Source organism: Prionailurus bengalensis, chromosome C1 (assembly GCF_016509475.1).
Source record: "Prionailurus bengalensis isolate Pbe53 chromosome C1, Fcat_Pben_1.1_paternal_pri, whole genome shotgun sequence".
In the NCBI taxonomy this organism is placed as follows: Eukaryota; Metazoa; Chordata; class Mammalia; order Carnivora; family Felidae; genus Prionailurus; species Prionailurus bengalensis.
This window is the reverse complement of record NC_057345.1, coordinates 163856776-164145065: the sequence shown is the minus strand read 5'-3', so window position 1 is coordinate 164145065 and position 288290 is coordinate 163856776. Positions and strand designations below refer to the sequence as shown.

Below are 288290 nucleotides of genomic sequence, written 5' to 3'. Positions count from 1 at the left end.
GACAATGGGTCTGAATGTGGCCTGCCCACCAACACAACTTACTCCAGACAGCACAGGGGAAGTGCCCTGTAGTTTGGAGCCACCCCAGGGACTACCCAAAATGATGAAACGGAAGAACTCTCCTCAAAAGAGACTCCAGGAAGTAGCGACAGCTAACGAATTGATCAAAAACGATTTAAGCAATATAACGGAACAAGAATTTAGAATAATAGTCATAAAATTAATCGCTGGGCTTGAAAAAAAGCATAGAGGACAGCAGAGAATCTATTGCTACAGAGATCAAGGGACAAAGAAATTGTCATGAAGAGCTAAAAATGCTATAAATGAGGTGCAAAATAAAATGGAGGTGGCCATAGTGCAGATTGAAGAGGCAGAGGAGAGAATAGGTGAATTAGAAGATAAAATTATAGAAAAAGAGGAAACTGTGAAAAAGAGAGATAAAAAAATCCAGGAGTGTGAGGGGAGAATTAGAGAACTAAGTGATGCAATCAAATGGAACAATATCCGTATAATAGGAATTCCAGAAGAGGAAGAGAGAGAGAAAGGGGCTGAAGGTGTACTTGAACAAATCATAGCTGAGAACTTCCCTGATCTGGGGAAGGAAAAAGGCATGGAAATCCAAGAGGCACAGAGAACTCCCTTCAGATGTAACTTGAATCGATCTTCTGCACGACATATCATAGTGAAACTGGCAAAATACTAGGATAAAGAGAAAATTCTGAAAGCAACAGGGATAAACAGACTCTAACTTATAAAGGAAGACCCATAAGGCTAGTGGCAGACCTATCTACTGAAACTTAGCAGGCCAGAAAGGAATGGCAGGAAATCTTCAATGTGATGAACAGAAAAAATATGCAGCCGAGAATTCTTTATCCAGCAAGTCTGCATTCAGAGTAGAAGGAGAGATAAAGGTCTTCCCAAACAAACAAAAACTGAAGGAATTCATCACCACTAAACCAGCCCTACAAGAGATCCTAAGGGGGATTCTGTGAGTGAAATGTTGCAAGGACCACAAAGTACCAGAGACATCACTACAAGCATGAAACCTACAGACATCACAATGACTCTAAACCCATATCTTTCTATAATAACACTGAATGTAAATGGACTAAATGCTCCAACCAAAAGACATAGGGTATCAAAATGGATAAAAAAAAACCAAGACCGGTCTATTTGCTGTCTATAAGAGACTCATTTTAGACCTGAGGACACCATCAGATTGAAAGTGAGGGGATGGAGATCTATCATTCTACTGGAAGTTAGAAGAAAGCTGGAGTAGCCATACTTATATCAGACAAACTAGACTTTAAATTAAAGGCTATAACAAGAGATGAAGAAGGGCATTATATAATAATTACAGGTTATATGCATCAGGAAGAGCTAACAATTATAAATGTCTATGCGCCGATTACGGGAGCCCCCAAATATATAAAACAATTAATCACAAACATAAGCAACCTTATTGATAAGAATGTGGTAATTGCAGGAGACTTTAATACTCCACTTACAACAATGGATAGATCATCTAGACACAGGATCAATAAAGAAACAAGGGCCCTGAATGATACATTGGATCAGATGGACTTGACAGATATATTTAGAACTCTGCATCCCAAAGCAACAGAATATACTTTCTTCTCGAGTGCACATGGAACATTCTCCAAAATAGATCACATACTGGGTCACAAAACAGCCCTTCATAGGTATAAAAGAATTGAGATCATACCATGCACACTTTCAGACCACAATGCTAAGAAACTTGAAATCAGCCACAGGAAAAAAATCCTGAAAAACTCCAAAAGCATGGAGGTTAAAGAACACTCTACTAAAGAATGAATGGATCAACCATGCAATTAGAGAAGAAATTAAAAAATATATGGAAACAGATGAAAATTAAAATACAACAATCCAAATGCTTTGGGGTGCAGCGAAAGCAGTCCTGAGAGGAAAATACATTGCAATCCAGGCCTATCTCAAGAAACAAGAAAAATCCCAAATACAAAATCTAACAGCACACCTAAAGGAAATAGAAGAACAGCAAAGACACCCCAGCAGAAGAAGAGAAATAATAAATATCAGAGCAGAAATAAACAATATAGAATCTAAAAAAAACTGTAGAGCAGATCAGTGAAACCAAGAGTTGGTTTTTTGAAAAAATAAACAAAATTGATAAACCAGGCTTCTAGCCAGGCTTCTCAAAAAGAAACGGGAGATGACCCAAATAGATAAAATCATGAATGAAAGTGGAATTATTACAACCAATCCCTCAGAGATACAAGCAATTATCAGGGAATACTATGAAAAATTATATGCCAACAAACTGGACAACCTGGAAGAAATGGACAAATTCCTAAACACCCACACACTTCCAAAATTCAAACAGGAAGAAATAGAAAACTTGAACAGACCCATAACCAGCGAAGAAATTGAATCAGTTATCAAAAATCTCCCAACAAATAAGAGTCCAGGACCAGATGGCTTCCCTAGGGAATTCTACCAGACATTTAAAGCAGAGATAATACTTATCCTTCTCAAGCTTTTCCAAAAAGTTGAAAGGGAAGGGAAACTTCCATACTCATTCTATGAGGCCAGCATTACTTTGATTCCTAAACCAGACAGAGACCCAGCAAAAAAGAGAACTACAGGCCGATGTCCATGATGAATATGGATGCAAAAATTCTCATTAAGATACTAGCAAATCGAATTCAACAGCATATAAAAAGAATTATTCACCATGATCAAGTGAGATTCATTCCTGGGCTGCAGGGCTGGTTCAACATTCACAAATCAATCAACGTGATCCATCATATTAATAAAAGAAAAGAAAAGAACCATATGATCCTGTCAATCGATGCAAAAAAAGCATTTGACAAAATTCAGCATCCTTTCTTAATAAAAACCCTCAAGAAAGTTGGGATAGAAGGAACATACTTAAACATCATAAAAGCCATTTATGAAAAGCCCACAGCTAATATCATCCTCAATGGGGAAAAACTGAGCTTTCCCCCTGAGATCAGGAACACGACAGGGATGTCCACTCTCACCGCTGTTGTTTAACATAGTGTTGGAAGTGCTAGCATCAGCAAAAAGACAACAAAAGGAAATCAAAGGCATCAAAATTGGCAAAGATGAAGTCAAGCTTTCACTTTTTGCAGATGACATGATACTATACATGGAAAACCCGATAGACTCCACCAAAAGTCTGCTAGAACTGATATATGAATTCAGCAAAGTCGCAGGATACAAAATCAATGTACAGAAATCAGTTGCATTCTTATACACTAATGATGAAGCAACAGAAAGACAAATAAAGAAACTGATCCCATTCACAATTGCACCAAGAATCATAAAATACCTAGGAATAAAACTAACCAAAGATGTAAAAGATATGTATGCTGAAAACTATAGAAAACTTATGAAGGAAATTGAAGAAGATATAAAGAAATGGAAAAACATTCTGTGCTCATGGATTGGAAAAAGAAATATTGTTAAAATGTCAATATTACCCAAAGCTATCTACACATTCAATGCAATCCCAATCACAATTGCACCAGAATTCTTCTCGAAGCTAGAACAAGCAATCCTAAAATTTGTATGGAACAACAAAAGGCCCTGAATAGCCAAAGTAATTTTGAAGAAGAAGACCAAAGCAGGAGGCATCACAATCCCAGACTTTAGCCTCTACTACAAAGCTGTAACCATCAGGACAGCATGGTATTTGCACAAAAACAGACACATAGACCAATGGAATAGAATAGAAACCCCAGAACTAGACCCACAAACGTATGGCCAACTAATCTTTGACAAAGCAGGAAAGAATATCCAATGGAAAAAAGACAGTCTCTTTAACAAATGGTGCTGGGAGAACTGGACAGCAACATGCAGAAGGATGAAACTAGACCACTTTCTTACACCATTTACAAAAACAAACTCAAAATGGATGAAGGACCTGAATGTGAGACAGGAAACCATTAAAACCCTAGAGGAGAAAGCAGGAAAAAACCTCTCTGACCTCAGTTGCAACAATTTCTTACTTGACACATCCCCAAAGGCAAGGAAATTAAAAGCAAAAATGGCCTATTGGGACCTCATGAAGATAAAAAGCTTCTGCACTGCAAAGGAATCAATCAACAAAACTAAAAGGCAACCGATGGAATGGGAAAAGATATTTGCAAATGACATATTAGACAAAGGGCTAGTATCCAAAATCTATAAAGAACTCACCAAACTCCACACCTGAAAAAACAAATAATCCTGTGAAGAAATGGGCAGAGGACATGAATAGACACTTCTCCAAAGAAGACATCCAGATGGCCAACAGGCACATGAAAAGATGCTCAACGTCACTCCTCATCAGGGAAATACAAATCAAAACCACACTCAGATACCACCTCACGCTGGTCAGAGTGGCTAAAATGAACAAATCAGGAGACTATAGATGCTAGAGAGGATGTGGAGAAATGGGAACCTTCTTGCACTATTGGCGGGAATGCAAACTGGTGCAGCCGCTCTGGAAAACAGTGTGGAGGTTCCTCAAAAAATTAAAAATAGGTCTACCTTACGACCCAGCAAGAGCACTGCTAGGAATTTACCCAAGGGATACAGGAGTGCTGATGCATAGGGGCACTTGTACCCCAATGTTTATAGCAGCACTTTCAACAATAGCCAAATTATAGAAAGAGCCTAAATGTCCATCAACTGATGAATGGATAAAGAAATTGTGGTTTATATACACAATGGAATACTACTTGGCAATGAGAAGGAATGAAATATGGCCTTTTGTAGCAACGTGGATGGAACTGGAGAGTGTTATGCTAAGTGAAATAAGTCATATAGAGAAAGAAAGATACCATATGTTTTCACTGCTATGTGCATCCTGAGAAATTTAACAGAAGACCATGGGGGAGGGGAAGGAAAAAAAAAAAAAGGTTAGAGAGAGAGGGAGCCAAAGCATAAGAGACTCTTAAAAACTGAGAATAGGGGCGCCTGGGTGGCGCAGTCGGTTAAGCGTCCGACTTCAGCCAGGTCACGATCTCGCGGTCCGTGAGTTTGAGCCCCGCGTCGGGCTCTGGGCTGATGGCTCGGAGCCTGGAGCCTGTTTCCGATTCTGTGTCTCCCTCTCTCTCTGCCCCTCCCCCGTTCATGCTCTGTCTCTCTCTGTCCCAAAAATAAACGCTGAAAAAAAAAAATTAAAAAAAAAAACAACTGAGAACAAACTGAGGGTTGATGGGGGTGGGAGGGAGAGGGGGGTGGGTAATGGATACTGAGGAGGGCACCTGTTGGGATGAGCACTGTGTAATGTATGGAAACCAATTTGACAATAAATTTAAAAATAAATAAATAAATAAATAAATAAATAAATAAATAAATAAGACAAAAGACTGTAATGAGAGTACCTGGGTGGCTCAGTCGATACAGCATCCAACTCTTAATTTTGGCACAGGTCCTGATCTCACAGTTCATGAGTTCGAGTCCCTCAACAGGCTCCATGCTGACATTGCAGAGCCTGCTTGGGGTTCTCTCTCTCTCCCTCCCTCTCTATATGTCCCTCCCCTGCTCATGCTCATGTGCATGTGCTGTCTCTCAGAAATAAAATAAACTTGAAAAAATAAATAAAACAAAGACTGTAACAAGACAAGAAGGGCATCACATAATGGTAAAAGGATCAATCCAACAAGAGGATATAACAATTGTAAACATCTATGCACCCAACATTGAAGCATTATTATACAGTAATACCAGGGGACTTTAATGCCCCACTTATACCAATGAATAGATCATTCAGGAAAAAATTAATAAGGAAACAGTATCTTTGCACAACACAAAAGATCAGATGGACTTACCAGATATATACAGAACATTACATCCCAAAACAATAGACCACACATTTTTTTTAAGATCATATTTTTTAAGTCACTTCTATACTCAACATGGAGCTTGAACTCACAACCGTAAGATCAAGAGTCACATGTTCTCCCAACTGAGCCAGCCAGGCATCCCTAGGATACACATTCTTTAAGTGCATACATGGAACACTCTCCAGGATAGATCATGTTACACCACAAAACAAATTTCAATAAATGTAAGAAGATTTAAATTATATATGCATCTTTTCCAACCATGATGGTATGAAAGTAGAAATCAATCAAGAAGAAAATTGGAAAACACACAAATACATGGAGGCTATACAACATGCTACTATGGGTAAATGGGTCAATAAAGAAATAAAAAAATACATAGAGACAAATTAAAGTGAAAGCACAATGGTCCAAAATCTGTGGAACAAAGTAAAAGCAGTTCTACTAAGGAAATTTATAGCAATACAAGTCTACCTCAAGAAGAAAAATAAAAAATAACCTAAGCTTACATCTAAAGTAACTAAAAAAGGAAGAATAAACAAAGCCCCAGGTTAGGAGAAGGAAGGAAATAATAAATATCAGAGCAGATATAAATGGAGACTAAAAAAACAGTAAAGCTGAAACCAAAAGTTAGTTCTTTGAAATGATAAACAAAATGATAAGCCTTTAGCCAGACTCATCAAGAATAAAAGTGAGAAACCCAAATAAAATCAGAAATGAAGAGCGGTGCCTGGGTGGCTCAGTTGGTTGAAAATCTGACTTTGGCTCAGGTCATGATCTCATGGTTTGTGAGTTTGAGCCCCATGATGGGCTCACTGCTGTTAGCTCAGAGCCTGCTTCAGATCCTCTGTCCCTCTCTCTCTCTCCTCCCTTTCCTCTGCACCTCCCCCGCTCATGCCTCTGTCTCAAAAATAAACATTACAAAAACTTTTTTAAAGAAATGAAGAAGAAACAACCAACACCATAGAAATACAAAGGATTATAAAAGAATTGCAAAAAAAATTTTATGTCAAAAATTGGACAACTTACAAGAAATAAATTCCTACAAACATATAATCTTCCCAAACTGAATCAAGAAGAAATAGAAAAATCTGAACAGACCAACTACTAGTAACAAAACTGAATCAGTAATCAAAAAACTCCCCACAAACTAATGTCCAGGATCAGACGGATTCACAGGTAAGTTCTACCAAACATTTAAAGAAAATTTGATACCTCTTCTTCTGAAACTATACCAAAAAATAGATGAAAAAAGCTTCCAAATACACTCTGCAAAGCCAGTATTACCATCACACCAAAACCAAAGATATTACAAAAATAAAAAAATAAATAAAACTACAGGCCCATATCCCTGATGATCATAGACAAAAGAATCCTCAACAAAATAGAAGCCAACTGCATTCAACAATACATTAAAAGGTCATTCACCACAACCAAGTGGGATTTATTCTGAGGATGCAAGGACGGTTCAGTATTTACAAATCAACCAATGTGATCCACCACATCAACAAAATGAAGGATAAAAATCATATGATCATCTGAATAGTTGCAGTAAAAGCACATGATAAATTTCAACATCCGTTTACAATAAAAACTCTTAAGGTGGACACAGAGGGAACATACCTGACCATAATAAAGGCTATATATGAAAAATCCATAGTTAACATCTCTCTCAATGGTGAAAAACTGACAGATTTTCCTCTAAGATCATGAACAAGCCACAGCCATCCACCCTCACCACTTTTATTCAGCATGGTACTGGAAGTCCTATCCACAGCAATCAGATAAGAAAAATAAATAAAAGGCATCCAAATTGGTAAGGAAGAAGTTCAACTGTCACTATTTGCAGAGGACATGATACTATACATAGAAAACCTTAAATACTAACAACAATGACAACAACAACAACAACAACAACAAAACATTAGAAGTAGTAAATGAATTCAGTAAAGTTGCAGGAACAAAATTAATTTACAGAAATTGGTTGTGTTTCTATACACTTACAATAAAGTAGTAGAAAGAGAAAGTAAGGAAACAATTCCATTTATAATTGCACCAAAAATAAAATACCTAGAAATAAACCAAGGAGGTGAAAGACCTATACTTTGAAAACTATGAAACATCAATAAAAGCAACTGAAAGTGACACAAACAAATGGAAAGATAGTCCTTGCTCATGCATTGGAAGAACAAATATTGTTAAAATGGACATACTACCCAAAGCAATCTACAGATTTAATGCAATTCCTATCAAAATACCAACAGTATTGTTCACAGAACTAGAAAACATACTACTAAAATTTGTATGGAACCACAAATGATCTGCAATATCCAAAGCAATCTTGAGGGGAAAAAACAAAGCTGGAGGTATCACAATCTCAGATTTCAAGATATACTACAAAGCCAGACAGCAGTCAGTAGAGCATGTGACTCTTGATCTTGGGGTTGTAAGTTTGAGCCCCACCTTGGGTGTAGAAATCACTTAAAATCTTAGGGCGACTGGGTGGCTCAGTTGGTTAAGCATCCAACTCTTAATTTTGGTTCAGGTCATGAGTCAGGTCATGGTTCACGAGTTCGAGCCTCCCTTTGGCCTCTGTGCTGACAGTGTGGAACCTGCTTGGGATTCTCTCCCTCCCTCTCTCTCTGCCCCTCCCCTGTTTGCTCACTCACACTCCGTCTCTCTCTCTCTCTCTCTCTCAACATAAACAAGTAAAAATAAACATTTTTGAAAAAGAAAATAAGATAAAATCTTTTTAAAAAGCTATACTACAAAGCTACAGTACCATACTGTTTTTGTTACTGGCACAAACATAGACACATAGATCAATGAAAAAGACTAGAGAGCCCAGAAATAAACCCACAACTACATGGTCAGTTAATCTACAACAAAGGAGGTAAGAATATACAGTGGAGAAAAGACAGTTCCTTCAATAAATGGTGTCGGGAAAACCAGATAGCTCCATGCAAAAGAATGAAACTGGACCACTTTCCTACACCATACTCATAAATAAACTCAAAATGTATTAAAGAACTAAATATGAGACCTGAAACCATAAACTCCTAGAAGAAGACACAGGCAGTAATTTCTCTGACACCAGCCTTAACATTTTTCTAGATATGTCTCTGTAGGCAAGGGAAACAAAAGCGAAAATTAACTATTGTGATGACACCAAAATAAAAAGCTTTTGCACAGCAAAGGAAACCAGAAACAAAACAAAAAGTCCTCCTGAATGGGAGAAGGTATTTTCATTTTGTTTTTGTTTTTGTTTTTCAATATCTGAAGTTTATTGTCAAATTGGTTTCCATACAACACCCAGTGCTCATCCCAAAAGGTGCCCTCCTCAATACCCATCACCCACCCTCCCCTCCCTCCCACCCCCATCAACCCTCAGTTTGTTCTCAGTTTTTAAGAGTCTCTTATGCTTTGGCTCGGGAGAAGGTATTGTCAAATGATATATGTGGTAAGGGAATAATATTCAAAATACGTCAAGAACTTATGCAACTCGCACACGCAAAACAAATAATCCAATTAAAAATATGGGCAGAAGACCTGATAGACATCTCTTTAAAAAGGACAGAAAAGATGTTCAGAATCACTAATCGGAAAAGTGCAAATCAAAACCACAATGAGATATTACCTTCACCTTTCAGGTTGGTGCTAGCAAAAAGACAAGAAACAAGTGTTGGCAAGGATGTAGAGGAAAAAAGAATACCCACGCTCCGTTGGTGAAGATGTCAATCGGTGCAGCCACTGTGGAAAACAGTATGCCTTTCCTCAAAGAATTAAAAATATAATTGCTACATGATCCAGTAATTCCACTGGTGGTATTTGCCCAAAGAAAATAAAAACACTAATTTGAACAGATACATGCACCCTTATGTTTACTTCAGCATTATTTACAATCGCCAAGATATGGAAGCAGCCCAAGTGTCCATTCAATAACAGGTGAATGGATAAAGGAGTGGCATAAATATTTACTCAGCCATAAAAAAGAATGAGATCTTGCCATTTTGGAACAACCCAGATAAACCTAGAGGTATTGTGCCAAATTAAATAAGTCAGAGAAAGAAAAAAAAAAACCATATGATTTCACTTAAATGTGGAATCTAAAAAACAAATGAACAAACAAGCAAAAAAAAACAAAAAACAAAAAAAACAGACTCCTGGATACATAGAACATTCTGGTAGTTGCCAGGTGGGTGAAATAGAAAAAGAAAGAAAAGAAAAGAAAATGTTCAGCAACACTAGATAAAATCGTGTTTTTACTAAAACTACAATGAATTTTTTTTAGTAGCTCATCGCCAGTTTTTCTCATAATAACCTAATTTTTGAAACACCATGACCAAATTCCTGTCTCTTTATGTTACTTCTCATGAGGCTATTTGCAATCTTAAATATTTGCAGATCTTTACAGCAAGAGTGGATTTAGTTGACTAGTTTTTGAAATAAGTGGCCAGCGATTTGGTCCTGCAAAATACCATTATGGACCAGTTTTTCTCATATTCAGCATGTGCTTCTAAGGTCCATTCTTTCATTTGAGTGAAATATAAATGCTCCTTTGGACAGAGGAAAGATATTGATCTGGGACCACATACTCCTTCAAGACAAACCAAAATAGACCCAATTTAAGCAACTCATCTCAAAATATAGAACTTCTTCCTAAAACTTGGAAGAATAAATGTTGTATCTACCCAAATGGAAAGTCTATTAGAAAAATTATATTTAGAAGGAATGCCATAGTTAGGAATTTTAAAAAATAATTTTAAGTTCTTAAGATCTATCTAACTATAAATTAGATTATATTTATGTTCTACTTGTTGAGTAACAAGCAGAAGCCACTAAGAAATTCACTACAAAGCATTGCATGGGAACCCAATGAATATTTTTAATTTTTTTTAATGTTTTTTTTACTTATTTTTGAGACAGAAAGAGACAGAGCATGAGCAGGGGAGGGGCAGAGAGAGAGGGAGACACAGAATCCGAAGCAGGCTCCAGGCTCTGAGCTGTCAGCACAGAGCCCAACGCGGGGCACGAACTCATGAACCGTGAGATCATGACCTGAGCCGAAGTCAGACACTCAACCGACTGAGCCACCCAGGCACCCCAAGGGAACCCAATGAATATTAAGTAAGCATTAAAATCATGATTTAAGCTCTAATTATAATCATGTAAAAAGATGCATAGGATAAGATGCAATAAGTATATTTTAATAAAACAAAAGCTTCCGTTTTCGCAATAATTTAACTTTTGTAAGTAGTTTTTTGGAATTTTGGAATTCTCATTTTGGATGTTTGTTCTTGTTGGGGAGAACTTCAGGATGGCAGATAGGGCTAATGTGGAATGCTACCTTATCTCTTCCCCATACATAAAAATAGATTATATAATATTTGAAATATTTCAACACATAGCTGAGCTATAAAGCTAGAAGAGTGCAGTAAATAAAAACAATTCTCACAGCAGACAGCTGGATTCAGTTAGATGTCCTTTGGAGCTCACCTGAGCTCACTTATACAGCACAATTTTAATATACCTTACAGTCAGATGGGCAGAGGAGTCATGGCTGCAAGCGAAAGGCTGTTACTGGGCTCACACCATTTTTAAAAAAAAATTTTTTTTTTTTACATTTATTTATTTTTGAGAGACAGAGAGAGAGCATAAGTAGGGAAGGGGCAGAGAGGGAGAGAGAGACACAGAATCTGAAACAAGCTCCAGGCTCCGAGCTGTCAGCACAGAGCCTGATGCGGGGCTCGAACTCACAAACCGCAAGATCATGACCTGAGCCGAAGTCGGATTCTTAACCAACTGAGCCACCCAGGAGCCTACTGGGTTCCCATTATAAAGCCAGAGCCAGGAAAGTGTGATCCCAGTAAAATTCCACTCACTGGCAGGGGAACTGACTGTGCATCTTTCCAGCAGTATCTCTACACTATAGAGATAGAGCACAATTTTCAGTGGAAGGTGGCCATCTCTGCAACAGTCCACCCCTTTGGCCACCAACCATTGGACACACTCCTCTTCCCACACTGAACATCTCACTTCCTAAAAGAAGAAAACCCAAAGTCCCATCCAGTTATTGCATCCAGTACAAAGTCCATGGCTGATGGGGGAAATCCAAGCACAGACCTCCCTATCAGATAAGAATGTAGCTTTTTGTGACCTAGCAATACATGAACTAATGGACATGTTCTTTTCTTTCAAACCCCCAACACTTGCACTATTCCACTGCAAATCAAGGACGAAATAATTACAATAGAAACTTCTCACCAGAAAAAGGACTGGTGAAGGGCACACAGCAATCATTAGCCTATAGCAATTTTCAAATCTGATGGGAGAGGCATCCTGAGGGCCCCCTTTTCTGCCATTTGGGGAACTTCCTTTTTAGACCTGATCCCGCCCATTCGTGGAATTCTTCTATCCTTTGTGGCTCCTAGGTCACCTTTCTGGAGGTATCTTCCACCTTCATTATCCTCTTTGGCCACATCTTTGGTGGGTGTAGGAGATTATGTTCTCCTTGGGAGACTCAAGATTTCACAGCCTACCTCCCGCCTATATAAGTTTGGCAGCCAGGGACTGTTTCACCTCTTAAAGCCTTTTTAGTCTAGGCTCATGGATTCTTCTGCAATGTAACTTTCTCAAAATCTCAACGGACTTATGATCTATTTGCTTCAAGTCAGTCTCATGAGCCAGCGGACACACCCAACATTTGTTCCTAGACATCTTTCCAAACATCTCAATGTCTCTCTCCTGGGCCCCTTTGTCTCTCTAATCACTGGCAAGTTGAAATCATCAGACTTAAGTGAGAAGACACATTTCTTTGTTGCTGGGTTCAGTCTTGACTGGCTTTTCACATTCCAACTTTTTTTTCCTTTGGCGTTTAAGAGCAGGTGGCTTCTTCAACTGTGCCACTCCAGTCCCCTCAGACCTGGACGAAAGGGGGTCCAGGCAGCAGCCCACACTTTTGAGATCCAATACTCAGTCCTGGCACAGCATGACCCATAACCTTAAAACCGCTGCTCTCATAACTTATACCATTCAGCCTCCAGAAACACTTCTCTGCATCTCTTTCATATGTCATTAAAACAAAAGTAACTGTCACGAAGTTTTGTGGACTGTGTCACTGCTGGTGTCAGGGATGAACACTAGTTTGTAATTCAAGGGAGATTTGAGTATTAAAAGCATTTAGCTACGAAAAAGACATTAATTTGTCAAATCCTTTCTCTCCACGTGAATGCAATAGATTCGTGTGCAAAAGGTATTATTTCCCAGTGATGTCAAATGCCCATTTTCTTGTTCCAATCTGTAGTATTGTCAGAAGATGTACATGGTGTCTGAGAAACATTTTGCAATGTTAATAATGTACGTTACTTTTAAATTTACAAATATCAGGTCCAGCTGCATGCATGAGGTGATACCATTTCCCTTTATATTGGCAACCAGTGAACATTCAACACCGGAATTGCAATAAAAAATATAAAATACCCATAAAATTTAGCTAAAATTTCAATTTTGATTAATTTTGCTTACCTAATTTTGCTTAATTTTGATTTATGTTTGATATTTACTAATTATAACTTTATTTGACCTTTTCAAAGATAATTTTACTCTTTGGGGACAAAATAGTGTTTTTTGAAAACAATTTTTAAATTTTATTTATTGAAAATAATTAAATAATATCAAATGCATTTACATATTTTCCATTTTGATAAAATTATATTTAAATTGGGTACACTTCGAATTACCTTCTTTAAAAAAGATTTTTTTAATGTTTGTTTATTTTTGAGACACAGAGCATGAGCAGGGGAGGGGCAGGGAGAGGGAGACACAGAATCTGAAGCAGGCTCCAGGCTCTGAGCTGTCAGCACAGAGCCCCATGTGGGGTTCAAACCCACGATCCATGAGATCATGACCTGAGCCGAAGTCGGACGCTTAACCCACTGAGGCCACCCAGGCACCGTTGAATTACTTTTCTTTTAACCCTACTGTCAAAAAGAATAGAAATTATATGAAAATCTTATAGCAACCTATTAGTGATTTTATTGGGGCGCCTGGGTGGCGCAGTCGGTTGGGCGTCCGACTTCGGCCAGGTCACGATCTCACAGTCCAGGAGTTCGAGCCCCGCGTCAGGCTCTGGGCTGATGGCTCAGAGCCTGGAGCCTGTTTCTGATTCTGTGTCTCCCTCTCTCTCTGCCCCTCCCCCGTTCATGCTCTGTCTCTCTCTGTCCCAAAAATAAATAAACGTTGAAAAAAAAATTAGTGATTTTATTAAAATTAAGGCAAGAATAAATACAATAAATGTTATAGGGGCGCCTGAGTGGTTCAGTCGGTTAAGCATCCCATTCAGCTTGGGTCATGATCTCCCGGCTGGTGAGTTCAAGCCCTGCAACCGGCTCTGTGCTGACAGCTCGGAGCCTGGAGCCTGCTTCAGATCTTGTCTCCCTCTCTCTCTGCCCCTCCCCCACTCACACTGTTTCTCTCAAAAATAAAATAAAAACGTTTAAAAAAATAAATAAATGTCATAAATTTTGTGTCTTAATTTTCTTACTCATGTAATTATAATTGGCCCAAAGAACACGCCAGATATGTGCAATCATTATTATATTCAGAGATCTTTCATATTTTGCTGACTCTCAGTCATAAAAAGTAGCATTAGCTGCTTTTTTTCATTATGGAAATAGATTTATCAAGGTGGATGGACCAAGGAAGGTAGAAGAGCGTATTTTATGATACATAATAGTTTGTGATCTTGGCTTGTAACCTGCAACTATCTAAACAATGGGTCTATATACTTCCTTTTGTACTTGGGTCTTAGACCTGGCCAATTCTTAGCATCTTGAATATCGCCTGTTGCCGTGCCAAAGTGGGAGGAAATAGGGAGAGAAATCTTGAGGGTCTCAAACCAGCAGTACTAACCAATCACAAACATCGTTTCTATTCACAACCAACAACTAGTCTCATAGCTTGACCTAAATACAAGGGAACCAGTAGAGAACTGAAAAGATACGGCAGCCCAGTTGCTATATTACTTTCCTAGTTTACAGAGAAGCCAATAGAAGCTTAAGGAACCAAGTTCACACGGTTACACAAGCAACAGAGTCGGAATTAGAACACGAGCAGTTTGGCTCTTGAGCCCGCGCCCTTAACCACTGTGCTACACAAATCCCCTGGGAATTTGAAGAGCTCTTGAAGCGCTCTGGACATATACAGGATGGGACACCAAAGTTCAAGTTGATCTCGTACGGTTCTCAAAGACACAAGAAATTCCGGCTAACATCTAAGAGTAATCTTTACAGTGTTCTGACCCTAGAACCCCACGTCCAATTATCTTTTATATGGTCGCACAAACATTACCGAGGAGATAAACATCCTTCTCCTACCTTCTACTTTCCTCCTACTGTCTCTTCTTGGCAGAACTTATCACGAAGTCAGCTGAGAAACGTAGTTTGCAGAGTTTGAATCCCAGCATCAAAAACCAGAGTTTGAAAGGGTAGAGGATGGGTCTGAGAGACAAGTGAGTCACTACCACAACTGCTCTTCCCAGGCTCCCTTGCTACCGGTGATAAAGTTCCGGCCCGTTGAATGAATGGAAATCACGTGTGCAATTTCCGGAGTCACGCCCTTCCTCTTTTCCCTGTCCTCAGCTGCAGTGTCCACGTGGAGATGAACTGTGGCCACCAGGTAGGTGAGCTTAACATCTTACAGATGGTGAAGCAATGGGATTATCAGAAGGGCCTGGGCCCGTGAAATCACAGAGTCATTACACATTGATGAAGAAACAGAGACTTAAATCAGCTTGTTGGAACGCTTTGGCAATTTCGATGGTGTGGGAAAAGGAAAAAACATGTATACAGGGGAAATCATGACATTGGGTGAAAGGGGAGGAAAATAACAATAGAACATAATAAATACGTAGTCGGGTGAAAAACCAAACTTCCAATTCTATTATCTGCACAAGAGATAAATACAAACAAAAAGAAAGGTTAAAAATAAAAAGATACAGGGGCGCCTGGGTGGCGCAGTCGGTTAAGCGTCCGACTTCAGCCAGGTCACGATCTCGCGGTCCGGGAGTTCGAGCCCCGCGTCAGGCTCTGGGCTGATGGCTCGGAGCCTGGAGCCTGTTTCCAATTCTGTGCCTCCCTCTCTCTCTGCTCCTCCCCCGTTCATGCTCTGTCTCTCTCTGTCCCAAAAATAAATAAACGTTGAAAAAAAAAATTTTTTTTTAAATAAAAAGATACAAAGGGATATGGCAGGGAAATGCAAACTAATAAAATGGGAGGTTGAGTGGCGCCTGGGTGGCTCGGTTGGTTGAGTGTCCGACTTTGGCTCAGGTCGTGATCTACCGGTTCATGAGTTCGAGCCCCGCATCAGGCTCTCTGCTGTCAGCGAGGAACCCACTTCAGATCCTCTGTCCCCCTCTCTCTCTGCACCTCCTCCACTCACGCTCTCTCTCTCTCTCAAAAACAAATTTCAAAACATGAAAAAAATCAAATTGGAGGTTGAGAAATGTTAACATCAGGAAAACTAGCATTCGAAGTCTAAGGTACTACTTGTAATGAAAATATTCCATTAAAAATGGTAAAGGGCTATCCAAAATGTTAACAAGCCCTCTCATTCTGAAGAACACGTCACCAAAATATGTAGTAACAAAGCGAAGCCTGGATAAGCTAGATCACAAGAATGTTTCGTTTTTGAAGAGAAACTGAAAATAAATTGGACTTAGCTTTACACAACTCAGTTTCAGTTTGGTATTCTAAGCATGCTCGTATACAGGAGACTAGCCCAGAATTTGAGAAATGCATTTGTGATCATTGGGTGATTATCCATTCCCATTTGAGTCTCTGAAGCGTTTGTGAGGAGACTGGGTTTTCCCTGAAAGGATGAATATCCCCGCCCCCCGTCCATCATCCCGGGAACAGCTCAGCCCAGGACAGAGACAAGGCTTTGGGCTAGAGGGTGAAGTGTCCCAGGAAACCAGAGGCTGGGATCCAGGCGTGTAGTTGCCTGGGTGGGCTATTCCTGGCTCAGTGAGCTGAGAGTGGGGAAGGGGACTCAGATCTGGGGCCCTGGGTAGGTCTGGGCCTGCGTAGATGGAAGGTTTTTGCTGTTGCTGTGGGGTCGCTTTGTGCGTTTTGGGTTTTTCCGAATAGTGCTTTTTCTATTATCGCCGGACCTTCAAGAAAGTCTCCTTAAGTCTTTTAAAGTGTTCCTGCCTGGTCTCAGCCTTCACTATGGGTGACTGGGGCAAAGCTGGTATAGGGGGAGGGCAGCAGCCGGACAGCACATCCCGGCATTAGCAGGCTGAGGTGGCCGGTGACCATCAGAGAGTCCTTGTGGCTTCTTAGCTTTCCTGTCCTCTTGAGTGCTCTTTGGACTCTGTTACCAGATTCCATTGCCATAGGCGGTTGGCTGGGCCTGGTGCTCTGGGTCTGTGGTCACCTGCCATCACCCTGGGCCAAAGAGGCTCCGGGCCCAGGACCTCGTCACCATCCCGTGTCCTGCTCCAAGACGAAAAGGCCCCCGGGCAGAGTGCCCACAGCTCTGGGCCGGGGCTTCTCCTATAGCCAGATTTTGTTCTTTGCTCACTTGGGGAGGAGGCTGAAGAGGTATTTAATCATGGATTTAGAAGAGCTCTTTATTTTTTTTTTTCAACGTTTATTTATTTTTGGGACAGAGAGAGACAGAGCATGAACGGGGGAGGGGCAGAGAGAGAGGGAGACACAGAATCGGAAACAGGCTCCAGGCTCTGAGCCATCAGCCCAGAGCCCGACGCGGGGCTCGACCTCACGGACCGCGAGATTGTGACCTGGCTGAAGTCGGACGCTTAACCGACTGCGCCACCCAAGCGCCCCTAGAAGAGCTCTTTAAACTGTGTAAAAGTGGCGTTTGGGTACATAGGTGGGAAAGCCCCGAGTCCACCACGCTGGCATTTGGGGTAAAGTCCTGGGGTAAACGTATGGGTCTCAAAGCTCTTTGGTTTCTTGCCAACTGCTCCCAAACTGTGCACCCTTCGGCGCCTGCTGTGGAATAGGATGGGCATCACTGTCAACGAGATTAGGTAAGAAGTTAGCATAAATGTGGAGTACGTTGTATGATTTCAGGACTTTGCTAAGCCTGTTTTCCCCAAGGGTAAAGAGATCAGATGATTTTGTTTCCTGGAATTCCAGACGGGACTGAGGAAAGCAGACTGAGCGGTCATGGGTATTCCAATCTGAGAAAGAGTGGGAGCTGGGGAGCGAGTGAGTTGGATGACATGAGATGATAGAAAACAGGGGCTCCCTGGGGGAGGGAAACAGGCTTTGGGAGGCAGTAAAGATGGCTGGAGTTGGTGGGAAGCTATGGCGTCCCCGCCCATGTCACCCCCACTCCTCAGCAAAGTCACAGAGCATCACAGGGTGTGGAAGGTGTTGGCAGTTCTCAGGACGATGGAGAAGGGAGGGAGCCTCTCCTGTGGGTCTGATCCACACCTGAACCAAACGGAAGGGGGAACGCAAACAAGGTATCCTACAAAGCTCCTGTATGTAATGTAATTTTCAAGCAGAACTCAATTAATCTAAAATTGATACTTAATATCTGCTATTTACCAAGCATTCTGCTACATACCAAAAGCTTCACAATATTAAAAAAAAAAATCTGCCCACCATACTAATCCTGGGAGACAGATATTGGTATTACAGGCTGGAGAGCCTCGGTTTAGACAGGAAGAGGCTTGTCCAAGGTCATGGAGCAGGTAAGTAGAAGAATTAGGGTTCCATCCCAGGTTGGACACAGAGGGAAAGGAAGTCTTTGGGTTGATACATAAAATCCTATTTTACCACTTCTGATGAGAGAAAAAGGCATGTATTTTACTTATAGTTATTCTAGCTGGGAGCACTTTCATAAGAGAGCCATAATTTCAGTTTCTAACAAAGTTGTTTTTTTTTATTTTTAAAAACTTTTTTTTCAACGTTTTTATTTTATTTTTTGGGGGACAGAGAGAGACAGAGCATGAACGGGGAAGGGGCAGAGAGAGAGGGAGACACAGAATCGGAAACAGGCTCCAGGCTCCGAGCCATCAGCCCAGAGCCCGAGGCGGGGCTCGAACTCACGGACCGCGAGATCATGACCTGGCTGAAGTCGGATGCTTAACCGACTGCGCCACCCAGGCGCCCCTAACAAAGTTGTTTTTAATGAAGTAATGAATTTGCAGAAGACTTAGCTGAGTATGTCTAGCACTAGGGGTGGTAGGCACTATTAAATAAAGGGATGAAAAAGCTAGTCAATATTTTTCATTTAAAAGGGACTTTGAGTTTTTAATACACAAGTTTTATTTTATTTTATTTTTAAGTTTATTTGAGAGAGAGAAAGTACCCGTGCGTGTGTATGCGCGAGCCGGGGAGAGGCAGAGAGAGAATCCCAAGTGGGCTCTGTACTGACCGATGAGGTGCTCGATCTCGCCAACCGTGAGATCGTGACCTGAGCCGAAACCCAGAGTGCCCAGGCGCCCTACAAAACTTTTATTTTAAAAGAAAGCACAAGAACTATAAACACAAAGTGATCCCTCAGGCGCTATTCACATCGGGCTTCTCTTCCACACAGGGCTTGCCTCCTGCATCATCTCATTCCGGGGTCCTTTCAAGGGAATGGGATGAAATTTCCATTTCATCAAGAGACAAATACAACAGTGTGTGACACTTGAGGAAAGCACAGTTTGCATTCATACCACAGCTAGTCTGGAAAACTGGAGCTAGTTGGAAAGTAAATATTAGGACTGGAATCCAGCTGGTAGCATGTTTGCTTTTCGGTACACTTTCCTTCTGAAATAGGAATCCAATGAAGACTTTACTTTTCAACGAATTGAACAAAGCGCCACCTAGTGGTAAACGAACAGATTTTGTAAGTGAAGAGAGCAGAAGTTTCTTGTAGAAAATTTGGAATCCATTCACTATCAGTTTATTTTACCAGGTAACCTTCGTTTAATATTAGAATATTAACGAGCTTATGGGGCGCCTGGGTGGCTGAGTCAGTTCAGTGTCTGACTTCAGCTCAGGTCATGATCTCACGGTTTGTGTTCGAGTCCTACGTTGGGCTCCGAGCTGACAGTGTGGAGCCTGCTTGGGATTCTCTGTTCCCCCACCCCCCCCCCCAACCTCGCTGCACCTCCCCCACTCGCACTCTGTCTCCCACTCAAAGATGCATAAACGTTTAAAGAACTAAAATATTCATTTGCAGCAACGTGGATGGAACCGGAGGGCATTATGCTAAGTGAAACAAGTCAGTCAGAGCAAGACAGATACCATGTTTTCACTCATATGTGGAACTTGAGAAACTTAACAGGAGACCATGGGGGAAGGGAAGGGGGAAAAAGAGCTACAAAGAGAGAGGGAGGGAGGCAAACCGCAAGAGACTCTTAAATACAGAGAACAAACTGAGGGTTGATGAGGGGGGCAGGGGAGAGGGGAAAACGGGTGACGGGCATTGAGGAAGGCACTTGTTGGGAGGAGCACTGGGTGTTGTATGTAAGCGATGAATCACAGGAATCTACACCCCAAACCAAGAGCACCCTGTATGCACTGTATGTTAGCCAACTTGAGAATAAATTATATATTTTTTAAACACCCTAAAATATTAAAGAGCTTACGTAGTTGGGGTTTGGGGAGGGGTCACAACCATAAAAAAACTGGGCAGATAAAATCCTGTCTTACTAAATATCATTCCTTTATGCACGTGTTCCAAAACAGTGTTTAGAGCCGATGGCATAAATACACCCTCTACGGTGAAGCCCTCCAAAAATATCCTTCCCACATTTCAAATTTTTCATTTTCAAAGCTCCGTGTGATGATACTTTGTGTTCCTGGATAGATCAGTGAGCCCTGCGGTGTACCTTCTCTGTATGGTCCCCCAATGTCCCCTCCACCCTTCTCCAGCCCTTTATTCATCGCGTCCTCTCTCTGAATGAGATGGCTCTGCCTATGACTTCACAGAGAAAAGAGACGCCAACAGCTAGGAACGTACCCAACTTCCTGCCACTGACTCTGCACGCTTACAACTGGACCCCAGCTAGTCTCCTTCCCTCTCCAGTTAGAGCTTGAACCTTCTTCTCCCATCAGAATCTGGGTATCTCTCCTCGGGCTGCCTCAGTATGGTCCTCTCTCTGCCCCCTCTAGCTCAGAATGGTCCTCTCTCTGCCCTCTCCAGATCCCTCCCCACTGGCTCATCCAGGGCACCGTTAGGATGGGATGTCTCTCCCATCCTAAAAGCAGACAAATCTCAGACTGACTCAGTGACCACCTCTCTTTAGCCCTATTTTCCTTCTTTATAGGTTGTCAGCACTTGCTGTCCCCAATTCTTCATCTGCCTTCCTTCCTTAGCCAGGTGGAATAGGAGCTCCTAAGGCCCCTCTCCAGCATTTACTCACTTGGCCACTCCTTCCTTACTGGAAGGATTTCGTGCCTTGACTTTTTTATTTTAAGTTTATTTATTTTGAGAGAGTATGTGTGTGTGCAAGCAGGGAAGGAGCAGAGAGAGAGGGAGAGGGAGAATCCCAAGCAAGCTCTGCGCTGTCCGGGCAGAGCCCAATGCGGGGTTCAATCCCACGACCCTGGGATCATGACCTGAGCCAAAATCAAGAGTCGGATGCTTAACCCATTGAGCCATCCAGGCTCCCCTTGTGCCTTGCCTTCTATGATGTCACCCTCCCCTGCTTTCCCCCACCCCTCTCATCTGGAAGTTTACTGTTTGTCTGCTCGCCCTTTGAACACTGCTGTGCCTTGGATAAGGGCTTCAACTCTTCCATACGTTTCCCTGGGTGTTTAATCCACTCGCGTGGCCTAATTTACCGGAGGGCTGAAGGAGTCTGCAACCTGTCAGTACCTGTCACATATATAACCACCTCATCGTTATTCCAAATATCTAGTACATGCTTTTAATTGTTCATTTATATGCTGTGAAATATTGTCGCAAAATAGAATTTAGGGGTAACTGTGCGTGCAAAAAGCAAGCACTCTGTACTCCATAGTACGCTGGGCACTTTATTTTTTCTTCACTACACTGAGCACTTGAAATGAATTATTTAATTCTTGCAACAAACTCATGGATAAAGTTCTATTTATTTTCTCTATTTTACAAATCATCACTGAGGCTTTAGGCAGATAAATAGTTTTCCCAAGGTCACACAGTTAGAAAGTAAGAGAGCTAGGTTCTGTAATGGGGTAATATTTAATGTTAAATTATATGCTTTTCATTTATTTACCCTGACCCCCTTCCCCCAATCATCAAGCAAAATAGTTTTTGGGGTTTGTTTTTTTTTTTAATTTGAGGGGGAGGAGGGGCAGAGAGAGAGAGAGAGAGAATCCTAAGCAGGCTCTGCACTGTCAGAGCTCGATCCCACGACCCTGGGATCATGACCTGAGCTGAAATCAAGAGTCGGATGCTCAATCAACTAAACCACCCAGGCGGCCCTTTTTTCTTTCTTCTTTTTTCTTCAGAATGGTTTTCTTTTCTTTTCTTTTTAATGTTTATTTATTTTTGAGAGAGACAGAGACAGAATGCGAGTGGGTTAGGGGCAGAGAGAGAGGGAGACACAGAATCTGAAGCAGGCTCCAGGCTCCGAGCCATCAGCACAGAGCCTGACGCGGGGCTCGAACTCATGACCTGAGCCGAAGTCGGTCGCTTAACCGACTGAGCCACCCGCGCACCCCTCAGAATAGTTTTCTGAGTGCATGACCTGCAGAGGAATGATGGAACCAGTTTAGAACAAAGAAATTACACTTCAATTTTGACTTTCAAAACAGATATTTTAAAGCCTAATGCAGAAAAAATAGTGATGAGAGGCCTGACTTTCTACTGGAAGAATGAAGCACCTGAATGAGACAGGATTCTCTCGATGCCTCCAAATGCCGAGAATTAAACTTAGAAGATTAACCATAGAGCTTATGAAGAGCCGTTGAGGACAGCAACTGCAGAATGGGACATACAGGTCATGTTTCTGGGTTGGGAAGGTGCTTGGAGAGATTTGAGGGAGGTGAGTACTCAACACATGTGAGGGTCTGTTCCTTGGTCCCCACTTTGGGGCCAACATTCTGATGTAAGGGAGTGACGATGACCGGCAAAGAGGTGCAGAGAAACTCAAAGCAGATGGGTTCGTTTCCTGCTTTCCAGGACATGGCAAAGTTGTAAGCCTCCTAGAGATGCCCGTGATTGGGATGGTGCCGGAACAACTCGATCGTAGGAAGTGGATTAGCAGTGGGTGAGAGGACTGTTTGCATGGATGTGCCGATGCCCCTCTACTTCCCCTGCCCCAGGGAAGCTTCACAGAGGCCCAGACCCTCCAGAACAGGACAAGGAATGCAGCTAGGGGGTCTGGGACTACAAAGGAGGGACACAGAAGTGCTGAGAGGCTTGAAAGCCTAGAAAAGTGGTAGGGTCGGGACAATGGGAGGCAAGACTCACTAATGTCAGCAGCAGAAGTCCGTGTACAGTGGCCAAAGGCCAGGTGACCCCCGCCCAAAAGAGAGACAAGACAGGATGACAGGATGACAGGATGACAGCTTAGGGACTGGGCCATCCTTCATCATCACCATTATAAAATTTAAGGTTCCTCCTGAGCCAAAAAGTCACTTGGGAATAGCAAGACGGAAGAGGGAAAATCCCCTGCAAGTTGGAACACTCCAGCTTTTGGAACATGCCAAGGAAAGCTAGAAACTTAGCAGAGACTGGTGCTCAGGAGGGAGGAATTTAGGCAAGAGTGAGATAAAAATTCTAGGCATGGACCTGTGGGATCAAGAAAAAGTCCCCCATATCACCTGTCCTCTGGAGCTGTCTTTGTTTTCCTGCTTTGTCCCTTGCAGTGACCATCACAGGAAGGCTCGTGGACACCTGACCTGGACATAGGCGGAGTGAGACTTTCACCACTGCGGTTCATATTAAATTTGGTTTTTGCTCATTTTATGCTTTGTTTGGAAGATTGGGTGTCAAAACGCTTTTTGGGTATTACGAAACAAAGTTTAAAAGCTATTTTGAAACGTGGGTTGTGAAAGTTTGTTGACTATTTCTGGATGTAATCAAACAGCTCAGGTTAAAGCACGAGGAACTGGCTTCACCTCTCAGTGTCCATGGAGTTCTTCCCTAACACCCTGAGTCTCTCTTCTAGCTTATGTTCAGAAGTATCCTTACTCAAGGTTTCATCGGCGTAAAGAAGCTGTGTGTATTTATTCCTCGAGACCCAAAGGTACATGGATGCTTAACACAATGCCAAAACCAGCATGCTGAGCAAGTCATAAGGCGTAGACCCTCAGGTAACGCAGCGGACACCATGGCTGTCTACCCACTAGCCTTCCCACCCCTCTTCTTTGTCCATTGAGTCCTGACTTTGTTCAGGAATCAGGCATATGTGTGCTTCAGGGAACTCTGCCCCCTAGCCAGAGCAATCACTGTAATCCCAGGCCCTTGGGCAGTGGTTACTTCAGTGACGGCCTAACTTCTGTTCGATAATACATAACGCAATGGCCGTTGGGGAGGTCCTGAGAGAGTTTTGGGGGTGGCATCGGTATTCGCTTGGTAGGGCTGCTGTAGCAAATGACCACAAACTGGATGACTTAACCAACAGAATTTGTCGTCCCATCGTTCTGGAGGCTAACGGTCCAAAATCAAGATGTTGGGCAGGCCTAGTGCCTTCTGAAGGATATGAGGAAGGATCTGTTCCAGGCTTCTCTCCTTGGCCCATAGATGGCCATCTTCATGTTCATATGGCATTCTCCCCATGTCTTCACATTATCTTCCCTCTGTGTCTTTCTCCCTGTCCAATTTTCCCCCTTTCTATAAGGACACGAGTCATATTGAATTAGGTCCCATCCTCATGACCTCATTGTAACCCAGTTACTTCTGTTGAGACGAAACTTGCAAATAAGGTCATTTTCTGAGGTACTGGGAGTGACTTCAACATGTGAACTTGGGAGGGACACAATTCAACCCATAACGATATCTCTTCCAGTCTTTGGATATTATCAAGTCTCTATACACCAAGCTGCCTTATCGTATTACTATGTTTCTTGGCAGGACATGAAGATTCTGTCTTTCTAATCCAAAAGTGTAGGCTGGTAACTGGGGGACTTACCTTCATCCTGAGATCTCAGCTTACCCTTCCATGGCCCCATTGTGGGCCATCCTCCACCCACATTGCCCCACTTTGGAACTCTTCTGCTCAAACACCCTTCTCTCTGGCCTTAACTTCCTATTCCCTCCGCACTTCACTTTAATTGCTCCAACCACACTTGGTCCCCTTACGTACTTCTGATCAGCCCCTCCTCCTGTTCCTACACCGTCTCTTCTAAGATGCCGTGCCTGTCATTTCAACCACACTCTTTCCAAGATTCTAAACTCATGTTCTTAAATTCCATTGCCCGGCCTGGCAGAACTCCAAGCCTGCATTCCAAAGGCCGCCCATCTCCACATGCTGACATCCGGCCTAGGGAGCACGACCAGAAGCTCCACACACAGAGAAGGCTGGTTCCTGTGACTTCATGAACACAGCGTTAGCTGACCACCATTATTATTTAAATAATTCCACTTCCCTCTTTTTGTGAACAAAAGCCTTCTCTTAATGTTCTGATCTATCACCCTGTTACTTCTCCCCTTCTTAATCAGACAATTTTAACTTTTACTATCTTCCATTGTCCTTCCTTTATATCCATGAGCCCGCTCCAGTCTGGCCTTTACTGATGCCCTTCCACTGATCCTATTATTGCCAAGATTTCCAACTGCTTTCCTGTTGCCAAATCTAATGAATAGTTCCCACTCTTAATACACTGGCATATTGGAAGTGTGCCATATCACTGGCCATCCCTTCTTTTTAAGATCATTTCTTCTGCCTTCTAGATCACTGTATTCTCCTTGTTTTTCCTCTACCTCTCTCAGTATCCTTGAAAGACTTGTCTTCTTATATTCCCAAAGTCTCTTTGTTTTTCTTCTGCTCTCAACTTTTCTCCTACTCTCCCTGGAGGATCATTTCCACTTCTAACGGTTCCAATTACTTCTATACACTGATGATTCCTCTGTCTGTATCTGTATCTCGATCTCTCTCCTAAGCTCTCGACCCAGATTTGCAACCCCACTTGGGCATGACCCAGGCACCCTTAAACTTACACGCTTATCAACTGAACCCACTGTCATCCTTCCTAAAATCAGTTCTTCGCATTTCCCCTATCTCAATAAATGGCACCCATTTGTCACCATGGCTCTGAAAGCAGATTCATCAGGTTTGTAGCACCTCTCCACTACCTTCTGGCTGATAACCTTGGGCAAGTTACTTAACTTCTTTGTGTCTTGGTTCTCTAATCTCTAAAATGTGAATGGTTATACTTCCTATATGTGAAGATTGTGGTGAGTTTAAATGGTAGAATACACATAAAACACCAGGAATAGTTCCTGGCATGTATTGCTTTCTCGGGAAGTTTTAGCTATTGATATAATTGCCTGAGTAAGAGTCCTGGGACTCAATCTTGATTTGCACATCTAATGAATCATAAAATTACTTTGATTTTATCTCCTCAATACCTCTTGAATGTATTCATGAGAAGTGACAGGAAAGGAGTGAGTTATCAGTAAAAGTAAAAATGAATGCATTTCCACCTCCCCTGCCTTCACTCAAGCAGGAATCACCAGGCAATCTAGCCCCTACACAACCGGGCTCGGCAACCCACCAGGGTTGCACTACTGGGTTACAGAGCCTGCGATGGCAACGCTATTTGGTGTCCATGGGATCTGGGGATTCCGAGCCCAAGTCTCACAGAAGCAGGGAGTGAACGGCAAACACTAAAGTGGCCCAAAGAGACCAAGGACAGAAACTAGCCTTGACTAGTTACCTGACAAGGTCACACGTCAGCACAATGCTCTGTTGTCCCAGTGAATAATTTCTCAGTGGTCCCTTCCTCTTCGCATTATTGCTCAAGAGTTAAAGTCGCCGGTGGCAGCATCTGATTGGCTGAGCTCAGGTCCCCAGCTGCCCAGGCTAAATCCCAGGGGATGGAGACAGGGGTGACCTGTCCACCTCAGGTTCTGTAGTGGGAGGGAAGCCTTCCCCCCTCCTCCCAACACTTAAGACAATGAAAGAGTCACCCAACACAGAAGTAAAGTTTGGAAGCTGGGTGGCCAAAGGAACAAACGAGCATTCGCCATTTGCTTATTTGAAAGTAGTGCAATCGAAGTATCAGAGACAAAACCGAAAAGGAGCTGGAAAGTGACCTGCCTAGGCTACCTGCTTCCCAGCCTGAAATGGTCTGGGAAATGGGAACTTCGCTGATTTAGATAGGAATGGCTTTAAATTTGTTTCTATTTCAACTGGGTAAGGCTGGAATATATATATGAGATATATATATCTCATAGTATTTGAATGAAAAAAAATTGTTTCTATTTCAACTGGGTAAGGCTGGAATATATATATGATATATATATATCTCATAGTATTTGAATGAAAAAAAATTGTTTCTATTTCAACTGGGTAAGGCTGGAATATATATATGATATATATATATCTCATAGTATTTGAATGAAAAAAAATTGTTTCTATTTCAACTGGGTAAGGCTGGAATATATATATGATATATATATATCTCATAGTATTTGAATGAAAAAAAATTGTTTCTATTTCAACTGGGTAAGGCTGGAATATATATATGATATATATATATATATATATATATATATATATATATATCATAGTATTTGAATGAAAAAAATTGTTTCTATTTCAACTGGGTAAGGCTGGAATATATATATGATATATATATATATATATATCATATATATATATCATAGTATTTGAATGAAAAACGTCACATTTGACACAATTCAAGAGGCTCAGAGACAGATCAGGGCTGTAGAAGCAACTGGGGGGAACCCGGGCTAGCTGGGAGAGCCGCAGGTGCCCGCGCATGAGCACAACATAGTTTGGCCTCTGGGTCCACCTGCTGGCGCAGTTTTCCTTCTGCTTTTCTTTTTAGTGAGCATTCGCTGCCGCCAGGCTCACTCGCATTTCCCAGCAGTGTGGGGATCAGCAGGAGTGGGTCTAGATGCAAAGTGTAGCAAGGATTCCCCAAGTAAGAATGGAGGAGGAGTGGTTAATCAAGAAGGCAGTTCCTGATGGGTCAGGGAGACTGGAAGCTGTTTTTGTTTTTGTTTTTGTTTTTGTTTCCATTTCAGGACACAAAAGGAACCCAGGGCTGGGGCAGAGGATTTCTGTGGTTCTGAGACTCGGTGCACAATTGACATCATGGCTCTCCAGGGTCCGTGCCTCACTTTTACAAGCAGAAAAGAGGACAGTCGCCTGCTAGAAGCTGTGGCCTTGCAGGACACTTCTTGGCCAGTGCTTCCCTCCGCCCCCTATCTCAGCTTCTTGAGGACTCTGCCAGCAGGAGAGGACTGAGGTCTGTTCTTCTTGCGTATGTGACTCATGGCCATGGCTTCTCTGTTGCCCAAGACTTGTATGTACAGCCTCGATCAGCTGGGTTTTATCACTGCTTCCTGGATTCCTCTTATTTTTCTTGTGCTGCTTGAAGGACCAGTGCTTCCGCCTATCTGCTGTCAGGATCACAGTAGGGCTTCCTGTGTCTGCGGCTCACGTCTTGGCTCGGGGACATACCTGCGATGATACGGAACAAGTTGAGGCCATCGCCTGGGGACTAACTCACTGCTAAATGACGTCAATAAACCCCTTTGAGGTTGCTGCAGACAGGCCTCCTTGGCTGTCAGCACCAGGGAATGGCTCACCATGGCAAGTTAGAGAACAGTGCTACTCTAGCCAAGGTCCCTGGGTCTGATGACCTTCATTTACAGGGACAAGCCCAGCCCCAACCAGCTTTCTAGAAGTACAGTTTGACTGTGATTTTTTTTTTTTAAATCGAGGTTTGATTAAATCAAGGAAAATTTATAGATCTTTTTTTTTTTAATTTTTTTTTCAATGTTTATTTATTTTTGGGACAGAGACAGAGCATGAACGGGGGAGGGGCAGAGAGAGAGGGAGACACAGAATCGGAAGCAGGCTCCAGGCTCTGAGCCATCAGCCCAGAGCCCGATGCGGGGCTTGAACTCCCGGACCGCGAGATCGTGACCTGGCTGAAGTCGGACGCTTAACCGACTGCGCCACCCAGGCGCCCCTGAAAATTTATAGATCTTAAGTGTAGAGCTTGGGGAGTTTTTATGGAGTTATGTGCCTCCTGTGTAACCACCACCCGGATCCAGATACACATGTGACTGGAGTTGAGTGTGTGAGTCAATTAGAGCAAATTCCTCATGATTTGGGGGGGGAGGGAGGTACCTAAGGCAGTGGTACTCAAACGTTATCTGTACATCACAATCACCCGGAAGGTTTGTTAAAACACAGATCGCTGGGCTTCACCCCAGAGTTTCTGACTCGGTAGGTCTGGGGTGGGTTGAGAATTTGCACTTCTTTTTTTTTTTTTTTTAATTTTTTATTTATTTTTGAGAGAGAGAGAGAGAGCGCGCAAGCATGAGTGGAGAAGGGGCAGAGAGAGAGAGGGGGAGACAGAATATGAAACAGGCTCCAGGCTCTGAGCTATCAGCACAGAGCCCAACGCGGGGCTTGAACTCAGGAACAACGAGACCATGACCTAGGTTGAAGTCAGAAACTCAACCAACTGAGCCACCCAGGTGCCACGAGAATTTGCATTGCTTTTTTTTTTTAATAATTTTTTTAATGTTTATTTATTTTTGAGAGAGACAGAGACAGAATGCAAGTAGGTTGGGGCGGAGAGAGGGAGGCACACAATCCGAAGCAGGCTCCAGGCTCCGAGCTGTCAGCACAGAGCCTGATGCGGGGCTCGAACTCACGAGCTGTGAGATCATGACCTGAGCTGAGAGCCACCCAGGTGTGCGGAGAATTTGCATTTCTAACAAGTTCTCAGGTAATGCTGATTCTGCCCTTCAGGGCCACACTTAGTGAACCCCTGGAGTCAGGAATTGCCAGTAAATGTTAGTTAAGTTGCCTGGTATTTATCACCATACAAAGGAGGAAAGCCCATTAACAGAACAATTTTTTAATTAAAATGTGTCAACCAGGTATTTGGCTGATGGTCTTTAGATTCCGGCCTTGGTTGTCTGACCCAGAACTCTTTGAAGATCCAGTCTGTTTCTAACCAGATTAGATCTAGCATAGATTAGATCAGTACAAACCCAAAGAGCTCAAAAGAATCAGTATGCTTTTAAAAACTAGAAGACCCGTTTTACCTTTTTATAGTCAGAGAAGTGATATTTGTACATTGTTTTGAAATCCTCAGAAGACGAACCAGTCAGCACCTATTGTTGGGGCATTTTAAACATTTCTATTTCTTTAAAGAAAGGTTTTTTTAAACATTTTATTTTTGAGAGAGACAGAGAGACCGAGAGCAAGCAGGGGAGGGGCAAAGAGAGAGGGAGGCACAGAATCTGAAACAGGCTCCAGGCTTTGAGCTGTCAGCACAGAACCTGAGCTGGGACTCCAACTAAGAGACCGTGAGATTCCTCAGGGTCCTGAGCCGAAGTTGGATGCTGGATGCTTAACCGACTGAGCCTCCCAGGTACCCCTAAACATTTTTAAAAGAAGCACTGTGACTTAATTAAAAACATATATTTGGTTTCGTCTCCAGTTCCTGACACACAGCTCCTAAAACCATTGGAATCTCTGGAGTGTGCTAAGTGTCTTTTGTACCTAGGGAGGGGGGCACCTCGATAGCTTCAGGATGGGTGCTGGGTTGGCCAAGACATAATTAGAGGGTTGGAATTTTTACCTCCACCATCCCCACCCCCCACCTCTGACCTCTGAGAAGGGGGGAGTGGCTGGAGGTTGAGGTCAATCACCAATGGCCAATGATTTCAACAATCATGCCTACATAATTAAACCTCCATAAAAACCCTTAAACCATGGGGTTCAGAGAGCCTCCAGGTTGGTGGACACATCAAGACACTGAGAGGGTGGCCTTCCCAGGGAGGGCATGGAAACCCCTTCCCACATATCTTTCCCTATGCATCTCTTCTATTTAGCTACTCTTGAGTTGTATCCTTTATAATAAACCATGAACAGTAAGTGAAGTGCTTTTCTGAGTTCTGTGAGCCACTCTATCAAATTATCGAACCTGAGGAAGGAATCATGGGACCCCCCAGTTTGTAGCTGATTGTTTGGTCAGAAGTACTGGTGACTATCTCAGACTTTTGACTGGGCAGTCCTATAAGTTCTGTGCTGACTCCTGGTAGTTAGCGTCAGAATTGAATTGTGGAACAAGCAAATGATGTCTAGAGAGTTGGAGGATCAATTGATGTGGAAAAAACCCCAACACATTTGGTGTCAGAAGTGTTGTGAGTAAAAACAGCTCAAGCACATCCAATAAATGTAAAACTAACAGCCTCAAGTGTGCATTTTTAACTTTTATATGTAATTTCTGAACCCAGAAAGGTTTTCATAACTTTTTTCCAAATTTTCCAAAATGGTTTACAATCACTATATGCTACTTTAATCAGAAAAATCAGAAAAAAAGCGAGCGCCAAAACAAAAACAAAATTTCCAGGAAAAGCAACAATAGAGGTCCAAGAAATTTAAATTGTTGCCTCGCTTTGGATACACAGCCGTACTTAATTAAGAATTTCTGTACTGTGGGGCCTCTGGGCAACTCTTGATCTCAGGGTTGTGAGTTCAAGCCCCACATTGGGCATGGAGCCTCCTTAAGAAAAAAAATTGTACAAAGTAAGAAATCTGAAAACGTTTGAGGTGCCTGAGTGGCTCAGTCGGTTGAGCGTCCGACTCTTGATTTCAGCTCAGGTCATGATCCCAGGGTTATGAGATCAAGGCCTGTGTCGGGCTCTGCACGGAGCGTGGAGTCTGCTTAAGATTCTCTCTGTCTCTCCCCACCCCCCCCACTGCCCTCTCCTCCGCTCAAGTACACACACTCTCTCTCTTCTCAAATAAATAAATAACAAAAACCTCAAAAAATAGACTCATGTCTATTTTTAGAGTGTGAAATGAAACAGAGCAGTCCTGTATGATCCATCCCTCCCACAATGCTTTGCAAATGTGTCCCTAAACTCACGTTCACCCAGCTTGCATGCAACTTTGCAAGGCAGCCCTCTCCATCAGCAGACAGGCACTCCCCGGGAAAAGAGCACGTCCTCCCGCTGAGCCAGAGTCTGCCCCCCGAGGCATTCCACCCTGGGCTTCTGGAGCATGTCAGATGAAGTCCTGCACAGGACACTTCAAGCACCCGAAGACTGTTATGTCCTCTTCTCGGAGTCTCCTGGTATTCAGAGCAAGCCGTTTGAGGGCTCTCAACTGTTCTTCAAATTGCACGTTTGCCACCTCGCTCCTTTTCCTCTCCCTCTCTATCAGAGGCTCTCCAGCCTGACCAAGAGCTAAGTACGCACTCTTCATTGGATGAGAGCTGAGCGAAGGACCCAAGGGTTATAATCTTCTTTGATGGACACTGCTGCTAGTAACTCAGTCTAATCTCGGGGAGTTCGTTTTATGATAGCCTTGCCATTCTCCCAGCTCCAAATGAACCTGTAGTCAGCTAACCCGTGCCACTCCCCAAATTCGAGGTCTTTACTACATGAACTGCTGCTAAACCACCTTACGGTCAGTTATTTGAGTCAGATTGTGGGTCTTTATATGTGCCTGGTTAAACAGTAAAAACGTGACTCTTAGGGAAAGTAGGCATTTCACCTAAGATCCCATCACTGGTAACTAATAGCACATCAAAGTCTTTTTCAATATTGACTTCTTCATCCAAAAGAGTATCAGCATCACCAAAAAAAAAAAAAAAAAAAGCAGACTTTAAAAAAAACCTTGTATATATCAAGCATTATTTAAATGCTTTTTGTAAATCAACGAATTGAATCTTCATGACTTTATGAGGTAGGTCCTATTATCATCCACATCTCAGCGTTCAAGAAGCCGAGGCACAGAGAAATAATCAATTCCCAAGGTCACAGAGTTGCTAAATGGCAGAGCTAGGATTCACTCCCAGGTAGTCTGGCTGCATCGGTCTACTTAACCATTCAGCCTCTCAAAGCAACCTTTCCCGTTTCTTATTACAGCTTTATAAAAACGTCTCTGATTTAAAAAAAATTTTTTTTAACGTTTTATTTATTTTTGAGACAGAGAGAAACAGAGCATGAATGGGGGAGGGGCAGAGAGAGAGGGAGGCACAGAATCGGAAGCAGGCTCCAGGCTCTGAGCCATCAGCCCAGAGCCTGACGCGGGGCTCGAACTCGCGGACCGGGAGATCGTGACCTGGCTGAAGTCGGACGCTTAACCGACTGAGCCACCCAGGCGCCCCAAAACGTCTCTGATTTTTAAGAATGCGGTAGTTTACCGATTCGCTCAGCACTTGTTGACTTCCAGGCCTTATGCTTAGCTCCGCGTATACACGTACAGGACAGACAAGACGAAGGCTGGGCACGGGGTGATTTCCGTCAATTGTCAGTGACAGAAACCTGACTCAAACTAGATGAGGCTGAAAAAGGGAGATTTGTTGGCTCATAAATCCAGAAGTGTAAGAGGAATAGATCTTGGGTTAGAGGCAATAGGATCTAGAGGTGAAGATGCCAGGCGTGTCTGGGTGGCTCAGTCAGTTGGGCATCTGACTTCGGCTCAGGTCATGATCTCACGGTTTGTGAGTTCAAGCCATGCGTCGGGCTCTGTGCTGACAGCTCAGAGCCTGGAGCCTGTTTCGGATTCTCTGTCTCCCTCTCTCTCTCTGCCCCTCCCCCACTCATGCATGCACATGTGCTGTCTCTCTCTCTCTCCCTCTCTCAAAAATAAATAAACATTGGAGGTGAAGATGCTGTCGTTGTTAGGGCATGGGTGGGGCTTGTTGCCAGAAAGTGGTGAGGGAAAGCCTGCCAGGGGGAGGTAAACCAAAGCCACCGATGGCAGAGGGAGGTCTTTGGTTCCAAGCAACAGAGGCCTATTCTCGGACCTTGAAGATAAAAGAAATGTATTAGAAGGTATAGGGTGGCTTTTGGAATCATCAAATCAGCTGGAGAAGCAGGATCAGCAGGACCAATAACTGGGGCAGCTTGAGGGAATTCGAGGAGCATGGCCTTAACCGACACGCATCTTTCCTGAAATGCGTCAGCACCAGTCTTTTTTCCTCCCCCTCGTGTCTCTTCACTCAAGATTAGTAAGATACCTCTGCACACGTATGAGAATGGCTAAAATGAAAAAGACCGATCATGCCAAGCGTTGACGAGCATGTGGAGAAATTTGAGCCCTCGTACACGCTGGGTGGGAACTTGTGCAAAACCACACGAATCCTGGCCAACACAGTCTGGTTATTTCTCAAAAAGTTAAACATGCATTTATCATCTGACCCACGCGTTCTACTTGTAGGTATTTACCAAAGAGAAATGGAAGCATGAGTGTGTACTAAGACGGGTACATGAATGTTCATGGCCCTTTGTTCACGATAGCCCCCAAGGGGAAACAACCCAAATATCCACCAAAAGGTGAGTGGCTAAGCAAACTGGTATCTGTCTGCCCAGCAATAAAAAGGAAGGAATTATTACTGCCCACAGCGACATGGATGAATCTAAAATAATTATGCTGAATGACAGAAGCCAGTCAAAAAGGTTGCATAGGATATGATTCAATGTATATACAATTCTTAAAAGATGAAACTGATTGCTGGATAGTGACAGAAAAGAGATCAGTAGTTTTCTGGGGAGAGCAGTTAGAAGAAGAAATTAGTAAGGAGAACAAGAAAACTTTTTGCGTTGATGGACATGTTTATTATCTTGACTGTGGTGATGGTTTCATGGGTATATACATAGGTTTAATTGTATCAGGGCATATAAATATGTACAGTTTGTCATATGTCAATTATACTTCAAAAAAGCTGTTCAAAATGTTCTCGACAAAGTCTCCACTACAGATTTAAAGAAAGAGATGATAATTTTCCTTTCGCGATCATCACTATTGGAAAAAATTATTAAAAGCATACGAATTTCTTTTTTAAAAAACAGTGAATCTGATATTCAGTATCATCATTTTTGTTTATTTATTTTTGAGGTAGAGCATGACTGGGGGAGGGGCAGAAAAAGAGGGAGAGAGAGAATCCCAAGCAGGCTCCATGCTGTCAGCACAGAGCCCGATGCGGGGCTTGAACTCACGAACCGTGAGATCATGACCTGAGCTGAAATCAAGAGTCAGATGTTTAACCAACTGAGTACCCAGACACCCAAATGTATGCTGATTTTTTAATATGTCTTTGGTAAGTTGGTCTTTGGAGTGTTGGCATAGTGAGTGTGAAATGCCTTGGGGGAAGACATCATTTAGTTCATGGTTTCCTACGGCCCACACATTTCTACATAAAAAACTAGTAAATCAGTCAATTAGAATGTTTACGTTTGTAGAAACATTAGAAATCATCTAGTTCAACTGTGACATTTTGTAAGTGAAAAAAACTGAGAATCAGAGCAATAATTCACCTACAGTTATTTGGCTAGTGAAAAAATCATGGTATAATTACTTAATTAAAAAATTACTTTACTGGGCAAATGGCAAGCCCCTTCGAAATAATTGCTAACAGCAACCTTGACAGATTTCTATCTTGACAGATTTTTGGTGTTGTTGTTTACCTGATTCCTGCCTCTTCAACGATCTCTGGTATATATCCCGTGTAGAGACACTCCTTTCCCACAGGAGGAATGGCTGGGAAGGACACCACCGTCACTCGACTGACACTGCCTTTCTGAATTCAGCTGTTTTTCCACAAAGGTGTGGTCAAGGATTCCTCAAACATGGTGGCCTAATGATAGCTCCCATCTTCCTTGTGCCAATGAACCATTCGGTAGAGTAGTCATGTTTGTCTAATTCTATCCTTTGGCCTTAAAAAAAATTTTTTTTTAATAAGATTATAGTTGGTACACAATGTTACATTAGTTTCAGGTGTGCAACACAGCGATTCAACTTCTCTGTATGTTATGCTATGCTCTCTAAAAGTGTAGCTACTCTCTGTCACCGTACAACGCTATTACACTATCACTATTACACTATTACACTCTTACACTATCACTATACTATTACAATATCATCTATTACACTATTACAATATTACACTATTACAATATCATCGGCTATAATCCCTATGCTCTCCCTTTTATTCCCGTGATGTATTTATTCCCGAACTAGAAGCCTGTATCTCCCACTGCCCTTCACTCATTTTGCCCATCCCCCGCCCCTTTCCCTTTGGCAATCATGAATTTGTTCTCTGTATTTCCAGGTCTGATTCTGCTTTTTGTTTGCTTATTCGTCTGTCCTTTAGATTCCACATTTATTTATTTATTTATTTATTTATTTTTTCAACGTTTATTTATTTTTGGGACAGAGAGAGACAGAGCACGAATGGGGCAGGGGCAGAGAGAGAGGGAGACACAGAATCAGAAACAGGCTCCAGGCTCTGAGCCATCAGCCCAGAGCCCGATGCGGGGCTCGAACCCACGGACCGCGAGATCGTGACCTGGCTGAAGTCGGACGCTTAACCGACTGCGCCACCCAGGCGCCCCTAGATTCCACATTTAAGTGGAATCACATGGTGTTTGCCTTTCTCAGTCCGGCTTACGTCACTGAGCACAATACCCTCTAGGTCCATCCAGATTGTCACAAATGGCAAGATCCCACCCTTTTTACGGCTGAGTAATATTCCATTGTGTGTATGAATATATACATATATATCTCACATCTTCTTTACCTGTTCATCTGTTGATGGACGCTAGTTTGCTTCCACGTCTGGACCTTTGTAAATAATGCTGCAATAAACACAAGGATGCCTGTATCTTTTCAAAATAGTGTTTCCATTTTCTTTGATGCCTAGGAGCTTACATTTTCTTTGATAACCTAGGGGTTTGATAACTCCTAGGAGTAAACACCTACAAGTAAAATTACTGGGTCATATGATAACTCTATTTTTAATTTTCTTAAGAACCTCCATGCCATTTTCCATAGTAGCGGCACCAGTTTGCATTCCCACCAATAGTGCACGAGAGTTCCTTTTTCTCCACCTCCTTGCCAACACCTAGTTCTTATCTTTTTTTAATGTTAGCCATTCTGATGGGTGGAAGGTAATATCTCAAGGTGCTTTTGATTTGCATTTCCCCAACGATCGGTGATAGTGAACATCGTTTCCTATGTCTGTTTGCCATCTGCGTGTCTTCTTTAGAAAAATGTCTATTCAGGTCCTCTACCCATTTTAAAAAAATTTTTTAATGTTTATTTATATTAGAGAGAGAGAGAGAGAGAGAGAGAGAGAGAGAGGATGTGCACATGAGCAGGGGAGGGGCAGAGAGACAGAGAGGGAGACACAGAATCTGAAGCAGACTCCAGGCTCTGAGCTGTCAGCACAGAACCCGGCTTGGGGCTCAAACCCACCAAGCATGAGATCATGACCTGAGTGTGAGCTTATGACCTCAGCAGAAGTCAGAGGCTTAACCGACTGAGCGACCCAGGCACCCCCCTCTGCCCATTTTTAAATCAGGTTGTGTGTTTTTTTCATATGCTTTTAGCATGCTTTTTAATTGGTAAAGAACAACAATAACAATAAAACATATAACCAAGAGTTTGCAACGATTAGATAAACACTATTTAAACAGCAATAGTCATCAAAATACTTTAAGCATTATAAGACATCTGGTTCATTTCAATAGTAAATTTTTTTCTATTCAACTTTTTTTCTATTAAATTTTGGGGATACACTCATCCCCAAAATTTAATAGAGAAAAAATAACCCTTTGCAAAATAAAATAAAAAGGATTCTTCTTTTAAAAAAATTTTTTTTAATGTTTATTTATTTTTGAGACAGAGAGAGACAGAGCATGAATGGGGGGAGGATCAGAGAGAGAGGGAGACACAGAATCTGGAGCAGGCTCCAGGCTCCAAGCTGTCAGCACAGAGCCCGACATGGGGCTCGAACTCACGGACCTTGAGATCATGACCTGAGCCGAAGTCGGATGCTCAACCGACTGAGCCACCCAGGCGCCCCAATAAAAGGATTCTTCTAAAGCATATCTTATACAAAAATTGATTTCAGAAGCATGGAAAATTTAAAGCCATAAAAAAAGTAGAATAAAATATAGATGAATATTGGTTACACTTCTTTTATGGTATATGCACAACGCACGTTCCCTATTCCCTTTGAGAACGGCCCTTTCTCCACATGATGCCCCTCAAGACGAGCTCTTTATAGTTTGTGACTCCCACACTCGCTGGACATAGCTTGTATTTTTGGATTGGAAAGAGGGAAGCAAAATAGGTCAATCTACTGGGTAGACTGTATGAATTAGCTTCTCTTTCCCATGAGTTAAAATTGAGGCACAGAGATGCTAGTGCATTTTTCCGTGGTGCCAAAACCAGGGTGGCCACAGCATGGATGAACAGCATATCAGAGAAGAGGGAAGAAGAAAGCAGCTGCTCACAGAGAAGCAGAGAAGTGAAGTGAGTGGAACAGGTAGCTCAGAGAAATGCGAAAGATGTTTTGGCTCCAGGTAAGGTGTTAATTCCTAGCTCCTGACTCTCATGTGGCCTGCTTAAATCTCCTACCCCCAGGTTCCATTTTAGATCCCAAGTATTAAAATGAATTTCCCTTTAATTAAACCAGCTTCTATTGCTTGCAAATAAAAACAGCCTCAACTAAAGCAATAGTCTTGTCAACATTCCTTCTAAGTAAGACACCATAATCAGAATCCCTAACAGAAACCTCCTCTTAAAAAATTTTCCCTTGTGGGGCGCCTGGGTGGCTCAGTCGGTGGAGCGTCCGACTTCGGCTCAGGTCAAGATCTCACGGCTGGTGGGTTCGAGCCCCATGTCGGGCTCTGTGCTGACAGCTCGGAGCCTAGAGCCTGCTTCGAATTCTGTGTCTCCCTCTCTCTCTCTGCCCCTCCCCTGCTTGCACTCTGCCTCTCTCTCTCTCTCTCACTCTCTTGCTCTCTCAAAAACAAATAAGCATAAAAAATGTTTTCTAATTTGCCCTCATGAAAATGAAAAATTTTTTGTATCAAAAAAAAAAATCAGAAACATGATTAAATTAGGAGAAAGCTGGGGTCAGAGAACTACATATATGACAGACTAAGAGTTACATTTCTTAACATCGTTAGAAATCCATAACAGAAGGCTAATATGTTAATAGCAACATCAGCAAAGATTTAAAAATAGGTCCCTATTTCCTATAGAAGAAATACAAACTATCGACTTATATATAAAATGTTCAAGTGCAAAAATCTACAGCAACAATGACACTATTTTTTCGTTCAGCCTCCCGCTTCCAATTTCGTCAGTGTAGTTTTTCTAAACACGGCAGCCAGAGGGCGCCTCTTGAATCATGAGTCAGAACAAGTCACATTTCTATTCCAATCCCACGTCTGGTTCCTGTCTTTGTAAAAGTATTATTCTAAAGTTTATTTCTTTCTTTTGAGAGGGGAGGGCAGACAGAGAGGGAGAACGAGAGTCCCAAGCAAGCTCCGCGCTGACGCGGGGCTCCGTCCCACCAACCGTGGGATCGTGACCTTGAGCCCAGTCACAGGCTCAACCAACTGAGCCACCCAGGCTCCCCTCGTTCCCCTTTTGTCTAGAGAAATCCATACCCCCCACGACCATGTAGCATCCCCCATTACCTCACTAACACATCTCCCACTCTCGCCCTCGCTCCCTCCACGTCAGCCTCCCGCCAGGTTGTTGTTTGAACACACGAGGTGTGATTCAGCCTCTAGACCCTGCTGTCCCCTCTGCCCAGAATGCTCTTCCCCCAGACATCCTCATGCCACGAAAAGTCTCTGGCTCCGTGAGGGCTCCCCTGACCCCCATACTTACAGTGGACCCCCTTCACCCCTTGTAGCCCCTGCCTCCCTCCCGTGTTTCACATGTCTCTGTAACACCACCTTCTGGTAGACAAGATTTTCATTAATTTCATTAATGAAATTAATTTCATTAATTTCTTTTTTTTTATTAAATTTTTTTTTCAACGTTTATTTATTTTTGGGACAGAGAGAGACAGAGCATGAACGGGGGTGGGGCAGAGAGAGAGGAAGACACAGAATCGGAAACAGGCTCCAGGCTCCGAGCCATCAGCCCAGAGCCCGACGCGGGGCTCGAACTCACGGACCGCGAGATCGTGACCTGGCTGAAGTCGGACGCTTAACCGACTGCGCCACCCAGGCGCCCCAATTTCATTAATTTCAATTAATCTCATTAATTGCCTTTCTCTTCACACCTAGACTACAAGCTCCAGGAGGGCAGGGATATACCCCTAGCTGTTAGCACACAGCCATGCACGTAGCAAGCACTCAATCCATATTTGCTGAATGAATCAACCAATTAAAAAGAGGATAACATCAGTGTTGTGCCAAGTCTGGGAAGTGGTTCCTTTCACACCCTATCGATGAGAATGTAAATTGGTGCGATGTTTCGAAGGATGGTGTGGCAACAGGGGTCAAAAGCCTTACAGATGTGTATCTCTTGTATAACATTAATTTTACTTCTAGAAATTTATCATAAGGAAATAATGTATTAGTTAGAACCTTTTTGGCGACAAAACACGAGAAGCCCTCAGGCTAGCTTGAGTAATAACGGTAGAGTGATTTATTACAGAAGTACATTATACGCCATGTTGCAAAGGAAGAAAGGGAGAATGCATGATGTGGGGCATTTAGACATCTCTGTCACACCCACTGTCTTAAGTCAAGGCTCTCCAGGAAACCGTTGGAGACAGAGCTTTTCACGCAGAAAGTTAATGGGCAGTGCTCTTTGTATCAATACCTGTGAGAGCTTGAGGAAACGAGGACTGGGCAGAGGGCAAAGTTGAACTGTGATACAGTTGCGATCAATGCCACAGTCAATGGCATGGGGAGCTCTGGAGTTGTCCCAGATTGAGGCAAGGGACCCAGGCTTTTACACCCACAAACAATCATTGGATGGAAGCTGCCCCTATGGGGGAGGGGGGTGTGACCTTCATCCAAGCAACCGCTTCAGTCCAAGGGCAAGGCCTGAGAAGTGACTCAGCTGTGAGCCATCAGCAACAGACATTCCTGGCATCTGGGAGAACCCATACCTCAGTCCTGGTGGGAGGATCTGGACAGTACACCACAGCATGGACTCTACCTATAGAACTTCAAGTTTACATTTCTTCTTCCAAGCCTTAGAATAACTGGAACCAGACCCTGGGGTACCGTCCGGGCTCTCTCTCTCTCATCTTTACTGTTTTCAGTGCAGCTCTTCCACTCTGGGCTGTTTTCTGTTTCTTCCTCTACGTGGTCAAAGATGGTTTCCAGCAGCCCCTAATTTAAACTTCACAGCTTCATCCTCAGAAAGAGGGTAACTCAGAATGGCGCAGGTTGGGTCAGTGTCCATCCGCCGACCTGCCAAACGACGATGGTAGAGGGGAAAAGCACGTGGCATAAAAATGTCCTAACCGTACGGGTTCGAGGAGGCAGGAAAAGGGACCAATCCATGCCGGCATGTGTCACATCCATAAAGCCAGACAAAAATGTCAAAGAATAGAAACTAAGATGTTAACGGGGGCTTCTTACTCCTCTAATGTGCGACCACACCATAAGCACAAACTGTAAACAAAACTTTCTATTTGCTTTTGGAAAAATATAGGCTGGAGCAGGGCAACGCGAACGTTTGATGGGAATATTATCAATATCCTGCATGCTGCCCCCTAGGAGGTCCAGCACCCAGAAAGCCTATTGGGAATCCCTATATCAGCTTTTATATTTAGTTAATGTATTCACCATCAGGTGAGTTTGCTGACCATCCATGTGCTGCAAAAGATAAAGAAAAACACAACAGAACCTTACTCTTAATGAGCTAAGGCCCCGGTAGGTAGAAAGGTAGAATGCATGCACGTGTATGTATCATTCATAAATATATATTGACAAATATATGTTATATATTTGGGTGTATATATGTATTCGAATAATTAGTACAAAAATGTAAAATGTATTTAGACCCATACCTGGGCTTGAAACGCAGTTCTCTGGGAATTAGAAGGATTGGTTACTTCTGGGTGGGTGGCTTCACGGAGAATTTCAATTTAAATGATTGTTTTGGGATCTCAGCTGAACAATATCGTTATATATTTGTTTGTTTGGATGGTTTTGTTTGTTTTAACCAAGCATCCGTATTAGCATATCACTATACCGCCACGGTCTCTGCACAGGCTTGGAAACTAAAAGGAGAGCCCTAAAGAAGAAGTGACATTAAATATTTTCAGGTGAATAAAACTCTAACGCCAGCTTTGGGGGAGGAAAAAGTAGGGTGGAGTTTTAAGGCCCCGTGGGTCTGGGAGAGTGGACAGGACTGTAGAATGTGGACGCTCTCCAGCTTGACTTTCTGACTCTGAGAGATGCCTCGATCTATCTGACCCTGATTACTGTAAGACAAGCAAACACCAGTTCTTCCCTGAAGGAGATCTTACTGGTAAAAAAAAAAAAAGAAAGAAAGAAAAAGCTGGAGAAATGAATTAGCTGTTTCATTCCATTAAGTAATGGGATAAAAATGCATGTTGAATGGTAGAAAGCTTAATGTTTCCCATCATAGTTGGGGAAGGGGGGCAGGGGGAGGCTTTTAGGATTAAAGGGAGACTTTGCTTCAATTTGCAGGGACAAACTAAACGTGCTAATGCCTGAGGATGAAAGGGGTGAGAGCACAGAGCTGATGAAGAGCAGAGAGGAGAGCTGTTTTGCATTCTGGATGTTTTCTTCTTTTGGTTGGGACCAGTGCTTTATTTCACCCTGTCTCTAGAGGTTATCTTTCTCCAGTGTGCATTGTTCTTCACAAGAAACACAGGAAACACAGGAAGACATACCCTAAGACGGCTGGTTTCCCTTCCCAGCTCCAGAGGTAATAGGCACTTACATTTTTAAAGCCTGGGAATCAGACTAACCCAGAAAACGAGGAGCAATTAATGAAGCCACTCATGAATGCAATAAACGCTCGACAGGAGATTGTTCGTTCCACCTCAGATTAAAATTGTAAAATCTTACTTGTGAGCGAAATCAATTTCATCCTGACCCTCATCTGCTAAAGAATCTTAACTTTCCTTTTAAAAACTGTTACGTTTAAAAAAAAAATTAAAAAAAAAAAATAAAAATTAAAAAAAGGGGCGCCTGGGTGGCGCAGTCGGTTAAGCGTCCGACTTCAGCCAGGTCACGATCTCGCGGTCCGTGGGTTCGAGCCCCGCCCGCGTCAGGCTCTGGGCTGATGGCTCAGAGCCTGGAGCCTGTTTCCGATTCTGTGTCTCCCTCTCTCTCTGCCCCTCCCCCGTTCATGCTCCGTCTCTCTGTCCCAAAAATAAATAAACGTTGAAAAAAAAATTTTTTTTTAAATAAAAAAAAAACTGTTAACGTTTTTAAGTTTTTAAAAGTGACCCCTTGTAACCGGGCGAGCAATGTCCCGGTGTTCTGGTGGCATTGATAGTCCAACGCCAGGCAGGTTTTTTTTCAATGTTTATTTATTTATTTTGAGAGAGAGAGAGAGATTTGGGGAGGGACAGAGAGAGAGAGAGAGGGAGAGGGAGAGAATCCCAAGCAGGCTCTGTGCTGTGAGCACAGAGTGAGATTCGGGGCTCAAACTCACGACCCAGGAGAGACCTGAGCCGGAAGCCAGAATGGGGTTTTTACAAGAGTCGGTTGCTTAACCGACTGAGCCACCCAGGCGCCCCACCAGGCAGGTTGTAAGGACCCCTTTTCCTTTTACCTCTTCTTTCTACTGCTTAGCCAGCTGCCCCCCTACCAGTCACCATCCCCCAGAAAGATTTCAGGGCAGGCTAACCCTCTCCCGGCATTTAAAAAATGTAGCTCCCCATCAATTATATAATGTTTCTTTCATTTGATCTGCCCCAAACATATAAAACTTCCTGTCAGAGCATCTTGCAAAATATGGAGTTCATAATAGGTGTTTGGGATATACACGTTGCTTGCTTTATTAATTTGACTCTGTCTCCTTGTGTATCTGAGCTCCTGGTACATTATCATCATGACTAAATGTTTTGCCAAATGAAAACATTTAAATTCTAAACTGGATTAAAATTGGAGCACCAATTCTAAACTCAATTTTTTAAAGAGCAAAATATTTGTTTAGGGTATCAGGCTAGCTTTTAAATTTTTTTTTTCAACATTTATTTATTTATTTTGGGACAGAGAGAGACAGAGCATGAAGGGGGGAGGGGCAGAGAGAGAGGGAGACACAGAATCGGAAACAGGCTCCAGGCTCTGAGCCATCAGCCCAGAGCCTGACGCGGGGCTCGAACTCCCGGACCGCGAGATCGTGACCTGGCTGAAGTCGGACGCTTAACCGACTGCGCCACCCAGGCGCCCCAGGCTAGCTTTTATCATAAAGGGTCTTCAACATGCAAACTAAGCAAGTGTATGTGAGTGTGCGAATGATAAAAATCTGTAGCTAGACCTTTCTATAGAGAATGGTGGTGTGCTTTAGTTAACCAAGCGTTGGAGCCCCGAGGAGGAATCCCGGACTCAAAGTTCCACCTTACCCCACAAGGTTGCTGGGAGTTTCGAATGAGAAAATGTTGACGAAGCAGTTCACAGAGTTGCCTGCCAGTTGCCTGCCATTGTAAGCCAGGGCAAAATTTATCAGAATTTTGTCTTGGCCAGTCTCACTTTCTAATGAGAAGTCTGGATTTCTCAGCCTTTTTGTGTGTGGTTTAGAATCAAGGTTAGTGGCTAGAGAAAGACTAGCATTGAGAGGCAGGAGGACAGGGAGGGAGATTCTTGCTTGCTGGGCCAGTTCCTGGGTCTTCTGAATAGTGAGGAATTTAGATACCAGCTGAAGGTTAAGGAGAGTAAACAGAAACAGAGAGACCAGTCTGCGAAGTGGGAAATAGCGACGGAGGAAAGTGCAGGAAGCCCATATAGTAAGGGGTGGGAGGGAATTTCGGAGGTTCAAGAGTGCTCTGCTCCAAAACGGTTGTGGGAGATGACAAAAAAAAAAGGGGGGGAAAAGGGATTTCAAGAAGTGTTCCTGGGAGGGATGTGGTGGCTACCCTATAAGATTTTTCATGAAATGCAAGTAAAGACTATCGTTCCTTTTTAATCACTTTGGCCAGACGGACTCTTGCTCAGAATGCCAGTCTATGCAGAGACTAGGTCATTGGGATCCTGGAAGAGATGCATCCTATGATTAGCCCTGCCATTTTAAGCCATTTATTAACATAAATGAACACTTACCCACCCCTGAATAGTGTTTATATAAATGTAAAGCCTACTGGTTCACCGCATAGGACCAGACTTGGAATCCCATTTGAGGCTCAGCTGGAGATCCTAAAACATCCAGAAAAGACTTTCCCTAATGTTGAATCAATTGTGTATTTTGCAAGAGATTTAAATTATTTTGAAACTGGAAACTATGATGACAAAACAAGGGTCCGATTTAATGAGAAAAAAAATCCGATAGTTTTGTTGGCATTGCATAATAGACAAGCACATTTTGCACAATAATCAACTACAATTTTAGCTCCCTGCAGGTCGTGTCAGTGATGTAAATCATCTGGGAAGCAAATATATAGGAGGTTAAAGCGTTGGACATTGTTTTTTTTTTTTTAATTTTTTTTTCAACGTTTTTTATTTATTTTGGGACAGAGAGAGACAGAGCATGAACGGGGGAGGGGCAGAGAGAGAGGGAGACACAGAATCGGAAACAGGCTCCAGGCTCTGAGCCATCAGCCCAGAGCCTGACGCGGGGCTCGAACTCACGGACCGCGAGATCGTGACCTGGCTGAAGTCGGACGCTTAACCGACTGCGCCACCCAGGCGCCCCTGGACATTGTTTTTATATGTGGGAAGAGATGGCTTAGTGAGGAGAGGACTTGTTAGCACAAGACTTGGGTGCTTACTTTCAGAGAAAATTGGACTTTTACTGAATATTGAGTAATTCAATATCGGAGGATGAGGATCCTCCTCAATATGGAGGACTGAGGAAGATAATTCTCAGAGAGAGCAAGAAAAGCCATTATTTGTTACATGTCCAACCTGTGCTTTATTTAATCCCCAGAGTGACCCTAAAAGGCAGACATGTGTGCGTTGCTTGCCCAGCCCCTTCTCTGTCCTCCAAGCTCTGTAGTGGGTTTTCTTTAAGGAATTCATCTCAGCCATGAAATTTGCAAGGGTTAATCCATTCGAGTAAGGGGTAACTTGTGATTGGCCTATACTCACCCCCTTCTCCCTGGCCACAGCAATGATTCATGGATGGGCATATATCCCAACTCACGCCAACGAGAGTGAGATGTTCCAGGACTCTCTCTCCCCTTAGATGGAGAGGTGGGACTATGTGATGTCTAGAACCTCGGAAGCTATTTTGCTACCACAAGGGGAGAGTCAGGGAGATGCTGTGAAAGGGGAAGGATTCTGTGTTAGATAAAGACAGCGACTGGAGAAATAGAGAAATGAGGTCCTTGGGGACATTTTTTGCACTGCTCGGTCAGCCTTCCCAGAAACTCACCCTGACTCTGGGTTTGTCCATGAGTAAATCTCTTCTGGTCAAGCCAGGGTGAATTCCATTTTCTGTCAATTGCAACCAAAAGGTTGCAAACCAAGTGACACAGAGAGTACCTCAATTTTGCAGAAGAGGAAACTGAAATCCTACAAGATTTAAATCTGCCTCAAGTCACATAGGTAGTGAGAGGTGAAGCCAACATTTGAAGCCAGATCTTTCTCACCAGTGTTTTTCAGGACGTAGTGTGGCGCTGGTGAAGTACTATGGGGCGGATAACAACTCCCCACTCTCAACCGCAGAGTCGTCGACATTCAGTTTTAGAAGCCGTTTTATAGGCTATGCTTCCACTCAGTATTAAGAGGAAACAGAACATTCAGAGAACTTCTTTCATCATGCTTGGTTTCTAAGTTGTAGAATGGTCCACTCTGGTACTAGCCCTTTCTTCTCTCTATGGCGAGTAGTTTTTATTCCTCACTCTCTAAACGTCAGCCTCATTTTCCAAGGATAGCAGCGGTGCTGGGTGATGTCCCCTGGAGCTCCTTAAAGGCTAGGCTCTCTCAAAGTTCACACCAGAATTCTTAGAACTCGAGAACAATTGCAGTAATAGGTAGGCAGGGCTTGAAGCAGAAGCCCCGTAATTCAGTTCCTCTCCCTTCAACCTATTCTACACATAGATAACAGGTTCATCTTGCTGAGAGTCAGCCTTGACCACATCACTTCACAAATATTTGCCCTGGTTTCCTAATGTCCATACCAGCAACCTCCAAAGTGGAGTGTGCATACCCCAAGATTTCCATTGTCTTATGGAAAGAAAAAGAAGAACTTCCATGTATAGTTATTAGCTATTGTCATAAGGGAGGAGAAAATTCAGCTTTATTAGTATTTTATATACAGGTCAACACAGACTCCCTTACTCAATTTGTATGTTGGAAAGTCCCACATCATGTGCAAGTTACCCTGGGGGCCGAAAGGGTGGCGCGGACAGCACAGGTGACCCATCTTTTCCCATTTGGCTCATTGCCAACTCACTGTCATTTACACGGCCAAGTTAATTGTTGGGGTTTTCTTTATTTACTTATTTTTGAGAAAGAGAGAGACAGAGACAGAGCGTGAGTGAGGGAGGGGGAGAGAGAGAGGGAGCCACGGAGTCCAAAGCAGGCTCCAGGCTCCGGGCTGTCAGCACAGAGCCTGACGTGGGGCTCGAATTCACGAACTGTGAGATCATGACCTGAGCCGAAGTCGGATGCTTAACCGACTGAGCCACCCAGGCGCCCCTCAAATTAATTGGTTTTATGGGTTATATTATAGGTTTCTGAACAAAACTAAAACCTACCAAATGAACAGATGTCTCTAAAAGTTCCTTTCAAAGAAATCAGGCATTGACAGGCATACTAATAATATAAACACAAGTAAATGTAAGAGAAATGACAGAACTGACATGCCTCCTACCCTTGCCTACTTGGTGCAGGCTCCTCATTAGCCAGGTTGTGAAGCAAAATAATGATCATATAATAAGAACAGGCTAGGAGTTGACTAAAAATTTAGAAATTATCAGGGAGACTAAAACGTGGGTTTATATCATTAATGACAGATGTCACCTTAAGGGTATATTGTGCCTTGAGTTGTTAGCTTATAACAATAGCACATTTGTGTGTGTGTGCGAACGGATCATTCATGTATTGGTGGTCAGTCAAAAACTTGTTACTGGAAAATAGGGCATAAAAAACTTTGAGACCAGACTTTCGCATAATGAATACAAATTCCCAGTTGCCTCAAGAATGTGTAGAAAGCCCACAGGGTTCAGATAATGTAGTGAGTATCAAGGCACCAGGTTAGCCTTCTATATACGTCCCTGACCTACAGTCTAGCCTCTCCTCCCACAAGTCCTTGTTACAGCCAAGTTGTCCTGCCTGCAATTCTCCTCTCATGATTTCCCACCTCTTTCCCCAAGATGTTCGTCATGTTCTTTTCTCTTACCTAAACCCTGCTTTTCCCTTTTCTCTGTTCCCTTTGCCCAATTTCTGTCCATACCTCGAAGCACAGCTTCATTCTTCATGAAGCCTTCATTCATTTTATCAGCTGGAAGTAATTTTTCTCTGCTCTGAACGTCCACAATACTTAATCGGTACCCCTCTTATGGCTCTTGTCATTGTCCCTTTATAAGGATTATCCCAAAGGACTGCACATTTGTAAAGATCTGAATACACGTTTGGTTCATCTTTGACTCCTTTGCTAGGATCTAGCACAATGCCTGATATAGCACAGGTCCTCAGTAAATATTTGCAGACTGAATGAAGGATGATTGGATGAATTCCAATTGGTGCATTGTCCTAAATGTCTGATATACGTTCTATTTTACAACAGTACACAAAGGAGCTTTATGAAAAATCCCTCACAGGAGTAGACACGATTTGAGCTCAAATTGTGATTTTAATCATGGAAATACACTTCTCTCTTTTTCGGCTCTGTTATTTAATTAGAGATTGTGTAATTCTCACCCAGAGTTCATAGCTATTTAGCTGATTTATAACTCACAATGTAATCAACTTGAATAAGTCATCTTATTTCGGACACCCACATTAACCAGAAGAACCATGGCCATATTAGGGAGATTTGATTTGCAGCCAAATCTCCTTCTTCCCTCTTGAAAACAAAATCTGGCAGAACGCCAACTGCTCAAGTCAAATAGACATTTAGCTTACACTGTGCATTAGATATGCCCGGTGACCTCAGAAAAATACACACAAATGGAAATGCTGGCTTAAAGTACTATAATATGATTATAGTTCAGACAAAAACTTTTACTTGAGGGCAGCCATAATTGCTGTACTTCTAGCTAATGTGCGCTTGAAAATGTATTTGCTTTTAAGCCTATAAAAAATTCCAAAAGATCTGCTACAGTATTTACCAGGAAATAAGTATTCTCTTAAACAGGTATTAAAAACAGACCTCTTTTTACCCTTTCGTTTTCCTTGGCCACTCCAAACCAGTGGTCATTTTGACATTTCAAAATAAATTCTATAACAAAGTTAAAAAAAAAAAAAAACGGACCTGTGGCATTTAGAAGATTCTATCCCTGTAATACCTGTAGTCCTATCACCTACTACACTAAAATTTCTTTGAAAAAATTATTTTTAAATGTTTGTATTTATTTTTGAGACAGAGAGAGACAGAGCATAAGCAGGGGAGGGGCGACACAGAATTTGAAGCAGGCTCCAGGCTCTGAGCTGTCAGCACAGAGCCCGTCGCGGGGCTTGAACTCACGGACCGCGAAATCATGACCTGAGCCGAAGTCGGACGTCCAACCGACTGAGCCACCCAGGTGCCCCTAAACTAAAATTTCTTCTTCAGACTCAGCAATTAACAAGAAATCCATTATCTTGGGTCAGGGATAGAAGAACTTTTGAATTCCAATTTCCCTTCCCTTCTTACGTGTGTGTGCGCGCGCGCGCGCGCGCACGCACACACACACACACACACACACACACACCTTCTACAAACACTTTCATCTCACTTTGGAAGTGATAAAATAGGATTGAACAAACACTGCTCAATAATATGCAATTTCAAATCTGTGCCTAACCTGTCACAAGGCACCTCCCCTTTTAGCATAATTTTGGTGGGATTATTTTCTGCTACTTCATAAGAAACGCTATGTAGGGGAGCTGAGAAAGTTTTCAATGCTTCAGGATTCTTATGTATTTTTCAAATTTTACTTCATTTCTAAGATCCAAGATTGCTCCTATGGATATAATTCAGGCACCCTCTGGTGGTCAGTAAAACACAACTAACTCTCCAAAACATTAATTTGAATTATTTAAGCTTAACGGCCAAATTTACAGTTTATGCAAATAAGCCTGCATACCTTTTTTTCATCAACAGTCTAAATCTGTCTAAATTTTTGCACTCAAAGCAAATACTGCTTCCATTACTTGTATGAATATGCCTTTGCCGTATGAAAGTGTCATTTATAAGTCATGAAATTCCATGCAAATAGCAGGTATGATATTAATTCAGAAAGATAAAGATTAATTTATCTTCAGAAATATAAAAGCAGGGGACCCATCTGGATTAGGGGAAACATTACTAAAACATTAAAAACCTTAAGGAAAACATTACTAGGAAAACATTAAAAGCAGACCAAACCCACTCTAAACAAACTCACTGTGGAAACAAATACTCTAACTGGTAACATAAATACTGGATGGAGAGAATGTCACACATGGCGATTATTTTAAATAAATAATTTAAACCCTAATTAGTATAACTGGGGCATAAAAAAATGTTTCTATCACATTAGCAGAAATATGCTATGTAAGTTTTTCTTCAACAGCAAACTTCTGCACTATTTTGGGAACAGTGCTAACAGCACTGGTATTCCTAGTGTTTAAAGCTGTGTTGACATGATAAAGTGCTATAATTTCAACTTGTTATCGCGAGGCAGAAACCGCCTCATTAATTTCTGCTTCATTCAAAACTAAGGAACAAATCAATGTTTTCCAGCGGGAACAAAGCTAAATGAGCAACAAAAAGAAAACCCCAAACACTTGCAATATGTCATTAGTTTAAAATGTAGAAAAAAATTGAAGACCGTTTCCTAAACTCTGTTTAATCCACAAAATCTACATAAAAATGAGAAACTCTTTGGGGTGCCCGGGTGGCTCAGTCAGTTGAGCATCCAGCTTTGGCTCAGGTCATGAACTGATGGTTTGTGAGTTTGAGCCCAGCATGGGCTCACTGCAGTCAGTGCGGAGCCCGCTTGAGATCTCCTGCCCCACCCGCCCTGCCCTTCCCCTGCTTGCACTCTCTCTCTCAAAAACAAATATTTAAAAAAATGAGAAACTGTTTTAGTAAATTTGGCCTGGATTGTTCAGTGCGTACTTTTAATTTTAATCCTATTAAACCTGAAAAGGGGGTTGCTCTGTGTACAATAAATACAATATTGGAGTAACATACTGAGGATGACATCACAGTATTGATATTTTAATAAAATATGACTTCTTTACTGTACTAGGTCTTTATGAAAATGTAACATATGACTCAGACTTACCAGATATATCAGGACTTTAAATGTATTGAATGCACAGATAAATAAGTGACATACTGAATATTCAAATAAAAATACCTTCTGTTTTATCCATAATCCAGTTAATTTAAATATTTTAAAATATCACAGGATGACAGCTAACTAAAAAGGACATTAGAGATAATTTAGCCCCAGCCCTTCATTTTACAAATGAGGAAGAACCAGAAAGAATAAAATATTTGTTTGAAAATCTAACAACTAAGTAACAGCAAACAAATCTGGCCATTCTAGGTGCTTATGTGTTCAGCACAAAATTAAATCTTTCAATGAAAACATAAATGTTTTAAAAGTCATCTCATTCTTCACCCTTTTAAATAAACAATCCAAGGTACCGCCCATAATAATCACCCCCAAGGGGTTAACGCCCTTCCTTACATTGAATCTGTGGCCAAAAGGCTATTGCTTTATTTCTCACCAAAAGGTGAGAAAAGCAACACTCCATTCCTCATTGGATAATACAATATTATAAAAATGAATATTATTTTTCAAGACCTAGCACTTTGATCAAATATAGGAAACATTTTGTTATTAGGAAGTCAATCAAAAGGAATCACTTGTGGAAAACTAGAAACATTAGTAACATTTAGCTGTATTCTTTCAAATAGTATCCTAAAAACCTCTCTTGGGAGGGTGTGTGTGTGTGTGTGTGTGTGTGTGTGTGTTGGATATGGGCCCAGACTTGTACAGATAGAGGAAGGGGAGGGTACAATGTCCCCACCTGAGCCTGAGCTCAGTCTATCACTAAGATTCAGCTGTGTTCAGCCACAACTTGTGGGTGCAAAGCTGATCCAGCAGCTCAAGCTTGCTGTATATTGGGAGTGTGAGTCTGAACACAGGATTGCTAATTTCCCTGGGATGCATTCCGCCCCCCCCCCCCCCAGGAGAAGCCCCCAGGGGACAGAGGGACTTACCAGGGAACACTGATGCTCTGGTACCTCCCTCAGAGAGTTTAACAAATAGAAGAGAAAAGCACTTTTCCTCTCAACCTGATTGGACACATAGTTCTGAGTTGAAAAGCATGTGAATAAAGGCCCTTTGAGACAAAATTCAACTTCCCAAACTATAAGAGACCCAACAATCAAAATGAGGACAAAATACCCCCCTTGCCACTCTGCTTCTAATACTAAACAGATTTTTCTTTTTAAATTCAAACCATGTACCGTCTAAATTGGTGGGGGATGGAGAGTGGGGGAGGTGGTCAGGGAGAACACCAGATGCCTCATATTTTCCTATTAGTTCTGCCCCTAAAAGGTATATACACACTTGGGAAAATCTTTTGACCACTGGGCCCTCTAGTTGTCCTCTCTCTAAATCAGGGGAGTTGGGTATCTTTCTGTTTAAAATTCCATGCTTCTATGTGAGAAGTAAAACATTTTAGTTACAAAGTATAACTTTCTGAGATTACAAAGGGTATCTGGGGGTTAACCTAGAGTCCCGGAATAGGCCACAATCCCCCTGAAATTGTGTGAAACAATTTTGGCGAGTCTGTGTGTATACATAAGCATTTTCCAGGAAGAGGGATGTATTTTCATCAGAGCCTTAAAGGGAAATTAAGTCCCCCAGAAGGTTGAAGATCACTGGTTGAGGCAGCAAATGGTGTCTTTAGTTTCTGATTTATCTGATTGCAGAGCAGATCAGCAATCTTTACATGGTTATAAACTCTGTCCCACAAAGCCTTCTTGAGTAGCTCATTTATCTTCATGAGCTGTGTTTGTAATTTTTCATGAGCAGGAAGGCTGCTCAAAATCAAGTCCTTTTCATTAAAGATTTAAAATTGTGGGGATTTCAAGATTTATTTTGATATTCGTGGCTAGAGGAGAACGATTTTACTCCCTCAGAAAATTGCAAGCATACAGCATCTTACACATTTGCCTCTTCATGTTGAATTATTTTACTATTTCTTTTTTCTTGAGTTAACTGACATGAAACAAAGGCTTGGCTCCTCCTTCAACCGGCTTTTCTTTTTCTCCTGATGCTAGAATCTGCTGTGAAATGATGATGAATTAACTGTGGTTCTATGTGTAGTAGCAATTTTCATTTTTTTTGTAACGATTTGATCCTCAAGATACATTAAATAGAAGGTATTTATATAATGTTCTTAAAAGAATTAGTTGAGATTTGAGAGAAGCAGAAAATGACATTAGGGAATCTGAGGACCTGAAAGAGGAAAGATGCACGTAGGAAGAAATGAGAGCCACAGAGAAAATCTACATGATTAGATACTGAAACAGTATCAGATCTGTAAGAGAAACAAGGAAAGGAGGGGCATTTTTCTACACAGGGAACAAACATAGCAACTAGAGAACGCTGAATTTTTGAATACATTAAATGAGAACGGCACCAAAACACCACTACCGAGCTTTTCAAGAACATCTTCTGGCTGATAATCTCAAGGCGTTACACGGCTTTTTGTTAATTAAGGCAAAGACAGAGGCGAGCAGAGAACATCACAGAAAGATGTTGCCAGTGATTATCAGATAAATGCAACAAGCTCAGGGGAACACTCTTTTGTGGTAAAGAAGAGGTGCCAATCGGTGACAAATGTTGATTTTTCCCGAGGCAATATCAAAGAGGTGTAAAGTAAAAGGAAGAAAATTAGGTTTAAGCACTGGCTTTGTAACAGATTATTTTAGGCAATTCCAGATGCTTTTTAAACGACCCCTGTTTCCTCAGTTACGACGACCTGAGCAGTACCCCCAGTGGCTCCAAATCCAAGGGGAAAGGAAGGCAACAGCCAGGGTCTCCACGGGACTCCAGGCTCCCTTCCCGAATCCTATAGCTTCAGGTCTCGGGCTCCAGAGTCTCTGTTAACCCCGCGGGCGCCGGGCGGGAGATTTATCCTCAAACGAACCCGATCCCCGGATGACCCTGGCTGGGGACGTGTATTCAGGGAGCATCCTCCTGCCACTCTTCCTCTTTCGAGTAACAGCTCAGGGTTTCTCCCCTCCGCGCCTCCGCAAATCCCATTCAAGAAAAATGCCTGGGATTTCGCCTAAAACGCCCCCGCCCCCGCCGGGCTCCGGGAGGCCGCCTCCCGCGCGACCCGGGGCGGCTCCTCCGGGCCCGGGCCAGGAGGGGCGCGCGCCCCCGGCCCCCGCGCGCGCCCGTTGCCATGGGAACGCAGCGGGTTCGGCCGCCCGAGGGGCAGACACGAGGAGGCGCAGGGGCAGATCCGGTGGGAGACGCTATCGCAAGATGGCGTCTGCGAGGCCGCGGGATGCGGAGTGAGCGCGCCCCGCCGGGGGCCCCGCGAGGCTGCTCGTCTCCCCGCCGCCGCCGCCGCCACTGCGGCGCCGCCTCTCCGCCTGCCATTGCGCCGCGGCCGAGCCTCCCGCCTCGCAGGTATCGCCGTCCGCGCGCGCGCTCCGCGCAGTGCACAGATGGCAGCGACAAGTGCCGGCTCGCCTGGGGCTAGCGGGTCTGCCCCTGTGCGGGTGCGCCTGACAATAACGCGTAAATAACTTTTTCTTGCAGCGGCCCCCAGCGCCCCGGCCTGCAGCCTCCCCGCGCGCCCGCGCCCCACCACGCCCCTCCGACTCCCCGCTCCCTCCGAGGTGTGAGCGCTTCGGGCCGATGCGGTGATCTCCGGCTGGCCTGGGCGGAGCGCGTGGACTGGCGGGCGGCGGCGAGCACTTGGCGAGCGCCTTTACAATGGCCCTGACCCTGTTTGGTAAGTGCAGCCCTCGGACCGCGCCCGTGCAGGTGGGCCGCGCCCGGGGTGGGGGGGGGGCGGGGGCCCGGGGCGCCCGGGGAGGGGATGCCGCGCGCGGAGTCGGGCGCGGGCCGGGGCGGCGGAGTTGGGGCGCCTGGGGCGCCGGGCTTGCTCCCTCGCGCCTCTCCCATTGTTTCCTCTCCAGGCAGGGCCGATGGGCGTGTGCTCCCCTGGCCAATTCTGGGCTGGGAGTCTCTGAGGTCCTGGGTGTTTTGTCAACGGAGGATTCTTTAAGATGCCAACTTGGGAGAGAAGTTAGCTGGTTGTTTCCAAACCTACGTTTATCGAGTCAGTAAATAAAGATCCTGCAAAGTTTATTTATTTTGAACAAGATGTCTGTGCATCCCAACCTCCCCGGAATTGCCAAATGCACGTATTGAGTCTTACTGGATTTGGGGGGTGATTTTTGGAGTCGGCATATTTCGTTGGAAAGAAGAATAAGTGATGAACTGAGTAGTTATTAAAATGGAAAATGTTTGTTCTAACAAATACGGAAGCAGACAGAAGAAAGTTGGTTTCTGGAAGATAAGTGATCTCGGGAGAATAACTTCGAGTATTTTAGGAAAGATGTTATTTCTATGATGTAATTACTGCAACACTATTGTTTCAGTGGTTAAGATTTCAAGTTTTTTTGTTGTTTTTTGTTTGTTTGTTTTTTTTGTTTTTCACCCTGGAGTATGTAATGACAATGGGCTGGGAAGAAGGGCTGAAAAGATACATTGTTTCCTATTACAGAAACAGTCTGGTACACATGTACCTCCCTTTAAGAAAACTCAATATGTGAAAATTTAGATGTTCAAAGTAGTATGATATGTACTGATATATAGTACTATGAAGCTGATAGCTACAAGGATGGTCTTGGTAAGTTACTCATAATATCAAGTTGCCAGTTACGTTTTAATTGCGTCATTTGATCAAGCACATTGTAGGCATAATATACCACAAATGCTTTTTCCTGTAGATAGACTGAACTAATCTGCTGGAATCAAAGCGTTACATTTATTTAATCATCTTATTTTATAAATTAAATTAGATGCAGGGAGATTATTTTCTAAGGTCACATGGCCCTTTTTTGGGGCAAAACTGAGCCCAGAACACAGTTTGCCAGTCTACACTATGTTTACTTTGCCAAAATACCCACAGTACTAGAAATGACTTTTCTTATTTGGTGTTAGTTCTCTTTAGACGCTTTAAAAAATGTTTCTTTTCTGAAAGAAAAATCTCACTATTGTTTTCCAATACCTTGTGTCTAATCTGCATCGTTTAGAAGAAGCATTTTTTCTTAAGTGTGGACTTTTTGTACAAAATTTAAAAATGGTGGAAGGCTTAAGTCATAATTGATATTTTCTGTCGAAGAAGCATTTCTCTTACACTGTTGTAGCTAATACATAGCAGTAATATTTCCAGAAGTAAATATCCCCTTAAACTGTGTTTTTTTTTTTTTTACTAAATTCATTTTCCTTCCTAAAGAGTCTGCATTTTCGTGGTTTTCAAAGGTGAGGTTTACAAATCAACCACTTTTTGAATGCTTGACGTTCTCAGTGAATAAAACAGATAAATTGGGGATAAGCACAGTGAGTGATAAGGTTCTTTTAAAAGGCTTCCTAAGTTATTAAATCTTTACTGAAGTAGAGATGAGGAAAAGAAGGGCATGGATTTGAGTTCTAGAAGCAGATAAACCACTCTCACCCCTCAGAATCAATAAAGTGTCTTTAAAATTTTAAAGTCAACTTGTGCAAAAATAGAACTCAATTTACAAAATCTAATTTGGTGACAATTTTTAAGAATATTTTCCTGTTACAAAGCAAAGTACACCTGTGTGCGGAGGCTGTTTTCCTATAATGATAGAGCGGTAGATGTTCTCAAAGGTTCATTGCACACCACTCCTCAGTCATCTCCTCTCTGTTAAAAATGTAGATTCCTTTGGCCACAGAGCCACAGAATCTGCATTTCTAGAAGGGGATTTTAAAAGGATTCCCCTGCGGGGCATCTGGGTGGCTCAGGTCATGATCTCACAGTCCGTGAGTTTGAGCCCCGCATCGGGCTCTGTGCTGACATCTCAGAGCCTGGAGCCTGCTTTGGATTCGGTGTCTCCCTCTCTCTCTGCCCCTCCCCCGCTCATGCTCTGTCTCTCTCTGTCAAAAATAAATGTTAAAAAAAAAGGGATTCCCTTTTCTGCTGCTCTCAAGTTTGAGAGCCATTGTATTAAAGATAAATATGAGATTTTCTCAGATTTGCCCAATTCAAAATAGCCTTGGTATGTATTAAGAGCAGTCCCCAACAGTTAGAAGAAATGGATTTTTATTAAAAAAATTAAAAAAAAAATTTTAATGTTCATTTATTTTTGAGTGAGAGAGAGAGCGAGAGAGAGCATGAGAGGCGGAGGGGCAGAGAGAGAAGGAGACACAGAATCCAAAGCAGGCTCCAGGCTCCGAGCTGTCAGCACAGAGCCTGACGCAGGGCTTGAACCCACAGAGTGCAAAATCGTGACCTGAGCCGACGTCAGAGGCCCAACTGACTGAACCACCCAGGCGCCCCTCAAAAAATTTTTTTAATGTTTATTTATTTTTGAGAAAGAGAGAGAGAGAGTGCAAGCCAGGGAGGGGCAGAGAGAGAGGGAGACACAGAATCTGAAACTGGCTCCAGGCTTTGAGCTGCCAGCATGGAGCTGACACGGGTCTCAAACCCACAAACCTCGAGATCATGACCTGAGCCAAAGTTGGACACTTAACCAATTGAGCCACCCAGGTGCCCCAAAATGGATTTTATTTCGGAAGTTACAGTTGACCCTTGAACAACATGACCCTTGAACAACAACATCAGGGGTGCTGATTCCCCACATAGTCCAAGATCCACGTGTTAACCTTTCATTCCCCCAAAATGCAACTACTAATAGTCTGTTGTTGAACAGAAGCCTGACTGATAACAGAAGCAGTTGATTAACATGTATTTTCTATGTTATGTGTATTATATACACTATACTCTTACAATAAAGTAAGCAAACGTTATTAAGAAAGTCATCAGGAAGAGAAAATACATTTATAAGTACGGTACTAGTTTTATTGAGAAAAATCCTTATATAAGTGAACCCATACAGTTCATATCTATTGTTCAAGAGTCACCTGTACTACTTTTTAACTAGTTTAGTCAGAAGTACCTCCTGTCCCTTTGTATTTACTCTTAATAACCAACTTACAGCAGACGAGCAATGAGGTATTAAAGTTCTGTGAAACGATAGTGAGGAGAAGATAGGAACAAGAAACTGGACGAACGTAACTAAGCAGTCATCAAAGTCAGAGCTCAGTAGGTTTCTACGAAAGCCCTAACCACTGCCAGGATCCCATCTTGTGCATCTTGGGTGTGTTAGTTGGTAAGGTGAGTGTCTTATGTCAGCTTGGGCTCCTGGAGAGAAATACCATAAACTGTGTGGCTTACACCCCAGACATTTATTTCCTGAAGTTTTGGAGGCTGGGAATTCTAAGACCAGCATGTCTGTAGGAAAGGTCTCTGGTCTTTTCTGCGGGCACTCAACTCCTCTGGAGAACTGCATCCTCATGGCATCATCTAACGTGATAACTCCCCAGAGGCCTTGTTTCCACAAATACTGTCACCTCGGGGGTTAGGGTTTCAACGCAGGAATTTATTGGAAGACACAGTTCAGTGCTTAGCAGCCAGCAATAGAGTCTCGTTTTTTTTTTTCTGTTTTGCTTTATGTTTTACATTTCCACTTGGGTTTTTTTTTTAATCATTGTAAAGAATATTCTTTTTATGGGACATTAGTTAGCTTCATTTTAAAAAATGAGAGCCACTAAAATGACCCAATACAGTTTTCCATTTATATACGTTTAGCATATAGTATTTTGTAGCAACTCAGAATACCTGTCAAATTAAGCTGAAGTGTAAAAACTGTCGTATCTCTTATAGTCACTATTAGTCACCTTTGCTGTTTGAAAGGATATTTTTGTGCAAATTTCTGTTTTATCTGTGACAAAAGAACCAGACCCCAATCCTTCCTGATTTTGTGGCTCATTTGGGAGTTGAAAATGTGCACTTTTGGGAGTTCAGGAATTTGTTAGCATTTTTCTCCCCTTGTAGATGACTAGATCTCTCAATCATCAGCACCAAGACAAATAAGTTTTAAATCCTCAAATCCTAAAAAGAATCCAAATATAATTCATGCTTTGCTCACTCACCTTGCTCATTTGTCCAACATACCTCTATAGCACGTTCAAGAGACATGGCCCTGTCTCATTAGAGCTTACGTTCCAGAACTGTAGTGTGAGCTCCGGACTACTTATCTCCAGTAGGATTCGTTAGAACGTCCCTGACTGGGAAGCACATGTTCTCCAATTATTGCTGGGCCAAGAGGAAATTCTCAGATCATCTAATTTAGGACTTTCTAGCTGGTCTACCTCACAGAACTCCCTGACTGGCCACACCAGTAAAACCCTATTTGACAGAGCTGGGGGAAAAAGCATCCTGCCAGGTTATCCTTTGGCGGGAATGTCTGTCATTTATAGCTAAACGGGGCTGTGGTTTACAGCTCAAATGCTAGGAACTCAGTGACAGTCCAGCTGGGCTGGCCAAACCCTGAATAACTCTCTTCCCTGTCTGTGTAGAATTAGCTTTGGCATTGCTCCCCTCCCCTTTCTTTTTTCTTTCTTCTTTCATTACCTGTCACTGTCATCACTGCCGTAGATCACTCCTAATACTTAGGATTTCACTGTAATTTCTGACCTTTCCACAGACTTTTATACCGTCATAGAAACCTTTTTATTATGCTGCCGGGCACACCTGCCTTTGGGCCTCTTTGTAAGAGATCCTTTGAGCAGTTAAATGGTAATGGTGTATTCTTTGTGATGCAGTTAGGAAAATTTTGATTTTCTGTGACTGCCCTGACATTAAAATTGGTTTTTAAAACGACAAATCCACTATGCATCTTCAGGATGATTTATTTGACCCAAAGCCAATTTTGTAGGCATCTCCACTTGAATACACTCTCTGCTAAACATTTTTATTTTTCGGACATTGCTCATCAAAGAATATGAGAGGGAGTTACCTAAGCAGCAGTGGTGAGATCAGGTCATGATCTCACGGTCATGAGATCGAGACCCCTCTCGGGCTCCGTGCTGACCGTGGAGACTGCTTAAGATTCTCTTTCTCTCACTCTCTCACTCCCATTCTCATTCTCCTTCCTCTTCCCCCTCTCCCTCTGCCACTCTCCCTGCTCATGCTCACTCTCTCTCTCTAAAGAAAAATCACCATCCTTATTGAAATGCTTGTGCATATTCTCTTCCTGGTATCAAAAACTTAATATTTCACCTTTAAAATTTTTCTCTTGATCTGTGGTGACTTGGTATAATGCAAGAGAGATAAAAGAATTATAGTTGCCATAACTCTGATAGTTACCATCTGTGTACAAGGTAAAAAGATTGTTGGTGATGCTGTCTTTTGAGTGACATTTGTCCCTGCAAGTAACAGTCCTATAAGCAGCCTGATCTTTGAAGATAGAGTGATATGTATAATTATAAAACTTTGACGTATTTGTCAAGAACAGTTGCAATTTCTTTTAGATAAGTATTTGTCCCCTTTTTAAAAAAACATCACCCTTCATAAGTTTTAGGCATTTTTTTCTTGTTTTCTTCGTGAAACTTTAAAAGCAGAGGTACAGTTTCTTTACCCAGTGTATGTATATCTGCCTTACGCACAAAAAGAGTGAGGTTTTTGATCCCCAAAAGCTAATTTTTTCTCCCTTGAAAACAAAGGTTACCTTCAATGAGAGTACATGTTTTAGACTAATCTAAAGCAATCATAAGAGAAATAGGCAGAAAAATACTGTTTGGTCATGCTTTGTGTGGCATATAATAATAGTTCTGAAGGAATGATGTTAGTAAAAGAAGTTATACATTTTTCGTTGGATTGGGTTCACCCTAAGAATTAAGTAAACTTAATTTACTATCATCTTGAGAGCAGCCATAAAAAAGGTTCAGGGAAATCTTTATTAGGGAAACCCCAGGCTGGGTTTTGTGTAGCTTTTGTCCAAGTCCCTCTAGTAATAATATCCTTTGATAGAGATATTTGATGTTTTCTCAGTCTTATATAAAATATCAGTAACAGCACCTTTAAAAAACTTTACTTTTTGTCCACCATATATAAATGAAGCCACTGAACTTTCTTTGCAAACCCAACTCAAGACAGGTCCCTGAGCCTGGCCTTATGACCGAATTACCAGCCATAAGTCATTCTTACATAGAAAATGATTCTTACAAGCTTTGATTTTTATTTATTAATATAGTCTTACTATCCTTAAAAAAACAAAATAGGGAGAAATTAAGAAACAATGGTGTGACTGTGTTTTACACTGAAAAGTCATATAGAATTAAAAAAAAAACCTGTCTAATAAAATAGAGTTATAAATATACTTTCTTAATTTGGCTCCTTATTTCTAAAAACCATAATGAATGCTTTGTGAATATACCTAAAAACCACTGCCTTGTGTATGTTAAAGGGTGAATTTTATGGTATGTGAATTCTATCTCAGTGAAGCTGTTATTAATTTAAAAATTACCTGGAGTAAGGAGGCCAGATTGAATAGAAGAAAGGTTTACTTAAACTAAAAAACAGAAATTACTATTTTTAAAATCATGGTTTTATATCCAGGAATGTTTTAGAAGTGTTCATGTTTTTAGACAGTTTTTTTTTCTTTTATTCTCCAAGAATCAAAAAACAAAATCAAAAATTGATAGCTTAAAAATGCCCGTGCCTGTTTCGAATAGTTGTTTTAAATTTAGAAAAGTAAGCACTTCTTGGAAAGGATGCCAGCAGTTGGGGGATCTGTGGGAGAAGGGAAGGTCAGTCGGGCCCCTGTGTGGCCGGCTGCCCTGGCAGGGGGCCACCTCTTTGTGTTTCCTCTGGCCACACTAAAGGTTGTCCTCTCCACTCTGATTTTTACCTTTGAATTTCTTTGGACCGTGTATATTTCATGGTGTAAAACAAGTAGAAGAGAAGATGTAGTCCAAGAAACATCTCCCTGCACGAATAGATTTTCGTGACCACAAACGTTTCAAAAACTGAGCAACCGTTTCTCTCCTTTAAACTGCTAATCACATCTAATTTCCCATTTGTGCCATCAGCACTTGTCTTCAGCCCTTACGGTATATTCTTTCTTTTGAATAGATCTATGTATGTATATATGTATTTACGTATGTACGTATGTGAGCGTGTATGTAGGCAGATTCCATGCCCGATGTGAGGCTTGAACTCACGACCCTGAGATTAAGAGTTGTATGTTCTACCGACTGAGCCAGCCAGGTGCCCCTGTATCTTAACCTTTTGTATAGAACTTTGTTATCATTTTTTAGCTCCTTAATGCCGTGAAATGACTTCGTGAGAAGTGATTTCAGGATTTGAAGTAGCTTGTGCTAGGTAGGACAGACAGTGGTAAGTGGTGTAGGCGTTCATTTAAGGGATATGTAAATATCTGCCTGACTGAAATGTTTCCCCTGCAATCCCTTCCTTGGTGAATGAATTTTACACCATTAGACTTCAATTAAAGCATGGATTCTTAGCCTGTTACTTATGAGGAAGAACATGCTAGATATAGATACGTGTCTTCATATAGCATGAAAGAATGATTTTAATTTATGAACTAAAGATCTTAAAGTACTCAGGGCAAGCATTTTGACTGAGGGAGCTGTGCTGTCAGAGAAAAGAAAGTGGTGGCCTTTATGTAGAGGGTGAGGCATGACTAAGAAGGGGGAAGTGTAATAAACAGAACAGTGTAAAAGCCTAGGGCATTTGGGATTAGGGGCAAGAAAGGATAGGACCGTAGAGTGAGAGAAGGGAGTAGGAACAAGAGCTGTACTATTTCAGAATTTTTCTGAGGGTAGCTCTGAGGCTTGGGATGTGTTTTCTTATTTTGTGATTTGTTTACTCATCTGTTCAGTGAATTGAGGGCCTAAAATGTGCCAGGTATGTATGTAGTTCCTAGTCTCAGGAAGCTTCGGCTCGCAGTGGAGGCGGACGGACGATAAAAAAATGGATGGTGTGCCCGGTGCCTAGTGCTGTGGAGAAGTACAGAGCAGGGTGAGGAGATGGGGCTGGCTGTCCAGCAACATGTCCGGGAAAGCCTCACGACCAAGGTGGATTTTGAGCAGAGACTCGAGGACCGCAAGGGGATGAGTCGTGTGAAGTGGGGGCGTCACCTCGTGAAACAGGCTTTGAGGCAGGGGTGTGCTCGCTTGACGATTTTGAGGAACAGAACGAAGGGCAACGTGGCTGGAGCGGAGTAAGCTAAGGGAAAGCAGTGGGAGATGAGACACAGCTGTCCTTGGGGGTGGAGGAGCGTTGGGCTCTCAGATTATGCAGGGCCTTACAAGCTGTGATAAAGATCAGGTTTTACTCTGTGAGATGGGTACTTCCGTAGTGCGCGGAGTAGAGGAAAGTGCTCAGATTTGGGTGGAAAAGAGTTGTGGTTAATACAGTGTCAGCTGTACGTTCTGGTCTCGTTTTCCTTATATATAAACAGGCGAGTAATTCCCTCCTTCCGTTTGTGCGGAAATAAATGAGATCGTGTGTGTGAGGTTCTTCACACGGTGGTGAAGATAGACAGTAGCTGATGTCAGTATCACTGTTATTGTTGATGTTAACAAAGATCCACTTGAGAAAGTGGCTCTACAATATTTCCGTTTATGGGTGTTGCTAAATGTGCCATTTTGTACTTTGAGGATGCTCCGGTGGAGACCCAGTTCGGGGATATACGTTGAACAACCAGATGGACTTCTAATAGTGCCGGATGCTTGATACTTCCTCTTGTACTCTGAAACTGTGAAAAGTACACTCACCAGTGCTGCTGCTTCGGGGAGTAATCCAGACTATAGTCAGATCTAGCCCCTGCCCTTTTAGCACTTAAAATATATCAGGGATTGTAAACTCAATGTCTGCTATGTCATAGGTACTCAGCCCAGGTTTACTGAGTGAATAAATGAACGAATGAAGAATTCCTAGCGGGCTGTCACTCTCTATACTTATCCTGTGAGCAACCTTGAATCAGTTTAAACATTTGCTTTCATTTATCTTTTTTTCTAACTTTATTATTTTGGGTTATTCTTATGTTAGAGTCCAGAATTGGAAATTTAAACCTGTCTCTTAGAATTTGGTTAGTCTAGGGGCGTCTGGGTGGCTTTCGCTGGTTAAGTGTCTGACTTCGGCTCAGGTCATGATCTCACCGTTCATGAGTTCGAGCCCCATATTGGGCTCTGCGCTGTCAGCTTGGATGCCTCTGTCTCCCCCTCTCTTTGCCCCTCCCTTGCTCATGTGCATGCGTGCTCTCACTCTCTCAAAAATAAGTAAACATTAAACAAATTAAAAGGATTTGGTTAGTCTAACAATTTACTTCCCTACTTCTCCAGTGGGTCCCCATCACCAGTAAGATTAAGTCCAAATTCCCTAGTTTGCATATTAGGCTGTTAGGATAGGACCCTTGCTTACCTGTCTGGTCTCATCTCTTACTGTCTCCTCTGTAAGAGGATGTGCTTCAGCCATCTTGAACTTCTTGGAAGTTTCCAGAAAGGACTATACTCGGTGTGCCTTTGGCACAGTCATTTCCGAGGCCCTTCTTTGCACTCACATATCTCTACACATCTTGCAAAACTCAGTTTGAATAGGCTTCTCTTCTAAGTAGTCTGCTGCTGTGAGTTAGTTACACCTTTTCTGCATCCATTGTACCCTGTGCACATCTCTGTCCTACCACTTATTATGTGGTGACATAGTGGTTGGTAGACATATTCTCTTGTCTTTCCTTTTAGATGAAGTTCCATAATGGGAAAGTTGTAGCTTTCTTCTTTGTATCCTCAACAGCCGCCACAGTGTCTGATGCATCCCAGCTACTCAATAAATACTCGAATGAATGTTGGATATTACAGTAGGCTACTGTGTTTCTTAAATTTGGGAATTAAGTTCAGGGCCCAAATCAGTATGATGCACACCCTCTCTTTATTTTTTTGTTCATTTGTTAATTTTTTTAATACAGTAAAGGTGCTATTATGTCATCTCTTGGTTCCATAGTCTAATATGGATTTCCCAACTGGAAGCTTACAAGGGCTTGAATAAAATGGAAATCTCCCTGGGAGCAGATTCTTTGAGGTTTAACTATAGTATTACTAACCATCAGCAGATGTTTCTAAATTATTTGGCATAATTAGATAACAGATTCCACTTCATTAAACTATTGTTCCTTTTCATTTCAGTGGTACAAAGGAATTGCACATAAATTAGCTTGGTTTGTTCACGTTTTACCCTCACAGAAGGGAACATAATCAAATTGAATAGGAATTCAGTATGAAAATGGCTAACTTAACCTTTTAGAGGTCTGAAAATAAAAACAATATAGTCTTTCTCCCATAATAATAAATCTGTGTCCTACATGAGCTACAGATTTAAATGTGCTACAGATTTAAACATTCATATTTCTGAATGCATAAAAGAAAAATTTCATTTGTTATTTATTAATACCTCTCATTGTTCCAGAAAGAAATGAGGTGATTTAATATATATATATGTATATATATATATGTGTGTGTGCGTGTATATATATACATATATATATATATATATATGTATATATATATAATGCGAGAGGGCTGAAAATAATCAGCATGGGAATTTGTTTTTCTCCGTCTTGTCTCATTAGTTTCCTCCTCTCCCCTGGCTCGTTCCCCTTACATTAGAGCCATGCTTTCCTGGTCAGGGTGAGAAAGCCTTTCCTCAGCTTTGGAACCCTGGTAGGTACCAGCCTGAGTTACTAGTGTGTTCCATCTCTTGGCAGAAGTTTATTGAAAGAGTATTCTGTATGTCCCACCTCCTCTTCTTGGGTGGCTGTTTACTCATTAACCCTGTCTACACCATCTCTTCCTAGACAGCGTTTGATTGTACTTAGGTGTTTGGGAATGTCATCCAGCACTAGGGAAAAGGACAAGTCTGAAGAAAAAAAATTTCTGACACCTGTTTGGGGCGCCTGGGTGCAGTCGATTAAGGATCTGACTCTTTTTTTTTTTTTAATTTTTAATGTTTTTATTTATTTTTGAGACAGAGCATGAGCAGGGGAGGGACAGAGAGGGGGAGACACAGAATCCAAAGCGGGCTCCAGGCTCTGAGCTGTCAGCACAGAGCCCGACGCGGGGCTCGAACTCAGAGTGTGAGATTATGACCTGAGCTGAAGTCGGACGCCCAACCAACTGAGCCACCCAGACGCCCCAAGGATCTGACTCTTGATTTCGTCTCAGGTCATCATCTCACAGTTGTGAGATCGATCCCCATGTCGGGATCCATGCTGGGTGGCGGAGCCTGACAGAGATTCTGTCCCTCTCTCTCTCTGCCCTTCCTACCCCTCCCAAAAAAAACCAAACAAATGAGGAAGATTTAATCAAGACTATTGTGGTAGGAACACAGTAGGAAAGAGGGAATATGAGAACTTAACTCTGAATATGGGAACGAGAGAGGATTTATAGCCAAGGAGCAGGTTGCAGGGTATGTCAGGGGATGAAAAGTACTAAGAGGAGACAAGGTAGGGGGAACTCTTGCTAACCTGACCTAACAGGATTCTTGATGAGGGCAGGTCAGGGTGATCAGATATCAAGGGTGAGGGTGAGGAATTTGATCAGATGTCAAAGGTGGGAGGGTTCTTTCCAAACTGACATAGGAGAATTCGTGCTCAAATGTCGTTGCAGGCCTGGTAAGACCTGGGGACAAGGCTGACGCTAGTCAAGAAGAGGGCCTGGCAGAGCCTGACTCAGGTTTGGTCAAGGGGAGCTTCCTGTCACGGCCACCACCTCATATTCGGCTTCGGTTGGGCCGGAAGTGCCTTATCACTTAGTAGCCAGTAATCAGTGGCTTCCCCTCAGTCCTCATATTTGATCGTTCTGCACTCTTTGCTATTTTTGACTGCCTCTTTCTGGAATCTTCTTTCTCTCGTCTCTCAGGGCATTGTGTTCTCCCGCTACTCCTTCTCTTCCCTTTCACTGTTCTTCAGTCTCCTCTGTTTGCTGCCCAAAATGTCTGCTTTTCAAGACCAGGCCTCCCTTTCTCCCTTGGGAGTATGTCGGCTTCAGTACTGCGCACTCCGTGGGTGATTCCCGAGTCTCTGACACCAGCCCCGCCATGGCCCCCCCTCTAAATCTCTGTCAGGATTTCCTGCGGACTCCAGACAGCACACGGTCCCAGCGCCGGATCCTTAGCTTTCCTTCTTGGAGCAGCCTCCCTCCCCTTGCCTCTGCACCCAGTCAACTGCCAGCTCCTGCCAGTTCTTCCATATCTGTCCCCTGCTCTGTATTTCCTGCTCTTACTCTGCCCTTCTTTCCAGTACTTCATTCAGTCCATACCCCCGCCCCCTGCACCCGTTCAAAAGGAATCCCTTGTCTTCTGAATTCGTTATCATTTTATGTGCACATCTCCTGTGACATTGGCCAGTGTGTTCCTCTCGCAGTAGTTTTTTATCCTTATAATTTTCTAGGCTGATGGTGTCTGAAGGTAAGATTCATTCTCTCATTTTGTACTCACAGTGCTTAGCACAGTGCTTCGCTTGTCGTAGGTGCTCAAAAAATAATTGTGAATTATAAAAGTGAATACAATAGTTCTTAAACCATGATACTTCTGTAGTTTATTTTTTTAAAAGATTTTATTTGTAAGTAATCTCTACACTCAGTGTGGGGCTCCAGATTACAACCCAGAGATCAGGAGTCGCATGCTCCACCGACTGAGCAAGCCAGGAGCCCCAGTCCTTCTGTAGTTTAGCAATTTCCAGGGTAGAAACATAGAGCACTCATTAATGTTTCCTACAACTTTATAATGTGTTAATCAAGTTAGCAGTAGTAAACATATCTCATAATCTCCCATATTGTTTTTATTGTCTAATTGTCTTGAGTCTTTAAAGGATGAAATATATATATTCCTGCAGTATTGTTGCATGTCAAGGGCAGACATACAATTTACGTAGAGATTGGTCACTTTTGTCGGCTTAACTTTTTTGAAAAGTTTCTGGTGAAATTCTGGTTGGCTTTATACCGCTTTATAGTGTGTAAAAAAAAAAAAAAGCCTCGTCATCTTTCTTCCAACTTTGCAAAAGGACAAGGAACATTAAACAGGCTCCGCAAACACAGGGCTTGTGAATCCAGGTTCATTTGTTGGCCCTTTTAATGTTGCTGGGTGTCCAGTATTTAACTGGAGACAGAAACCATCTTCTGGACAGACAGCACTAAATGTAAGGGGAATGATGGGTACTTCTGGCTTGATATCTGTTCTCTGTTCTTGTAGACCTTTTCAGGCTATTAGCAAGGAAGTGTGAAGGAATGCCTTTGCTCATTTGAGCCTCCCTTTTAGGCCTTGGTGGGTTAGCCAAGTTCACAGGACTTTTGTATATTCCTCTTCCATTAAAAAAATGACTCATTGGGGCGCCTGGTTGGCTCAGTTGGTTAAGTGCCCTACTCTCGGTTTCAGCTCTGGTCACGATCTCACAGTTTCATGGAGTCAAGCCCCCATGTTGGGCTCTGAACTGAGAGTGCGGAGCCTGCTTGGGATTCTCTTGTCTGCCTCTCTCTGCGCCCCTCCCCCACTCACGCTGTTTCTGTCTCTCTCAAAATAAATAATTTGAGAAATTAAAAAAAAAATGGCTCATTACGTGTCTTTAAAGTTGCTGAATAGGGGCGCCTGGGTGGCGCAGTCGGTTAAGCGTCCGACTTCAGCCAGGTCACGATCTCGCGGTCCGCGAGTACGAGCCCCGCGTCGGGCTCTGGGCTGATGGCTCGGAGCCTGGAGCCTGTTTCCGATTCTGTGTCTCCCTCTCTCTTTGCCCCTCCCCCGTTCATGCTCTGTCTCTCTCTGTCCCAAAAATAAATAAACGTTGAAAAAAAATTAAAAAAAAAAATAAAGTTGCTGAATAGAAGGCACAAAGCAGTGGACCAAAAAGCTCATGTTAGTGATTGTTTTTCAGAATGTGCTGAACCCCCCTCCCCCCTGCAAAAGATGAAATCATTGGTTTATGGGACATTTCACAGATTGCTAATAGTATTTAATTTCACTGTGAAAAACTTTTTGATGAGACTGCTTTCTATATCTACTACTATAAGTTGTTTTGGGTGATAGTGCCTGTTTAAGTCTTCGGATGGCATTTGTTGATATTCTCAGGTTTGAATGTTTTAAAGATGTTCATTATATATGTGTGCAAAATATGTAGTTACACATAAGAGGCACAAAAGCACAATTCATGTTTTTTTTAATCCATCATCATATTTAGAAGTTGACTGAACACTTTCAGTTATTTTCCTTGAATGAGAAAGGATTGTCAACTTGTCTATTCACTCTCTTAGTTGAAATTAAAAAGATACGTTATTTTAAAATAAGAAAAAGGAACAAGAAGGATTAATACAGTAATTAAAAAAAGGAAACAGACATTACTATACAGAAGGGAGACTTGCAGAATACTTAAGAGGCCTGCCATCCTGAATTTTTCAGACAGGTGGCTCTGCAGTTTTCTGGAGAGACGCGAGCCTCTTTGTCGTGCTGCCCCCTCCCTTGCTGTTCTCGGTGTCTCCAGACAGAGGAGCTCTTGCTCTCTTTTAGTGTCCCTCAATCCGCCTCCCACCCCCACTCCTCCTCCTGCTCCTTCTCTCTCTCTCTCTCTCTCTCTCTCTCTCTCTCTCTCTCTCTCTCTCTCGTACTGGAGAGAGGGAGCAGTGACTGCACACGGGTCTCAGGATGTAACTCCTTTGGGGTGAGACCTCATTCAGCTCAAGGTGCCTTCTGATTTCACTCTCCTAATCAAAACTTTTTCCTTTTATCTTGTTTTTGAAGTATAGTAATTGCCCTTAGGAAAACAGAGGCATTTGAAAATTTAGGAACAATTTTTGGAAATGATTTTCACTTAATCAAAAGCTGATGGAAAAAATAATTAGCAACATTAGCAAAATGATGTGTTCTGGGCTAATTTTATTAAAACAGATGTGGGAGGCTATAGAAATTAAGATGCTATCAAATCTTAAATCAGCCTCGGCTCTACCGAAGTGATGTTCTCCCCTCTTTCCCCCAAGTAGTTGGACTTCTTCCCCCTCCCACAAAGAAAATGTCAAACCATAACACAAATCTCCATAGTCCTTCACACCAGCAGTAGGCTTGGGTTTCCCTTTGTGAAGCAGAAAGCTCTCTCAAACTTTTGCATCTCGGAACGTAGTTTAAAACAGATGAATATTCTGTAAACCTCCAGGCATTGCTGCTTCAGGAGCCATTAGCAGGACTGAGATGAAGCCCCTCCCGCGTAGAAAATTGGGGAAGAACCCTCAAGCAGACATAGCCCAAGCTTGAATGTCATTACGCACTCCCCCACCAAAAAGTACCAGGAAAAAGAACCCTGAAGGAAAAGTTAAGTTAGAAAGACAAAAATGTAAGCCAGGGCCCACAGCTCAGATGCCTTCAGTGGGCAGATGGGTAACAGACAATAGGGAATGCTGAGGAAGTTCCTGATTTTAAATGTTGGTGTTTAATTTGGGCCTTTAGAAAAAGCACTGTGTGGGGCAAAGAACACATATCCTTGGGCTGGTGGCAAGGCAACTCCAGGCCACTTGTAAATTTAGAATATTAATTAATGTTTCTTCCTTAACATGTAAACTGAGAGAATCACACTATTTCTAAAGTCTAAAGAGAATCATATAAACATGACTTTGGGGGCATTTTCTTTCCTATCAGTCTTTCATTTTTTTGTTTCTGTGTTTTTTCATCTTCATATACTATGTACCGTAACTCCTAACACAATTTGTAAACTTACTTACAGGACATAAGACACAAACACACACGCACACGTGCATGCACACACACACACACACACACACACACACAGTGGATTTATTAGTTCCACTAAATTTTAGAATTCTTGATAACTTTCTCGATTTAGTTTTTATAAACAACAAAAGGCTTCTATTTTGTGAGGCACTGTTGTATGACTTTGCCACACTACAAAATTATAAGACTCATTCTAAGTTCTCCACTGCCTAGGTGCTTTTTTAATTCCTTTGGTATGCAGATTCTGAAGCTTCATTGTTGTGTAACATATCTCTCTCTCCAGCCTTAACTCCTGAGGATGTTGTAAAGATAAAACGTGATGGTTTGGCTATAAATATATCATCATCAAGTGCTTTAGAAGGAAGATCTTATCCCAAATCTACAAATGCCACTTTATTATAGTTGTTGGTATTTGGACCCTGGAAAATTAACCATTAGGGAATACTTTGATTTAAATTCAAGTAACATATTGAATGTTAAAAATATTGTATTGAATAATTACAATAATTTGCTTCTAGAACTGTACTGGTGAATAGAGTGAAAATATTTCCTAAGAAGCCCACAAGATGGCGCTTCCCAACCTGCTTCCTCAGTTTTTCCTTAGCCTAAGGAAGGAAATTCAGCAACAAAATAAGAAGGAACATGTAAATAATTTATTCTCAAAGTTTAGGTTTCCAGAAGGCTTGACTCCTTAAAATTGATGAGTTTCAATTGAACATTTTGAAAAGTGTTCATTTCTTTTATAGGAATGAAGAGTATTTGTTGAAGATTTTAAGGTTATTTTGAAAATGCTAGCATCTGAGTAGTACAGAGAGCTGCCTCCATTCCATTTGCCTTTGAACACTTATTTTAAAGAATATATATGACTTATGAGAGGTAGTTTACATGCATGGTTTCTAAACATTTAAAATATTGGCATTTATGAGGACCTGGCCATTAGTAATTGTTCTAAAATAATTGTTCTGTTGTCAGTTTAAAATCTGGAAGGTACACTTGGAATATAATTTATAATTTCTAATTAAGAATGAAATTTAATAAGTGGAACAGTAATGGAGGGTAACAGGAATCCATCCTAACACGGTTTGCATTAGGCTCCTTTTTACCCCTGTATATTTAGCATGTAATTAGCACTATTTTACATGTTTACTGGTCACATTAACATCGTTGTCAGGGAAGGGAATTATACTGAAGTTGTGTTGAGGTTGCTAAGGGAAGTTTTATTTATTTTTGCCGAAGGAAGTTTTATATTTTTTTATTGTTTCCTGAAATCCCGATCATAATTTCAACGAAAACAGCTATATTCATAAAAGACTAAGACAGGAAAGTATATCCAGTAGAATTTAGAGCAGGTTAGGTTTAGGTCTGTAGCATTCCATTGGTCTGATTTTTCTCCGCCTCATCAGACAAGTGGTCAAGCAGAAGAATCAAAGGCATATTATGGAATAAGAACAATAAAAGGAACTTTCTGTTGAAAAGGAAGTCAGACTTGAAAAATTAAATTAAGGCTTAAACCAAATACTCTAGATGGTTGTGAAAGTAGTCATTTCTTTCACCATTCTTGTGAGGGTTTGGGAAGAAGGAATCTATTATATGTGAAGAAAGAATCACTAGAGGGTTCTTTTTTAAAACAATTATTGTATGTGCTGGCTGCTAAGCTTGCATAATAAATATGTTCTGTGGGTAGGCTGCACAGTGAACCCATTCCTTTGTTAGCTTGCCCTTTTCTGTATCAGGGGTTTAGTGTTGAGTTTCATGTTGCCATCATTTACATCATACCGTTTTGCGCAAGATGTGCTTTACATGGGCTTATAAAACACAATCTCTTTAAAGTCAATAATTTTCGCTGAATTTATGTAAACATTGAATTTAAGCTAACTTAGTTTCTGAGCTAAGGAACTTCTTGAGAAACATCGGTCAGAGAAATGGAATAGGGGAGCAGATGGAGCGGATGTACACATAGCACACAGTGCTGATTCATCCACTGGCATCTTTGAATACTGAGATCCTAAGATTTTATTTTTAAAGTGCTTTGATTTTCCATTGATAAAATGAAGATTGCACTTTCAAATGTGCCTGTTTCCAGTGTTAAAAACACAAAATTCAACTGAGTAAATCTGAAGATCTAATTGGCTTTATTCAAAGATTCATGAATCAGGCAGCATACCATTTAGCAAATACAAAGGCTCCAGAGGGCTGCAGAAGAGGAAAGGTTTTTGAAGGCAGAAAGGGGTAGGGCCAGGAAGTCACAAATGGGTTTAAAAAAAAAGGATTATTTCCGGCAGGGTCACCTTTTTGGGAGGGGGGCGGGGGACATAGGGGCTATCAGATGGTTTATCTAACCAGTGCTGACCAGGAAAATTCCAGACTGATGGGTTAAGTTTTCATTCTTGGGGAAGGTTGAAACGGCAGTTAGTTTAGGTGTTAAGTCTGGGTTTGGTGGACTTAGCACATGTGACTCCATTTTAGGCCTGTTGGTTTTTTAAACAACAGTTACTTTGTTTTTCCAGAATTAAATTCTAAAATATTTCTGAAAATGGAAAAAAAAAAGGGACTAGAATTCTTTCCTTCTGTCTTTAGGTTCATAGTACACATTTGAAAACAAGGGAAAATTAAATAGCTTAAACAGAAATGTGTTCGTGTTCTTTTTCATCCCATGTTTTGAAATTGTAGGTATGTATGTAATAGTCAAGGCAAGGATTTGCCTTTAAAGTTAGTTGACTGATTGACTTGTTTTTTCTGAATGTGTGAGTTTGGAAGCTTGATTCTAAGCTTAGGTACATTTTTCTTATTTCTTCTTCTATTCTGTAACTGTGGAATGCTAAATTTACGTGTGGAGCCTCCCTGAGATTTTTTGGCCTGTGACAAGCACTATTCGAGGTAATTATGGCACCCTCCTCAGACTCGGTCAGTAGAACTACTGATGTTATACTAAGAACAATGGAACTGTAAGGAGCCATATTTATTTATTCCTCAAGGATTTTTTTTCTTCATTTTTAAAGTGTATGTTATATGATACATTTTTAAAGTGTATGATACATTAAAAATACATGATACATGAGCATATTTAAATAAGATGCACAAATAAGTAAACAAGTAAAATACAGAAGTCAGAAGCTTGATGCTTTATTACAAAATGAACACACCTATGTAACTTGTACTGTGGTCAAGAAATGAACGTTACCAGCCTCATAGACAGACCCCCTTGGAATTCCTTCCCGGCTATCCCAGCATGTCTCCCCAGAGTTTGTCACCATCCTAACATCTAACAGTAGAGACTAGCTTTGCCCATTTCTTTAGACAGCTTTTTTTCTCTTTTTGGTGATGTTGAAATGCTTTTTTTTATACTGGAGTCTTTAGTAGAATGCAGTTCAACCAAGTAAAATACTTGTGAATATCATGGGAGGGGATATGTACATGTAAGAGAACATTGTGTTTTAAAAGTTTTTAATGACGAATGAACGTAGAATTCCTTGGTATTTAACTATTTTAAACTACTGAAAGAGATTGGTACCAGGTGAAGGGATGTGCTGTTGCCTACGGGAAAAGTAATTTATATACCAAGCACAATACCCTTACATTTGTTTTCACACTTGCCACCAGAGGTAGAGGAGAATGAATGCGTGGGGTTAGGGATTGCTGAGGGACATTTCTGTGTCATAAAGTGATGTAACCATAAGCATGATATTTCTTTGAACAATGTTATCTTAAAAGTTGGAGAATTAGAGGGGCGCCTGGGTGGCTCAGTCGGTTAAGCTTCCAACTCTTGATCTTGGCTCAGGTCATGATCTCGGCTCAGCTCATGATCTCATGGTTCATGGGATGGAGCCCTGTATCAGATTCTGCGCTGACAGCATGGAACCTGCTTGGGATTCTTTCTTCTTCTCTCTCTGCTCCTCTCCTGCTTGTAGGGGTGCGTGTGCATTCTCTCTCTCTCGAAATAAACATTTTAAAAACATTAGGGAATTTTGATATTCTCCATAATTGTCTATTTTTAATATAATGTTCTTCCCTGTTGGAAAAAAAGTATTTGCTATTGCTTTCCTTAGTTAATGGACAAAATGCTGATGAATTGTCACTTTTGGAAAACTGCATTGAATTTGAGTGTTCAGATTCATATACATCTGTTCAAATGGGATGAATTGTTTTATTGTTTTGTGAGATGTGTTCAGGCGGCCATCAGGAAGGATGCTGAGTAGCTTGGGTAGTGTTTTTGTGCTTCAATTAAGAGTTTCAATACTTGCGTTATCTGCTGAGAAGGTAAACTGCTTTGTTGTATGGAAAACTGAAAGTCACTTATTCCTAAGTTAACATTCTTTATTGTCTCAAAAATATTTGTTAAAGGAATACTCAGTGACTAAAGATGATGGTTCTGTGAATGATAAAGTGGCTTCTGGGGTGCTCAATGGCCCTGCTGCTGACAACCTTTCCACAATTTAGCCTGTCTTCTTTTTAGCCCAATTTCTGGATATATGCCCATGAATTTTTTAGTAGGTCTCAAAATTCGTGCTCTGTCATCAAGCACTTCACAAAATGACATATCCGTGTAGATATTATTATAAGAAGATGAACAAATACCGGATTATTAAAATTCTTATCCAACGTGAAGTTAAAGAGCCAGGTTAGCTTCTTCAACCAGCTGCTTAAATAGATCTTTGAGCACACTGAAGGATGTCATTTGATGATGGCACCTTGCTCTAACTTCGTTTCCGCCTTTTGCCAAATGTGGATTCAGCTATACACAAAGCACAGAGTTTGGCCAAATTTTACGTTTCACAATGATTCTTAAACTGACCTTTATGGCAGCTTTTAGTGGTTTAGTTGGAAAATATCTTTGAGGTTTTTCCTGCCAAATTTACGTGATTATAAACTCATTACAAGAGTGATATTTTTAAAAACATTTTTAATGTTTTATTGATTCAAAAAAATTTTTTTTAATGTTTAGTTTTGAGAGACAGGCAGTGAATGGGGGAGGGGTGGGGAGAGAGGGAGACACAGAATCCAAAGCAGGCTCCAGGCTCTGAGCTGTCAGCACAGAGCCTGATGCAGGGCTCAAACTCACAAACCATGAGATCATGACCTGAGCCGAAGTTGAACGCTTAACCAACTGAGCCACCCAGGTGCTCCAAGAGTGATAGTTTCATTTGCAGGTATTTCTTATCCAGATATTCCTCCACTTAAATAGGATTTTGTTCCCAATAAACCCGTTGTAAGTTGAAAATGCATTTAATTCACCTACCCTACTTAACGTCATAGCTTTGCCTCACCTACTTTAAAAGTGCTCGGAACACTTACATTAGCTTACAGTTGGGCGGAAATCTTTAACACACAACCTATTTTATAAGAAAGCACTGAGTATCTCATGTACGTTATTGAGTACTGTACTGAAAGTGGAAAACAGAATGGCCGTAAGCTTACCGGTTGTTTGCCCTTGGTGCTCGCTGGCCGACAGGGAGCTGTGGCTGCCACTGCCCAGCATCACGAGAGAGGATCCTCCTGTACATGGCTGGCCCAGGAAAGATCCAAATTCAAAACTCAAAGTATGGTTCTACTGAATGCATGTTGCTTTCCCACCATCGTAAAGTTGAAAAATCGTAAGATGAACCATCTTAAGTTAAGGAGGGTGTGCATATAGAAAATATAAATAAATATTCAGGTTCATTTGTTCACAACGATTTGTCCATTTTAAAGTCATTTTTTAAGTACATCTTATGCCTTTTGAGATGATGACTACAAATTATGACTACAAATTGTGGTGATGAAAAACGTAGCGTCCTAATCACCATTAGAAAACCAGGTGTAGGGGCTCCTGGGTGGCTCAGTCCATTAAGCATTTGACTTCAGTTCAGGTCATGATCTCACAGTTCGTGGGTTTGAGCCCCATGTCAGGCTCTGTGCTGACACCTCAGAGCCTGGAGCCTGCTTTGGATTCTGTGTCTCTGTCTCTCTCTCTGCCCCTCCCCTGCTCAAGCTCTCTCTCTCTCTCTCTCTCTCTCTCTCTCGCTCTCTCTCTCGCTCTCTCTCTCGCTCTCTCTCTCGCTCTCTCGCTCTCGCTCTCTCTCTCAAAAACAAGCACTAAAAAAGAAAAAGAAAACCAGCTATTTTCTGAATTTCTCTCTCTCTTTTTTAAAAACGTTTATTTATTTAAAAAAATTTTTTTTAACGTTTATTTATTTTTGAGACAGAGAGAGACAGAGCATGAACAGGGGAGGGTCAGAGAGAGAGAGAGGGAGACACAGAATCTGAAGCAGGCTCCAGGCTCCGAGCTGTCAGCACAGAGCCCCACGCGGGCCTCGAACTCATGGACCGCGAGATCATGACCTGAGCCCAAGTCGGACACTCAACCGAGCTCACCCAGGAGCCCCAAAAATGTTTATTTATTCTTGAGAAAGAGAGACAGAGCATGAACCGAGGAGGGGCAGAGACAGAGAGAGGGAGACATAGAATCCGAAGCAGGCTCCAGGCTTTGAGCTGTTGGCACAGAGCCCAATGTGGGTCTTGAACTCACGAACTGTGAGATCATGACCTAAGCTGAAGTTGGATGCTTAACCGACTGAGCCACCCAGGCGTCCCTGAATTTCTTTTTTTTGGTCATCATTTGTACTTCCACATGTACTGTAAGCTTAATTTTGCACCCTTTTCCTTTTTAACCATGCTCTCGTTTGAAAACTGTTTTCAAATCATAACACTGTAAATTTTCACATGCAAAAACAGGACATCAGCTATTTTTATATCACAGGAACTCACAGTGTCAGAGAAGGAGTGTTTATAAACCTGATGAAATGTAGTTGCAGCAGGAAATTGTGGGACTTTGTGAGGGTTTTTGTTTCAAGTAAACAAGCAAATAAACAAAACATGGGTTCCTAGGGGAAAACTTTTTTTTTTTTTTCCCCTTCTAAATCTTGCTGTTGGGTCCTTCTACTTTCTTGGTGAACTGAAGATAGCAGAGGTGGTGTCGGTTAGTGTTACTAGTCTGTCTTTTTCTCAGAGCGTTAGCTTTTATTGTTCACTTAGACTTGACAGCAAGAATAATACCCTAATAACATAAAAGTGCCAACAGTTCCAGTTATGTTTTTGTTAGGAAGCATTTCTATTCTTAGGGCTTTTGTAACCTCCCCTTGCCCCAGGGAGGAGCAAGAGTCAGCTGGGAATACAAAAATTTAAGAATTATAAATCTTAGCGTCAAATTGCTTTAGAAAGATGTGCCATGTTAATCCTACCTACAGTCCAAATACTGCCTCGTACCCTGCGGGTTACGGGTGGCCAGAACCTGCCCATCTGGGTTGACTGTAGAGAAAGAAGAACAGAGAGGACAGAGATTTTAGCTTGGGTGACATTATTATTAAAACACATACCTAGCGTATCATCTGGGAAACCACCCATGACTCATGAGTATGTTAGCAAATGAAATAATCACTTTGTGTATCAAGAACAAGTTATTATGCTTGATAATGATAATACCTGTCATTTTTCTATATCACTTAATAATTTTGTTTCCAGAGCTCTTCCTTTTTTATTGTGACTCCACTGAATCCTATGCCAAATGTGCTGGGGTGTTCCTAAAATTTAGTAAATGGCCGAGTCCGGGCTTGAAATTGGCTCTCCTGGTATTAGTAACTCTATTGTAGCATTCCTCACACTGCATTGTGAATATTTCATGTCTTTTGTCAGCCCTAAACTATGGAACTCTCCAGTATAGGACTGTGTTCTACTCATATTCCTTTCTGTATAACTTAGTCCAAGATCTCATCCATAGTTGGCACTTGGTATGTGTTTGATGGGTGAGATTTTATCTGATTGACGATGATGCACGTTTTCTTTTCTTGAGTCACTAAAAGTTTGGGTATCATTTTTATTTCCAGGATATTTTGAAAACATTTTATTTTATGTTATGAATTTATTCCAGTCAGCATGGAAGGGTAAGGATAGTATGCTGGGAGCAATTTAAAATTACTGTGTATCATTAACTACATTTCACATTAGCTACAGTTTATTAAGATGTATTTTTTTTTAATTTTTTTGTATGTTTTTTTAATTTATTTTTGAGACAGAGAGAGACAGAGCATGAACAGGGGAGGGGCAGAGAGAGAGAGGGAGGCACAGAATCTGAAACAGGCTCCAGGCTCTGAGCTGTCAGCACAGAGCCCGACGCGGGGCTCAACTCACAGACCATGAGATTATGACCTGAGCCGAAGTCGGCCGCTTAACCGACTGAGCCACCCAGGTGCCCCTATTAAGATGTATTTTAAATCTAGAGTCTTTATTGCATTTTGACAAATGCTAGTTAAGAAAATGAACCGGAAGTCCTGATAAACTAGAACTGATTAGAGTTGTATTTGAAGTCTGGAATTAGTATTTACAAAATGGCTATGTCTCCTATGTGATACAGTGGGGAGTCTAAATCATCATCTGTGTGGTAGGCTTGCAGAAATGCTTATTCCGAATCCTGACTGGCTTGGTGGGTATGTGGAGGTGAGCAGTCACACACGGCTCCACATTCCGAAGAACCTTGCTTTGGGTTTAATGCTGTGCCGTTGCCATCTTGCAATTCTTTTTTTTTTTTTTTTTCAACGTTCATTTATTTTTGGGACAGAGAGAGACAGAGCATGAACAGGAGAGGGGCAGAGAGAGAGGGAGACACAGAATCGGAAACAGGCTCCAGGCTCTGAGCCATCAGCCCAGAGCCCGACGCGGGGCTCGAACTCCCGGACCGCGAGATCGTGACCTGGCTGAAGTCGGACGCTTAACCGACTGCGCCACCCAGGCGCCCCTTGCAATTCTTAATAATTTTTAAACAAGGGACTGGAAAAGTATGTAACAGGTCCTGATCTGAATCGTGAGGAAGTAATCACAGAAATACAGAATGTGGACACCTACAAGACAAGTTACAGGTTTCTTACAAATGTCACTGTCATGAAAGATTTTTTAAAAAGGTAGAGAGCAAGATTGTTCTTGTTTAAAGAACACTAAGAAGACATAGCAACCAAATGTGATGCATGAACTTTGGATCCTGGATCAAAAAACAAAAGGACATTTTCACGTAGTTGGGAATATTTGATGATGCGTTTGAATCTTGACATGCCGTCAGGGTCCTTTTTATTCAGTATTAATTACTGAGTTTCTTTTGGGGGAAGTTCTAACTATTTGTTAGGGATCTTCTAAAGAACAAAGGAAATTTTACCTTTTAAAAAATAGAACAATATTTTGCCATTACCATATGGGTTTCTTTATAAATCTAAGATACATTAAGGGATTTTTATGATCTTATCTTTCCTGTATCTTGAAACATTTTGCCACTTTCTCATCCTAGGAATGATTTCATCATTACCTACCAGTTTTACTCTCAATTATGCTAAAAACCCCTAAAATTAACAAGAAAACAGAGGAACACTGTGGTTGTGGAATACATGCTTGCTGTTTTGTCATTGTCCAGTTTTCTTACTGTGCTGCCCAAAGTATTGCATCATCTTTTAAGAAGGTATAAGAGAAGCTTGGAGTCACTATCTTTGTAGTTGTGTTTTAAAATTTCACTGAACACACTTCACTGAACACAATTAGAAATTTAGAGTTTTTTATTTCCTGAGCATAATGGCAAAGGAAAGTATTTTGACAGAGGAAGACATTTCACAACTCTTAGATAAATGAGAAGGTGAACATATCATAGTCCTCTAGACTTTATTGATGGTGGTTAAATTTATCATACAGAAGAAATCCAAGAACGTAAATTATCAAGTGATGATATCCAAGGTCCAGGGTCAGAAAGCCAGCTTACCGCCTGTTTCCCAAAGTAAGATTTTACTGGGAAAAGCCATGCGTATTTGTTTAATGTTGTCTGTGGTTACTTTCCAACTGTACAGGCAGAGTTACGTAGTCGAGATGGGTGGTTTGGTTTGCAAAGCTGAAGATATTTGGCTCCTTATCTGGCCGCTTATAGGAAAAAAAAAAGTGCCAACTAATTGTTAGGCGAATATTCTCAAACTCAAGAATTGACAATGAACAGTATGTGTCTAAGGAAAAAAGGAAATCAGGTATTAATATCCAGTTAGTCATTCAACAGGAAACATTTCATTGCATCATATTTTGCATCAAGAATCGGGACCATCCCATTTTGCTATTAGGACAGAGGGTGTTAGTTTTTTCATCTTTCCCGATGCCTGTGCACTTGAATACACCTGGTACAGTTCTTAACTGGACAGGTGCTTAAGATAGGTGTGTGTACAGAAGTGACAGGAAGGAAAGAGATGGTGTGGAAATGACAAACTTATTGGATTGGTCATTTTAATTAGTTTTTACACATCTAAAAAGTTTTGCAATTATGGAGCAAAGAAGATGACTCTCCTCTCTCCGACAAAACTGTGAGCCATCTGAGTTTTCAGAAGTGTTATGTTTTGAAGATGTAAGTGTAAGAGGAAGAACCAGAAATAGTTATAAGCTAGAACATTAAGAAGATATTTTTAAAATATGAAATATTGCATTTTGACAATGTAAGTGCAAGAAAAAGAGCTTCAATGAGAAGCTACATTCTATTACAGATGTAGTTGAGACCCGGAGTCAGTACTTACAAAATGAGTATGTAGGTTCGCGTAGGACTGTTGGTGAGCAACTAGTTGTATTCAAAAAATAATGTCAAGACATATTATTTTCAAAGCAGAAAAATACAGAATGAAATTTGGGCTTGCCATGTTTAAATATTTATTAAATTTATAATAGGTTGTTTTTCACTGTCCTTTTAGTCTTGAACTGGTAGGTTATTCCAAAATGACTTAAATACGCAAAAAGTAAAATAAAAGTTTCATGGACCCAGATAGTAAATAGCGATGACTGTTTTTCCTGGCTTACAAAGGAGTTAAATTTCTTGGGTGTGAGAATGGTATTGTGTGCGTATAGGAGAATTTTTGTTTTCAGGATACACATGCTAAACTATGTATGAGTGAAGTTTTGTGATGCCTGCAACTTACTCTGAAATTGTTTTGGGGGGTTAGAGGAGGGAGGAGGTAACAAAAGGGGCAGATGTTAGCAATTAGTGAATTTAGATGAAAGATGCACTAAACAATGTACTTATTCTTTCATTTTTTGGTAGGCTTGGATATTCTCAAAATTTAAAAAAATGGAGAAAAAAATTCACAGAAATAAGAATTCTCAAATATATGAAAAACAAACCATTCCCCCTGCTTCCCCACACTTTTCTTTTAGAGGCAAGACTTGTATTTATACAATAAACACAAATATATACCTTTTAATTTTTAGTCTAGCTTGCTCCTGATTGTATCAGCCTTTTACTGCTGAGTAGTAGGGGGAATAAAATGGTGAGGTTAATAACATGCATTTGTTTGACACCAGGAGTTTTCTTAAAGCTTCTTGTGTTTTCAGGGGCGCCTGGGTGGTTCAGCCGGTTGAGCATCTGACTTTAGCTCAGGTCATGATCTCGTAGTCTGTGAGTTCGAGCTGTGCTGTCAGCTCAGAGCCTGGAGCCTGCTTTGGATTCTGTGTCTCCCTCTCTCTCTGTCCCTCCTCCACTCATGCTCTGTCTCTATCTCAAAAATAAACAAACATTAAAAAAATTATCAAAAAATAACTTCCTGTGCTTTCAGAAAATATTACATGTACTAGTAAAATGCAGAAATTACCTTCCTTGTCTGTTAGGCAACTTTGTTAGGACAGTTAATGCCCAGTGGCCAGCGTAGCTTCTGTCAGTATGTCACCTGTTATTTTTATCATTTTTTATGGCCTATTTACATAGAAAATCAAGAGGTTTTTTGTTTTTGTTTTTTGTTTGTTTTTGATTACAGGCACAGGGGTTGCCTGGGTGGCTCATGAATTAAGTGTCGGACTCTTGATTTCGGCTCAGGTTATGATCTCACAGTTGGTGAGATCAGGGTCCACATCTGGCTCTGTGTTGACAGCATGAAAGCATGGAGCCTGCTTGGGATTCTCTTTCTCTGTCGCTGCCCTGCTCGCACGAGTGCACACACACACACACACACACACACACACACACACACTCTGTCTTTCTCTCTCTCTCAAAATAAATATACACTTAAAAAAATCGCAGGCACATATTTTATACTGAGGACTCAAATTTTCTGAAATTGTTTATTTCATACACACATATAGTATGTGTGAAATAATCTGGTCTCATGTATGGGTATATATTAATGATATAAATGAAATTACCTTTAAATTTGAGCATTTCATTGCTGTTGGGAAAACATTTACTACCAGCATATTTGCATTGACTTTCAAAGGTACACCAAATATTTTTAAATTTATGAGAAAACAGAATGTGATCTAATTGTCACTTGTGAACAATTAAATGAATTCATTTATTTTTGTTATGATATATTACAAGAACTGTAAGTCTTATTAGAGATAAATAACTCTCCTTTACAGACTGATAAAGGCACATGAAATGTTTTTCTATTGTTGTCATTTCTCTGTGCTTGATGTTGGTTTGAATCAGATAAGTCTTTTTTCATTTTCCTGTGACAATGACCTTTTGTTTTCCAATCCGTAGTATTCAGCATCCTTGAGGGCATTCTAACAATGTTAGTGCAGTAAAGCATGCACAGTATTTCCAACAAAATGCTTGTTCACAGCTGCATGACATAAATCATTCAGTCTGCTTTTTGAGTAACAAATAATATTGCTTATTAGAAAGCTGTATCAAGTCTGGAGTTAAAAGAAGACTCTATTTAGATATTTAAAAATAAACTGATCATCTTGCTTTTCATTTTGGTAAAACTATTGGACTGTAACATTTCATGTGTGAAGTGTGGGGGGGCATTGACACAGTATTCTTTCTGATCCTAAAGTAGAAGTGAGGGAAAAAAGAAGTGACATTCTTTACATAAGGACATTGAAAGTGTGGTATCTTGAGAGACTTCCAGGTTCTCTGTTTACGTGGTAGTAGTCCTCACTTCCCATCAGAGCTGGTAGGAATTCACGGAGTCCTAGGTGTGTTTGTATAAGGGATCCCTTCCACTGGTTTAACTCAGACATTTCTACACACAGTTTTAACCAGAACCTGTTTTTTACTGTGCCCATGCTTGATATATATATAAATAAATACACACACATATACACATATATGTATATATATATATATATATATATATATATAAATTAAATGTTTGTAATATATATAACTATATATTTATGATATGTAATATTGGCATATATGTCATAGGTTGTCATATATGTAATTGTCATGTTCATGGGGGTGAAGTCTTAACAGATAAATGGTGGCTGGAATTGAATTAAACATCTTTGACTCCAAATCAGATGATCACTTTCTGTTAAACTCTTTGCCACTTATGCTACAGAAGATGTTCAGTAGCTTAGGAAATGCTCGTGGCAGAATGAATATTGCTCGTATTAGGAAATGCTCATGGCAGAAAAAGGAATATTGTTAGGTAATGGCTTAGGTTATGGCATCTTACATGTTCTGAAGACTGTCTATGAAAATCTTCCTAGTGACATCTACATTTCTTTCCCTGCGAATTTCCTTAATGTCTGTTACCTCAGGAATCAAGTTAATTTTTTTTTCTAATAATAACAGCTAGTATTCATTTGCCCAGGGTGAGACACACAATTAGTGAGCACTAGTCCAACAGACAGAGTCCATACTTGTAACCAGTTCTGACAAAGCTAGTACAGGACAGGTCCTCTTGTCCTTTCTGAAACTTAACACTGGCCTGGCAGACAATGTATCATTCCTCTTCCTCCTGAGTACTCTTGGGTGAAGCACCCACCCATCCTGGTTCTTTTGAGTGTTTGATCTATTCATAGAAAAATCTCCTGCAACTTTGTTTCAGTCATTAGTTTCCCAGACACTATTGGATACAATGTTAGCTTCTGTTCCTGGTTTCTGCCCTTCCTAAGAAAATTGTGTTTTGGGAATGGGCTTTGAGCAGTCTAAGTTGGTCCATTGCTGTCGTGCAAAAAGACCACAGTATTCTGTGGAATCTTAAATACTGATAATTGTGTTTCATTTACATGTTTTCTGTCTTATGATCCAGCAAAATGTTGAATTGCTTCAGTCCTATATATCATATGTTGAAGCATAGGCAGTGATGGAAGGAGGCATGATCATTGGACACCAGCCCACTCAACTCTGGAAAATACCAGCAAGCATCGTCACTGTTATCCAGCATTCTCTTTCTGATCTTAGACTTTTACTTTGATGGTCCCATGTAGAAGAATTGGTGTTTGACGAACTGAAGGTTTCCAGTGTTAGGGTAATCCTAGATCACTGGTGAGGCTATGAAAGCCCTCTTCCTTTTCTTTTTATAGTCACTAAACTAAAATGAAGATAGAAGACCAGAGAAAGAACATTAGTTATTATTCTTACCTCCTTATATCCTAGGAGCTTTTTAGGATCTCCCCAAATTTTGAGAATATGCTTATAAATTCATTGTTTTTCATTGTTGCAGATATTGTACATATTAAGAGGTTATACTTTTCTATTTCAGGTCTTCCATATGTAGAGTTGAGTCAAACTTTTTCAAACCTCCTGATTAGGGCTGTCAAGCTTAACTCGTCACAGTCTCAGCATTGGACGTATTAACACAGCAGTGAACACTGTAACTGACTTTTGACCTCTGTCCCAATAGAGTGGGGAAAACAGTTCCAGGACTTGACTTTGCTTTTTCCGCCCTGACTTCCACTGTCGATCTGAATGCTACATCGCTACATCATGGCTACTGATGTGCCACCCACTTCGTCTTCTGTTTTTCCTTCCCAAACCTAGCTCACTCCTTTTTTAATCATCCTTAGCAAGAGTGATTCATGGTTTAAATATTACAGGAAGTAGAAATTTCAAGACTGTGGAAAAGTGTATCTGCATATTCTAGCAGCAATTTTTAGCTTAGGAAAATGTGAAGCTGGGAAGAAATCACTGTTCTTGGCCTTACAGGACTTTTTCATAAAATGCAGACATTAAATGCCCTTCTTGTCACTAATCCAATCAAGATGACAAAACTTTAGAGGCGACTGGGTGGCTCAGTTGGTTGAGCGTCTGACTTCAGCCCAGGTCATGATCTCACAGTCTGTGGGTTCGAGCCCTGCGTTGGGCTCTGTGCCGACAGCTCAGAGCTTGGAGCCTGCTTCAGATTCTGTCTCCCTCTCTCTCTGCCCCTCCCCTGCTCATGCTCTGTCTCAAAAATAAATAAAAACATTAAAAAATTTTTTTAAAAGATGACAAAACTTCAGGATATCACTTTACTGTAGGCTTGAGAGGAGGCACTTCTTGGAGTTGAATGATTTAGTCTTTATAGGTGGCAACCCAAGTTGATCTGTGGAAACTCTGTTTGGATGTGGCAACCAAAGAGCATGCTGAACATTTCATTGAAGGTTATACTCAAGCTTGAGCTACAGGGAAACCAACAGCAGTAAGATGACTTTAATAGTGTCAGGAGTGAATCTGACCAGAAGGGATTTATTATCCTTGGAAGCCAGTCTGGAAACAAAGTAGACGTCTTAGGGTTTTTATTGTCCTTCTTCAGCCTGTGATAGTTGTTGTGCCGTGTGGTCTATGCTTGAAGTACTTCCTGAAACATTTGCATTCTGCCTCCAAGAAGTTGGCCTGGCCTTTCTTCTGCTCACACGAACCTCCTTAGATGTTCTCCTCCTAATGCATTTCACTTTTTATGTTGACTCCTTCTTAGTGCCTTCATATTTTTAAGTTTAGTCACCTGGCTTCGCACCGTTGGTCTTGTTTCTAACATAGCATGCCTTTATCATAGTATCGGTAGCGGCCAGGAGCATGCGATCCAGAGTCATGTGACCTCAGCTCAAGTGCTGGCGCCACTGCTTGCGACTTTAAGCTAATGCCTTCGTCTCTCTCAAGTACCGGTTTTCTTATCTAGAAAATGGTGATGGTAACAGTACCTTATAAAGTTGTTCTTGAGGTATAAACGAAGTAAGTGTGAAAGCATTTAGTAAGAGCCAAGCACAATGTAAGTGTTCAGTGCAACAAAATTTATTGCTACCTACTAGGTATTATTGTCTTAGGCCAGTGGCTCTCAAACTTTTTCATCGCAGGACCCATTTAATGCTCTTAAACATTACCGCAGAACCTAAGGAGCATTTGTTTATGTGGGTCACATGTATTGCTGTTTGCTGTATCTGAAAATAGAATTGAGAAACCAAAAAAAAAAAAAAGATTATCAGTTGATTTTAAAATAATAATAAACCCATTACACGTTAACATAAAATTTTATGAAAATAACTATATGTTTATTTTTTTTATTTTTTTATTTTTTTTTCAACGTTTATTTATTTTTGGGACAGAGAGAGACAGCATGAACGGGGGAGGGGCAGAGAGAGACGGAGACACAGAATCGGAAACAGGCTCCAGGCTCTGAGCCATCAGCCCAGAGCCCGACGCGGGGCTCGAACTCATGGACCGCGAGATCGTGACCTGGCTGAAGTCGGACGCTTAACCGACTGCGCCACCCAGGCGCCCCTAAAAAATAACTATATGTTTAAAGTAGTGAGAAGAGTGGCATTCTTTTACAGTTTTACAAACTCTTTGAATGTCTAGCTTAAAAGAAAGAGAGCTCATATCTGCAGTCATTTGTTGTGATGTGTTGTTTTGATTGGAGTATATGAAGAAAATCTGGCCTTATACAAGTATGTAGTTGGAAAAGGGGGAAGTATTTTAATAATCTTTATTTTATTAAATTTTTTTAATGCTTATTTATTTTTGAGAGAGAGAGAGAGAGAGAGAGAGACAGAGCACGAGCAGGGGAGGGGCAGAGAGAGAGAGGGAGACACAGAATCCGAAGCAGATTACAGGCTCCCAGCTGTCAGCACAGAGCCTGATGTGGGGCTTGAACTCACGGACTGCGAGATCATGACCTGAGCCAAAGTCAGACGCTTAACTGACTGAGCCACCCAGGAGCCCCAATAATCTTTTAAAATAGTGATTATTCTTTGATACTACACTAAAACTTAACAAGTGGTAGTTTCTTCAAGGTCAGTTGAAATGTAGACTCTGAAACCGTATCAGTGAACATTTCATGGTGTTACATTAAAATCCATTGGTCTAGGGGTGCTTGGCTGGCTCAGTTGGAGCGTGCAGCTGTTGGTCTCAGGGTTGTGAGTTTGAGCCCCGCGTTGAGTGGAGAGATTACTTAATAAAATAAAAAATCTTTAAAAAAAAAAAATCCATTGGTCTATCTTGTCTGACTAGATCTTTCACCCATGCATGGTTTTGTACTATAATGTATTTTGTCATTTCAGAAACATTAGTTCATTGAGTTACACAGATTTTACAAATGTTAGCACATTTCACTATACAGTGTATTAACAAATCACATTCTTTAATATCACTATCAATCTTATGAGATAAGTCTTTAAATATTAACAAACTGTCAGGCTCATAATGGTGGATACAATTTGCTCCAAATTCTAATGTTCATTTGAAAGCTTGGATTTTATGCCTGGCAATAAATACGGTCAGTTATTGTCATTGAAGTGAGAAAGTAACTTTGTTCATTTTCAGGAAAATATCTACCAGATATAGCCAGGTCTGAATAGACACAGTTTGTCAGTCCTTCTTTCCAGTGAAATGGCGTTGAAGAAAATTGCAGCTAGTCCACTTCACAGCTTGAATGATCTCACACATGCTTTTCCCCCAGATAATATCCTGCTGTGCACACCTCTCTTCTTCTCACACAGAATATTAAAAAGATACATACTCAGTGGTCAAGATTTAATAAAATTAATGCTTTTTAAACTCCTTCATCAAGAATATTAAGTGAAATTGAATTAGAAAAAAATGTTAATGTTTGTTTATTTTTGAGAGAGAGAGAGACAGAGCATGAGTGTGGGGGTGCGGGGGAGCAGAGAGAGAGGCAGACACAGAATCCAAAGCAGGCTCCAGGCTCTGAGCTGTCAGCACAGAGCCCCACCCGGGGCTCGAAGCCACGAGCTGTGAGATCATGACCTGAGCCGAAGCTGGACGCTTAACAGACTGAGCCACCCAGGCGCCCCTTGAATTTTTTTAAAGCCCGATTGCATGTGGTGGTGAAGGGTACAGTGACAGCTGATAGTTTGGTTCTACTGCGTTGCTTTGCACTGAAGCCCAGCAGTTTTACCCACCACAGCTTTTGCACGGAGTGTGAGAAAAGCAAATAACCTCTTAGTATAATTACGAAAATTGATCTTGTGCATCCCCTTGAAAGAGTCTCAGTGATCCACGAGGTCCACACACCACACTGAAAATTGCTGTTTCAGGCACTGTGAAAAACAGATTCTCTGCCCTCATGAAACTTACATTCTACTGGGAAGAGACAAAAAAACAACAGAATTTGGTAAAGTGTTGGTACTTCAGGTAGTTACAGGTACTAAAGAGAAAAAATATGACAACTAATGAAATAGAAGAATATGGATTGTCAGGGGGTTTTGAGCATTTTAGATAGGGTGACAGAGAAGGCCTCATTTAGAGGAAAGAACTGAAGCAGGTGAGGGAGAAGTCAGGAGAGATACCTGCGGGGAGGACATTCCAGCTCTAGGAAACAGCTACCTGGAAGTGTTTCTTGTTATGTTTCACAAATGGCAAGGAAACCAGAGACTGGGGAGGAGTAGGTGAGAGGAAAGAAGAGGTGAACCTAGCAAGGTACGAAGAACCCTCCAGAGGCTTGTGGGTCAGCACTTCCAAAAAATCACATGCATGCACATCAGCTGGGGGTCTTGTGAAAATGCTGTTTCTGACTCATAGATGGGAATTGGTCCTGCAATTCCGCATTTCCAACAAATTACCAGGTGAGGTCAATGTTGTGGTTCTCTTTGAGTAGCAATCTTGTAGGCATTTGTAAAGGATTGGCTTTTATTCTGTGTGAGGTAGGAAGCCATTGGAGAGAATCTAGCAGAACAGTGGCCTATTCTCACATGTGTCTTAACGTGGTCAGCTATCAATAATAGTAACAGTAGTGGATCTGTAATCACTTATCAAGAGATGTGTGTTAGAATTTTTCAGATTTTAGAATGGTAATACATTTCATATATATGTATTTTATGACACTCCAGCAATGTTGGAGAAAACACTCTGTAGTCATACATTGATATTTCTGCAGTGAAATGAACAGTCACACTCAACAGAATAAGTAAAGACTGTAAATATTTTTTTTTAAGTTTATTTATTTTGAGAAAGAGAGAGAGCGTGTGGGGGAGAGGCAGAGAGAGATGGAAAGGGAGAATCCCAAGCAGGCTCCACACTATCAGTGTGGAGCCTGACGTGGGGCTTGAACCCACGAACCATAAGATCGTGACCTGAGCCAAAATCAAGAGTTGGACACTCAACTGACTGAGCCACCCAGGTGCCCTAAGACTGTAAATATTCTTGTATCCATTCAGGTGAGGTTTTTGCCATCAAATGAATTATAAAGAATTATGAAAATACTTTCAGGTTTAGGACAGACCAGTGTTTGCTGCCAGATGAGTTATAAAAATACCTTTACTTCTCAAAGCACTTGGATTTTAGAGTTGAGAAAGGATGGACCTTTGTTTCTATTATACTTTCAGGTAGTTGCTCTTCCTGTCCCTGCACTGCAGGAACTTTTAAGACAAATAAGTCTATGACATGTTCATTTCAGGCCTTGTTGGATGCAGCTGTGGACAAGAGAGCGCTTTCATGCCCCAGGGCCTGCTCTCAAAGGAAGAAAAACAGGTACCTATCAATTTGGAGCACAAGTTCTCATTTCCAAAGAGTTTTTTTCATCTTGGCAGCCTGGACTGTCATGTGTGTAGTCAAAGCACATTTAATGAAAACATGCTGAGCATTTCATTATACCTTGGGACAGTTAGCATGTGCTTAGAATTATCCAGCTCTGCTCATTTGTGGTTAACACAGTATTACTAGCATATCTGACTCTGCTTTCTTTCTCACAGCTCTGAGCTGCCTTCGTCCACATTTGGCCCCCCGTCTTGTAATCTAAAGCAAACTTCTCTGTGTTCTTCACAATCCGCTTTTTTTTTTTTTTCTTTCGGTGACTGGTTTTCCCAGAGAAGTCCAGTTCAAAAGAAATGCAGTAGGAAATTACCATGATAAAATTTGTTGCTATCTTTTCCCATCTCCATTATCTGTGATGTCAAATTATTACTAATAGGAGCATTATCTCTCTTTTCCCAGTAGAGTTTCACTTAAGGGTTATTATATCCCTGCTCTGAGTACCTGTCTTCTTGATAAAGCTTGAAAACACTGATATAAGGCAAGATTTTGAAAGGTTGCTGTTTCAATGCTTGCTGGCAAAATGATATGTTGACTCTCATCATTAAGGAATCCTAACTATTATATGAATCTGTGTCCAAAACAATGCACATCCTAATAGACACATTTTAGTGCAACTGCTAAGCCCGAGAAAATGGCGATAGACTCCTTTTGCTACAAAACTATGTTGGTTTATGGGAAATGCGTGGGTTGGGAATAATTGTCTGAAGGATGAGTAACAACTAAGAGAAAAACATTGCAGCTTTTCCTGTAAGAAAAGAACAAGGAAGATATACAGTGGACCCTTGGGATAGGGGTGCTGACCCACCCACCTCCACACAGTTGAAAATACAAGTGTAACTTTTGATTGCCCCAAAACTTAACTACTAAGCCTTACTAATAATAAATATTTTGTAGGTTGTATGTATTATATACCGTATCCTTACAATGAAGTAAGCTAGAGGAAGTAAAATGTTATTAAGAAAATCATAGGGGCGCCTGGGTGGCGCAGTCGGTTAAGCGTCCGACTTCAGCCAGGTCACGATCTCGCGGTCCGGGAGTTCGAGCCCCGCGTCGGGCTCTGGGCTGATGGCTCAGAGCCTGGAGCCTGTTTCCGATTCTGTGTCTCCCTCTCTCTCTGCCCCTCCCCCGTTCATGCTCTGTCTCTCTCTGTCCCAAAAATAAATAAAAAAAAACGTTGAAAAAAAAAAAAAAAAAAAAAAAAGAAAATCATAAAGAAGAGAAAGTACATTTACAGTACTGTACTGTAGTTATAAAAAAAAAAATCCATGTATAAGTGGACCTGCACAGTTCACACCTGTGTTGTTCAAGGATCAACTTTGTACTGTTTCTACTGAAGGAAATGAGAGCATTTGAGACAACAGGGTTATGGTTCTTAGATAACTATCTGGGAAGATCTCCACTAAAAGTATAGTTTTACTTGGTTGTTTTCCAGAACTTGTATTTATAAAAAGTAAAAATTCTGCCAGGAGTTTTCATGTGATTACATTTTTATTGTCTGTAACTTCACGTGCTGTGGATGGTTGAAAGTCTAAGTTATTGGATTTGGAAGAAGTGTTAATCAGGTGTATTTGTGTGTGTGTGGTGAAATGTCTATGCCATATGGTATATTCCTTTAAGGATGAATTACAAGGACTTCATAAAAAGTTAATTCATTGCCGTCTGATTTTAGGTGTGTGAGCTATAGAGAAATCAAGTAGAAGGGTATACTTTTTTTTTTTTTTTTTTTTTGCTATTATTGAGTTTCGTGTCATCTATTTTTTGTGGAAGAGGGTTTTAGGAAATATGTCCTGTTATTAAAGGTGAGTTTTTTTACTTCACGAAATCCAAATGAGAGCCATTTGAGAATGTTGAGAAGTTACCGGGAGGCTTGGCAGCAGCTAAGTCTCCTCTTGAAGTTCTCCGTCAGAAACCTGGTGTTAAGTAGGCCTATCTGAGGACTTTCTGTTAATGTGCCAACAAGTTGGATAAACAGTATCAGAAATTATCATATTCTTTAAAGAGAAAACCTCAGAGAGATATGACTTGCTGTCTAGAAGAAGAAATAGTAGGTTGGAAGATGACAACCCTTACCTTTGAATTGAGCTGAATGACCCAGTTCCCATGTATAGCTTTTTGTTTCCAAGCCTATAGTGAAAACTTTGAGTAAGCAGAAAGACTTTGTTTGTGTAGTCTGCTTGCAAGGTCTGCCAAGTTGGTTAGAGGAAACATTGCTTAGGTCTTTATTAAAAGCCAAACTTGAGTTTTAAAAAGGAGAGGTTTCCAAGTTTGGTTCACATCTCATTTAGGAGGCTTTGTTGGCCTCAAGCTGTGGGTCCATGGTGAAGAGATGAACACTGCATTTGCAAAATACTTGGTTTTAGAGATCTTTGATGAAACTGAATGTGAGCACTGTAGTTGCAGTCAGAAATTTTCTTCCATGTATTAGCAGTTCTGGGTCATTATTCTCTGAAGAATTAAAAACAATTATCTTTGGGTTTAAAAATAGTTTATTTCTGTCAGAATTGTATCATGACACATCAGTTCTCAACTTGGAACAGTTTTAAATGACTTTGTGTTTTCTAAGGGTGAATTTAACTGACCTGATTTGGCCATCACTTTCCAGAGTGAATTTTAATTATCTTAGTTGAAATGCTTCCTTCCCGCGTTTTGAAGCATTTTCTAGGAAAGAAGTTTAGTAAAGGTAGGAGATACCTGGAAACCTAGTGAAGCACTTTTTTATTTGTTCCTTGTTGAAATTGTTTATGTTATTATGAGCCTTTTTTTCCTCTGAATTTTCATATTCTAAGAAATATATTTCTTTTAGAGTAAGAAGTTTGGTTGTTTTCTTTGTGACTCTCTCAAATATTAGCAGTAGTAATTATGTGGTATTTATTGTGGATTTTATGCCCTTGTTCTTTTAAAAAGATCACTTTATAGTAAAATAGACTTTTGTGATCACAAGCATCTCATTATTTTAGTATGCCAGAATTTGGTACAGAAACAGAATAGCAACATGTCATTAATGCCTTTCATTTTCTGATTAAAGCAGGACAGGGAATCTCTTGCCAGTTGGTTGAAAGGTGGGTCTTCATTTGAAGGGGAGAAAAACTCTTTTTCTTGTCAATAAATGTCATTCTTTTTACAGAAATCAAAATTGCTAATTTTCAAACCAAAGACAATCTGAAACAAATGTTCTTTAAAACATTAATCACAGTTTTTGAGTGTTCATGCCTCATTAGTCTAAACCTCATTTAAAATGCAACATAGTCCTTTTTGAGAAAAATCCATCATATTGTTAAAAACTTTTGGTTTGAGCCTAAAACAAACAGCTTAAATTAACATTCTAGTCTGTTCTACGGTGAACTATTTATCTTTTAAATAAAAAGTTAAGCAGATTTAAACTTAACAGAAAAATATTGTTCTAAACCAAAGAATTCATTTAATGTAACTATATAATGATACACAAACTATTCATATAAACAGTGGAAAAATTTTGTTTTGTTTTCTAAAGTCAGTCATTTTCAACAATATGCATAGACATACTGGATATAAATAGGATCCAGTTGGAGAGAGCACAAAGATTTACTCAATCATACAATGTTTAAAAATTTCTTTTTAATGTTTATTTTTGAGAGAGAGAGAGTGCGAGCAAGGGAGAGACAGAGAGAAAAGGAGACAGAGAATCTGAAGCAGGCTCAGGCTCTGGGCTGTCAGCACAGAGCCCGATGCAGGGTTCAAACCCATGAACCACGAGCCAAAGTCGGACCTGAGCCAAAAGTCGGACGTTTAACCGACTGAGCCACCCAGGCGCCCCAGTCATACAATGTTTTATATTTATTCTAAAAATTCAGCATATTAAGATATTTTATAAATATATTTAATCATGTCAATAAATGAACATTTTGAGTACCTCCCAAATAGCCCTAATATTGTAAATTATATCCTATCAGATATTATCCTAGATATATTTTCTTAAGATTTTTTAATCATTGCTTAAAGAGACAGATGAGCATTTTGAAATTTTTAATATTAAAGGAAAATTGAATGTCCTGAAAATATTAATACTTAGAGAAAAAAGCACAGAAGAAAATTATAGCAAAGATAAGTTTAACATTAGGACTTGCTTAAAATCTGTATTGGAATAATTTTTTATAGACATGACAAAATATGTAAAAGTAAGATTTCCTTGACTCACAATTCTAGCAGTTAACCAAAAAGAAAAGAAAATTTAATTATGCAACTTCTCTTTTTCTTAATGAAAGCTTCCCATTCAGCAGATTCGATTAGAAAGCTTATATTTGATTCCCAGGCCTCTGAGACTGGGAGTATGATTTCTAGGGTAGTGTGTTCATTTCAAGAGCCCACTCAAAAAATTAGTCTTGTGGAGTTTGTTAAATGGGACTTTTTTTTTTTTTTTAACATTTATTCATTTTTTGAAAGACAGAGAGAGACAGAGCATGAATGGGGGAGAGGCAGAGAGAGAGGGAGACACAGAATCTGGAGCAGGCTCCAGGCTCCGAGCTGTCAGCACAGAGCCCGATGCGGGGCTCGAACTCACGGACCGCAAGATCATGACCCGAGCCGACGTCAGCCGCCCAACCGACTGAGCCACCCAGGCGCCCCGAATGGGACTTTTCTTTATCTGAATCAGTTTCCACGGTTTTCTCTTCTTACAGATAGTTAACTTACACTTTTAGTTTTTAACAGTTTTTTTTTTCCTCCTTAGCACAAATGTAATATATTCCTTGAATACTTTTTTTTTTTTTTAAAAAAACCACATAGTCTTATAAGACAAGTAAAAAAACACCATCTAGAGAAACTTCATTCTTCCGGGTTCTGGGAAAAAATAATGCCCCAACAGCCTAGGGCATCCATTGTATGGAATAAGTTAACTTCTCTCCTGTGCTTCTAGGGAGACACTGGTCATCTACCATACGTGGGAGAACTGAGAAAATAGTCACTCAGAACGTTTTCTGTGCTAGGTGGGTAAGATGAGGAACCTGAATGAGAAAGGCTGATGTAGAGCTCCTGAATGTGACTTAAATGATGGTATGTTATTCCAGATCTTTCATATTCTGTCTCGTTGGCTCTCTGCTCCCGTATGTATGTACACACACACATCTTTTCTTTCATTTCTAAAAGTGCGATCAGACGGTACATACCAATCAACTTGGTCTTCATTTTCCATACAGTTTACTGATCTCTCTTTTTTTCTTTTGGCTTTCTGCATTTATTTGTTTAGATTTTGCTTACAGTCACATAGGAGAATGTCTCGAACGGAACCTTTCTACTTTTCCACTTTGCTTAGACGCACCTGTGACTTCTGAGCCCATTATTCCCCACCTCTGCATCTTTGCTCCGTCAGTATTACTGGCAAGTATTATTTCTTTCTTTCTTTTCTTTTCTTTCTCTCTTTTTTTTTTTTTTTACTGGCTATTTCTTCTACCTCATGAGAATTGAGAACTGGTCTGGGCCTGACTACACCACCCGTCTCTCGGCAGACATCTGAGTATTCAGTGGGAAGTAGGTACCAAGCAGAAGAAAACACATTTCATTACTTGTGGATGCTTCCTGGACAACTCAGCCCAGGATCCCTCCAGTGCCTACATCTCAAGCTTTCCTCAACATGTCTCTTATTTCAACGAGTCTGCATTATTTGTGGTTCCTCAAACACTTCTGAACTCTCTTGTTTCTGTGTCCTTATCACTGTATTCCCTCTGTTCAGAATGGTGTTCTTCCTCTTACCTCCAGTCTCCTTTCCTTAGCTCCTTGACTTTAAAAATCATCGGTCTTTGAAAACTCTCATCAGAGGATACCATCTCTGTTTTTCTGTCTTGGCGCTCTGGCTAAAAGTGACGACTCCTTTCCTTCTTTTCTTTCGTCAGTTCAGCAGATACTTACTGGGGACCTGTTCTTGCCAGGAATTTTGACAAAATCATGGTTTTACTTCTATTATCTTGTTTGTGTAATAATGTCCACCTTATTTTCCTAAATAAATTACATCTGGACCCACCTTGTAACTGACATTCTTACCCAAAGGTGTTTAATACATATTTACTGAGTGAACGAAACTTTCTGATTATTTTAACATTGTCTGTGGCAGCATAACTCTGTTTTTTTTTCTCATAAAATTTTCTTTTGTGTAGATAGAAAAGTATTACTGACACTTAAATGTGATGGAGAAAATCTTTTAATGGAATTTGTAGGTATATACTTAATTTAAAGACTCGTCCATACCATACTAAGGTTATTTTAAGCAGCTGTCCCTGAGTTTTTAAGATGGTTTTAAGGTGAGCTGTCCCTGAATCATATGTTGTCTGGCTGTCATTCTCAGTCATGCTCTAGTGATGGAAGTCTGTCATGTTTATAAGCTTGGTGTGTGGGTGGTTTCCCTGACGGAATCAAAAAAGGGGGGAGGGGAGCCCTAGAGACTGCCAGCTGAAGGCAGATCACAGACTTTTGGGACTTATTGGCCTGTAACTTCCTTTCAACAGGCTGAAAGGACTTTAAAGTGCTAAAAGACCACACGATTTCCTCTCTTTTCTTCATTACCTTTTGTATTTCTTTTCTTAGATGAAATGTATCTTAGCCCACCATACCCCATATCCTAGATATGCCAAAAAGATCACGATTTAAAACAGTTCTTCTCAAAGTATGGTTTGGGGACCTCTGGGGTTCCTCAAGTTTTTTTCAGTTTCCACAAAGTTAAATTAGAATAATAAGACAACATTATTTGCCTTTTTCACTCCTCTTCTCTCACAAGTGTCTATTTGAATCTTCCAGAAGGTACATGGCAAGTGATACTACAATAGGTTAAATATAGAGGCAGGTATGAGAATCTGTCTTCAATTAGACCAGACCCGAAAAAAATTTGCAAAATGTAAACCAAATACTTGGTTTTGAAAAAATAGCTATTTTTCATAAAAGTGTTAAAATATAATGCCCTTATTATTTAACAAATTAGCAACTAAAAATTTTATGAAAACAAATGAAAACAAATTAAAATTTGTCAGTTTTATAATGTGGTTCGTATCAGTAGATATTAAAAGCTCTTTAGAATCTGGATTTTTGAAACCAAAAGTTTGAGAACCACTGGTTTAAGAGATGTAAAATATTTAAAGAAGAACAGACTTTTTTTGTGTGTGTGGATGTTTTTATTTATTTTTGAGACAGAAAGCAAGAGCTGGGGAGGGGCAGAGAGAGAGAGTTGGGGAGATAGGAACCTAAGTGGGCTCTGCCCTGACAGCAGAGAGCCCAATGCAGAGCTCAAGCTCATGAGCTACAAGATCATGACCTGAGTCAAAGTCGGACTCTTAGCCAACTAAGCCACCCAAGCAACCCTAGACTTTCTTTTTTATATCTGTTTTATTTTTGAGAGAGAGGTTGGGGGGGGGGAGGGGCAGGGACAGGGAGAGACGGGGTTAGGATCCGAAGCAGGCTCTGTGCTGATGGCCGAGGGACCATTGCGGGCTTGAACTCAGGAACTGTGAGATCATGACCTGAGCTGAAGTCAGTCACTTAACCAACTGAACCACCTAGGGCCCCAAGAAAACAGACTTTTAACAGATTACAAGATAAAGTCCTTTTGGTGTAGTCAAGGTGTCTTCAAACTGGAATATACGGTAATTGAACATACTGGTTTCTAGTTGCTGGGCATTTAGGTTGAGTCCAGGTTTTCAGTCTTAAAGGAATATTGCAGTGATATTCTTCTATATTGCTATTTTCCAGACATCCTTAATTGTTTTACAGTAAATTCCTAGAACGAGAATAGAACTGCTGGGTCAGAAGGTATGCAGAAGGAACTGACATGACCTGTTATATAACTTCAGGGGCCAAGTATGCCCCCCCTGTTTGTTGTTGGTGTTGGTAATCAGTGCCCCAGTTATCAGGAAGTCCAGGGTCTTTCTCTTTAGGCAGCCTCTTCCTGTAGGCTTGAGCCCCTGAAGTCTTACTCAGTCCCACAGTGGTCCCATCTTCTTCCAAATGCAGAAGGAGAGGTGCAGTGTAACAGTACACTGTCTTCCTTATTTTTATCAGTTTCTGTCAGTGTTGAAGACCAGCCCCATATTGTTTGTGATAATTGCTTATCTAATGCCGCTGGGATCCTGTTTCTGGTCAGACTTGGCCCAGGTCAGGTGGTAGGGTCCCCTCCCTAAGGAAAGGAAAAAAAAACCCTCAAGGCAACCTTGCTGTTCACGGACTTGACAACATCCTTCACGACCTTGTAACATGAGGCCACTTAATCAGACTACATGTTTGTGTGTTACCATATATGGGAGACAAAGAAGTAAACAATATATTAAAAAAACGACACCCGTGGCGTTCGGGGCTCAGTTCTTTGGGTACGAACCCGACTGAGCGATGCCGGCAGGAATAAAGTTGCTTCCTGGGAAGAAGAGCCTCTGTGTCACCACTCTCTGTGCGAGAATCTTGCTACGGTCACAGTAGTGACCCCGCTTGGAGGTCCGGATTGCAGTTTGTTAGTTCATGCTCTTACACTCAATGATTTCAGTGTACCAGGGAGGATGAGGACGCTTCGTGCATCAGTCTCATGCTGGGTCGGAATCTGTCCTCCCCAATAAACCCATAAGCCGTTTTGTGTGGCCCCAGATCACCGGTTCAGTTAATCCATTTTCAAGGTCATTTTACTTCAGGAGTGTCTCTGCCTTTTCTTGCCAGTGGAACTTGGTTTGGATTATGAGTTTCTTCTGGAGCAGAATTCCTTAACTTTGAATCTGAGGAATCAAAGATTGGAGTGATGTTTCTTCCCTTCCAGAAGGACTTAGGGTCCTAGAAAAATCCGTCTCCCCAACTCTAGCAGCTAACTCTGCCCACCAAGAGGTTGGGGCTTGTTTCTCTAAGTCATCTAGCCATGCCCCGTCCATGGGCTGCTTTCCCCTGATTCTGAGGACAGTGGTACTTGCCCGTTGCCTAACTTGGTCAACAAAAAGACCAAGGTGACCTAAGGCTCCCTAAGCATTAGAAAGATTGTCATAGTTTTTAAGGGTTTTCCTTCAAAGAGCATCTTATTTGAGCTCTGTCATGACAGGTGCCTGTTAAACACTTTGAAAAGCTTAGGATAAGTATTGCTAATTGCTCTCCAGAGAGGTTGTGCCAGTTTACGCTCCCATCAGCAGAAAAATACATGGCTAGGAAAAGACTTTTAAAACCCAAACTTCACTCAAGGGGTGCCTGGGCGGCTCAGTCGGTTAAGCGTCTGACTTTGGCTCAGGTCATGATCTCAACCCGTTCACGAGTTCAAGTCCCGCATTGGGCTCTGTGCTGACAGCGCAGAACCTGCAGCCTGCTTCAGATTCTGTGACTCCCTTTCTCTCTGCCCCTCCCCCGCTGGCGCTTTGTCTCGCTCTCTCAAAAATGAATAGACCTTAAAAAAATTCAAACAACCCCAAACTTCACTCTTAAAAGTCACTAATCATTAGAATTGTTTTAGTACTAAAGGAAACTCAAACTTTTCTCCCACTATTTCTTGGTTATTTGCTAAATGCTCAGTTTATTTGGCCACATAATTGTGATCTGTAGCATCTTGAATAATAATGCCTTCTGTGATATAGTAGGTATACAGGGAAGAACAAAATAATAAGAGAACGCACAGCTGAAATCATAGGCAGTGGCCTGAGGCTAATATGGTAACGTCATTTTGTTTTTAAATTCACTTTTGGTGAGGGCAGGAGAGGGTACTCATTTACTAAAGCTCGCCTAAGCGCAGGGTGCTTTATGTATGACACCTAATTTGATCCTCACAAGAAACCTGTATTGTCACTATTCCCATTTCAGATGATGATATTATTCCATTTTATAAACAAAGAATAAGATACAGAGAGGTAGTAAATTTCCTAAAGCCACACAGCTTTAGGTAAAAGTTGATGTTTCCCTAAGAAAGTCTTATCTAGGACTGGATACACAATTCTCTAGAGGCAGGATTTTGAGAATTAGCCTCTTTCTCACCTTTTCCAAAGTCAAAGCAACCTGCAGAAGGCTATCACTGCTTGGGTACAGGCTTTGTACAGCGTTTGTGAGGAATTAGGGCTAACTACAAAGTTAGAGGGCACAGTCCCAAAGGCTTCCTTAATTCTGACACCCCCTCAGGTTTGATAATTCACTAGAAGGACTCCTAGAACTCACTCACAGTCAGGATTTATTACAGAGAAAGGTACAAATTGTAATCAGCCAAGGGAAGAAGCATGTACAGCCAGGACCAGGAGAAGGACAAAATGTGGAGCTCCCCTTGTCTTCTCTGTTTAAAGCCCCCACACACAGTGATGAAGTGCTTTCTGAGGTTCCGAAGCTCAAGAAGGCTGTTATGCCTCTTATGGAGAAGATACATGTGTTGGGTAAGTTTCACTGAGGCACGAGTTACAGTATACAGCTGTTGGCTGTGAGTTCAGTTCTAATGAATCACAATATTTATTAAATAAGGTGTCTTTAAACAGAAACAAATAAACAAGGTTATGTATTCATAGGTTGATGAGAATGTTGTGACCAGAGGCATATAGGAACCTAACTTTGTGTTTTCCCCAGGGAACAGTGGTTCAGTATTCACTGATTGAGTGTTCAAGGTGACTCTGTAGAATAGAACTTGAAATAACGAGAAGCAACTGTATTTGCTGCTTTACTTCGTTACTCATTTATTCATGTCATCTTTTATTTGTTCATTAAAAAATATATTTGAACACTCCTACTGGGTGCCAAGCAATTTCTACATGACTTAGAATTTCCTTTTTGTGTTCTTATGCCTATCGTCAATAGTCTTGCTGTAGCCCTCTGACTCCAAATATTTGTGTGGTTCATGATAACATAAGTGAAGTGTTGGCATTTTAAAGGTTGAGGGGAATGTTTTGAGTCTATGATCATTTTTGCTTAACCTACATATGCTAGATTCAGCCTTGTCCATAAACTTCTCGTAAATTTACTTACCTCCGTGGAGACCAGGATTGTTTGGACCAGATTCCTTAATGGGTTCGTGTCGGGTGGTAGCAGAACCAGGCGAGGTAGCCGGCCACGTATTCCCACGCCGAGACGCTATGTCAGCCGATTTAGCTACATGGTATTGCAGGCAGAGCTTTTGACCAGCAACATTATTACTGAGCTGTGCTTTACTGATGAGATGCCAGACCACACTGGTATCTCTTCCTTTTTCTAACTCTCCCCATCTCCCGCACGTGTTTTTATTTCCATCTCTTTCCACATCCTCTTTTACACTGTCTTCTAAACCCTCATTCAAGCAGAGTGAGGGGAAATGGACTTGAAAAGCAGATGTTCACCTCATGGTCTTTGTGGCTCCCTGGATACTCTCCTCCACTGAAGTGTTTCTCCTTTCCTGGTTTTGATTGTTCCTGATATATGAAGACACTAAGTACCTTGCTGCTCTTCTCTCCTGAAGTTAGTAAAACCAGTTACACTGGAATCCTCCAAATACGATGGGGAGATACACTTCTGAGGATTAAAACTGTTATCTGGTGAATTTGACTGAAAAAGAAAAAATTCCAATAATTTCAGGGATCTGAGAATCCCTTAATTGTAGAATTAAGTCCAAAGACACAAAGACTTTATTGACTATCAGTGACTGTGAGAAATGATTGCATGCTGTAAAAATTAACCTTGGTGTTTTTATGTGCTAAACAGTTGAATAAATACAGTCGCTTTCTTTGAACATCTTTGTGAAACTGTACTCCCAAGAAAATAAAGATCAAGACTAAAAATCCTCTGAATGTCCTTTAGAGTCTTAACACGATGCCTAGGACACACAGACATCAACAAACATATATTAAATATATATTAATATAACTTAATTTAATGTATATTAACCATATGTGATTAAAATACAAATATTCAGTAATGTTAACTTGGTGTTTATTCTTCCAGATACAGATGAATATAGACCTCCTGTTTGGAAATCTTACTGTAAGTATGCAAATAATTTTAAATTGGGTGGGTTATAGTGCTTTATAAGTGATAGAGAAATAGAAATATTAAAATCATTAGGTATGAAGATTCATTTCATTTTGTACACATTATTGAAAAATTAATTTATAGCAGGGTTTGGGAACAGCGTAGAAGTAGTAATTGTGGGAAAACAGGAGTGTTTCCATAAGGTCTGTCTATGGTTTGCATGTCTGGAATGCATCTCATCTCTCTGAGCTTGCATGAAATTCCATATTGAACTTGAGGCCACTTGTTGACATTGGCTGATAAAAACTAATGAAAAGAGAAGGTAACTGAGAATTCAAGCAATCTAATTATTCTCAGATCCCAATTCTTTATATGGAAAAGAACTATGGGCTATATAAATGATAAGTCAGAAGGCTGTCTTCATAGAATGAATGGATGAAAACAGGCAAAAGTGGTTTTTTTTTTGTTTTGTTTTTGTTTTTTTTTTTTTTTTTAGGAATTGCTTTCCTGCATATGAGAGACCTTTGAATTCTATTTTGCTCTTTAAACTTTGCATTAGAATAAAAATCTTTTCAAAAGAGTCTAGGCTCTTTGCCCTTTATTACCCCTTCCTTGTCCTTGAGAATATGGTTTCTTCAAGTAAAAAATATTTCAGATTTTTTAAAAGTGGAAATGGGATTAATATAATCAAAGTAGCCTTAAAAAGAAATCCATGAATACTGCTGACGCCATTACTGTAAGTTTTTGTTTATGTATGGAGTTGCATAAGCAACCTGAGAAACCTGTACTTTAGACATACATTATCAACATCTTTGTAAGTGTTGAGTTATCCTAAGTTTTGATATTTGTAAGTTGCCGAAATTTGCCGCCTGCAGGATCAGCTATTCAGATTCTTGGTTTTGTGTTCCCAGAACAACAGATAGGTTTATTTCAGCAGGTTGCTGCTTTGGGCTACTTATAGTAAGCAAAATATGAATAATCTCTAGAGATACTGCCATAGAGACTTTTTCCCCACCCCTGCCTGTGCCTTTTTTGTTTATGGGAAGTATAGTTCAAAGAATGTATAAAAATGACTAATGTTCTTCTTAAAAATTTGTCTCACAATATCATTGGCTAAAAACCTATTTAAAATTCTTGTCTGCATTTTCTGGTTTTCAGTTTACCTTTGTTCTCTTTGTTCTGACTTGTACCTTGCACATTTTTTATGTAAGAGCATCTATGAAGCCTCACACTGTTATGGAATCATGGTGATGATTTTTTTTCCTCTGAAGAATATTGATCACTAAATGTAGTATAGGCAGTTTGTATTTCTGTATCTCTAAATGTCTCCTAGTAGCCATCATTTTTAAAAAATGGCATATTTCTTTTTTTTTTTTTATTTTTGGAGACAATTCTGCTACTGAGTTTTAGTTTTTTGTTTTTTTTTTTTTAGTAACCTCAATGCCTGAGCTCCCCCCAGCATAATTCTAAAACTTTACAAATATGAATCAATAGGAAAATAGAACTAGCAAGAAGTCTAAGTTGAGGATTTTTATTATTTCTTAAAAAAATTTTTTTAATGTTTGTTTATTTTTGAGAGAGAAACAAAGAGTGTAAGTGGGGGAGGGGCAGAGAGAGAGGGAGACACAGAATCTGAAGCAGGCTCCAGGCTCTGAGCGGTCAGCACAGAGCCCGACACGAGGCTCGAACTCCAAAGCTGTGAGATCATGACCTGAGCCAAAGTTGGATGCTTAACCAACTGAGCCACCCAAGCACGCTTAAATTCAATAATATGCGATTATATATGTAGAAAGAGAAGAAAAATTCCCTCCCAGAGATAAACTTAGATATACATAAACATACTTTCTCTGATGACCACCGTGTTCTATTCATTCTTTCTTCATTACAAATCAACCTGAAGTGAGGCTAGAATGTCGTGGTATTGGTGTAATTTTCACTGATTCATTTTCAGATACTCTGAAAATCATCCTTTCCTTGGCAAATTATTTCAGTATCTGAATTCCTTCTTTTGCTGCATTTACTCTATTTGAAGAAGCGGTGGTAACTTTGGCTCAGAAATTTTGTTTTTAGGGGAGATTATCTTTGAAGATAGATGTTTGCAATATAAATAGGGGAGAAAAACACATCTGTCACTTCTACCATAATCCTAATTTTAGTTTCAAGTTTGACATGTAATAATGTGCTTTAAAAATCGATAACCATTGGGGCGCCTGGGTGGCGCAGTCGGTTAAGCGTCCGACTTCAGCCAGGTCACGATCTCGCGGTCCGTGAGTTCGAGCCCCGCGTCGGGCTCTGGGCTGATGGCTCAGAGCCTGGAGCCTGTTTCCGATTCTGTGTCTCCCTCTCTCTCTGCCCCTCCCCCATTCATGCTCTGTCTCTCTCTGTCCCAAAAATAAATAAATGTTGAAAAAAAAAAACAAATTTTAAAAAGAATCGATAACCATTGGGGCGCCTGGGTGGCTCAGTCAGTTAAGTGTCCAACTTCTGCTCAGGTCATGATCTCTTGGTCTGTGAGTTCGAGCCCCCCGTTGGGCTCTGTGCTGACAGTTCAGAGCCTAGAGCCTGCTTCGGATTCTGTGTCTCCTTTCTCTGCCCCTCTTCTGCTCATGCTCTGTCTCTCTCTATCTCAAAAATAAATAAACATTAAAAAAATTAAAAAATATACACATATATAACCATTATTTGCTTGTATTAGAGACGTGCCTTATGCAATACAACCACCAAGAATTCAGGAAAATAAAGGGCCAGATTTTGGAGAACACAGCCAAATACCCAGTACTAATTTGTTACAAGGTAAAAAGACATTTGTGTGGATTATGATTTTTCTATTTATGCTTGCCTTTGGGCTTTCACTAAGTTTAGTTTCTTTTATTTTCTTCGTGTTGCTCTTAACAGATTTTAATTTAATAACAAATAGAACTGTAACACAGTTTTCTGTAAAAAGCAGCCAGTTTGTGATTCCTAATATATTTATGCTTTCTGCAGAAGGGCAATTTAGAATTGTTTGTAATAGCGGAATATTAGAAAAAACCTAAGTGTCTGCCATAGGAGAGACATAGGTTAACTGAACAACCTATAACACCAAAAAGAACGAGGAAGATATCTGTGAGCTGATGTGGAATGATTTACTTTCTGTCTTTACAGTATATCAGCTGCAGCAGGAAGCCCCTCATCCTCGAAGAATTACCTGTACTAATGAGGTGGGTGTGATGCGACTGTTATAAGAACGTGTCTCTCAAGTGATGAATCACTGTCTTCTACTCCTGAAACCAATATTCCACTCTATATTAACTAACTAGAATTTAAATTAAAATCCGAAAAAAACACAACCACCACAAACCAACAAAAAACCAAAATGTCTCTCGGTCACGTGTTTACCAAACTTTCACCTTCCTCCCGTGGCATGGTTATTTGTGGGATTGGCCAGTTATGTTAGTTAGCTTCATAAAGTTGTACTTGAATGCATCTTTCTTAATGTTCTCCTCAGTTGCACTAACTGTCACTTTTTAATGGACTATTTGGAGTATAGAATGTGACAGTGTAGTTTTAAGTGATGTTAGTATTCTTCTCGGTTAAGTCACACATTCTTCAATAAAGTTTGAAGGCATTATTGAAGTAACTTTTCCATTAAAAGAAAGATTTATATTGTGGTTTTGAAAATGAGCAGAAGACATGAACGGTACTTATCACCGTATTTTCAGTACTGAAAAGATGTTCAACTTCACAAACAATAAGAGAAATGCAAATTAAAATACACAGAGAGACCATTTCCACCTTTTTAGATTGGCAAAAGTTCAAAAGATTAGACTATGCTTAGTTGGTAAGTCTGTGAAGAAACAAACACTCTCATATATTGCTGATGGGAATGTGAAGTGTTACATTTTATGAGAATTTTGTGATACCTGACAAATCGATACCTGCATTTACCTACCAGTCCAATTTCTAGTGATTTACCCTGATGAATTACCTGTACAAATATGGACTTATATACGCCCAAAGTTTTTGATTAGAGGATTATTTGTAATAGCAGAATATTAGGGAAAAAACCTGAATATCAGTCCATAGGGGACCGATTGAATAAACTGTGATATTAAAAGGAATAAGGAAGTTTCTGTGAGCCGATACGGAATGATTCCAGGTAGAAAGTGTATACGCAGACATACCTTGGAGATATTGTAGATTTGGCTAGACCCACTGCAATAAAGCCAATATTGCAATAAAAAGAGTCAAATGAATTTTTTTTGTTTTTTCGTACATATGAAAGTTATGTTTACACTATACTATAGTCTTTTAAGCATGCAATAGCATTATGTCTAAAAACACAATTTACACACATGAATTTAAAAATACTTCATTGCTAAAAATGCTGTCATGTAAGCTTTCAGTGAGTGTAATCTTTTTGCTGGTGGAGGTTCATGCCTCAATACGGATGGCTGCAGTTGGTCAGTTGTGGCTGGTGAAGGCTGGGGTGGCTGTGGCAGTTTCTTAAAATAAGACAACAGTGAAATTTGCCACATTGATGAACTCTTCCTTTCACGTACGGTTTGTAGCATGTAATGCTGTTGAGGAGCATTTGAAAGAAGCAGAACTTCTTTGAAAATCAAGAGTCAATCCTCTCAAACCCTGCTGCCACTTTGTCAACTAAGTTTAGGTCATATTCTAAATCCTTGTCGTTTCAACAGTCTTCATGCCATTTTTATCGGGAGTAGATTCCATCGCAGGAAACCGCTTTCTTTCCTCATGTACAAGAAGCAACTCCCTGTTTTATCCTGAGATTTCAGCAATTTGGTCGTATCTTTAGGCTCTACTTCTAATTCTAGTTCTTCAGCTGTGTCCACCACATCTGTGGTTGCTTTCTCCACTGAAGTCTTGAACCCCTCAAAGTCACCCATGAAAGTTGGAATCAACTTCTTCCAAATTCCTGTTAATGTTGGTATTTTGACCTCCTCCCATGAATCATGAGTGTTCTTTGTGACATGTGAAATGGTGAATCCTTTCCTGACGGTTTTCAGTTTACTTTGCCCAGATCTATAGAGGAATCACTATCTATGGTAGCTATAGCCTTATGAAATGTATTTCTTAAGTAATAAGGCTTGAAAATCAAAATTACTCCTTGACTCATGAGTTACAGAATAGATATTGTGTTAGCAGACATGAAAACATCATTATTCTTATTGTACATCTCCATCAGAGCTCTTGGGTGACCAAGTACATGATCACTGAGCAGTAATATTTTGAAAGGAATCTTTTTTTCTGGGCAGTAGGTCTCAACAGTGGGCTTAAAATAATCAGTAAATCAGATGTGCTGTCATCCAGACTTTATTGTTCCATTTATAGAGCGGAGGCAGAGTAGAATGAGCAGAATTCTTAAGGGCCCTAGGATTTTCAGAATGGTCAGTGAGCACTGGCTTCAGCGTAAAGTCTCCAGCTGCATTATCCCCTAACAAGAGTCAGCTTGATTTTTGAATCTTTGAAACCAGGCAATGACTTCTCCTCTCTCAGAGTTCTAGATGACGTCTTCTTCTAATATAAGGCTGTTTCATCTTTACTGAAAATCTGTTGTTTAGTGTAGCCACCTTCATTCATTAGCTCTATCTTCTGGATAACTTGCTACAGCTTCCACGTCAGCACTCACTGCTTCACCTTGTACTTTTATCTTACAGAGACGGCTTCTTTCCTTAAAGCTCATGAACCCACCTCTGCTAGCTTCCAACCTTTTTCCTGCAGCTTCCGCACCTCTCTCAGCCTTTATAGAATTGAAGAAAGTTAGGGCTTTGCTCTGAATTAGGCTTTGACTTAAGAGAATGTGGTAGCTCGTTTGATCTTCTATCCAGACCAGAACTTTCTCCATTATTGCTTTCTTATCATTCATGTGTTCACTGGAGTAGCTCTTTTCATTTCCTTCAAGAACTTTTCTTTTACATTCACAGCTTGGCTAACTGGGATAAGAGGCCTAGCTTTTGGCCTCTCTCAGCTTTTGACGTGCCTTTCTCACTAAGCCTAATTGTTTCTAGCTTTTGATTTAAAGTGAGAGATGTGTGACTCTTTCCCTTGAACATTTAGAGGCCACCGTAGGGTTATTCATTGGCCTACTTTCTATCCTGTTGTGTCTCAGGGAATAGACCCAAGGAGTAGGAAAGAGATGGGGAATGCCCAGTTGGTGGAGAAGTCAGAACACACACAACATGTAGGGATGAAGTTTGCTATCTTATGTGGGTGAGGTTTGTGGTGGCCCAAAACAATGATGATGCTAACATCAGAGATCCTTGATTACAGATCACCATGACAAACATAATAATAGTGAAAAAGTTGGAAGTATTGTGAGAGTTACCAAATTGTGACACAGAGACACAAAGCGAGAAAATGCTGTTGGAAAAATGGCGTGAACAGCCTTGTTGGATGCAGGGTTCCCACAAACCTTCAACATGTGAAATCCCCAGTGTCTGTCAAGTGCACAAGAAAATGAGGTGTGCCTGTATGGTAATTATGGTCCCTTTTTAGTAGTAAAAAAGGGAAAAATGGGAAAAAAGTTAAGCGTTTTGTGCAAAAGAGAAACACGGGAAGGATTAACCCAGAGACCGGTGAAATAGTTATCTGTAAGGAGTGGGGCAGGGGTGGGGCTGCGGGGGGCAGAGTGGGGAGGATAAGGATGGAAGTCAGACCTCTCTGATGATGTTTTTATATAGTTGCAACTTTTGAACTATGCAGATATTTCACACATTCAAACAACAGAATTAAGTAAAAAATGATTTAAAAAGTAAACCCTAAAATTGAATACAAATAGAAACAAATGAACCTAACAAATTCATAGCATCCTCACCCCAAAATTAATTTACATAGCTTATAAACATTATTCTGACCATACAAACTTAGAGGGAAATGTACTAAGAATCATAACCTGCAAAGAGATCTTTATACTTAGCAATTTGTTGTTGTCAGTAGCACTTTGTGTGGTAATTCTGAAATTATTTTTGTGTGTAATACAGGATAGAACAAATGAGTAACTATATTAGATTTTGGGGAGCCAGTGTTCGTGGGAGATATAAATATGGAGCTTTGAATTCGACTTGGAGGCATAAATGTGAATTCACAGATTTTTAAAAGTATATTTTCTATCGCAGTCCGTGGAAAGGGCTTAGAAGCAGTGATGCCCTCGTAAGAGTAAACATACTCGGTGCCCAAATTTGGTTTCCAAGTACTATCTCCTACTGAAAGGAGCCAGTGTTCCTTACAAGAATTCCTGATTCCAGAACATGGGGCAATGACTTCTTAGAACCTTTTATATCGGAAAGCAAGAAGAACTCAAACGGATGGGGACATGTCAAAAGATCCTAGGAGCCCACTTGAAGGGTTATCACAGATAACACAGAAAAGATAATCTGTTGGTCCATAATGATGCTTACCAAAAAAACTACCCCAATACAAAGAAAAAAACAACAGAGGGACAGAGTATAAAGTCCTTTACAGCAGAAACATAGCTAAACATGTAGAAGGAGTGATAATGATTGTGCTGATAATTGAGTCAAGCAAGGATCATCACTGGACATTAAAACCATTGAGTAAAAAGATTGTAGGTGAAGAGAATGTTTACATGGTTCTAAGGCCTCACCCTACTAATTATTTATGCATTGCAAGGAGAAAGATATATTTTTATAGTGGAGGGATCTGGCACGCTCACCCTTATCTACATGATCAACTTTAGCATTACCTGTATTGGGACAAACTGACGTGTCTCTGGATGTGATGTAATGAGGCATGCACAATGCCATCTAGATAGTACTTACGCCAAAAATGTTTCACTTAAATCTGTTTGTGAAGTATGAATCAGACAGATCCAAAATGTGTACATTCTATAAGACATCGGTCCTGCAAATGTCCTTTTCATAAAAGAAATAACAGTGGTGGGAACATTCTAAAATGAAGGAGACTAAAGAGATATGACCACCGTATGCAGTATGCCTACCTTGAGAGGGTCGTAGAGACAGAGAGCTCTCTCTCTCTATTTAAGGCTGCACATTTTGGGTATAATTAGAGAAATTTGAATATGAACTATATATTAGGTAATAGGGAATCCTAATAACTTTCTTAGATGATATACTATTAAAAAGAATTGCTTCTCCATTGTTTAAAAACATGTGAAATGGATTCTGTTATTGTGAAAACTGGCTAAACATTGAACAGCCCTGAAAGCATATAGTCATAAAATTAATTTATCAAATTAGTCAGGGATTTCATGAGATTATCTTTTAAGTGTCCTGCTGCAATTTAAGTATTTGTAGGCGTCCAGTCTGCACGTCTGTGTGTATGGGGTAGCGCTTGATGATTGCATTTTATTGCTACTGTGCCATGATCAAGCATGACGAAATAATTTTATATGTAGTGAACATTTTTTATAAATGCTGTCTAGTAAAATGTTTCATTTTGTTATACTCTGGCGAGACACAACTTTTTAAACTTTTAAGAGAAAGTAAGATATTGGCAGTAGTTCTGTGAAAAGTCTGGAAGTGTTATTAACACAGTTATCTTTATTGAGAAATGTCTGTACTTTGCCTTTCTCAGAATTTGAGGCCACCTAAATGAAGACATAATAAAAGGAATTCAGAAAGAAAAGTTGAGGAAAATAAAAAACACATAGATGCCGGTTGATTGCAGTGCTGATTAAGGATCAATAAAATTGTGTGAAAAGGGAATCACAGTAATAAAGTACGCAATTCCTAAGGATCAGAAAGGCTAATAAGATCCAGTTTTTACCTGAACTAAATTCTTTAAAAAAATTATGTAGCTTACTAAATGAAATACATTTATTGATGTTACTTACATTGAGCAGCTACAGTCTTACAGCAAAAGTAGGTGTATGATCGTTTCTTATAGCAGCTGGCATAACATTAAGGAGCAACAAATTACTGAAGCTAATTGTTAAAGGGCTAAACTGTAGCCTTCTGATGATCCACCTTGATACAAAGAGACGACATAGAATGCTAGGAGATTGGATGGCTCTTAGAGTCTCTGAAAATAATTTCTCTTGATTTAGTTTTGTGACGTAGTTGACAAAATACTGCCATGCCCTGAAAAAGAAGAGAGTCATATTCTATACTGTTGGTTAAAGGAAGGCATATAAGTACTGGAAAACAAGGGATACAATTGAGATTTTCTTACTTAAATTTCCCGTTTTCTTTTAAAGATGAATTTCTTTCTTTTTTTAAAAAATGTTTTATTTATTTTGAGAGAGAGTGTGTATGAGCAGGGGAGGGGCAGAGAGAGAGAGGGAGAAAGAGAATCCCAAGCAGGCTCCACACTGTTAGCCCACACAGAGCCTGATGTCGGGTCTGAACTCACGAACTGTGAGATCATGACCCGAGCTGAAATCAAGAGTCAGACGCTTAACCAACTGAGCCAGTCAGGTGCCCCTAAGTTTTCTTATTTAAATTGTTTTCAGTCTGCTTAGGTTTCTTTCACAAGAAGTTAGTAATCATGTTCTAAGGGCAAATTGGTGGGCAAGGGGGGCATCTGGGTCGCTCAGTCGGTCGGGTGTCCCACTTCGGCTCAGGTCATGATCTCACAGTTTGTGAGTTTGAGCCCCACTTCGGGCTCTGTGCTGACAGCTCAGAGCCTAGAGCTTGCTTCTGATCCTTTGTCTCCCTCTCTCTCTGACCCTCTCCCGCTCATGCTCTCTTTCAAAAACAAATAAACTTCAAAAAAATTTTTAAAAATTGGTGGGCAAGGAATGCTGCTCTGTGTGCAAAAGGATTTACTGTGGACTGGCCCTTCTATCAGACTGTAACCACCCTCACACATTGTTCAAAACTGATAACCTATTAGCTACTCAACTTTGCTTAATAAAGGGTAGTTATGCATGCATAAAATATGCATATTTAATTAGCAAGTCAGTAGTGATATTTCTGTATGTGACCAATTTCTGTAATAACAACATCTTTCTGTTTTCATCAGGTGATAACTAATGGACAATTAATAAATAGTGAGAAATGGTCTCATTTTAAAGACATGACATTCCCACTCAATATTGCTGTAATGTTAAATTTATAAATATAGATATCAAGAGTATGTCACTAACGCTAATAACCTACTTTGAGCAATATTCAATCTCATTAAATTTCTGTAAAACAATCAAATAACTTAGATATCTATTTGAAATGAAAGTAAAGCGTTCATCAGTAAGATGGAGCTAATGTAAAAATACTTCTTGGATAAAGAAAGTTTCAGTCTTAGTCTTGATTAAATGATAAATAGTGTGGGGGCGCCTGGGTGGCGCAGTCGGTTAAGCGTCCGACTTCAGCCAGGTCACGATCTCGCGGTCCATGAGTTCGAGCCCCGCGTCAGGCTCTGGGCTGATGGCTCGGAGCCTGGAGCCTGTTTCCGATTCTGTGTCTCCCTCTCTCTCTGCCCCTCCCCCGTTCATGCTCTGTCTCTCTCTGTCCCAAAAATAAATAAACGTTGAAAAAAAAATTAAAAAAAAAATGATAGTGTGGGAGAATTAAAGATCCTTGGGAGTGATGAGCACTAAAGATAAAAATGTACTGAGTAACCAGTTGATGTTCAACCTCAAATATTTAACTGGGGAATTGGATTTGGGACATTAAGCACTAAGAGGCCACTGTGTTTTTAAGGGGGAAAAGGAAACAGGATTTAATTACCACCGGAATGTGGAGAGAAAAAGAGAAAAGTTAATGCGGTAGATAAACTGATGGTTCTTTTAAATAAAGGTTATTAAATTCTATGGGCACTAATTGTAACTATAAAAATGGTCCAATGACATTGTCTTTAAGGAAATGTCTGCAGTCATAAGAGAAGGAGAACTGACCCTGTTCACGTGTACGTGAACATTTCCCTTCCCTTTTCTTCTAACCGTAGCATTGTATTGCAGATTATCAATTCAGAGGCTGGGGAATTAGGCACACCCAAAGGGAGTACGCATTTAGTTGCCAGCCATGTTTTGTGACCTTCTCTTGTGGTCTAAGCCCTTACCCGGTGATGAGCTCCATATTCTGCACTTTCTCAGCTGAATTGCTATTAGCATTCATCAGATCAAGACACATAACACTGTATTTTAAAACCTGAATTCTACTGTTCAAACAAATCACAAATTATTGAAGACAGAACTCGTAAAACACGGTATATCTGGTAGTAAGAAATAACATGATTTAACAGAAAATAAAATTGTAATGCTTTTTTTTCTAATTTCAGAAGATCTTTCCAATTGCCGTTATGAGTGTTAAAATATAGAACATTTTAAAAAATAATTATTTTTGAGAGAGAGAGGACATACGTAGGAAGAGGCAGAGAGGGAGAGAGAATCCCTAGCAGTCTCCTTGCTGTCAGCACAGAGCCCGATGCAGTGCTCGAACTCATGAACAGTGAAATCATGACCTGAGCTGAAATCAAGAGTCAGGCTCTTGACCGACTGAGTCACCCCAGTGCCCTGAAATATAGAACGTTTTTTATTAAAGGCTATTTGTTAGGAGAAAAATGTTGAAATTTAAATATAAATAGTTCTTTTTGAAGGAAAGATGTCCAGGTCCACAACTAAGTATTTTAGGCATGCTTTAGAGACTAAGCAAATACTTAAAAGCCTGAAAATGATTCTTAATAATATTGTTAGAGTGCAGTTTTATCTTACAGTGGAGTGAATTCAGAATTTAGCACGTGAAGTGAAAGTCTTACATAATCAGAATTTCCCCTAGAAATCGCTTATCACCTGTAAAGTGTATATGTTTGTGTATGCAGCTCTGGATCAATGTAGAAATGTATAAATATATAATGCAATGAAATATAGCTTATAATAAATATATCACATATATACTTATGAGATTTTCAGTTATGTAAAGTGATTTTGTTATTTTTTAAAAAATGTTTCTTTTTGAGGGAGAGAGAGAGAGAGTGAGCGAGCAGGAGAGGGGCAGAAAGAGGGGGAGAGAGAGGATCTGAAGTAGGTGCTGAAGTCAGACACTTAACTGACCGAGTCACCCAGACACCCTGATTTTGTTATTTTATGTCAAGCACCTGGTTGAATTCAAGTAAATGTTGGGGGGAGGGGGTGGGGAGAGAGAGAGAGAGAGAGAGAGAGAGAGAGAGACAGATACAGGTATAAATTATACAGGTACACAATATGTATATTTGAGTAGAGATATCAAAGAACTTCCATATCTTTAGTTGATTTGTACTAATATGATGTAAATCAAACTAGTTTGGCATTTAAGCATCCTTAAACACAAAGTCTTAAAATGGATACACTTTTTATTTTTTCTGGCAGCCAAAGAGTGGGAATGTAGTTACGACTTTTAAGTGCACAAAACCAAATCTCTGCTCTTTGTGACACATTTTGGAGCTGGTGTTGCAGGGAGCTGGATAGCAGTTCTGAGGACGCTGCTTCTTACTGTAACAACCAGTTGTGTTTTCCAGGGTAATGGGTAAGGCAGGCTAAGGCCGGACAGAATGCATCAAACTCGAGTTCAGTGCTGTTAGTGTAATGAGAAATACGGAGAAAGTTACACATTTCGTGTTGTATTCTAATTCTAGTCACAGTACCGGTTAGATGTATATTTGATACACATTTTGCCAGCACATGTTTTAAAAAGTCTCTCTTCAAATCTGGTTATGGAAGTATGAAATTGACGGTAATCATTTCTCTACTTACTGTCTCACCCCGGCAGATTATATTCAGCACCTGGCTATGATGACTTCTGCGTAATGAAGGCTCATAAATGTTTGTTGGATGAATGAATATTGTTGCGTACTTTATTTTGCAACATAATGCTCTTGTTATATGGTTTGCAAAAATACATATATTAATGCCTATAGCTCTTCGAGAGGCTCCAGTTTTTTTTGTAGCCTGTGTGTATTTATTCATTGAATCAGTATTCTCTGAGGGGCTTCTGTCTGCTAAGTCTTCAAGATTCAAGTCAAATAAAGCAAGTCCCCTCTCCTCAAGGAGCTTCCTGTCTAGCTAGAGGATGGAGCAATGAATCCAGCATTACGGCAGATCTGGTGACAGTTGCCTGGTTGCGCGTGTGCAGTTCCTGTGGGCAAGTGCAGAGTTCTTGTGGGAGTGTGGCAGATGCGACCGCAGAGCTAAGCAAGCATCGCTAATAAAAACTTCCGTGTTCTAAGCATAGACCTTGGGAGTTTATCCTGATAGCTGTGGAGAGTGAAAGTGTGTTCATGCGATTGGACTTAGACATAGAAAGCACATTCTGTCTGCAGTGTGGAAGATGGACTGGAAAGGAAGATGGACATTTTAGAGGCAAAAAGACTGGTTTAGGAGGGGTTACAATAATCCTAGGGGAAAGTGATGAAGGCACATAATACGACACTGTTCCTGAAAATAACCAAGAGGGGCGGGAATGGGAACAGGTGAAGCGGAAGAATTCACAGGACTCTGGTGAGTAGAGAGTCATGGAGCTGAATGAGAGAGAAGTCTAGGTAGATGATGGCGAGCCAGTCTGCTTCCCTCTCTCGATCTTCTCTAATGTCATACTTGCTTGGCAAAACCACAACCCTGTTTAAAATCTACATCTGCCTACTCCCCATGTACTTCCAAGAAACTGTATATGGCTGGAGGAAAACGAAGTGCTGAATAGGCTTCACAAGAAATTTATGAACCTCAAGTTGATACTTCCTGCTCACTGGTAATCATACCATGCTTTCCCCTCAAACCTTCAATACCTTCTTCCTCCCCTAATTCCCAGCTCATAATTTTATGTCCTGCTTTATTCCTGATGGAAGCAATCAGAGGAGGATTTCCACAAACTTTCAGTGCCACATCTACCTACCCAGCCGTCAGGGTTTGGGTCCACGTGTTCTGCATTCTTGCCTGTTGTCCTAAATCATGGTAAGCTGTCCGCTACACTCGATTCCGTTTCCTTTCATCTCCTTGAGGACCCAATCCTAGCAATCTCCCCTCTCTTATCATCAGCAGTGTTTTGCTTCTTACATCAGCCCACAAACATCCTGTTATTTCTCCCGTCTTAAAGAATTGTCTTGACCCTACTTTTTCCATCTGCCCTGCCCAATTTCTTTGTTCCCCTTTGTAGAAAACACTTGAAACTGTTACCTATACTTGGTGCTTCCCATCCTGCTCCTCCTGTTTTCTCTTAAACCCACTTCAGTCAGGCTGTTAACCCACTACCGCTCCAGTAGAACTGCGTAAGGTCACCAATGAGTTCCAGTTTGCTCGATCTAATGGCCAGTTCTGCTTGTCCAGTCAGCAGCACGTGGTACAGATGATGACTCGAGATACCCTCTCCTCACTTCATTTCCAGGACAACAGCCTTTTGGTTTTTCTCCTGCCCTCACAGTCACCTTTGCTGGTTCGTCTTCTCCCTGGCTTCAGTGTTCAGGTGTTCTAGGGCTCAATCCTTGATCTTCATTTCTTCTCTGCCCCTATTTATTCCCTGGTGAGGTTGCTGTTTCAGGTTTTAATAAAACTTACATTTCCCAGTCCAGTCTTCTTTCCCCAAATTCCAGACCATGTAATCAATTGCTTCTTCTATATCCTCCCTTGATGTCATCTCAAATATAACACATCCAAAACAGAACTGAACTTTACCCTCCTCCCCAAACCTGCTTTACCAAACAAAGCTTCCCACGTGTCGGTTAATGGCTGTTCCTTCCAGTTGCTTAGATCAAAAGCCACGCAGCATCCTTGAGGTTTTTTCTTCTTCTTTCTTTCTTTCTTTTTTTTTTTTTTTTTCCTCTCACCAACCCATGATTAATCAGGAAACCATACTGGGTCTATTTTCAGAATATGTGCACAATACGTCAAGAATCCTACCACTTACTTCCATGGCTGCCATTTGGGTATGAACTGTGAGAACTGCTAGACACCCACCTAAATTCATTCTTCCTTTCTTTAGAAACCTGGTTGGGCTAAATCTCTCCATCTTCATCCATATGACAGTTCTCTTGTGGAATAGAAGTGAACTTGAATGCCGGACCCGTTAAACCTTCCCATCTAAGTTCCTCTGTGTTACGTTCCTTTCTTCTTGGATCCAGATAAAAACAGGGGATCTCGAAAAGATGGTGGCAAAGCTAAAAGATGGAAGCTGCTTGGATGTTGGTCTTCCTGACCTGAATACTAATCCATTAGAGATGTTATACAAGCAAGAAATAAACTTCTGTTGTGTCTGTTTGGTATATATTTAAGCCAATTTGTCATCGTAAATTATTCTGCCCCAACATACAGTAATCTCTCAGTTGTGTAACTGAAATAGTCCTTAACTGATCTTTCCCCTCGTAGTCTGCTCTCATCACAGAAGTTTCCTTTTAGAACTTCAGTCAGATCTCGTCACTTTTCTACTCAGAACCGTGCAGTGGCTCCCCATTTCACCCAGAGTAAAAGCCAAGTCCTTACAAGGGCTTCTGAAGCCCTATATAATCTCCCCATCCACTTTATTTTTTTTGTACTTATCTCCTACTGTTTCCCTGTCTCTTCTTCTCTAGCCCATCCTGCTTCAACCAGACCAGCCTTCTTGTTTTTCACATACTCCAGCTGTGCTCCTCTCTCCAAGCCCTTGCACCAACTCCTTTTTCTGGAATGTTCTTCCCTCTAATATTTCTCCTCATAGTCTTTAAGTCTTCCAAGTCTTCCCTGGTCAGTAAGGCCCATCCTGGCCACTGTATTTAAAATTCTACTTTGTCAACCCCCCAGCATTTACAGTTCTTACTTATTCTACGTTGTTTTTTTTGTTTTTTTTTTTTTCAACGTTTATTTATTTTTGGGACACAGAGAGACAGAGCATGAACGGGGGAGGGGCAGAGAGAGAGGGAGACACAGAGTCGGAAACAGGCTCCAGGCTCTGAGCCATCAGCCCAGAGCCCGACGCGGGGCTCGAACTCACAGACCGCGAGATCGTGACCTGGCTGAAGTCGGACGCTTAACCGACTGCGCCACCCAGGCGCCCCTCTACGTTGTTTTTATAACACTTTTCATTTTGTAACATACTATGTAGTTTACTGATTTATTATCTTTATTGTTTATTGCGATATCCTTTTCCTTGAATATAATAAGCTCCGTGAGGGTAGGATCTTGGTCTGGGTTGTTCAACAGTATGTCCCAGGTGCCTTGAACAGTGCTTGACACGTAAGTAGGTGCTTAATAAAGACATTGGTTATGTGAATGAATTGGGGGTATAAAGCATTTGTTTTATGTTTACTCTGTTTTAGGGGACTTATTTTGCTGGGTGGGAGCACAAGAGTTTGTTTCAGAAGTGGGAAGAAAGCACCTGAATTGCAATTGTAGCTTCACAACTGATTGCTGCTAGATGCTGACAGGCTATATATAGCTTTAGAACTTCGGGTTCTAAAAATAAAGGTTATCATGCTCATAGATCTCTTGGGTGTTGTGACCATTCGTTATTTAACACTTAAAGTATGCGGCTGGAAAGTATTGTTTTATGAATGCTGACTAGTCCTGTTTGTTGAATTAGTAAAACCAACTATTTATTTTAAAATCAGCCTGTCACTCAGAGCCTGTTTTCACCTTATTTTACTTTTGAAAGGGCCCCTTTTTGGTGTCATTTTTTGCTCTTGTTTAAAATTCAGTGTTCGTAAGCAATTGGGTAGTAAGATATGCTTTGATGTCACAATCTGCGATGCCCTAATGTAGAAGTATATTTATAAAATTGGAGATCGCAACTACAATTCCAAAAAGAGCTCCTTTACCACGTTAACTGTTACATAAACAGATTGGTGGTTTCTACCTCTCTATTCCCAAAACCTACAAGTTGCTTTAATCTAAGGTGGGAAAGTAGTGAACAAAGAATCTTGTGTTTTTAAATTTATCTGTTATCCTTTTTTAGTTCAGTCTATTAATAAAAGAAGAAACTAATATCAGGAAGCTGAATAACTGGTGTTTAGCAAGTCACTGAGTAGTAATTACAGAGCTTTAAAAAAAAAAACCCTGTAAATACGTTTTCTTCACTGAATTTGTGAAATCTGACGGTAAATAGAGAAATAACCTATTTGGCATGCTGAGGGTTAGTGGTTTTCTTGGCTAAGTCTAACATACAATGAAAAGGAAGCTGCGTTCTTAGCACTTTTCACTTTGATCTAAATATCATCAAGAATGCTACAGAATTGAGGAGGGCGGCAGGTACCTAGAAGTTTATCTTACTGTTAATGGAGGATAAAAAATTAAACAGTCTTTGTAAGTTCTATAACATTTCTGATCTCTTTTTTCTCACTTCTTCCCTAGAAGTCATTTCCAGCCATGTAGTCATTTGATGTGTACTTACTCCTCCACTATGCTGGCGCTGTTTTTTGTTTTTTTTTTTTTTTTTTAAGTTGTTGTAAGTTTAAATTGTTATGGCTTGTTGAAGCTTAACTATTACCCATGTTGATATTTTCTGTGGTATAAAGTGCAGTCAAAAAAAACCTAGTAATTTAGAAAATGTCGTGAACAAAAATTGTACTTCAGTGGAAAACTGTGCATTGTTTACATGTAGCGCATCCTTCCGGGTTATCCAGTTCCAGTCTTGTACGTATGTATGTATGTGTGTACATATTTGTTTATTTATTTCGGGGGGGGGGGGTGGAGAGAGAGAGAGAGAGAGAGAGAGAGAATAAGTGGGGGAGGGGCAGAGAAAGAAGGAGAAACAGAATCTGAAGCAGGCTCCAGGCTCTGAGCCATGAGCACAGAGCCTGATGTGGGACTCGAACCCATGAACTGCGAGATCGTGACCTGAGACAAAGTTGGATGCTTAACTCACCGAGCCATCCAAGCGCCCCTCCATTTCTAGTCTTTGATTGTCCTTGAGCGGTTGTAAAATTCCTCCTCCTGTTCTTCCTCTCACTTCCTTCTCGCTTTCCTCCTGCCTGACTAATACAGGAAACTAAAATAGATCCAAAGTTAGAGTACTGAGTGACTTACTAATTCAGAATCTGCCATTGTAGGAAGCAAATACCAAATGTGTATTTTTCTCCCTTTTCCCCTCTTCTATGTCTCTAAACAACTGAGCCCCTTTGAAAAACAATGCAAAACAAAATCTTGACACTTGTAAACATTTGTACTTTGTGTGTAGACTTTATATATATACTCTAGACTGCTGCCTGAAAAAAATAGGAAATATTTGGCCAGGGTTCTGTTATTTCTTACAATTTCATATATGTATACCCTAACTTTTACAAGCATCGTATAGACTTCCAGACTAGGTTTAAAGTACCTGCCTCCAAGTACTATTTTTACAGTGGGAACAAGAAAGAGATAATGATTTTCTGTAACTTCTAACCAGGTCAATACCACTGTTAGAAAAGAGCAGCATTAAACATTTTGGAAATTTTCTGAATTTTCTGCTTCACTGTTCTCGTGACATTGCCTTCAGAATTACATGTTCTTTAAATTTGAATTTAAATTAGAAAAATTTGTGGGTGGGGGAACAACTGTTCTGATTTATAGTCATGGGATAAAGTTGCCTTAGTGAAAAAAAACTAATCTGAAAGGTCAGTCTATAACGTAGGGGAGGAGGGGGGGAATTAACATTTATAATGCTTTTAGTGTTTATTTCTACAGTTTCCAGATTTCCTTTGGAGAGCAAGAAACATATATTAAACAAGCTCTTCTTGTTTTTGTGGAAAATAAGATAAGAAATAAGACTTCTTTAATTTGAAAGAGTGTGATTGGTGAATTTGATTAAAATGTTTTACATATGAAGAAAATAGTTCTTGGTGGCTGGGTGGCTCAGTCAGTTGAGCATCCAAATCTTGATTTCAACTCAGGTCATGATCTCAGGGTCATGGGATCAAGCCCTCCATGTGGCTCTGCACTGTGTGTGGAGCCTGCTTAAGATTTTCTCTCCCTCTCCCTCTCTCTCTCTCTCTCAAATTATATGTATATATACGTATACGTATATATCTATATGTATATATCTGTATGTATATATACGTATAGATATATACATGTACGTATATATATGTATACGTATATATATGTATGTATATGTAAAGAAAATATATAACACTGTATATTAAAAAATAATCATTAAAAAAAGAAAAAATAGTTCATTAGTTATAAACCTACAGTAAATGTTAATGTAACAAATTCCATTGATATTTCAAATATTGTAAAATGGCGTCTATTTATTGAATTCTTGTACTTTGCACTTTATGTCATATTTAATAATGGTAGATTAACTTAAAACTTTCTTTCTCTGAGGTATGACAGCCAAGCTACAAAGCATTTTATGAACATCTTTTATTTTTAGTTGGAATCTTTTTTGTTCCCCTTGTTTGCCATTTTTCCTACCCATGATATGGTATCATGAAAAAAATGTTAACTAAACAGAAAATTAGAGAAAGCAAAGCAAATAATTCAAGATAAGTACTAATTTAAAATCAGGTCTTACTTAGTCATATTGATGTCAGACTGTAAAAAGTCCCTCAACTACTATCATGAACTTTATTTTTTTAAATTATTTTTTTAGTGGGGCGCCTGGGTGGCTCAGTCGGTTGGGTGTCCGACTTCGGCTCAGGTCACGATCTCACGGTCCGTGAGTTCGAGCCCCGCGTCGGGCTCTGGGCTGATGGCTCAGAGCCTGGAGCCTGCTTCCGATTCTGTGTCTCCCTCTCTCTCTGCCCCTCCCCCGTTCATGCTCTGTCTCTCTCTGTCTCAAAAATAAATAAACGTTAAAAAAATTTTTTTTTAATTATTTTTTTAGAAACTTAGAAGCTTATGCTTATACAAATGTTTGTATGAGCATATAAATACATTTCTATTATCGCATATGACATTTAGATTCCCAGTTTGATGTATTTGAAAGTAAATCAGTTGGGATCATTAATAATCATTACTTATATTACTAACCCTTTTTTATTTGATTATGTATCAGAGTAATGCTATCCTATGAGTTTGAAGAGACTATTCCAGCTCACCACCTAAGTATTGACATCTTAGACATCAGCAAAAATCTAAATGCTGTTGTAGGGAATGAAAAACTTCTCCTTTATCCTCTTAGGTTCAGTGCCTGGGGGCAACAAATCGAACTGAGGAAAGAGATTAACAGTAGAAAAGTTCTGGGGAGGCTGGGTGGCTCAGTTAGTTAAACGTCCAGCTCTTGGTTTTGGCTCAGTCAGGTCAGGATCTCAGAGTTCGTGGGATGGAGTTCTGCTTTGGGCACTGTGCTGACAGCCTAGAGCCTGCTTGGGATTCTCTCTCTCTCCCTCTCTCTCTGCCCCTCCCCTGCTCGCTCTCTCAAAATAAATAAACTTAAAAAAGCAAAACAATACAACAGGTCTATTTCATATGCACACAGGAGGAGGGGCTCACAGCAGGTAATTGAAAACCCCAAAGAGGCAGTTTCACCCAATGGCTTCTATACCACTTGAACGAAGGATGATGAAGTGTGCTGAAGAGAGCAGACAGAAGTGTTTTGGGCTTTAGAGGGGTTAGGGTGAGTTGTGGGAAGGGGACTGGGAAATGTTTAGTAAATAAGGGTTGTTTGGTAAGGTTTATTATGCAGACTCAAGTCACCTCAGATGATAAGAGTTGTTCCCTGAGTCATTGTGTTTTTCTCTCCCTGTTATCTCTTCCTTGTTGTAAAGCTATCCCCTCCCTTTACAAAGGGAAATTTATGCCCTGCCTTGAGTTGGAAAGGGGGCAGGCTAATTGTTTTTTCCATGCTCTCTGTTTCTTAATCGCCTTCAGTGCAAAATAATCCTTACCCTAAAATGGCATATTCTGAACCCCTTCACTATCTAGATAAGAGAGAAAAAGAGTTAGTTTAAACTTGTTTTATTTGATATTTCCATTATAGAAATGCAGACAAGGTGCAGTGGGTTTGTCAGTTTTATTTTGGGCTTGTTGCATATTTTAACAGTAATATTAATCATCCTAAGGAAATTACCTAATTTCCTTTAATTCAAAAAATCTTTGAGTAAAGCAAAATAATTATTCAGCAATGTATTTTTAAAAAAAATTTTTTTTTCAATGTTTATTTATTTTTGGGACAGAGAGAGACAGAGCATGAACGGGGGAGGGGTAGAGAGAGAGGGAGACACAGAATCGGAAACAGGCTCCAGGCTCCGAGCCATCAGCCCAGAGCCTGATGCGGGGCTCGAACTCACGGACCGCGAGATCGTGACCTGGCTGAAGTCGGACGCTTAACCGACTGCGCCACCCAGGCGCCCCTCAGCAATGTAAAACCTAGTCACTTGTGTTACAAAGATGACTATTTAGGCAATCAGTGGAAGCTTATTGTGCATTTAATGTAGGACATAATCACTATTTGTCTTGGGTTGTAACACCATTGTATTGCTACACCATTTATGGCCACCAGTTCCTCAGCCACGCCACTTTGTACTTGTTGAGAATTTTCATCCATGAGTAGGGTGTATTCAAGAACTTTCCTTTCATTTTACTTCATTCCCATAGGCTTGATAAAGAGCTTTTACCTTCAGCCAAAGATCTTACGATTTGAGGGACTCCATTGAGGGAATAGATCCTAATGTGTCCAAGACTCTAATATTAAATTACACAAAAGTTAATCTTGATTTCTGTTTTTTAAAGGTGATATCGGCTATATCAGCAATGCATGAATGCATTCTTTGTTTAAAAATTACATTACAGGGATGCTAGGGTGGCTCAGTCGGTTGAGGATCTGACTCTTAATTTTGGGTCAGGTTTTGATCTCAGGGTCATGGGATCGAGCCTCATGTTGGGCTGTATGCGGAGCATGGAGCCTGGGTTAAGATTCTCTCTCTCTCTCTCTCTCTCTCTCTCTCTCTCTCTCTCCCCCTCTGCCCTTCTCCCCCACTTGTGCTCACTCTCTCTCCAATAGAAAAAATTTTAATATATAAAAAAGAAATAAATAAAAAATTATATTACAGATAATACTAAAACCTCTCTTTTGCCTTTCTTTTTTTTTTTTAATTTTTTTTTCAACGTTTTTTATTTATTTTTGGGACAGAGAGAGACAGAGCATGAACAGGGGAGGGGCAGAGAGAGAGGGAGACACAGAATCGGAAACAGGCTCCAGGCTCTGAGCCATCAGCCCAGAGCCCGACGTGGGGCTCGAACTCACGGGCCGTGAGATCATGACCTGGCTGAAGTCGGACGCTTAACCGACTGCGCCACCCAGGCGCCCCTCTCTTTTGCCTTTCTAATGGGCCTATCAGTTCATTTCCTCCCCAACCTTCCTGGAAGGAAACCACTGGAATTTGGTATATATTTTTCCACAACTCTATCTATCTATGAACATATATTAAAGCGTTACATGTAAGTGTGCTTTTCCTAAATGGTGTCATACTGTATAATTATTTCCTAACTTATGTTTGTATTTAATGGTTTGTCTTGGTGACTTCTTCATGTTAGTCCCTATAGAGCTACACATTCCCCCAACTGTGCAATTACTATAAATCAGCTTACTTATTCCTCTATTGGTGTATATTGGCATAAATATATTTATTTTCATTTTTAAGTTTTTAGTAAAAATTTTAAAATGTTTGTAATTTAATTTTTTAATTTTTTCTTTTTGAGACAGAGAGGGCACAAGTGACCAAGGGGCAGAGAGAGAGAGAGAGGGATAGAATGAGAGAGTCCCACAAGGGGCAGAGAGAGAAGGATGGAGAGAGAGAGATTGAAGCGGGGCTCACCTGGGGCTCGTGCTCACCCGACATGGGGCTGGAGCTCATCCAAAGCACGGTACGAGTTCACCCGACGTGGGACTCAAACTCATGAACTGTGAGATCACAACCTGAGCCAAAGTCAGTTGCTTAACAACTGAGCTACCCAGTCTCCCTATTTTTTTTTTATTTTTTTAAATTATTGAAGTGTAATTGACATAGAATGTCATTAGTTTCAGGTATACAACATACTGATTCAACAAATCTGTAGGTTACTCGGTGCTCACCGCAATAAGTGTAGTCACCATCTGTCACCATACAACCTTACTACAGTATTATTGACTATATTCCCTATTATCTCCATGACTTATTTTATAACCGAAGTTTGCACCTCTTTATCCCCTTTATCTATTTCACCCATCCCCTCCCTTTTGTTCCCCTCTGGCAACCATGAATTTGATCTCTGTATTTAAGAGTCTGTTCACTTTGTTTCATAGATTCTGTTTATAAGTGAAATCATATAGTATTTGTCTTTGACTTATTTCACTTTGCATAATATCTCCATATTATTACAAATGGCAAGATCCCATCCTTTTTGATGGCTGAGTAATTATATATATGTGTGTGTAACTATATATATATATGAATATGCTTTAATTATATTTATATATATAAGTATTATACTATATAATTATTGTACATAATTATATATATGCTTTAATTATATATATATATGCTTTAATTTGCCACAAATACAAAATGCAAAATTTTGAGTTAGGTTGTGGACATTTGCATTTTCACAAATATCTTTTTTTTTTTTTTTCTTCCCAAATAGGTTGAAAACAGACCAAAGTATTATGGAAGAGAGTGAGTATGGATTATGAGAAAACATTTTATAGATTGGAATATGTAAGAGAGGCAGGTAAATGGATGCTTTTAGTAAAAATAAAAGCAAGATGAAGGAGGTGTTCAAGTTTGAGTGAGTTAAATTGTTTTTTTTCATTAGAAATAGAATTCTTCTAATTAGTGAAAATATGGAAAATAGAGAAGTGTAGAGAAGAAAAGAGCATGGAAAAATGTATTTATGGAATGATGTTAAAATACAGATGCAATTCGTATAGATAAGTAATACTAGATGTGTATGAGGAAAATGTATATATTTGTGTGTGTATGTATATATTAAGTGTATCAATATATATTCACATATGTATGTACAGTGGGATGGGTGGCTTTTTGTAACACTTTTCTCTATTGTCCAAATTTTCTAAAAGTGAATTTATGCTGTGCAGAAATAACTAATGTTCACAATTTGAAATATTACCTTCTGAGGCTCTGTCTTCCTAATGGTTTTACAACAATTAGGTATTACAATTTTACAGCCTGATTTTTCCACTTAGTATTAATGAGCATTTTTCTATTTTATGAAAAATGTAATAATTTTTAAAGTCCTACTAGTTTTTCTGAGTACATATATATAAAAAAAAAGAAATATAGGCCTTTGGAAAGAAAAATAAAAATCACCTAAAAATGAAGAATCCCATCATTCTTCAAATAAAATCATTTGTTTTTCAAGACTTATGATCGTATCAGATAAACGGTGATGTATATAGCAAATATTTTAAATTTTTTCAAAATACTGTCCAAGTTTTCAAGACTTTTGTGACTAGAACACAGACACATAAGTTGGGGGGAGCCACTGCTGGTTTTTATAGTTGTACCATGATTTCGTCACTTTGCTGCTTCTGGCATTTAGTTTGCTTTTAAACTATATTATTAAAAATAACACCATCAGAAACATCTTAGCGCATAAAGCTTTTTCTGGGGTTGAAATTTTGGTTCAACTGATGTGAACAGTTTTACAGTTCTTTAAATACCCTTGTTGTCAAGTTCTTTTCCAAAGTGTGTGTCCTTTAATGAGATTTTCTTTTAAATTAATTGAGTTTTTAAAAACAAATAAATACTAAATTTTACTAATTTGGTTAATTAATGTCATTTCAACGTAAAACAAAATGCCGGTATGCTAATCTAATGGAATGTGCAACCACCAGGGACAGGTTACCATCTTCTTGCCTCCAGCAGAGTCTGATGGACCTGGTTCTGAACGACTGAGGAGTATATGGGAATAAGAAATTCCTGGAGTCTCCTTTCAGACCTAGCTGCCCTGATTGTTATGATTTGAACATTGGTATCATGAACTGTTTTAAGACTTGAATTGAGAAAGACAGAACTGTTCCCCCGAGAAAGACTCCGGAAGCTCAGCACTTACCCGCTAGTATAGTTCCTGAATTATTAAGGTGCCGTTTCAGGGCCTTTTAAATGTATCATTCCATAATCAAATGACGTTTGTTTCTTTCATACCAGTAAAAACCGCGGTTTCACTTGAGCAGTCTCTCAGTTCACTTATCCTTGAATTACTGAAAGGATGTAATGTCCGTGTAAGTTCTCTGTAAATTGTAAGTCACCATACAGATACGAGGTGGTTTTTAGTTTTTAGTGTTAATCAGCAGTCACCGCTAACGTTTTCTTTCTTTGTCAGTGTTTCCTGTCCGAATGCTATAAATGAATCCACTGCCTTTGTGTAAAGAATGTGTTATTTATGTTTTTTTCTTCGTGCTTCTTTTTCCACGTTAATCAAAAATAGGGTTTTAGCAGGGAGCGAAAGCAAGTATTCCTGTTGTTTGCTTTTGGCTTGAGTATCCAGTGATGCAGATTATGCACATTATTGGGCAATCATGCCAATTAAGGGCAACCCAGGGTCCTGGCAGCTTGCCAACATAGACTGTGAGCCAAAATTCTGGAGCAGTGCCACTAGCGTGAAGGAAGGAAATGGGACACATTTCTGTATATTTTTTAGTACGTCCATATGGTCAGCTGGCTACATAAGAAGGAAATTGTCCTCTTGAGAGAGGTGGTTTGATCTTCCCTTAGATGGATGTGAATTTTGACTTCACAATTGTTAAATGGATTGGAGAACTACTTTGGTGCGGTTCTCGTTACCGCAGAGAAGCTGGCCAGGAGCCAGGCCCCGAGAAACACAAGCAGAGTTAAACCCAACTGCTCCCCTTCGATTATATGGCAGTACTTTGTCTAGGTGGAGGGCTTTGTTTTATCTTGCTTTATTGAGAAAGGTGGAAAGCATTCAGTTTCTGAAATGACTTTTTTCTTAGGTTTCACGGCATGATCTCCCGAGAAGAAGCAGACCAGCTCTTGAGTGTGGCTGAGGGGAGTTACCTCATTCGCGAGAGCCAGCGTCAGCCAGGAACCTACACTTTGGCTTTAAGGTTGGTCATGGACCTGTAATTATAACTGTGCTTCATTTAAAACCCTCTTAATAGAGGGCTTTAAATTTTAAAAGCATCCAGCATGTAATTGAATTGGTTCTTGTTTTCTTGGGACCTAATTACCATTTTAATAGCTTTGAGACCCTTAAAAAATTCCTCATGAATGGTAGCACTCAGTAATTAAGAATTGAAAAACTTTTAAAGCATTTTTATTGTAGCTGCTTTCTTCTATTTCATCTTACCCATTCTCCCCCGTCTGTCCTGCTGTGTCAGCTCCCATCTATTTCTTGAATAAGGAAAGGAGCTAAGAAAAGATCTTTGTAACTCATAAAATTAAGGCCAATATCATTTCTCTTCGGATGGCTTTTGGCTGAAGCAGCTTCTCTTGAGAGCTCTTGGCTCTTTCCTGTCAACTAAACTTTGCCTAGTATTTTGGCTGTTCTTAGCTTATAGTACAGTGCCCAGAAACAAATATTTTCCGTTAACCCTGCAATAAAAACAGAACAGTAATACAGTAGCTTGCTTATCCATTGGGCTTACCTTATGTCACGCCTCGACCCTCATTTAATCTTCTCAGCAACTCTAGGATATATGGTCTGTCACTATCGCCACGTTGCAGATGAGGAAACTGAGGACCTAGTGATTGAATAACTTGACCAAGGTCATACATTTAATAATTTGTGTAGCTGATAACGTGAACCCAAATAATCTGGCTTCAGAGTCTGTGTTCTTACCTACTCTACATTGCTGCCTCTCCAAAGGCCTGAAATATTTACCCGTTGTCTTTGTTCATTCATTCATCTGTTGTTTCGAAAAGACTTAAAAGTAGAAACTTCCAAAGAAAAAGGTCAAAGACATAACAATTTCCTTTGGTAGCCACTAGGAGAGAACAGAAAGATGATGTTATTGCTGTAACATGAGCATGTCGAATGCTTTCTCCAATCACTTATGCCTGTTTGAGTGAGCAGGGACTGTTCTTAATTTCATCCACAAGACTTAATCTTTCTGACAAGGAGAACAATATAATTGAGTACTTTTTCGTACTGAATTCTGGATTAATTGTGTACTTGCAGAATAAAGCTCATTGCATGCGTGGAAATCGGCTTTTTATGGCAAATTATGAAGTGTAAATCCCCCTTCAATTATTTAATTATATTGTTCTTCAGGTTTACATTGTGGCATACAGGGGGAAAAAATCTGGGCTGGGAATTCAGATAGTTATTTTATTACCACTAAATGAACTAAAGACTGATTCGGCATGAATCATACAGAACTTCCTAAAGTCAGTTTTTCCCTCTTTCCACTCATAACATTTTGTAATTCTAGGATTCTGCAGCACCTCATTTCCAAATAGTCTGGTCATCTGTGTGTCTAGGGTAAACGAGTGTACATGTAAAGATTTACAGACCAGAATAACAAAGAAGGAAGGGTGGGGGTGAAGGGGAGACAGGTGTCTGCACAACACTCTTCTTCCTTTCCCCTTTATTGCCATCTGCCCTAAATCCCTTTGAGATCACACAGTAAGTTACAGAACTGAATTTGAGCTCAGTCTTGCCTCATTGCCAGGTTCAGGTACTTTCCATTATGCCATCGTGCCGCTCATCTTCTAGCGTGGCTGTCACTCAGTTTTCACTGAAGGACGTCAGTAAACACCCTAGGGTCAAGGGTTTGCTGTAGAGAAAAGTAGCACCCAAGGCCCTCAAGCTCTACCTCTTTCCCACCCTCTCACCCTCTCTCATGCTACTCCTAACTGTCATTTTTGAATCACTTTCCATCCACTCCAGCCCAGGAAATCCTAGAATAGAGAATAGAGGAGATTAGATTGTTGGGAATGTTTTTCACTCATATGTCTTGGGGAAACCTACAGCCTTCCTTTTGTTATTGAAAATGACCATAAAATTGTCACATGGAAAAGAAATAGTAATGAGTAAAAGCGGTGGTAGTGGGAGTAGGGAATTTGTGAGGACACATTGTGAGTAATTTATATGCTAAAATATGATCTTCCTTGCTTCGAGCTAGGTGTGCAGAAGGGAAGTGTTAAGGAGAATATGAAAATAAGTCGTATTGATGTATCTGATAGTCCCCGTTTCAACTGGTGCTTCTCCCAATTCACATCAGCTTGTTTTGTTTTTAACGTAATGCACTATTTCTTTGGGAACCAGTTTTATAATTTACAGGCATCAGCGTTCATTATGCTTTTACTGCGTTAACCGTGGGCCCTTAGGTTTGGAACACGTCCTTGAACGCAAGTTGCCCCATTGGCACCTTAACCTCATTGTGTCCAAAACTGAACTCACCAGTTTTACTCCCAAATATGCTGTAACATCTATATTCCCTTTGTTAGCTGATGACACTATGATTTAGTCAGTCCATAAGACTGAAACCAAGACATCACTTTTCTTTTTTCTCTTAGCTCTATTTTAAGATGTTTGTAGGCCCCGGCACTACTCCCTTTAGAGGCCCTCCCCTCACATCATAGCAAACGCTATATCCCATATCAGATATATATTTGTTTGGTGTTAAGATTGTTTAGGTTTTTTTATTTTTATTTTTTTTAATTTTTTTTTTTTTAACATTTATTTATTTTTGAGACAGAGAGAGACAGGGCATGAACAGGGGAGGGGCAGAGAGAGAGGGAGACACAGAATCTGAAACGGGCTCCAGGCTCTGAGCTGTCAGCACAGAGCCCGACGCGGGGCTCGAACTCATGGACCGTGAGATCGTGACCTGAGCCGAAGTTGGATGCTCAACCGACTGAGCCACCCAGGCGCCCCTGTTTAGGTTTTTTAAAAAAATTAATGCTTTTAAAATTAACTTTAATTTCGAGTTTACCTTTTGTATTTGGGAGCACACCTTTTTTTTTTTTTTTTTTCCCCTTCGTATTGCATAGCTTTTCATAGACCGGAAAGCCCAAGGTACCGTGCCTGTATTATCTCATGGTTAAGAGGACTTTTCCTTCTTGCTCATCTCACACGGCCGAACCCAACAGTCTTTTATTTTTTCAGGTGTCTCAAATTTTACCCTTCTTTTTGATTTCAAGATTAGTGCAATAACTGCTTGGAAATCTCCTTCCCTCCAGCTTTGTTTCCTTGAATGTGTCTTACACAGTATCATTCATGACCAGTCTTAAAAACTGCTGCAGTAGTCAGCAAAGTTGTGGTGTCGAGTGGGGCACAAGCTTTCAAAGAACATACCTCCCTCCATCGCTGGCATCTCCCCACTACCGTGGAGCCTAATCCTTCACTGATGATCTTTGTGTAGAATGTGAGGTATTACATAGGGGGACTATGTATTGTGTGTGTGCTGTCACAATACCAGCTTTCCCGTAATCAGAAAAGAGATTCCCAGTACACAGCGTGGGAGGTCTTCCGTAGTTAACATCTAACTTTCCTCCTGAGCAGCCTCTTCTCCCATACCCCGTCCCAGCCTGAATTTCAGGCCAGATTTGTCTGGCTTTTTGGCCTTTGCTCATGTTGACCCCTTGGTTCCATAAAAATGATCGTTGCTCAGTGAAAGTTTTTTATACACTGAAGGCATACAGACAGGCATCCACGTGAAGGTAGAATGCTGGCCCAAGCACTAGATTATGTATCGTGAAGCATGAAGTATTTCAAAGTGACTTTGGAGTTTTCTGTGTATCAATGTTGACGACGTTTAGATTAGTTACAGTTTTAATGATATATGGCAAGTGCCACTTATTAAAAAAAATCTAAGATAATTTAAGGAGTTTGATTTGGAAAACATTTGTACGATTTTCATAGTTTTAGAACTAATTGTGTTTTGTTTTTGTTTTTTAATATTTATTTATTTTTGAGACAGGGAGAGGCAGCATGAACGGGGGAGGGTCAGAGAGAGAGGGAGACACAGAATCCGAAACAGGCTTCCGGCTCTGTCTGAGCGGTCAGCACAGAGCCCGACGCGGGGCTCGAATTCATGGACCGCGAGATCGTGACCTGAGCCGAAGTCGGACACGTAACCGACTGAGCCACTCAGGCGCCCCAGAACTAATTCTTTAAAAACATACGTCATTATATAATTTTTTTTACTAGAAGAAAAAAATTAGGTTCAGTGTTGTACATACAGAGTGATAAATGAAAAGGGATAGGACTAGCACATGTTTTATATTGTCCTTTTTATTAAATGTAAACATATACAAATGAATACTTACAAGAAATATAAAAGTTCTTAAATAACATGTTACTATAACTGTTACATGCTCAGCCTGTATTTTAAGAAAAGCCATTGCCTTTGGAGTCTTCTTTGTACTGTATATGCCTCCCCTATTCCTTCCTTTTGCTTCCTGTCCCTCACACTAGCTAACTTACCCTGATTATCATTCCCTACCTTTCTTTAAAAAAAAAAATTTTTTTTTTTAATGTTTATTTTGAGAAAGAATGTGAGCGGGAGAGAGGTGGGGGTAGTTGGGGGGGGGGGGAGACACAGAATTCAAAGCAGCTCCCAGCTCCCAGCTGACTGACACGGGGCTCCAACTCATGAACCACCAGATCAGGACCTGAGCTGAAGTCGGACATTTAATTGACTGAGCCACCCAGGCGCCTCCCGCCCCCCGCTTTTCTCTAAAGGCTTATAATTTATGTTTGTATCCTTACATAATACATTGTTTAGATTTGTTCATTTTTGAACTTCAAGTAAATAGAAAACGTAGTATGTATTCTTCAGTTTTTTTCACTCCACATTGTATTCCTGATATTTCTTCTTACTGTAGAATACGGCTATAATTCATTTATTTTCACTGCTATATAGCCACTAAATAAATACAGTATAATTTGTTTATCCATCCTGTTATCAGTGGACAGGTGGGTGGTTTCTAGTTTGGTGCTGTTAAAAACAGTCCTGCCATGTGTAATAATCTTGTAAATGTCTCCTGGTATACATGAAGATTTTTCTCTAGAATATTTACTTAGATGTAAAATTGCTACTTTTGCTTTATTAAATAATGACAGTTTTTTCCAAAGTAGTTGTGCTGATGTTTATTCCACAACACTGTATGAGAATTCCTGTTGTTTTCCTTTTTGTTTTCACTTAATACCGTCAGACGTTATGTGCGTCTGATGGTATCTGCTGGTTAATTTGAATGTCTCTGATTCCAAATGAGATTGAGAATCTTTTCATGTTTATTTACTATTCACATTTTCTTTTCTGTGAAATGTGCACTCAAACCCCCTGCCCTTTCTTCTTTTGGGTTGCATGGCATTTTCCTGTTGACTCATGAAAGTCCATCTGTTCTGGATACTAATCATTGGGTTCTATATGAATTGAATTTGTCTCCTTCAAGTTTGTGACTTGTCCCTTATTTCTATTTATGGTGTTTTTAAGTTTTAATTTTAGATAAAGTATATTAGCCATTTACATCTAGCGTAATTACTGATATATTTTGGTTTAAATATTTATTTTCTATTTATTTTCTTTTTAACTTAACTGTTTCATGTTTCTTTTTCTTTGTTGATTTATTAGATAAGTCAATTTTTTCTTCCATTTTTTTTCTCCCTGTTAACTTGAGCTATACATTATTTTACTGTTATTTTAATGGTTAAAAGATCAATGATTAAGATTAATGGTTAAACATGTGCCCTGGACTCGTTTATATTTAATATAAATGATGGCTTCTATCACTTTCCCGATACTGCCAGAAAATTAAGTCCCTCTAAATTCCATTTCCCTCCCTCCTACCTTTTGTCTTGTTACTTTTAAATATTTTATTTCTACATGTATCTTAAACCCTACCGTACCTTATTATTGTTTCAACAGAAAACATTTAGTCAGTATTTTTCCATATTTACTCATATTTACCCCCTCATTGTTTTTCATTCTTTCCTGTAGTTTTGTGTTTTCTTAGAATTACCTTCCTTTTGCTTGAAAAACTCTTTTAGTATTTCTCTAACTGTATGTTTATTCAGGATAAATTATTTTCTGACTTTTCTAAAATTATTTTGCTTTCTGAACGAAATTTCTGACTTTTATTTCTCTGAACTTTAGTTTGGACATTTTCTGTTGACCTTTCAGTTTACTAGTCCTGTATTCTACTGTTTTTATCAGCTATTAAATCCATCCATTGAGTTCCTTGTTTCATATACTGTGTTACTTAGGTGCAGAATTTTCTTTCTTTCATTCTTCTTTTTTTAAGGTTCTAATTCTCAGATGAAATTTCCCATATTTTCCAGGATATTCTTGAGTAATGACTTATCAAAACAGTTGTTCGCTGCAAATAATGTAGAATTACATGAGTACTGCACCATGAATTCTTGGAAATAGTGAAATAAGAAGGTGAAAGACTAGTGCAGACTAATATAAGTGATCATATGAAATGATCTTTTAAATATTTGGTATCTGTTTTCTCATTGCCACTGCTGTACCTGCTCAAAAGGGTGCAAACAATTTCTGTATGTAGGTCTAATCCCAACACATTCAAAACTAGTTTTTTCAACAGGTTTATCTGAAAATTACATATTTTTTATGGCATTGATGTGAATGCAAAAAGGTCTTTACTATCTCAACAAATTTATAAATAATATTGTGATCCCCAGTAGCTGTTTATCTTGTCTGCATTAAGTGTACAAGAGGTGAGCCGTTGCTCAACTCTAGGACCTTACTATTATTCTTCCTAAGCTATTCATTTAATGTGGGGCACACTCGCTTGGATTCCATCCAAGAATTTTCTTAGAAATATGAAAACACGTCTTTATATCAATGTTGTGCATTTAATATGGTGTCGGGATTAAAGTTATGCATTACATTGATTTATTGTGCTCTCTGATAACATTGGTTCCCTTTGATATGAAATATCCCTTTTTCTCAGTGGCCTGATGTACTAAATTTGTTCATTTTTACTAACAAGAAATATATAATCTTACGTTTGTATTTTACTAAAACTAGAAAATAACGCTGGAAGAAGAAACATTTAAAATGCTAATTATAGGGGTGATGGGATGGCCTCAGTTGGTTAAGTGGCTGACTTCCGCTCAGGTCAGGATCTCGTGGTTTGTGAGTTTGAGCCCTGGATTGGGCTCTGCACTGACAGTGAGGAGCCTGCTTGGGATTCCCTCTCTCTTTCTCTCTCCTCCCCACCCACCCCCCCCCGCCTTTCTCTCTGCCCTTCTCCCACTTGTGCTTTCTCTTTCAAAATAAATAAACGAACTTAAAAAAATAAATAAAACACTAATGATCTAATCAGGAAACTTTTCAGTTAAAGTATAGGTTGAAAGAGAAGATGGTTAGAGGGAATAAGGAATTGAGATTTTAAAACATCTGTCACAAAATATGATTGCAATTCCCTATTCTCACTGTTGGAATTTTGGAAATAGCTGTAGTAGCTTAGACCTTGACAAACATGAGTTCCAGTTGCCTGACCTTATTATATATATTTAACCTCTCTGAGCTTTAGTTTCCTATTTGTGAAGTGGGAATTCTAATCCCGCACTGGGCTCTGTACTGACAGCCCAGAGTGTAGAGCTTACTTTGGATTCTGTGTCTCATTCTCTCTCTGTCCCTCCCCCACTCGTGCTGTGTCTCTGTCTCTCAAAGATAAGTAAATGTGGGGCCCCTGGTGGCTCAGTCAGTTGAGTGTCCGACTTCGGCTCAGGTCATGATCTTGCAGTCTGTGAGTTCAAGCCCCGTATCGGGCTCTGTGCTGATGGCTCAGAGCCTGGAGCCTGCTTTGGATTCTGTGTCTCCCTCTCTCTCTGCTCCTCCTTGCTCATGCTCTGTCTCTCTCTGTCTCAAAAAAAAAAAAAAAAATTAAAAAAAAATAAGTAAATGTAAACAAAAATTCAAAATAGGTAAACTCTACTGGCTCAAACAATAAATTACTTAAGGAAATACCTCATATAATGAGAAATTTAGAAATGCAATAACATGGATGATCAGTATCCCAGTGATGTTATCAAGGACTTATTATCTTTTTGTTTTTATTCTTGGGCACTCACAACATCAGCTCCAATCTCAGGCTGGCTTTCCTTGTGGTCAAAAGGTGGTTGTCAGGGCATTTAGAGTTGTATGCCTCCTTATTTATGCCTGGCAGGGGAGGACAGGGGAACTTCATTGTTCTCAGGTAGTATGCATCCTTCCTTTAAGGTTGACCAGGCCTCTCCAGGCCTGAGCCAATAATAATATGCAGGGAAATGCTGTACCGATTGCTTGTCTAACCACATGGTTCTAGAGCTGGGAGATAGGGTCAGTCTCTTCTTCAAGATAAGGCTGGAGAGGAAGTCTGGATGACCAAACAAAATCTCGGTTTCTTTTCTTGTTTTATTTTATTAAAAAAATTTTTTTTAAATGTTTATTCATTTTTGAGAGAGAGACAGCATTAGTGGGGGAAGGGCAGAGAGAGAAAGGGAGGCACAGGATCCGAAGCAGGCTCCAGGCTCTGAGCTGTCAGCAGAGAACCCGATGGGGGTTTGAACTCACAAACTGTGAGATCACAACTTGAGCCAAAGTTGGAAGCCCAATAGACTGAGCCACCCAGGTGCCCCTCTTTTCTTGTATTAAAAGAAGGAAGAAGGTAGAGTGGGGAGAGAAAATGGATACATAATCCAAGTTACATAATAGGACATAATAGGTATTCATTAAAGTAGTTTCCTTGTTAGAAAGTGAAGATCATTCTATGATATAGTTCTTCAAATTTTTCCATCCTGATCAGTCTCTTATTAAAGTAGTATATCCAATTTTAGCTTTGGTAAATAGTAAGAAAATATGGTATTAGCTCCAAAGAAAGCTTTATATACGGCCAGGCACCAGAGTTTTGTAAATTCTGTTTTAATGATGTTCTGTTGGCTATACTGTTTTCAAAATTAAAAAATATATATTTTCCAAACTGACTTTAAAATCAGTATTTTAAAGGTGATTGGAAAACCTAATTATGTTAATATATAATTTTAGCACAGTGAAATCCATCATACTTTGACTAATATATACCTTAAAATATTTATCCCTGGTGTGTCACAGATGCATCAAGGCCTTTTGTTGGGGGCGTGGTCTTCATTGTGAAACTGGGGAATTAAAATAATCCTTCAGATAACCGGATATTCAAAAACAGTAGCATTTTTTGAGTTTCTGTATTCTGCCAGTGCTATTTACATGGGTCAAGAAGGAAGACATTTAAGTTGGCTCTTAAAGGTAGACTAGAAGTTTGCCAGGTAGAAGAATAGGATGTGACGAAAAACAAGCATTTGGGGAAGATCAGCCAAGGAAGTAATATATAGAACAGCGTGGAACATTTGGTGTATGGCAGGTTGCTAGGGCTTGGGGGTGCAGGAAGTTTGAGCAAGAAGTGTGCCAGGGAAGCCTGGTATTTCATGCTTAAGAATTTGGACTTTATCTGAAGGAAATGGGAGTCGCTGAAGACTTTTAATAGAAGAGGGTGATGATTATATTTGTAATTTGGAAGGGTCATTGTGAGAGCAATAAGAATAATGAGTGGAAAGTGTGGTGGGACTTAAGTTTTCCCAGAATCATTTCGGTCATTAATTTAGTAAGTATTTTTCCTTTGGCTACTGAAAACTGACCTTTGAAAGGGTTTCTAGAGGGGCGCCTGGCGGGCTCAGTCAGTGGAGTGTGCATCTTGTGATCTCAGGGTTGTGAGTTCAAGCCCCACATTGGGTGTGGAGCTTATTTAAAATAAAAACAAAAAACCAAAATAAAAGGGTTTCTAGATATCTTATAGATTTTTGAAAGGCTTGTTTTGAGGAGAAATGTTAACTACAGATTTGGCATCTCCAAAGACATTTCTTTTGAGTCTGACTCATTTTAGCTTCTCTAAATTGGGAGAAGAGCGAGATGACGTATGTGCAAGAGTCTTGATAATCCCCAAATTCTGTATCTGGATATTCCAGAGAATGCTTTATACCCACAGTTCTTGCACTTTCCTGTTAGTTCTGTGCTGACCATTAAGATAAGAATTATTTAGAAAAACTTTTGATAATGGGGAACAAATGAGAATTTAAAAACTGAGAAAGCCATTATAACTATGTTTGAACATACGTATTGTATTTTCTTTTAAAAACATTTTATCCGATAAATATTGAAATATGGATTCATCTATGTTAATCTGAAAAATGAAATTCATTTTTCGTATATGTATGATATTACACTGCTTAAGTAAAATTGCGTATCTGTTAGGTATAAATGTAAGCAGAGAGATGTGTGAACCTTTCTGGGGTGCCTGGGCGGCTCAGTCAGTTAAGCATCCGACTCTTGATTTCGGCTCAGGTCATGATCCATCCCAGAGTCATTGGTCAAGCCTCTGTGTTGAGCATGGAGCCTGCTTAAGATTCTCTCTCTTTCTCTCTCCCTCTCCCTCTCTCTCTCTCTCTCTCTCTCAAATTAAGTAAATAAATATAAACAAATAAAACAACCTTTTTGAGTTGCCTGATTTTGTTTTTACAATGCCTGTATATCCCTTTTACAGTCACACACACAAAATTCAGTAGTGTTACTTTCATTTTGGGAAAAATCGGAGATACTAGTTGCAGCCTTGGGTCAAAATGGAAGGTAATGAGTCCCAAATCTCTGAAGGTTTCACTCTCAATGGAATGTATCAGCTTATTTAAATAATTGGTCAGGAGAGGAATTGGTCAGCTTTGGGGGTAAGAGGGAAATTCTAGAAGATGGTGTTCTAGAGTTCAGGGTCTGTGGAACAGGGGAATCTTGGCCAACATTGACAGCACTCTTCTCTACTATGGCGATCACTTTGAGGAACCATGTGAGCGTCTTGCCATTAAACACAATCAACTGGATTTCTTTCTTACAGTGCTTCTCAGAGCCTGTGAGTATTGCTTAAGAACTAGATTGCATTTCCCAAATTCATTTGGTTATGAGACCCTCTTCATGAAATCTCTCTGTGGAACACACTTTGAGAAATATTCCAGTAAATATTTGATTTACTCAGTTTCTCTTGTTTTGGACTCCACGCTCACCAAGCACTCTGATTAAATGGCTTTTCAAGTGATCTGTCTACAGGGAGAGAAAACTTTAAATACATAGTTTCAGTATTAAGAGCCTTTGATATATTTCTCATTTTCAGTTAACAAATTATAATTAAAAGCTGAGAGTAGAGGAGATAAAAAGAAGGGGAAAAAATCTACCAGGTTTCTTCTGTTTGGTGAGTTCAGATTGACACCCACCCCATTTTTTTCTCTTTCTCATACCCCTTTTGGATAAATGAGCCTAAATGACTTCTTGCTAAAGTATGAAGCTGATAGAGAAAAAAAGTTCAGGGCTAATTGACTCACTGATTTGTTTTCTTTCTGTTTTCTGGTTGTTGTTGTCGTTGTTGTTGTTGTTTTCCTGGACCGAGAAAGATTTACCTCCTGTCCAAAGAGTGTTCTGAAACTTCTACCTATAGCAACCAAGGAGTTTCTATGTATTACAGATTGCAACTCCCCCCCCCCCCAATTTTATTTACAGACGTGGCCTTTGCATGTTCTTACATCTTACTCTTTTTTTAAAACCATTTAAAAATTATATTAACACACCAGTTCACCCATTTAGGGTGTACAATTCAGTGTGCTTTACTGCATTCACAAAGTTATGCAACGTAGTCAGTTTTAGAACCTTTAATCACCCTAAAAAGAAACTCCATACCCATTTGTAGTCTCTTCTCCCTTATTCTGAACCTTTCTAGCCTCAGGGAACCATTGGCCTACTTTTGTCTCTATAGATATATACATCCCGGGTATTTCATAAATAATACTTTTTTTGTGTGAATGACTTCTTCCCTTAGCATGTTTTCAAGGTTATCTGTGTTGTCACATGTGTCACCACTTTATTCCTTTTTATTAACCTAATGTTGGAAGAATATTCCAATGCATGGATATATACCACATTTTGTTTCTCTGCTTAACAGTTGATGGACATTGGAGTTGTTTCCACTTTTGGGCTATTAAGAATAACATTGTTGGGGCACCTGGGTGGCTCAGCCAGTTAAGTGTCTGACTTCGGCTCGGGTCATGATCTCGCGGTTCGTGAGTTTGAGCCCCGCGTGGGGCTCTGTGCTGACAGCTCGGAGCCTGGAGCCTGCTTTGGATTCTGTCCGTCTGTCTGTCTCTCTCAAAAATAAGTAAAACATTTAAAAAAAAAAAAAAAAAAGAATCACATTGTTGTAAATAATGCCAGTATGAATAATGCTGGGTATAGGTTTTTGTGTAGATACATACATTTTCATTTCTCTTGGGTACATACCTAGGAGTGAAATTGCTAGATCACATTGTGGCCCTGTGTTTAACATTTTAAGAACCTGCCAAATTTTTTCCCAAAGTAGTTTTACCGTTTTACAATCCCACCCGTGGTGTATGAGGGTTCCAGTGTTCCACTCCTTGCCAACGCTGGTTATTATGTCTTTGATTTAAACAGGAGGTATGACATCCTAATGGGTGTAACGGGGTACCACATTGTGGTTTTGATTTGTACCTTACTCTTGAATGGTACTTCATTTCTCATATTTTTCTGCTCGGTATGGTTTTTATTCACTAGTATACGGCCTATTCAAGCTTTAGTTCCCATCTCAAAAATACGCATACATTGCAGTGGATTTAAAACTGAAGGTAGAGAAATCAAAAAAGCTGATTTCAGGATATTTTTGGGTTTTGTATTCTTCAGGCACAACATAAGGCAAATTCCACTGAGCATTTCATTTAGGGTGGAGTTGAATTTCAAGTACAGTTTGGGGCTTATTGACAGGAACTTTGATATGAGAGAGAGAACTCTGACTCTGATTGCTTTCTTTGTAAAAGGAAACTGGAATCTGATTTATGTATCTGCTTTAAGGTGCGCTAGAAAACCTACCAGGTTCTCTTAATTTAAGATCTGTTCCTTGGTAACCACATACAGTCCCAGAATGTGTTGATAATGCGCCTCCTTTCCTGCGAATGATTTGGCATATATAAATATCTTCTTAATGGATTAACAGTGTTACAAATATATTAAGAGTTAACATTTACTAAGTATTTCCTGTGTCAGGCAGGCGCTATGGTAAATGCTTTATGTGCATTATCTTTTAATATTTTCTATTACTGTTTCATATTTTTTATATTTATTTTTGAGAGAGAGAGAGAGAGAGAGAGAGAGAGAGAGAATGTGAGTGGGGGAGGGGCAGAGAGAGAGGGAGACACAGAATCTGAAGCAGGCTCCAGGCTCCCAGCTGTCAGCACAGAACCCGATGCGGGGCTTGAGTCCACGAACCGGGAGATCATGACCTCAGCCAAGACACTTAACCGACTGAGCCTAATACTTTTTCATACCTAATACTTTTTCATACCGTGGCACCCAATGAAAATTATGGTGTACCATGATACACTAAAGTAAATGTACCATATTTACCTTACTGTGGCCAGATGTGACCAACCCAAGGGCCTCAGCCGCATCATACCTTTCTGGCCTCTGAAAAGGCTGGACTTTTTTTTTTTTTTTTTTAATGTTTATTTGTTTTTGAGACAGAGAGGGACAGAGCGCAAGTGGGGAGGGGGCAGAGAGAGAGGGAGACAGAATCTGAAGCAGGCTCCAGGCTCCCAGCTGTCTTCAGAGAGCCCGACTTGGGGTTTGAACTCACAAACCACAAGATCTTGACCTGAGCTGAAGTTAGACACTTAACCGACTGAGCCATCCAGGCGCCCCAAGGCTGGACATTTTTGATATCTTATGACCTGCAACCTCTATTAATGGCATACAGGTTGAAAAACTCAGTTTTATCTATGAAATAAGCCCATTTGGTAGATAGTATATTTTCTGAATTTTACAGATAAAGAAACCAAGGCTTATCTTGCTAAAGAACAAAAAGCTAAGAAATAGAGGATATAACTTGTTAAAAACAGCATCCAAAATAACAATAAACCATGCAGCACTTTCTCTAAGCTGACAAAGGGTGTGGCATAAAACTAAACTCTTAGCTTTTGAATTAATGAATTTTTAATAAAGATTTTTTTAAGGACATTTCTTTTTTTAATGTTTATTATTTTGAGAGAGAGAGAGAGAGAGAGAGAGAGCGAGCGAGCAGGGGAGGGGCAGAGAGAGAGGGAGACACAGAATCTGAAGCAGGCTCCAGGCTCTGAGCCACCAGCACAGAACCCAGTGTGGGGCTTGAACTCACAAATCTCGAGATCATGACCTGAGCCAAAGTCAGATGCTTAACTCACTGAGCCATCCAGGTGCCCCTTTAATAAAGACTTTTAAGTGAACACATTGCCTTTTTTTTTATAAAGCCTACCAACCTTGTTTAAAGCCTTTTAGGATAAGACTTATTCTAATCCTCAAGGGTTAACTTTTCACCACGACACCCCCCTCAAAAAAAGAAAAAGAAAAAACCAAATTAAGTATATATAAAGTTTAATTACTTAGGCTAAAATTTTTAATATAAAATCATTTGGTCATCATTTGTGCTTATAAAAATAATTTTGTAATGAGCTTGGGTAAAGAAAAATGGCAAGTTATCTATTAAAATAATACCTATTTGTATTTATGTAATTTGTTATATCTATTATGATTATGAAACCAATACATGGATGTGGTTAAAAAAATTTTTTTAAGTAAGAGAAATTTATACAGTGGTAAATTACATTACTTTCCCAGCATATTCTTCTGGTTCCACTCCTTAGAGATTATGTCATTCACAATTAGTTGTCTATCCTTCCAGAAATTCGTCATGCATAAAATATACATGTTTTTCTGATAGGTATACATTATATTTTATGATCTTTTACATATGCATATATTTTTATGTAAAAAAAAATACTGTATTTTATTTTAAGTGATCATTATTAGAGAGTGGCTAACCATAGCCGTAAAGATCACATCGAGTCTTTGCAGAGGCCTGCCCTCTTGTCTGTCCAGTGAAAAAGTTGTGGAATAAACAGTTAATGTCTCACAAAAGCCATCACTACCTTGTTTATTTAGTTTTAGCTGATGGTTGGTAATTTAAGAACATGTTGGGCTAGAGTTCGTGAATTTAGCTTCAGTTCCTACGATGAGGGTTGATGATTGGTGATAAAATGGACCAGATGACAAAATGGGGCTCTTCTGTATCATGTGCGATTGTGATTTATTTTGGCTTTGGGTTTGGAATGCTAAGATTCTGTTGAGGAAGAAATTCCTGTGAGAATGTGTTTTATCTTTACAAAGATGAAGATTTAGCATGAAGAAACGATTACTACTGTGTTAGAAAATGATAAAATTCGTTGAAGTAAAAAATGTAATTTGCTGGTGATTGAAAAAACCAGTAACTCTTAATTGAATCTCAGAGCATTAGGTTGACTCTTAAAAGTGAACTCAGCCAGAGTTTCTGATTAAAGTCAGAGAATTACAGTAGATACTGGTAAAGGGGCTTTCACATTTTTTAAATATGAAAATTGGTTGAAAGCTTTTTTTCATGTATAGGAAGAAAGATCAAAAGGAACCGGGGAAAGATTATGCTGCTGGTAGGCGTTGACGTGTAATGTACTATGTGTTCTTTTGATCTGATAGCTCATGATAGGTTTAGTTGGTTACCATGGTTTCATTTCATTTCCCGCAAACCTTGTGCTATTTGGAATAAGTGGAAAATAATGTTCTGCAGAATAATTTTTCAAAAATGTTGTCCTGCTTCTCTTAGTTAAGATTATGATCACTTTTTGGAAATTTTCTGGATATAAGAGTAGGTGATAAATCACATGACAACAATAGAATTTAGAAGTCTTACAAGATCAGAAAATTGATACTGATAAAGAGGATAGGATAATTTACTTAAACATGTAATACCATGTTATCAGGGCCATGAGCTTTTAAAAAAATATTCCAGTTTATATGAAGTAACTTCAGGTCAAATATGCTTTAATAAAACAAACTATAGAAAATAATTGATATGACCCAGTAAGGAGTGGTTAGTTGAAAGCATTCCTTACTTGAAAACAGTAGATGGGGTGCCTGGGTGGCTCTTGGTTTTGGTTCAGGTCATGGTCTCAGGGTTCATGAGATTCTTGGGATTCTCTCTCTTCCTTCTCTCTCTGTCCCCCACCCCTCAACTATACATGCACTCACTTGCACACACACACTCTCTCTCAAATAAATAAACTTAAAGGAAAAGGTAGATGTGTTCCTAAAAATGGGCTGCAAATTGAACCATATTGTAAATGCACACGAGAACTAGCTGTTTAGACATTTGTTTTTTCCCAACACGTATACGATACAGAAAACATTAAAAATGTAGAAAAGCAAAAAATAACCTTTTAATGTCACTTCCCAAAGATCATCACTGTTAAAAGTTGTGGTGTATGAAATTCTGGTACTTGCCAGGGTTTCATAAATCATAAAATAATCATATAATGGTTATATGATTTATATAATGACTGAATGGTTTCATGTCAAGTACACTATTTTATGGTATATTTCTTCAGTTAGCAGTACATCAGGAACATTTTCCATGTCAATAAATATACGATAAGTTTGCTATTTGAATTAATTTTTCATAAGGTAAAGTTTCACCCCCTCGTTTTTTATTTTCACTTATTATATTTACTTATTTAAATTTGGGTCCATCATAGACGTTTTTTTATTAATGTGCACTGTAGAAAATACGTAAAATGCATAAAAGTAGGAAAAGAAAAATATTACCTTTATAGTCTCGCTGTCCTCCAAATAAATAGTATTTTTATCCTTTTTCAGAAGTATTTTTTGTTGTTGCTTTGTTTTCGAAAAGTTGTTCTGATACCCTTCTGGGTGGCGGGGACGCAAGGCTGAACACAACAAATAAGATCCCTGGCCTTGTGGAGCTTGTCAGGTAGTGAGAGGATTCAGTTTAACGCAGTTGGCTCACAAATGTATAGTTAAAACCGGAGGTGAGTGCTGTGGAGGGCAAGTGCAGGGTGCCGTGACTGTATGAAGAATCTGATCCAAGTCCGTGGAATTGCAGTCATGGAAGGCCCTTCTGAGAAGGCAAGCCTGATGTGAGAGCTGAAGGCTATGTTCAAGTGAACTAAGGTAAAAGAGCAGGAGGGTGGGGAGAGAAAGACGGGGCAGAAGGAGTCTCCTGTGGTTCTGTGGCAAGGAGGGCAGAGAGGGAGCTTCGAGAGTGAAGGCATGAGGCTGCCTGATCTGCTTCCTCTCCGCCATATGAAGGAGTTTGCTCTTTATCCCGAGAGTCGTGGGGAACTGGACCAAGTTTTAAGCTGGGCTGTCATATGGCCCAAGTTTGAATTTCTTTTTGGATTCAGTAGGAAAAACAGCCAAAGGGGATCACTAGTTCAGGCAACACAAGCAAGTTACTTGTTATATTGTCTCTTTGTGACCTGTTCATTGCCCTATTAATTCTTTATTATGCATGCAAACATTTATTGTATTTATTGTGTGTGCTTTCTCTATTTTTCTTGCTTTGTAAACATTTTTTAAAGTTTATTTATTTATTTATTTATTTAGAGAGAGAGAGAGAGAAAGGGTCAAAGAGACAGGGAGAGAGAATCCCAAGCAAGCTCCACACTATCAGCGTGTAGCCTGACACGGGGCTCGGTTGCACGAACCATGTGATTATGACCTGAACTGAAATCAGAGTGAGATGCCTAACCGGCCGAGCCACCCAGGCTCCCCTTTCTTGGTTCTGACACGAAATTATTTTAATTGTACATGGTCATATTTTCAGTGAATCTTTTTCTGAATGACTTACTCCACTTTTTTTTAGTGGAAAGTACTAACTCTATAAGGTATTTGATAGTTAAACTGGTTCTCTTCTGGATTTTATGGTGTATTGTATACATTTAACTTTTTAATTGCCCGCTAACTTATTTTGATATCAATGAGGTACATGTTTCCCAAACTGTATTCTAGCTAATACTTTCTTTAAGATATGAATAAGTCAGAGAAGTAAGGTAAAATAAATTCAGAAATTGGTGTATACTATATCCCTGGCTAGAAGATTTTAAGGTTCTGAGAAGTCTTAGAGTAAAGCAAAATGAACATATGCATACAAAACAATAGTTTATTCAACTTTTGTATTTTCCTAATTTTTAACCACAGATAGCACTTACTGACATCTCAGAATACCATAGATAATCCTAAGTAAATTTATTTGCTAATTGTGGTTCAAATTCTAAGTAGTACTTTCTTTCGTGGTTGTTGGGGATCATTCTGAACATCATACTGACTGTGGTACTATGGAGCTTCACAAGCTTCTCAAAATTGAATTTATTTTAATATCCTTTTTTTTAATGTTTATTTTATTTTTGAGAAAGAGAGAGACAGAGCATGAGCAGGAGAAGGGCAGAGAGAGAGGAAGACACAGAATCTGAAGCAGGCTCCAGGCTCTGAGCTCTCAGCACAGAGCTCAACACGGGGCTTGAACTCGTGAATCTCGAGATCATGATCTGAGTTAAAGCCAGACATATAACTGACCGAGCCACCCAGGTGCCCCTGAATTTATTTTAACTATCCTTAAACCTTAGTCAGAAAGACATGGTTAGTCATGTAAATCAGGTACTGGTTTTTTTCTGTAAAGGATCCAATAGTAAATATTAAAGTCTTTACAGGTCAATTGAGAGTATTTTGTTATGTAGATACTTATTTAGCCATTTAAAAATGTAGCCATTTAAAAATATAAAATCCATTTTTAGCTTATTAGCCACGCAAAAACACGTTAAGAGCCTGGATTTAGCCAGTGAGCTATATTGCTGGCCCCTGATGCAGACTGCTCTCTGTATTATCGTCACTACATTTGGCCAATTTTTGGCCTCCTTGTGCATTCTAGAGTTGACACATACTGGGTCAGGGCCTCAAGGAGAAGATACTTACAGGATGTTAATGTTTTTACTTTCACTTTGCTTTTGTTGTTCAAATGTAATTTCTATTATTTTTATCAGTGATTTTAACACGTTAAGTTTTTATCAGTGATTTTAAAACCAAGTAACAGTAATTTGAAAACTCATCCAAACCATGACTCTCTAATTTGTAATACACCATGTGTGTTCTCTCCTGTGGCCCTACCTTTTCAGCTGCCAAAATTTTTTCCGCTGCTAGGCCTCCTGTAACACTTTTTCATGCAAAAAGATCCTCCTGGCTTAAATGCTCATTTGGAAAGAAATGAGAAAAATAGCAACAAGTGTGGGAGCCTAGGAGGCAAAGGACCCTGTCCCACTGACAAGCCAAGAAGTTTAAAAGTTCTGACTCCCTGGAAATTTCTTGAGAATTTGATTCCAGCAAAATAAATTATGATTTTTACCATATTATTATAACAGACAAAACGAAAGCATATTTTGGGGTGGTAATATTCAGATAGTGAAAAATATTGTAGGGACTTCCTGTTTATATGTTACTTTGGCTCTTACTTTGTTACTGTTGTAGAATTCTTAGACAAGGCTCAGTAGTGGCAGCTGCTGGAAGAAAGTTTTTCATAGTATTACTTTTTAAAAATTTTATATTATACTCAGGAAAACATAACCTCATATAAGAGAATCCCCCAAATACCAGAAACAAAAGTGGACTATCTGTGCAGCGAGGACTGAGAATTGGGCTTAGGTTTGACTGTAAGTTACTGAGTAAGAAGCGTATTATACAGAATAGATGTGTTTTTTCCTCCCACATTCCAGAAATCTGGAGGTATTTCAAGGCTGGTGTGGCCCTTTTTAACAAGGTAAGGGATACAGACTAGCTCCATCCTGTTGCTTTCCCGTGTGTGGCTTCCAAGTTTATCTCACGTGACACCAGACTTCACATCCACATTCCCGCTGAGAAGGCAGAAGGGGTGAAAATTCATACCACTTTCACTTCTCATCGGTTGCTCCTGAAAGCAAGGCAAGGGAAGCTGAGAGATGTGGTCTGCAGTGTAGGGAGCCAGGTTCACACCTGAAGAGTGAGGGTCTGTTATGGAGGAAGATAATGGAAGATCGTCAGTAGCCTTTGATGCAGAAGCAAAAGATGAGTTTTTGTCAGATTTGGTCTTAAAGGCACATTATTCATTTTGGGAAATATGAAAAGCTGGGTTTTCTTTCCTTGCTCCTCCCCTACCCTTTTCACCACACACATCTCCTTTTGTTGATAGTCCTAGAAGAGAATACTTTGTGATCAGTTCAGAGAAGCCTGGTCTCTACCTTGCCAGAGCTATCATCTAGTAAGCTTTCAGTTCTACTGTGATTATTTTTGTATTTTTATCAAGTTATGGGTTTTTTTCTTTCCAAAATAGAAGTACATAACACTTCTAGATAGCCACTAGATAGGTCGATGAAACTTTTCATTGCTTTATGAACTACTATGGGAGATGAAGCTGAGCTTTGGAGTGTTTTATTTTTTTTTTAATTCTTGTGCCAATAGCACTAACATATTTTAGAAATGTCTGGGGAAAAAATTCACATAGGTATATGTATATCATACACACACACACACACACACACACACACACACACACTTACCGCCCCACATATACCCAGATTTCTTTCTCTAAAGATAATTTTGCCATGATCCTTAGACAAATACCAGTCTTTCTTCACTTATCCTGCCAGTTGTCCAAGGCTAGGCTTCTCCTCTGCCAATATACAAAAGAATGAATGCGTGTTCTCTCAGATTATAATGTATAAAGTAATAAAAATGCAGTAAGTGTACAAAGTGATTAAAATATTTTTTTCAGGAAAAACTGTCTATTCTCTAAATTTCAGTGGATTTCAGAAACTGGAACATCCATTTGGAATAAGAAAGATTCTTTGAATAAGTACAAAGTTCCAAATAATTCTCCAACTTTCTGTAGTCAGATTTTGCCAGAACACAGATTTCAGAATTTCATAACACACCAATTTTAGAATTTGCCAGAATATATTGATAGAAAATGGGAAAGGAAAATATCTTCTCTGTTTCCTTCTTCACTCCCCTATTCTTTCATATTTATTTATAAGCCATTTTACTAAAGTATATACGTGATTTGAATATTGACATGGTGCAGATTAAGTATGATTTATACCATTATGCGATACATGTATGTATGTGTGTATACATGCATATACGTATATGTGTATGCACACATATATGTATGTACATATAGACATGTATATGTATATATGTATGTACATACATGTGTGTGTGTGTGTGTGTATATATATATATATATATATATATATATATATATATATATGGTGGTGACATACTTTAAAATTTAGCTAGTTGAGTGCTTGCTTCAGCAGCACATACACTAAAATTTGACTAGTTCAGCCTGACATTTGATCAACAAATAATGAGTTTTGACGATTTACTGATGAGCAGAATTAAGTACAGTGATGTTAGAAGCAGGTACATATTAAATTCCTGCACCGATCTAATTAAACTGCCCTCCTTGCCCCAGCCAAATGTCACCTTCCAACAAAGGTTAGGAAGAGATGACAAGTAGGTGACATTATGTCTTGAAAACAGAAAGAAATCAAATTTGTACTTATGACTGGGAAGAAGGAAGAGAACATGGATGAAGATGTGAAGAAACGAGGTTTGTGGTTTTTTCCCTTACAAACTTAATCTTTGTTATATTCAATAGACAGAGAAGTTAAGGAGTTATGTAGCAGATCCAGTTCTATCTCAGGAATATAAACTAGGTTATTTATACTCCATTGGGGTGAAATCTATCTATCTATCTACCTATCTATCTATCTATCTATCTCATATATCCTACATAAAGGAGCATGGTGGTTTTTTTTTTAATTTTAGATTTGGCTTTAATGACTTCTTAATTTTTAAATTTTCCAACTTCTATGAGTAAAAAAATATTGCAGTCAAAAATAGTTAAGGACTTCATAAATGTCCTTCATAAAGCATTTGTGGATGTAGCTTTAGAGTTGATTTAATTAATTGGTGAAGCCTTTTGTTTTCGCCTTGTATCGGAAATGTTCCAGTGTCTGGATTTTGGTCACATTCATTTCTGTCTTCTACTGACTGAAGATAAAATACATATTCAGCCTTCCACAGTCAATAAAAAGAAACAATTTCCATGAATTGCTTTGAGGGGAAAATGGAAACTCTGCATGTATACTCAATAATTATAGTAGAATGTTTCAGATTTCAGAAACTTTGTATTTTTCAAATAGGCACATGTACATTATATCGGTTAAGAATAACTTCTAGGGGCGCCTGGGTGCTCAGTTGGTTAAGCGACCGACTTCGGCTCAGGTCACGATCTCACAGTTCGTGAGTTTGAGCCCCGCGTCGGGCTGTGTGCTGACAGCTCAGAGCCTGGAGCCTGCTTCGGATTCTGTGTCTCTCCCCCACCCCCCCACCGGCTCTCTCCCCATCCCATGCTCATGCTCTGTCTCTTTCTGTCTCTCAATAATAAATAAACGTTAAAAAAATTTTTTTAAGAATAATAACTTCTGTTGTCTTGTATGAAGAAATATTTTGGGATTTACTTAAGAAAGAGAGTTATTTGTCTCAGTGGAGTATCTTTTTAGCAATCATAATTTATACCCTCATTTTTCTGAACTACATGTATAGACACATACATGTGTTTTTAAACTCTCTTAATTTTCAGATGTAGAGTACATTATTGCTTACTTTGTGCACATTGTTGTACATCGGTTCTATAGAACTCTTTCATCTTGCATAACTAAAACTCTGTACCCACCTAACGATGACTCTCCCTTTCTTCCTTCCCCCAGACGCTGGCAACCGCCAATCTTCTTTCTGTTTTTATCGGTTTGATTACTTTAGATACTTGATGTAAGTAGAATTATGTAGTATTTGCTTTTTTTTTTTTTTGTATTTGCCTCAGATTTCTTTTGCATCCATTCATCTTTGATGGATATTGAGTTTGCTTTCGCATCTTGCTTACTGTGAATAATGCTGTAGTGTTCACGGATGTGCAAATATCTCTTGGAAGTCTGTTGTCAGTTCTTTTGGACATTTACTCGAAAATAAGGTTGCTGGGTCATGTGGTAGTTCTCTTTTTAATTTCCTGGGCAACCTCCATACTGTTTTTCCATAGCGGCTGCCCCATTACAATCCTGCCAACAGTGACACAAGGGTTCCACTTTGTCCACATCCTCACCAACCCTTGCCATTCTGTTTTATTGATAGCGGCCATCCTAACAGGTATAAGGTGGTTAATCAGAACCATCATTGTGGTTCTGATTTGTGTTTCTCTGATGTTTAGTGAAGTTGAGAATCTTTTCATATGTTTGTTGTCTATGTCTTCTTTGGAGAACTGTTTATTCAAGTCCTTTGCCCACTGTTTAATCATGCTATTATCTCTTAAATCGCACTGTATGGGTTCTTTTTATATTCTGGATGTTAACCCCTTTTGTGATATGCAGCTTGTGTGTATTTTCTCTCCTTCCATAGGTTACCTTTCACTCTGTTGATTGCTTCCTTTGCCGTGTAGAAGTTTTTAAGTTTGATGTAATCCCCTTTGTCTATTTTTGTTTTAGTTACTTGTGCTTTTGGTGTTCTAGCCAAGAAACCATTGCCTGTTCCACTGTCCTGAAGCTTTTTCTTTGTGTTTTCTTACAGGAGTTTTCTATTTTCAGGTATTACGTTTAGGTCTTTAATCCATTTTGAGTTAATTTGTGTAGATGGTATAAGATGAGGGCCCATCTTCATTCTTTTGCATGTAGATATCCAGTTTTCCCAGCACTGTTTGTTGAAAAGACTATTCTTGCCCCATTGTATAGCCTTGGCACCCTTGTCAAAGATCATTTGACATACATGCCAATTTCTTTCTGGGTTCTTCATTCTGTTCCATTTGTCTCGATGTCTGTCTTTAGAGTGGCTAAGTGCTTGTCAATCTTGATGGCATTTTCAAAAAAACCAGCTGTTTGTTTCATTGATTGGTTTTTGATTTTTTTTTTAAATGTTTATTTTATTTCTTTTGAGGGTGGGAGGGGCAAAAAGAGAGATCGAGAGAGAATCCCAAGCAGTCTCCATGCTGTCAACGTAGAGCCCTATGTGGGGCTCTGTCCCACAAACCACGAGATCGTGACCTGAACCAGAATCAAGAGTAGGATGCTCAACTCTTTTTACAGGTTTGAATTTTTCTACATATAAGTCATCTCCTATAGCATTTGTCTTTCCCTGATGTATCTTGTTTACTGCAGTGTGCTCAAGGTTTATTCATGTCGTCACAAATGGCAAGAAATCCTCCTTTCTCGTGGCTGAATAATATGCCATTGTGTATATATACCACTTCTTTTTTTTTATCCATTTATCCATTTGATGGACATTTGACTTGTTTCCATATATTTGCTATCGTGAAAAATGCTGTGGTCAACATGAGAGTGCTTTCATCTCGTTCAGATCCTGTTTTCATTTCTTTTGGGTATATATCGAGAATCAGAATTGCTAGATTGTATGGCAGATTTCTAATTTTTTTAAGGAACCTCCGTATTGTTTTCTGTAGTGGTTGGACCAATTTACATGCTCATCAGTAGTGCGTGAGAATTCCCTTTTTACCACATTCTCGCCAGCACCTGTTGTCTCTTGTCTTCTTGATGGCTACCATTCCAAAAGGTGTGAAGTGACATCTCCTCGTGGTGTTTTGCATTTCCCTGATGGTAGTGATATTGAACATCTGTTCATCGGTCTGTTGGCCATTTTGATGTCCTCTTTGGAAAAATGTCTTTTTGGCTCTTCTGCCCATTTTTTAATTGGATTCTTTGAGTTTTTTAAAGTTTTATGAGTTCTTTATATATTTTGGATATTGACCCCTTATTTGACATATGGTTTGCAAAAATTTCCTCCTATTCTGTAGGAATACAGAATTTTTTTGTTTTGTTTTTTTAATTTTGTTAATTTATTTTGTTAATTGTTTATTTTACTGTACAGAAGCTTTTGGATTTAATATAACCCCACTTGCTAATTTTGCTCTTGTTGTATGTACATTTGGTGTCATGTCCAAAAGAATCATTGCCAAGGCCAGTATCATTGAGTTTCTTCCTTGTGTTTCTTTCTAGGAGGTTTTGGTGTCAGTTCTTATATTTAAGTCTGTGATCCATTTTGAGCTAATTTTTGTGAGTCGTGTGAGATAGAGGCCCAATTTCATTGGTCTGCATGTGTTTCTCCAGTTTTCCCAGCATCATTTGTTAAAGAGACTGCGCTTTCCCTTTGGGTATTCTTAGATCCTTTGTTGAAGATTAGTTGACCAAACTTTTCTAATTATTCTTTAGCTCCAAAATTTCTGTGTGGTTCTTTGTAAGGGTTTCTATCTCTCTGTTGATATTCTTTTTTTTTTTTCACATAACATTTTCCTGATTTTGTTTCATTTAGTTTTATTAAAAAAAATTTTTTTTTTTAAATGTTTACTTATTTTTGGGAGAGAGAGTGTGAGCAGGGGAGGGGCAGAGAGAGAGGGAGACACAGAGTCCAAAGCAGGCTCCAGACTCTGAGCTGCCAGCACAGAGCCGAGGTGGGGCTCGAACCCACGAACCGTGAGATCATGACCTGAGCCAAAGTTGGATGCTGAACTGACGGAGCCACCCAGGTGCCTCGTATTTCGTTTAGTTTTGTGTCTGTGCTCTCTTTAAATCATTCAGCTTCTTTAAGAAAATTACTTTTAATTCGTTGTTATATACTTAATAGATCTCTGTTTCCTTGGGGTTGGTTTCTAGGAATTTCCTTCGTTCTGTTGATTGGGACATGTTCTCCTGGTTCTTCATGTAGTTTGTATTTGTTTGTTTGTTTTCTGAATTTTATGAGCATTTGTAAATACAACCATTTTTTCCAGTCTTTACAGACTGGCCTCATACAGAGGAAGACCTTCTCCAATCAGCCCAGGTAGAGATTTGGAGGGCCTCTGACACTTTTGGGAGGGCATAACTTCTCAGGGCTATGTGCATTTCTCAATTAAAGAGGCGGCGCGCCTGTGTGGCTCAGCTGGTTAAGCATCCGACTTCAGCTTCTCAGTTTGTGAGTCTGAGCCCCGCGTCGGGCTCTGTGCTGACAGCTCAGAGCGTGGAGCCTGCTTTGGATTCTGTGTCTCCCTCTCTTTGCCCCCTCCACCTCACGCTCTGTCTGTCTGTCTCTCTCTCTCTCTCTCTCTCTCAAAAGTAAGTAAGCATTAAAAAACATTTAAAAAGAGGCTTGCCAGTTTCTTTTTCAGGACCTTGTAATCTTTTGTACCATCTGGTATCTGTCTTTGGTACTGCAGGTTCTTGGGTGCTCTAGGAACAAGCTGCTTGTCTCTCCTTATTCTCACCAGCCTCCAAGCATCTAAAGTATACCAGCTCCCTGGAAGTTTCCCAAATCAGGCAAGACAGGTACCATTCCCTTGAGCAACTCTCAGAAAAGCCAGAGCACTGGATACATGCCCACTCTTCTCCCTTCTCCTGAGGGAAAAGTAACAAATTGGACACTCTCCCTTGTTTTCAGAACTTCCCTGCCTCCACGGGCATCTAACCTGTGCCAGTTATCTTAGCACTCTGGATCAGGTGAGATAGTAACCAGTCCCTCAGGCAGCCCTCCAAAAGCCAGGATGTTGGAAACATGTTCCACTCTTTTTGCTCCACACCCACCCTTAGGGGAGAAGCCCATAAGCCAAGCTCAACGGTGCTGTCTTGGGGAAGGGGCACTCATAGATAAGATGAAGTAGCCCTTCTTACCTGTTTCAGTGAGGCTATCATGGTTTTGCACTTGCCTGGGGTACTGCAATTTCTTAAATGGGTTCTGGAGTTGTCATAAGAGAATCTTAGTCCATATGTTGTTAATTCAGTGGTTCTGTGGAGTGCGGTCTGGGACTTCCTCTCCATCCGTCTTGCTCTTACGTATCTTTTATATACATTATCCTTATCTTATTAAATATACTGCATGTTTCTTTTGGTTTGTCTTCCCACCCCTGCCCCCTTGAAGTGTCCTGTCTTCCTGGAGTCTAGTAGAACAGATCTCCTATGAATATCTTATGATGTCCTTAGGCTAAAATAGCTGCCCTCTGGCTCTTGTCATTGTTCTGCGTGAATGTTTCTCCCTCCTGTTCCTCATCTGCTCATTTCAGACAATTGTGTTAGCTTTTGGCCCTGCTTCTGTTCTCAATTGTGGCCATTCTCCAAGCTACAAATTGGCTCATCCTGCTAAGTCTTTCAAAATTTTTCTTAAGGGTTCCATTGATGTTTGCTGTCAGATTTTGAGGCTCACTTAGAAATCTATTCATGACTCGGGTGTTTTTATTTTTAGGGATGGTACCTAATGTTCAAGATTATATTTGAGTCTCTACTGAATATATTTATGCCAAGTACTGTTGATCACATGGTTATTAACTTATTTTCAGATAAGATCTTCACGTGTTCCCAGAGCATACCTAAGAACAAGTTCCCACCTACAGTAATAATCTATTTACATGTGTGTCTTTACAAATGAATTGTAAATTCCTTCAGGGCAGGAACTAAGTCTTATTTGTTTGGTTTCCTTGAACCTCATGCACTGCTTGGTGCATACTGGGTTTATTTAATAAAATTGCATTAGAGAACTGTCAGACCTAGAATGCCTCCCTGTGATATGCTTCCTTATAAGTAGGAACTAAAGAAAGATATTTTTCATTCTATTTATTGCTCCTAACTAAGGATATCTTAAGTGGACAGATTCATGTTTCTTTTGCTGTTTTGCTCTAAAAGATACATAACCCAATCATTGGGCTTTATTTCTGGCCCTGTGGTTTTATTTTTTATTTTATTTTATTTTTTTTTTATTTTTAGAAAGAGCAAGCGTTCATGCAAGTGGAGGAGAGGGGCAGAGGGGGAGAGAGACAGAGAATCTTTTTTTTTTTTAAGTTATTTGAGAGAGTGCACACGAATGGGGGAGGGGCAGATAGGGAGAGAGAGAATCCCAAGCAGGCTAATGCGGGGCTCGAACCCATGAACCGTGAGATCATAACTGAGCTGAAATCAAGAGTTGGATTCTTAACCAACTAAGCCACCCAGGCACCCCAAGAGAGAGAGGCTCCATGCTCAGTGCAGAGCCCAACGTGGGGCTCGATCCCACAACCCTGGGATCATGACCTAAGCTGAAAATCAAGAATTGGACACTCAACCAACTGAGCCACCCAGGCACCCCAGCCCTGTGGTTTTAAGTCGGTAGATATGGGGGGCACCTGGGTGGCTCAGTTGGTTGGACACCCAACTTCAGCTCAGGTCATGATCTCGTAGTTCATGGGTTCGAGCCCCAGGTTGTGCTCTGTGCCGATAGCTCGGAGCCTAGAGCCTGCTTTGGATTCCGTGTCTCCCTCTCTCTCTGCCCTTCACCCTGCTCATGCTTTCTCTCTCTCTCTCTCTCTCTCTCTCTCTCTCTCTCTCCTCAAAGATAAATAAACATAAAAAAATTTTTTTTTAATCAGTAGATATGGTCAGTGGTTCAGAATGTGGCTTTGCAGTCAGATAGTCCTAGATTAATACTCTGGTTCCAGTATTTTCTGCATAACTTTGGGCATATTACTTACCTCCCTTAAGTCTGTTTCCTTATCGATAAAATGAGGATGTAATAATAATACCTCATACTAGTTGAAGGATTATTTGGGATATGGCATGCATAGTACCTAGCACAGAACACTCAAACATAGTAAATAGTATCATAAAAATGAACACACACAGATACATTGTGTATTACATTTTAAACCTTTTGCTTATTAGCATTGAAAGTCAATGAGTGGCAACCAGGGCTATGTTGATAATTCTTTGTTTCCAACTAACAGGTTGATTATATCTGATGCTTACATCTTAATTAGACATGAGAGGCTATTTCAGAACAACCCCAGAAACAAAAAAAGCAATTACAAATTTCATTTATTGCTTTGCCACAGCCTGAAATCCTAGTCTAGTTGCATTCAAAATCTGACAAGAACAGTATCCATCAGTTTAAAAGTGATGCTTTATAAAAACTGAGACATCCAAACACAAAAGAATATATGCTGCATAATTCCATTTCCATGAAATAGAAAATTATAGTGACAGAAAGCAGATACGTGGTTGAATAGAATAAGGGACAAAGAAATAGGCCACAAGAGGACATGAGGGTACTTTGGGGATGTTGGGAAATGTTCTGAATCTTGACTGTGATAGTATCTGTCAAAACTCATTGAATTGTGCACTTCAGATGGAGGTAGTTTGTTGTGTATGAATTATACATTAAGAAATTGATTTTTTAAAGTGAGGCATTTTTATGCTACACTTTATGTAGTAATTTGCTGATTGTTAATAACCACTAGGTGATAAACTTAAAGGTGTATATTTAATCAAGTTTAGGCCTGTTTCTGCTCGTCTACAACAACATCCTACTTGTCTGGAAGTCAGATCGTTGGCAGCCTCACGTCTCTAAAATACAGCCAGGAGGCTGGGAATGAGGGGAAAGGCCTTTGAGTGGCTAAAGAGCTGCCACGGAGCCCATGTGTTGATGGCCAAGGAATGGTCAGTAATCCCCATTAGAGTCTACTTAATACAGCTTTCTATCAGATATTGGTAAAATTCCCTTTTTGTTTTTCAAGCTTACAGCAGATAAAAAGTAACACATTGAAAGGTGAACACATGCGATAACATGCAAGGCGATTTAAAAATATAAACTAGGGGCACCTGGTTGACTCAGTCGGTGGAGCATCTGACTCGATTTCAGCTCAGGTCATGATCCCAGGGTTGTCAGATTGAGCCCTACATTGGGCTCTGTGCTGAGCGGAGCCTGTTTCAGATTTTCTTTCTCTCCCTCTGCCCCTCTCCCCAACTCACACTGGTGCTCTCTCTTTCAAAATAAAAATAAACGAATAAATAAATAAATAAATAGTTTTTAAAATATATATAAAACTCGATTCAAGAACTGAAAGTTCAGTAATGGGCAATGTAGGGGCACCTAGGTGGCTCAGTTGGTCAGGCATCTGACTTTGGTTCAGGTCATGGTCTCACTGTTTGTGGGTTTGAGCCCTGCATCGGGCTCTGTGCTGACGGCTGGGAGCCTGGAGCCTGCTTCAGATTCTGTGTCTCCCTCTGTCTCTGCCCCTCCCCTGCTTGCGCTCTGTCTTCTCTCAAAAATAAGTAAACATTAAAACAATTTTTTTTTAAATAATAATTGAGGGCAATGTAGATTGGAGGTTAACTCAATATACCACAATAGCCAATGAGAGAGTTCCATATTCAGACACTAAACTTTTAGTTCTATATTCATGATGATGAAACTTAATATTTAAGAAAATATTAAATTGTATTAATTGTTAACTCTAATATTTAAAAAATTATAGGAGGGGCGCCTGGGTGGCTCAGTCGGTTAAGCATCCTTCTTCAGCTCAGGTCATGATCTCGCAGTTTGTGAGTTCAAGCCCCGCATCGGGCTCTGTGCTGACAGCTCAGAGCCTGGAGCCTGCTTCTGCTTCTGTGTCTCCCTCTCTTTCTGCCCCTAACCCACTCGCATTCTGTCTCTGTCTCTCTCAAAAATAAATACCCATTTAAAAAAATTTTTTAAAATTAAATAAAATAAAATAATAAAAAATAAAAAATTATAGGAGTGCCTGAGCCTGGGTGGGTCAGTTGGTTAAGCATCCGGCTCTTGATTTCGGCTCAGGTCATGATTTCGCTGTTCATGAGATTGAGCCCTGTGTTGGACTCTGCAGTGACAGCGTGGAACCTGCTTGGGATTCTCTTTCTTCCTCTCTTTCTGCCGCTCCCCCTCTCATGCTCTCTCTCTCTCTCAAAGTAAAGAAAGAAAGAAACTTAAAAAAATATTAAGTTAGGGGAGCTTGAGTGGCTTAGTCGGTTGAGCGTCTCACTTTGGCTCAGGTCATGATCTTGTGATTCATGAGTTTGAGCCCTACATCGGGCTGTCAGCACAGAGCCCGCTTTAGATCCTCTGTCCCCCTCTCTCTGCCCCTCCCCCACTTGTGCACATGCATGTGTGTGCTCTCTCTCTCAAAAATAAACACTTAAAAAATATTAAATTATAGTCCCTGTGTGATACCTAGAATTGTTTATACAAAAAATGGTTAAAGAAAACATTTTGTTGTTTAAGAGGATTAAGTAGTAGGAATCTGCAAAACACATAAATGAGTGTGTAAACACACACACACTTATGTATATGTATAGAATTCTGCAAGCACTCACATATATAACTCCATGCTCTTATAAACTTCTGTTGTAATGTGATTTTTTTTCTTTATCCTGAAGTAGTGGACTCATGGAAACAAGGTTTTATAAGCTTTTAGTGGCACTAAGTACCAGCTCTTGAATAAGCCAAATCTGTTGTTAATTATATGAATACACTCATCATTTCTGGACCCATCCTGTTTTAAAAAGATTAAAATGTGTGTATAAGATGTTCTGTAAGTGCACATGCATTTACTTATTGGCTGGATAGAATACTTGATATTGTTTCTTTGATAGTAAAATGAAAATAGTGTAGTAGAAATTATTTTAATTGGTTCACTGTATTAGAAAAGTTGTTTTTCATTTATTTGCTCCCAGGTGTCAGTATGGAAACCATTACAGTTCTGTAAGTGACAAACACTATGCCTGATAATTACCACATCTTTCTTAGTTATGCCCAACAAAATTAATAACCTTCTCACATTTTGGCAATTCTGTGTTTACTCACATGTATTTTTTAGAATCTTTTTTATTGTTACATTCAGTTGGCCATCTTAGGGGTCAATTATGAAAGCATTAATCAAGCCCTTAGTAATTCTATTCTAATAATTCTATTCAGCAGCTGATTAGTTAGGGTCTAATATGTGCACCACACTATGTCAGTCTCTAGTGCTTTCGAAGTAAACCTAATAGCTGATTCTCAAGGGTTCAGGATTTGCTAAAGTGTTTGAAGACATTTTCTTATGGCAGTAGTGAACGATTAACAATTTTCAAAAGGGACAAAAGGGAAAATAGTATGATAGGATCTCTCTTGGAACAAACTCTCGTGGCTGTAGGCAGAATGGGCAGAGTTTGCGTGGACTCAGATCAGTCAATCAATAAAAGTTTATTTATTTTATTTTATTTTTTTAAATTTTTTTAACGTTTATTTATTTTTGAGACAGAGAGAGACAGAGCATGAATGGGGGAGGGTCAGAGAGAGAGAGAGGGAGACACAGAATCTGAAACAGGCTCCAGGCTCCGAGCTGTCAGCACAGAGCCCGACGCGGGGCTTGAGCTCACGGACCGCGAGATCATGACCTGAGCCGAAGTCGGATGCTTAACCGACTGAGCCACCCAGGCGCCCCAATAAAAGTTTAAATGTAGAGGGAGATTGAAGAATCTCAGATAATTATGAAAGTTTAGGCAGGAGTTGACTGTGTGGGTGGTGGTTCTCATAAGGGGTGTTGGGGAAGGAACAGTTTTCTGAAGGGAGAAGAGATGAGAGGATGAATTTGGTTGAGGACCTTTTTGGTCTGACAGTGCTTAGCAATAGTGGGGAGCACAGTACGTGCGGGCTCATGTTGAGCCAGGAGGCTTTCCAGAAAAAAAGCTATAAAGCAGCCAGTACTAATGCAGATAAAGAACCATTTGACTTTAAACAGTGGGTTGGATTTTTTTGATTATTATTTTGTTTTGTTTGGGACTTTGGGGTTTTTATTAGCCTCTCTATTTCACTGTGGAGGAACTTGAACATCTTCCTTGCTACATCGATAATGTGAGGGGATTGGATTAGACGGGTGTTTCCCAGACTTTAAGCCATATAGGGATTACCTCGGGATCTTGTTAACAATGCAGATTCTGAATCTGATGGTATGGAGCCTGGGGGCCTGGATTTACAACAAAGAATTCGACAATCACAAAGATCTCTTCTGTCTTTTGAGTCTTCCCTTTTAGACCCAAGAGTTTTGTAAAATAAGAGAAGACAGAATCCTTACACTTTAACTCATTCAACATACAGTTTTATTTCATGATTGGTAGATAAGCCAGCAGCTGTAGGTAAGGTTTAACAAAGCACATAATTAATAGCTCTGCCAGGTATTATGGTTCCAGAAAATCAAGTCATCCTCTCTCCTTCCACGTATGTTTGATTGGGCCATATGCATTTTAGTATCCTAACATGTTCTCATTTTAAAAATCTTTTATTATAACTTAGTTAGCTGTCAGATTGAATAGTACACTGAAATATGAGGTGTGTTTTTGAGATGGCACAAAACCTCTCTTTTGGAATGACACTGACATACTTGCTCAAAAATAAATGATCTTTCCTAACCTTACTGAATCACTAGTCAGATAAAACCGTATCAGTGACTGTGTTACAAGTACCGTATAGCAGTGAGTTTTTATTTGTTCATGTATTTGGCGGTGACATCCATTAACTTATCCTTGACATTCTGTTTCTGTATAATGATTGTGGTTTAAGAGATTATGATAGCAATGAAGAAGGCTGCAAGTTGGGGGTTGGCAAGACTGAGTAGGTATGGGAAGAAGACATGACTAGGAGACGTTTTATAAATTTAAAGATGCAAGGTAGTCTCACCAAATTCTTTCCTCAACAGAGGTGTTAGCAGTGAATAAGCTTCTCCCTGAATTTAAGGCACTTACAAGGCTTGATCGTCTGGATCCCTATGAAGACCATGCAGTGTAAAATGGCATAGGTCATCAAGACTGGTCCCACTCACAAGGCTTTCACTTGAATTGGGTTTCATTACAACAGTTCTGTTCATTGTATCCTAAAGACACAGCGAGCTCATTCACCAGTGCATGATCAAGAAAGAGTCACTGCATTTCATGGAAGTGAAATTCTAGTAACTATAGTTCTGTTGTAAAGAATGGTCATTTATTAACTTAAGTAAAATTCGAAACATTTCTTAAAGCCATCGGTATGCTAAAATGTTAAATTGCTGCTGCTAAGTGCAGTACCATAAAGGAAAAAAAAGGCATTTCAAAAGACTAACATTCTCTTCAATGACTTCTAAAGACTTAGAGAAGGTATAACTTTATAACAAGAATGTCTCTTTGTTGCCTTTATCTTATTTTATTTTTTAAATTTTATTTATGTATTTTGAGAGAGAGCGCGCACAAGCAGGGAAGAGGCAGAGAGAGAGAGGGAGAGAGAAATCCCAAGCAGGCTCCACACTGTCAGTGCAGAGCCCCACAGGGAGTGAGCCCGAACTCACGAACTGTGAGTTCATGACCTGAGCCAAAATCAAGAGTCGGATGCTTAACTGACTGAGCCACCCAGGAACCCCTATTATCTTTAATTTAAACAACAGCTTGTTTGGACAGAATATCCTCAGTGTATTTTTTCCTATCCTTAGTACTTAATGGTAATCCATTGTTTCTTGACATTTATTGTTAATGTAAAGAAGTCTGAAAACAATCTTGCTTCCAACCCCTTATATGAAAGTGACACTGGTTCCTGCCTGGTTGTCTAAAAAATTCTTTGTTTACTCTTCAAATTTAGTAATTTAAACCAGGATTTGTTCTCTTTTTTAATTGTTTATTTTTAAGAGAGAGAGAGAGAGAGAGCACGTGTGTGCACACGTGGGGCAGAGAGAGAGGGGGACAGAGGATCCAAAGCAGGCTCCATGCTGACAGTGGAGAGCCCGGTGTGGGCTCGAACTCACAAACTGTGAGATCAGGCCTGAGCCGAAGTTGGGCGTTCAACCAACTGAGCCACCCAAGCACCCAACCAGGATTTGTTTTAATGTTGATAGTTTTTTTATAAGCTCATCCATGAAACAGTGTGTTCTTTCGGTCTTGAGATTCAGTTCCTTCTTCCTTGCCTGGAATATGTCCCCAAATTCTATTTCTGAATAGTATTTCTGTTCCATTTGTTGGCATCTGAACTTGAAGCACAGTTTTTATGGTGGATTGTCTTAGTCTTCAGTGTTTATCCTATATGCCTTAATTGATTTACTCTTGTACTTTTCCTTAGCCATCCAGTTGACTATTTAAGCCTTATCTCTATGCCATTGATTTGCTTTTCAGTCCTATCGATCCCGTTTCCTGTCATTTCTAGTTATTTATTAGATCTGTAGTAATTGTATTGGTATTTAATTTGTTTTTCTTAGCTCTATACTCTCACCTCGTTCTCTTTAAAAACTCACCATTGAATTCTCTTATAAAATTTATATCCTTAAAGTCTATAGTGTAAACCACTTAGAGGGAATCTGTTTCTGATTGCTTTTTCTTCCAGATTTAGGTCTTTGTCATTTGAATGCTATAATTTTATTTTTATTTTTAATTTTCTTTTTTATGTTTATTTATTTTTGAGAGAGAGAGAGACAGAGTCTGAGTGGGGGAGAGGCAGAGAGAGAGGGGGACGCAGAAAATGGGAAGCAGTCTCCACTCTGAGCTGTCAGCACAGAGCCCGATGTGGGGCCAAACTCATGAACCATGAGATCGTGACCTGAGCCGAAGTCAGACACTTAACGGACTGAGCCACCCAGGTGCCCCTTGAATGCTATAATTAAAAACATACATATTGTGAAATAACACATACAGGAAAGTATGTAAAACTGATATACCCAATTTAAAAATTGATTACATGTAAATATATGTAAATCTATGTAATCCCTACCACATCAATATACATTAATGGTAGTTCAGAAATTCCCCATATTTCTCTTGCTAGTCATTATCCCCCACTTCCACACAATAGTTAACTATTGTGCTCGGTTTATAGTTATCTTTTCCATGCTTTTCTTTATAGTCTTACCACCTGTATATATATTCCTGTATAATATATTTAGATTTTGCCTGCCTTTGGACTTTATATAATCAGACCACATTGTATGTATTCTTTTGTGACTTGTTCTTTTTGCCCACATTATACTTGTAAAAATCCATCCATGTTTGTGCATGTATATGTTTGCTTTCCTTGCTATATAGTATTTCATTATATATTTTTAAATTTTTTAATGTTTATTTTTGAGAGAGAGAGAGAGAGAGATAGTGGGGGAGGGGCAGAGACAGAGGGAGACATGGAATCCAAAGCAGGCTCCAGCTCTGAGCTGTCAGCACAGATCCTGATCTGGGGCTCAAACTCATGAACCGTGAGATCATGACCTGAGCTGAAGTCAGACACTTAACTGACTGAACCACCCAGGCACCCCTAGTATTTCATTATATTAATCAAGGTTCTCCAAAGAAGCAAAACGAATAGGGTGTGTGTGTGTATGTGTGTGTGTGTGTGTGTGTGTGTGTGTGTGTGTGTGTGTGTGTAGGGGGGGGCATTTATTATAAGCAATTGGCTCATGTGATTATGGGAGCTGGCAAGTCTAAATCTGCAGTGTGGGCTGGTAGGCTTGAGACTTAGGGCCAATGTTGCAGGTACATCCAAAGGCAGTCTGCTGGAAAACCCCCTCTTGCTCACTGAGGCCAGTCTTTTTGTTCTATTCGGGCCTTGAACTGATTGGATGAGGCCCACCCAGTTATGGGAGAGCAATCTGCTTTACCCACAGTGCACTGACTTAAATGCAAATCTTCCCTGAAAACACCCTCCAAAGTGACATAAAGTTAACTATCATATATGTGTACTACAGTTTTTCTATTTTACTGGAAATGTGTGGTTTTTAGGTTTAGGCGTTAATGAGCATTACTATTAGAGAGAGAGTGTGTGTGTGTGTGTGTCTCGTAGTGCATATAATCAATCGTATTGTCTAGAATATTACCTAGGAATAGGATTGCTAATCCTAGGGAATGCATACATCCAACTTTACTAGAAAATACAAAACCCTTTTGTTAAATGGTATGCCGGGTACTTGGTTATGTTAGGTGCTCTGTATCCTTGCCGGTGCTTGGTATTGTCAGACTTGTTAGATTTTACCAATCTAAAGATTTAATTTGCATTTAGTGGCTTACTCACTGAACACCTTTTCATGTTTACCTTCTTGACGTGGGCTTATTTTTGTCCATTGTATAAGTTTGTATCCTTCAACTTTGATGAATTTTCTTGAATTGTCTTTTTTGATTTCTTCCCCTTCCAGTTTCTCTGTTCTCTGTTTTGAGAACTCTTTTAGATATTTGACTTCCTGAATTGATTCTCTATCTTACTTTTTCTCTCCTATTTTCTACCTTACTGATCTTGAAAATTTTTTCAACTTTATCTTCCATTTCTTCCTTTAAATATGCTATATTTTTTCTGCATACTCTATATTCATCCCTTTCTTACAGCATCCTAGTGTTTATCCTTCGGCTCTCTTTGATTCTCTTTGTTTATCCATCTTTGTCCCTCATCAGAGAGTCTTTCCTCAGATGTCAGGTGGTCCTTGGCTAACTGTTCATATTTATTTGGCACTAAAAAGCTGACTGGTAGTTCTGAAAGCTTGAAAGAAACCAGCCAAGTAGACGGTGATGTTTCTATTCTTAAGTCTTCGGTTGGGCACATCAGACTTCTAAGAGCAGAATTCTCCAGTCTCCTACCATGAAAAGGTACAACGCTTTTGAGAATCAGGTGACAAAGAAAGATGGAGGTTTCAATCTTCAGTGTTAACTTTTCGCTTAATTTTCAGGATGGCACCTCTGCCTTCAGCTCTGTCTGGTGTCCCTCTGTTCACTATCTCCTTGTTTTACCCTCCCCAGAAAACCAGACTTCAGTCTTCCACCAGGGCCGGGAAGGGGTGGGACTGGAGACAGGATTGGAGACGGGGGGGGGGAATGGCTCACTGCTTCTTAAACAGACCTTCAACTAATTCATCTGTATTCATCCCACCTTCCAGGGCGTGCCAGGTTTAGTTAGGCACATTGACTTGCTTCTTTCACTGAAGGCAATTTACTGTGCCAAGGGAATGTCATCATGAGTTCGCGTATTTTAATACTTTTGCCCCATTTCACCATCCAGAATTCAATGACCAGATAGACAAAAGTAGTACCCTAACAGAGGTTTCAGATGCAAAAAAAAAATATTTTTAAATTGTACATAGCTATGTTTTCTCTTCCTCAGCCTTTCATTGTTTAGTATTTAACTGAATGCCTCGTCATATTCTCGTTTCTGTTTTAGCTTTTCAAGGGTGTGTTTATGATTAGATAAATTTATGAGATGCTCGTGTTTCATCATTAGATTACCGTCTTTGATTTGGGTAAACAATACACAAATATATATTTATGACAAATAAAATTGTTCTTGTATGTTGGTTTCTGGAAATAGTTCTAACATCTTATTGTTAACTTAGACAAGTGTGTTGTATATGTTTCTTTGTTTGTTTAACAGAAAACATCTGTTGACTTGGAACTTTCCTTTGAAGAGCTATTTCCCAATACTTTGACCTCAAATCAGAGGTAATCTTGGTTTTAGGAAAAGTAAAGTAAAATCCCAAAGGCTATTCTTTACACATATTTTCATCACTTTGTACCTCTAGACTGAATGTTTTGAGTACGATTTACTTTTAAAAAATAGAAAGGATGGTATTAAAGGTTTTGTTCATTTTTTGAAAGCTAGATGTTACAATTACATATTTTGAAATTCATCTGAATGCAATTGGGCACAGCATTAAACAGCTTTTTTAAACATGAAAACCAAAACCTGAAATCACAGGAGAAAAAGACACTTCTCGAAAGTGGTAATTATGTACAACAGTAGCAGTTCAAAGCAGATGATCCCAGTCTCTCTTTTCTATTCGTTAACTACAGTACCACTTTGGAGGAAATGAATTTTGTTGAACTCTAACTAAGAGAGAGTTGGTCCTGTACAGCTTCAGACATGTTCACCAAAGAATGAACAGCTATTAAAAAGCGAGGGCAGATGCAGGTAATAAATACAAGAAAAGATGAAAAGAAGATTTTCCTGTAAAAATGGAGGAAAATGGTTTAGCTTCGACAGTTTTGACATATCAGTGCTCTCTAGTGTAGAGTTCAGCAGTTGTCCCCAGATCCATGGAACACGTCCTGCCGTCAGTATGGTTACATTGACTGACCTTTTGCCTTTGAATTCAGAGACCTGACTCACAAGTCACAGTGGAAAGACTCATTGCTCTTCCCTCCCCCACCAGCCCCCACTCTGCATTCTGCTATAGTTCCTGTCTGTCCACCCAGGCAGTATAAACTTTTCAGGGACATCTGAAGACAATTCACAAAGAGCTCCTCCTTGCCTTGTGTCGACTGCGAAATCAGCCAGGGCAGAGATATCCCGGTACAAGTTATTTGTGTTACCGGTTGTTTGTTGAGCCCCCTTCAGCGCATGTTTATTGATTCTCTTTTCTGTTCTACTTTATTGTTTCATGACATGTTCTGTCATTCTCTGCAGAGGCCTAACTAACAGAGAAGGAGAAAGAGAACTACCGTTCATTGAACCTAGTATGTACTTAGCTTTGACTTAAATACGCTTACGTAATCCTCCCAGCCATGTGGAGAAAGATAGTGTTATTCCTGTTCTCTAGATGCAGAATCTGAAGAATGATTTTCTCAAATCAGCCAGCTAAAAAGTGGCAGATCCAGGATTTAAACCTATTCTTATACCAAAGTCTGAGGTTTTCTGTTAAACACTCAGGACCCACACTTGCCTTTCCTGGTCAAACCCTGTTTCAAGACTGCAAAGGTGCTTTTGCACTGGACATAAGCAGTAGCTCTGAGACCTTAGTAAGCAGTGAGTTCCTTGGTTTTCATAGTGTGAGGGGAGTTGTTGGGTTCGCTTGGTTTCATGAATCACTGCACAGAAATGTAATGTTTCTATATAAGGTTATGTGCCTTTTTACAATGATGTTTTAGAAATGCAAACTAGGGGTTCCTGGGTGGTGCAGTTGAGAATCCAACTCTTGGTTTTGGTTCGGGTCATGATCTCACAGTTCATGAGTTTGAGTCCTGTGTCTGGCTCCGCACTGCTGGTGTAGAGCCTGTTTGGGATTCTCTCTCTCCCTTGCTCTCCCTCCGCCCTTCCCCCACTCGCATGTGCTTGCACGTACTCTGTCTCTCAAAATAAATAAACTTTAAAAAAAAACTTAAAAAACAAAAAAGATTTAAAAAACAAACTAAAGATGAATTCTTAGGGACCCCTGAGTGACTCAGTCAGTTAAGCGTCTGACTTCAGCTCAGGTCATGATCTCATGGTTCGTGAGTTTGAACCCCACATGGGGCTGTGTGCTGACAGCTTGGAGCCTGGAGCCTGTTTCGGATTCTGTATCTCCTTCTTTCTCTCTCTGTGCCCCTTCCTGGCTCTCACTGTCTCTCTCTCAAAAATAAATAAACATTAAAAAATTTTTTTCAAATAAATAAAGATGAATTCTTTAAATTCCAGGGCGCTTGATAGAGCATGCAACTCTTGAGATATATATATATATAATGTTATATATATATAATGTTATATATATAATGTTATAATGTTATATATATGTTATATTATGTTATATATATATATATATGTATATATTCCATCATTTCATCTTATCTTTGTGTTTGTCTATATCCTGTAGAGGTAATCAAGGGAACAGGAACTTTATTATGAACCACCTAATATTTAACAGAATTCCTGGGTGTGTGGTTGAATGATAGTTTGTAAGTGGTAAACTTTCCAAGAAAGGATCCTTTCTTTGCCTTTAGATTCAGCATCTCTGCTTTTCTGGCTCTTTTGTAGAATAGACACATCCATTCCCCACCTTGCTCAAAGATTTTCTATCATGGCCTTCAAATCACAGAAGGGAAGGAGACTCCGTTGATGTAAACTGTGATGCTATTCTTTATGTCACTTCCCAAGGGAAAGAGAGGGCTGTACAGGCTAGGCAATGAGAGGGTATGGCTCCTTTAGTAAAAATAATGCAGCTTTCCTAAAAAGTCAATCATAATTCCAAAATGGAAATTCATTTTCTTGTCCTGTGAGGTTACATTTTAATCAGCCCATATTATGAGTTACTTTCGTTATTGGATCGGGTTCCTTAAGACTGGAAGTTCGACTGGACCGGAAGTCCAGAGCTGACGTGCAGGTTGAGGAGGAATTGGGAGTTGCGCGCTGGGTCTCTTCAGGTTGCTGTGATAAACAGAAAAGCACAAACTTACTTAGTCTTTTTTTGCCCGATGCCTAGAGGTAGCCAGGAAATCCTCTCCTTAGCTGGGGTAGCAATAGGCCCATTGTGAAGCGTCCTAGACCAGCTCTTTCAGTCTCCCCACACTCACCCAAGTGAGGCCAAGAACGCCATCATCCCTTCTGCCCTACACTCCCATACTGTTCAGATTTTAGAATAAACGTGAGTGACAAGTGCCTACCACCATTGCTTGGATAGTCTTTAGTTTAAGTGCACACGCACTGTAAAATCATAAACCCCTGAAGGAGTAAAATGGCCTAATCCCTCATTGAAATGCCTCTGAATACACCTGAGCTATAAAAGGACTTAATGTTAAACAGTGCTGAGTGATTATTGTTGTAAGACTCTTACAGAAATTATACAGTGGCCTTCCATGTTTATTACTCAAAAAACAGACAATATGTCTTAACAGAAAGGAAATAATAAAAGCAGTATATTAAACTGAAAGAAACTTTTATATTTAACTTTGGTGTAGAAATTTTACCTTCTACTTTTTTAGACTTACATTATAATGAAAATTTACTTAGGAGAAGTATGTCTGCAACATTACAGGAAAATGACCAGTGGGAAATTGGAATTATATGGATCATTCACTTGAGTATAAATCAAAATACAATTGCTTTTAAAAGACCAAAGGTGGATAAATTTTATTACAGTAGAAGGACCATCATGGATAGAATGCCAGGTTCTAGATTCAATAATTACTAAAGTAATTATTTCTGTAGTTTGAACTACAGAAACAGAGATACCTCAGGCCATTATAAAAAATGATTTTATTTCCTTTTTTAAGGATAAATTAAAAGTAGAATCTTAAGTTGGTAAGTCCTGTCTTTCTGGAATATAATCAATACCAGAATAATATTGTTGTGAAAGTTTGGAGTCCTAATTAAACATTTTACTTTGGTATTAAACACGGCATTGTTTTGGTGTTTAAGTTCACCTCTGTTCTGTGTATTGGGGGGTCTTTTTTGTTGTTGTTCTGTGTATTTTTAACAGTGAAATTAAATACATCCTCTCTGACTTGTTTTGTTTTTAATTAGGCTCACTTGGGATTGCCTTTGGGAGACCATGATACTGGCTCTTGGTGCCTTTCGGCATCCCCTTTCATAAAATCAGGAGGCAAAATACTGAAATTATCAGAAGAGTAAACCATTACTCTCCAGTTTTTAAAGTATGTCACCAAAACATGACCCAAAAGTGAGAACAGATCTAGAGTCCATTCGTTTATGACTTCTGTGCCTTATATATATTGCTGACGTTTCTTGCCTCGACTCAACATGCAGACACAGAAAAATGACTATATAAAAGGAAAGAGCAAGTCACTGACTCATGGCTAGAAATCACAAAAGTATGTTTCTGTTGCCATCCTGCCTTACTGTGTGGTTCAGGTTCTGGACTCAGCTGTGCTTTAAATGATTGCTGGCATTGTACTTACGTGAGCCCATTAAATGGGGCTTTCTCATTAAAAGACATGAATGCTGGGGTCTAAAGTATGTTGAATATTTTTATTGATCGACTTGAAGAGAACATGTTAATAAAGAAATTTCATCTATTATGGAGTTGACTAATTGAATATTGAATATGCTCTAATAGGATATAAGCTTTATTTTCCTTCACTTTTCCTACAGGTTAATGAAGTGGTTTAAAAAGATAAACAAGAACATTGTTTCCCTTCTAGAGTAGGCATGCTTTTAGCTAGTTATCCCTAGTTGTTGCAAGTTTACTCTTTGTGTTCACAAGTTTTATTTTCTGTATTCCAGACGATTCATAGAGATTAGCCACAGTTTATTTAACAAAGAAGACACACACAAAGCAATAGTTTTTTTTGCTCTTTCTCTTTTTTTTTTTTTTTCAGAAAGAATTCACTTGCTTACTTTTCTTAAAAACATCTTTCCCATTTCATTGAGGCAGATTTGGAAGTCAAACCAGAAACTTCAGGCTCTACTACGATGGAAAGCACTTCGTTGGGGAGAAGCGCTTTGAGTCCATCCACGATCTGGTGACTGATGGATTGATTACTCTCTATATTGAAACCAAGGCAGCAGAATATATTGCCAAGATGACGATAAACCCAATTTATGAGCACATAGGATACACAACCTTAAACAGAGAGCCAGCATACCAAAAACATATGCCAGTCCTGAAAGAGACACATGATGAGAGAGATTCTACAGGCCAGGATGGGGTGTCAGAGAAAAGGGTAAGCTACCATGAAACCACACTTTATCTTCTTCTGTTTGGGGTCCGTATAAAAAGCCATTATTGCCAGAAGAGATTGACTTCTCCACAGAGCTTTGAAAAAGATGTGCGTTTCCCTAATGTCACTGGTTTCTGTGGTGCTGAACTTTGCATATATCTAATTCTTGTTCAGTTATGTCAGGTATATATTTGTGCTCCATATTATTTCCTATTTCATCAGTTTCATGGTTTTAAAACTATGTTGAAAAAAAAATGTCCCCTGATTAAAAAAAAAAAAAAAAAAGCTCAGGGCTTTGGGTCAGAAGCATGACTACGGTCAAGAAAAGAGAGCTGCATTACATGAGAAATTGAGGGGGTCGCATAATCTATCAAAACTACTTTTTTATTCCCTTTATAAATAGTTCCGTTCTTTAGCAAAATGATATATAGCCATGCTTTAAAGTACATAGGATTAAATTCAGTCTATCGATAACTTTTACTATTTTGGGAATCAGTCAGTCTTGAGTAACAGGAGTGTTTATCTCCTTCGGGACTCTTAAGAATTAATTGAATCAGAAAGATGTATTTTAATTACAAGAGACAATTTAAGTTTTTCCTTTGTCATATTTTAGTTGTAATATGTTTAAAGTTAACATCAGAAGTTTCAATTCCTTGGCATTACTATTTGCTTTGGAAAATGATCCCTAGCTGCCTCTTTATCCCTCAGAAAAAGAGTGAGAGAATTTCTTAATGTTTTACATTGTATGGGATTTAGTTGGGAGAATTTTATGTATTCTAATTGGAATTGTGTTATTCACTCTAATATTCTTGAGGCTCTCCCGCGGCCATATTAAAGAAATGCAGTATTATATAGTGATTTGAGCTTGGATTGTGTCACCAAATAGATCTGTGCACAAATTCTACCATTTTACCAGTTGTGTGAACTTACTTCGTGTCACTGAATTTCTCTGTGCTTTGATGTTCTCATTTGTAAAATTATAATCAAACTGTTGTGAGGATTGATTGAAGGAGATAGTAGGTGCAAAATAGCCAAACAGCGACAGGCACACAGGAAGCACTCATGAGTTTGGTGGTAACGTTACTGTGACAGCTATATTACCTCAAGGCGGTATCCTAAAATACTTGCAGTTATCTTGAAGTATGTAGGCACAGAGTGGAAATTTAAAATGTTCATTGTCTAGCCTAAATTTTAGTTTCTGGCAAAGCTAACTCAAAGTAGCATTTTGCGGCTACAGCGAACCCAACGTTTTAAATTACAGACCGTAGAAAATCTGTAGAAAAAGGTTTTCCATATATTCGTGTTTGTTAGGAACCCTAATCTTTTTTGGAAGTAACCAGAATGTAGAATCCTAATTGCTTGCCGTATTTAATATTGTTCTTTTCACTCTCTAATTCCCATTTTCTCACTTTTGGTTATTTTCTATTCATGGTATTTTTCAGTCATGCTCGTATTTAAGTATCTCTAACACTGACAATGCATTTTATGCAGGTGTGATAGAATATTCTAAGTCAGCATTTGTGAATGTGTTTAAAATGTGTCCATGTGAGGTTTTTAGAGTTGATCGGCCAAATGATGACCTTTGCTAATGTGTTCTGGATATACTTTTCAAAATCAAGAGACTCGAATTAAAGACACAGCTGTTTCCCACTGGGCTAGTCGTTCCACCTCCTAGAGTCTTGGTTGTCCCTCCTACAAAGTGAAAGTAGCATTCACAGAGGAAAGAGACTGAGGTAGACGATGTCTGGAGGACCCTTTTAGCTCTAGGATCCGTGATTCCCCATGTATTCTGGCAGCGGCACCTGTGATGGTACATGGTCTGGATTGCCTGCTGCTGATGGCCACTGATGGCCACATAGAGTGAGGTAGCTAGCACCGGAAAGTATTTCTCTCCAGCGGTACATAGTTAAGGATCATTAAAAACAAACAAACAAAATTTCTCTTTGCTTTAAACTGCATGCATCTTAAATCTAGTTGGCTTAAAATCTACTCACTCAAAAATAGATTTATTTTATTTATAGGTGTCATCCAACAGGACAGGGATGATGACCTGTTCAGGAGCTTGAAACATTGATTCCCTGTCACAGTTGATGACATTTGTAAGTAAAGACAATCGTGTTTCATTGATTTCAAATATCGCTTGACACAAGTATGATTTAATAAGTATTTTACTGGATCCTGAATAGCTAAAGTCCCTCTTGTCCGTGAGGGGCTTACCTTTTCCTCAGAGGCAAAAGTGGTGATTTCGCAGGAGTTAGGATGCTGGTGTGGAAAGGTTGCTGGTATTGGAGTTCAGAGCTAGGTTCCAGTTCTGCTACAGGAATTGATTTCCTGTGTCACTTTGGGCACACTGCTTCACTTCTCTGAGACTGTGTTTCCCCGCCTTTAATAAGAGGGCTTTGGGCCAGATGATCTCCAAGATGTGGTTCTTGTTATAGTCTGTGATCCTTCAAGGAGTGTAGATGTTGTAAGAGGCAGAGAACACAGGACAGAAATAGCACCGAAGTCTGGTCTTGAAAGGTGAGATCTATTTTTAGCTTATCTACCAACTAATTGTGTGACTTTGGGACAATCCCCTAGCCTGTCTGGACTTCAGATTCTTCACAGATAAGGGTTTTTCACTAAAACAGTAATTTTACAATTGTTACAATTTTGCTTACTGCAAAAAGGGCTCTGTGCTCAAATAGGCTTGATGAAAAAAATTTTTTTTAACCTACCTATTTCTTTTCTGTAAGTCTTCTCAGTTTCGCTAATGACCTAATAATATGTGTTATGACTCTCCAAGAGTGTTCCCAGACTTACCTGAAGCGCCTCGCCACTCTTCAGAAAATTATTCAGGAAAATAATATTTCACGAAATCCACCTGGGGAAATTCTGAATCAGATATCTCTTAAGGTCTTTCCTGCTTCTAAAATTAAAGGAGGAGAATCCCATGCGTATTTTATTTTTCAGTCCTTAAGTGTAAGTTGAGCATCTGAGCTTTGTGGAAGGTTATCAGGATGGTTTGATGGTCTTAAAGTTTTTTGTCACGGAAGTGAATCCTGAAGGTCCCTAACTGTGTCTAGGAAAGCTCGTGGCATATTCCGAGGGCGGAGATTTTTTTTTCCGAGTGACATCTGTGTCATTTTTTCATTAACTCTCCAATTCCTTCTCCAGCTTGAAATATCAATCAGAAACTTAAATTTCTTTTCAAAAAGTATTAAGAGAAATTTAATCATGAAGTGGTAGCCTGTTGAAAAGCCAGAGTTCCTTCTCTTCTAAAATGGCTTAACTATAGTATCCACACTGGCCATGAACCCAGCTTTTATTAGTTACTTTTTCAAAATTTATCTTGGAACTGTATTTGAATAGTTTCTTTCTCCAAGTAGTAAATGTCATATGCTTGCTTCAACAGATATTGGACCAATGGCTGAATGCAACAATTTTTATGATAATTTTATACTTATTAATAATGTAATTTCAAATTCTCCAAAGCCCTGCTTTAGAACATGTCTCATAACTGTTAATAATATAAACCGCCAAATAAAATATATTAATTTGCATTTCAGAAACTGTGCTATGAGTCAGAACTCAGAATCTAGCCAGGACCTCATTTCTTTAGAATCTAGTCTTCTAAGTCCCAAACCTGCCTCACATGTAAGAGTGACCTGTGATGGCAAGGGGGTGCAAAATCCATTTGTTGGTTTTATGGAACTTCACCAAGCCAGATAACCTTTATGTGTCTGTGTGTGTATATGTGTGTTTTTTTTCTTCCCCTGGAAGTTTGGAATGATTGCAATGCTTGGCATACTGTCATATTATTTTATTCTTCAGGAATTTCTTTTGCATTTAAACTCCACTTTTTAAAGACTTCTTTGGGAATCACCAGACTGCATATGTACTGAAAAACCTTGTGAAGTTTGAAGTTTAAATGTAATCAGGGCCCTGCCAAAAAACTGCTCTAACTACTGGACTTCTTTTGGCGTCTCCATAAAATGATAGGAGTCTTTGTCCCTGGGAATGGCAAAAGGGGCCCAGGCAGTCTGGTCTGCTAATTGTCTTATTCTCCCACAAAGCAGCTCTCCTAAATGTTTTTACTTTGCTTAAAAAATATGTAGCTAGCACATTATTTGTATCCCTGTAATCTCAATGTAGAAATCAGCGGGGAAAGCCATACTTAATCATTGCAAAAGTGACCATATCAGAGGAGGGAGTACCATGAAGCAATCTACAGAAAACTGTTCTTTGACTTTCTACTTTACCACTTTTTAAAGCCTATCTTTTCCGGGGCACCTGGGTGGCGCAGTTGGTTGAGAGACCGACTTCGGCTCAGGTCATGATCTCACGGTTCGTGGGTTTGAGCCCCGCGTCAGGCTCGGGGCCGACAGCTCAGAGCCTGGATCCTGCTTCCGATTCTGTATTTCCCTCTCTCTCTCTCTCTTCCACTCTCCTGCTCGTTCTGTCTCTCTCTCTCTCTCTCAAAAATAAGTAAACATTAAAAAAAATAAAGCCTGTCTTTTGCTTCTTCTTCCTTATTCTTCCCCAACTTGTGCTCCTGTTGTTCATCTGCTTCCTAACCCTGCCTTTATCCATATCCATTCCTCTCTCCCCTGGTCAGATTTACATGCTCACACTTCCACTGTGGCTTAAGGTTAGGATGAGTTGTTCCAGGGGAGAACAGGCACTCGGAGAACTGCCAGATTTGCCCAGGGTCACCTATTTGTATAAAGAAGCCAATTTAGTCATTTGTGAGAAAGACTATAGTTGCCCTACAGAACATCTAATAGTGGCTTTGTCTTCTCTAAGTATCCTTCTTAAGAATCAAGTAGAGTTAAAAAAAAAAAAATCCTACATAGTCAGTATATAAGTATATATTTGTCTGTGTGGTTTTGAGCAAGCCCTAAGTCTCCCTGGGTCTCAACTTGCCTCGGTCTCTAAAATGAGGATTATGGATTCGGTTATACTGGTGGTTATGAATATTCATGAAATTTTATAAAGTAGCCTTCCTCGTATGTAATGCATTATTGACTTTGGGATCAGAGCGATCACCAACCAGATGCCCATTCGTGGGTCTGAGTACTGTTCCCCCAGCTTTTGCTGGAAACAGCACGTTCAGGTTTCTCTTCAGGATCCATCTTTTCATTGCTTGAAGTGCCCTCCTCGTTCACAACATAACATCAAACAGCTCCAAATTGCTTCATCCAACAGTGGAGTTTCTCTTTTAGAAATACTAGGATGCCTCTAATTGTGTCCAAACAGGAAGCATGTCTTTGCCCAATAATATGCTAACGATTTTTAAGGCTAGAATATGTTATTTTTTATGGTATTTGCATTTTAGTATTGACCAGTATTTTAACTCTACTTTCCATTAATGTAACACAATTAGTCTTCTGCTTCTCTGCCTGTCAGTGAACTTTTATTGAAGGTGCATCCCATGTTGAGTCCATTAGCAAACATCTCTCAAATTTCTCTGAACTTCTGATTATTCTCCTAACTCCAGCTAGGCAAACCCTCTCCTTCCTTGGCCTTAACGTCTTCACGTTTCACTTTCTAGATAGTCTTCTATGAGCTATCTAAATAGATTTGTGGTTTTACTCAAGAGTAATCTTGGAACATAAATAAGTAAAGAGCATTGCAAAAATAGCATCCCCATGTCTTCTTCAGTATCCATGAACACTAACTCATCTCCTATGAAAATTAATTGCTTTTAATTCAACATCTATTGCATGCCTCCTGTTTGTAAGGAAACAGGCTAGACTCTGGAAGGGATAAAAGATGTACAAGATAGAAGCCCTGCCTCAAACAAACCCCGCCTTATGTGTTAATGTTTTCATTGTTTTCACCCTAATTAATTAGCAATTAGGCATCTTGATAGCAAGAGGCTACCTGCCTATATCATCTGAAGAGTATTGCAGTTCAGTAAGTATTAAGTTGGACTCGCTCTGATGTGAGTTTGCTTCTCTAGTAGCCCAGCAGATCACAGAAAACACTTTTGTAGACAAGAACACTACTTTTTCAGAATCATAGATCAGAAATTAATAGGACATTCTGGCATTCCACTCCAGTTTCAAGGCTTTAAACCCCCCGTGTTGTTACACTTCTCGTTCAGCACTTTGGATTTTATATTAATGGTGTTGACTGACTACATGAACAAATGAGTGTATTTTATGAATTCAGCCAAATCCAAGAAAGAAAAATATAGTCACTCAAGTTGATTTGATACTTTATATTATTTTTCCTTTAAGAACTCAGAATCCTTAGGATGTCTCTGTGAGGTAGGGATGGCCATTCCTTATTCCATAGATAGAGCATCTGAGGAACAGAAAAATTGTCTTTGTGATATGAAATAGTTGGTGAAATGTGGTGGCTAGATGCACGTCTTTGGGGATATGTGCCAAGAAGCCAAGATGGTAGAGAAGTGGCATCTCCCCAAACTCATGGTTATATCAGTCATGTGTTGGGACAGTGTGGACCCCACCAGAGAATCTCATACTTACAATGATTAAAGAAAACTCAAAGGGGGCCCCGGACATCTGTTGCATGAATCTCCTCTGTTCCTCCATCTTATCACCCACAGAAAGGATTAGTAATTAAAAGCCATTAGGGAAAACCAGATGGAAAGATGAAAACGGAAGTAAACATCAAATCCTCAGCTCCAAAAACCAGGCCAACGGAAGACCAAATTGTAATTTACCAAGCCAGCTGCAGTTTTGGAAGATCTCTGTATATGAGCCAATTTAACAAATAAAATAAGTCTTAAATTACTGGCTTGAGGGTTGGAAAAGGAAGCTGTTAGAGATTGTTTCACAATTGCTATTTCAGAGTCTCCAGCATTCTGGTGAGGAAATAATCATTGGTGGCCTCTCCATTTAACTCTGAAACAGAAATCAGCTCTGGTGGCTTTAGGAGTGATAGCATTTGGGTACAGAGTGAGTGAGACTATCAAGCAATCATCTGGCTTTCCCATGTTGCCCACAAACCAATTCTCTGGGCAATTCTAAAATAAAACTTTCCAGTTTCAATAAATGCTTTTTTTAAAAAATTTTTAATGTTTATTTGTTTTTGAGAGAGACAGAGAGAGCACGAGCAGGGAAGGTACAGAAAGCGAGGGAGGCACAGGATCCAAAGCAGGCCCCAGTCTCCGAGCTGTCAGCACAGATCCTGACGGGGGCTCAAACTCACAAACCGTGAATTCATCACCTGAGCTGAAGTCCGACGCTCAACCGACTGAGCCACCCAGGTGCCCCTAATTTCAATAAATCCTTACATTAGATCTCATCCTAAATGATTTGGATCTGTAATTTTTTCTTGGGCCTTTCGCTCTATCCTGTTTCCCTTTATCCTTGGAGTACTTTCTCTTTCCCTAATATTTAGACCTCTCAGAGACTCAACAGATCATGCCCTGAGCCTTTCCTTACCCAAGTTGTGAGACCTTAATTGTTTTAAATGGCCTCATAAGTTAGTCCTTAACTCTTCTTGGGTCTCCTTTGAGTTACTGCACCCGGTGAAAAATGCTCAAACCTGAGCATTATATTGCAAAAATAGATTCTTTCAGTAAGACATTCTAGACCTCTATAATCAACTGATCGTGCCCTTGTTTATGTGATTCCTATTAAGTGTGCTGCTACGTTATTTCATTGTTTTGCTCAGTAACTTGAATGAATCAGCTCTATTATCCTCTATTTCCTCAGGTTCTAAAGACCTCCAGTGAAAATTCACTAAATGCTGTAGGTTTGCTGATGAACTAAAATTTTACAACTTAAACATTATTTTTGGCAATTTCTTTTTTTTTCCTGTTTTAGGAAGCTCTTTTATTTTTGGTTTTATTTTTCAAATTTTAATTCCAGTATAGTTACATACAGTGTCATGTTAGTTTCAGGTGTACAATATAGTGATTCAGTAATTCCATACATCACTCAGTGCTCATCATGATAAGTGTACTCTTAATCCCCATCACCTGTTTCACCCGTTTCCCCCCCTCACCCCCCCCCCGTAAACATCTGTTTGTTGTATACAGTTAAAAGATAGTTTCTCTATAGGTTTTTGGTTTGTCTTTTTTTTTTCTTTGATCATTTGTTTTTTTAAATTCCACATATCAGTGAAATCATATGGTATTTATCTTTCTCTAATTTCACTTAGCATTATGCCCTCTAGCTTCATCCACATCACTGCAATTAGCAAGGTTTCATTCCTTTTTATGGCTGAATCATATTCCAGTGTGTGTGTGTATATGTGTGTGTGTGTGTGTGTGTGTGTGTGTGTGTGTTTACACACTCCATCTTCTTTATGCATTCATCTATCAATGGACACTTGGGCTGCTTCCATAATTTGGCTATGGTAAATAATGCTGCAGTGAACATAGGGGTGCATATATCTTTTCGAATTAGCGTTTTTGTGTTCTTTGGGTAAATATCCGGTAGTGTGATTACTGGGTCATGGAGTAGTTCTATGTTTAACTGTTTGAGGCACCGCCACACCATTTTCCACAGTGGCTGTAGCAGTGTGCATTCCCACCAACAGTGCATGAGGGTCATCTTTGATAATTTCTAAATTACTCCAGTTTGTACTTATTGACCAGCATTGTTTGATTAAAAACAAACAAACCACCTTTAGTATAAAATTCCTCTCCAAAAGCAGAAGCTTTTATATGAATTGCAGATTATGTAGCACCATCTAAGAGATTTACACCTTTCTTTCTTTCACCCACTCAGCAGAAGGAGATCCTCGTCATGGGTATAGTTTGCTTAATAATTTTAGAATGACTTGGGGTTGCTGCTCAAGTTCATAGTGAGGAAAAAAAAAACTATATAGTTCCCCTATCCCTGGAGAAAGTCCTGTTTTTCCTCGCAATGGGGAAACTGCAAATGAACAAGCCCATATCTCTTTATAGGCTTATTTTCTAAGAATTTTTTGTAAGTCAGCTTTATTGCAGTATAATTTATATACAATAAAATGCACACAGTTATGTGTCTAGTTTGATGAGCTTTGACAAATACACATACCTATGTAACCACCACTGCAATCAAATATAGAACATGCCATTACTCCATGAAGTTCCCCTAGTGTCTCTTTGTAGAAAATCGCACCTCCTCCCCGAGTCCTAGTGCAACCACTGATTAGATCTCTATCAGGACAAGAACTTATTTTTATAAGTATTGATTGAAGGTGGCATTCTTTTGAATGTTTTCATTTTCTACATGTATAGCACTTTTTACCTTCATTTTCTATTTATTACAAGTACATCATCTTATTTACCTTTTTTTTAAGTTTTTTTTTTTTTTTTTTTTTGGAGAGAGAGAAAGAACCCCAAGCAGGCTCTGCCCTATCAGTGTGGAGCTCATTGTGGGGCTCGATCCCATGAACCGCGTGATCATGACCTGAGCCGAAATCAGGAGTTGGACACTTAACTGACTAAGCCACCCAGGTGCCCATAAATACCTACCTTCTTATCTTGATTTTAGATGTAAAATTTCTCAAGTCGTATTATTTTAGAGAAATATGGGCAACGAAAGAATGACTGATGTTTAGTACCGATTGCAAGGCACTGTGACTTGTTGATGGTTTCACTCCTATCATTGTGGGCTTTTCACTTTTTCATCTATGATAAGAACTTCAAAAATGTGGGAACACAATGAGAGAGGATTCTTAGGGAGGAAGATCTTCTCTGCTCTGTTGGGATCTTGGACCTGAGCCAGAAGCACTCAGCCAGCTCTCCTTTAATCACTGCCATCTCTTGGCCCTTCCTCTCGGGAATAGGTCCCATGGCAGATGCTAGTCACAGTCACAGTTGATAGGAAGTACAGTGTCCCCGACTCTCTGAGTGGGAAGCGTACCACATGGTACCAAGTATCACAATGAGAAAAACTACCGTTTCTGCTTCCTCTTTGCAGTTGGCTCAGATGGGAAAAGGCGTTCTTTGTGGCAGTGGTATGATTTCAGAATTCCCTATGGAATACCGCTGAAGCTTTTTTCCCCCAGCTTTATTGAGACCACTAGGGCATTTAGACATGTCTCCCTATATGATCCTTGAAAGCTTGCAGGTACAACCCACTCAAGAATCCTGAAGACTGGAGTTCTGCTCTTCTCGTTCCCAGGTGAAGAGTGATAATCTCTTGTCTGACAAGCTCCTATGTGTGGACTGTGGGTTGTATAAAATCCTGGAGAAATGATTTTAAGTTTTCTCCTGGCGCCCTCAGACAAAAACTATTGGAATATGAGTGAATGGGGGGAATGTTAATAGATGCAGAACCTTGACCGCACCCTAATTCCTTAAAAGTAGATTTAAGAATTTACATATGAATTTTAGTAATCTCTTGCAATGCAGTTTGACTAGAGTAGGCTCTCCAGTGAACCAGAACTGTTCTCGAAGCCTCAGGAACTCAAAAACCTTGTGACCCTCTTAGAATTCGGCATGGTTTGTTGGCCACCTTTTTGAGGTCTACTGCTTCTTAAGGCTGGGAGGACTGGGGATAGTGGTGGAGGGGGAAGAGCACTGGAGTTCTGCTTCTGCTTCTACTTCTGAATAGAAGCAGAGTAGAGAAGAATTGTAGAAATGTGTTATGTACGCTGACTAGTATACCATGTTATGCCTGTATATGTATATGTGGTATTTGTGAACCAGTCCGATCATGTGACCTAAAACTGTCCTTAAATTAAAAAAAAAGGAATCATGTGTTGATGTATCTAATTAATGAATTTAAGAGCGTTTTCTCCCCTACTCTTAAGGAAATACACGTTCTTTATAAAAAATCTGAAAAATAGGAACTAAAAAAAAAAGAGGATTATTCATAGCCTCACCATCCACAGTGTATGTCAACATTTTGATAGATTTCCTTCAAGCCTTCCTGTGCACAGATTATTTTAAATTTTTATATTTTTATTGTACAAGTAATCCTTGTTCATTTCCTACAAAAATTAAAAAAAACATTTAAAAACTAGCATTAAATTCACACCAAATCCCATTATTGATGGATAACATAACCAACAGTATTCTGTTTATTCTTCTAGAGGTGTGTGTGTGTGTGTGTGTGTGTGTGTGTGTCTGTATGAGAGAGAGAAAAGGAGAGAGAAGAGAGAGAAAACATGTTTCTTCTATATAAACTCCTTTGTAATTTGCTTTACTATTAGGTTATGAAAAATCTTTCCATGCGAATAATGCTCAATTGTTTTAAATGTCTACATAACATTCCTTTTTTTTTTTTTAATTTTTTTTTTCAACGTTTATTTATTTTTGGGACAGAGAGAGACAGAGCATGAACGGGGGAGGGGCAGAGAGAGAGGGAGACACAGAATCGGAAACAGGCTCCAGGCTCCGAGCCATCAGCCCAGAGCCTGACGCGGGGCTCGAACTCACGGACCGTGAGAGCGTGACCTGGCTGAAGTCGGACGCTTAACCGACTGCGCCACCCAGGCGCCCCAACATTCCTTTATTTTAATGTTTATTTTTTTAGAGAGAAAGAGGTAGAGAGCAAGTGGGGGAGGGGCAAAAAAAGAGGGAGACAGAATGCCAAGTAGGCTCCACGCTGCCAGAGCAGAGTCTGATGTGGGACTTAAACTCACAAAGCACGAGATCATGACCTGAGCCAAAATCAAGAGTCGGACGCTTGACTGACTGAGCCACCCAGGCGCCCCTGTGTAACATTACATTGTGTTTATATGCAGTAATTATTCAACCAATCTCTTAATATATTTTTCATTCACTCATTTTATGAATATTTATTGAATACAGCTCATTTGGGCTACCGTGCCCAATACCAATCAAGACAACTTTGGATCTTCTCTGAAGCTAATTTTCTGTCTTATACACTGAGAATATTAAAAAGAAACTTGAAGATTATCCTCATGTTTTAAATGATGATATGTTGGTTCAGAGAGGAAAATTCTTCTGGCCAGGAAATTTTGTTGTTAAGTGATTGGTAACCAGTGGTTTTTTTTCCTGCATGTTATGTTTTTATAATAATGAATCTTCCTTAAGTATTTTTTAAAAATATTAAATAAAAATGGTTCCTTTGCTTATTTAGATTAGCATAATTTAGATTATACTAGTCATTTTAATAGATTTTCTAATTTAGATTTTTGTTTATTCTTGTAAATGGCTTTTCCCCTTCAAATATGAGATTTTTTTTCCAGAATATTTAATGCTCTAAAAATCAGTATTTCTTCAGGAATAATGATAACTAACCAAAAAATTTAAATTTATAAGTGATTTGGGGGGTAACTTAAAAAAACATACACAGTTGGAATAGTCTTTATCTTTAAAATGGAGAAGACCTGAAATCATTGTTTCACTATATGCTAACTTGGATGTAAATTTAAAAAAAATAAAAAATAAAATTAAAAAAAATCTACGTGCAAAAAATAAGTAAATAAAATGGAGAAGACTTTCATGTGAAAGGCATATTTCTGCACTTGTTGAATATGGAGAGTTGCACCTTAGCTTCGTATGTAATCACAGCCACACTTGTCTGCTCTTTGAAGTCACTTGGTTCTAAATTAATGAAGCAATTTGAGGGGGAAGGATTTCCATAACTTATATCTGCAGTGTGCACCGGAGGATAGGGAGGTGGGATTAGCTAAAACTATTATTTAAGTCAGAAAGAACTATTTTGATATCTTGTGGACGTAACATTCTAATTACCATATATTTCAAATGTGAATAGTGAATTCCCTTCATCTCCTTATAGACAAAGCCCCCCAAAATGCCCCTGCCTACTTAGTGAATGTGACAAATACTTTTATTTGGAAACTGTTTATTGTTCCTGAGGAGGGGGTAAGTTTTTCATATATATTTTTAATTCGTAGTGATATTAGATTATAAACAAGTGTTTGGAATATTTCACTTTTGGTTTCATACAAAAAATATTCTAAACTTTAAAAAAAAATTTTTTTTAACGTTTATTTATTTTTGAGACAGAGACAGAGCACAAATGGGGGAGGGTCAGAGAGAGAGGGAGACACAGAATCTGAAACAGACTCCAGGCTCCAAGCTGTCAGCACAGAGCCCGACGCAGGGCTCGAACTCACAGACCACGAGATCATGACCTGAGCCGAAGTCGGACACGTAAACGACTGAGCCACCCAGGCGCCCCTAAACTTTTAAGCTAAATTTATTTATTTTTTCAAGACAGAACTTAAATGGTAATGGATCTTTAGCATCTGATCTGGTGTTAAGACTCATCAAAGAATTTCTGTAGCCATGTATGCTAGTGTTTGATCATAGCTTTGGAGAAGTCCACAGCATCTGGTTCAAATGTTCTCTTTATTTAGAATCTGTTCTATTTCTTTCTTTAATTTCTTAGTTTTTGAGATTTGTTTTCCAGGAAGATGTACCTTTGCTCCTCAGACAAAAGCATTTCAAAGGGAGCTTTAATTATCATATTATCTTCTACTTATCCAGACATTCTGACACACTCAAAACAATTTTTTTATTAGACATCCCCTTGGGACAGGATATCTGTTCATCTTATGACTTTAATGATGTCACTTTAAGCACATCATTAACCTCTTCAGGACTGAGTTGAAGAACTCAGCTTCCGCTTCATTAGATGCCATTCAGGTCCCTTCTAGCAGTCATGATTCACAACTAATAAGTTCTCTTTGTAACCCTCAAGAGATTTTTCAGACTTAAGATTCTGTACTTCTGAGAACTTACTATGTTAAGAAGACAGGCTGAAAACATGCACATTTCAATACAGGCTTGACTCATACTAACTAGGATTGTAAATTGTCGAGCCAGTGACATAATTTCCTTTGGCCTCAGGAAATTGAAGGTCTTTTGTAGCTCCCCAATAAACATGTCTAAGGGTTGTAAGACTACAAATAATAATAAACATAACTAACATTTATTGAGCCTTTGTACGTCAGAAAGTGTGCTGAGTGTTTCACCAGAGGATCTGCTTTGATTTTCACAGCAATCCTTTTGAAGGTAGGGATTATAATAACATGGGTATCTTTACGGATGATTGGTTTATGGGGCGTTATCAAAGGGATTCTGGGGGCATGTTTTAATAGTGCATGCTTTATTTTTAAGAATGAAATCACAAAGGACAACCAAATCCACCAAATGTCCTTTGGTGTCATCATAGTGATGGAACCATAGACTGTGTTTGTATTTAAAGTAAGTAGATCACTTTATTGTGAGTAATTGGATTACTCAAAAAGGAAGAAATTACGGGCGCCTGGGTGGCTAAGTAGGTTAAGCGTCCCACAACTTCGGCTCAGGTCACAGTATCACACGCTGTTTGTGAGTTCGAGTCCCACGTCAGGCTCTGTGCTGACGCTCGGAGCCTAGAGCCTGCTTCAGATTCTGTATCTCCCTGTCTCTCTCTGCCCCTCCCCTGCTTACTCTCTCTCTCTCAAAAATAAACAAAAACATTAAAAAAATGTTTTTTAAAATGAAGACATCAAAACACCTTGGAACCTGCCCAGAGATAGTTGAAGCTCGGTCTAGATGGGCCCTTCACCCACTGAGGCATGTTATGCTAGAACTGTAGTGCTTAGGTTTAGGTTTTGTTTTGTTTGTTTGTTTGTTTGTTTGTTCTGTTTTTAAAGAAACTCTTATCAGTGTTAAAAGACTAAAAAGCGTCCAATTTACAGAATAAGAAACCTGTAACTATTGAGTTTTTAAGTATAAAAAGCATGAAACAAAATAGTCTTCCCTGTATTGTAGCTTACTTCTCTGAGGGCTGCTTGTGTCAAATGCTACCTCCTTTCTTTACATCACAAAAAAATGTACAAATCCAAATAGTCTTGTTCCTTTCATAGAAACAACAACAAAAATAAGTAAGAAAGGATTTTATACTTAGGTGATAGTGTAAATCATACATAAATGTGCAAAGCTGTCAACAATTCAACATGTGAATTTTAAATCACAGTGTACTTAATAGAATGAGCTCTGCATAAATTTCTTTAAAGTTTTTATTATCGAACTATATTAAATGATTAACATAGCTTATTTGTATATTAATGAAATATACTTGCAACTAAGATTTATGAAAAGCATATGTATTTATTATATTTAAGAAAAGTCTGTACACTTTTCCATTTTCAACAGTTGACTAAGACTCATGTTGACATCTTGAGGTTTTCATCATTTCAGTGTTCAAAGTGCTTATTAGCATTCCCTTGTCAAAGTTGAAGCTTACTTAGCTCTTTGTAACTGACAAAAGACCTTTGAGTTGAGAGTCACCTCCTAAATAAATAAGATTGTGAAGGCAGTTGAAGTGTTTTTCAAATCAATACTCTAGAGACCATATGTAAAACTTACTATAGAGAGTTTATTATAATTTAGAAGCAAAAAAAGAAAAACAAACAAAAACCAAAACTCTCTCGTCTTCTTAACACAGTTTGACAATTTGTCATTTTCTGTCTTATCTCTCAGAAGCAGGGAAATCAGTAACAATAAGGTTTAGTATTCGTGACTCTAAAAGATAAAAAGATATTATTGCTAATGATCATACTTCTGAGAAAGTAATAAAGAAAGTGAAAAAATCTTTAATATAAAATAAACTTTGGGAAAAAAAAGAGGTTAGAGTGGAAGAGAGCCAAAGCATAAGAGACTCTTAAAAACTGAGAACAAACAGAGGGTTGAAGGGGGGTGGGAGGGAGGGGAGGGTAGGTGATGGGCATTGACGAGATCAATCTTTTGGGATCTTTTGGGATGAGCACTGGGTGTTGTATGGAAACCAATTTGACAATAAACTTCATATATTGAAAAATAAAATAAAACTTTGGGGAAGTTCTAAAATACGCAGTCATAAGTAGTTTTGTTTTTAAGTATTTATTTGAGAGCGAGGACAAGCTGGGGAGGGACAGAGAGAGAGAAGGGAACAGAGGATCTAAAGCAGGCTCTGTGCTGACAGCAGAGAGCCCGATGTGGGACTCAAACCCACAAACTGTGAAATCATGACCTGAGCAAAGTCGGACGCTCAACTGACCAGGCCACCCAGGCGCCCCAAAGTCATAAAGAGTTTTTGATTAAAAAGTCCAATTCGCCACGGGAATTTACCCCAGAAACCAAGAGCACGCTTTACACGCTGTATGTTAGCCAATTTGACAATAAATTCTATTAAAAAATAATAATAAGTTAAATAGTCAAATTAGATCAAAGTTCTCATCAGTGAAACTTTATATGCAGTAGAGATGGCTACAGAAATTTTGTTTTAGTAGATTCAGTGTGGGGCCCAGACACCCATTAATATATGAGAGTGAGCAAGTGAGAAAGAGAGAAACTGCGTGCACGGAGTGCACAGATCCTTTTGCACAGTAAAGATCACAGCTAATGGATTCGATTAGTGGTTCTCAAACATTTTGGACTGAGGAGCTCTTTACACTTGGAACATTGTTGAAGCGCTAAAGAGTTTTTATTTATATGAATCATGTCTATTGATATTTACTATACTGGAAATTAAAACAGATTTTTTCAATGCTGCTAATTCATTTAAAAAACAATAAGCCCAATACGTATTAATGTAATAGCATTATTAAGATCATATTTTGTTGAACAACTTTAGTTAGGAGAGTGGCATTTTTTGCATTTCTCTTATTCTCCTTCATGTCTTACTTAATATTGGAGTGCCTGGGTGGCTCAGTCAGTTAAGTGTCTGACTTTGGCTCAGGTCATGATCTCCCAGTTCATGAGTTCAAGCCCCACGTTGGGCTGTGTGCTGACAGCTCAGAGCCTGGAGCTTGCCTTGGATTCTATGTCTCCCTCTCTTTCTCTGCCCCTCCCCCACTCATGCTCTGGCTGTCTCTCTCAAATACAAATGAACACTAAAAAAAAATTTTTTTAATGTCTTAATGTTTAGGAAGCAGCCGGATTCCCATAAATGTTTCTGTGTTCAGTCTGTGGTGATATGTTATTTTAGTTGAAGCATATGAAGAGAATCTGACCTCATAGAAATAATGTGCATTTGGAAAAGAAAGGAGTACTCGGATAGCCTTTTTAGATAGTTGTGGACATTTGTCTTTGGTACCTCACCAAAACTAGATAAATGGTAATTTTTTTTAATTGAAGTATAGTTAGCATATAATAATATTCATTTCAAGTATACAACATAGTGATTCAACATTTATGTACATTACAAAATGATCACCATGAGAAGTCTAGTCACCATCTGTCACTATGCAAAGTTAATGCAATATTATTGACTATATTCCCTATGTTTACTTTGCCTTATTTATTTTATAACTGGAAGTTTATACCACTTAATTCCCCTCACCTGTTTTGTCCATCTCTCCACCCCCTCCCCTGTGACAACCACCAGTTTGTTCTCTGTATTTATGAATCTGTTTCTGTTTTGTTTTGTTTGCTCATTTATTTTCTTTTTTTAGATTCCAGGTATAACTGAAATCATGGTATTTGTCTCTCTGACTTCTTTCACTTAGCATAATACCCTCTAGGTCCATCCATGTTATCACAAATGGCAGGATTTCATTCTTTTCTTATGACTAATATTCCATATATATATTATATGTATATATAATATATATATTAAAGTGCTTGTGTATGTGTACATACAGATATGTGTGTGTGTGTGTATATATATATATATATATATATATATGTGTGTGTGTATATACGTGTGTGTGTGTGTGTGTGTGTGTGTGTGTCCACCTAGATAAGTAGTAGTTTCTTAACGGTTAACGTGCAGTGGTATTATCTGAAACCTTCACAATAAGCATTTATATTCTATTACACTAAAATCCCTTGATCTGTTTTGAACTCCAAATGGATCTTTCAACTGTGCCTAATTCTATAGTATCATGCATTGGCCATTTGGAAAATACTGGTTCACAGAGTTATACAGGTTTTCTAAACATTGACACATTTCTTTATACGATATCAAAAAATCGCATTTGTTAATACCATCATTGACCTATCAGAAAAGTCATTTGAGTGGTGGGAAGCTGGTAATATGTTCAGGATGGCAGATATAAAATTTCCAAAATTCTTCTTTTCACTTGACAGTTTGAATTTTATCATTGACAGTCAGTTGTTTTCCTTGAGGTGGCTGGCTCATTTTTTTCATTTTTGAGAAAATGCCAAGTCTGAATAACTAATATTTATGTTAATCATTCTTCCAAGTGAAAAATGCTATTCTGTGGAAAAAGCAGCTAGCTCAGCTTGCAACTCAAACAATACTTTTCCTCAAGAAAACCATCCCTAAAAGGGACCCACATATCTTTTACATCGTTTTGTGTGAAGCAGACTCTCTTTTGGAGAGTTTTTTAAAAATACTGAGGTGTAAAACTCTAAATGTAATCTACCGCAGAAACAACAGAAGTTGGTGGGGGGAGAAAAAATCTAAATGTATGACCCACAATAACTAATTTAACATGCTATTGTTCATTAAAACCAGTACCTTTGGTATAAAAGACTGCATTAAATGCTGTACTTAGTATCTCAGAGAGTTGGTTCTTTTAAAAATGGAAACAAGGAAACATTATTCAACTGATGACATGGTTTGATATTTCTAACAGTGAAAAATGTAACAAAAGCATCCAAAGGCAAAAAATCTACAGCTGATCCCGCAGGAGGAGATATTTTTAGGCAAGTTATTTTTTTTAACATCATACTTCTTATTTTAATGTCTTCCTTATTAAGACATGCATTTGAAAATAGTTTCATCTTACAGTTTTATAGCAAATTGTGGGTTTGAGTTCTTGGGAAGAAAATAATCAAACTTTAAACCAGGTTTACTAGCGGTAGATGCTGTCCAAATTCCCTTTTCTTTCTAGCATCATTACGGAAGGGTTTTATTAATCCAGAAACATTCACTGCACTTTGTTCCTCAACACTAGTTGTTTTGTTCCTGCATATCATTTAGACCACAGCGCTTCAGCCATCTTTAGAGTTGAAAACTGCAGTCCATGAATCCCGAGCATCCTCTCTGTTTCAGCTGGCACCTCTTCTCCTCACACAACCTGTGGTTTTCATGCAGTCTCATCCTTTAGTCAGCTATGGTTGCTAAGATACCTATGTTGTCACAAATTTCCCAACATGTTTTCAGTTCATATTTGCATACCGTTTGGCTGTCACATGAGGAAACAGCATTTAAACTGCCCTTCTTTGCACCCCTGGCCGACGGTTCCTTTTTTAAAACACATGATATAAGATATTTTAAGGAATGGTCATTAGAAGAAAACAGTTGTTTTCTGGTTTTTTTTTGTTTTTGTTTTTGTGTCTAATATATTCTGACAGTATCATAAGGACAGGAGGCTAGAATCCTTCAGACAGGCATTCATTTAGGAGTCTGAAGAATTCACTGAGGCTTGCAAATATGCCATGAACTTTGTGTGCGCCTTCTTTCAACATTTATCTCCTTATTTATGGTCATGCTTTCAACATTTAGCACCTGCTGCGTTCCAAACACTGTTAGGTGATAAGACTGATGGCCGATGATGATAGTAGTTATCGGTATAACCACCGACACCTAGTCTCGGGGAGCTCTCTGCATGCTAGGTGCTGAGAATGCGTGCTGTGTCCTCATTCCATGCATTCTGCTACGTGATCTCACCTCATCTTGTCTTCCCAACAATGCTAAGATACTGTCATCATTTCAATTTTACACTGAAGAAACTGAAATTTCCCCTGCGATCGCATAACGATAGTAAGTGGACCTGAGGTCTTTTACAGATAGTCTTTATTCAAGAGCCAAGCTTTTAGCTATTTTAACTGTGGATAACACTGAATTTCAGTTAAAATTCGTTTTGCTAGCTCTTTATTTTTTTAATGTTTATTTTTTTATTATTTATTTTGAAGAGGGGGCTAGCAGGGAGGGGCAGAGAGAGAGGGAGAAACAGAGAATCCCAAGCAGGCTCCACACTGTCAGCAAGGAGCCCGATGTGGGGCTCAAACTCATCAAACTATGAGTTCATGACCTGAGGCGAAACCAAGAGTCAGATGCTTAACCAACTGAGCCACCCAGGAATCCCTGTTTAACTCTTTTAGGCAGATTGAGGAGACGTTTATAAGCGACAACTCCCTGCCTGTTATTGACAATCAGAGGACTGTTATGAGGTGGTCAGCAAACTGCTTTGTGGTTCAGTTGTTAGAGGCTGCCGAAGGTACCTCCAGGTTGGGAGAAGAAAGAGATCTGGGATGGAAAGACGTGTAGAAGTCACCCTCTTGTAAAAGGAGGAAGAAGCTTGGAAGGAGGACCTGGACGTAGATTTCATGAGTAAACACAACTTTTGTTAGAAAATACGATTTTGGGATTCACACAGGACGGAGTAAAGCCAGTACCAATCCAGTACTTACCCCAGTTATAATTGGTTCATTCAATATATATTTATTTGTTTAATATCAGGTCCTTATGAAAATAGCTAGGGCTCTATTCTCTGGTACTCACCAGTTTCACTAATGCCTAGAACATAGTAGATATTCAATAAAATACTTCTTATTCATTTATTTCTATTTATTTGTATATATATTTTTAAGTAGGCTTCATGCCCAGCATGGAGCCCAACACAGAGCTTGAACTCATGACCCTGAGGTCGAGACCTGAGCTGAGATCAAAAGTCGGATGCTTAACCGACTGAGCCACCCAGGCGTCCGTCAATAAAATATCTTCTGAATGAAGACTGTTTAGAACTGTGTATTGTACATATATACTTTGACCATTTCTGTATTTTCTTTTAATGAATTAGTGGGCTGTATGAAGTATTTATACACTCTTGGGCCACATGTCCAAAACTCCAAATTCTTAGTTATTTATACTATATTCTTTTAAAGATAAAATGCATCTAATTATGAAATTCCTGCATTAGCCAGTTTGTGGAATCTCTGTTATAAATATAAGACTTAGTTAATTGTTTACCCATGAGATTGGAATGGCTTGCCACCTTATAAATTATGTATGTCTGTTTGGTGAATTTTAATGGAAAGTTTAATTACCTCTTTCTAAAGACAGCTTAATTAGTTGCTCAGGAGACTGACTACTCTCTCAATCCATTGGTTTGGAGGGTGCTTTTGTTGATTTGTTTTTATTTAAGGAACACGAAAAGCCAATGCCAAAACAAAAATAAAAATAAAAAGGCAAGCTGCTCCATAACTCTCATTGCAGGCTTGGTAGACATTGGACAGAGGTTCTGCATATACCTAATTAAAAGCAACACATCACTGTACTCACCGCCATCAAAATAATCAAGAAAGCTTTTAAATTGCCAGAAATTAATCACCAAAGCTGACCTTCTCGGTAAACCATTTGTCAGGTTTAGAACTGAACTGGGGGTGGCCATGTTCACCTGTCCACATTTCTGCTTGCTGTTGACTCTGGGTCTTTGTAACCCTGGGCTTTCCTAAGGTCAGAGTCAGTCTCATCACATGTTAAGCGATCCTATGCCTGGTCCCAGGGAAGCAGAGCGGAGTAGAGAGAAATGGAGTGTGAAGTTAGGAGTCTTGGGTCTCCATCACGGCTGCTTTGCTTACCGATTATCTGCAAATACTTGAACATCACAGAATTTTCTTTCTGAAAAACAGGATTGTCGGGATGCCATGCGGTAGTGTGTGTGACAGAACGCTTTGTAGAATCGAAAGCTCTGTGTAAGTGCTAAAGTGCGTAAGAGCCAGACTTGGATTTTTTTTTTAACCAGAATATGCAGAAGAATACGGTAATGAAAGTTCTTGTAAAGTAAGGCTAGAATAGGATCATTAAGCCAGTTACCTCACAGATTACTTTGTGCTGTGTCACATGGCTATAGAACCAGGCCTGCTGCTGGAAGGGATCTCCCTCGGTCACCCAGGCCTGCTCTCCTGAAACAAGACAGGAATATGCTAAACATCTTCCTAGAACATCACCTTTACCCAGCAGTAATGGACTGAAAACATTTTTATATTAAACATTTTGATGTGGGGGCATTATGGGGGAGCTTAGCCACCCCTGGGTGGCTTCCACCCCTGCTTACTGTTGGTTGCTCTTGGGGACATTTTAGTGGAAAAGGTAGTAAAGCTCTAGCCTAAGCTCACTGGAGATGCCTTAAATAACATTTGACCTTACCAACTGAAGATCTTCACTTAAATTATCCCCCATTATCCTATCCTTTGTAGAAGAGGAAAGCGGCAGGGTGGATCCTTCCCAGTACATTAAAATGTCACTGAAAGATAGATGTTAAGTTATCCTTTTTAATCTTTTCTTCTTCCTGCTCACAGGAAGTTGATTGTAGTCTGACTTTCTGTGTCTTATTGAGTAATGTACTGATAATTTCTGGGCCTCGTCCAGATGCTTCAAATTACTCTTAAGATGTCAAACTTCATATATATATACATGTATGTGCGTATATATATACACACACACACACATATATATATGTATATATATATACACACATATGTATATATACGTGTATACACACACACACACACACACATATATATATATATCTTTTATAAGTTAGGGGTTGTTAAAGTTCTCTCTTAATTTCCTTAGGATCTTGTGAACTAACAGGAATTTCAGAAAATGAAATACTATGGGCATGATATAAAAAGTTGATTTTAGAAAGTGCCCAGATACAGGCTATTTTTACTTTTTTAACATCATTGTCTTGATGTAAAACATGCCACATGGCAGTGTCGTTACAAGAAAACACAAGTTAGTGTCTAACAGTGAGGTTATAAACTATGCTCATGTTTATACTTCTTCTCAAGGTAATTGCTATGAAAGTTAAATTTTTTGCCTTCAGGCCACTATTACCATTTTCAAATAATAAAAACAGGTTTTCAAAATAGGTATGCTTGAACTTCACAAGTATACTTTATACCATGAATCAACATTTATCTTTGTTGAGGCTTAAAAAGACATTTTTCTTTTTATTTTAGAGAGACCACACAAGTTGGAAAGAGGGACAGAGGAGAGAGAGAGAGAGAGAGAGAGAGAGAGAGAGAGAAAGTTAAGCAGGTTCCATGCTCATCACCAAGCCCAATGTGGGGCTCGATCCCACAACCTTGGGATCATGACCTGAGCCAATATCAAGAGTTGGGTGCTCAACCAACTGAGCCATCCAGGTGCCCCGAGGCTTAAAAACAATATTAAAATAAATCACAATTTGAATATTTTCATCCAATTACACATATAGGAAATAAGCGTTTATAACTTAAATTTAAGTAAGTTGGTAACAGGCCATTGTTAAAAGAACCAAAACACACAGACTTCATCCCAGCCTAATCCATAGAAGTCACTGGAAGAATGAGGAAGCTGAAAATATCATGCTTAGCTTTTATTGTGATACACTGGCTTGCCTCTGTTAAATTGGTGATTGCAAAATGTTCGCTGGACTGTAGTAGCTTGAAATAACCTCACATGGCAGTTTAAAATCTGAAAATACTATTAATATCATTGTGAGTTGGCATTTTAGTTGTATTTTCCAAATATACATTCTAACTAAAAGCTTTCTGAAAAAGTGAAATGTCTGTGATTCCAGAGTTTTGCGGTAGATTTAAAAATCCCTAATTGTTCATAAGGTGTTAGAGTTCCTCTAATTTCATCTCCTCTGTTACAGAACAATAATAGTGTTTCTTTAAGTCTTGCAGGTAATAAATACCAAAAACATGGGTTAAAAAAATCAAAATGTCAACGATACATTTCCTATTAGCCCCTCAGGTTTATTGAGGGAGAACATTTTGAGAATTTCCCATGGGGGCCGATTACAGCTTTTGATTAGGAAGAATCAAGAAAGACTGTTGTTACAATCATTACCATCTAACCAATCATTGCCAATGACTGAATATTGGAGAGTGTCAGACTAGAATGCTTTATTGTGTAATTTTATGTATATTACATGTATATATTACTTTGTAGTTCCATAACTCAGGACAGGAAACATCTTCCCATTTATTTTATCTTCCCAAAGCACCTATTATATAAATTGTTATCAGTATACTGGGGCTGTAATCTAGTATCCTTTAAGAACTTGTAAATGAAAAAATAAGACTGTGTCTTGGGAAGTGACTTTAAAATCACCATTTATATCTGAACAGAAATATGCAAAACCTTCAAAAAGAGACACCTGGCTCAGTTGGCTGAGCATCTGACTCTTGATTTCACCTCAGGTCATGATCCCAGGGTTGTGAGATTGAGTCCTGCGTCTGGCTCAGCACTGAGCATAGAGTCTGCTTAAGATTCTCTTTGCCTCTCCCTCTGCTCACTAGCTCACTCACTTTTCTTCCCTCTGAGAGAGAAACAGACAGACAGACACCTGGAAAAAGACTCAAAGAGGTGGAAGTTGCTCAGGTCCATCTAAGCACTGGTTTGAAATGAGGGGGCCCCCCACTAACTAGACATTTAATGTTCTTGTCAATTAGCAGGGTCATCTTAATTGTAGAGGATTCAACAAATGGCTTAACTCTGCATTCAGTACTCCGTTCACCTAACCCACTCCACTTGTTCTGGTTTCTTTCTCATCAGCATCCTAATTATGTTTCGTTTCCAGTATAGGTATGTTACCAGAAAAGAGAATGTTGATCACCTACTCCATGATCATTATATCTCATACTTATTATAGACTGTTGTCAGTCTGCTTTTATCCATCAGTTTTATGACCTTGGTATTATAATGTCACTCTCGAGAAATATATATGATCACCTTGAGTTTCTGAGCCTACAAGACTAGGTACCAGACAAAAGCCTGTACCAAATTAGCCAGGGCTGCCTTGTGGGGACTCACTGGAGATGGCCGACCTGGTCTTTCCCAATCGACACAACCAAGTCTTCATATCCCTGTGTTCTGAAGGAGTATGAACCTTCATTTTTCCTTGGCTTTCCATTACAAATATAGAGAACGCCATGGAGTTCGTTTAGTCGAAGGCTTAGAAAAGTTCAGTGAGTTGGCTGGTATCAGTCAGAGCCAGGCTTGGAAACCAGGCTGTGCAGCACTCCACCCCCTCTCGGGGCCTGGTGCTCTTCGTGCAGAGTGCAAAACACTCCCTCAGAACTGGTGCCTGGAAAATTTGATCATTTCTGTTGTTTCTAAGGAACGCAAGGCTGTCCTTTTTTTGTTTGCATTATGTTTTCAAATGCCTTACGTTTAAAATTACTGCATACGAGTCAGTCAGGGAACCTGTTAGAGTGTTCAGAGTTTGGTGGTGTCGCTGTTAGTATAGTGTGATTTAAATTTATTAGACACTGAGATGAATGCATTGATGTGCTTCATTATCGGTTTAGCTGGATATTATGTTAACGCTAGAAAAGCTATGTAATGAAGACCGAGTTAGGAATTACGACATGACTGATGCATAAAAATGTACAGCCTTAGAAGAATGTAAGAGTTTCCCGTGCAACATAAAACATTATTTATCCCAATGTAACTTAAGGAATTTATAGAATTCCGTATAGATGTCGTTACTGCCTGACCTAAAATGCATTTGAAAATTTTGATTAAGTGATGAATATGGTAGCTACTATAAATTCAAATATAAGCAGTACTAAAATGGCTAGTGATCTGAAGGGTACTAGAATTTAAATGATGTAGAAATTTATTCCAATGATAGCCTTTCAGAATTGCATGTTAACAATAGATGATATGGGAAGCAAGACATTCTAGAGGAAAGACACAGAATTTGAAGTCATATAGACCTGGTTCAAATCCTGTTCCCGCCACATTTTGAGTGACCTTGGGCAAGGTACTTAACCTCTCAAAGCTTTTGTTCCATCATCTGCAAAGTAAGAATTATAATATGTAGCTTGTTGATTGTTTTTTTAATGTTTGTTTATTTTGGGAGAGAGAGCATGTGTGTGCAGGGGAGGGGCAGAGAGAGATGAAGAGAGAGAGAATCTTTTTTTTTTAATTTTTTTTTAATGTTTATTTATTTTTGAGACAGAGAGAGACACAGCATGAACGGGGGAGGGTCAGAGAGAGGGAGACACAGAATCTGAAACAGGCTCCAGGCTCTGAGCTGTCAGCACAGAGCCCGACGTGGGGCTCGAACCCACGGAACGCGAGATCATGACCTGAGCTGAAGTCGGCCGCGTAACCGACTGAGCCACCCAGGCGCCCCAAGAGAGAGAGAATCTTAAAAAGGTTCCACACCCAGCGTGGAGCCCAACATGGGGCTCTGTCTCATGACTCCGAGATCATGACCTGAGCAGAAATCAAGAGTCAGACGCTCTATTGACTGAGCCACCCAGGTGCCCCTACCTTATTGAATGTTTTAACAACTACATCATCCATGTAAACCATTTCCTACTGTAGAGCCATGCAGTTGTCAGTTAGTAGATGTAAGGTGACATATTATTGCCAAGCACCTCGGAATATATTCCATTCTTGTCTCTAATGGAGAGAAATTAGATTATAAATTATAATTCAGGGGAAAGGTATGAATAATCTGTTTATCTAGGGTGAGCTTTGCTTGGATCCACAAATCTTCTTCCAATATAACTTGATATTGGAAGTTTTAGGAAAGCTGCTTTTGTTCTGCTTTTTACTGAAGTATAGTTACAGTGTGACGGTAGTTTCACGTATACAACATAGTGATTCTACCGCGCTATACGTCATGCTGTACTCGACACAAGTGTAGCTACCATCTGTCACCATACAACTGTATTACAACACCATTGACATGCTGTCCTGTGACTTAGTCATTCCATAACTGGATGCCTGTATCTCCCGCTCCCCTTCACACACTTTGCCCATCCCCTCCCTTTCTAGCATCTATCAGTTCTCTGTATTTATGGTCTGTTTCTGCTTTTGTTTGTTTTGTTTTGTTTTGTTTTGTTTTGTTTTTTAGATTCTTCATGTCATTGAAATCATTTTGCCTGACTCATTTTACCTAATACCTTGTAGGTCCATCCATGTTGTTGCAAATGGCAAGGTCTCATTCTTTTTTATGGCTGAGTAGTACTTCAGTGTGTGTGTGTGTGTGTGTGTGTGTGTGTGTGTGTGTGAGACATCTTCTTTGTCCATTCATCTATGTATGACATTTGGGTTGCTTCCACAGCTTGGGTATTGTAAATAATGCTACAGTAAGCCTAGGGGTGCATGTATCTTTTCAAATTAGATGTTTTCATCTTTGGGGATAAATACCCAGTAGTGGAATTTCTGGATCATATGGTATTTATATTTTTAATTTTTTGAGGAACTTCCATACTGTTTTTCAGGGTAGCTGCACCAATTTACATTCCCACCAAGAGAGCATGAAGATTCCTTTTCCTCCACATTCTCACCAACATTTGTTATTTCTTGTCTTTTTGATTCTAGTCATTCTGACAGGTGCAAGGTGATATCTCATTGTGGTTTTGATTTGCATTTCCCTAATGATTTAGTGATATTGAACATCTTTTCATGTGTCTGTTGGCCATCTGTCTATCTTCTTTGCAGAAATGTCTGTTTAGGTCCTCTGCCCATTTTTAATCAGATTATTTGGCTTTTGGCTGTTGAGTTGTATCCGTTCTTTATATATTTTAGATACTAACCCATCAGAAATGTCAACTGCAAATATCTTCTCCCATTCAGTAGGTTGCCTTTTTATTTTGCTAATGGTTTCCTTTGCTGTGCAAAAGCTTTTTATTTTGGTATAGTCCCAGTAGTTTGTTTTTGCTTTTGTTTACCTTGTCGTGGAGACATTTCTAGAAGAATGTTGCTAAGGCGGATGTCACAGAGATTATTGCCTATGTTTTCTTTTAGGAGTTTTGTGGTTTCAGACTTCACATTTAAATGTTTATGTATTTATTTTGAGAGAGAGAGAGCACGCGTGTGCACACATGTGAACTGGGGAGGAGCAGAGAGAGAGAGAGAGAGAATCCCTAGCAGGCTCCGTGCTGCCAGTGTAGCGTTGGACATGGGGCTCAAACCCATGAACCATGAGATCATGACCGGAGCCAAAAGCAAGAGTCAGGCACTTAACTGTGGCTGACACTTAACAGTGGCTCACACTGAGGTGCCCCCCAGATCTCATGTTTAGATCTTTAATCCATTTTGAGTTTATTTTTGTGTGTGATGTGAGAAAGGGGTCCAGTTTCATTCTTTTACTTGTAGCTGTCCGGTTTTCCCAGCACCATTTGTTGAAGAGATTGTCTTTGCCCCAGTGTATATTCTTGCCTCCTTTGTCATAGATTAATGGACAGTTTAAGCATGGGTTTATTTCTGGGCTCTCCATTCTGTTCCATTGATTTGTGTGTCTGTTTTTGTGCCAGTCCTGTACTCTTTTGATTACTACAGATTTGTAGTATACCTTGAAATCTAGGACTGTGATACCTCCAGTGTTTTTCCTTCACAAGATTGCTCTGGCTATTTGGGGTCATTTATGGCTCCATACAAATTTTAGGATTATTTGTTCTAGTCCTGTGAAAAATGCTGTTGTTATTTTGATACGGATTGAAGTGAATCTGTAGATTGCTTTGGGAATATGGATATTTTAACAATATTAATTCTTCCAATTCAGGAGCATGGAGTATTGTTCCATTTGTTTGTATCGTCCTCAGTTTCTTTCATCAGCGTTTTATAGTTTTCAGAGTGTAGATCTTTCACCTCCTTGGTTTATTCCTAATTATTTTTTTTTTGGTATGACTGTAAGTGGAATTGTTTTCTTAATTTCTCTTTCTGATACTTTGTTGTTAGTATGTGGAAACACAACTGATTTCTGTATATTGATTTTGTATCATGTGACTTTACTGAATTCGTTTATTACTTCTGATAGCTTTTCGGTGAAGTCTTTAGGGTTTTCTATGTATAGTATCATGTCATCTGCAAATAGTGACAGTTTAACTTCGTCCTTATCAACTTAGATGCCTTTTATTTCTTTTCTTTGCTGTGGCTAGGACGTCCACTACAGTGTTGAATAAAAGGGGTGAGAGTGGATATCCTTGTCTTGCTCTTGATCTTAGGAGACCTCAGTTTTTCACCACTGAGTATAATGTTAGCTGTGAGTTTTTTATATCCTTCATTGTGTTTAGAGGTATGTTCCTTCTAAACCGATTTTGTTCAGGGTTTTTATCATGAATAGATATTACACTCTGTCAAGTGCTTTTTCTGCATCTGTTGAGATGATCATATTTTTATCCTTCATTTTGTTAACATGGTGTATTATGCTGGTTGATTTGTGAATATATAACCATCCTTGCATCCCTAGAATAAATCCCAATTGATTGTGGTGACTGATCCTTTTAATGTATTGTATAATGTGGTTTGCTAATACTTTGTTGAGGACTTTTGCTTTCATGTTCAGGGATGTTTTATGTCGGGGATATTGGCCAATAATTTGTGTGTGTATGTGTGTGGTGCTTTTGTCTGGCTTTGAAATCAGAGTAATGCTGACCTCATAGAACATATTTGGAAACTTTCTCTTCTATTTTTTGGAATAGTTTATGGAGAATAGATATTTACCTGTGAATCCATCTGATCCTGGACTTTTGTTTGTTGGGAGTTTTTTAACTACCAATTCTCTTTCATTACTAGTAATTGGTATGTTCAGATTTTCTATTTCTTCATGATCACTTTTGTTTGTATGTTTCTGGGAATTTATCCATTTCTTCTCGGTTGTCCAATTGGTTGGCATATAATTTTTCATAGTATCCTCTTAGAATCCTTTGTATTTCTGTGATGTTCCTTGTTACTTTTCCTCTTTGATTTCTGATTTTACTTATTTGGGTCTTCTCCTTCTTATTCTTGATGCCTAAAGGTTTATCATTTTTGTTTCTTTTCAAAGAACTAGCTCTTTATTTTTTTGATCTTTTCTATTGCATTTTGGGCTCTATTTATTTCTGCTCTGATCCCCATTATTGCCTTCCTTCTACTAACTGTGGACTTTGTTCTTTCTTTTTCTACTTCCTTTAGGTATAAGATTAGGGTTTTTTTATTGGAGCTTTTTCTTGTTTCTTAAGGTAGGCCTGTAATAGTATAAATTTCCCTTTTTGAACTGCTTTCCCTGTGTCCCAGAGATTTTGGACCATTGTGTTTTATTTTCATTTGTTTCCATGTATTTTGTATTTCTTCATTGACCTGTTGGTCTTCGAGTAACATGTTGTTTAGCTTCTACATGTTTGTGAGTTTTTTCTAGTTTTTTTACTTGTGATTTCTAGTTTCACAGCTTTATAGTCAGAAAAGATGCATGATATGACTTCAGTCTTCTTAAATTTATTGAGACTTGTTTTTCAGCCTGACATATGATCTATCTTGGAGAGTGTTCCATGTGCACTTGAAAAGAATGTTATTCTACGGGGCGCCTGGGTGGTGCAGTCGGTTAAGCATCCGACTTCAGCCAGGTCACGATCTCGCGGTCCGGGAGTTCGAGCCCCGCGTCGGGCTCTGGGCTGATGGCTCAGAGCCTGGAGCCTGTTTCCGATTCTGTGTCTCCCTCTCTCTCTGCCCCTCCCCCGTTCATGCTCTGTCTCTCTCTGTCCCAAAAATAAATAAACGTTAAAAAAAAAAAAAAAAAGAAAAGAATGTTATTCTATTGTTTGGGGATGGAATGGTCTTTCTCTATCTGTTAAGTCTATCTGGTCTAATGTGTTATTCAAAGATGCTGTTTCCTTATTGATTTTATGCCTGGATGATCTATCCATTGAGGTAACTGGGATGTTAAAGTCCTGTACTATTATTGTACTACTCTCAATTTCTCCCTTTATATCTGTTAGTATTTGCTTTATGTATTTAGGTGCTTCAATGTTGGGTGCATAGATGTTTACAATTGTTATATCCTCTTGTTGGACTGACCTCCTTATCATTATTTCATGCCCTTCTTTGTCTTGTTACAGTCTTTATTTTAAAAAGTCTCCTTTGTCTGAGTTTTGCTACCCCAGCTTTATTTTTTCACTTTCATTTGCACGATATATCTTTTTCCTTCCTTTCACTTTTCAGTCTGTATGTGTGTTTGGGACTGAAGTGAGTCTCTTATAGGCAGCCTATAGATGAGTCTTGTTTTTTATCCATTTCGCCACCCTGTGTCTTTTTGTTTTTTTTTAATTTTTTAAATGTTCATTTTTGAGAGAGACAGAGTGTAAGTGAGGAGGGGCAGAGAGCGAGGGAGACACAGAATCTGAAGCAGGTTCTAGGCTCTGAGCTGTCAGCACAGAATCCGACACAGGGCTCGAATTCACGAACCGCAAGATCATGACCTGAGCTGAAGTCAGACGTTTAACTGGCTGAGCCACCCAGGCATCCCCTCCCTATGTCTTTTAATTGCAACGTTTAGACCATTTACATTTAAAGTAATTATTAATAGCTAAATATATGTTGCCCTCTTATTCATTGCTTTCTGGTTGTTTTTGTAGCTCTTCTTGCTCCTTTCTTCTTGCTCTCTTTCCTTTTGATTGATGCCTGTCTTTACTGTTATTCTTACCTTTCTTTCTATTTTTTGTGTAGCTATTATAGGGTTTGGGTTTGTGGTTACCGTAAGGTTCGTAGTTAACATCCTCAGTATATGTTAGTTTATATTAAGTTGATAGTCACTTTAAGTTTAAACTAAACACATAAAAACTTCTATTATATTCTCTCTGCCACATTTTATGTATATATATCCCTATTTTACATCTTCTCATTTATAAGTTTTTTCTAATTATTTCCTTTTCTTTTCCACTTTAAGAAGTTCCCTGAACATTTCTTACAAGGCCAGTTTAGTGGTGATGAACTCCTTTAATTTTTGTTTGTGTTGGGAAACTCAGTCTCTCTCCTGTTGTGAATGATAACCTTGCTGGGTAGAATATTCTTGGTTGTAGGCTTTTTCTTTCGGTTCTTTGTATGTATCATGCCACTCCCTTCTGGCCTGCACAGTTTCTCCTGAAAAACCATCTGATAGCTTTATGGGGTTCTCCTATATGTAACTGTTTCCTTCTCTCTTACTGCTTTTAAAATTCTCTCTTTATCTTTAATCTTTAACATTTAAATTATTATTTGTCATGGTGTGGACATCCTTGGGTTCATCTTGTTTGGAATTCTCTTTGTTTCTTGAACCTGGATGTCTGTTTCCTTCCCCAGGTTAGGGAAGTTTCCAGTTATCATTTCTTCAGGTAAGTTTTCTCCTCCCTTCTCTCTCTCTTTTTCTTCTGGGAGCTCTGTAATGTGAATGTTTGTTCAGTTGATGTTGTCTAAGAGATCCCCTTAACGTATCCTCGTTTTTTTTAATTCTTTTTTTCTTTTTACTATTCAGCTTGCGTGCTTTCCATTATCCAGTATTCCACATTGCTGATCTGTTCTTCATCTGCTAACCTACTGGTGATTCCCTCTAGTGTATTTTTCACTTTAGTTGTTGTATTCTTCAACTCTGATTGGCTCTTTTTAATATTTTCTTTCTCTTGTTGAAGTTCTCACTGAGTTCTTCTACCCTTCTCTCTGATCCATGGGCATCTGTATGATCATTACTTAAACTTTTTATCAGGCATATTTGCTTATCTCTGTTTCATTTAGTTCTTTTTCTAATATTTTATCTTGTTCTTTCATTCCGAGCGTCTTCCTCTGTCTTCTCATTTTGCTGGACTTCTTTTGTTTCCATGAATTAGGCAGCACAACTATTTCTAAACTCACAGGAATGGTCTTGTGTGTGGTCACCCCCTGTGTATACTGTGTGTGCCTGGTGACTGGCTGGCTGGCTAGAGCTGTGATTGCCATGGGTTGGAGGTCCTGGGATACTTCATGCTGGGGCTTCCCACCGGGCTGGAACCGAAGAGGGCGTGGGCTGCGGCAGCCCCAGAGCTGTCAGCACAGAGGGCTCCCGATAGGACAGCTGAAACTGAGGTAGGTGTAAGCCAGGAGGTCCTGGGGCTCTCTGCACAGAGGATGCCGTGGCAAGACAACGCCGAAGTGAGCGTAGGCCAGGACTGTCCTGGGGCTCACTGTGCGAAGGGCAGCCTGGCAGGACAGCTAAGCTGAAGTAGGTGCAGCCTGGGGTGTCCTGGGGTGCCCAGTACAGAGGGCACCCTGGCAGGGCAGTTGAAGCCAATGGAGGCGGGAGCCAGGAGGTGCCCGAGCACTCTCCACTGGCGTTGCTCTAACAGGTCATCTGGAGCTGAAGTGGTACAGGCCTGGTGTGCTCCAGGGTGCTCTCTGCTTGTGTCACCTTGGTAAGACAGCTACAGCTGTAGTGAACGCTGACCAGGGGTGGCCTGGGGTACACCCTGCTGGACCTTGATGGCACAGCTTGGGCTGGTGTGCGACGGGCCCGGTCCCATCGCTGAGATGGCAGGTCAGCTACTCTCCTGTCTGTGCTACGAGGTGGAGGGGGAATGTAAACTGTGGGCGCTCTCACCAGCCCCTTCCACTCAGAGGGTTCTGTCTGCTCCCCGGCCATTTAGTTGAGTCCTGGGGCTATTTTAGTTGTGTGTTTTTAAACCCCAGCCTGCTCACAGTCCCTGGTGCTGTCCCTTCCCACTGCAGTACACAGTTCCAGAGGTAGCAGTTTCCATCGTCACTGTCTGTCTGTCTTTCTTGCTATTCTCCATGCGGTCTTTTGTTGTGCTGAAGCTGTTCCGTCAGTCCGCAGTCCTTCAGGAGGAATTACTCCATAAATAAGTGTAGATGTGGCGTGTCCATGGATGAGGTGCATTCAGGGTCTTCCTATGTTACCATTCTGGACCCCAAGATCCAAAGCTGTGCTTTTAGTATCTGAATGTTACCCTTGTATAGAACTTGCAGAATCTTGCTAAACCTGAACCAGGATTACCAAATAGTTAATCCAGTTCCTCCTCACCTTTCCAAGCTTCTGGGCCATGCCAGCTAGAACATTTCTTTATGGTGCTTTTCTGATGGAATGCTGACTTAGTTAACTAGAACGTTGTGTTCATGGGTCTGTGGTATCATAGTGATGTTACAGAGGAGGTGGCTGTCTGTGTGAGGTCCTTCCGGTTTGCTAGAGAACACTCTTAGTGAGTTCTGACGTTCAGTAATTACAGATTTATTCCTTTGGCATAAGTGTGGGTCCCATATTAAAAACCAGGTATTTGTGGAAAAAGAAGTATAATCTGTCATTTGTACCTTAGTGTGAATAAGTTGATAAGTCTCTTCCCTGTAAGCAGGTTTTGAGGTGGGAAGGCGGAGAGAACAGGGATTACTCAGAGTTTGAGCCCGGGGGTTGAGATTGCCAAGACAGGATAAGGTGTAAGGATTGCAGAACGGTGATGCCTATGATGTGTCCTTAAAGCATCTCGTTACACTTTGACCTGAAGTTCACATTGCTTAGGCCAGTGGCCTTGGCCCTTTTGTGTGTCTCAGAGTCCCAGTAGACTAACCCCGATCTTGGAGATAAAAGTCCCTAGATACAAAGAAAGGAGGGAAACTTCTATTTATTGATCACTGTCTGTGCCAGGAATAATGCAAAATGCTTCCCATATATTATTTCACATAATTCCGGAAGTATTTTTAGTCAGTTTTACACATAAGGAAACAAAGACTGAAAGAAATCAGTAATGTGACCAAGATAGGCCACAGCCAGTAAATGACAGGGTTAAGATCAGCACATTTGTCTGGCTCTGATCCCCTGATCCTGTGGTACTACACTTGGTGGAAATGAGAGACTAGTTTAGCATAAATTCAGTATTACTACTAGACAAACAACAGTGTCTAGGGTTGAGTTGGTGAGTGGGTGAGTGGTGGAAATTTCTCTGAAAAACAGCAAATGTGTTCCCTTCCAAGGTCACCTGTTTCCCACTTCTGTTTCTTATTCCTCACACAACTGTCTCCCACTACACACACGCCATTTTTGTAGTCCACTTCTCCATATTACAGATGGTATGGACAGAGGTGGAAACAGAGAGGGTTGTGGAATCTGCCTGTTCTCGGTTTCTTTTTCCAGGTTAGTCTCCCTCATTCAGGTGAATGTACGAAAGTGGTATCAGTATCAAGGATGGCCAGAGTTAGGTCTAAGGCAGGCCAAAGAGTCGCAGTCAAAATGAAAAGCTAAGTACTGCTGCTGTTTCCAGCAAGAATGACCTTGTGGGAGATGTGCCCTGCCAGTTTAGATCCCCACCCAGCTAAGCCACTTTACCGAGCCAGAATGTGAGGGGGCTGTATCCCCAACACCTAGGATTTATCTCCCACTCTCATTATAAGCTAGCAGAAAGAGCTTCCAGACTTTGGAGACTGAACATAGGGATTCACATAACAAAGTTTTGACTTCTTGACTATGACCGTGAGCATTTCCTTATCTATAAAATATTCATTATACAACATACTCCTGGGATTGTTGTGAATAAATAGGACAATATGAAATATGAAACAGTGCTCCTCACTTCTTAACCAAATGCTCATGATCTTTTACACTTTCCACCCTGCTTCCCCCCATTCCCGCTCCCTCAGCTAATATGCATGTTATCAGATCCCTTTTAAAAGATAGGATCGGGGGTGCCTGGGTGGCTGAGCTGGTTAAGTGTCCAACTCTTGATTTCAGCCATTATCCCAGGGTCATGGGATTGAGCCCTGCGTCAGGCTTCATGCTAGGGGTGGAGCCTGCTTGAGATTCTCTTATATTCTCTCTCTCCCTCCCTCTGTCTCTCTCTCTCTCTCTCTCTCTCTCTCTCTCTCTTTTTCAAAAAAAAAAAAAAAAAGGATTAGGACTAGAATTTGGGAGATTTGGAAAAGACCATAATCCATAGGGAAGGTCAGGAGTTTCCAAGCATGTCTATAAGGTATAAACCAAAAGCAGATTAATCTACCAACTCCTCGAGGACGAGAACCTATGTCTTATACTCCACAGCATCACCTGCAGCTCATATTTGGCCCAGCACCCCTATAATACCGTCATTTACTGAGTTCTAACTATCTGCAGAAAGTCTTTTCCTCTTTTATGTCATCTCTTGTAAACTGCCCAGTGTATGTATGTAAATGAGGTAACCAAGGCACTAAGCAAATCTCCCAAGGTCAGGATTTAAACTATAGTGTTTCTGATTTCAAATCCTATCTTTTTTTCCCCCAATGTACCGGCTGCCAATAAGAATGGCTCCCTTCATTTGGTTTTGCTTTTTTAACCGAGTATTTAATGGACCTTTATTTGTGCACGCTACTATGCTAAATTCAGGGTTTATACAAAGATGTAGAAGACCCAATCTATGTGAGTAGCTTCACAGGAACTGTGATAGGAGGTAGAATGTGGTACATCTCATAATTAATGAACAAGTGAAGGCCCCTGAGGCGCACGGAGGGGTAAAATCACATCTAATTGGTGATCATCACAGGTTCAGTGAAGGAGGGTGTGTGTGGACGGAGCCTTGCAGGTTGCGTTGCCTGTTGTATGCACTGCGCACTGAACTTGAGATCTAGGGATCTTAGCTTTTACTTTTTCTTACCATCCGTTGTTACTCATTGCTTACTCTGTCTTACCATCTATTGCCGCTCTTTAAAGTCGAAAGGAGAAAATAACTGGAGGAACCACCTTGAAGAGAATCTGCGAGGAAAACAACTACCCAGACTTTAAAATTTCCTCTCATTTTCTCATTTGCTTGGATGGATATACATAATGCTTAAGAGCCCGACTCTTTTCTACCAACTGCTGGAGGCCTCAGTTCTTTCAGCTGTAAAGTGAGGATAATATGTGCCTCGAATCTTTCGGTGGATTTAATGGGCTTCTGTATGTAAAGTGCTTAGCTTAGATAGGTGCCTGGAACATGGATACTTAATAAAAGACAACCATAATTAACAAATGCTCTAGTATCTAAATGTGACCAAATATAAGAATGACTGGTGTATATTTGGGACATCAGAGCATTGATATTAGTTCTAAATTTTAGAATTAGCAGTTCTTAATGACTTGAGAGCTCGTTAAGCAAAATTAATGCAGAAATTGCATTATGGCAAGTAGTGACCAAACCCCTAGCCCTTTGAGGGTAGCTAAGAACGTCTTCCTGAGCTGTTGTTTTCTGTCTCCTTATTGCCCCAGGTAGCTGCACAAATTGCAGTTAACCCAGTGTGTCCCAATGAGGCACAAAAATTATTCGGGAAGAACAGTGTGACTGTGCAAAGTCAAATGTTCACTCAGTGAACAATGACAAATGTTCACTCTTGCCCAGCCAAGAATTTTCTCTACCATTAGTCTTTTTATGCTTTGATTGAACTCTGGTTACCACAGCTGAAGGACTGGGGATGGTCTACAATAAAGAACCTTGATCAGAAATACTCAGGAAAATTAAAAAAAAAAAAAAAAAAAAACTACTTTGGGTACATGGGTGATTGTTTTCTTTAACTTAGTAATGTAAACATGAAGTGTTAAACACTGTAGAGAAAAAAAAAATTAGTGTTCAATTTGCCCTTGAAATCTGTTTTTCTGGGGTCTACTGAGAATCAGATAAACTTCACCTTGCATTGTACATGATTAAAGAGTTGGCTGGCGTTTATATTTTTAGTCATCACATGACAAACTAGGTCTTAGCTGAAAAGTAATTTAGGTTAGGCAAGGAAAGTTCTTTACATTGTATTTTCTCTTGGAACGGCATTTTTTTTTTGTCTTCTATTAATCACATAAGGATATAAATTTGTGGAAATGAAACATCTATAGGTATAAATATTAACTTCTGCCTTTTATTCACTTAGAAAAAATTTTTTTAACTTTTTTTTTCTTAAGTATATATTTTTTTAGTAATCTCTGCACCTAACATGGGGCTCAAATTCACAACCCGGAGAACAAGAATCGCATGCTCTTCCAACTGAGCCGGGCAGATGCCCTAGAAATTTTTTTTTTAAGATTAAGACATTTTTTGGGGCGCCTGGGTGGTGCAGTCGGTTAAGTGTCTGACTTCAGCCAGGTCACGATCTCGCGGTCCGTGAGTTCGAGCCCCGCGTCAGGCTCTGGGCTGATGGCTCAGAGCCTGGAGCCTGTTTCCGATTCTGTGTCTCCCTCTCTCTCTGCCCCTCCCCCGTTCATGCTCTGTCTCTCTCTGTCCCAAAAATAAATAAACGTTGAAAAAAAAATTTTTTTTTAAAAAAAGATTAAGACATTTTAAAAATATGTATGTATGTGTGTATGTATGTATGTATTTAAGAGCACAAGCAAGGGAGAGGCAGAGAGGGAGAGAGAGAATCTCAAGCAGGCTCCATGCTGTTAGCGCATGGAGACTGTCATGGGGCTCAATCTCACAAACTGTGTGATCATAACCTGAGCCAAAATCAAGAGTCGGATGTTTGACTGACCCACCCAGGTGCCCCAAGAGTAAGACATTTTTAAAGAAGGCACTCTAGACTCAAGTAAATAAAAAAATATTTGGGGATGTTCAGAAAATCATTCAATATTTTTAATCTTCAGCATGGTTTAAGGACAACTTCGTGCCCTAATTAAACTAGAATCCACATCAGGCATCTACCCTCTATCGTTTATGAAATCTGAGATAAACAGTCTGTGCTAAGCAAACGGACTGAATTCATTTAAATATGGGTTTTGATTCTTTAAATGCAGTGTAACAATTAGAATCATAATGGGTTCAACTTAATTACTGTAACCTGAGGAAACAGATGGGAGATGTTTAGGGAACCAATATGGGAAAATGTGAGCTTCTTCTATCAGTTTTGCAAAAAAAGTATAGGTACTTCTCTTAAATGGAGCTGGGTTTGAGTCTCTTACCCAGCCCCCCTCCCACCTTTTTATATCAGCAAACAAGTATCCATGGGTCCTATAAGCACAGTTACATCTAGGACCTGTGTACATGAGAAATTATTCCCAGCTGTCTCCCACGATGATCTGGCCTCAAGCGCTTTGAATTAAGAATGTTGAGACTAGTAATTAAAGATTGGATCCATTTAAGTACAGATTCACAACAAAACTCCTCCTTGCAGGGAGACTAAACAGACCACTCCAGGGTGTGTTAGCAGTGTTATACGCACACTCCTTGTTCTGCATGAAAATAATATGGTACCTAAACTCCTTTTCTTTTTCATCAAAATACCAGCTTTTGCTCATCTTAAATAAAATTGGGTTTTTGTTAACTAACTTCCAGTCCGTAAGCACAAAGGAGGATATAGATTAGCCTTTCAAAATTTACCAGGCAGTGATGGTAAATTCTTCTGGTGCTGTATGTTAATCATCCTTTGCTTTTAATAGGTAAACGAAATATTCCATATGTTAATAATGCATGACTCATTCATTGCTCATTGTCTTCCCACTGATTTTTTTTTTTCCTGCCTTGAGCCAGCAAGAAATCTTACATGAGAGGAGGGAGGAAAAGAGACAGAGTTGAGGAATACAACACTTAAATACTGTTGCTTGATTTTCATTGGTTATCTCCTTTCTTACGGTGACCAGTCTAATCCAGCCTTCCTTGTCAAATCCCTTCCCTCCCCACCCTCCCTGCTAGGGGCTTCACAGGGTGTCTGTTGCTAGAAGCTGACTACAGGCAGTATGTAGGCATCTTTCATTCAGAATGGACAGTAATATAGTGAATAGAGAAGAAAGCTTTTAGAAATGTATCATTTGTCAAAATTGCATGGCTTTTAAAAAGGGACAGAGAGATGCTGAATGCTTTGTATGTTAGCATCGACTCTTTATTTCTGTTCAGACTCTTAAGTTTTCAGAAGCTTAAATATAGAGCCCTTTAAAAAAAAAAAAGGAAGAAAGAAGAATTTTTTCTGGTTAGTCGACCTCTTTTTAAGAAGTGCTTCATCATCCTCCTCCACCTCTCCGCGATGTTTCTCTGCAGCTCTCTGTAGATTAGGGTTCTGTGCTGGCTGGCAGAATGCTCATTTGTTAGCTGAATAGAGTTCATCGACAGACATAGATCAATATAGGTTTTATTGCTTTCCTGCGAATTCCAAAATGCCATCCAAAGAGTCTTGGTCGGGTAGGAAAACTAATAGAGCTGCAGTTCACAAATCAAAACAAGAGGGCCGTCAGCAAGATTTATTGATAGCAGCCTTGGGAATGAAACTGGGTTCTCAAAAGTCGTCTGTGACAATCTGGCAACCTCTGAAACTCTTTGCTTATTCGCAGTTGACATCACTTGTTAGAAGAGCAACTCTGAAAGAAAACGAGCAAATTCCAAAATATGAAAAGGTTCACAATTTCAAGGTAAGAATATTTGTTTTTAACCTTTTCTTAGAAGAAAGGAAATGCACATTACTTGAATATTAAAGGAATAGCTTTTGATGTCTTTTTCAAACTAGGGATGACTGGACTAAAATATTCTTACTATTTAAGGAATGAAGATGTTTTAAGCATGATTTTATTTAAGGAATAGCTGACTAAAGCTAATAGACTCCAACTCCATTTTCTCTAATGCTGATTTAGTATTCTGTTAATGGTAAAGTCTTGACTGACATTTAAAAGGTCTCATTCAGTAATGATTTTGGCACTATTTTTATGATGCAAATCTGTCTAACTACCTTTGTCAGATATTTCATGAGAGGATTAGATCTGATCTCCGTCCGGTTCTGGTGAAAAGCTTTGGCTGTAAGAGGCGTGTGTTTTTGCATCTGGATGGAGCAGATGGTCTGCATTTCCCACGGTTTCTGCCTTTTCTCCTCTGTTAATGCACTGACCACGAGCAGAGGAGGGTGGCCACCATCGGGCTGTCACTGCTCGTACAAGCAGCTTCTCTTTACTGTTTGAGTACTGCTTTCCCCTTGTATGTGTTTTCAATTATTGTGTTAATGTGTTTTACTAACTATAGTCATCTTTCGTCAAGCCGGTATGTGTGTTGATTCAAGTTGCCTGCGTGTGTAGCATGATGGAAGGCCTTGAACTTCAGTCGTTTGCAGCCTGGCTGGGAAAACCTAGTGTGAGGCTGTGCACGAGAACAGCCAGCGACACTCCATGGGTGGACGCACCAGCAATGCTAGAGTAACTTCACAGTAGTTACACAACTTTACGATGAAGTTTTCTGTCTTCAGTGTAGACAGAATGTCACTCGTTTTAATACAAGAGGGTATACGGTTTCGAAAGGTGATAGGCTGAGAAACCCTGATCTTCCATTTACTCATTTATTCAGCAGATGTATTCATTCGGAAGGTACCAGGCTCTGTAGTAGAAAATTTCATTTCAGATTTGCGATTCATCCTGATTTTTAACGCTAGCATTTATTTTACTCAGATGCTACATACCAAGCCCCCAATATGCTCTACTTTTTTAGTGAGGAATAGATTCTTTTGATCTTCAGATCATTTGAGGATAAAGGGTAAATTCTAAAATGTTTGGGTTGTATAAAGACTGCTACTATATCAGAGTAAACCAAATAGCATTTTCTGCTCCCTCTTTAAACAGATTCTTAGGGAACTTACCTTTCAACTAGTATCTTTGATTTTAAATGAGATTGAGACCATTCAGTATGTGTATCTAGTCTCAACCATATCTTCCATTTATGAGCCTAAACAGTACATGCAAGTTAGTAGGCCTCGGCTGCTGCTTGCACGACAAACTGGTCTTACAGGGTTTTTATGAAGAGCATGACCCCAAGTAAATTCTTTTGCAGATATCAAATTGTGTGCATGTTAGGTAAAAATAGCCATTGAAGTTCCTAAGCAAGAAACTGTGCATACTGTTCAGAAATGGCTGAGATTTTAAAATGTATCTCCAAAGATGCCCCCTCTGGTGTGTTCAGCAGGAACAGATTGACCTATTAAGCCATTTTAGTGCTAAGTCAAGTTCATTGATTAAAAGCAAATAGTAAGTCTGTTCAGGGATTTGCATAAACAAGCACATTCTCTCTCTGTTTGGTTTTTATCTTCCAGTAATTTCTCAATTTTAATTTAATACATGGCTTTAATGAGCAAATTTTGAGCAGCCAGAAAGTGCTGGCTCTGGGACCAGTTGTGACCCTTAGCTTGTTACCCAAACTGTGTTGGGGCGGGGGGGGGGGGGGGGGGGAGGAGAAGGCACATTAAAAAGAAGTCTGCTTCCTTCACCAGAGCTGAAAAATTAAAATCGAGTGGGCTTTTTTTTTTTTAAGTTATGCCTCAGGAAAGAGTTCACACTGGTGAAGTTGTGTTACATATTTTTTATAGTTGCTAATAAGGTCAGAAGTCTCACAATTTGATTCTTTCCATTGAAATTACTCTTTGTTCTTTAAAAAATGTTTCTGTGGGGTGGCATTATAAAAAAGAGAAAAGAAAGGTGGGAGGGGTAGTCATACTTGACTTCCAAGAACATCCCCGAAAGAATTCAGACTCTGTGGCAGGAGCACTTCTCTCCCACACAGATGTTCACTTAGAAGGTCACCGCTTGTGATATGTAGGTCTGTGCAGTTCGGACATTTATAATGGGAAGAACTCTGAGCATTTATATGGCGATAGTCGTTCACACGGCCTTGCCATTGACTATTTTCTGTGTTGGTAAAAGTGGATTCTGCTGACCACAAGCCCACTCTCCAAAGCCTCATTTCAATGTGCTTTTCTTTTTTGCTTCTTGAACGGCCTGGTTATATAACATTGCTCTGTGGCGTTGACCAGCTGCCAAATCTCATTTCAGAAGGTGAAGCCAAGAATGCTTTATCCCTTTGGTGAAACTCACCGAGGTGAGATACCAAAAAAAAAAAAAAAAATCAACCGGGCCCAACTCCAGACAGGTGTTTTGTTTTTTTGAGTTTGTTTTTTTCAATAGAAAAAAGTGAAACAAAGCAGGAAGACTTCCCATTTACTGTTATGTAACATGGCCTTTTAAATTTTTTCTATTGTTATTTGTAAGGATTTGATGAAGAATCAATCACAAGTAACATAGTTGTCTCTCTTAGAGAGGTCATCATTTAAAAAATAAATGTACCACATCCTTTAAAACTGATTACTTTATAACTTGTCAACATAGGACGAAAATAATTTTAACCCTTTCCTGGATAAACCTCTCATTTTAAGAACTGCCCCTATCCTCACACAAGAAGGAGAGACAGAGAGATGAAACAAGTGTTAATTTCAAAACTAAAAACTAAACAAAACATTCTCTGACATTAAAAGTAAAACACAGGCACTCCACCAGCCGTGACTACATCCTTACATCCTCCATCTGAGGCTCTCTGGACACAGTGATAACTGAGACCCAGCCCTGACCCTCAGGAGCTGATCATTTGTATGACCTTGGGCACACCGCTTTCTCTTGAAACCACTGCCGCTTCTACTTCGGAAAAATCGAATTTCTGGTATGCGTGAGGTACACGGTAGCTCCTGTTTTTGTTATTACAACTGACCCCTAAGTGGGCATTTTTTCTGAATCCATACCAGGACTTTTTCTTGCCCAGGTACGGAGGTCATGATACAATTGAGAACCCTAGCATGACTGTGGGGCTAAAGAAAGCTCTTGCTTCTCTCTTCGCTCCCAGGCAGAGTTAGATGTTATGTAAGAGCAGTTGCATGTTCATGCACCAACGAGTACAGTGAAATCCTCTGTATGCCTCTTCCTCCCTCCAAATTTAACTATTTGGTGTTTCGTTTGGTATAATCCAAATAGCTCTCTAAAATAAAGCTTCCATAGGATGCAAACAACCACAGACACCTGGCTACTTAGCCAAATGAAATAATTAAAAGAAAAGAACATTAAGGATTATAGTGAGAGGACACTTCAAAATAGGAGTTTAGTCCTTTTTTTCAAGGTAGTCTTGAAGTGGCGACTGGTTCACTTTAGAGTCTCAGATAACTTGCATTCTGCATATAAATGAAAGATGTGACATATCAATGGATTGAATGTTGCCGGGATAGTATGTATGCAGGCAATGAATCCCGAAATGTGAACTGATACTATAATTAAATAAGACTATAGCACGCACCTTATAATATTTAACAAAATTACTGATCGAAGACCTCCAGTCCTGGCACACAGACCAGACATTCTGCTATTTGACAAACTGAAGGATCAAAATGGCCAGCTCTCCTGCTGGAAGTGGTCTCTCCTTCCCTCTGAAGGACACAGGTCCAAGCCCTGTGGTCTTCATTTGATACCCGTTGAGAGTAGATGCAAAATGAACCAGCAAATAAAAATAGAGTTAGTGTGAAACATGGGGTTAAACTACATGATCTAGAAGGTCTTTTACAGCTCTGAAATTCTCTTTGGGCACCTGGCTGGCTCAGTCGGTGGAGCGTGTGACCCTTGATCTCGGAGTTGTGAGTTCGAGCCCCATGGTGGATGTAGAAATTACTTAAAAATAAAAGCAAAAAATCTTTAAAATTCTCTTGATTAAATATATCGAGATCATTGGATTTATTGATATAATTACTTTGTTTTCCACTGTTAAAGCTTTCCTAAGGCCCAGAGTTAAGGCCCATGAGGACAGAATTTCAATATGTTGATTTCTAAAAAGAATTAAAATAACCTACATATGAAGGAATCCATTTTTTTAATGTTTGTTTATTTATTTTGAGAGGGAGAGAGAGAATCCCAAGCAGACCCCACGCCGTCGGGGCAGAGCCTGTCGTGGGGCTCGACCCCTGGAACTGTGAGATCCAACCTGAACTGAGATCAAGAGTCGGATGCTCCACCAGAGCCACCCCGGCACCCATGGAGGGATAGTTTTTTAAACGAGTTATATTAACGGTCCGCTGTGCAGTCAGGGACTGTGACCACCGTTGTACTATCCCCACCAGCGGTCGCACCACCGCCAGCCCCGTTTCTTTAGCAGAAACATCTGCCGAAGGACTAAATGGGCACACGGTATGACAGGAGGGACTGTTGTGGTGGGCGGCGGTGGTGATTGCCGTTACTTTGAAATCACTTCTTAGGCAGCAGGACGTCTCAATGTAAAAATGCGTCTCATACGATTTTAAGACCTGTATTGTTACGATCTTTCAGTGAGATTCGTGTGAGTTGTTTAAATGCAGGAAGACTCCTGATATCATCATTCGGTCTCATATTTGGAGAATCTGTGTTCACGTTTTTTTTTGTTTGTTTGTTTGTTTTTTAATTTTTTTTCAACATTTTTTATTTATTTTTGGGACAGAGAGAGACAGAGCACGAACGGGGGAGGGGCAGAGAGAGAGGGAGACACAGAATCGGAAACAGGCTCCAGGCTCTGAGCCATCAGCCCAGAGCCTGACGCGGGGCTCGAACTCACGGACCGCGAGATCGTGACCTGGCTGAAGTCGGACACTTAACCGACTGCGCCACCCAGGCGCCCCTGTGTTCACGTTTTAAGTGGTCAGAAATTTGAATATCGTTTTGAGTCGTAGAAGCCTTATAGAAGAAATTAAATGCAGTGTGACTGATGTAAAAGGCAGCCTGGAATGTCTCACTGTTAAACAGCATAGACACTCCATGTCATACCTACAGGAGGAGCAAACAGACATTTTAAAGGAATAAGTGTTTTCCTCCAAATAGAATACTGAATTGAATTTTATATACATATATACACACGTACATATATATACACATATTTCTAGGTTATACAAATACATGTATCTGTAAATCCACACAGACAAATTCCCAGTTCTTAATGTGGGTCACTTGCAAGAGAAGATAAAAATAACAAAGCTCAGTGCAGAGCAAGGGCTCTGTCTCCTTAGGGCAGTCATGGAGGGAAAGTGGGAGATTGGACAAGACCATCGATAAGATCCCTGTAGGCACTGTTTCAGTTGTTCTTTGGTATAGTACTTATCAGATGCTACAGAAGCCAAAAATAACACATACTACTCTGCTTTTTATTTCTGTCCCTAACGGTGGTGAGGAGGACCGCAAAGACTCATGCATTTCCAGGCTTCTACATTGCCCCCAGCATTGTAACCTCCTCAGCCTCGGCCCCATGGATCTTTCTCACAGTTTGTAATGCTGGCTGAGGAGCCGGTTATGACGCCTCAAGTACAAGGCCAGAGCAAAAGGTCATGGGGAAGGTTACTTACTGCCACGAAATAATCCAAAAAGAAACGTTTTCTCAAGTTTTGCACATCGTTGCTTATCCTTCTCCATAGCCATTTTATGAGGCTAGGGAATTTAAAATGTTAATCTTTTATATACTGGAAGAATTAATATTGCTAAAATGTCCACACTACCCAAAGTGATCTTCAGAGCCCAAAGTGATCTTCAATGCAATTCCTGTCATAATCCCAATGGCATTCTTTCCAGAAATAGAAAAAATCCTAAGATTCGCATGGAACCACAAAAGACCAAAGCAATCTTGAGCAAGAAGAAAGCTTGAGGCATCAGTATTTTCTGATTTCAAAATATATTACAAAGCTACAGTAATCAAAACAGTATGGTACTGGCATAAAAACAGACATACAGACCAATGAAATAGAGCAGAAAGCCCAGAAATAAATCCATGTGTCTTCAGGCAACTTATCTTCAACAAGGGTGCCAAGCACACTAAATAAGGATAGGATAGTCTCTTCAATAAATGATGCTGGAAAAACTGGATGTCTATATGCAAAAATAAATAATTGGTCCCTTATTTCACACCATATACAACAGTCAACTCAAAATGGATTAAAGATGTTAAATATAAGACCTGAAACCATAAAACTACTACTAGTAGAAAATGTAGGAAAGAAGCTTCTGGACATTGGTGTGGGCAGTGATTTTTTCAGATAGGACACTGAAAGCACAGGCAACAAAAATAAAAATACACAAGTGGGATTGTATTAAACTAAAAAGCTTCTGCAGTAGTACATCCAGGACTCTGGAAGTTCATCCTCCTGCCCTGGCCACTTCTTCTCCCTTCCCTCAAAAGTACCCCTTCTAATACCACGTATCAGTTTTGCCTGTTTTTGACTTTTGTGTAAACACAATCATACAATGTGTACGTCCTTGTGTCTTTTGTTGGACATTATGAGATTTCACCCATATTGTTCTGTCAATTGTTTATTCATGTTCGTTGCTAAATAGTATGTCATTGAATGAATAAAACACAATGTGTCTACCCAAAAAATAAAAAATAAAAAAAAGCTTCTGCACAGCAAAGGAAATAATTAATGTGGTGAAAATGCACATATGGAATGGGAGAAAATACTTGCAAACCATACACCTGATAAGAGGTTAGTATCCAAAATATATAAGGAACTCCTACAACTCAATAGCAAAGAGAAGCCCTATTTAAAAACAGGCAAAGGACCTGAATAGTTATTTCTCAAAAGGTACACAGATGGCCAACAGGTATGTGGAAGGATGCTCAACATCATGAACCATCAGGGAAATGCAAATCAAAACCACAGTGAGATGTCAGCTCACACCTGTTAGAGTGGCTATTATCAAAAAGACAAAACATGGCCAGTGTTGGTGAGGCTGTGGAGAAAGAACCCTTGTACATGGTTTATGAATGTAAATTGGCGTAGCCATTACGAAAAACAGTATGGAGGTTCCCCCCAAAATAAAAATAAAACCACCTTATGATCCAGCAATAGGTTGCCTTTTCACTTTGTTGATTGTTTCCTTTGCAGTGCATTAGATTTATCATTAGATGTGGTCCCAGTTGTCTGTTTTTGATTGTGCTGCTTTAAAATTTGGAGAGAGATTTGAAGTTTGTCTTTCTCACAAGGAGACTGTTGGTGGAACTAAGTGCACTGGTGGTTTTTTTTAATGTAATTAAAAAGCAATTAAAAAAAAGGAACTTCAAGCCAGCCTTGAAATTAAAATGTAGGGTTGTCACTTTTGAACATCTTAAGAGAGAGCCTGGCTGCCTCCCAAAACCAGTTCTGATTCATATTCCCAACTAATATCCTAATGTGAGATCCTCCAACAAACTACATCTGACATTGTACTATTTCCAGTGTTTTTGTCCATCCTACTGATTTAATGTTTTAGAAATTTGCTATCTCAATGCGAATCAGAACCACAGTGAGATGAGGTATCACCTCACACCTGTCAGAATGGCTAGAATCAGTAAGAAAAAATAACAGGTGTGTTGGTGAGCACGTGGAGAAAAACGAACCCTCATGCACTGTTGGTGGCAATGTAAATTGTTGCGACCACTTTGGGGAAAAAGTAAGGGGTTTCCTCAAAAGATTAAAAACGGAACTACCTTCCGATAAAGTATTTCTGCTTCTAGGTGTTTATCCAAAGAAAATTAAAACACGAATTCAGAAAGACATACTCCCCCCTAAGTTCATTGCAGCATTATTTACAATAGCAAAGATATAGAGGCAGCCTAAATGTGTTATCAGTAGACGAATGGCTAAAGAAGATGTGGGGTGGAGTGTGTGTGTGTGTGTGTGTGTGTGTGTGTGTGTGTAAAATAAAACATTAGCCATAAAAAAATGAAATCTTGCCATTGGCAACAACATGGATAGATCTAGAGGTTAATTAATGAATTAATTATTATGCTACATCAGTCACAGAAAGGAAGTCCGTCAAGGCAGAGAAACATATACTATACGATTTCGTTATATGTGGAAGCTCAAATCAAAATAGCTCTTTTTCATGGCACTTCGGCAGCAGTAGCCTGCTTTAGGGTGAAGCTGAACAGCTCTTTCCCAGTTACGGGCTGCCAGAAACTCATTGAAGTAGACGATGAACGCAAACTTCAAACATTTTATGAGAAGCGAACAGCCACGGAAGTTGCTTCTGATGCTCTGAGTAAACAATGGAAGGGTTACATGGTCCAGATCAGTGGTGGCAATGAGAAGGCTTCCCCATGAAGCAGGGTGTCTTGATCCATGGCCATGTCTGCCTGTTGCTGGGTAAGGGACGTGCCTGCTACAAACCAAGGAGGACTGGGGAAAGAAGGTGCCGATCTGTTGGGGGTTGCCTTGTGGATGCCAACCTCAGTGTTTTCAACTTGATCATTGTTAAAAAAAAAAATGAGAGAGAGAGAGAGAAAGATATTCCTGGATTCACGGATACTACTGTGCCTCATCGCCTGGGGCCCAAAAGAGCTAGCAGAATCAACAGACTTGTCAGTCTCCCTAAAAAAGATGATGTCCGCCAGTATGTTGTGAGAAATCCCCTAAACAAAAAAGGTAAGAAACCTAGGACCAAAGCACCCAAGATTCGGCGCTTTGTTACTCCATGTGTCCTCCAATGCAAAAGTCAACATATTGCTCTGAAGTCTAAAGAAACAGCACGCTAAAAAAAATAAGGAAGGGGCTGCAGAATATGCTAAACCTTTGGTCAAGAGAATGAAGGAAGCCAGAAAGAAAAATGCCAGGAACAGATTTCCCAGAGATGGGGGCTGTCCTCAGAGCTTCTTCCTCTAAGTCTGAGACCCATCAAAAATGAGATTTTCTAAAAGTAACACATAAGATCAGACATCAAAAAAATAAGTCAAAACAAATGAACAAACAGAACTGAAACTCCTAGATACAGAGAAGAAACTGATGACTGCTACAGGGTAGAGGGGTGGGGAGATGAACAAAATAAAGGTAGTTAAGAGGTATGGCTTTCCAGTTATAAAATAAATAAGACAAGGAAACGAAGGGTACAGCATAAGAAATCTAGAAAGTAATATCGTCACAATTTTATATAGTGGCAGATGGCACCTAGACATATTGTGGTGGCCATTTTGTAATATATACACATACTGGATCACTAGGTTGTATACCTAAAACTAAAGAACACTGTATGTCAGTTATTTTTCAATTAAAAAAAAATTGGCATCTCTAAAATTTATCTCAGAGAATCAGCCCAGCATGTGACTCTCATTGCAATAACAATAAAAGGATATAAACCCATAGGAAGAACACACAATAATAATAATGACGATAATGATGACGTCACCTCTGCCAAAATTCTGTTCTTAATGCTTTTTGTGTCCACATAATAATCTTACTTTCAAGGATCAGTTTTTTCCCACGTCTGAGTCACATTGGTATGTTAAAGGCAACTTTTTGCAGTAACTTGTATCATACTTCCCTTCTCCCCTTCGATTTAATTGAGGATTGAGTCTTACTTGTATTTTGCTTATTTTATTTTTAAATTTTTTAATGTTTATTTATATCTGAAAGAGAGAGAGAGACAGAGCGTGAGTTGGGTAGGGGCAGAGAGAGAGGGAGACACAGAATCCAAAGCAGGCTCCAGGCTGTCAGCACGGAGCCCGACACGGGGCTCAAACTCTTAAACCACGAGATCATGACCTGAGCCAAAGTCGGACACCCAACCGACTGAGCCACCCCGGCGCCCCTATTCTGTTTATTTTATAATCCAGTAGGACACAGATGTAATGTTTTGTGTCTCTAATTTTTAAACCTTGTTTAATTAGCAAATTATACAGTCGTACTTCATCTTCTTTGTGACCCCCTATGTCAACGTTCCTCAGAGGAAAGTCTTCCCTGGGAGTGAAGGCTACCATGGCTTTAATAAGATGGTCAAAGCACATGTCTGAAGAATATGCACAGGTCATAACATCTTACTCAGTAACTGTCTGTACTCAGCACACTTACTGTCATGATTAGGCAGCATTCAGTATTCTTATGTAATTAGCACGTAACACAAAAATATCATTGCCTTCATCAAAGGGACCAAAGGACAGAGAGAAGAGATACATGCATAAGTGGAAGAGAAGTCTAGGAAAGATTATTTTAAGTGAATACATGAAAATATTGATTTTTCTTTCATAAATACTTTATTAGTACTACTGGTATCTGAGAAACCACTACAAATTATTTTTCCAACAAACATCATGCTGGTAGTGTTTTGTTTTGGCTTTTTTTAGGCTTCTTAACCCCTCTTCTTAAATTATCTTAAGATTCTTCTGGGTGCAAAATAGGAAAGCTAGGAAGGAAAGGAAAAATAGCCCAGTGGTATTACACTGAAACATCAGCAAGTGCTCATTTAAAAAATATTTTTATGTTGGGGGATGAACATAAAGGGATGAAAAATAGAGTTGGTGAATTTTTTTAAGTGTTATGCAGACATAAAAATTAACACCAAAAAATGTATTTATTTTAAGGTCATGGGTGTCCAGGGATTCTTGTCATATTAGGTGATATCCTACAGTCTGTTGTATTAGAAATGACCTGTTTCAGCTAGCTGTGCAAATGGATTTGCCCAAATAAGGCCTAAAATGTTAAGTTCACTCCTTTCTTTTATAGAACTCCCTCTGTTTAGAGCCCCAGCCCTTATATGTGCCACACCCAGACCACCGCTTATGACTCTGCCTGACTTGCTTGCATAGTGCCCTTGTTCCTAAAAAAAGGTCCATCTCTAGGAAGCATGAGATTTTGTTTTGATGGTTGCCAGTATAGCTCATTACTCCACAATTAGTGTCTTTTTAAAAACCTATTTGGAACCCATGATTGATATTTACCATTTGATGGAACAGTTGGAGACTTTCTGTGGCAAGTGTCAGAAAGCCCAACTCTTATGCTTGTTAAGACCCAATGAAAGGGGATTAATTGGCTTTATTTCCTTTATAGTAGGAAAAGTCTGGTGGTGGTTGGTATCCTTTGACTTAGGGGCTTAAAATGGCACCAGAACCCTGCCTCCCAGCTCTGTATTCATTTGCAATCTCCCACTTGTGACACGATGGCCTGCGGAAGCTCCAGCTCTAAATATTCTCAGACTCTAGTCAGCTCACAATGAGACTGAACAAAAAAGTCCGGGCCTGGCAGACATTGGCCCAATTATCTTATATGCTTATCTCTGAACCAGTAACTCTGGGCAGGAGAATAGAATGTGTTGACTGGCTTAGATCCAGGTCACATACTCTCTCCTGGAACTGGGGTCAGTTCCATACTATTCATATGGGTTGAGAACTGGTATCCAAAGAGAAGACATTTATTCTGTGTAGCTAAAAAAAATAAGAAATGCCAACATCAACATTAAATTACAGAATGAGGTCACTAATTCCACAATCCTAGTACACAACCTACTGAATACCACGGTGTCCGTGTAACACGTTGCTGGGAGAGGCCTATTCTTAGAGCATGATGACAAAAGAATCCTGAAGAAGCTGAGCTTCTATGAGGGACATTGAGAATTACTGATAAAGTTAATTTTGCACGTGCAGAAACTGAAGCCCAGAGAAGTCCCAGGTTCAAGCTCACATGAAAGATCAGTTTTAGAAATAAGTATATAATCTGAACTTCCACTTTGGGCCACCATGGAGAAATTAGATTTGCCTTCCCATCTTAAACAACTAACCAGAAAAAAACATCTAAGACTACAGTCAGATATTGAACAGGTAGTGCAGTACTGTGGTACTGAAAAAAGGGACTCAGCAAGAGGGGTCGTAAGGTTGTTTTCATTTATTGTTTGGAGGCAGTTTCTTGGCCAAACACCTGGGGAGAGAATCTAAAGAGAGCCCAGTGGCCTAGCTAAGTGGAAGACACAGAGATTGGAGTTTGGTGAGGCAAAAAAGCAGCTAAAATTTGGGGGGCACTGTACCTGGAGTTACAGAGCTATACATAAGGGCTCTAGGGATCTGCATTGGGATCTTCTCAACTCTTAGCGCAAGTACTTATCTACATATGTGTGAAAGGAGGAGAATATTTAAAAACAAAACCAGAAATCAATAGGCTGAACAATTTCTGAAATGCACTCAGGGCTGAGAAGAGTTTTGTCCTGCAGTAGGAGTAGAAAAACATGATAATGTATGAGACATCGTTTAAAAGTCCTCAAAGCATTATCATCTTAGTAGCATGACTGAATTAGCAATAGACTAGAGGCAGCAGTGAGGAAAGAAATTGAAGCTAGAGATTAAAAATGTATCTGGAATGGGAGCACCTGGCTGGTTCAGTCCATGAAGCATGCTACCCTTGATCTCGGGGTTGTGAGTTCAAGCCCCACATTGGGTGTAGAAATTACTTTAAAAAAAAAATATATATATATATACACACACACACAATTTATACATACATATATATATACATACATATATATATATATATATATAATGTCTGAAATGAAAAACACATTGGATGGTATTAATGCATATTAGGCATCAAAGAAGAAAAAAATAGTGAACCAAAAGAAAATACCCATAATGAAGGGCAGAAAGAATATTTTTATATAAGGAAGAATACTTTCTTAAACAATTTTTTAATGTTTATTTATTTTTGAGAGAAAAAGAGAGTGCGAGCTGGGGAGGGGCAGAGAGAGAGGGAGTCACAGAATCTGAAGCAGGCTCCAGGTTCTGAGCTGTCAGCACAGAGCCCAATACGGGGCTTGAACCCATGAATTGTGAGATCATGACCTGAGCCTAAGTCGGATGCTTAACCCACTGAGCCACTTAGGTGCCCCAGGAAGAATACTTTCTTTTTAACTTTATTTATTTTTTTTTTTAATTTTTTTTTCAACGTTTATTTATTTTTGGGACAGAGAGAGACAGAGCATGAACGGGGGAGGGGCAGAGAGAGAGGGAGACACAGAATCGGAAACAGGCTCCAGGCTCCGAGCTATCAGCCCAGAGCCCGACACGGGGCTCGAACTCACGGACCGCGAGATGGTGACCTGGTTGAAGTCGGACGCTTAACTGACTGCGCCACCCAGGCGCCCCTAAATTTTTTTTTTCAACGTTTATTTATTTTTGGGACAGAGAGAGACAGAGCATGAACGGGGGAGGGGCAGAGAGAGAGGGAGACACAGAATCGGAAACAGGCTCCAGGCTCTGAGCCATCAGCCCAGAGCCCGACACGGGGCTCGAACTCACGGACCGCGAGATCGTGACCTGAGCTGAAGTCGGACGCTTAACCGACTGCGCCACCCAGGCACCCCTAACTTTATTTATTTTGAGAGAGAGAGAGAGAGAGAGAAAGAGAGACAGTGTGTGTGTGTGTGTGTGTGTGAAAGTGGGGGAGGGGCAGAGAGAGAGAAAGAGAGAGAGAATCCCAAGCAGGCTCTGTACTGTCAGCGCAAAGTCCCATGCAGGGCTCGAACTCATGAACCACAAGACTGTGACCTGAGCAGAAGTTGGACGCTTAACCACTGAGCCACCTAGGTGCTCCCAGAAAGAAAAAAAAAAAAAAAAAATTAGCATCAGTGACAATATCAAGCCTTCTAACTTCAAAGTGTAATTGGAATCAGAAGGAACAGTGGTGAGGGCCCAGGGGACAGTACAATTATTTGAAGATATAATAATTTTGAAGATATAGTAATTTTGATGAAAACCCAAGGACTACACGTGAACTACAAATAGAAAAAAATATATGAAGAAAACACCATGGCGCATCATAATCAAATTGCTGAAAACCAATGCTAAAGAGAAAAGAGCAGCAGAGAGGAGAAAACCCAGGTTATGGGAAAGAAAAGTTTTATTCCTAAAGTGACATTCTACCAGCCTGTTCATCCCTCCCATATGATATCAAAATGTGTAGGGGAAGGAAGTCTCTGGGGTTTAGAAATTAAACATGTATTCAGTTTCTCTTGAATTGTGTTTTCACATTCCAGCTTCATAATGTGTTTATAATTTTATGGCTTTATAGGATCTTACATGTGCACACTCATACACAGAAATCCAGTGTACATTTTTTTAAAAAAGAAGAGAAATGATTTTTACACTGCTGTTTATTAACATCTTTAAAGGTCATTTCAATGTAAGGAAATATGTCAACAGAAGAAACAAATTATGTTCCTTTGTCACTGGTACTCTTACGTATTTTAGAAAGTTTTATAAAAGGCAGGAGGGGAGATGGGGAGGAAAATACATTTTACATATAGATGACAAAATAGTGACAACAGAGTTCTCATCAGAAACTATGCAAAACAATAGAGTGACATCTTCAATGTCCTCAACAACTAAAAAAAAAATACAGATCTCTATATCCAACACAAAATACCTTTTAAAAATGAAGACAAAATAAAAATATTTGTTTTTTAAACAAAGAAAAGCTGAGTAAATTCATCACCAGGAAACCTATACTGCAGTAATATTAAAGGAAGTTTTTCAGGGGCGCCTGGGTGGCTCAGTCGGTTGAGCTTCCGACTTCGGCTCAGGTCATGATCTCATGGTCTGTGAATTCGAGTCCCGCGTCGGGCTCTATGCTGACAGCTCGGAGCCTGGAGCCTATTTCAGATTCTGTGTCTCCCTTTCTCTCTGACCCTCCCCTGTTCATGCTCTGTCTCTATCTCAAAAAATAAATAAACATTAAAAATTAAAAAAAAAAAAAGTTCTTCAGGACAAAAGGAAAATAATACCAGGTGGAAAATTAGATCAATACAAAAGAATGCCAGAAGTGGTAAACATGTGGGTAAATGTAAAAGATGGTTTTTTTTCCTTTCAGTGTCTTTAAGATAATTGACTAAAACAAATATATTAATATTACATAGTTTATACAAATAAATGACAATAGCATAACATACATATAGGGTGAGGAAAGTGGAATTAATGTTGTAAGATTCTTACGCTATACATGAAGTGGTTTAATATTGTTTGAAGGTAGACCGAGAAGTTAAAGATGTATTATAGACCTTAGAGCAAACTCTAAAAAATAAAATCATTATAAGCTAATAGTGGAGACAAAAGGGATTCATAAAAATATGCAATTTATTCAAAAGTATGGAAGAAGAGAGAAAAAGGAACAAAAGAACAAAGGAATATATAGAAAACACAAGCAAGATGGCAGATTTTAAACCAGATCATATTGATAGTTCCCTTAAATGGAAATAGCCAAACACTCCACTAAAAGGCAGAGGTTGTCAGATTGGATAAAAAGGCAAACTCCAACTATATGCTATCCACAGAAACCCACTTTAAGTATAAAGACCCAGAAGGGTCAAAAGAAAAAGAGATACCATGTAGACAGTAATTCAAGGAAAATTAGAGTGGCTATATTTATATTAAATAAATATAGTTGTTTTCAGAACAAGGAATATTGGGAGTAGAGAGGGTAAAATTCATCAAGAAGACATAATTTAAAATTTATATTCACCTAATAACAGAAATTCAAAATACATAAAGCAACAACTAAAAAGTGAGATAGACAAATCCACAATTGTAGATTGTGGATTTCTCAATGGTAGAAACTTCTTTCTTAATGATAGAATATAGAATAGAAAATTAATGAGATAGAAGGCTTGCACAACAGTATCAGTTTGGCCTAATTGATATTTACAGACATATTCTATCTACTCAGCAACAGAACGCATATACTATTCAAGTGAACGTGAAAGATTCACCAAGATAGACAATATCCTGGCCCATAAAACAGGTGTCAGCAAATGTAAATGGATTGAAATCATACAAAGTATATCCTTTTGCCACAACAGAATTAAATTCAAACTAACAGATACCTGAAAAATTTCCCACATGTTTAGAAATTAAACAGCTTACTGCTAAATAACTCATGAATTAAATCAGAAGAGACGTTAGAAAAATACAGCAAATCAAAATTTGTGGAATATAGCTAAAATAGTGCTTACAGTGAAATCTGTACCACTAAATGCTTATTTTAGGAAAGAAAGGCCTTAAGTCAATGAATTAATAAGCTTTTGCCTAAAACTAGAAAAAGACCCAATTAAACCAAGTAACAGAAGGAAAGAAATATTAAAGAGCAGTAACCCATGAAATAGAAGAAAAACAATGAAGAACATTTGACTCTCTTTTCACTAGAGTTTTAAAAAAGGTTTTAACTACAGTTTAATAATTTCTTGTGCATTTTATTCTAACCTTTTTCCTGATAGATGATAGGAATACCTCCATTCATAATATAATGTATGTTAACAGTAAACTTCAGATGACATTCTTAACAACTAAGCCAAGGAGAAGTTGAAACCTGGTTATATGTGGGACAGTCTTGGCTTCAAGGAATTGTGGGTCATAAGATAATGTGGATTGGGCTGAGGCTACTTTGTCTCTTGGTGTTCAGTTTACCTATCTAAAATGTGTGTGTAGAGATTATCTGTCACTCGGCTCTGGATTGTAAGTGATTTTTATTGCACAACCAATGTCTTTATTTTCCTATCAAACCTTCATCATATAACTTTAGGAGACTGATGTTTTGAAGTATTGATTCACGGTGTTGATTTTTTACTACTGATATTTGAATGCAGACTTATTCATCCAAGGAATGAAACTCAGCTTCGAAAGTGAAGTGTTTTAGGTTATGACATTTGACAGTTTTAAACTTTAACCATGATTCAGTTTAGAGGTAGAGTTCTCATTAAAGCTCCTATGGAAAGAGGAAAAAAAAGAAATTAAAAAGAGATTGGCTTCTAAAACTTAAAAAAAAAGTCTACATTAAAATCATGGGTTTTCTAATATTCTAAACACTCATATTTTGAAACAAAGTGTTTTAAAATTACTGGTTGTATTTATCTTTATGTTATTTATTACATACTCTGTACCTTGTAACCTAAAGTAAACCTTGTAACTTGTAAAGTACCTTGTAACTAAAAGTAAATAAATAAATGGAATGCCTTGACAGCTTTGATAATTTCTACTGCCTGATTCCTAGGTTTCAAATTGCTGGCTCTGTGTTAAGTAGCCTCTCTGGCAGCTGAGAACAGAACACGGACACAAGAAACTGTGTGTATGTTCGAGCATTAATATGGTTGTGTGTGATTCTAAGTAAGTTCACTTGTCTACACCACAATTAACTCAGCTATGGTTTTAGAGATATTTCTCCCTCACTGAGATAGTGTTGATTTGGGAGGTGGGGTGAGGACTGGTGGATCATTAAGGAAGCCATAAGGAAATCTAAACCCTCGGAAGAAGGCCTGCGTAGAATTGGGGGGAAATGGATTATATGAGTGGAATTGATAAGAATTTGTTCTTGTTCTGTACACTTAAGGTGCCATTTTAGACACCAATCGATAAAAACCATTTTTATTGTATAATACTTTGTATGATGAGGAACCCATTATATTATTATCGCATTATCATATTGCCCTACTAGTAAAGTAAGACTAGATTACTGTAGTCTGACAGTATAGTGCTGTTTTTCTTACTCTTATTTCTCATGTTCAAGGGGACATCACTGACTCGTGGTCTGGCCAACGTAGGTCTAGCAGACTTTGTATCTCCCTCAATTTTGAGCAGTGTCTTTTCACTCTTGAAACATTAGGTCACTGATGTTCTGTCATGGGTCATCTGCTCCAAAATGATGCTTCGGACTGTGTTAAGTCTTGTGAGATTATGCGTGTGCCGCTCAGTCAGCGAGTTACAGAAGCCGTTAGCATGTGCGCCCCTTCACAGGTCGTCCAGCACCTCCGTGCATCTGCCTGCCGTGGCCAGTGGGTGCCCAAACCTTACTGCTCCAGACTTTTCCAAAAGAATTTGAGGCCACTAGTAGTTGACTAGATTTAACGAGATGATAAGGTGTTGCCTTGATACTAAAGATACTCCTGTTTTGAGTACCCACCCCCCACTGTTTTTTGTTCCGTTTTGTTTTGCAGGGAGCCCCTACACAGTTTTATAGATTTGTTGCTAATGCTCATGGCCAATGCCACACACGCTCTGCTCATGACTTAATGGTGTAAATCACAATACTTTAACTGAAGTGGCAAAATGAGGACCAAAATTCTAAGTTTCAAGTATTTGGATCAAAATTAAGGCATCTTGGTGCGGCTAAAAGTGGTTACTTCAAAGACTATGTTCTGGTTGCCCGAAAGATAAAAATGGGGGTGGGGGGGTGGAGAAAAAGCCTTTCCTGCTCAGCTGCCTATCTACCTACATTGCTTTTTGTTTTGATTTTGATCATCTGTTCTCTCCCTTCATCACCCAGTACAGGCTGCACAGCTGACTCACCAGAGCCTCCCCAAATGTCAGTCCCCTTCCCCCAAAGCAAAATTTCATTTCCCCAAATGTTTTTATCGCCTCCAACATAGTTTACATTTGCAGCAGGCTTTGCAGGCATACTCGGTGACTGTTTGCATTCAGGCTTATTTCTAGAGGGAGTGTTATGACTTGGAAGGGGTGATGAAGATAGGCTGAAATTTTCTGTCTGTTCCCATAGCATAGATTTCTTTGCCTCTCTTTCTATGACTGACATTCAAATTGGATGCAAATGTCGGAAACCTGAGGAGAACATGCGCTGGGTTTCTTACAGAAGCCGGGGTGTGGGCAGTATAACAGCAGGCCCAATTGAGAAGAACTTCACTTTTTACCTAGGCCCGTGTCCAGGAGGCACGCGACCCTTAGCCTATGCCACGTGGGCCCCTCAGTAACCCACCTCCCTCCCTTCCTGTCTGCCCTTCGCAGCCTGGTCCTGATCATGCCTTCTCTGTGACAGACTTTTGGGATCTACTAATTAACTCGGTCCTTCATCTCTGTTTCTAAATGATGTCAGTGGTGTTAACATGAAGGGAGTTGTCCACAGGTGAAAAGCAATCTCAAATGTCATGGCCACAAAGTTGCATTTTCTTCTAGTTGCAGAAGAGAAAAGGACCTTAAAACTAGTTGCAGTGCCCTTTGTTTATGAAGATATGATTCGTGCCATGTACTGTGTCACTTTCATTTGTCAAGATGTACCCGAGGTTTGGAAGTGGCCTAGAAAAAAACCTGTGGCCAATTTACAAGGTTGCTTTTCTCCGGACCATCCTTGACCTCCCTGATCATGTTACACACCGACGCTGACTGCTCTCTTGGATTATTTTACCAAAACACTCTCCCCAAAGGAATCCTTTTTTCTTTTTGGAAAATAATAAGTGATTTGTTCAAATAACTCTAAGAAAGAAATAGTCTGGTCAGTTTCCCACCTTATAAAGCCAGTGTTTGTCATTAAGGTCACAGGGTAAAGAGCAGAAACAGTAACTAAAGATTAGTGGATGTCATAGTATAAAGTAAGACGCTGTTAATACCTCATGCATCTCAAGACCACTGTCCATCAACCTACAAGAAACACAGACAAGAAACCAGAAGTTTGTGTTTTTCTTTTAAAAGGCTTCAGGGGTGCCTGGGCGACTCAGTCACTCAAGCGTCCGACTCTTGAGTTCAGCTCAGGTCATGTTCTCACAGTTTGTGAGATTGAGTCCCACGTCGGGGCTTGGGTGTCTCCCTCTTTCTTTCTCTCTCTCTCTCTCTCAAAAGAAATAAGCTTAAAGAAATAAAAGGCCTTCAAAAGGAATATAGATGACATATGTTCTTGATTTACATCCAGTGTTAGCACAGTTCTCATCAGGTTACCCCATTCGCAGCTAAGAATCAGCAAATAGGAAAAGGGATGAGGGGGGCAAGGAGGAGGAGAAAGAGCTGACACAACAGCCTTGGAGAATGAGGAGAAACTCAAACTCATTTCTCATTCGGAAATATAAGAATCTGGAGCCATTTAGAATAAAAATCCCATGAAAACGTCACTTAATCATTGTCTGCTAGTGGTTTCTGCTGTAAAGACATCAATAATTCTGATGCCCCAAATGCCGACCAGCTGCTGATCCCTAAGCGGTATCTTCTATATTATAGGGCATTCCGGACAAGAGTTGCCATCTGGTATAATGTGGGCCTTCGGGCCGAGCCCCTGGACCCCTTGAGAACTGGTCCAGCCCTCCCTTCTCCCAGATTCTGTCCCACTTCTTTCTTAGTGTCCTCCTAAGCAGAAAAAATCCCCAAAGTGCAACTTTTGACCTTTTAATGATTGTATTTTGAATACATTCTGATTCAGTCATTTTAAGGCAGGTAATCATAACACAACTGTATCTGTTGAACACCGTCATCTGCAGGTGTCAGAGCCCTAGGGCCTTGTCTGCAGGAACAGCCCGCTTCCATTGTGCTGGATGGAATAGCTCTTTGTCATACTGCTCTAAGTTGCGTAACTTGTGCAGTTAGTTTTTTTAAGGTATCTTTTTCTTAAGGATTGGTAAAAAATTAGGATGTAAATTAAACGTCACTGATTATGTAAAACTTCATGTAAAAGCAAAACGTAGCGCACATTCACCCTTGTAAAAATATTTCTCACTTTTCCTTCCATGTGCTTGACATTTACTCTGGGACTTTAGTGCCATCCAGGAAAGGAACTTGCTTCTCGGAACTTCTGGCTAATTCCAGTTCCTGTCCCCCCTTCCACCAAACTCCTCATTTGCTCAGTAACTAGACTTCTGTTCCAATGCAGGGACTATAGGCTGTGAACTCCCTTAGCCTTCTGGCCTCCAGGCCCCATCACTCCTGCACAGCCCTCCACTGCCCTCCTTCCCTTTTCCCAACTCGGCGAATGGGAAAAATAATTTTCCTCTTATTCAAAGCTAATCCCTCTGCCCTGGATCCTGCGTCCATTTGATACCTTCGGGAACCTTACTCTGTCAGCTACCTCCTCTTTTCCAGAAGTCTTCAATCTGCCATTGCCCTCCCCCCTCATCTCCAAACCTGTTCTGCTTTTGTTTCCCTCTGGTAATGCCCTCTTCCCCTCTCCTGTGCCTCTGATTCAGTTGGTTACCAAGGCCTGTTGATTCTGCCTCCCACATAAGTCCTTCACCCCTTTCTGGTAATGCCCTCTTCCCCTCTCCTGTGCCTCTGATTCAGTTGGTTACCAAGGCCTGTTGATTCTGCCTCCCACATAAGTCCTTCACCCCTTTCTCTTACCGCTGCCTGAGTTCCAGCCCACACCATCTGTCACCTGGACTACTGCCACATGTAGCCTCCTACCTGATTTCTGCCAGCCTTGCCCATCTCACTGTGTCACTCACCTTCGAAATCTTCAGTGGCCCTGCATTGTTCACTGGGCAAAGTATGAATCTGTAGGCATGGAAAAGGCCCTGACTGCCTCTCTCGACCCTGCCATGCAGTCATCCCCACCTGTGCCCATGCTGAACTTCCTTTTAATTCTCTAAACATCCCATTGTTTGGTTCATTGTTGGTTCCATTGTTGATTTCCTTGGAACAGCTTTTTTTTTTTTTTTTTAATGTCTATTTTTGAGAGAGCACAAGCGAGGGAGGAGAGAGAGAGAGGGAGACATAGAATCTGAAGCAGGCTCCAAGCTCCAGGTGGTCAGCTCAGAGCCCGACGTGGGGCTTGAACCCACGAACCATGAGATCATGACCTGAGCCGAAGTCAGACATTTAACCAACTGAGCCACCCAGGTGCCCCCGGAATACCTTTCCTAATGCAGTCCCTCCAACACGCACACCCCAGTCCTGCCCCACAGGTCACCCAACACATTAAGCCTGAGCAGTGCCCCTCCCCCAGCTTCCCTCACACTTTCTCTGGAGCATTTTCACACTGTATTTAATGGGAGAAACCTATGGTGAATTCCTTGAGCCAATATCCTTTTTATCTTTGTATATGTCATCACTTTCAAAAAGTTCATGAATGAATAAAAATGACCGTTTTGATGACCTCTAAGGGGAATGAAAAAGACAAAAAGGATGTAATATTTCAATTTTTACAGATACAGTCCCTTGTCGTGGAGTCCTAGAGGTCATAAAACAAAATTTAAGATGTACAAATTTTAGATATAAATATTCAAAAGGAAGTCCAGTTCAACCCTGTTACACAAATAGAAGTGTAGTTAGCTTCTGGTGCTTCCATGCTCTTTCTAGAACCTGGAGAGCTGTAAAAGCTACCTTCCAAGTGGTTTAAACAAAAAGAAAACAACACCAGCCCCACGCGGCTCAGGATGCCTTTGTAAAACACCATCCAAGAAGGAAATGTGTAAATAATTTCCTAAAGATTGCTTTCTGAGATATATGTGTGGTCCTTTTTTTTTTTTTTAATTTTTTTTTTCAACATTTTTATTTATTTTTTTGGGACAGAGAGAGACAGAGCATGAACAGGGGAGGGGCAGAGAGAGAGGGAGACACAGAATCAGAAACAGGCTCCAGGCTCCGAGCCATCAGCCCAGAGCCTGATGCGGGGCTCGAACTCACGGACCGCGAGATCGTGACCTGGCTGAAGTCGGACGCTTAACCGACTGCGCCACCCAGGCGCCTCTATGTGTGGTCCTTTAGAGAGCCAGCCTGCTCGGACATTTTGAACCCTTCCTTCAGTATATATCGTGAAGAATGTATATCCTTCAATATATAATGTGAAGAAATGTCCCAAGATTTTCCAGATGCCACTTTCACTGCTGTTGTGACGGCGAGGAAGAGAACTGGTTGTGCCATAACCTGTCATTATTCCGTGCTGTTTGCCATGAGCCCGATTTTAAGTCATTTCCCACCATCTACTCTGTTTTTGCTCTCCCAAATGTAACTTCGAGATCCTGTATCATGAGATAACTGGCAGTACAGGACTGGAACTTACTTCCTCTACACTTCTAGTCCATGTTTATTAACCTCACCAAGTCAAGTGATACTGGAGTATCCGAGATCCAGGAACATTTAAGCCAGTTGGTATCCCAAAGACTTTCCCCAAAACCAGCATCGTGATTCTGTAGCTATTTCATGATTATGCAACTTTTTAAATACAAATCAGTGCTGTTTCGCTCCTTCCCCTCAAAGCAAAGCAAGATTGCATCCTTTATCCGGTTTTATTCACTCGGAGGAACACAGACGAACACAAAGACATCACAGACTATCTGAATGTTGGTCTTGGGCTCTGCTTCAGAAACCCTAGGAAATGCTTTCAGTTTACAGGCACTGAGCATCATTAGCAATCCGGAAGCAACCGTGTCTGCATTCCTGATGCTTTTCCTTAAAAGACATAGGCGAGATTATGGCCTGCTTTTCAAAATCAACATGTTCTGTGCTCAAGCTCATGTGGCGGTGACCGGACTCACAGGCACATACCTACTTGGAAGGAACCAAAACCAAGTTTCCATGACAGCTTTATGGCTATTTTGGCCAGTATTATAGTATTCTGAATTCTGATATACCTTTTCTCTCCAATTCTAATATGTGCTTTTTTTTTTCCATTCTAACATCTCTGGAATTGGGATTTATCTTCTAATCAATGGTTTGTCATAATTTACTTGGCTTGGTTTTTCTAAATGGAATATATGTGCCTTATGTTCATTATAAGTCTTGTATTCAATAGCATCTTAAATTTGAAGAAATGTTCTATGTATTATCTTAAAAATCATTTACCTGGTTTCTAAGACCTATTTGATACATTAATAGAACAGTAGCAAAAATGACAATCTTAGTGGTGAATTTTGTTATTTGCAATAGGTATTTATGTTGGAGCCAAATCATCACCCTTAGTGATTTTCACCCTCTTACATTCCTGTCTTCTGCAGGAGGAACTCATACATGTAAGACATGATCTCAAGTCAGTGTACTTTGAAATACAGATCAGTGACTTGCTTGTGCCCTCTCCCTCTTTTTTATTTCTTGGGAGCATTTTCAGCCAATATGTGCTCAGAAATCTGAGTGTTATTGATAATATTCCAGATTTGTTTTCTCTTATTCTGGGGTTTGGAGTCCTTGTTTCTCTTTTCTGCCAGTACTTTTTCATCTGATTTAACTAGAATGGCTTCTCTTATACATAAAAGTCTAGAAGTATCTTAGCATTTAAACCCTTTCTTTGGAGATTCCTTTCTTAAGGATAAAGGAATCAAATGCAGCAAAACATTTTTGCGGCTGGAATGACATGTGCCTAATTACTATACTCAGGGTTTCTGATTGACTGTAGCTTCTGCAATTTCTAAAATACGTTTTTTTCCCTTAACGAACACAGTAAATATCAAATCATTTTGAACAGAAACTGGCCCTTTTTGATGATTCAGTATCACCTTCACCATCTGTGGCCCTAACTGTGGTCACAGATAACAGAAGGCGGGTCATCTGACAAAATCCTTACGGGACCCGAACACACTCTACATTGTTCCTTATCCTCCTCCTTCATGCATTAGCACTTGGAAAGCGCCAGGATTTGTATAACACATAGATGAGGCTGCTTACAGCTGAAGGGGACCATTTGGAAAACCGCAGTAGAAATGGTTTTCCAAAGTAAATCACAGAATATTGGTCTGATTTGTCACCATTTCTTAAACAAAGAGGAAATCAAGCTCTGAAAGAAATCTTAACGGTTTGTAGGTTCCACTCAAGGGTTTTCTAAATGTAACCGTCACGTGCCTCTCCAGTACTAACCATGGCTTGTATTTGAGTGCTTTGACAGAAAACAATCTCCTCGTCCATATGTTTCCCCTCTGGCCACTTTGTCACACACTACTCTTTTTCAGGTCCATACATTCAGAGGGCCACACTGGTGTGAATACTGTGCCAATTTCATGTGGGGTCTTATCGCTCAGGGAGTGAAATGTGCAGGTAAGAGCTCTTCCCTTTTCGCTTTATTGCCTAAGTTACAAAGTTAGAAGGAATAAGTTGTAAGGAGATTTGCTGTTACGCGGGCTGGATCCTGGTTTGCCTTTAACACACATGCGGTAGGCTAGATTCTCAGGCAGCCGCTTCGGAAATTGGAAGTTTGTCTGCCTTTAACCTTCTTGTGCTTAATGGACAGCAGACTAGGGATCCGGTATTAGTCCATTAAAAAAAAAGTTGGCCTGTTCAAAAGGTCTGATAAAAGGAGATAAAAGTAAGGCAGTTATATTTAACTCTTGCCTTTGATGATACAGTAACTAAATTTATAAAATGATTTTTTTTAAGCAGTGTACAGGGACCTATGATTGTTGCCTTGGGAACTGAATTTTAAGGATAACTTGTTAAGCTGGATTGTCCTTGCTGCATTTTTGCAAAATCAAATTGAAGCTTTAAAAAATCTGTGAATTTATCTTCAAAGATGGTTTCCAAATTCTGAAAAACCACTTAGTAATATTTTGTTTGTGACATTTTGAAATTGTGAATATGCGAAATCCTTTTCATAAAATATGACCATAGTATTTTTAGATATAAATTTAGAAACTTTGAAGATTGACACATGAAGAACCAACTCTGGAATTTATTGAAAAGCTTTATGAAAGTAAGTTATTCACATCATGTGAAATTCATTTGTATAGAACTATACCAAGAACTGGCCATTTATTCAGACTACTTTAAATTCTGACATAGACTTAAAAATAAACATTTAAAAGACATTTCTGCCATTTAAATTGTAAAACTAAAAAATACATTCTTAACATGTCTTTTAGCATGAAGCTTAACACTTAAAAATGTATACTAAGAGTAATGTATTTCAAAATGGTAACTGTAGTAATTCTGTCAAGTTTATCACTGTAAAAACCCACATGTCTTTTGTGGCATGATTTTTAAAAATTGTAATTCCAGGATAATTTAACATACGCGTGTTATATTAATTTCAGGTGTGCAATACAGTGATTCAGCAATTCTGTACATTACTTAATGCTCATCACAATAAGTATACTAGGATCCTCCTACTCTGACATCTTCCCCAGAAGTCCCCTGCGGCATGATGTTTCATGGAATATTTTTGTTGCCCCCATTATGTGCACAAATTGCTAGGGTCTGATTTTTCTTCTAAATTGCATTTTTTAATAGCAAGGTACAATATGCATTGCACATTAATGTTCCAAGCCCTTCTCCTGTCAGTTACTATTCTGTCGGCATTACTAAGGCATGATCAGGTTTCAGGCATACATCACTAGCCAGATCCGTTCAAGGACCTCCCTGCCACGCAGGGGTATAGGAATTCCCCATGTGTTGACTCTGAACTGTGCACAGGTGTCCATCAAGGAGAGTCTCAGCTCAGATCCAGTCTGACTCCCATTATCCTAGAGGGATGACAACCCCGTTTGCAAGTCTCTGCCCAGAGAATGAATGAGGACAACCCTGTCATCCTTCCAATTGGTGGTTATAGAGTCAGGATGAAAAACCATCATTACGAAGGCTGTGGCTAAGCCTCTGAACTGGAGGGGAGCACCTAAGGTGTTGACAAAGTAGTGTCGTTAAGACCATCTACACTGTGGGTTTTCAAAGGTAAATGGAGGAGTTTCCAGAGCATAAATCCCCGGCTCAAGGAATGTTGGTCTCAGTAATAGCATGTTTTGCCTTTATGACCCAGATGGACCAGCCGAGACTTTGCAGCAGTTTCATAAAACACTTTGTGACTGTCCCTGACTTAAACGCTTTTCTTTTACTTAGAGAAGTGATGTGTATCACTTATGTTCTGAAATAGTGAAGCCCATCTACATAAGAATTCTGAGTTTGCTATATAAGCAGAAAATCGGTACACATATGGAGATAATCTTTGATGATACGCTACAGTCCTAAATCATGTTTGAAAGAAATGTTTTGGAACCTTTATGACAGAAATAATATGAAGGAAAAGGAAAGAGAAAATCATTTGTCCCCTCCCCTACCTACCCGCATTAGTACCCTCCACATCTTGTTGTACATAAAGGGCAGGAATTGAAAGAAAAGCCTTGAGGAGATTTTTCATTTTTATGTTATGTCTTGTCCTTAAAAGCATTACATTCTCTGTGTGATTTGAGCCATATTAACGTATAAGAACAACTCATTTTTTTAAATGTGGAGGCTAGCATTTGAATTAGTTCTGTTTTCTGTGACAATTCTTAGATCCAAAGTGGCTCATCCAGATCTTGGAGCCATCCACTTTAAAACAGAATACAAAGAATTAAGAATTTAAAGAGAGAGAGAATGAACTCTCGTAGGTTAAATAATGGCTCCCTAAAGAAGTCCTTCCTGATTCCTGGAACCTGTGACTATGTCATTTTTTAATGGCAAAAGGGACTGTGATTAAATTTAAGGGTTTTGAGATGGGGAGATGACCTGGATGGTTGGGGTGGACCTAGTTTAGTCACAGTCATAAGGGTCCTTATAAGAGGGAGGCAGAGTCAGAAAAAGGGACAGAGCAGTGGTCAGAAAAGAGAGAAGATGCTATGCCACTCGCTTCGTAGATAGAAGGTGGCAGCCACAAGCCAAGGAATGCAGACAGTCTCTAGAAGCTGGAAAAGGCAAGGAAAGAAAACATTCTCCTCTGGAGCCTCCAGAAGGAGTACAGGCGTGCTAACACCTTGGTATCAGCCTAGTGAAACTGATTTTGGACTTCTGACCCCCAGAACTATAACGTAAACTCCTACTGTTGTAAGCCACTGAGTAAATTTGTTACAGCAGCAATTGGACACAAATACGCCAGCCACTAAAAATTTAAGATAAGACTCCCAAAGAAAAAGGGCAGGCGAACTGCCCGTCCGAAAAGAGATTTACTTATCTGCTTTTGATTCTTGCAAGAGCTCATTTTGTCCTGGTTTCTTTTTACAAAATCCACCAAGACAGAAGAGCTTGTCAGGAATTTTTAAGGGAGCGTTTGCCAAAAGCATCAGTTTTGTATCCCGCACCGCCCCCTCCCCCCCCCAACGCTTTTTTGAAACATCATGCAAAGCGTTGGGTGGTGTTCCAGTCACCAGGCTGGCAAAGTTAGTGTAGGAATCGGACTGTATCCGGCTAATAACAGGCAAGTTGGCCCTTCAGAACTGAAAGCTCTGGGCTTCACTGCTAAGCACGCTGCAGCCAAAGAGGACAAGCAAGGGCCAGTCAGGGCGGACATGGTCTTTCTCAAACCTGGCACCGAGATTCAGTGGCAGGCATTAAACGTCCTCTTCATCTACAATGTCTCCCTCCCTCCAACATCCTTTATAGAGAGTAAAGTAATGTTGCAGGGGAGTGTGGAACTGCAGCTCGGGAGTGGTACTTTCACTAAAATATTTACGAACACACTAGTTTTCAAAAGCAAAGTTCAAAGGATTGTCATTCAGACAATAGTTTCCCTAAGCCATTTTTCCTTTCTTTATGAAATGTAAGCTTTACAGGTTAAAATAATCTATTGTTACATAATCACTGAGATTGCCAAACACCCCTCCCACCAAAAAGATCGTGATTATTCCACCAGCATTCCTGAATTGCTTTCACTTTAGCCTTGCCAGAATATTCTAAGAATTAAGGCAGATAATAATTGTTGTAAATCACCCATCAACTTAGTGTTGGTTCTTTATTCAAGAGACTTCTGTTTTTCCAGTGTGTCACAGCCATTGCTGTCACCCCCAACAGAGAACGGCAATTGCTCTTTTCTAGTAATAAAGTGTATCCGTTGCTTAAAGTATATAAGCCCTTAGCTTTTAGGTTGAAGAAGAGCAGTGGAAGTAATTTATTTTAATTACTCCTATGATTGGCTGCACCTAAAAAGTTCTGTCTGTCCTTACAAGCTAGTGAGAAATTGATTAGACTTGCCTAGAAGTTTCACATAGCGATATTTTCACAATATCCCCAAGAGCAAAGTATTCCTTAATTTTGCTTATGAAAATAATGACTTCTGTTAGAGAAAGACAAATATCGTATGACTTCACTCAAATGAGAAATTTAAGATACAAAACAGATGAACATAAGGGAAGGGAAGCAAAAATAATATAGAAACAGGGAGGGGGACAAAACATAAGAGACTCTTAAATATAGAGAACAGGTTGCTGATGGGGCTATGGGAAGGGGGGTGGGCTAAATGGGTAAGGGGCATTAAGGAATCTACTCCTGAAATCACTGTTGCACTATATGCTAACTTGGGTGTAAATTAAAAATTAATTATAAAAAAATTTTTTTAAAATAATGACTTCTGATACATATTAGCATCAGACTATTCCCACTTTTCCTAGATGGGGAGTCAGGGAGGGGGGACATCTAAGAGATAGGTTTTAGAATAAAACCTTTATTTGCAATTATTAAAAATATGAACAGTCAGTAGAACATATGACTCCTGATCTTGGGGTCGTGAGTTTGAGCCCCATGTTGGGTGTAGAAATTACTTAAAAAAAGATTTTTTTTTTAATTTTTTTTTTCAACGTTTATTTATTTTTGGGACAGAGAGAGACAGAGCATGAACGGGGGAGGGGCAGAGAGAGAGGGAGACACAGCATCGGAAACAGGCTCCAGGCTCTGAGCCATCAGCCCAGAGCCTGACGCGGGGCTCGAACTCACGGACCGCGAGATCGTGACCTGGCTGAAGTCGGACGCTTAACCGACTGCGCCACCCAGGCGCCCCAAAAAAAGATTTTTTAAATAAATAATATACAAACACTCGTAGAAAAGAATGAGAAGTTATCTTTCCTTTCAAAACACACATTAACATTTCCCCCTTAATCCTATCAATATAAATAATATCAGCTATTTATTTCAAAAGATAGATTTTTGTGCCTTCTAGATATAAATCATGTTATATCTTTTGGAGAAATCAAGCCCCAGGAAATCTGAAATCTGAGAGTAGCTTAAAGTTAGTAGTCTAAGTAATTTATAGAGCATTTATAAAGGACAGAATAAAATGTGATTTGAATCTTTTCTTTTTTTCTTTCATATGGTTTAGTGTATGCTTATTAACTGGAAGGACTGGGAGGGGGAAATGTGGTTTAATTGTAACATAAAAATTACCTACTCAACCAAGAGATGCAACAAATGAAATGATCTTTTATGGACTTTTGTTGTTGTTGTTTATAGTGTGGAGCTTCCTTGGGAGAAATGGAACTATATAGGAGTTATATGACTTTAATAAATAAGTATGATAACCAAATAAAGTCTTAATGGCAAACTGAAATACTGACATACTGCCAGTGCCTGCAGCAGGGATTTTCAGAGCAAGCTCAGAGCTGGTATATTGCACCACGACTTAAGGGTATAAAGAGGCTTTATTTGCATGACTTTGCCCTGTCCTTTGGTCATCTGACGGACTTCATAACCAATCCTGCCAAAAATGTGGCCTCTGAAATTTATTTCTAAAATTGGGCAGAATATGTTGTCCCATAGTTTTAATCTTATTCAAATGGAAGAAAGAATATCAATTTACAAAACATTTCCCTCTCCCTGAATTCCTAAATCTGAGCTCAGTCATCACTTGATGCACTTTCCAATGAGTCACAAATCATCTTAGGAACCTGATGTTTAAAAGTGGTAGAAAGCTCCAGATATTCAAAGGAAAAAAGTTGGTGTCAATATCAGACCACTAGGTTCCATTCATGTTTTGATGTTGTATAGCTGCATCAGAATTTTACTGTTTTGCTTTCTAATGGTTTTCCATGTAGAGTGTATACATAGGGAGAGAATATGACAAAAACAAAGTATAGTGGGTAGGTTTTTTTCTCTGCTTTAAAAAAAAATTTTTTTAATGTTTTATTTATTTTTAAGACAGAGACAGAACATGAATGGGGATGGGGCAGAGAGAGAGGGAGACACAGAATCTGAAGCAGGCTCCAGGCTCTGAATCCCTATACAGTACACCTGAAACTATGTCACCTTGTATGTTAAGTACCTAGAATTTAAATAAAAACTTAAATAAAAGTACACTGATATTTAAAAAGTCCTTGCCATATATGTACATATATCTACATATATAACAGTAAAATACAACAATGTCTTTTAAAAAGCATATACAACAAACAATGGATAAAATAAACATTATTGAATAAGAGATTGAAAATAGCAAATTCATCTTCAGTGCTGAAACCGCCTCTCAGAACCCATGATATACTGCTGGTGGAAAGGGGCATGCATCAGTCAGTGGGAGCAGCGCAGGCTGGGAATCGGGAAGCCAAGGTTGCATCTCAGTTCTACCACTTTCTGGCTGAGTAATCTGAACAAGTCATTTAGCCTTTCGGACCTTTGTTGCCTTTGTCTGTCCAGTAAAGACACTGGGATAGGTTGTTACCAACAGCCCTTTCCAACTGGATCTGTCACTTCTTTGTACACTTAGAGTACGAGGCACATCAACATGAATATTAAGTTATGAAGCTTTGCTGACTTTTATGCATTTAAAATACTATGTAGGAGTTCTTCCGGAACTTGCTTCCGGACAAGATGAACAAATATGTTTTGTTTTATTCCTCGCAATAATTACAAAAGACCCTGTACGCAATACATACACTTCAACTATCAGAAGACTCTGGAAGTGGAGAAAAGCAGGCAGGCCAACTCAAGGAACCCAGCAGCAAGTTTCCTGGTGGCCTTTGTTTTTCTTTAACCTCCCATGTATCTAGAGAAGCTCACAACCCATAAATGCCAACAAGCACAGACACAAAATAATCCCAAGTAAAGCCTGCTTTTCCTAGCCAAAGCCCTGGGAAAAGGGTAGGCCAGCCAGGGCAGACATCTTTTAGCCATTCCTGCCCTTCTCGAGGTGAACGTCATGAAAAAGCCACAGTGCTGCCGCTGCAGCCGTTGCCTATGGGCAGAACCCTGTTTTCACCCCCGCCCCCACAATAACAGGGGTACACCTCTCTCCTGGCAGTCTGTGAGTGGAGCCCTATGTTTCAGCACCACCTTGCAGGAAGAGAAGGTACCCCTCCTGGCTCAGCCTGTGAGTAGGACCTGGACTTTCATCCCCACCCTGTAGTAAGAGCAGCACCCTGTCAGCCCAAGCCTGTGGGTAGAGCCCTGTCTTCGTCCTGACCTGCAGTAATGAGGCAGCTGAGACCATGATCAGAGCTCCTGTCTCCCATGCCTACGGCATTCCTTCTCGACCAGGTTTCTGGGCACACCCTGGCTTCCGTCTCCACCCCGCAGTAACTAGGAGGTTGCCCTCTCCCTCCCCAGAATGTGGGGTAAAGTCCTGCCATTAGGGTGACGTACACGTAGGGTAGGCAAAATAGCATTGCAGGCGCATCACAGAGGCTTTGTAAACGAGTTTGATATTTGAACCCTGGCCTACAAAAATGAGCCAGGACTTGCATTCTAAATCTAAAGAGGTTAACTATCAGCTACAATGGAAGGAACCAGAGTCCTGGAGGACTCGAAATATCCAGGATTCAGTTCAAAATTACACTTTATACCAAGAACCAGGCAAATCGCAACTCGGATGAGAAACGGCAGATGTACCAATGTTGAGATGACATAGATGTTGGAATTATTAGACAAGGAAATTAGCTATCATAATAATGCTCCAACAAGCCATTATAAACACTCTTGAAACAAGTGATAAATAGGAAATAGAAAACAAAGATAAAAAAGTAACTACTGTAAATGGAAATTTTAGAACTGAAAACTTTATTACCAGTAAACTCACCAGATGGGCTCAATACCAGAGACAGAGGAAGGAATTGGTGAACCTGAAGATAGATCAATAGAAATTATCCAACGCAAACAAGAGAAAGAAAATAGACTTTAAAAAGTGAACTGAACCCCAGAGACCTGTAGCCAAATAGCAAAAGATTTAACATTTGTGTTGTTGAAGTCCCAGAAGAGGGTAAAGAGAGACTGAAAAAATACTGGAAAAATTAGTGGCTGAAAACTCCTCAAATTTGGTAAAAGCAGAGAAAAATTCAGTACTTCTTTGGAGACATTTTTATGTAATGAAATGTATTCGAACAGTATAGATGAGGAAGCAGCTATAACTCCAGTCACCCAGGTCCTTTTCAGGACCTGGCATTCACATGTGACAAACAGAACCGGCCCAGAATTCAACTTAGCTTCTGACCTTAAGCTGATCGTGACAATACCGTGTAGCAAACCCTGGGGCGCTAGGTAGAAAGGGCCTCTCAGAAACTTCCATTCTTCTCAATAATGACAACGACAACATAGTCCTGGTAAACACTTCTAATCTACTCCGTGTCAGAAAGTACATATACTAATACGAGAGCCTTACGTGAACTTAATAATGGATAATAGAGCTAATAATAAATATTATTCCTATTTTACATAACTGACACACAGGAAAGGTAACTCACTTGAAATCACATAGCTAGTAGATCATAGATCTAATTCTAAGCTTTAGAGGTTATATAAAACATTACAGCGTTCAGGGGAAAGAAGGTCTTTTCAGTGGCCATTCTGCCATTGATTTGCCTTATGATTGAGCCAGAAATCTTATCTGGGGCTAACAGATATAAAGAGGAATTGGGGTTTGGGGTCGTGCAGTCATTTGGACATTGTCTAACTATTGCAGAATGTTGTTCGGTCATTTCCTCAGATAATACAGATCAAACTCTTTGCTCTGGCAGCCTTTCTGTATTCAGAGAAGCAGCTGTTATTCTTTAGTGATGATCATGTTCACGTACCTGTTGGCACTGGCCATGCCATCTCTAGTTCTGCTCCCTTACGCACAGTTGTGCAGAAACTTAGTTTCCTTCTGCACCTAGCCTGCTGTTGGCGCATAGGAGGTGGAGATGCACCCCCATAGTGACTCAGCGTCACCACCGGCCTCGAGTTCTCATTGCACTTTGGCAGTGTCTGCATAGTTAACGAAAGAACGATTCCGGGCATGACTTTTCAGCTAACGTTCCTTACCTCTCTTTTTATCGTTCCTGCCATGACATAACAAGGTTGCGGCTTTACCGAGTCATTATGATGATGAGAGTCACCAACATTTGTCTCATGGTTTATACCGTGCAGAGCATCTTGAATGCATTGGCCCATTAACAGTTTTGCGAGGTAAATGCGGTGCTCCCCTCTCTGCCGAGAGAGCAAGCAAAACTAAGCTCGCCCGGTGACCGCAGGCAGCAGTCACGTCACTGTAAGATTTTCAAATTGGTGTCATTAAGACCTGGATATAATTGCATCAGATTTATAAGAGGTCAGCATCAAGTTCTTATGAAAAACATCAATGAGTTATGTTTTTAAAACCTTAAAGATGGCATTTCTTTTAGTTAATTACTCAGCTGTGATTTACCCCTCTTCGTTCTAATTTGGCAAGATATTTGTATTCCTCTGTCCCTTCTCAAATTCCACTGCGCTCTTCTTGTTGACAATCAAAGGTCTCAAAATATTCACTAGAAGATGTTGGAGTTCTGGCATCTTCGACGCGATAACCCAGTAAAATTACAAAGCAGAGGACAAACTTCAATAGAGGCAACATGGTATGGGTGCTAAACCCGTGGACCCCGAATCCTTCGTAGGCTTAAATCTCAGCTCCGCTGCATGCCAAATGCACGGCCGTAGGTAAATTACATAACACCTCTGTGCTTGGTTTCATCTCGTTTATACAACGAGAAGAATGACGATCCCTATTTCGTAGAGTTTTGTGAGCTTGATGGAAACAATGTAAAGCACTTGGAATAGTGCTTGGCATCAGTGAACTGGTGCTAATAATAAAACAATAACTGTGGCTATTTTTAGCCACTAAATTTATTATTTACAGGGTTATGAACAGATACGAATATGAGTAGCACAATTTTAAGAGGGCCCTGGGATGCTCTTACTTTTGGAGGTCTGATTTCTCTTCATATCAAATATGTTAAAATGGAATTCTGTATCCCACATCAAATATAATTTTGTGTAAGTTTAAGGAAACAGATAACTTTTAGTCGCCTGCATTTTGTAGATATCTAAACACTTATTAATTTCACTCTGTCTGGGGGCGCCTGGGTGGCTCAGTCGGTTAAGTGTCCGACTTCGGCTCAGGTCATGATCTGGTGGTTCACGAGTTCGAGCCCCACGTCGGGCTCCGTGCTGACAGCTTGGAGCCTGGAGCCTGCTTCCGATTCTGTGTCTGCCTCTCTCTCTGACCCTCCCCCCGTTCATGCTGTCTGTCTCAAAAATAAATAAATGTTAATTTCACTTTGTCTGAATTAGTTCTCTCCTGGGATCACACAGCAAATAAATGATGAAGCACGAGCTAGAATTCTCATCTTCTGACTTAAAACCAAAATTTTCCAAGAGAAAAGATGGGAAGAATGTTTTTCCACTCTTCAGAAACTGTTGGAAGCTAGCCCCCTTCAAAGCCTAATTCAAGCTGGATGGTGGGAGTGTCTTTTGCTAAAATAAACACTCCAGAATGCCCAAAAGTCTGAAAACATTGATGAATTTTTCCTTTCTATATTCTTTATTTAGATTGTGGTTTGAATGTTCATAAGCAGTGTTCCAAGATGGTCCCAAACGACTGTAAGCCAGACTTGAAACATGTCAAGAAGGTATACAGTTGTGACCTTACCACACTCGTGAAAGCCCATATCACCAAGCGGCCAATGGTGGTGGACATGTGCATCAGGGAAATTGAATCCAGAGGTGAGGCGTCGCCCGTGTGGTTCAGCACTCATAATTCACCATGAATGCAAGTTCTGATGCCCTTCTGGGTACCTCACGGCATAACCCAGTTGTCTTCTTCAGTAAGTTTAGAGGGAGAGGATTTCAGACGTCAAATGATCTGAAAGTCTCTAATGAATTAAGTTAAATAATTCGCCAGCTTGATTTTAAGGTACATTGAGCTAGTTCTAGGAAATATGCTGTAATATTTTTTTATGAATGATGATGCTTCTTGTCTATAAAAGTTGACATGTAGATACCAATTCATTTTTCACTTTTTGCATTTTTCTTAGGTCCAAGAAGCAAAGGTGTAAATGCTCTATTAAAACCATCCCAAACCAAAAAACAGAACTGCACCCTAATTATTCTTTCCCATTTGGGAAAGACTGGTACAGGCCTATTAATATGGTTTATCTTAGTGTTCTGTTATGTAAAAGAATTTATGGTATAATTGAGGTGACGAATGATTTCCCTGAAGACTCAACGTATTTGATCTAATTAGACACAGTGATGAGCCAGATTACAGATATTCAGGCAACAGTAAGCCAGAGTTTAAAGTCTGTGAGTGAAATGGTTTTATTTTAGGAGAAAATGTGAAGAGGTTTCTAGACAAGTACATTTAATCGTTCTTTCTGACACATTACTTGCCTAGCCTGAAGTATGGGAAGAAGTTAAAACTTGAAGAAGGAAAGACATAATTTCCAAAGAAACTAATTAGCTCTCTTGCTCTGTTTTTACAGGTCTTAATTCTGAAGGTCTGTATCGAGTATCAGGATTCAGTGACTTAATTGAAGATGTCAAGATGGCTTTTGACAGAGGTATGTTCTTTAGCATGTCCGTTAACTTAGGACAACAATGCTCTCTTCCAAGGAGGCACGGTTCCTTATGTTATTCTGTTCATTATTTGTCTAAGTCATTGGTTATTATACCAAATAAAAAGCGTGTAATTTTACTTTATTACTATATTAAACTGTTACACTTCAAGGTAAGAAAGAAACATAAAATTTAACTATATTACCAGTATCTGAGCATCCAGGGCTGGTCCATGTTCCTCAAAATATATACAGAGCAATTAAATTTACCGGATACCATGGAGAAAATAGGGCAGGGTGGTTGGGGGAATCTAAGTGATTGCAGATCTCAGATTTCCCAGTTTGGAGTTGGCCCACCTAACTGCCTGTCGTCCGTGCATTCCATCACCATATTTGATGGAGTGGAGACCCAGTGTAATGACTTAGATTCCCCCACCACAGAATCATTATTGATTTTATTTTAATAAATGCCATATGGGGCGCCTGGGTGGCACAGTCGGTTGAGCGTCCAACTTCAGCCAGGTCACGATCTCGCGGTCCGGGAGTTCGAGCCCCGCGTCGGGCTCTGGGCTGATGGCTCAGAGCCTGGAGCCTGTTTCCGATTCTGTGTCTCCCTCTCTCTCTGCCCCTCCCCCGTTCATGCTCTGTCTCTCTCTGTCCCAAAAATAAATAAACGTTGAAAAAAAAAATTTTTTTAAATAAATAAATAAATAAATGCCATAAAGGAAAGTATTAATAACTATGGAACTTAACCTAGTCTGCAGCGTTGGGGGGATGCTGGAGATCAGAAGAGGCTTTCCAGAGAAGTACAGAAGTTGGCCGTATAATGGTTGAATAGCAAAGAAACAGGATATGTAAAGACCCTGGCAACAGAAGAGTCTGTGCAAAGGTCCTGAGGCCTGTCCCTGTCGAGTCCCTGAAAAGTGCTAGGACTTAGAGAGCAGGAACTGAAAGGAGAGTGGACTAATATACAACGAATACACTATCTTACTATAGAAAAAATTAGCTGAATGGTAGAAGGTTCTCAGGTCAACCTCCAAATTCAGTTTAACACATCATGTAGCTGAACTATAAGATTGGTGACTTTATTTTCCAAACCCAAAATTGGACATGTACCCTATAATGAGACAGGACATCTGAAATTTGGATTTTCATAAAAAAATAATAGATAGTGGCAATAGGAACCATGTGGCAGGAGAGAATACCAGCACTCTTTCTTTTTTCCTGAGTAAAAGTTTTGATAGAGATGATAACTTGTCTTTATAATTCTTCTGCCTTCATGTTCTCCTCTCCCTTCCCCCAGATCCCCCAGTGGAGCGATCTAATTGCTTTTTCCTCCCAGAATGCATTCTACCCCAATTGGCACTGCCATTGTATGTGATTTCAACACAAGTGTGAAAAACAGATACTGGTGATCTAATTCACACTGGAGTGTGAATGTCTGATAGGCCATGGTATTTCACATTTAAAAGAGGCTTCTTTAAAGAAAAATACACTTTGCTAAAGTAGTTTTAGGGTTCCAGTTTTAGGTTAACATTAGTTCTGGGTTACAAAATTTCACAGAAAGTGCAGAGACTTCCCATATAACCTCTCCTCTCGTTCCCCTCCCCCCCATAGTATCCCCTATTAACATCTTGCATTAATACAGGACATTTGTTACAACTGATGAACCAACACTGATACGTTAACTAAAGTCAGTAGTTTTAAAGTTCAGTCTTCATGTTGTACAGTTCTGTGGGTTTTGGCAAATGCATAATGTCATATAGCCACCCTTATGGTGTCACACTATGAGGTATCACTTTCACTACCCTAAGTAAATCGTCTGTGCTTTACCTGTTCTCCTTCTCCCGCTGAACCCCCGACAACCGCTGTTCTTTTTACAGACTCCATAGTTTTGCCTTTTCCAGAATGTCAGAGTTGGAATCATAAGATATGTAGCCTTTTTTTGGCTGATTTCCTTTACTTAGCAATCTGCATCTAAAGTTCTCCCATGCCTTTTCCTGGCTTGATAGTTCATTTCTTGTTGTTGCTCAGTAATATTCCTTTGTCTGGGCAGATCACAGTTTATTCACCTATTGAAGGACATCTTGATTACTGCCAAGTTTTTAGCAATCATGAATGAAAGTGGCTTAAATATCTGTGTGCACGTATTTGCGTGGACACAAGTAGTTTCCATCTCCTCTGGATAACTACCTAGGAGTGTGATGGCTGGATTACATGTAAGACACTGCCTTTCCTCCCAGGTGGCCGTCCCATTTTCCATTCCCACCAGCAACAACGTCGAGTTCCTGTGGCCCCTGCACCGTCTCCAGCATTTGTCACCAGTTGTCATTTTAGCCATTCTAATATCTGTGTAGGGAAGAGGCTGCTTTTTAATGGATAGTGCTCGTTCATAAGCCAAATGGAATAAAAGAAGCCGAGTATAAGATGTAGCTCAGAGTCGGCACTAATTAAATCTTCAGTAGATGAACGTTCAGATATTTTAACCAGTTACTAAATGCAGGAGAGTAAAAGAAGTCTTAAGGCCCAGCAACCCTAAAATACTCCTCTGTGTTATAACTTCTTCTCTTGTTATTTCAAGACCCTCAAGTTTTGTTTCGTTTTACTCTCATACTTCTCACTGTGTGCCTACACGTAGGGCTCAGACAACATCCAGACGTCATGTGTCAGGAGCCTGGGGTGAGTCAAAGGTGGCCTTTTGTAAATTAGGAGTGCCTCTGTTGTTATTTTTCACATTCTCTAGGTTTATTTTAAAAAGAGAAAGCAATCCTACATTACTCCCCTAGGAGGTCTCAAGTACTCGTGGAATTTACTGGAATTTACGAACACTGCTGTTGATCTCAGCCCTCTCCTACTCCCCCCCCCCCCCCCCTTTTAATTAGACCTGGAAAGCTAAGTAACTTCAGAAAAGAAAATTCAGAGAAACAGATTTGGCTTTTCACAGAAAATTGATCTCTTGTATATATCGGCACATTGAATCTGATATTAAAAAAAACCGACGCATTGATGATCTCGAAAGACCGTAACACAAAATGTGTTATTAAAACAGTGCTGTGCGTCCACATAGTTACTCGTATTTTTCTTTTTAACATCCTTCAAAGACGGCGAGAAAGCGGATATTTCTGTGAACATGTATGAAGATATCAACATTATCACTGGTGCGCTGAAACTGTACTTCAGGGATCTACCAATTCCGCTCATCACATACGACGCCTACCCTAAGTTTATAGAGTCCGCGAGTAAGTATGAAGGCACGCGTTCCAATAACCTGACAGACTCCCTCCTCATGGTAATCACTTCTCCTGCTTTTCCTGCTGAGTTTCTTGAATGCATATTATGTATTTCCCCCTCGCCTCTCCCCTCGGTTAATATACTCACAGAAATTTCGAACTCCTCTCCAATGTAGGTTATTTATGACTTCTGCCATCAGAAGCTTCTTTGTAATGTGCTAACCCTCATTTACCAAAGTAAGGCTTATGCCAGTGCCCCTTAGATATGCACCAATGCTTCTGCAGAATAAAAATGAATAACTAGGAAAATAAAATCGAAGAACAGGACCAAACTGTTTTGTTATTAGATTCAGCTCAGCATAAAAGTTACTCTGTCAGATCTCATAAAAGTTTCTAAATTCTTACTTTCAATTTCTATACATATCCTGTGACAGACCATTAACAAACAGTTTGTAAACTGGCACCGGTCCGTAGATCATACTTTAAGGAGCACTGTTTTAGATCAAGAAGTGATTTTTTTAAGTTCTAGTTGAGATGCAAATGAGAAAAAGCAAAGGCTCATTTGCCAAATTTATGGTGCAAAAATCATACCTGTAATTCACACTTCCTTTTTTTAAAGAAAGGAATTTTTAACAGATTTGAAGTGTTGGCATTGCCATTTTTTAAGAAAAGATAGGCTATTTCTGTCCTTTTTCTTCTCTCTTAAAAACCATATGTTGTCTTGATCTTTAAATAATAACATCACTTTCTTAGAACGCTGATTTACTTTTTGACTTTGAAATTTCGTGAAGTACAGACTTGCTTTGTTCTAATTTTTACTTTCCCCTTCAGTGCTTTTGTTGAGAATTTTTGTGGTTGGCTCCATGGAGACCTGATTTCTTGCGGGGAACAGCCATGAGAGTTACACTGATTTTTACAAATTTCCATGTTAGGAGCCTGAAAGACTAGATCCTCTCCGTAGGAATTTAGCTCTTCTCATTTGGGGATGTATTCAGTGCTGATCATGAAAACCGTCTGAGGGAGCTTACGGGTTCTTGTTTCGTGGGGCAGACGCTTCCTCCCGAGAGAGAGAGAAGTCTGATTGCCACTCCTGTCGAAAGCACTTGACACACACTTGCATCACCGAGGGCTGCTCGGTCCCCAGTTTGCTCTGGTCCTCAGGACAGTGGGGGCTCAAGCGGACAGAATTCCTGTCCCCGTGTTGCTTTGGAGTAAAATTAAAACTTGGTTTCTGTGCCCAAGCCCAAGGCACCCCAATAGCAGAGGACAAAGCGGTAATTCAGACCCGCATTCTGAACTCCAGACAGCCGCTTTATCTACTTAGAAGAAACATCCAAGCCTTCCTTACTGGGTTTCGAGGCCTTTTGCCCTCCAGACTCCCAAATTATTTCACCTTCTTTCCCCACACCCATGTCAGTTGCCTCTATTATTCTTCCAAAACATTTGTTAGCGTTCTGAGGTCTGTGTCCGAAACAGCCCCCGTCGGACATCAGCAAACCCCCCGTTCTACTTTAGAGAGCTCTTCAAAGCGCAAGGTAGAAACTTTCCTAAATCAAGGTAGAAATTCCTTCTTACAGTGTCACCTATTTTGATGCGTGACTTCCATGACCCCAAAACCGTGGCATAATACTCATACACGATATAAATGTTTATTGTGTGTGTTTGCTATTGATCTGATTGTTTATGGAACATTGTGCCCTTGTCCATGTCTCCTCCAGCGGTAGAGTCTGTTCCATTCTTTAGACACAGAGATACAGCCATTCTCTTATCTTTACAGGTAGATAAGGGAGATGAGAGAAACTAAGATTTATAGAACATATACCGGGTGCCAGGAATCACGTTGCACACTTTATAGCCACGATACCCAGTGGGGTTCCAACTCATTCGTGACCCTAAGATCAAGAGTCGCATGCTCTACACAGAGCCAGCCAGGTGCCCCACCACGATGTCATTTTAGAAAGGAGATGTCGTGGGGCACCTGGGTGGCTCCGTCGGTTAACCATCCGGCCCTTGATTGTGGCTCAGGTCACGATCTCCCTGTTCACGAGTTCAAGCCCTGTATAGGGCTCCTCACCGATAGCATAGAGCCTGCTTAGGATTCTCTCTTCTCTGCCCATCCCCCACTCACATGATGTGCGGTCTCTCTTGCTCTCTCTCAAAATAGATAAACTTCAAAAAAAAAAAAAAACCAGAAAGGAGATGTTATAGGGTATAAGTGAATTGTCCAAGGTCTTGTCACTAGCGGAGGTGGCACTGGCATTCAAAGCTACATCTGTCTGACACCACAGCCCTTGCTCTCTGCATGCAGCCCACTGCCTGGCTCCACTGGTGGAACAGGAACAGAAGACCTGCCCAGAGAGGGAAGGCAGGAGGGCAGGAACCCCTCCCAAATGATGCACAGTGTTAGCTGATGCACCTGCTCTTGAGCCTTTTTATCACCGGGTCCCTTAGAAAACTCGGGGCCTGTTCTTTAGGTCTCAGGATTCCCCGGCACTTATCAGCATCTCTTGCCAACAGAAACTCAGAGTGCATATTAAAGCTTTCTCCTGCAAAAGCTGTCTGAGCTCCACTCTTGCAGCCTCCCTCAGACAACCTGCACCCGGGAAGCTGGAGATGCGTGGCTACAGGAAATGAACAAAGGACACAATGGTGGTAGAGGCTGGGGCCTCTCCTTTAAGGGCTTAAAGATCTTCATAATATCCTGGCAACTCCCCCTTGAACTACCTGGGAGTCTGGGACCGCCTAGCCCTTTTTCCTCACTGCCTCTTCCCACCAGTGAAGGGATCGCTGCCCTACAGACAGTACAAGGTGTATGTAGAAGGTGCCTCTCCCAGGCTGCACGGTCAGCCAGCATATGCATGGACACTTCCTGACCCCGAGGAAAACAGCACTGCCAGGACCCAACTCCTGGTAGGACTCCGTGTGGAGATCTTTCTCTGGCCGAGAACTCTCTGAGCTCTGTTCCCAGAAGATCTCCGAAAAGATGACTCAGTCAGCATGTAGTCTTGAGTGAGTCAGATGAACTCGGCCATAAAACCCAGGCCTCTTTGTCCCAAGCAACTTCAAGTGTCCTGAAGGGAGGTCTGGGATGAGAACTCGCCGAGTGTTCCCCTCCACTCTGCCTCTGATTCACCCCTTACGCTTGGCTGAGTCTTCTTCTTCTTGTACTTGAACATCTCTACGAGGAACTGGCAGTACGTACCTTAAAAGAGCTTTTAACTAAATGTCGACACAGGTTCAGATGCTTATTAGTTCCTGCCCTCACCACATCCACATTTCCAAACCCTCCTCAGAGGCCATTTCTTCCTCTTCTCGGTTCTGCTCAGCCCCCAGGCCAACTTTCTCTTCTGTGTTCCCGTCACACTTCGCCTGGCCCTTTGGCACAGACTCTTTACTTCGTGATGGAAGGCTGTATTCATGTCTTGTCTGCCCCATTAGACTAACCCCATTACAAGGGAGAGTTCTGTTGCTTTATTTTCCTGTAGCACCTGTGACAGTCCTTTCATTTACATCATAGGTGCTCAATAAATTCTTGTTAAATGAGTAAACATGATTTTATATTGAGAACCATAGAATCTTAGACTTTTTAGATATTCTAAAGGGTCACGTTAACTAGATTTCCTTCTACAACACACTCTTTTTTGAAATACCCAGTAACTGCAAGATCACTGCCTCTCTCGGTAGACAGCCGCCAGTGGACAGATATAACCGTCATAAAGGCCTCCTCGCGCACAACAGAAATCAGCCTGCCCTCGACTCCCGCTGCCGATGGTCTTGCCACATGCAAGCCTTTCACATATTTGAAACAGCTGATGCTGTTCGTCTCTAAATACGTTCCATTTTGTCTGTCTTTCTCTTAAATTATGCTGTGGTCTTTGTTAGGCAGAAGATTTGTGTTCTCTGAAAAAATTATGAGTAATACTCCTTTAAGTAGAAAAAAAAAGAAACGAACTCCAGGGAAGAGCCTGTGTCGATTTGATGTCAGTATATTCAAATGCAGTTTGTCATACGTCCCCAGATTTATATCTCCAGTGTGAACCTCTCCCTGAGCACCAGATTAATCCACAGTCAGGATGATCATGTAGATGTCTGAAAAACACCTCAGGTAGAGCCCTTGACCTTTGCCACAAAACCCCTCCCATCCATAATCTTAACGGAGGCGCCATCTTCCCAGTTGCCTAAGCCCAAAGCTTAGCTCATTCTTGATTCGTTTCCTTCTCACATCTCCCTCATCAGGAAATCCTATGGACTCTACTGTTAAAATAGACCCAGATTCCAGCAACTTCTCATTACCTTCACTGCCACCACTGGTCTAAGCTAGAGTCATTTGTCACCTGGGTTTTTGTAATAGTTACCAGAATGGTCTGTTTTTACTCTTGCCTTTCCATCGTCTGTTTCCCACATGGCAGACAGAGGAGAGCTACTGTGAGCGCTGTCAGGTCACATCTCTGCCTCATTCAGAACCTTCCCGTTTCTGCCAGTAAATGCTGAGTCCCTGGAATAGCCTGCAGCACCTGACACAATGCGGTGCCCCGTTACCTCTCTGCCCTCACTCCCTTCCATCCCCCTCTGGCTCACTCCACTACAGCCACGGTTGGCTTCTCACTTTACTCAGACATCGCAAGCATTCTCGCCCCTGGGGACCCTTGCACGGCTGCATCTCTGCCTGGCACCCCTTCCCCTAGATCTCCGTGTGGTCATTCCCCCACGCCCTGAGAGTCTTCACTCAAGACCATCTTTCTCATGAGGTCTGTCATGACCACCCCATTTAAAATCACATCCCCCAGCACCTGCAGTGCTGCTTACTCTGTTTTTTTCCCCACAGCACTGGCTTTGTTCTAATCTAGTACAAACCAGAAGATACATGTTCATTGTTTACTGTCAGCCACGCTCCGAGAGAGAAAGTAAGCTCTCCACGAATGGGGAGTCTTGTTTGTTGCTAGCCCACCAACACAGTCCTTAATTTCATGCCATCTCAAGATTCTCCCTACAAGGATTAATTACGAAAATTAAAAGGAAACTGTGTTAGTCTTTTTTCAACTTCCGGAACAGTATAGTTTCAAATTAATTAGTCCTATGATAAAAAGAAAAAAAAAACTGTAAGTAAATACTAATAGTTTTTGATAGTAAATGGAATTTTAATTCTAGAAATTAAATGATTGAATTTCAGTATCTGATACAGTATTGCTGTTATCAGTTGCTCTTTAAACAGTATTGCTCTTTAAAGATCCAAAGTTTCAAAGACCATGCGTCAATTATCATGGCAAATAATACATTGTTTATTACTGAGAAAAGAATCAGGAACCCTGGATAAGCTTGGGGCAGAAATTCTAAAATGGCCGACGTTTCTTTGAGTTAAAAAGCTTCAGTCACTCTTCATGTTCTGAAGCTTATCCATCTGTGCTACCAGTGCTAGGAACTTTTCACATTCATTTTATATCACTCTTTTTAATGTTTATTTACTTTTGAGAGAGGGAGAGGGAGAGGGAGGGAAAGAAAGAGAGAGAGAGTGAACGCATGCGTGTGAGTAGGTGAGGGGCAGAGAGGGACAATCCCAAGCAGGCTCCACACCAGGAGTGTGGAGCCCACCGCAGGGCTCAAACCCACAAACCGTGAGATCACGACCTGAGCCAAAGTCGGACACTCAACCAAATGCACTGCCCAGGTGCCCCATACAAGTTTTAACCTGACTCCAGTGCATTGCCATTGAGTTGGATTTGTCTTTTGAGTTAGAAAACTAGAAATCCTGGTTTTGTGTCTTGAATGATACTGGTGGTCAGATGCGGCCTTCCAGAATTTCAAGGCTGCTATCCTGCTTAAGACGCAACAGTTTGGGGTCCCCTTCCGGTTGCCCTGCAACCCAGCACTTAAGGGCACCCTGTCTTCCTGACATTTGAGAAGCAGGAATGTGCTAGGGTGCTCTTTTTGAGAGCTCAGAATTACAAACATGTCTGTTGTTTCTGATTATGGAAATGATGAACTCAACGCAATCTGCGACCTCAAAAGGAGTGTGCTGGGTTTTTGGCCAACACAGCAGAACTAAAATGCCCAAATGAAGATTGTTCCCTTTAAAGTTTACACCTTTGGAAGAGCCACATTTACTTCAGGGACCCTGTTGTCACTCCAAGCATTTGGAATTGCCTTCAAATTCTGCATTTCATTCTCCTGAATGTCCGAAGTAGAATATTTTTGTGCTCTGAGGGTAGATTTGACTTTTTTATAGAAAAGTAAATTAAAACCAAGGAAATAAATACTGGATGATACATTCCTCATTTAAAAGAAAACAGAATATCAATTAAGACTTTGGCAGGGGCGCCTGGGTGGCGCAGTCGGTTAAGCGTCCGGCTTCAGCCAGGTCACGATCTCGCGGTTGGCGAGTTCGAGCCCCGCGTCGGGCTCTGGGCTGATGGCTCAGAGCCTGGAGCCTGTTTCCGATTCTGTGTCTCCCTCTCTCTCTGCCCCTCCCCCATTCATGCTCTGTCTCTCTCTGTCCCAAAAATAAATAAACGTTGAAAAAAAAAATTAAAAAAAAAAAGACTTTGGCAAAGGCTGCAAGGGGCAATGGGGTGGCATAGCTTATGTACTGTTGCTGAACAGCGTTTTTCAAAATATTTTGAGTAAATTAGCATCCCTTAAAATGTCTGTAATGCTGTAAGATGACTTCATTTGAATGTCTAAGTTCTTTTTTTTTTTAAACATTTATTCATTTTTGAGAGACAGAGACAGCGTGCAAGCAGGGGAGGGGCAGAGAGAGAGGGAGACACAGAATCCAAAGCGGGCTCCAGGCTCTGAGCTGTCATCACAGAGCCCGACGCGGGGCTCAAACTCACGAACCGCAAGATCATGCCCTGAGCCAGAGTCAGACGCTCCACCGACTGAGCCACCTGGGCGCCCTAAAATGTCTGAGTTTTTAATCTGTGTGTCGCTGTGTCTGAGTTCCTTATAGTCACATCCTATCTATCCAGTGTCCAAATTCCATGGTTACCAGACTCTTAAGACAATCGAGTGGGTGCTGCCCCCAAAAGTCCCAGTAAATGGTGTTGCCACAATGGTACTAAGCCTTTTGGAAATCCAAGACTTGAACCTTAAAAATATTTTCCAAAGCTGTGGGCAAGGATCTGTGAGAAAGCCTTTCTTACCAGTTTTAGAAGATCACCACAAGAATAGAATTCAGTGAACCATTTATACCAGTTGTCCGTTAAAGTTCTTCTCTTTGGTATTCAACTTGCTATTTTAGAAATTATGGATCCCGATGAGCAATTAGAAACCCTTCACGAGGCACTGAAGCTCCTGCCGCCCGCTCACTGCGAAACCCTGCGGTACCTCATGGCGCATCTAAAGAGGCAAGTTGCAGACTTTGAAGCTTATACTTGCACTGTATCCAAATGTTAAGAATCAAGTGAAACCAAAGGTGAAAGAAAGGACAAATTGTTGCATGAATAAAGAAATGCACAGGTTGGGAAGGAATGCTAAAAATGTTCCGCGCTACAGCGCTGAATGCAGACTCGATTCTGACGTAAACGGATTTGCGGTTCCCGTGTAGGTTTGCAAATAGGTTAGAAATACTAGTGTTCTGCCAAGGACGGGCAGTGATTTTTGTGTGGAAAGAGAAAAGGTTGTAGCTGTGAGGACATTAGCATTAGCATAATAAAGAGCAAAGCAACTCGCCAGAAGGCTCACTTTCCTTCTTGCTCTAAAATAGGCACTTCGCTCTTGGTGACAGGATCTTAGACTATTGCATCCAGGTCTCCAACACTGAAAACTGCTATAAAAAAAAAAAATGATGGAGTACAATAAGGGGTAAAGGGAGGAATAGAAAATAAAATATTTTGGTTACGTCTGGTTTAATGGTTTAAATACATTGATGGTGATAGAACTTCCATTTCCCTGTTCTGTCGCTCTCCATCTCTACCAGTTGAAGCAAACGGTTTTAAATTATATGACCAAGTTTTAGTGGTTTTGGAGTTTCAAAATATAAAACTAATTAGAAACAAAAAAGACAGAACTTGACGTCTATTTTGTATGCCTCTCAGCATGAGTTACTCAGAAATGAATATGTAACTGATGGTGCTTTTAACATTTACATGTTTTCCCTCTTTGAAAGCACCATGAGCTAAAACTTTTAATATGCTTACAACTTCACTTGCAAATTCAAGTTTGCTTCATATATTGATGCAATTAAGGCCTTCACGCTAAGGCAAAGGAATGGCTCCCAAATTATAGTCTGTGCCTTTGCTGTAGCAGTAAAGAGAAGGCGAATGCTAATTCTCGCCGACCAGATCATCTTTATACTTTGCCCTCGGCCATCTCTTCATACCGTGGCCACCACTCTCCCCAGATACTCAATAAACTGTTCAACTTACACAAATTCGGCAGACTAGGCAGCCAGTGTGGAAGGAGGGCTGATAGAATAATCAAGACAACCCAGCCCCTTCTCCACTACCCGCCAACACAGCCCTTGCAGCCAGCCGTGGCAATAGAATCCGCAGATAGAACCGACCCCACACAGCCTGACACACGAACTCAGACTTGAGCTTCGGTCATCACCGGAAGTTGAACTTATTAATATAATCGGCTTTGAGGAAAGTCCGTACTTGGAAGTACAGAGAGAGGAGCTAGCGGACGAGTCGATAAGTGGACCTGGGTTTTGTCGTAGCGCTCCAGCACAGCACGGAACGCCGTGGCTTACGTGAAGGCACGCGCCTTTGCTTGTATTTTTCAGAGTGACCCTCCACGAAAAGGAGAATCTTATGAATGCAGAGAACCTCGGCATTGTTTTCGGCCCGACCCTTATGAGATCTCCAGAACTAGACGCGATGGCCGCGTTGAACGATATACGATACCAGAGACTGGTGGTGGAGCTGCTTATCAAAAACGAAGACATTTTATTTTAAATTTTAGTTTGCGGGGGGGGGAAAAAAAAAGAAATGTTTTACAGATGAAGGAATGTTTTATAGTAATTTAATTGGCTCTTATAGCTGACTTACTTCTCGGTTAGACGTTATGGCAGATAGCCAGCTTAAAATGAAGGAACTTTCTGTTGTTTTGGTAGCACCGCTCAGCTGTCCTTGTAAAACAGTGAACACACGCTCTCCAGTTCTAGTAATCCCGGGTGTTTATCATGTTAAGAGAAACTCAAGCTATTGCATGATTAGCCCCCTCTTTGGCAAGGGAACCCCATACAAAGGAGACAACAAGCCTGCACCCGCCTCTTCGTCCCGGGTAGTCTGTGGTTGTAATTCAGCATGTTTCGCAGAGTAAATCTGTCGTGACTTCGCTTTTGGGTTCTATGTCATTGGTTTACTGACGCTTCTATAAACATGCACACAAATGGATGAAACAGCACCTCTGACTGCTACATTGCCATAGACTATAACATAAGCCTCCTTTCCTCCGATGCTTTATTTGTGGTTTCTCTTTGTTCTTCTCTGACATAGTCCTTTCTTTCCAGCAAAAGCAAAATGTGTTTTCAGATTTGTTACTTTAGTAAATTACCCACCAATAAAAAAAAAAAAAAGTACAATGCAGAGCATTTTCTGTTATTATTGGGTTTCAGTTGCAATTTTGCGTTACCTGGCATGCATTTATTAATTTATTAAATTTGGCTTTTAGAAATAAAAAACTAGTGATAGCTTGCTTTTTCCCCATGGTTGAGAATATTTGGGAAAATGTATTTGGCCATTTATTTAATGCTGGGTAAGGTTTTGTGTTGAGTTCCTAAAATAATAACTTAAAACTGCTTAGAATTAAGGAGTGCCTTGGTGACTCAGTCAATTAACTGTCCGACTCTTAACTTCGGCTCAGGTCATGATCTCACGGTTCGTAAGTTCCAGCCCCGGGTCAGGCTTTGCACTGACAGCGCAGAGCCTGCTTGGGATTCTGTCTCCTCCCCTCTCTCTGTCCCTCCCCGACTTGCTCTCTCTCTCTCTCTCAAAATAAATAAACTTAAAAACTGCTTAGAATTAAAACACCCATTCATTGGATTTTTCTTCTCGCATACTTCGGCAGAAAGCTAGAATATTTTCTCACCTGTTTGTGGGGACGGGGGGAGGGCAGACAGCCATTCCTTCCAGAGCCATCAGAAGCAGGAAAGAAGACTGCAAAGAGTGACTTCCTAAACGTTTGGTTTGTCAGAAATGCCGTTAGCATGCAGTTGAGCTGACCAGGCTTCCTGAGAGGAGTCAGCAGCCAGACGCTTGGCCAAGGGTGGTCTGTGTACATCTAGATGCCAGGAAACCTGGATGGGGTCTGATACTGTGCCTAGCCACCCGCCTGCCTTTGAACTAATGACCCTCCCTCCAGGCTGTTTCCTTGTCTGTTCTGTCCTGCTTTAAAATGTGTAGAAAAAAAAAAAAAAGGCGGGGGTTGATGGGGGAGTGCCATTTTTAGGCAAAAAAAAAAAAAAAAAAAAAAAAAAAAAAGGCAGGCTCAATTGGTTGAGCATCTCTTTTTTTTTTTTTTTAATTTTTTTTTTCAATGTTTATTTATTTTTGGGACAGAGAGAGACAGAGCATGAACGGGGGAGGGGCAGAGAGAGAGGGAGACACAGAATCGGAAACAGGCTCCAGGCTCCGAGCCGTCAGCCCAGAGCCCGACGCGGGGCTCGAACTCCCGGACCGCAAGATCGTGACCTGGCTGAAGTCGGACGCTTAGCCGACTGCGCCACCCAGGCGCCCCGAGCATCTCTTAATTTCAGCTCAGGTCATGATCTCCCAGTTCCTGAGTTCAAGCCCCACATAGGCTCTGCAGTGGCCGTGTAGATCCTGCTTGGGCCCTCTCTCTCTGCCCCTCTTTCCTCTCTCTCTCTCTCTCTCTCTCTCAAAATAGATTTAAAAATTATAATAAAAAGTAGTAAAAAATGTAAGATACGTTTTTGGTTTTGCCACTTCAATCCTTGATACTTTTAAGACTATCTCAAAGAAAATGGTAACTGACAGAGATGAGTTTTTCCATATTTGTGCCCCTGGACTATAGTAGGAAGTTGGCAGTTTGCTTTAATGTATATGTTCAGAAAAGTGTGGTTGTTCAAGAGTTAGTCCCTCACGGGGGCGCCTGGGTGGCTCCGTCGGTTGAGCGACCGACTTCGGCTCAGCTCATGATCCCATGGTCTGTGAGTTCGAGCCCCACCTCGGGCTCTGTGCTGACAGCCTGGAGCTTGCTTCGGATTCTGGGTCTCCCTCTCTCTCTCTGCCCCTCCCCCACTCATGCTCTGTCTATTTCAGAAATCAACAAACATTAAAAAAATTTTTTTTTAAATAGAGTTAGCCCCTCACAGCTGCCTTCTCAACCACAGGGAAAATATCACACTGAACATCAGATACATACGATAGTACAGAGATTTGTGTAACATAGAAGCTTTCTTAAAATGGAGGCCCCTAAAAGGCACTATACACTTAAGGTGGTGCCCTCGACTCACGAAGGACATTTGTCAGAGAAATCTGATCACGAAAATCTGTCCCTGGATTGGGTAAGGCTACTGAACGGCTATGTGTCCGTGGCTCATGTTCACTTTGGACAAAGCCCTCTTAAAGGAGCCCTTCAGCTGTAAAGAAATATGCTCTATCGGGATATAGTCACCCTGTGCTTTTCCTCAAAGGAACAGATACGGTTGACTTTCAAGTAAGCGCTTTTTCTTTCTGAGAGAAAATTTGTTTATTCTGATTTATGAAAACAAAATATTCTGCCGGGTTACCCAGGGAGAGCCAGGTAGCAGAAATACTTAACACTGTGCGTGCCTTCAAGAGGTCTCAAACGAGTGTTAGAAGGCCACAGGAGGATCTGTATATATTGTGCTGTGTAACTCGCCTCCACCCTTTGTAAGTGTAGAAGTGAGCTCCGAGGTGCTGCGGTAACCCTGCAGCCTTCTCCCAACATGACTGCGTGGGCGTTCAGGGTTAAGTGTGAATAGCACTGTGAGGTTCTAAGGCACCCGATGGATCAATCCCATTTCAATTTTAGACCAAAAGCAGCATATTCTCCATGCGGCTGAAGGGCAGACCTTCAGTGTGTGGGTGCAGGGGACGGGCATGCGCCAGGGTAACTGACAGGCACGTGTTAGAATCCGAGGTCTACCGGGAGCACAAGCAACACCCCATCAGAGCAAGTATTAAGCAGGTGTTTAGATAAACCACCGAGTCTTCGGACAAGGTCATCGTTTACCAGCTCTGTGAACAAGCACAGTAGGTTTCTGAAGACACGGATGTGTGGTTCATCCCTTCGGGACATGCAGATTCAAACGGCAGCTACATCATCTGTGAGCATTCCTGGACTGCTGGGTGACACTCCTTGAAATAAAGAGACAATTCCTCACTGGTTTAGGAGGAGCTCAGACTCCCATGATTACCAGAATCTGTTAGACACATCTCTCTGTGACTAATGGGAGATTTCTTACATCATGACCTTTTATGATGCAAAGTTACTATTTATTTCCACCCCTGGAGTGAAGGAGGAACCAATAAACCTCTCTGATCACCCACAGATTTGGCAGCTCCGTACTCTGCCCTGTAAGATCCATTTCTTCTCGATTTTCTATATATAGTTTTAAAGAAATTATTGAGAAATCAATTTCCCTTCTCTACATTTTCTGTTAGTTTTTAATGCCAGTTAGTTATACCAGCTGGCCAGAGGAAGTCATTCTTCACGGAACTGATATTTAAAATGTTTCTAAGTGGAAGAACGGATGTTTATCAAAATGTTTCTGGCTACTCCATGAGCTCAAATAGAACACCTCTGAATAAATTAGGTTCAGGGTCCCAACACTGTTCGTTTTCAACAAAATATTTTAGAGTTTACAGCCCCAAAGCTGATGAGGTATTATTGATAACTCCATTTAAAGCACAGAAAGAGGGTGCCTGGGTGGCTCAGTTGGTTGAGCATCTCACTCTTAATTTCGGCTCAGGTCATGATCCCAGGGTGGTCTGATCTCAGGTCAGACCCAGGGTGGTCTGATCGAGCCCCGCGTCGGGCTCTGTGCTAAGTGTGGAGCCTGCTTGAGATTCTCTCTCTACCCTTCCGTCCCTCTCCCCTGCCCGCATTCTCTCTAAAATTAAAAAAAAAAAGGGGGTGGGGGCACCTGGCTGGCTCAGTGGGTTAAGCGTCTGCCTCTTGGTTTTGGCTCAGGTCGTGATCTCACAGTTCATGGGTTTGAGCCCCACATCAGGCTCCGTGCTGACAGCACAGAGTCGGCTTGGGATTCTCTCTCCCCCTCTCTCCCCACCCCTCCACTGCTCACTTTCTCTGTCTCTCTCAAAATAAATTAATTTGATTTAAAAAGCAAAAAGCTTTTATTTTTTAATGCACATTGGAAAAGCAGGATACCCAAAACTCTTCTCCCAACTGTGTGTTTCACCCATTGGACTAACTTCTTGTAAAACTCAACATCTTTATAATTTGATTTACCTACACCTGTGTGGCATTCCCATTTGTGTGTGTTAAGTAGATGCGTTTCCCGTCATGAGCTGAAGTAACAGTAATCTTAGTTATCACACATCACAGTCCCGCTGAACCACTGAGCAGTTCTGGCCCTCGATAGGCATGCCCTGTGTTGGAATGCAGGAGAAAGCTAAGACGACGACAGCATTGTCAGAGATCCGTCAGCTTCTCTAATTTTTAGAGATCTGGTTTTTACATGCACGCTCTCTCCAAGTGCAGCCCAGCCCTGCGTCTGCAACTCCTCATCCCATGCCATCTCCTGCCTGCTCCAGGGATGGGCACTGTGCTAGGCCAGGGAACAAGATCAGTGCCCGTTCTCGAGGAACCATCAAGGAACTTAATGGGTCTGTTGGGCCTAGTCAAACTCGGATTGTGTCCTTTTGCTCACTGAGTATCTTATTTCCTAGGGGCCTCAGCACTAGCTGTCAGCAGAAAGCTAAAACAAGACAGCATGGACGTATTTGCCTTGGCGGGGCGTGAGTTCACAAGCCGCACTCTTACAATCCCATGGATACTTTCATGTTGACTGTAAACATTCATTTGACAAACAGGAAAAGGAAATACGAAAATGACCTCACACATACCCAGTCTGAGTTTTTTGGAAGCATCAAGAACATAAGGTCTCAGCTGCCTCCCTGTGGGCAGGTGCGTGATGTGGAACAGGACGACAGAGCACGAAGGAGCCCATCCTGTCCTCTGCCGTGGTCCCTAGCCCCTCACTCCCTGCATCACTTGCTTCTAGGCGGCGGTGTGAGCAGTCCTTTGCAGCCAGGTGCATGTACTTTGGCCAGTTTTGTGCACGGTTCGTGGTCAGACTGGAACAAGGGATGGTCTCAACCTGACGGCTCAGTCTCACCATTTATCTAAGATAGACAGGAGTGCCTGGGCGGCTCAGTCGGTTAAGCGTCCGACTTCGGCTCAGGTCATTAGCCCGTGGTTTGTGGGTTCCAGCCCCGCGTTGGGCTCTGTGCTGACAGCTAGGAGTCTGGAGCCTGCTTTGGATTCTGTGTCTCCCTCTCTCTCTGCCCCTCCCCCGCTCATGCTCTGTCTCTCTCCAAATTAAGTAACCATTAAAAAAATTTTTAAAAACCATTTTTTTAATGTTTATTTAATTTTGAGAGAGATAGAGACAGAGTATGAGTGGGGGAGGGGCAGAGAGAGAGGGAGACACAGACTCCGAAGCAGGCTCCAGGCTCTGAGCCGTCAGCACATAGCCCCATGTGGGGCTCAAACTCACAAGCTGTGAGATCATGACCTGAGCCAGAGTCAGACGCTTGACTGAGCCACCCAGGCACTCCCCCTCCAAAAAAAAAAAAACATTTAAAACGGACCGACAATCTTCATATTTACCAAATAATAATGAAGGAAAAAACACTGAAATCGTTGTTTTTCCTTGGTCTGTGCAGTCAAGGAGTTAGGTTATAACACAACAAATCCTATTTGAGACCAACTAGCAATTTTATGAATAAAGATTATATTAATACTTTTATTATGGTTTCATTTGTTTCAACACATTCTCCTACCTTATTGAAGTCATTAGAGCCTCTCAGCAAATGCTTAAAATTTTTTGAAGTAAAATTATTTCACTAGTCCCGTATCTCACACAAGGATCTCACATCAGCTGATATTTCACATAATTAGGGCCGCCTGCCTGGCTTAGTTGGTAAAGCATGTGACTCTCAGTCTCAGGGTCACGAGTTCAAACCTCACGTTGGGTGTGGAACCGACTAAAAAAAAATTGTTTTAAATCAAGGAAAAGCTAAGCCAAAAGTTATGATTCATTCATTACGATATAGTGTAAGGAAACCCTGACTTAGGAGTCACATTGTTTCTCCACTGAAGAGAGATTTTAATAATCTTTTCAGTCGTAATATATTTCACAATATAACTGTTTTCCTTTGTTTTGTTTATTCCACCCAACAGCACCAAACAACACAAGAAATATGAAGTGCCATGTTGCTGACCTAGTTTGTGGCGCTCTCGTGAACGCGGGGAAGTGTTGGGGGTTTTACTGTTGTCCAGATACAGTCACAATTATTATTGGAGAAGGTAACAGCAAGTAAAGCTACAAATCCTGAAACTGTTTTCTAGTTCTGAAACAACTACGTAGCTGCCCATGTCACTGTGGTAACACAAAAAGCAGAGGAGGTCATGTTTAGCGATGAAAATGACTCACTGAAGGAAATTGGCAAAAAGGTCCTTCCAGTGGGGTGCCTGGGTGACGCGGCCAAGTCTTCATTTCAGCTTAGGTCATGATCTCATGGTTCATGTGTTCGAGTCCTGCATGGGGCTTTGTGCAGACAGGGCGGAGCCTGCGGGGGTTCTCCCTCTCCCTCTCTCTCTCTGCCCCTCCCCCCACTCAGGCTCCCTCGCTCTCGCAAATAAAAACAGTGAAAAAAAAAAAAAAAAAGACCTTCTAGAGGTAAAATGTTGTAAACTGGGAATGTCTTAAATACATACAAATCTTTTGGTTTTCATCGTGTCCATCTTAGACCAGTGAGTTTCCTTTGATAGGTTTACAGGCACAACTTGGGCACAAGCCACACCTTGCCCATGCCAAAAAAAAAAAAAAAAAAACCAACATAAAAATCAAGGCCTGAGCTGATCATTTGGATGCCTTTTCCTAGGAGTGGACATTTTTCTGACAGTTTTTATTTTTTTTTAAATTTTTTTTTTTCAACGTTTATTTATTTTTGGGACAGAGAGAGACAGAGCATGAACGGGGGAGGGGCAGAGAGAGAGAGGGACACAAGATCAGAAACAGGCTCCAGGCTCTGAGCCATCAGCCCAGAGCCCGACGCGGGGCTCGAACTCACGGACCGTGAGATCATGACCTGGCTGAAGTCGGACGCTTAACCGACTGCGCCACCCAGGCGCCCCTTTTTTTTTTTTTTTTTTTTAAATTTTTTTTTTAACGTTTATTTATTTTTGAGACAGAGACAGAGCATGAACGGGGAAGGGTCAGAGAGAGGGAGACACAGAATCTGAAACAGGCTCCAGGCTCTGAGCTGTCAGCACAGAGCCCGACGCAGGGCTCGAACTCATGGACCGCGAGATCATGACCTGAGTCAAAGTCGGCCGCTTAACCGACTGAGCCACCCAGGCGCCCCGACAGTTTTTATTTTTTAACCAAAGAAAATTCATAACATTGAAGAATTTATTGTTTCTTTTTAAAAACTGTATGCAAACTATGTGAGAAAGGAGACGATTTGGGCATACGAAGGTTAAGTTCAAGTGCATCAGCTCTCTGTCCCCAGATTCTAGGAACACTGTTTTTGATGTCCCCAAGTGTGGAGGAAGGGGGAGTAAAAATGTAGAGCTCTGGAATGCATTCAAACTTAAGCAGTTATCATCTTAAAATAGGCTGTTATAAATATAAGTTGTTTTATGTAAGCCTCCGGGTAACCACAAAGCAAAAACCTATCGTAGATACACAAAAGATAAAGATTAAGGAATCAAAGCATGCTACGAAGAAAGTCATCAAATCATAAAGAGGGGCGCCTGGGTGGCGCAGTCGGTTAAGCGTCTGACTTCAGCCAGGTCACGATCTCGCGGTCCGTGAGTTCGAGCCCCGCGTCGGGCTCTGGGCTGATGGCTCGGAGCCTGGAGCCTGTTTCCGATTCTGTGTCTCCCTCTCTCTCTGCCCCTCCCCCATTCATGCTCTGTCTCTCTCTGTCCCAAAAATAAATAAACGTTGAAAAGAAAGTTTAAAAAAAAAAATCATAAAGAGAGCAAAAGAAAGGAAGGCAGAAATTACAAAACAGAAAACAATTAACAGAATGGCAATAAGTACATACTTCTCAGTAATTACTTTAGGGGCACCTGGGTGACTCGGTTAAATGACTGATCCTTGATTTCGGCTCAGGCTCAGGTCATGATCTCAGGTTCTTGAGTTTGAGCCCCACACTGACAGTGTGGAACTCGGAACTTACTTGGGATTCATTCTCTCTTTCTCTCTGCCTCTCCCCTGCTTGTACACAAGGGCATGTGCGCTCTCTAAATTAATAAATTTTAAGAATAACAACAATAATAATTACTTTTTTTTTCCCAACGTTTATTTATTTTGGGGACAGAGAGAGACAGAGCATGAACGGGGGAGGGGCAGAGAGAGAGGGAGACACAGAATCGGAAACAGGCTCCAGGATCCGAGCCATCAGCCCAGAACCCGACGCGGGGCTCGAACTCACGGACCGTGAGATCGTGACCTGGCTGAAGTCGGACGCTTAACCGACTGCGCCACCCAGGCGCCCCAATAATAATTACTTTAAATTTAGGTGGACTAAATGCTCCAATCGAAAGACACAGAGTGGCTGAATGGATAAAAAAGACAAGACCCATCTATATGCTGCTTCTAAGAGGCTCCCCTCAGATGTAAGGACACACACAGACTGAAAATGAAGGGATGGAAAAAGATATTCTATGCAGATGGAAGCACAAAGAAAGCTGGAGTAGCTATACTTACATCAAACAAAATAGACTTTAAAGCAGACTGTGATAAGAGGCAAAGAAGGACATTACGTAATGATAAAGGGGTTAATCCGACACAAGAATATAATATTTGTAAATATGTATGCACCAACACAGAAACACCTAAATGTGTAAAGTAATAACAGAGCTAAAGGGAGAAATAACAATACAATAATAGCAGGGGACTTAATACCCCACTTTCACCAATGGATACATCATCCAGACCAAAAATCAATAAGGAAATATTGGTCCTAAACGACTCGTAACCAGAGGGACTTAACAGATACATAAAACATTCCACCCAAAAGCAACAGAATACACATTCTTCTCAAGCACATATGGAACCTTCTCCAGGCAAGATTATATATTAGGCCACAAAACAACTCTTAATAAACTTAAGACTGAAGTCATACCAAGCATCTTTTCTGACCACAACGGTATGAAACTAGGAATCAATAAGAAAACTAGAAAATCCACAAATATGTAGAGATTAAATAACATGCTACTGAACAACCAACAGGTCAACGAAGAAATCAAAAGAAAAATCAAGAAACACCTCAAGACAAATGAAAATGGAGAAACAACATACTAAAATCTACGGGACACAGCAAGATTCTAGGGACAGACACTATCAATGAGCTCCAGGAGCTGGCATTCAGTGTAGCTATAAACGGAGGGCCCGGGCCCTCAGTCCATTGCTGGCCAGCTTCTCCAACCCTACCTCACTTTACCCAGTGCAACGGCTTTCAAACTGTAGTATCTTTTGGAATCACCTGGAGAACTTGATACAGGCCCCACCTACAGTTTCTGAGTTAAGAGGGCTGGGGTAGCGCCCCCAAATTTGCATTTCCAACAAGCTCCCAGGGGATGCCGTTGCTGCTGGTCCCGGGATCACACTTTGGGAACCACTGGCTCAGTGTTTCTCTGTGGTGGCCGTCCAGTAGATTCACCTGAGGCCCTACTGCAAACCGATTAAATCAAATGCTCTGGGGCGCCTGGGTGGCGCAGTCGGCTGGGCGTCCGACTTCAGCCAGGTCACGATCTCGCGGTCCGGGAGTTCGAGCCCCGCGTCAGGCTCTGGGCTGATGGCTCGGAGCCTGGAGCCTGTTTCCGATTCTGTGTCTCCCTCTCTCTCTGCCCCTCCCCCGTTCATGCTCTGTCTCTCTCTGTCCCAAAAATAAATAAACGTTGAAAAAAAAAATTAAAAAAAAAAAAATCAAATGCTCTGTGGGTGAGGCCAGGGAAGGCAGCTCCCCACGTGATTCTAATGCGTCCCTGTTGTGCTAAATGAATTCAGCTTCATTTTCTGTGTGTTAAAATGTACCCAGGACTTGTTTTTAACCACATATGGTAAGACACACGGACGTGGAAATGATTGTCAGGAAGGAGAAAGGTAACGCTCCTAGACCTCTAGAAACACGCCATGCAGGGCCACATGGGGACAGACCAGGGCCAGGCAGAAAGGGAGACGTCGGAGCATGGCCCAGAAATTTTACTGGGGTTCTCTCTGGAACTTTCTCTGGGTCAGTTTAGGATTGGGCAGTTTGAATAATTTTGGCAGGCTCCGGACTACAGGGATGGTCCCTGGTTGTCCAGTACCGGACCCTGGGCCGACACAAGCAGAGGAATTTCGGCTTGGCATGTGAGAGTTTGATATAGGAGACTGTTGGGAATGGGTTGGTTGGTTGGTGCATCACGCGTGCTTGTGCAGGGGCGTCCTTTGCTTTATGAACTAGCTACCCCGAGAGGAGCAGCATCAGGGCTCTAAAACCAGAACATCGAGAGTACAGAAAACAAGAAAGTACAGTCAAATAGTTGGCTACCTCTGCTTCCCTTCAGAGTCTCACCTCCTACTTTATGATCTAAGTCTGACTGTGTCCTCAATCCTTCCTTCTTCTGCTCAAATTTTATTCTAGATTGCATAGCTTTACCTAAATTACACGTTAAGTCAGAAAAACGAGATGGGTTCGAGCATGAACCATGTTGAATCACTTCAAGGATTTCGACTTCTCGGACCACACTTAATGAGACGAGCATCACACAAAATGTAAGAAATATAAATTGTCCTGAGAACTCGGACAACCCACATCAGCCTCACCCAGCAGAAGACCCGTCAACGTGGCTCAGCTGTCTGTTCCAGGAGACCTTTGCCCCTGGAAGCCGAGACTGCTTGCTTCAGAAGTTCCTGCGCATAAGTTTACCCGAGACAAAGGGCTGCTCACCTGGGCAGACAGCTTGCTTATCAAACAACAGTTTACCCATCAAGAGCCCCGATGAGGTCTTTGCCATGTTCACCAGTCTTAATGCTGCCATATCCCCGCATCATGAAAGATAGGGTTTTTTAAGTTTATTCATTTATTTTGTGAGTGTGTGTGTGTGTGTGTGTGTGTGTGTGTGTGTGTGAGGGGGGGGGGAAGTGCACGCACAAGGCGGGGGCGGGGTAAGAGAGAGGGAGATACAAACTCCCAAGCAGGCTCCACACTGTCAACGCAGAACCTGATGCAGGGCTCAAACTCAGGAACTCTGAGATCATGACCTGAGCGGAGATCAAGAGTTGGATGCTCAACCGACTGAGCTACCCAGGCACCCCGAAAGACACGTCTTTTGTTTTGTTAAGTTTATTTCTTTTTGAGGTGGGGAGGGCCAGAGACAGAAGGAGAGAGAATCCCAAGCAGGCTCTGTGCTGTCAGTGCAGAGCCCGATATGGGGCTCAAACCCACGAACCATGAGATCACGACCTGAGCCAAAGCCAAGAGTCAGATGCTTAACCGACTGAGCCACCCAGGTGCCCCAAAAGACACGTCTTAACCATTGAGCCCAGACCACCTCAAACCCTACAAAATCCTGCTCTGACTCCCCAGTATGAGCACCTGCTACTGCCTTGAGTTCCAATTAACTTTAGTTTTTGCTTTAGTTGCAGGCAGTCAGACAATATTTTGGGAAGCTCAACAGTTACTTCAAGAGCCAAGGGCTCTTGGGGCGCCTGGGTGGCTCAGTCAGTTGAGCGCCCGACTTCGGCTCGGGTCATGACCTCACGGTTTGTGAGTTCGAGCCCCGTGTCGGGCTCTGTGCTGACAGCTCGGAGCCTGGAGCCTGCTTCTTGTTCTGTGTCTCCCTCTCTCTCTGCCCCTCCCCTGCTCATGCTCTAGCCTCTCTCTCTCTCAAAAATAAATAAACATTTAAAAAATTAAAAAAAAAAAGAGCCAAGGGCTCTTGTTGGGGAAATACTATATACTAGTATACTATATACTAATTCCACCTTTATGGCAATTGCAATCATGTGAGCATAATAAAGTTTCTGAAAATTCTACATTAAAAAATAAAACTTTACAGGGCACCTGGGGGGCTCAGGTCATGATCTCTTGGTTCATGAGTTCGAGCCCCACATCAGGTTTTCTGCTTTTAGCACAGAGCCTGCTTTAGATCCTCTGTCCCCCTCTCTCTCTGCCCCTACCCTGCTTATGCTCCCTCTCAAAATAAGTGAATTTTTTTTTAATTTTTGTTAACATTTATTTTTGAGACAGAGAGAGACACAGCATGAATGGGGGAGGGGCAGAGAGAGAGGGAGACACAGAATCGGAAGCAGGCTCCAGGCTCTCAGCCATCAGCCCAGAGCCTGATGCGGGGCTCGAACTCACAGACTGCGAGATGGTGACCTGAGCTGAAGTCGGACGCTTAACCGACTGAGCCACCCAGGTGCCCCAAAATAAAGGAACTTTTAAAAAATTTTAAAAAATAAAAATAAAACTTCAGGATATTAAGCAAACTAGCATCTTAGGCACAAGAGGCCTACTAACTCCTCTAAGAACATTCCCCCCCACCCCCTAATCATAGGTTTTAAAGCATTGATTTAGGCATGAGTGATCTGAGATAAACTAAGGAGTACCAAGCATATAAAGCATGAACCTGACATCCTGAAGCTAACGGTGAGCAAGAGAGCACCCAGGCTTCCCCCTCCCGGAAGTGTCCTCACACATCAGAGCCTCTGTGCTGGGCCAGCTGTCCTGTGGAGAGGAGTTTCCACATTATGTGTGGTTTCTACACGATCAACGAAGGAAGGTTTCTTGGAATCCACCAGTGTGTGCAGAGGGCTCTCCACTGAGACACCTCCAAACGAGGCCTCCATTCACTCTGTCGGGGCAGGGGGAGGCAGGACACTCTCTTGTCTTGGAGCCCCAAAGCCACTCGAGCAGGTGCACACCGCCTAGCATGAGCCTCAGCGAATTCTTGCCAGATAACAATTCCTGCTCCTGGTGGTGCCACGGAGAGATCAGAGGAGATCCCCATCTGGTCACTTCACAGCCTTCTCAGAGGTGGGAGGAGACATCAGTCGGGGAGCCTAACTTCCTTGCCGTTTCCTCTCTGGAAACACCCTGCAGCTTTTTCCCAGCTCTGGGAGAAGAAACTAGTAAATTATCAGAGAATTCCAGGATCCAATGCTTTGTCTGTGAAACAGGTGGCCAAACAAAGAGGGTGCTTGGCCTCACGAAATCAAGGTTATTCAAATTACCAGTGAGCATTTTGCCAGCGTGCTCTTTGACATGTCCTCATTAAAAATTAATCACCAGGGGGCGCCTGGGTGGCGCAGTCGGTTAAGCGTCCGACTTCAGCCAGGTCACGATCTCGCGGTCCGGGAGTTCGAGCCCCGCGTCGGGCTCTGGGCTGATGGCTCAGAGCCTGGAGCCTGTTTCTGATTCTGTGTCTCCCTCTCTCTCTGCCCCTCCCCTGTTCATGCTCTGTCTCTCTCTGTCCCAAAAATAAATAAACGTTGAAAGCATCAAACACTTTAAAAAAAAAAAAATTAATCACCATTAATATGAATTATAGTGATTAAGAGGAAACATCTGAAGACAGGTTTGAATCCTTATGGCTCCTGCTGGATGGAGCAAGAGGACACAGAGCTGCTAAAGGGAAGAAGCTTCATCGTCTTAAAGAAAGGGGGCGCCTGGATGGTGCAGTCAGTTAAGCGTCTGACTCAGCTCAGGTCGTGATCTCACAGTTAGTGAGTTCGAGCCCTGCATTGCACTTTGCACTGGTCGTGTGGAGCCTGGAGCCTACTTGGGACTCTCTCTCTCTCTCTACCCCTCTCCCACTTGTGCATGTGCTCTCTCTCACTCTCTCAAAATAAATAAACGTAAAGAAGGAAAGGGGAAAATAAGGCAGGCATTCCCTAAAAACGCTTGGGCTAGGGTCTGGGCTCTGGGGGACCCTGCTCCCCATCCCTCACCCACGTTATGTTCTCTGTATCACGGGTAGCTTCTCCACTCATATAGCGGTCTCGTCTGCGGAGGGAAGTCAGAGGTTTTCATCCCACTCCAGAGCTCCTGTGTGAATTTGGATTATGCCAAAGTTTTTCTTTCTTGCCTACACCCCCACAAGCCACTATTCTTTCTTCTTTTTCCAATTTTAGGATGGGGAGGGACAAAGGGTTCAGTGGAAGGTCATTCTGAGGGGCAGCTGGGGGTTTCTCACAAGAAATGAATGCCAAATGGCCCCGCATCGCTTGACGGTTGGGTGTTGAGAAGCCTGAGGGCCTGCCCAGCAGAGGACTGGCCCAGGCCAGCGTTAGAGAAACTCAGTCAGTTAGGAAGCATGGCCTTCTGCCTGCACATTGGAAACCGGCTCAAAGGCAAGGCAAAGTGGTGAAGGGAAAAAAACCCATGTGATCCACTAACAGCACGGATAGTTGTCTGTTTTCCCTGTACCAAAAGCCTGGCCCAATCAAATATAATCCAAAGCACAAACATACTAAATCAGTTTTTGCAGTGCCCACAGCTTTCTACAATGTTGGGGGAGGGGGGGGTGGAAAGAGACTTCAGGCCTGGAATTTAAAAGCAAAACCTGGTGATTATAAAAACTGTATTACAGGAGAGAGAAGGGAATGTGGTCAGCTGGGGGCTGAGGGCCCTGAAACATCAAAATTGCAGGCTTTCTTCTCTACCCAAACCCTCTGCCAGGCGTCCCTTGTGGGTGGAGGGGAGGGTGACTGCAGGCAAGAGAGAGCTCCAGCCTCTCCTGGAGGGAAGCCGAACGTGGCTTTATCCCGGGTCCGCCATTCCAAAAATGCTACATGGAAACGGCACTGAGAATACGCATTGAAAGAAGTACTTGTTCTGATCGAGCAAAGGGAAAATGGTGCAAATGGTCAAGGGAATAAAGCGTTAAGGATCTAGCTGTTATCTCAGGACCTGCAGTTCCTCTGATTACCAAAGGGCCGATTTTCCTGTCGGCAGCACCTCTTTGGAATTCCATCCACTCGGCCCAGCCCTCTGAACCCCTGAGGAGGCCACAGGGTGACGGCGGGCCCCCGAGTCCCCTGCTGCCCCAGGTTAGATGGGTCTCTGGGAATGTCCCTTACAGATGAGGACAGAGCCCTCAGCCAGCAGTCCCAGAGCCGAGCAAACTACCGCCGTGGGTGGTTATCATCTGGGCCCCATGTGTTTCCCAGAGCGACTGAGGAGCTGAGGCTTACAAACGGGTGGGTGACCTGGCAGAGATGCGTGGTCACGGTGGAATCTAGTTGCCATGGGGATATGAGGTTTTCTGCTCAAGCTGTTTGAGAGCAAATTTTCCATTGCGTATATGTAAACATATTGCAGCATCTTTAGTTTTTAAATTCGTTTTCTTTTTCAGATAGCATCCAGAGTGGGCTCGTACATTCCAAGAAGAATCAGGAAAGGTAATTTTCCAGGGGACAGGTCCTTGGAGGGTATCAGGGGCTCAGCCTTTGTTTAGGCCTGAGTGTAGGAAGGAGAGCGTGGGGCTCCTTTTCGGGAAGCAGCAAGGTCTGCCCAGTTATTTGGGCCCAAGAGTGGGAGGAGCTCTAGAGACAAGCCAAGGACAGCATTTTCATCTCTTGCCATCTTCGCTGAGGAAGTTTTACCTCGTTTTCTACCTTCCCTGCTGTTCAGTAAATGACTCCATAGCCCTCCCTCCCTCTCTCCTCTAGCTCGACATGCAGGAACACTGTTTTGAGCCAGTCTTAGCCAATCTGGACTCCTAAAACAAAGTGCCACACACTGGGTGGCTTACGCGACAATTAATTTCTCACCCTCCTGGAGGCTGGGAGTCCAGGATCAAGGTGCCGGCAGATCTGGTGAGGGCCTACTTCCTGGTTTACAGACGACTGTCTTCTTATGTCCTCACGTGGAAGAGAGAAGCAGCGAGCTCTCTGGTCTCATCTTATTAGAGAACTAATCCCATTCAGAAAGGCTCCATTCTCATGACCTAATGATCTCCCACAGGCCCTACCTCCTAAAACCACCACCGAGGGGGGTTCAGATTTCAACATATGAATCTGGGGACATAGTGGCCCCTGTGAACTTCTCTCTGGTAAAATACACATAAACACCCAAAACGTATCGTGCTAACCACTTTCGCTGTGTAGTTCCGTGGTCCTAAGTACCTTCCCAAGATTGTGCAACCGTTGCCCCCACGTGTTCGTCACGCTGCACGAAAACTGTTCCCGTTGAACGACGCCTCCCCCCATCCCAGGCAACCATCGTTCTATTTTCTATCTCTAGGGATTTGCCGGTGCCAGGCACTCCAGAGAAGTGGAATCATGCAGTACTTGTCATTCTGTGACTGGCTGATCTCATTTAGCGTAATACCCTCGAGGTTCAGGCATGCGATGGCACGAACCAATACCTCATTCCTTTCCATGACTGGGTAATATTCCTTTTATGGAGGGGCCATGTTTTATTTATCCACTCGTCTGCCGACGGACACTTGGGTTGTTTCCGAACAATGCTGCTGGGAAGATGGCTATACAGGTATCTGTTTGGGTCCCTATTTTCAGTTGCTTAGGTACATACCCAGCAGTGGAATTGTGGGACCACGTGGCAACTCTCTATTGAACTTTTTGCTGTTTTCACAGCGAGACTTTGCGGGCTTACAATCAGTGGGTTTCCCGGGGCAGGTGGAGATTATTTCCCAAGGAAGTTTGGCAAGGAGCATCACGGTCTTTGTCTTTTAATTCTCTCACATTCACTCGCCTATTTTTCTCCCAGGGTCATGGTGTCTGTAGGTCTTCTTAGTTCACTTCTCTTCTATTGACTGCTTAGACCTTAACGTGTCTGACGGCAGCAGATTGATGATCTGTTGATTGACAACAGACTAGCAACTTTGGGTGGGGGTGCGGAGACTCATCTCCCTGGTCTTCCAAACTCTCTTGAGCCACCCTGTCAATCCCACAATACTTGGCTTCTACTGTTCACCCATGGGGACCTGGGCATCTGGCCCGGCAGGCAGGCCTTTACTGCCTCCTTGACACCCCTTCATCTCCTGCCACCTTTCATGACATCCTTTCCTTCACCCCAACACCCTCTCTGACTCCCCACGCCTCCTCGGTCTCCACTCACCTTCACACGGTTCCTTTTTCTAAGGACTTTCCCAGCCCGGGAGGTCTCTAGAGCCCGGTCTAGTGTTTTCACTATTGTTTCCAATGATTTGTCCTCTCAGGGGACAGCGCATTTCCCACCCTGACGCTCACCAATAACTGGCACAAGACTGAGCTCATAGAACTTGGCAAATAAGAGCATATTGATTTATGACCCTGGTCAGAGACTTGGACAAAGATGCTGCTTCGGGTCCCCCAAATCAAGGAAGCCTGTGGGTAACAGAAGAGGCCATTTCTGGACCTGGAGGCTAGACTAGCTCTTTGCTACATTTTGCTTTTTGTCTTTTTAACACTCCTGTTGTGAAATAGAACATACTCCAAGAAGCACATGAAATGTAAGTGAATAGGTTTTTTTTTTTGTTTTTGTTTTTTTTAACGTTTAGTTATTTTTGAGACAGAGAGAGACAGAGCATGAACAGAGGAAGGGCAGAGAGAGAGGGAGACACAGAATCTGAAATGGGCTCCAGGCTCTGAGCTGTCAGCACAGAGCCCGACGCGGGGCTCGAACTCACGGACCGTGAGATCATGACCTGAGCTGAAGTCGGTCGCCCAACCGACTGAGCCACCCAGGCGCCCCGTGTAAGTGAATAGCTTAATAAATAATTATAAAGCCAACATCCTGGTCACCACCACCCAAGAAGAACACTGAATGCCCCCAAGAACCCCTCTTAACCTGGAACCCAGGCCAGTTCTGACCTGTCCCTTCCCCCTGGGGCAACCCCATCCAGAATTTTATAAAAATTGTTTTTTGGGTTTTTCTTCACATTTTTACCACTTGTATACACATCCCTAAAAAGCATGATTTTTCCTGTTTTTAACTTTGCACGAGTGAAATAATGCCGCACATAACTCTTTCAGGGTTTGCTTCGCTTGGCTTCGTGTTTGTGAGCCATACCCAGGTCCTTGCACCAAGCTGGAGTCGGTTATCTGAACAGACTGTAACGTTTCGCTGTACAGCACAGCTCAATTTATTTAGACCATGTGCACCATAAATGTTGATGGATAGTGTGTTCTCTCCAGCTTGGGGCTGTTAGGAAGAAAGCTCCTATGCATTTGCCTAGGAGCAGGACTGCTGGGGTCATGGTGTCCATATGCCTTCACCTCTACTAGACAATGAATGCCAACCTGTTTTCCTAAGTCTCACTTTTACCCCACGTGAGACAGTGTCTCTGCATCCCAGCTCTCCAACAACTCAAAAAATGCTCTGTAAATTTACACACAAGGAGGGGCCCCAGTCCTATCCTACTGGAGGTAAAACCGTTCAACCGACAGCCTTGACCTTAGCCACCTCCGAGCCCCGGAGACTATTGGAGAAGCTCCGACCCCAGTTTGGGGGTGTCAGGGGTACGAGAGACACGGCGCAAGAATAAGAATCTCAGGGGCGGGGTGGGGGGGAGACGGGGGCGCGGACGCAGGGGCTTGTTGCTGTCACCCTGAAGCTGTGAACCACAGAGCCCTAGCCAGCTACAAACCCAGCCAGCCGGTCATAAAACATACATCAAAGCCTCAGGATGCCACTGCCTGCGGGCTTAAACAGAGCCCAGGTGTGACCTGTAAGCTCCCTTTTTGCTCCCTGCTGAGCTGTGCACCTGCCCCGACCAGGGCTTCAACAGGCAGTCTCCAAGTGACCAGGGGAGCTGGGGCGTAAGGTCAGAATTGGGCTCAGCCTCACCAGCTGGGAGGGTTCACCTGAGCTCTGCGCCTGGGGTTCACCCCAGGAATAGAGCAGAGATGCCGCACTACCCTTTGCAAAAAGCACCTCGTTATTACAAGTTTCAAGCAATAGAGCCAGGTACAAAAGAGAATGAAACAAAGGCATTTGAAATCTCCCCACCCAGAAAGAAGTATCACAAACATCATTCTAGGTACCTTTCTGTACAAATACACAGAGGGGTGGGAGGGTAGACGGACAGGTAGGTGGATACACAAGTGATACATATAATTCTAGAAAAAAATCCTACTCTACATGTTATTTGAAAACAGAAATTAGTTCCTTCTCTTTACAAACTAATATTTTCAGCCTTCTTCCAACTAGAAGAGAAGATATTCTCAATGCAGAAGCCTAGAAATCATAGATCATAAAGAAAATCATCTGCATTCCACCACCAGATTTCTATGAGCACGTCTGCAGAGGTGTATATATACAATGTAATAACAGTCACTTCTTTGTAAAGTATCAAAATAGCATAGCAAAAAAACCAAAACAAGACAAAAGAACATAGCAATACATTGCTTTCACACACACACACGCACGCATGCACGCACGCACACATCCCAGCCCGGCCCGGTCCGGTCCGTAGCTCCTTTTTAGGCTTTCAAACTGCCCAGTGGCCTGGGCTTCCCTGGCAATGCTGGCCTCTGGGTCCTGGGCAGGGCTTCCTGAAAAGGACCCTCCTACCCACTCAGGGCTCAATAATAACCAAATCTCACACTTCCCAATAAGGAGCCAAGAGGACTAATGGACCAGCCCTCCTTCATCAGATGGCTGGTGGCTGCATTTTGGTTTCTCTGCTCAGCCACAAACAGAAGTATGCATATGAAGCAAAACAAAGCTACGGCCGACCTCTTTTTATAGTGATAAGCAGTACAGCTCAATCCACAGAAAAGCCCAATGGCAACAATCCTTTAACCATAACTAACACGGTAATTAGAATTTTACCATCAGGGCAATAAACTGCATTAATGCTCTCAGAGTACAGACACGGCAGCTCAAAGGGACAGTCTCCAAAGCAAGCCCGGGTGACTGTCCACCCAGGCCAGATGTGACCGCCCCTAGCATGGTTGCGAGAAAGCACAGGACAAAAGTCGAGACAGAGTATGTCGTTTCCATAGCTACAAGGCCTTGAACCAACTTCTCCAACAAAGCATTGACGAAATGGAACCGATACAACTCTAGTTAGCTGTCACGTCCCTGGAGCCAGACTACGAAGGGAGCTGTGCCCACTTGAAGCCTCTGTGCCCCACCAGCTTCATCTCCCTGGCCAGCACAAAGTCTGTCCTCCAGACCCAGGCTCTAGTGAGAGGCTTTAACAGGGCTTTGGAAAACCGGATTCACTTCTTCGCGGTGCTACAGACAGGTGGGGTCAGGAGGCCTGAACCAGTTACCCCAGTGCCCTGTCCAGCACTCCTCACTCATTCCAATCTTCCAGTGCCCCTTGTTACCCAAGAGCCTCGTGTGGCCCCTATACACGCAGCACCCACCCCTGCATGCCCTCCGCATACCCCCTCATCAGCGTCAGTCTCTCCAGCTCCCGTCCTTAGAACTGCCCGGCAGACCATCCCCCAGCCCTCCAGCCCCGTGGAGAGGACTGAGCTGTTTATACATTACTGTGCTCAGGCAACACGACTGCATTTCACCTGGGCCCTTCCGAAAGCACAACTGTCCTCCAAAAACGTGGCCCCCGCCAGAGGCTGCACGCCCTGAGCCAGGTGGACGGGGCTCTGCCGGGGGCACGCTGGCTGTGGGGACCCTCGGATCATACCGCGTAGGGGGCTACCTATTCCCGCCATGCCTGAGCCCATCCCGATTTCCAAGCAGTTTGGGGACAAGGATAAGAGAGAGGGCCCCTCTCTGTGGGGGCACGGAGTAAGCTTGCTGTGCTCATTCCCGCCGCAGCACCAGCTGGTGAGCGTGCCAGATCTTTCTCTATCCCCCATGCCACCTCCTCCTCTCACCTAAAATGGGAGGAGAGAGGGGGAGGAAATGCTTTCTTTTCCTCCTGTACTGAATTTATCCTAACTGCAGACCGGCTGCAGAGCTGGGGAGAAGATAAACAGAGAAGTCGCGTTAGAATCTTTCAAAATCTCCCCGTGTCCTCCAGCCCACTCCATTTTCCTTCCTACCTTGTCGGAGGAGGAGCTCTGCCCGGCCTCCACCGCTCCACGCCGCATCTGAAAGACAGTCTCTCTGGCCGTGGCTCCCTTGTTCTTCATGGGCCCTTCAGACCCCAGCTGAAGCTGTTTCACAGGCTGGGCCTGAGAATTCTGACAGGTGCTTGGCATTTTCTAACCAAGTCTCACCTGGGCCTTGGCCACTTGGTTGACTGCTAGTTCCACCCTGTCCCCCTTGAAGCTATCTCCAGAGCAATGGCACATTTGATTTGCCTCATACCCCCTCGCTCCCCGTGCAGAGTCTAAGGAGAAATATACAAATGGCAACAGCCTAAGAGAGAAAGAAAAGGGAAGAGCCTGGGTGTCCACCGAGTAGAATATCAAGCTTGGACCAAAGCCAGCTGGGGAGAGGAGAGGAGAGGCAAACCTCCCAGGGTCAGGACGTTGTCTCCTTTCGTCCTCACTACAGCCCATGGACGATAAAAAAGCGGGCTCTGTAGTTTCCCTTCTGGAACCTGGAGGAATCTACATCAGAACTCAGGCGTGTGGCTGTTTATCACCTGGCAGTAGGGCACCCTTGGGCTTGAGTAAGGATCCAGGGCTGTGATGAGGCAGGACCGTGAAGAGGCACTGTGGGGGAGTCCTGTGTCTGCATGGGCCCAAAGGCACACGGCCAGGTCCAGTCCCAGTGGTACCTGGAGGGGCTGCAATGTCCCCAGCAGGGGTTGCCCAGTCCCTGTGGGACTAGGGTTCGGGTGTGATTTTGCCTGTGGGCCTGGCTGAGACAGAACCCTCATGCCTGTCTTCCTAGGCTCGCTCTCCAGCCTGCTCCGTAATTCTGAGCCATCCCATCACCATTCGACACAGCCTTTTCTGTTTAAATCAGCCAGATTTGGTTTCTGCTGTTTACAGGTGAGAGCTCCCACTGATTCCCCAGGCCTCTGGGCTCTGATTCCAGAGACTTCCAAGCTACTCCTTTCTAAACGCTTTCTGCTTGCCCCAGGCCAGAGTAGACCCATTCCACTACACAAACCGAGCACCCCACTTGTCAGATGAGAGGGAGAAAAGCCTCTAAATCAAGCACTAGTCCCTCCCTCCAAACAACCGTGATAGCCAGGCTTCCTCTACCCATGGGGCTTTTCCCCAAAACCAGCTGAATACCAGGAGTAACATGTCTTACAGGCAGCTGAGGACCCCTGAAACAATGCGCAGCATGACCTCCTAAGAAGCCCCCATACCAGCCTCCGGCTTGGCTTCTGACTGGTTGATTCAAGCTCGGTTGCTTAAGTCCCAAGTTATTTCTAAATGGGATTTTCATCACTAAAAGCAAGGTGCCCAGAGCTGAGAGTTACAATCCAGTATTACAATCTCCATTGCCATGATTAGTAATCACCATAATCCCATTTATGGTAACAGTAAGAAAACTAGGCAAGCATTTCTTTTTGTACTGCTTTCGCATTGGTATTTTTCTCTCTGCCCAAGCTTTTAACACCTGCCTGGCAGTGTTAATTATTGACACTGAGGCAGGGGTGGCTCAGAACATCCCTCTGGTGCCTTGAAATGATTTGTTTGCTTTTCCTCAGTAGATTCAGAATGTATGATTCCTTGGCCCTCGGGAGAAGTTTCAAATAACCAGAAACAAAGGATTTCTTAAGTCCATCCAGAGATGTGGAAGAGGTCACGGGCTGTACTTGAATTAAGACCTGGGTGACTTCTTTTGGATTATCTCCAGCCTCAGAATAAAACTGTGGTACTCCTATACTCAGAGACCTTGAGCAGACAGAAGCCCGTCTCTGATGGTTAATCCCTGAAGGCTGTGTCATTCATCCAGAAGGCAAGGCTGTGGAATCAATGGAACATGTGGACTCTGCAAGAGTCCAGCCCCCTGCGGTCCCCACGATCCCACCTTCCCGGCAACATCCAGATGTGCCAGCATTCCAGGGGGCTGATTAGCTGTAGAACGTGCTATTTCCTTGTTCCCAGGATTCATCTGAGTTAACTCTGCTGCTAATTGGGTTTGTATCTGGCAGTGGTGACATCGAAAAAAAGGTTTTGTAGTCAATTATGTTCTCCTGGAACACACAGGAAGGGGCTGTCCTGTCAACGCGGAGGTGGTCTCTACCTTAATGAGCTGCCCCAGACAAAGGCACAAGAGGACATTATCGTCCCTGAGTACCTGCCTTTAGTGACTTCTGCTGAACAAGAAGTTGAAGCTCTATCTGGGCACCGCATGAGCTGGCTTTACTGCACTTTCAAATTGCCTGTTTCCCATGGAACACATCTGAATGTGATCAGGTGCATTTGAGCCACTTAAAAAAAATCATCCCTGAGGAAATGAAATGCGCAAATGCTCTTCCTGCAGCCTAATGATGGAGGGTTTGGTTTAACTGCACCAAAGCCAGAAAATGGACACTTACGGTCCCCACTGCCCTCATAACGCAGCCACATGGCACACACCTGGAGGAAGAGAAATGGAATTCTTCCTGCAAGTTTTTTTTTTTTTTTCTGGTTCAGAACAATCCATTTTTCCAATGTTTTAACATCCTGAGTGTGGGTGGAAGCAATGCTTACTTACGTCTCATGGAAAAAGATGGTGTGTTTATAAAAGAATCTGACTGGGGTGATTGCAGGAAGGGCCAGTGGTCACTAGGAGAAAACAGCAAGGCCTTGGCTTTTTTTTCTTTTTTCTTTTTCTTTTTTTTTTTTTTTTTTTGCTTTGGGTCTTAGTAGGTCAATTTCTGCCACTTTTTTAGAGCACTGGGGGTTTCCAAAGCCCTGCCTGGAAGACCTGGAGTCACTTCCTGTTCGCAGGGAAATGGAAAAGCAGGGAAAGCTCCACATTAATTGCTCAGAAACAGGCCACTAGGGCCTGGGAGTGGCCCAGAAGGAAGTAGGCCCTCTCCAGGGCAGGGCCCTCTGGGCGGCAGGGGGCCCCAGGGGGCGTGACCTTCTGAGGAGATGGCTTCCACAGGGGTTTGTGAGAGTGGGCGGGGAGGAGGGGATCCACACAGGGCTGGCTGCACCCGTGTGGGCGACTCCAGACCAGCCCCTGGCCTGAGGTCGGCCTGCACTCACGCTGGCCTCCAAGATCCCATGAAGGGCCTGTAAATGTGATACAATGTGGCCAAACCACTCCTGCTGTGGGAACTACAACTTCACATTTCCTGCCTTTCATCTTGCATGTTTGGGAGGAACATGTCAAAATAAGCAAACCGCAGCCCCGTCACTGGGGCAAGGGGCAAGGCTGTGGCTCTGGGCCTGCAGGGAGGGCTCTGAGGGGGCTGTGCCAAGCAGCCTGTCGGCCACAACAGAGAAGGGCCTGGGTAGCGTGTCGTACCCGGTGCCATCTGCCCATGCCAGGCCAAGCGAGTCCTCTTGCTGGCCGGGGACAGAGATGTTGCTCAGACAAGGTGCATGGCCTGGGGGGGGGGGGGGGGGGGGGACATATGCTGCAGTTGTCAGAGCCAGATTGCTAATCCTGGGTTCTTTCTCTGGGTGATGCTGAGAAAGCTTCGCTTCGGAATTTTATCAGTAGCTGAAGAGCATTGGGCCCTCCCTTGATCTCCTGCCAGAGTGGATTTTTGGAGAAGAGCCTGGCTTTGAAAAGGCAACTTCAGAGAGCATAAAGGCACACCACGAACACACCAAGGATAATTTTGGGGTGAGGAAACTGAGTTTTAAGAATCAAGCATGAGAGTTTATGCGCACAACCAAGTTGTCCCGGCCTCCTGTCCTTGGGGGTGGCCGGGAGCACAACTAGGGTATGTATGCGCCCCATTCAATCCAGGTAGAAGAGTTACTTTATTGGAAAAGGAGAAAATGCAGGACCTGAAAAACACGGGATGGTCACGGGTCCTCGGAGAGCCCAGCACTGCCTGGCTTGCGGAGTTTTCTCTTCACTCCCAGCCTGCTTTGTCTCTCCAGCTACCCTCCTCCCCACCATCTTCAGCCCCCACACCACCACACCCCAAGCAGTCAGGGTTTTCCTTCAGCCTCACGTCCTCTTGAAGGCACGGATTGTTTTCCCTGACACAAAGTCCATGGGAGTGACTCAGGCCACACTCCCAGGAAGCTTCCTGGTATGTCCCCCTGGGGGCTCTGACAACAACCTCTCATTCCCAAACCTGCTTCCCAGTTCTTCCTTAGAATAACCCAACTGGATTCCCTTGTTCTCTCTTAGCTTAGTTCCTCTGAATCTTTCTTTGCCCTTCTGAAGCCATCTGGGCAGTGGCCGATGATCTCACCCCATCTCAGGAATGAATTTCCACCTGCAAGCTATCAGTGCTCATGCATGTGGTACACGAGAGAGCTCCGGTTTAGGGCGCAAGTGACACATAAGCCCTGTGCAGCCGGGGAGAGGGGGGTGTTTGTCTCAGAGCCAGGACCTTGCAAGCATGCTCTTAAGGTGACGCTTCTAATAAATGCACAAGATCCCCCTAACCAACACGCTAAGTAGCTACCAGAATAGAAAGAAATCCTCCAGATTTGCCAGTTATTCTTCTCTAGGAAACACAAGCCAAAGATTGGTGTCTGGGAAATTACATATATATATCTGATAATCTTACATATATCTTGTATCTTACATATATAAGATGTATCTTATATATATATATATATATATATATATATATATATGTAATTTCCCAGACACCAATCTTTGGCTTGTGTTTCCTAGAGAAGAATAACTGGCAAATCTGGAGGATTGTACTTCTGTGTGTGTGTGTGTGTGTGTATGTGTGTGTATATATATATATATATATCTTGTATATATATGTATATCTCATATATATATATCTTGTATATATATGTATATCTCATATATATATATCTTGTATATATATGTATATCTCATATATATATATACATATATATATATATAAAATGTTTATTTATTTTGAGAGAGACGGTCCTAAGTAGGTTCCGCAATGTCAGCACAGAGTCCCACATGGGGCTCGACCTCACGAACTGAAACATGAGATCATGACCTGAGCCGAAATTAAGAGTTGGACACTTAACCGACTGAGATACCCAGGCGCCCCTGGAAAATTATATTTTTAAGAGGCAGAGCTTGAGGGAGTGTCTGGAAAGGGTCAGATCCTTCCAACTTAATCCAGAATTAATTGAATTAGACCTAGAAGTGGCCTGGCTGGAACCAGACTATTGCAGTCAGATCTCAAATTAGGGAGTCCCTGTGGTGTACTTCTTCCTATGCAAGATGTATTCGGAAAGCCCTCAGGGCTGGAGAGAGGAGGAAAACCAAGTAATGGGACAGCTGTTGTTTGCCTAGGACAAGGAGGGCCCAGCCCCATCATCCTGGGACCTTTCCATAGTGACGGTCTCATACTCAGAAAGGCTTTTCAGTGTCTGCAGGGCAGACGCTGTGATACCAGTGTCATGATGGAGCCGGGAAGTCCCTGGACCCTACCTCATGCTCTCTGAGCTCAGGTTCTCCAGCACCAGCCAGAACTGTCTTTACCTTTCTTGCAAAAAACAGGCAACATAAAGTTGACTTTCACAAGCAACTTGAAGTGCTTTTGAAAACAATTTTCCAGAAAAATAGAAAAAAAAGCAGTCTGTACAAACTTGGCACATCATTTATGAGCCCATTAAATAGAAACACGACTGGTGTTACTCTTCTGTCATTTTGCACTGATCAGGAAGGGGGACAAGGGTGTTGCATCATGTCCAGTCGGGAGGCCAGATATCTGGAACTGTGTGCTATTCCCCTGCTACCAGCAGGACACATGCCATCTGAAGAGCGAGGGCTCCGATTCTGAGGGAGGACTTCGCATGCGGGCTGTGTCTCCTGCACTGTGTAGTGATGCTTCTCAGAGCCTGGCTTCTCAAACGTGTCTGCTGGTGGCACTCTAATGGCAGAAGAGAACAAACACATCCCCATGGGGCCCGGGAACTGTTCAAAGGGACCATGAATGGCACCAGTCCTATCTGAGATCTCGTAGCTTAGACATTCATGTGAATTTTGCATGTGTCTTTATTTTCACTGAAAAATCAGGCTTTCAGTTCTTCATTGGCTGGACCCAGTCTATAGTCCTGGGAGTGGGTCACATGAAGACAGGAATTGGAAGCCTGGACCAGGACCATGTGGAGGACTAGACCTGAGCAAGGCTGTGCTGCACCAGTAGGCAGGCTGGTGAGGAGAAGGAGGTTCGCTGATGGGAGTCCTAAAGGGTGGTCTTCATTGAAGGTGGGGGCTCAGGCACCGGGAGTTGGAGGTGCCATGCCCAGGTCAGAGTAATGGCGACAGTTCTTGGAGGATGTCCTTGTGCCTCAGAGAGTACAGTGCGGGCTTTGCTGTGGTGGGAGGGAACTTCCTTAATGGCTCTGCCCAGCTCAGCAGGCCCTGGTTTCTCAGGATCTCACCTAACAGGATGGGTCCTGTTCCCCTGGATTAAGGGTTTCCTTTTCCTTCTTCCGATAGTCTGTAGAGTTCCTGTCCAAACACAGAGGACTTTGACAGGAGATGGGAACAGCAGGCTTTGTGCTACCTTACCTGGAGGGCCCGGGGGTCATGTCCTGTCACTCTCCCAGGACAAATGTCATCATCCTTTTTTTCCCCTCAGCCATCACCAGTTGGCTTCTGGCTGGAATTCTGACAGCTAAACAGACACACTTCTTGGTTTACAAGTTGTTATACTATCGCTGTAAGTATTAGTCAACATTTGGGTTTTAGTCATAACAGAGCTAATACATAATTTCATTTGCTTCACGGCAAATTAAATAAAGCATTGGCAGCACATTAAATAAATGGTTAAATTGCTTAATTTTTTTTCCTCCAAGTCTTCAAGTAAAATTGAAGCTCCAGACAGATGCACCATATCTGTCCAGGAGCTCCAGACACCCCTCCGGGCTGCCAATGTGCCCAGAGTTGTGACAAACTAAGCCAGCACCGCCACCGCATTGAGTTGGCACAGAAGGAACACCCAGATGTTGGCAGTTTAAATAGTACTGATCATGGCCACGTAATAGGCTAATGTCCTTAAAAGTAGTATGACAGATAAAACGGCATTTGAATAAAATCCAGTCTTGGCTAGCCCATCTTTTTTTTTTTTTAACGTTTATTTATTTTTGAGACAGAGAGAGACAGAGCATGAACGGGGGAGGGGCAGAGAGAGAGGGAGACACAGAACCGGAAGCAGGCTCCAGGCTCCGAGCCTTCAGCCCAGAGCCCGACCTGGGGCTCGAACTCACGGACCGCGAGATCGTGACCTGAGCTGAAGTCAGACGCTGAACCGACTGAGCCACCCAGGCGCCCTGGCTAGCCAATCTTTTAAAAGTCTAGCGAGATAACAACGAAGCTGACACATGT

General features: G+C 40.8%; 1 protein-coding gene and 1 pseudogene across 3 annotated transcripts; both read left to right on the top strand.

The window, feature by feature from the left end:
- The first annotated feature begins 54566 nt into the window (after positions 1–54566).
- Positions 54567–260363, top strand: CHN1 (chimerin 1). Of its 3 annotated transcripts, XM_043577091.1 has the most exons (13): positions 54567–55067; positions 102529–102567; positions 105700–105755; positions 125960–125991; positions 128292–128405; positions 171124–171412; positions 211214–211291; positions 236051–236135; positions 246603–246776; positions 247535–247612; positions 250708–250845; positions 258074–258179; positions 259559–260363. In XM_043577091.1, exons 1-13 carry the CDS (start codon positions 55049–55051, stop codon positions 259728–259730), a joined length of 1380 nt encoding a protein of 459 aa, XP_043433026.1. In that variant the 5' UTR covers positions 54567–55048; the 3' UTR covers positions 259731–260363. The 3 variants fall into 3 exon arrangements, with proteins under 3 accessions (XP_043433026.1, XP_043433028.1, XP_043433029.1); XM_043577093.1 differs by lacking the exons at positions 54567–55067; positions 102529–102567; positions 105700–105755; positions 125960–125991 and adding an exon at positions 128070–128215; XM_043577094.1 differs by lacking the exons at positions 54567–55067; positions 102529–102567; positions 105700–105755; ... (1 more) ...; positions 128292–128405; positions 171124–171412 and adding an exon at positions 173485–173508.
- LOC122481479 lies at positions 216319–223831 on the top strand (annotated as a pseudogene).
- Positions 260364–288290: the final 27927 nt, after the last annotated feature.

What these genes read in the sequence shown, in the direction of transcription:
- CHN1 (XM_043577091.1), top strand. An exon ending in TCCTGTTTGGAAATCTTACT is followed by an intron (nt 102,568 to 105,699) that starts GTAAGTATGCAA and finishes CTGTCTTTACAG; the next exon opens with TATATCAGCTGCAGCAGGAA. An exon ending in TAAGTTTATAGAGTCCGCGA is followed by an intron (nt 250,846 to 258,073) that starts GTAAGTATGAAG and finishes TTGCTATTTTAG; the next exon opens with AAATTATGGATCCCGATGAG.